Source organism: Phyllopteryx taeniolatus, chromosome 4 (genome assembly GCF_024500385.1).
Source record: "Phyllopteryx taeniolatus isolate TA_2022b chromosome 4, UOR_Ptae_1.2, whole genome shotgun sequence".
Lineage (NCBI taxonomy): Eukaryota > Metazoa > Chordata > Actinopteri > Syngnathiformes > Syngnathidae > Phyllopteryx > Phyllopteryx taeniolatus.
Genome location: NC_084505.1, coordinates 24,039,663 through 24,328,020, shown reverse-complemented (window position 1 = coordinate 24,328,020; position 288,358 = coordinate 24,039,663). Strand labels below are relative to the sequence as shown.

Sequence of the window (288,358 nt, the reverse complement as noted above, 5' to 3'; positions counted from 1 at the left end):
GAGTCGCTTCTCATTCATGTTACACTTTTTCGCGCAGATATGATGTCACACTGATGACAGCAGGAAGGCAAGTCGACTACGAGAAAATCTCAGTTTCATTCTATGTTTCCGTGTTTCCTTCACTGAATGCTGATTGGTGGAAACATGATTGTCCAAGCGAACAACACAAAGGGGTCTTTTTTATTTGCAAAAAAAGTGTGTTCCTTGTATCCTTTCCGTGTATTCCCCGCTGGCCCTGACATGTTGGAAATGCCTGCTTTAAGTGCTTCTCTGACATTAGCTGAGTATAGTCACACAATTTGGCCTGGGGACAAACGCTAGAAAGGCCCTATAAATATGGATGCACTCCCCCACACACCCTCCATCTCCTCTTCTTTTTCTACCCTGTGCATGCGTCTGTGTGGCGCCATTTGCTCTGTCAAAACATGTCGCCACTGTTTGTTTACTCAAGCTGACAGAGATACACTCGCCACTGCTAACCAAGTGCCAAACAGGCTGCCAAGAGTCCGGTAAATAATGCAGTCGCAGAAGTCTGTTTACAAAAAAATTCTGGAAAATTCAAGGGTTAAATTTCTGAAAATGAATTTTGGACAAAGTTGGGAGTATCGCTTCCATCCATGGGAATTAACTAACATTAATGTAATAATAACAACTGATTATTGACTGATTTTTGACAAATTTTGTCAATGTATTAAGAAGTATTGTTATTTGGTTAAATGAAATTGATCAAATATACTGCAATTGACTCTCGACAAATCCGGGATGTACCCCGCCTCTCGTCCTCTAATGAGGACAACGTCTACAAAAAAATGCATGGATATCAAATATTAATGTACTCTATATCCAAATAAAAAAAAAAAAACATATTCCAAACTTATTAAAAGCTAACATTTAAAAAAACATTTTAATTGTGCATATTAATAGTTTAAAGCATGAATCTAAACATTTTAAGACAATATCAAACTCATTTTTACAACACTAAAGATGTTTTTATATTTCGAAATAATTTACTGAAATGCAGCGAAGACTCCATGTAAACTCCACTAACAACCCAGGCTCAATTTAGCTTCTGCCGGGCATTAAAAAAAAAAAAAAAAAAAACACAAATAGGTGAATTTATGAATTTTACTGTACTGTTTTTACCCAAAAATTATCACCAAAGGCATATGCAGTTTGCCATGTAAATGGGAATGAATGAAGGACCCTCAGTACAGGATAGATATGCAAATGAATTCGCATCAAATATTTTTTTTCAATCAAAATTATGTAGCAAAATTAAAATTCCATTTTCTTGGTACACAAATACAATTAAATAATTAGTGTTGTACTTATATAGCGTCAATTCATAATAAATGTTCTCTATTAATTCCCAGACATTTGTACGGTTTATACAGTAAGTGTTACATTTTTGCAACCCAATCTGCTTCACTTGCATTGAACAGGCCGGTGAATGTGTTAGCATGCATTAGCCTGTCGTCGTCACCCGCCGTTGCGTTACAAAGCTCATCGCGCTGTGTAGAACGGCGGCATCCGGGCCGGTCGCAGGCGTACCTTTGCCCCCGCCGGCGCCTTGGCAGCCCGGCGGGCGCCCCGTGGCTGCACTGATGCCAGCTCGTGCACACAACTTCAGGGAGGGGCCCCCGCTGGGAGGAAATGGGCCATTAGCGCAGTCCTTGCCCCAGTGTTTTACTCCACTTCAGTACACATCACACAGGGCCACCCCGCTCTCGCTCGCTCACCAGCTAACACATGCTAATTAGCTCGGCGACAGGGCACGTATCTTCCTGCCTCGGGAACATATGTGCAGCTGCAGAGCAAAGCTGTTTTGCGAGGACCTGGCCTGGGAGCGACGCTGCTGCTTCATTAACTTTTGTTTCATGCCCATCAAATTAGTGGAGCCGGAGAGGCGACCCCAGTGATTCTTTGGAGTAGATGTTCAAAGACAGAAATGGTGTCTAACACATACATTAAATAGAACACCCCTTCTACTTTCAATCACCCCGCCTCCCGTCTTCCCCACGCGAGCGACCACAGCCTTAATGAAGATGATCGTCGTAACTGCACAATAATAATGCGGCTGTCTGGAAAACTAATCTTCTCTCTTTCGCCTAACGACCTGTGAAACAAAGCCATAAAAAATGGCGGCGCGTGTTTGTTTTGGACGATAAGATGGGCGGGTTGATTGGAGCAGAACAATGGCGAGGTGTTGTTTGTTATCATGGTCTATGAAGTCTACGCAACATTTAGTTTAACTATGGTACAACGTGGTATGCTATGGAATGATTCACCAAGATCAGGATTTGTTTTATTTGAGAAAAGGCCCATCTGAGTATTACTTCAGCTCACTATGGTACGATGTATGCTTTGGAATAGTTAACCTCGATCTGGATGGGTTTTTTTTCGGGTGGGAGGGGGGGGGCAAAAGTGTTTGGTTCAGCTGTGTGTCTCGCTCTGCCCTTCAGATACTGTAACAGTGCCAATTTTTGGTACCCCTTGCAAGTTCTGGGAGAATTTTTTTTTTTGCTAAAACTAACTGTACCGCATGGTAGAAACAAAGCATGTCTTAAGTCATGTTTCACCTGTTTTGAAACATTCGTTTCATTCTTATAGTGGCCAAACATGTTAGCATGTTTGACTTTGCGTACCAAGATTGTCTGTCTTTGTTTGAGAAAATTTGCCTTTTGTCTTCCTCCCATTGCATCAGACAAAAGCAGTGTATCTAGTTCCGCCCTTTCGGTACCACATCACAGTGGTTGGTACCCATCTGTTTGACCTAGACCCTCATTAAGTTCCATTGGACGTGCTTTTCTACTGAAAAACTTTACCATGCCAATAGTCTATGACCGAACAAGTTGATGACTCTTGAATTCATATGACATCTGCTACCAGCCTTTGTCCCTAACCTGAAAAGTTTCCCCCCCCCCCCCCCCCCTCTAGTGTCACTCAAAGAAACTTGAAACCGAGCAACTGTTTTCCTAAGAAGCTTGTTATTCCTATAGTTGCTCTACAGTAAGATTGAGTGACTGCTTTTAATTAGCCAAGTACAGATGGGGAGAAGTGGGGAAAATAATATTATGCTGTAATGGGATTAGATAGGGAAAACAAAAGTGAGTACCGCGCAGACCTCCACCAAGGCCGGACAATCCAAATATGGATCGGTGCTTAAAATGGCTGCAAATGCGTCAGGATTCATGCATTATTCGCCTCTTTTAAACAGAAAAAAGTTGTATCAGAGCCATACAAGAAGGACGCCTTATGGTTTTACACACAGCCCAGTGAAAGGGGAATATTGCCCCAGTGACACCTCATGCTGCAATTAGGTGAGGGTTTGATGAGGTCAGCAAACAGCATTTGGTGTGACTTGTAAAATATTAATTCTTAGACAGCAACCATTGCTTTCGCCACAACAGTGGTGGGAGAAATCAGAAATTTCACAGCAATGCCCCGCTACTCCGGCTTTTACACAACAGTCGTTCCGGTTGTGTTGCTCCCTTGAACATGCTAGGTAAAAGGGAAGCTCTTTCACTTTGTGGATTTCACACCGCAACAGGTTGGATTGGTGGTTAGCTCATCTGCCTCACAGTGAGAAGGTGTACTTTGGTGACATTGGTCGTTCTCCAAGAGTGGTGTCAAAACTATCAAAATAGCTGTGATGAAAACCTCATGAAATGTACAATTTGGCACCTCTTTTGCAGCTGGTGAATACAGAAAATGGAAACTTCAAATCACCCGCGGGTCACGGGGACAAGTTGTGTCAACTGTAGGACGCCTTTCAAAGTACACAGAAAGGCCAGAGCCCAGATTCGACCCTGAATCTCCAAACCTGTGAGGCAGACGTGCCAACTCCGAGCCCGCTTTCTCATCATTAAAAACGCCCGTAATCGTCTCTCTTATCACGCCGCCAGATCATATGAGTATCTAAACACACGACACTTCATAGGACGAAGTGGGAGATCAGTGTCAGGTGGATTACACAGGATGATGAGGTGATGCGTGTCCCAGAATCCCCCCGAATCGCTCCTCCCCCGCACCTTTTTGCTGGCGAGCCCGATGTCCTGATTAAAAATTTCAGCTCGGCTGCCTTTCTAATTAATTAGCGAGGCCACTCAGAGGAGCGGCGGACCAATTAGTCTGCAGCGAGGCCTATCGCTGGAGCATCTCTGCGCAAGCTGTCGCTCGCCGCCCCGTGGCAGGGCCGAGACCCTCGGGGAGGGGGGAGGGGGGTTGGCGTTCGCACATCGCCCCGCCTGCATGCACGCTACATGCGAGAAGGTAGATAATGCCAGTCTGTGTTGATTGACACCGTTAAAGAGTTTATTACAGTGGTCCTCTTTTGGGCGGTTGTGGCTCAGTTGGTAGAGCGGGTCAAATCCGAGCTCCGACTGTCCGCTGTCGAAGTGTCTTTGGGCAAGACACTGAACCATAAATTGCCTCCAGGTCGCATTGTAAATGTGAAATGGTACTCAATAGCCTTACCTAGTTAAACAAAGGAAATTAGGGTCGCAGTCACACTCGCATTCACACCTACCAACAATTTGCAATCTTTAATGAAACTAAAATGCATCTTTTGGCCAGTTGTTGTAAATTAGGCACATGATCATTGCAAAAATTGCCATCAAGAGCTTGATCTGTGTAAATAAGCTTGTTCACACTGGCAGATATCTGATATGTATCCGATTTTTTTTCAATCCCCATTTGACAGGCCTTACTCTGATTTGAAGACATCTGATTCCATTCATCCTTTTTTTTTACTTTTTACGCGGGCATGATGCATATCCTAATTATGCCACTTGAGAGAAGAAGAAGGGGGGAAAAAAAACATCAGAATTTTATCACTTGAATCATGCTGTGTAAATTTTTTGGGGGGGTCTGTTGGGTGATCAAGTCTGGTGGTCTGCACACTTTGCTGACTTACGATTAGCGGAGAGTCTCATTTCCACTTCAAGGGCTCGTCATCTTCTTGTACAAGTCGACGTTTTAGTCGCGCTTGATTAAAAAAAAAGGCGCTGATACAGCTTTTCCTTGAGGACTAAAAAAGAGCCAAAAGCGAGGGGAAAGGCTTCCCCCCCCCCCCCCCTCCCCAACACGTGAAAGACACGCAAACACGAGCTGGCATGCAAATAATTACAAAGTGGCATGTTTGAGCATAAAAAATGAGCTTGCATGGCAAACACACACACACACACACGAGTCACTATCGATGCCGTAGTGGCTGATTAGCGCAAGAAGCCGGGATAAATATTCGAGGAGCAAAAGGAGGACGTCAAAGCTTTGTGTTAGCGTCTTGTTCATTAGACTCAACTGTAGTGGACACACACACAAGGACGGCAGTAAAGTCACAAGGCGGCTTGCAAACAGATGTACTTATTAGATCGACGTGTCTGACATTTTGTCGACATAAGTAATTAATTTAGCCTTTCTATTGGGAAGGTCCAAAGAGCCCAATTAGCATGCCTAATATCGCCGCATCGCGTAAAAATTTTTATAAAATAAAAGTTATCCCCCCCCCCCCCTCTTAAATACAGAGGGAATATTCAAATAGCTCGCCTTCATTATTGAAAGGCGTAAGCAAAAGTCACGTGCAGAGAGACGAGATGGGAGTTGCACTCGCGGGGCCGCCAGGAAGATGATAATCAATCTTTTATTTCTGCAAATAAACACATGAACGCTCTTGCTTCATGTCGGGGTCCGTACAAAGTCGTTTTCCCTCGTTTTTACAGGAATGGTTTTTTTCTGTTCTTCATTTATTTAGTGACAAAATGTGACGATTGCCAATCACTTAATTAACAGAATACATGGAGTCATTTTGTGCTTTTTAGGCAACATAAAAGTTGAGAGTGAATCCACAGCGCTCAACGTGCCAGTTAATCAACAATCAATTCCACAAAATCGACAGATTTCTTAACGATAAATTGATCAATTATGATGCCCATCCCGAGTCGTGATCCATGATCCACTAAAGGCTACGGTTACTTGAAAAGTATCTAGTAAAGTCAAAAATTGTTCTGTTTCATTACTTCTAAGCAAGCAAACCAAATTGCCTATTTGCTTTTAGTTCAAAATTACAAAGACTTTAAAAACGGTCTTTCATCTTAATCTAGGTAGACCTGTACACTTTTTGTGAAAAATAGCAATCTAGAACAAAATGGGACTTTGTTTCTTTCGCCTTTTAAAAAACGTTCCACTTACAGACAATATTTTCGAGGCCTATTCACACCGAGCTAACGTCCAGTTTTGAAAAAAAGATTCATTTTTCGGTGTTTTGATTTGACAGCAATCGTTTAAAAAAAGTGCTTAACACCACTTTGATACCCATTTTGAAAACTTAGCGGTTCTGTTAGTACATCCTAAAAGAAATAATAATATAATACAATATGAACATAAAATTGTGTTAATTTCTTCTGTGGAGTCGCAGTTGCATACGACATTTTTCATTTTTCTGAAAGATGCCGATTGCAGTGTTTAGATAGGAATGATGATGTGATCTATGTTGCGCTCTCCCTCTCCAGAATGCAGTTGTTGTACAAACGGGTCAACAAAAAACACAGTTTTACCCGTGTTCAGTTAAAAAGAAGGTGTACACCGCACCTCAGATGGAATCCGAGCGACAATATAAAAGGTCAAGCAGGGGGAGTGAGAATTTTATAGTTTATTTGATTCCGTTTCTTTCTCTTTTTTTTTTTTTTTTTTTTTTTTTTACGGAGCGCCATTGTGGTTCTGTGTTTTCTATTTTCACAGTTCATTCAGGTATTTGTTTTCAGGCGAACTCGGGGGGCCCCACTACTGCAAGGCCCCCGCTCTTTGGCCCGACTCTCCCACTCGTCTAGCTATAACAAAGTCAATATTACAAAGAGGTAACACATGTCGAGGTATGCTCCGGGCCCGCCGCGCCGCTGTGATCCAGGCATCGGGACACACGCACACACACACACACACACACACACACACTAACACACTGTAAAAGAATGCATACCTCCGTGAAGAAAAGTGTACCGTTTTGAGTGATTTTTGTGGTTAAAAGTGTTATTTTGGCTCTTTCACATGTGAGCTTGTGTGTGTCACGTGTGAGTGCAAAGTAGTTGTTGGTACATTTGGAGTGTGTGCCTGTGTGTGTGAGTGAGGGTCAGTTTGTTTTGTTTTTCCCCTTACTTCAGCACATCTGAGAGAGCTTTTCTGGAACTCCTGAGCCCTGTCTAAACAAAGATGGCCCAAAGTGAGGCGTGGAAGGGGAGGGTGGAAGTGGGCGTCTCACTGTAACCGTGTGTTTGTGTGACTGTGTGTATGTGTGTGAGTAGTGATTCTCCAAGCAACCTGGGACCTGAAGGACCTTGCAAAAAAAAAAAAAAAAAAACAAGTGAAGAAGAGGAGGGGGGTAGGAAACCGAGCCCCTGAGAAAAGCAGCTGGAAACACGGAGACTTGTGGTCTTTTTTTTTTTTTGCCAACTCCTCTCATCCTTTCATACCACCTCCTCGCTCGTCCTCTTCCTCCCATCCTCCCCTGGCCCAGCTGCACTCACATGTGTCCCCCCCCCCCCCACCACCGCCGCCACCCCCTCACCCTCCCTCCTTCTTCCTCCCACCCGAAGTCAATGCCACTGCCAAGGCAAGGGAAAGCATCGCAGCTGCGAACACTTTACGGGCCGTTTTAGCGCCGGCCCGCGCAAAGGCACGAGATTCATTAGGCCGGCGTTAGCATCGGGAAGCGGTGAAATGTTAACACGGAGTTGGCGAGCGCAGGAATGAGAGTGGGGGAAGTAAAAAAAAAAGGAGGAGGAGAGGAAGAGGACGATGACGCTCGTGATCTGGTGTTTGTCACAATTTGTCATTGTTAACGACTGCTAGCATATGTTGAATTTAGTCGATAGCTTTATAATGAGAACCCCCCCAAAAAAAATAGAACAGGACTCGGTCGTTGTTGAGGCTGAGCTGTTAACAAAAATTGAAAGAAATAATAATAAATTTCTGCATTCAGAAGCGTGCGCTTTGACACGAATGTGGCAGTCAACAGACAGGCTTGATTGTGAATCGCACAAGAAAAACAGCCAGTGAACTCCTGGGGAAACATAACATCTTGTCATGTCATCACAACACAACTCAAGTCAACATAAACAACAAGATTCAATCGCACAAATCATTGCGTGTACTACACGGAGGGTAATGGGGCCGTACCGTTTCTGATTCTTGGCAATGCCCCCATCGTGATCAAACGGCAAAAACAATAAATAAATTCCTCTTACAAACACTAGCTAACTGTTTGTTAGCTTACAAGCAACTTTCTGGTTAATAATAGTGACATAATACTACATTAGACAGATGGGAGTCCACCATTTGAATTCCTACGCGGAATGTTTCCATAGTGACTTAACGCTGAATATTGAAAAGTTGAATTTTAACAAACACCGTACTGGTCTGGTTTCTGTGTTTCTTTTGTGACTCAAAGGCAATATTTGTCTTTATTTGTTTGTCCGTGCGTTAGCTCAAAGGCTGCTTCCTGGTTTCTGGCAAATAATGTAAGATGTTAGCATTATACGGACAGGACTCATTTGGTTGTGTGTTTTTAGTGTGCAAGCTTGCTAACGAACAAATGGCAATCAAATCAATACTTGTGCCTTGTTTTTTTTTTTTAAATATATATTTTGTCACTCATTGTGACAGTAACATGCAATACATAAGCTTAGGTTTTGTTTTCACTCATGTCTGTCGAGTTGTTTAGTATTGATTGATATGTGTCAAAGTTAGGGCAATACATTGGGGTCCTCGGGAGAGTTGAAAAGGTTTTGTCTGGTTACCCTCGAGCGGCGTTATTCAAATGCGGAGAAATTTGCAACGTGAAAATCAAAAGAGGGAGGCAGTCCGAAAGGATCTTGAAGGGTCCAAGATCTCTTGATCTGTTTCTGGTCTGTACGGTGGTCGCTGCTCCCTGTGACACGGGAACAGCGTGTCGCAGCCACTTCGTCCCCTCTATCTTGTGAACTTTGTAAGGCTGATAAAGATGAAAAACACCCTGATGGACTTTTCCTTTTTGTGCGCTGTCTCACTTACACACACACACACACACACACACAACAGACACACATGAACACACACTTGTGCTGCTTTGGGAGTGACACACTTCCACTTTGTCGTGGAACTGGCCGTCATGTAGCCATTGGTCATGCCTCTCCCTCCCCTCCTATCTTGTCTCGATCACTTTCTTCGCGTCGCTCACTTGTGGCTTGTCATCTGCTGGGCCGGGATGGTGGTAAACATGGAAGTTAAACGTTTGCCTGCGATGCTGGCGGAGGTAAATGCTCTTAATGATATTAGAGTGGTTGTCGTGCTGCACTTTTTGTGATAGTCCAATAATCATATGTAGTTTGTTCTTTTTTTTGTTTTTTTTACATGAATACTGTTAAAGAAAATCCTCTGTTTCAAGATGCTGCACTCTGACTAGAAAAGAAGAATTCTTGTGTGTGTGTGTGTGTGTGTGTGTGTTTGTACTAGCAGGAATGTGGGAGGCTGTGCGCGTGTGTAGTCGCACCCTGCAGGCGACTGTGACGAGCGCGATGACTAAAATGTCAGGCTGGCGGAGTCTCAGCAATGGTGGCCTCCTGTCCCTGTCACACTAACTATTTGTGTGTGTGCACACGCATGTGCGTGTGTGTCGTCAACAACAAAAATCTCTGACTCACACTTTCTTCAGTTCCCCCGCGCCACAGTCTCTCACTTTCGCCACAACTTCATCAGTTGATTCTTGCCCTGTGCTACTCATGGTGCATTCAAGTAAGCTGGGGAATGTGAAATATCCCAGTCGGAGATTGCTAAAAGTGTTCTGGTTAAATTCAAACAACCAATCTGGTTGATGACTGTTATAATCTAGTTTTGTTGGTGAATAGATACATTTGATTGACAGCAGTCAGGTTCAATGGCAATACATATACAAATAAATATACAGGGGATCTTTGGTTTATGGGTTCTGTTCCTATGGCGACGACACAACCTCACTTTGCCAGAATGGGCAGCAGTCAATCCTTATACTACATTAACGCAGTAGTAATAATTACTGTAAATATTTGTATGAAAAACACTTTTAGGCCATATTTCTAAATCATGTAAAAAAAATAAAATAAAAAAAGCAGAACTAGGAACCTCTTGTGCTGTAGTTCTTGTGCCAAAGCCCTGATTTTATAAAAGTATTGGAACCATCTTTTGGCGTCTTGGTGCCAGGGAACAATGTTGAAGTTAGGGGAGGAGCTTCATTTCGATAAGCCATCGCCCTATCTAATCGAAAAGTAGTGCTTGTGGGGGGAGGCATCAATTACTCGTAGGTTTTTACTATTTGTGGCAGTGCTCTCTCCCTATCCCCTGTAAAAAGTGGTGGAGGCATTTCCCTAGTTAGACTTTTGAAATTCAAGTTTCCCAGTTTCCTCAAATGCACCAAAGCTCAAAGAAGCTCTTTGGTTATAAGTCGGTAATTCCACGACTACGTCGTCATGCATTCTTCCACCTGGCTGCGACTTGTGTTTCTGCTTAAGTCCCACCTCCCTGCCGAGTGTACTGTAGAGTTATTGGTCGGCTTCTCCGTCATTGCTCGTGCAATCATTGGCTGCTCTACCTGTCAGTCATCGTATCAATCGTGACGCATACCGCTTTTTATATGTTATACAAATGCTCAACCCAACCAGTTGCTCCTCATTTTTTGTCCAGCAATAGCGCAAGCCTAAGGTCGCTTCTTATTTGGCTATCACGCCGTTTCACGTCAAAATCGCAGTATGCGAGGATTTGCCGAACTCACGGTTGACAAAGATTAGCGAGGGTAAATATAGAACGGGTTTAACATTTACAATTGTCAGCCCCGACTGTTTTCTGTGCAGATCTGGCGAGGAAAAGTTACCCTAAACACACCCTACATCACAGGATAATCGTTTAGGATAATCCTTCAAAGACACCCGATTATCTGAGCTTTTGCAGACTTTGATCAGAGGAGAGGAAAAATGCTGAAATTAGCCCTGATTATTGGTATGCATGTACCCCGCTTCAGTTACAATTCAGTTTTATTGTAATACAGCTAAATATTAGTATTATCCGTAGTGACACATGACTCATAGTTTGTCAGAGATCATTAGTTAAGAGTGTATGGAGCAGACCAGTTGCGTCCATGTACGGGCCTTGAAAGCGAAGGAAGGAAGGACTGCACATGCATCTCCCTGCCAATCCACCGGGGACTCACGGCCCATTTGGTTGCCATTAGCATAGCTCTGGCCCGCCGTGGCCCGTGTCAGAGCCCAGATGCACAGCTGCACAGAGGACAGGGACCTCTGCCTCAGCGAATGGCAGCCGCCGGGGCTCCAAAGCAGAACTGACAGGGGCGACAGGCATTTTTGCACGGTGGGGATTGAATGGACAAGCGCAAGCTGGGTTTTTTTTTTGGTTCTCCTCCCCCCCCCCCCCCCCCCCATCCATTGCTATCGTTTTCCTCCAGTAAACCATCACAGAGTTTCATCTGCATTTGTTTACTTCGCATCACGTTGCTATTTAAAAGTCAGATCTCTAATCAAAGCGGAGTGTAGGACTCCACCAAGGCCAAACGTTGTTTTGTGTAACATTCCAAAATTCTTAACTTTCAGTGAAAAGAGTATTTAAACACATTGTATAATATAAATATAATAAAAATGAGGCAAAACTACTTCATGTTTGCTGATGCCCAAGAGACACAACACAGATGAAAGCTTTTCTCTAAATCTAATAATGTCACCATTTGTAAAACCATTCACCGTAGAGTCAATACAATAAGTCCCAATTTAACATTCTTAACTGTCATACTTGTATAAAGACTTAGTTCAATCCTTTAGAATAAGATTAAATAGAACTAAAATAAAGCAAAACTACTAACCATTTGAAGACGCCTGACAGGCGATGAAAACAGATGGAAGTTTTTAATGGTAATTTCCAAGGTGGTTTACTGTCCAGACAATGTTTTAAGTAGGAGTTAAAAATTCTTAACGATCATAAAAGTGTAAAGAGATATTTCAGAGATACTTAAAACTTAATAAAACTCAAGTAAAACTCATCATTTGAAGATGCTCGACACTTAAAATACCGTCGGTGGAAGCTGGTCATGAGCAATTATGCTAATACATACATGCTATTTATGTTAGCATCTGCGTGTTAAAATCAATGTATGCACTGTATGTACTTGATATTCAAAGAATTAAATTGCCCATATTTGACTGAGACACCAGATGATTTGACTGTTTGTCCGTCCCTCTCTTACATGACTGACACGACTCTGTGGTGGGATCACAAAATAGTCAAGGAAAAAGCAAAACTCTTACAAGTCTAAGCAAACCTAACGAACAAGCAGAAATAAAAACGAACCAACAATTATCTTTAGCATAGGTTCTCTGCTTCCTTGTATGTTATGACTGCGCTCGACTACAAAGCCTTTCTTTCTGCGTCTTGCGTGATTTGTCACCTGGTTCCAATATGGACACTGTGCGGTCCTGACGTCTCAATCCGAGGCCAGGGCCCGTCTTTATGACATGCAACGCCGCCGCGCCTCTTTTCCCCGGCACACATTGGCTGCACATTTCTGTCAGGAAATTGGCAGCATTTTGGGCAGCTAAAGCTCACAGATGAGATAATATCTCGCGGGCAGGGCAAGACGAGAGGACAAGAGGACAAGATGCTCCCGGTGTTGTAGGATGAGCCCGAGGCCGACCGACTCCACGAGGCGCACACATGGTACGCACACGGGGTTTTCATTTACGAGCCCGGCCGGCTTTGCTTAACTCGCCCGACAAGAATTGCGGTCTGTGGAAACGTGTTGAACACGGGTAAAGGGATTCGATTAAAGTGGGAAGGAACAATACTCGGCCATCTGCGTGGCTTTGCATTTTGCAGAGAGGCTGGAAGGGAGAAAAAAAAAAAACAAAAGAAAGCCAACTGGCGTGCATTTACGACATTAAAAACGACAGGGCGGTAATGCAGCTGAACAGGATGCTATTAGTCAAAGATCACCACTGCTTCTGTGGTCTCATTGTGTCTTCGCTGACGTCGGATTCCTGCTCGGGCTCAGTTGCATGTGTCGCCGTTGGTCCTGGGCCACGGGGTCTGTTTACACGGCGCACCCGAGCCAAGAGTCCAGCCTGGAACCATCTTGTTCGAATGCTAGAGCGCTTCCACCCATCTGTCGTGCTAACGTTCGTCACGGTGAGTCCAGGCCGTCGCATGAGTGTTTACAAGTGGGCCGGGACGGGCGCTGCTGGCCAAGCAAAACAGCCATGAAACATCAAGCCTGCAGCTAAACACTAGCCCGCAATGACACACACACTTGAGTCAGATAAGAGCTGAGAATGATGCGGACAGACTCAAGTTGTTGACCGCGATGGCTAATCTGCAGCTGCGTGACAGCGAGAACCCAAAACGCTCACATTTTTGCCGCGTTTCAATTTGGTTCGGTACGTCCTGATTAGAAGTTTGTCAACCAATAAACAAACAAACGAACTGTATCGTACCACTGTGCCTTTATAATGGAAGTGCCCAAAAATTGCGAACCAAACTGAACAGAACCAACCAATACTACTGTACAGTGAAATGAAAGTTTGCTGACAGAGGCTCTTTACAAAGTAAACGCTTACCAAACTAAACTGTGACTGGTAGCACCACAAAAAAAAGTCATACAATACTGTTTAGATATTTTAGGACCCTCTCAAACAATATCCAAACCCCAACTGAAACAAGCTGTACTACTGCAACTCATAACCCAACCAAATTTGGAAATGTCGGACAGTATAGCTACAGGAAATGCTGAAAAATGGGCGCTAAACCAAACTGCAGCCGGCACCCCAACAAAGTTGTCCTTCAAAGTCAAACCGTACAATTTGGAATAGCTTATAACAGGTTAAGGTTCAACAACTTCACTAAACCGGTACTACTGGGACCTGTACCCCAATGAACTGTTGCTCAAAAGTCATATGGTACAGATGGAATATTTTAGGATGCTTTAGAAACGAAATGCAGAAAATTAAAACGAAACTGAACAAACTAGTACTACTCTAAATGGAAACGGTACTCTAACTAAAGAAGGTTACAAACAATACGCAAAACTGAACCGAGCCACTTGCGCTACTGTGACTGAAACCTCAACCAAAGAGTGCTGCAATGTTGTACGTTATGGGCAGATATTTTATGATCCTTACAAAGAAACCACAGGACCCAACTCAACCAACCGGCACTACCAAGACTGGGAACCCCCAAAAAGTTTGCTGCAAAGTCGTATGTAGTTTGGGTCACTTATTTTGGCATTCTTTGCTATGGAAACTGAAAAACACTGAATTGATCCATACTATTTGGCCAAAATGATTCTAAAAAGCCTCCCACACAGCCCCCACCCCTCCCCCCTCTTTCTTCTGCTGTCCTGTCCTTTATCCCATGTTCGTCTGCTTGTTGCGAGCCAAAGAGGAAACCCTGGCGAGACGCTAACACAGTGACTAATGCTGCGTTTTTGGCCTGGCCTCAGATAACACAACCCCCCCCCCCCCCCCCCCCAGCCTTCTGTGACAAATATGTGTGAGGGGAGTGGTGAGATCCGGGCCCGGTACTCGTCCCTGACCAGAGACGGGCCAAGTTAGAATGCGGGCCAAGTGCAAAGCAGACCCACACGAGGGAGGTTGGAGGAGCCGTGTTTATTCTTTTGTCTCTCTTGTTTCGTCTGTTAAAGCAAACACAGATGTTTCTGATGGCTGCGTTGGACACATCTGCACGCTTGTTTCCTTATTAAGAGCCTTGTAATCAATTTGTATTCTTTCAACTTCTTCCTCTGTCATTCTTTACTTGTGAAGCCTTAAACATCTCTTCCTGGCTCAAAGTCGAAGTCAATCTAAAAAAAAAAAACAAGAGCGCGCCCCCTCCGCCTCACTCCGATGCCTTCGTCTGTCTGCCCTTAGTGCCTCTCGCTGCTTTAATGCGTCTTAATGCCGCAGTCTGCTTAATGGCCCAGATATGAAAGGTTGCTGCTCGCTGGCGTAATAAGTCCGTGATTAGAGGGGCGCCTTGTCACAGCGGCAGCCCCGCAGATAGTGCCACACTCTAATTGCCGTATTAGACGCCCCTTAACTATCTTGTCAGCTGTCAGACGCTGGGCTCATAAACAGCGCAGGTGCGCTTGATATTTCCATTTGTTTGTTTGCATCTGCTGCTGCTACTGTTAGGCCTGCCTCACATGAAGCTAATGAGCAAAAGACGTCAATCTGCTAACTGCGGATACCGATGCGTTAAACCTGAATATTTGAGACGACATCTTCACAATCCAACTGAACTGAATGTATGAAAAGAAATCACAATTGAAGAACAAGCAGACACCACACGGCCATAAGATACGAGTAAATAAATGACAGCAAAGTACATGCATCCATGAATCCTGGGATAGGTACCAAACGTTGAAATGTCAACGCAGCCCCGTCGAAATGGGCAGAAATAAAATTTCCAACTGAAGACGTATTCAAGTTAGGTCGGGAGATAAATGGACAAATAAATGACAGCAAAATGCAATTAATCCTGGGACAGCTAACAAAACGACATTCCCTGCCAAAATTGCAAAAACGTGCAAGTTTAAAGCTGAAGAGCAATCTATCGGCCACTTAAAAACACTAACTGACAATAGACTAGCAAACCAAAGTTCACTACGCTAGATAAATAACCACCGCAAAAGTGTTTTCCGACAGAAGCCTTAGCCAGTTTAGAATGGAAGAACGATCCTGGAAAACACAGTACGGCCACTTTGGAACGTGACCAAACATGACAGCAAACTGCAATGCATCCTGGGAGAGCTAACAAACCGAAGTTCAAGCGAGACACTGCTTGATAAATCCCTGCAAAATTTTGCAAGACATTATTATTATTATTATTATTTTTTAATGAACTCTTAAATGAAGTTGAGCTCCAAAGAACGATTTTGCAGAATGCACCGTGTTAGAACACAGCTGCAAACTGCAATGCATACTGGGATAGCTATCAAACTCATATCCAACCAAACTCAATTAAGATGCATTCCAAAAAATATTTTCCTGCTAAACTCTGGGCCCACAAATAGTCAAAGTCACTTCCAAATGGCAGTTTATATATAAACACTTCAGGTTGCCTAATCCTGGCACCCTCCCCTTGCCTTAAGATCTTAAAAACTGTCAAATAAGCTTTCTGACTATGTACCGACATGGTTGAAAGTGGTGTAATACGCCTTTTAATGTCAGATGAGCTCGTTTTCACTTCGGCACCTTGATGGTTTACGACATGAGGGTATACTGAAGATTTTGGATTCGGATCATGGTTGTGGATTTAATATCGAGAAGTGTACTTCCAATCTTTAAAATCAGTTCATGTTATTTCAGCAAGTCCATGAAAGTGCTGAACTACGACAGATGTGTAACTTAAAGGTCGATCCTTGTCCATCTCATTGACCATTTCGGGACATTGTGAAATAGAGATTGGCAGATTGTGCAGACACTGGACTATGACCCGCCACCATTCTGCGACTTGCATGATTCTCAAGCCGGCTGACTGTAAATTCATAAAGCGTCTGATAAGCGTAAGCCACACACTGGATCGTCGAGAGTCTGCTGACTAAAAAGAAGCGGGCCGCAAATCATAGCGGCTGCACAGTTACCATATATATGTTGCTGTTAATGGCTTTCTAAATTAACTCACCAGAAAGACCCTCTTATTTGGTATCTAGTGGATACCACGTGCCAAATGTCCGATACAGGTGGTCCTCGGTTTACAGTAGCGTTCCGTTCCTATGGCGGTGACGGACGTAACCTGAATTTGTACATGATTCAGAAGGCGCCATAATCCATAAGCTACCTACGCTAACATAGTAAAGTCATAACTACAAAGACAATAAGACAGTCAATTGAACAACAGTAAAGTCGGCAATAACCGAACGTGCCTTTGTTACCTCGAAAGGTCGAAAACCGAGAAACCCCTGTAAATCATACTGACCAGTACGTGCTAGCTTTGTTAGCTCATAGCGCTTGTTAGTGTTGTCATGTTTCAGTCGAAAAAGTTCAGAGAATCACCGTGTAAATTGTTAAAAATGTTTTGGGTTTTTTTCAACTAAAACGTTATAGTTGTGTATGTGTCTTCCATATCATTACAATCGCAAAAATACTCCAGTCACGTGGTTGTGAAGGAAATTGTAATATAGTTTGCTGCAGTTGAAAATGAGCACAATTAGATGAAATTGTCTTTATGTCTCCCATATTTTTGCAAATGAATTAGCCATAGGCTAAAGTCTGTCTTACAGGTGCGATGTTTGGGGTTGGAATCTTTGTTCTCCCTGGGTGCTCCTCCTTCGTCGCGCATTCCAAAAACATGCGCGCTAGGTTCATTGAAGGCTCCAAATTGTCCATAGATATGAACGTTAGTGTTCGTTTGTCTGTGTGTGTCCTGCGATTGACTGGTGATTTGGCCAGGATATATCACTTTAGACTCATGGGAACGCTAGCAAAAATGACAGCAAACAGTGCAGTATATTGAACTGAAGTGATACCATAAGTTATTCCGTGTGTTAAAAAAAAAAAAAAAAGAGAGAGAGCGAGAGATAAACAAAAGGCCGGTCGCGGCTTATGAAGATGAATGTTTGTCGTTTGTTTTACTCCTCGTTTCATTGGGTCGTGCTGTCTGACGAAGGTGAATTTACAGCCTGCAGCTGCTCCACCTGTTTGTACGATACAGATGTTTTTATTTGTGCGGACAGCAGACGTTTTCTGGGTTGTCGTAAGGGGGCAAACGGAGGGAATGCGATGTGTTGCGCTTGCAATTAACCCCTCGCCGCTGAGAGCTTTCAACGCAAGTGCACCTCCAATTGAGTAATTGAGCTTCCATCCAAACAGTTTGATGGGATTTCTTTTTTTTTTTTTTTCCAATGAACTTTGGCGCATTTACAGCCCACAACCGGAACGCTGCATGTAGGAGAGCTCTGTTTCTGAACACGATTTGTAAAATAAATGAAATCCAATTTTGTTGTTTCTCTTAATAATGTGGATTGTTGTGTGTGCCCCCCTGCAGGCCATTCGCTGCACACTGGTCAACTGCACGTGTGAGTGCTTCCAGCCGGGCAAGATTCACCTGCGCACATGCGACCACTGCAAACATGGCTGGGTGGCTCACGGTAAGGAACTTTTTTTTAAATTATTGTTAAAAATGCCAAAATGGTGTTGTAGCATGATTGTGTACCTGTTATGTAGTACTTTGATTGGGCTCATTTCATATCTATCCACTTTTGTACAAAAACAAGTAACTGACTTTCCGAAATAGATTGACAGTGGAACCTTTAAGGTTGAACACAATAAGATGTTTCTCATATAAAATAATAAAAGTAATCAGTTCCAATAGTCAAAGAGTTGCCCTCGTAAAATGTTTGATAGCTTTACGGGCAATTTTAGCGGCATAAAAATCATTTGAGCCCTGTAATAAGACGTAAAATCACAGATGCACCTCGTATTGCTCACTGTTTAACAGTTTTAGTTGATGTACAAGTGGAAAAAGAAGTTAACCGCTGTTAATAGTCAATTGTAATATATCAATCAAACCAATGCAGAGTTAATCGTGTCATTCAAATGGAAAAAGAAGTAAACCACTATTATTGAAACGCACTCTCTACTCCTGTATTTTCTCTCCGTTTGGAAAGAATAGCTCAAGATAAGAATGAAAAAGACAAAAATACATATAGTTAATCATTGGCTATTAAAGTGTAAAAAGAAGTGAAGTGCTGCTAAAAGTCAGAAATATTCAAACTCTGTCTCTCGTTTTTCTTCCCCCCGTTTGGAATATGTCCTAAAAAGCCAAAGAAAAAATCCAAATAATGCAGCGACTGGACTTCTGCATGACTTGTGAGGCCTGCTTTTATTACATTAGGTATAAATTATTACTGTCTTTCAAATGTGAAAAAGAAATTCCTAATAAAAAGCTTAAAAAGCAATCAAACTCTCCGTCTTGAACGCCTTTGGAATCAGTGTTGCCAAAAGCCAAAGAAAAAGCCAAAGATGCACACAGTGAACCATTAGTTTTTCAGGCAATGTTTGAATAACACTTTAACACCCTTAACTGTCATGCTGTACAAGTTTTAAAAGAAGTTAACCAGTGTTAACTTTAATGACAAAAAGCGTAATGACTTGCATTTTTAATTGCCACACAAGTGGAGCAAAAAAAAGAACAGAAAATCCAAAACATTTTGGATAGACTTTCTACTGTACTCTTCTGGTAAGCCTTGTTGGTGCACATTGGGCGGCCAAAAAGCCAGAGAGTTCACCTTAGCAATTCTTTACGCAGGTGTAATAATAAATTTTCAAAAAAAGAACCCAAAAGTACATAGAGAAATATGAGTGGAAGAAAGTTGGATAAAAGAAAACACCTGTTTGGCTCACCATAACGGGCTATGGGGCTCTCTTGGTGAATTGACACGAGGACCTGGGTGAATATTTCCCAGCCTCTCCCTGTGAAGTGTCAGGCGTCCATCCTCCCCCCGGCCCTTCGCCCTCCCTCCACTTTTCATTTCATGTCAGCATTGGCAGCCACTCTGACAAGCACTTCTTCATTTTTTATTACGTTCGTGTCTGGCGGCGCGGCGTTGTCAGGCGAGGCCCTCGTCCCGGGATCAGAGAGGAAGAGAGACCCGGCCAGGTGTCGCCCAGACAGGCGCAGAGGGGGAAGGAAAGGGTGAGAGGAGAGTGGGATGAGACCGCAGGAAGGAGAGGAGAGTGGACAGACAGGACCAAGGTTGCGGTCTCGTGTCGGTTTGTTTTCCCCCGATTCACGCCTGTCGGGCTACGTGCGCCCTAACCTTGTAGCAGTTTGTTGCACTTCTTCCCCAAGGCGAACTCAACATAATGGAGCTAGAGTGACACTTTTCTACAAAAGTCAATGGGAAGTACATTCGATTTTTTTTTTTTTACTGTGTTGCAGATATTGATGAAATTTAGATTGCTGTCCATGTGTTAAAGTTGATAAAGAATACTTCATGTCCATCCATCCATTTTCTGTGTCAGTTATCCTCACTAACTAGTCCTGGCTGACTTTTGGGGAGAGAAGCGGGATCCACCCTGGATTGGTTGTCAGTCAATTACAGGGCACATATACACAAACAACAATCTATACTCACATTTACGCCAATGGACAATTTAGAGTATTGTCAAACTCAAGGCCCGGGGGCCAGATCCGGCCTGCCACATCATTTTATGTGACCCGCGAAAGCAAATCCTGTGCTTGAAGCACCATGATTCTTGCTCAAATCTGTACAAAAATGTTTTAATTGTCATATGGAATAAATAATAAGGTTGTGATATTGCAACCATCTTTTTGTTACCGACCCCCTTTTTACAGTAGAGTAACTTGAACAATAGTTGAACAAAGTACTACCCTTGACTTTTTATTTCAAAACTAGTCATCCATCCATTTGTTGTCTATGTAATAATATAAGGATAATATAAGAATATAAGGATGATTCAACATTCATATGATTTCACAGTCATAACGGCCCTCTGACAAAAACCATAACTACGATGTGACATTCACACATGGGCGCTTTACAGTCTTTAATGAACCTCACAGGCATGTAGTTGGAATGTGGGACGAAGCCAGACTACCCGCAGAAAACCCATTCAAGATTAGCCGACATTTGAACACAGAACCTCTCGATAAAAATCTAATCTCTGAACCTATTTGAACTCTGTTGGTAACCAAAACAGCAGCGCCTAAACCGTCACTCAAATGAAAGTGTGTAATCTTGTTTATCTTGTGATCATGATGATATGAGGTCATTATTAACAACGATTAGCGCTCGTGTGAATTCCTCGCAGGTTCCATGTTCCACTATCTCACCTGTTAGTTTTGCAGTTTTCATTTTGCATTAAACTCCACTTATATTAACCTTGTTCATTATTATTCCACAAATGAATGCATAAAGGCAATTTACAGTGGTAACTATTTCCTTTTTAATCTTGTTTTCAATTCATGTTTCACTTGACATACATTTGAATACTGCAGCTGCCGTTAAGTAAATAGTTACTAATTGAATTTACTGCAATCAGTTAAGATGCTGAGTGGCTAGTAACTCTGGGAAACCAGTAGCCACAGCGGCTGGTGAGCAAACAAGTTTATGTCAAACCCTGGTTCCACTATGTGAATTACGATATTAGTTCTGCTCAGTCCTTTTTCATTTTGCTTTCAACGCTGACTGACACTGCAAATTGGATGACACTGCTAACATTATTCAACATTATTCCACAAACGTACAAATAAAAGTCTTGCCATATTTGCGGTTAGGTAAACAGTCTCCCCCAGCCAGTGGACGACTTTGTATGAGGTAAAAACTGATGACGAACCCATTTTTGTGTGTGTGTTATTTGTGCACAGCCCTAGACAAGCTGAGCACGCAGCACCTGTACCACCCGACGCAGGTGGAGATCGTGCAGTCCAACGTGGTCTTCGACATCAGCAGCCTGATGCTGTACGGCACGCAGGCGGTGCCGGTGCGGCTCAAGATCCTGCTGGACCGCCTCTTCTCCGTGCTCAAGCAGGAGGAGGTGCTGCACATCCTGCACGGCCTGGGCTGGACCCTGCGGGACTACGTGCGGGGCTACATACTGCAGGTCAGCGACGATCCCGCCAAAAGCAGGGGTGGGCAAAGTATAGCCCGCGGGCAATTTACCCTTCTTTAATCTGGCCCACCGACCATTTACACTATCTCTAAAATTTGTTGCACTAAATCAGATGTTTCCCCCCCCCCTCAAAAATTGGTTTGAAAAAATACTATGAAACCCTAGCATTCGTGGTGGGTATGGTTTCAGCCCTGTCGTGAATAGCGAAAATCTATAATTGACAGCCCCCCCTAATGTAAAATTAATTATAATTGCCAAATGATACCAGAAGAAGGTAGCTAAGCACTACTTTTGTCTAAATGAAGCTCCTCAGCACACTTCAACATAGTTCCTTGGCACCAAGATTGCATAAAGCTGGCGCCAAAGCACTACTTTTGTCTAAATGAAACTCCTCCACTCACTTCAACATAGTTCCTTGGCACCAAGATGCTACAAGATGGCGGTACAACAGTATTTTTTATTACTTTGGCCTGAACACCATAACAGCGAATAGGTTCAGTTTTTCAGTGGATAACAGGCTGGATTTAAAGAAAAAAAAAAAAAAAAAAAAATAAGTGAATTTTCAAATGCTGAATCCTAAATATGGGGTTCATTGTACATTATATATACATTTTTTACATTCATTTATGTCATTAAATAATGGGTTGATTTATTATAAATAAGAAAATGAAAAAACATGATTTTTTTATAGTATTAAATAGTTGTTTAACTCATTACAAATGAAATAACCATAAATAATAAAATTGAAAATTAGAGTGAATTATTATTTTGTTATTAAATTACTTTACATGCACATTTGAACTTTTTTTTTTTTTATGCTGCAGTTTCAAATGTGGCCCTCGAGCCCAAATGTTTGCCCACCCCTGCGCTAAAGCATTGCCGCAATGATTTTTTATTTTTTTTTATATTTACGGTATATGTACAGTTTGCAATTTTACACCATTTTCTAAAAGTGGTCTACAAAAAGGTGTATTGCAGCCCTCTTGCACTTATTTTAGACAACAATTATGGGCCACTTTTGAACCCATCACAATTCCACTTTGTTTCCCTTTCGCGTACACACGAGAAGGGGGGAAAACAGCTTTAAAAAAAAACAAAAACAAAGAAAGAAAGAAAAATGTCACGCCAGCAAACTACATCTCCCCTCCTTCTTCCTCTATAATTGCACAAAAGGGTTCTGGTGCTGAAACCCAAAGTGTTCCTGAATGAATTAGTGTGCAGCGAGCGGACACGTGCATGTGGTTTTCGTACTCTGTGTGAGTGTGTGTTGTGTTCACATGTGCTTATCTGTGTGCAAGTGTGCTGCACTCTTCCAAAGAGTGTAAGTGGAACAGCATGGCAGGAGTGGACGAGAAAGGTTGGGGTGGTGTCGGGGGAGGGGGCGCTGCGTATGCGCGGAAACGGCTTCTGTGACTTAAAACATTTGCAGATCCACGCGCGCGTGCACACACGCACGCACGCACGCACACACAGTACACTTATACAATATGTTTATAATCATGCTTATAGTTTGCAGTGGTGTACAATTGCACTGTATCATAGCCACAGCTGTTCCTAATATTTCGACTTCCGCATAGCTAAATGAGAAAACCTCAATATTGCTAAAAATCTCCATGTATGACAGCTGATTAGAATTATTAACTTTGTAAAGGCAGAATTTGTGAATGCAGCTTTTGTATCGGAGTTCAGTCGATTCTGAAGCTGTGCCTAATGACGTGGCCGGTCTGGATATTGGATAAGGTCACTTATGCAACTTTTATTGACTTAATATTTACTGTATTCAATATGCATTTAAATGTGTTTTAGGGGGTATAATTAATTGGGGGTGGGGGGGTAAATATAGCCACAGTACTTCTTTTTACAATTATTGAGTAATACTTAACGACCCATTTACATACATTTCCTTTAATTTCATCATTAATGTTTAAATCAATTACGGTACATATCAAATATATTTTAGGACATTTGTGTAAAACAGTCACTTATATCATGGTGATACAGGTACACTTATAGAGTTTATGAATTGTTAATGTCAACAATATAGAAAATAAAATTATGAACACACAGTTTGCAAGGACGTTTTCTATAAGAGATAAACATGGGTTTACAATTTAGCGGTGATAGTTCATTTTTGCTGTTTACTACAGTGTTATAACATTGTCATAACTCAATTTATAAAGGTCTCCTTATTGTTTAACATAATCCACAATTAACAATCACACACGAGGCTGGAAGTGCTCCAATGCTGTCTCTCTGACATGGAATCATAATTATTATTACCACCACCGCTCCGGCAATGAACTCATATTGTTGGCTGCTAAGTAATAGCACGTGCCACTACCGCCTTTTAGCTGGTAATTTACTGACGAAATTATACACAGCGCACCTCGCCTTCAGCAGAACAAAAGGTAAACAGACAAACGGAGGGACGGGTGTGTGACTAAATATGCGTACACTCGGCAATTTACCTTTGTAATAGGCTGCTCATAGCGCAGACGTTAATCAATAGCATTAACGAGTCCAGTGGATGGAAGTTTGATTTGAAAAGAAGAGGAATTACTCGTGGCATCAATAGGCATTAAAATATATAATTGGCTTTTTTGTTTCTTTGTTTGTTTGTTTGTTTTGTTCAGTCATGTTCACACTGTCCTTGTATAGACATATGAGTCAGGAAGTTTATATTGTCAGATTATAGAAGTAGTATGTTCTTTTGTTTGAATTTGAATCTTGTAAGTCAGTCATAAAACTCAGTAGTTGATGATAGTCAGTAGTTTAAAAAAAAATAATAATTTCCCCCAATTTCTTTTCCATTTTTTCCCCATTTTCCCCACTTTGTCTCTTTTTTTGGGGGGTGGGGGGCAACCCTAAAAATGCTTATTGGCGTTATAGCTCCACTTATTTGAATATTTTTGTGTTTAAGACAAAAATAAATTTTTTTAATGCAATTATAATATAACAATCATAATTTTCAGCGTATTTTAAAAATTTTCTTCTGGATGAAATGTACTAAAATTGGTATGAATTTGACATTGTTATGAAACTACACCATAACCCCTTAGCAATGATGTGAAAATAACGCATAATAATAATAATAAATATCACATTTGATTTCAATCGCTCTCGTCCGATCATTTAGCAGCTCAAGTCTGAATGGTAGTGTAATGTACTTTGGAGCTGTTCCCCGCAGATGTGATGAATGGAAAATAGTGCGTGTAATGTCTTGTTTACACTTTTCCATACATTTGCATAAGTCAGTGAAGGGTTCAAATGGGGACAACACGGGAACACAGCCCTTCACTTCGGCAACCGCCTCCACGATGCTCCATCCCTCAGCCCTTCATCCTTGTCATCCTACGGTCATGCTTGTTTCCACGGGCCAACATGCCCCCCCACCCCCCACCCTCCTCTCCATTCCACTCCGGCCACAGTCTGTCGCCGCTCCCTCCGCTGTTGGCCGCACACAGATGGGAATGTCATCAGCGTTACCCCACCGCTCTGTCTCCCACACTCTCTATTATTTCTTCCTCTTCCTTAATCCCTCACCCGGTGAAAAAGAAGTTGCGAGGGAGGAAGGGAGGCGAGTGGAACGGGGCCCGAGGAGAGAGGAGAGGAGCCGGCATGCGGGCCCGGGTCCCAGGCTTTTCCTGAGCGACATTCCCAGTAATGTTCTGTCCGTGTAGAACATTGGGCTGCCTCCGCTTTTTATGAAATGCGGTTTTCCTGACTCCACACGGCTTCCAGGAGACCCAGATGGAACCACTAACAACTCCCATCACTTCGCACACACACACATACACACTGTACACACAAACACATACACACACACAGTCTTAACCCTAATTGCACACACACCCGGAGGAATGCTTATTCAAACTATCAGGCGCACGCGGCCGCAGAATCACTGCGGCCCGCCAACACTCACTGCCGCATGCTTCCACACGAGGGTGTCTACTAACCATTAATACACACGATCTCACTCTCAGAAAAAAAAAAAGACATGGTACATGCGTAGCAACATGTGTGCGGTTTATGTAATTACACGGATTGGCGGTGCAATGGGAATACCAGACGCTGCACAGTAAACTCACGGGGAAAAGAACTGAGCCCTGCCGTGAATAGCGACAAAACGCAAGTCATTCACGCGTCCCTAAAAATGTTTCAAATTGCCTATAGTGATAGTTTTAAACCGTAAATATACCACAAAGTATGATCTCAAAGAACAACAAAATATTTGTTTTCAAAAATATGGTTTACAGATGATTTGACTTCAAGAAAATGCACCAGAAGCTTACATGTACAGTACACGCACCAAAGACTCTCCATAACTTCCACCAACAATCCAGGCTAAACTTAGCTCCTCCCCAACATACAAAGATGTTGGTCTCTCAGTCGAGATGTATCACTTCAACATACTTCATTGACACCAATTTCTACTTTCTGGGTTTTGGCACTATCTTGCGGCAACTTGGAGCGTTATAGTAAAAGTACAAAAAATGCAATAGGTGAATTTGTGAATTTGTGAATAGTGAACCATAAACAGGCAAGGATTCGCTGGATTTCATGTGGAACAATTCCAGTTGGCTATGCTTTATAGTAGGTCCTGACCGATGTGGATTTTTTGAGGCCGATGCTGAACCGATTAAACAGCAGATTAATTTCAAACATATATACAGTGTCTGTCTTATGTTGTAATGTTTTAATGTTAATAAATAAATAAATAAATAAATCAGCACAATTCAGCCAATTTTTGACGATTTGAAAAGGGCTAAAACCGGCCCATTAAACCTACTTTATAGCAGCATGAGCAGAAATATGGGAACCTGAATCAAGTCTTGATTATATTGCTAAAAAAACAAACAAACAAAAAAAATGATGATGACATTGAGGACAGTGAAATTGGATATGAATCACAGTATGGGTCACAAAAAAGAAAAGGTATAGGCCCTAAATTGGAAATGGGAGAAGGGGCCGTTTGTGTTCTTTTAATACTGATCAGAAGTGATACGAACACTCACTGAAATGATTTCAACGACACGGTCCAAGAAATCAGAAACTTTTAGATCCAAATCAGCCCTCGAGCAGATACAAATCAGAAATGAGGCAGATGTATGCTGTCTGCCGCTTAGAGGAATAGATGGGAAACATCCTGTCAATGAGAAAATATTCCAATCGAGTGTCTTCTAACATCTACATCATAATTAAAACTTTTTGTGTAGATCATTAAATAAGAACAATTATAGTAGACGACAGCCAGTGGAGTAATGTCGACTTTCAACTTAAATTACGAGTCAGTCCAAACCAAATTTAATGGTACACAGTGTTTAGTATTTGTAGTTTCTTCATTTATATCCAAAACAACAACAACAGTTGTTGTTGTTTACTTATGTTTTTGGTAAGGACAGCAATATTGAATCTATCGATGTAAAACAAAATTGGGATAATTTTTGATGAATAAATTAAGTCCGTCAAAAATATTCTAGAAATTCAGTTGATTGTCCGGAATAGTTTTTTAAATCTTGACACAGTTGAGGCAAAATGGAAAGCACTACTTGGCTGTAATCGGCAATGATTCAACTTGTTGGCCGTGTAAAGAAAAACAAACTGAAGCTATTGGAAGTTGCTCTATATTCATGCAATGGAAAAACTCCTCCGCCCAGTATTATCCTGTTAAATACGACACTGGCATTGAATCAGGAGTTCAGAACATTCCAAAAGAATTGTTTCACCCAAATCAGAAAAAGGAACTATATCGGAATTGGGCCGACAGTGTATATCCTGGCTAAAGGTGCTAACCTGGTTCTTCGGACAGAAAAAGTCTTTAGAGAACATCGCATTACGTCAGTAGCAAAAGTGGCCATATCTGCTGCTCATCACCTAAAACTTCCATTTTAGGTCATCCCTTTCACGACACCTTCTCCAGTTGCTGGCCTCCGTACGCCACTCCGGTCCTCCTCCTCCTCCTCGTCCTCCGCCCTCCATCACCCCCCCCCCCCCCCTTCCCCTCGTAACCTGTTTTCTGTTATCACTGCTTAATGCCTCACCCCGGGAGATGGATGGAAGAGAGTGAGACTGAGCGTCCTCTTAAGGTGGAAATTCTTACGTTCATATGGTTATGATTTGGGCGGGAAGGTCAGGCTCCAGTTTTTGCTGGAAGGGTTGCACGGTTTGTTAGCCACGTGACTCCCCGCCAGTATTTAATCAAGGTGATTCTCCCCCCCACCCCCAGACACACACACTTATTGTGTTTAGTGCACTCACATAAGCATTAGACAAAAAAGGATGTGATTCCAGATTATAGATAAACCGCACGTCGTTCCCAAGCCGCTATTCAAAACGCAAACGATGGAGAACCAGTCATCGCCAGACTGCCAATGCGCCGGCAGGGCAACATCGGGCGGACGGGCTCTTACTGGTCAGTTTTTCTCACAGCTCGCAAAGCCACCAGTAGGCTCCTTACACACACTAAAAAAAAAAAAAAATCTGCCGCACGCCAAATCCTCAGCGCCTCGCGATCCCGAATCTGAGCCCCAAATGAATTCAAGCTGGAGTGGCGAGGTTACGAGCAGGTTACATGGTATGCAGGAATTTGGGGAATAATTCCCCTTATATTGGATTCGGAGGAATCGGACCATAGTCAGCAAGGCCTGGCGAACCAAACTTGTGGAATGAGCTAACGCTACCAAGGCCTGAACCAATCCGAATTTGGATCAGTACCAAGTTGGAGCTGTAATATTAACTGAGAAATCTGAACTGCATTATCGTGTAACCTTCTTACTAACATCTAAACTAGGCATTAATTAATTCCTTTGCTTTGACAATCATTTGATGACACAAAGGCTAGATTTATACTCTACGTCCAAGTGCCCACATCCGATTCAATGACTAAACACGATTTTTTTTTTTTTTTTTACTATTTACAACCCCAATTCCAATGAAGTTGGGACGTTGTGTTAAACATAAATAAAAACAGAATACAATGATTTTCAAATCATGTTCAACCTATATTTAATTGACTACACTGCAAAGACAAGATATTTAATGTTCAAACTCATAAACTTGATTGTTTTGAGCAAATAATCATTAACTTAGAATTTTATGACTGAAACACTTTCCAAAAAAGCTGGGACAGGTGGCACAAAAAAGACTGAGAAACTTGAGGAATGCTCATCAAACACCTGTTTGGAACATCCCACAGGTGAACAGGCTAATTGGGAACAGGTGGGTGCCATGATTGGGTATAAAAGGAGCATCCCTGAATTGCTCAGTCATTCACAAGCAAAGATGGGGCGAGGTTCACCTCTTTGTGAACAAGTGCATGTGAAAATAGTCGAACAGTTTAAGGACAATGTCCCTCAAATGTACAATTGCAAGGAATTTAGGGATTTCATCATCTACGGTCCATAATATCATCAAAAGGTTCAGAGAATCTGAAGAAATCGCTGCATGTAAGCGGCAAGGCCGAAAACCAACATTGAATGCCCGTGACCTTCGATCCCTCAGGCGGAACTGCGTCAAAAACCGACATCAATGTGTAGAGGATATCACCACATGGGGTCAGGAACACTTCAGAAAACCAATGTCAGTAAATATAGTTCGCCACTACATCGGTAAGTGCAACTTGAAATTCTACTATGCAAAGCAAAAGCCATTTATCAACAAAGTGCAAAGTGGAAAAGTGTTCTGTGGTCCAACGAGTCCACATTTCACATTGTTTTTGGAAATTGTGGATGTCGTGTCCTCCGGGCCAAAGAGGAAAAGAAGCATCCGCACTGTTATGGACGCAAAGTTAAAAAGCCAGCATCTGTGATGGTATGGGGCTGTGTTAGTGCCAATGGCATGGGTAACTTACACATCTGTGAAGGCACCATTAATGCTGAAAGGTACTTACAGGTTTTGGAGAAAAATATGCTGCCATCCAAGCAACGTCTTTTTCATGGGCGCCACTGCTTATTTCAGCAAGACAATGCCAAACCACATTCCGCACGTTACAACAGCGTGGCTTCGTAGTAAAAGAGTGCGGGTAGTAGACTGGCCTGCCTGCAGTCCAGACCTGTCTCCCATTGAAAATTTGTGGCGCATTATGAAGCGTAAAATACGACAACGGAGACCCCGGACTGCTGAACAGCTGAAGCTGTACATCAAGCAAGAATGGAAAAGAATTCCACCTACAAAGCTTCAACAATTAGTGTCCTCAGTTTATTTATACATACATATATACATTTATTGAATGTTGTTAAAAGAAAAGGTGATGTAACACAGTGGTAAATATGACCCTGTCCCAGCTTTTTTGGAACGTGTTGCAGCCATACAATTCAAAGTTAATGATTATTTGCTAAAAACAATAAAGTTTATCAGTTTGAACATTCAATATCTTGTCTTTGTAGTGCATTCAATTAAATATAGGTTGCACATGATTTGCAAATCATTGTATTCTGTTTTTATTTATGTTTAACACAACGTCCCACTGCCTTGCGATTGGCTGGCGACCAGTTCAGGGTGGACCCGCCTTTCACCCGAAGATTGTTGGGATAGGCTCCAGCACGCCCGCGACCCTAGTGGGGATAAGTGGAACGGAAGATGAATGAATGAATCAACGTCCCAACTTCATTGGAATTGGGGTTGTACATTACAATTTTTAGCAACACACAGTATCCAATCTGGTTAATGACATTAATGACAGATGCCCAAATTGCACATCATCTACTCCACAAGCATCAACACCGGGTAGTAACAACGCGGAAGTAACCGATTGCTGTCTTTCGATGATGTCAATATTGCATTGACGAGGTATATGCGATATGTGCATTTACGCTGCACTCGCATTGGCACATATCAGATACGGATCCGATTTTTCAACGCTTGGAAGAGGCCTGCTTCCGATCTGAACATGTCCGATTCCATGCGTTTTCATGACGCATATCCCAATTGTCTCATTTAAGAGCAAAAAAATCTGAATTGTGTCACTTGAACCAAGCGGTGGGATTCCAGCCCAAGTGAGCGCTTTACACGTAACTGGGCCGAGAAAGGCTGCAAAGTACCTAGTGATCTTCTGTATATGAATCCAGATTCTCTAAAGCAAAGAACTGAGATTTCAGGACAATATCAGGCACTCGTTCATGATCTCACAGCAGGTCAGCGCAATCCCGTTTGAGCGGGATTTGTGGGTCCCGGCGGCCAAAAAGCGTGCAGGAATGCACAGGCTGTGAACACGAAACCTGCTATCATCTAAAGGGCTCGTTGTTGTAGTTATTCACATTCACGTTAACCGTGAAACAATCCAAGTCCAATTTCAGCTTGGGATCATCCATCATATCTGGCAAATGTAACAGGAAGTAGAGGCTTCACTAGATTAAAGGTTGGCTGAGGAACAAGTCACAGCTACGAGAAAGACATCATATTCATCATTGATTCTTAGTCCAATTTATGAGCAGCTGAGCTTGTCCAATATACACTGTAACACAGTTTTCCTGTCACTCATATCTCTCTGCGCTAATATGCTCTTTATAGTTTGGAACTATTTTACGTGATCAACGATGTAGCCAGACATTTTTAGCCTTCCAAAGATATCTTGAGCATTGCACTCACAATTTAAAACCAAAAGTCCCCAGAGTTAAACCGACAACACGACACAAAGAACTGTGATGTTTGGAGAATTACATGATTAAGCACATTATGTTAGGAAATTACTCCTTGAGAGACACTTAAGTAATTAAGAAATCCATTAAACGCATGTATTAGATGCTTTTGCAGCGAGATGCATATTTCACACGTCTTTAAAACAAAGGCCGGGTGGTATATGGTCGGATTTAAAGGTTGTGAATATTTAAAGGCAACATGTATAGGCAAAGTGTGTTAGACTTAGTGTGTTAGATGGGAGAGTTGAAATGCTGTTGAGGGAATTTTGGGAATCTTGTTCAGGGAACATGTTTAACATACAGTGTCTGAAAAATGTATGAGATCACCTGTCATAGAAATGAGATGAGACCAGCCGGCATCATGAAGTGCTTCAACGCGGATCCGATCCCTTTCTCGTTTTATCATTTTTGAACAGAATTCAAACTGAATTCATCTCTTTATACCCAAATTTGGGCACCTCGGGGACTACCCCCCCCCCCCTCCGAGGATACACACACAGTGTATTACCCGACTCGCCACTGTCAAATCCCCCCGATAACTGACTTCAAAGTGCAGTCGCCAATCCTACAGCTTTATCCGCCGAGCCGATAGCATCGCTTCCCATGGCCCCCGCAGCCACTCCGACATTCACTTTGATTCTGACACAAGTAAGTCTCAGTCCAATCTCCAAGTGTCTTATCTAACTTGTGCGGGCATATCATGATAGGGGAAGAAAAGAATATTCAATGTATGATCAATGAAATGTGAGTTCTGGTTCTCTTGCTGCACATTCGCCTTTCTCTTTCCAGTGTTCAAGACCCTGGACAGAATCTGAGAGTCTCTCAAAGACGCCCTAATTGAAACTGGGTCCCGCCTGTGTATCAGTAACTTTTATTTACCTCACAAAGGCTTGGATATAATTATCGCCTCAAACAAAATTCCTTAAGCTGTAATATCCTGTGCTGCGAGTTGCAAAATGGCTTCTGGAATTCGGTGGTGGCTTTTCTACAGGGGTCAGGGGAAATTGAATTTTTTTTCAAGGTCAGCGACACTAATGAGTGGGGGGGACGCAGGTCCGAGGGGCACAGCCGGGTATCGATCCGCACGAGATCTTCTTGCCCTGCATTGATTGTCACACGGAATTGTTGGGGAGTGTGGCGGAAATCACCAGTGTGGTTTTTCAAAGTGATATGGGACCCACGGGGATGGGGTTAGCACAAAATGATAGAAAACAGCCCGGAAATGAAATGGTGGTCTAGAGCGAGAAGTGAACCATCGTAATCGATACCACCAAAAAAAGAAAAGGGGAAAAGCAAAAAAGTGTGGTTTTTCGATGGGATTAGGGACCCAAAACGATTAGTAGAACACAAATGAAAAAACAGCTTGGAAATGCAGCGGTCTGGTTCAAGCAGTGATTGTGATCGATACCACCAATAAACACTATGTGTCTTCAAGTCCATTGAAATGTGCTATATAAATCTAAGCTATTATTATTACCATGTAAAAAAAAAAAAAAAACATTCAGTGACGCTAGTTACAACCAAAGTGTACATGGACCTGACATTCCGCAGGCTCGGCCCGCCTATGGACACACACTGACTCGCTGATTCAGTACTCCGATGCGGGCTGGTTAAGTTATGGCGAGCAGGCTTCCCATGGCGTGAGCGAATGAGTGTCACTTCCCTCCACAAGTGGAAACGTTTAGACACTCGAGTGTGTCCCGAGGTGAGAAGCTGGAGAAGCTCTCGCTCATAAAAGGCAGCGGGGAAGGCAGCCGGCAAAGGAAGTGAGCCAGGCAGACGAGCGTGACACACACATAGAAGGACCTCACGCACTCATATAGCCGTGGAACACATCTGACGTCCTCATTTTTATTTTTTATTTTTTTTCGAGCAGAAGGTCAGCGGGTTAAAAAGGTGACAATGACCCATATGGGATCCAATGCCTGACACCTGCTGGAACTCACCATTAAAATACCAACATAACGTATACAACAGATGGCGTTTTAAGACTTCTTTTTTTTAAATTAATTTCATTTCCAAAAGGGATGTTGGTAGTGTGGTGGTTCACACAGCTGCCTTGCAATTCCCAGTCACCCCGTGAGTGACTTGCCAAGGTGTCTGCTCCCAGTACTGGAACAATGAGAGTAATTCCTTTATTTTTGCTGTAGACTGAACCCCCCCCCCCCAACCTAAACAGCATCAAACTTTCACCTTAGCCCGCAAGTTATTTTTTCTTGGTTAAATCCCCTCAGTCACCTTTTTTGCAGTTAAAACGCATTCTCTATAGGGTTTAAGTCTGAAGATTGACTTGGCCATTTTGAAACCTGTCACTTAGTCGCCATTCCTCCTCTATAGGTTTTATGTCTGGAGATCTGCTTTGTAACCCTGAAAAAGGATAAGCAATATTGTAAATGTTACTTTTCCGGAAAACAAGATTGCATCTCAGCAGGACATGTACAATTTAGTGTCACACCATGAACGCAACTGACCAAGGACTATTTCAGTGTACCAAATGAAGACAACTGTAATAAAACAAGGCAAAAAGTAACATTTCCATAACTGGAGAGAAGCAAAATTGACATGACAGTATCACGGCATTGCAAAAAAAAAAAAAAGAAAGAAAAAAAAGAAAAGGAAACTCAATTCTGATACTTGAAGCTTTGTGGGATTACATTTTAGTTGGGAAAGATGTCAAAAAAAAAAAAAGTTCCTTTTCGTAATATTTTCATTTGAATAAGTGTTGTGCATAGCTGCCTTTGGTCAGTGGAGTTAACAGTCACCCATGGTCCTTTTTAAGATTAAGACTCTTTAATTTCACAAAATAATAATTTACTTGCATAAGGCTAGTCCTTCATGGGCAATGTTGATTGGGGCTTTTAATGCAACAGCTTGTTTACACGGCAATAATGACATGGAGCCTGTAAATGTAAACATTTGAAAATGTGGACATCAAGTGTTATTAATTCTGTGTTACAGCTAAAAAACAGTCATCTGTTAAATGTTCAGTTTTGGGATGTGGATCTACGGTAAATCACAGTAATCAACAACACTTCTTGTGCAATGTGTATATTTGTACTTAAAAAGCTACGTTACGTCCTTTATAAACCAACATATTTATACAAGCTATGATTTCGGATGAAACTTGGAGGACATGCATATTAAAGGATTTTTGGATGTTTTGGGGGTCGGGGGTTTGGAAACCAAAAAAAAAAAAAAAAAAAAAAACCCTCCTCCCACTTTTTCGATTGTTGTCATGTAAATGTAACCCTGACCATTCAATCAAAGTGTTGGTCTGGCTTTAACTTCCACGATGCATCCAAGCTCCAACATAGCGCCCAAGTCCTGTGGCCTGGCCTGCGTTGGTGTTGATTAATATCAGCACTCCTCACAAGGTTAAAGACATTTTGTTTTTTTCCCCCCTTTTTATCCATTTGGTTTTCAAACTGGGCTATGCCAATAAACAATCAGCGCATTAAGTGGCGTGCAAATGGGATCAATTCATCCGGCTTTGTGCAGATGAGTGCAGAAAAGCTGGCGTGAAGCGGCCACTCTCTGTGTTTGGAGTGGCTAATTAGGAGCCCATTACGGGCATCACAGCGTGGTGCCCCGATTGTTTATTAGCGTTATTTTGCCGAGGTGAGGGAGGAGGGAGAAGGGGAAAGAAAAGTGGGCTAATAGTCGTAATAAATGAATAAATGGGTACCGAGTACACACACATACTCACGCAGCGTGAGTGCATGCCAGCAAGACTCGTAAAAAAAAAAACGTGAGGGTGAGAGAGGTGGGGACGAAATGTGTAGACCAGCTCTGTGCATGCGCTTCTTGGCTTGGTCCTCGTAACGACTGTCTTGTTAAATGGCTAAGTGGCTGGGAGTGAAGACCACCGAGCAAGGCGAGCTGTCGCTGGCACACCCAGAACACACCTCGAGTCTTATATAGTGGACTGGAGAGATGATGTCACACAACTAGGAATTTAAAGCATACTGTTGCTTTTTTTTCAATGATGTTTGTGTTTAGGGTTTTTTGTTTGACGGCAGGATTAATTAATTAACATTTGAACATTTGCCACTAGGAGCTATGGCTAAGGAAGATATTCAAATTTAGACTGGATCTGGATTATTATGATCATTTTTAAGAGAGTAGACTGACGGTTTCCGACCGGAAAGAACATTCACCTCACAGTGCTGAGGTTGGGGGTTCGAATCCGGGCTGTGGTCTTCCTGTGTGGAGATAACATGTTCTCCTCGCGCCTGCGTGGGTTTTGCCGGGTACTCTGGTTTCCACCCAAATTCCAAAAAAACGTTCATCGGAGACTCAATTTCTAAAGTGTGAATGTGCGCGTGAATGGTTGTTTGTCTGAGTAGTACAGAAAATATACTGTATCAACATTTTTTTCTTATAAGTAGCGAAGTAGCAGAATTTCAATCTATATTTATTATGTATAATGTAAAAAAAAAATGTTATAAATTAAAATGTATTGATAATTGAAAAAGAAATCATGCAAAAATAGTATTAAAACAGCTGGAGCTTTTAAAATGTGTTAGTCATACATTCTTGTCATTAGAATAGATAAAAGGACAATGGAACGCATGTATTTTAAAAAATATTTATTGAAAACAACTGTTTCATGTTATGTTTGCGTTTTCGATAGAAACAAACAAACAAAAACAAACAAAAATACAATATTGTGTGGCCTGGGTGGAAGTCTGCACACCGCTGAGGGCCACTGTAGTTCCTTTGTGCGTGTCGATGGACACTGCAAAAACTCATCTGTGCGATCTCAAGGCACAGAGCCAACTGGTGATTTGGTGCAAGGCACAACATCGTCACATCCTGAACACGCACGCGCAATCACACACATGCGCGCAAACACACACTTGTTGCGAGAGTTTGCGCACAGGCACGCACGCGCGGTTCATCGCGAGGATCTGCCCTGTACATAAACAAAGATAAGAGCGGGAACGCTCAGCAAAAAGCCCCGCTAGGCACCGAGCGATCATGGAGAGGCCACAGTCGCGTGGCAACGCGTGCGTGTGTGCTTTGTGTTTATGTAATGCCAGTTCCTGCATCAGCAACTCAGCAGACGTTTTGGGGTCGCCGCCACTGTCACGGAGGTGTTAAAATCCTCCCTGACTTCCCGACGCCAGCCACCCCGCGCTCCAATCTGACAACCTAATGGCAGCCGGTCACCATTAAGCAACATGCTAACGCCCCTGACAAGCTGACAATGACTTTCGCAGCAGCGGCGTGGCAGCAATGGTGTTGTCTCACATTTTTAAGCAGGGGATTGTGGCTTGTTTTTTTTTGGTTGTTTTTTTAGGATCCATCCCATGAAGGCGACACGACGCTCAGCATTTTCCGAGCTTTACAAACCAAATGACGCTTCAGAGCGAGTATCCACAGCACAGCTTGTCAGAGCGCGTCTCACGGCTTTTTGACGAGATTCCCGTAATGTGTCGAGTGTTTCGAACAGGTGGTCCTCGCTTTACGACCGGACCGACATACGAGGTTTCGAGGTTCCGAACGGAGCATAATGAACTACTTTGCGAAGCGGTGTAAAAATACGTGGTCACGTGACATACTCAGTTAGTGCCGTACACTGCAAAAACTCAAATCTGACCAAGATGAAATCTTCACTGCTTGTTCTTTGTCCGCCAAGATATTTCATCAAGTGTTTTTCGTGTTTTTCGTAGAAATATTTACCATAGTTATGAGTTTATTACAGTGCTACATTAGCGTAGGCTCATGATAGACTACGGAACTTCGGTTACGTCGTCACCATAGGAATTGTAAGAGAATGTTACAACAACTCCATTGTAACAGAGGACCTCCAGTAACAGGATATTGCTGATGGACAATCGCCATATTTTGTTATTTTCGAGGATATGTTTAAATGGGTATGGTCCATTCATGAAACAGTAGTATTGTCTTAATAATTTGACAGCAAACTGTGCCATTGCAATTCGAACATACATGTTGTTCACAATAAAATTTTTTATTTAATCTCCAATTAATGTAACATGCATGTTTTTGGAATGTGGAAGGACCGCAGAATAATGTTCAGTTTTACAACTCATCCGTTTCATCCGTTGCAGAAAATAGTCCAAGTAGCAACTTGACAACGTACATTTGTGCTGACATGTTCCAGTACATCATACAGGTGATGTAAACGACTGCTCGTTGCTCATTGGTTGAGCAGATTTGTCATTGTAACATTTGAGAACATGTATCAATAATAAATATACATCACTGTGAGATCTGCCACTGTCTCCACGGTGCTGCAACGCTCCGTTTTCTTGCTGCCCTCAGTCTCGTCTCGGATAAAAATGTGTCCCCTCTATTGTCGTTATTTTGTTAGCATGTCTCTTTCCAAATGATGCGTCCCCTACGGCATGGTTTTCCCAGTTTCCTGCTGGACTATTTTTAAGTGGAAAGCTGACCGAAGCGAGTAGAGCATGACTGAATCGTTACGATTAAGTAAAAGCCTTAAAGCTGGTTTACAAAAAAATGCCAGAATTAAGTTATACAGTGTGACTCAACGCACCAGTTACAGGATGTTTTTTTACGACATGATTTTCAGGCTGAAAGTAGCCTGGTCTCTGCTTGTTCTTTGGCTTTAGGCAGGGGTGAATTCCTCGGCGCCGCGACCACGCCAGCTCTTCAGAAAACGGACGCAGAATGGAGTCATGGAGTGTTTTTGTGCTGATATCAGAAGCGAAGGCGCAGCCACCTTCTTCTCCCTTTATGGGCATGTTTCGCTAATCTCGCTACCGGGCGCTGACTCGCCTAAGTCGAAACAGGTGTTGCACTTTGCAATGGTGTGCGAGCACCTCGGGATCACACGCCCGACGCTGTTTTCTTTGCGGATTCTTCTGCGCCGTCGTATGAGTTAGAGTCATTGGAGCTGTTTGGATACGGGTGTAATTTTACATTGAAACGCGCTACTTGTCAGCGCTTCAAAAAAGCAACCATGAATTAACATGCAGAGGATGTACAAAATGTCACTTATGTGTTGTTCAAACCCCGCTAACCCTTCCTCCCCTCGGTTTCTCATCTGCCTCGCATTACAGAAGCGACGAGGCACTCAGTAGGGCAGAGACCTCAGTCGAGGTCGACAGATTGGGGTCTGCATACGCACTCGACGGATTCCTGGCAAAGATTAGTTTCAAACAAATTGTTTTATGTTCCAAATGGAAGTGGAATTATGAACAAACATGAGATCCGCCAAGTCTCAAAGGTGGGGGGGGGGGTTAGGAAATAAGCCAAATGTTTGTCGCACAGGCAGCGACGTTTCACAAAGTGACTTTATGGTTGACTTGTGCTCGTTGTGGAGTCTATACTGAGGTTTACAATATAGCGATATTTGATAACACCGGTCAACAAAAAAATTATTGTACAAGAATTTTTAGCTGACTTGGGACAAATTTGATGTACTGAATCCAAATATCAAATTGGGTTTGCTCTATCAGGTCAACTTTTTGAACATTGGCCACAAACATTCTTTTTTTACGTACAGGTATTTTTGCTTTACATCATCAGGGTTTTCTCATTTAAAAAAAAACAGTCTCAGATGAGAAATACTTGCAAAAATCAACCCACAATGTCACAAAGATTTGTATTTTTGATTTTAAAAATCAGATTTAAAAAAATTTATCAAATTAGCATAAAAACCTGACCTGAACAAGAGAAACGGATGTCATTTTTGGATTCAGCGATGCAAACGTGTCCTAAATCAGTTGGAAAAAATATAGACAACTTGGGGAAAAAAGTAAACATTGATGCATCGCAATATCTATGAGTTGACGGGAAAACACTTTTCTTGCGCTCAAGTGTAGCTGTTGTCTATGCTGAGATCACAGAAACCGATTTTTGAAATCTTAGTTGATTTTTTATTGTGTGCTTACTGCTCTTATAGCGTCTGTTCTACTGGAGATGGCCAACACAGGACACCACGATATTGCCACCAACAATCGCGAGTCTCTGTGGCAAACAGGTTGAATTCTACTATTGCTGGCCTTGACCTAAACAAATGTTTCAAAAAGAAGAGTTATTAATGATTCCATGCAAATGTATTGGCCTTTAAAGTTAAATACAAGCGAATTGTACTTGGACAGTGATTCTTTCGCGTACCACTATTATGGATCTGGGACTCATAGCTCTAAGACATCTGACAATCGGGCCTTTGCTGACTGCATCCCCTCCATGTTCTCCGTCCACACTCACTCACCCAAAAGTCACACTGGTGATTTACTGTCACATGTTCCTAGTATGCTTCCACATGTGTGCGTGGCGGCGGTCACATCAAACAACCCTTCGCCTATAGCCGTTCCAAGAGGGGGGAAGCGAGGAATGAATAAATAAAAGTAAAGGCAGATGCATCTGGCCCGATGCGCGGACGTCAGGTTTCCAAGTACGTGTCTGGGGAGGAGATCTGGTCGGCTTGGAAGCAGTAGAAACGGACGTCATGTTGGAAATTTATACAGCGCGGTTCAGGGAGCAGTGGTTGTAAATTGACAAGCGATGCTCGTGAGCAGCATTAGCCGTCTGTTTCCCTTTGTCTAATCTTCTATCTTCGCTCGCTCATCTCCTTCTTCTTCTTGCAAGCGTTGTTATGTCTTACATCTGTGCTCGCCCCCAGCGCTATTGTTAACGGGTGAGAGATACAAAAACAAGGAGGAGGAGGAGGAGGGAACGAGTGGAGGAAATGATTTGCCTCTTTTGGCTCCATGACGTGAATTAGAGGCAGAGGACACATTTGTGGCGAATAGCATTCATCTTGCTAGGAAAGCATTGTTACTGTTATGTCTGGAGGATTGGCTCAATCGCTAAAGAAAAATAATGACAACTATGCAGTGAGGGTAAAGGCAACATTTTGAGAAAGTTCTCCAGTAAATAGCAAAGGTGGAATTGTTGAATTGAAAATACATTTCTGTCAAGGGTTAATTTATCTGCCATTTGGTGATGCAAAAAAAAAAAAGGTCATGTATGTCTTAAATATCGATGGTCAAAATGTTGAATTCAAAATAATTGTAATAAGTCAAGGGTTAAATTCTCCAACATTTGCTGAAGAAAAAAAAGCATTTTTTTTAACTACAATAATATTTTTTTTACTAAAATACAATGAAAAGCATGAAACTGTGTCATGTATGGATGATGGAGCCCAGAAAAACAATACGTCAGCATCGAGCAGCCGCGCCAGTCTCTGATCGAATCATTCTACTGTATAAATGTCTCAGATGGTGGCGCTGCTCTCAATAATGCAAGTCGGTCATTTCCCGTCACATCGCGTTTGCAGCGACACAAGCCACAACAGCCACTCGTGTCCATTATACGGCCGAGACGGCGAGTGAGCGGGAGAGGGGGGGGGGGGGGGCAAATGTGCCCTTCGGGAGCGCGACGTGACGCTGCTGGGGAAAAAGGGAGCATCACAACCACTTGCAATAATTCATGACAAGTGCCGACTGAGTATCACATTTTAAAATGTAAAAAAAAAATTAATAAATAAAATACAAAAGAAAGTTCAGAATGTCCCAAATCAAAGTATTGTATTGCATTTTGACCATTAATATTTGTATTAATGGTCAAAATGTTGACTTTAGAATACTGTAACTATTAACGTCAAGGGTTATTTCTGAGCCTGCAAATATATACGTAGTAGTAATAAAAGAACGCACATTGTATATGTAGAAATATTCTGAAATTTAAAATTATTAGTCTTAAAATCAAAATTGGGATTAAATAACATTTATGATATATGTTCAAGTTTCAAAAAGCTAATGCTGCAACTTTCTTTCCCCACTTTTTGCACAGTGTGTAGATTTTTCTTGTAGTGTCTTAAATGTCAGAAATTCCGACGGATGGCACATATGAAGGTGTACAATTTGGTGCCGATCCCCAAAAAGGTCACAGTCAGATCACCATAAAAACAACAAATGTTTGGTTGTCGACAGCAGACCTCGCTGGGCCTTCTGTAATTGTTTTAGATACAATGTATGTATATGTAGCCTTGCAGTTGTTCAACAAAACAGGTTCTAGTAATATATAAGAAAAATTACTTCCTGTGCCTGTACACGATGCTCTAACGCAAAGCAGAGTGCACCAAATGAAGACATAACATCCCAGAAATATGGCATGAGCAGAGCTGTCCGCATCAGCTCGTCGTCACAATCGTCTGCCTTTTCTTTTTCTTTTTTTTTTTGCAGCCACGTGCAGCGCATGTGTTGCCGTTCGGAGCGCACACATTATTCTAATAACCACTCGAAGGCCTCAGCCAGTGAAGCTTTCAGAATGTGAAGCGTTACGTGGATTTGAGCCGCTCACACGCAGAAACGAGACGAGTGACACGCCACACATGTGGGAGATGATATGATGTGTGTGATGTGCCTCATCAGTGGCAAGAGCGTGAGAAGAAAGCACACGCTCTCAATACCTTCACCTAAAGGGCAAAATTTTAAAATGTAGGACAAAAAAAGGGGGGTGAAAAACACACGTTTGACCAAATGTTTAATTTAGAATAATCGTATGAAGTCAATGGTTAACTTTGATGTCAATTGTGGAATAAAGAAAGAAAAACATATTGATACAATAATAAAACAAAATTTTTATTTTTTTTTTAAAGTTACATACGCCATAATAATGCTCAAAATGTTAAATTTTAAGTATTTTTAGTAAGTCAGTCAATTCAGTCAATTCACTTCGAGAAAAAGAATGAGAGATAACAGCTATTTACGTCACGTAACTTTAAAAAAAATGTAAAAAGTAATTGCAATAAAATATGAAAAAGTAAAAAAAAAAAGGTATGTTTTCAGCTCTTCAGCAGGCTGCACTAATATTAGTCACTCTTCGCAGAGGATAAAGAATATATGAACGACTACTGTTATATTGTCTGTCTCCATGTGTTGCTCCACCGTTTGTGTTGAATCCCTTGCTGAAAGTGTAATCGCATTGCAACATAGATGCTATTTGGCGTCAGCATTAAACTAGCAGATTGAAAGGCTAAGCTATGTGGTTGCTTTAAATACGCAAGGTGTAATTCTCTTTGTTTGATGTCGAGTTTGACAGTAAACTCCAACTGGGAGTGACATCAAACATCGTGAAGCCTCCTTTGCCGATGAATTATTCACTATTTGCCAAAGTGCTGCTCATTGTGAAGTGAAGTTAGTCGAGTTCGCTGCCACCAGACAGCATTGGTCAAAACAAAAAGAAAGAAATAATCAAATAAATAAATAAATCGGACGAACGATGGCTGGTATCTCGAAAACCTCAAGGCTGTACTTCACGTGGTCTGAAACGTGAAACCCCCGTGATAAAGATCATTCCTGCAGTTCGGGCTTGAGCCGCTCACATCCAGTAACGACACGAGTGACATGGCACACACGTGTGGGAGATATGATATGATATGTGTGATGTGTCACACAAGTGTGCTTAAAAAAAGAAAAGGAAAAAAAAAAAGGAGGCGCTCTTCTGGAGCAGCCCCACAGACCCACCAGTCCTCCCTTTCGCGTGCTTCCGCCCTCTCATTAACCTCACCTCTGATTGCCCCCAGGACTCCCGCGTGCTAATTAGAAGTAGGGAGAAATATGTCTACAACACAAGCACCTCTGTGCAAACACACATACACACACACACACACACACAGAAAGTCTGCCATGCGGCCCCGAGGCGAGAGAATGAAAAGGCCCGTCTGCTATTGTGTTTCATCCGGAATGGTTCAAGCCCAGCAGGTGACACGTTGCAGCGCTGTTGATCCCTTTGTCAGACGTCATCTACTCGACCACGTTAGCGCCGCAGATTTTTTCACAATTGAGGCTGCTTGGAAATGCCAAAATACTGTGCATTCTGATTTTTTTTCCCCCTTTACCACAAAAAGAAGATAAGATGATTAAAGCTTTTTTTTTTTCCTTACCACGAAAAAAAAACATAAGATGAATAAATTGGTTTACACAAACCAATAATCACGCCGATTTTGAGAATTTTGTCCTCCTTCTGATCTAAACCAGCAAAGGCCCGATTAGCAGATGTCACTAAAAGATTATACTGAGCGATTATCCTGTGGTATGGGGTCGCATTGTAACACTCGAGGCCGTTCTCAAGACCACATTTTGAAGGTCTTGGTCTAGTCTCTGAAAGTGTCGGGTCTTGTCTCGGACTGGCAGGACTCGAGATTTTCCGTCGAGACCTGCACTGCTCTGCTTTTCTTCAACTTCATTAATGCGATAATACATTTGGCTTCCTCAACCACAAAGATTTCATATGTAAAACGACACAAAAGAAAACAGTCTGCAGTGTGCAAATTCTGCGGTCTTCAACTCACTGAAACGGCGGGGAAAATGCCGAACTATCTCGAAAGAAAAAGTTAATTATAAGTAACAACAGCAATTCTAATTTTGTCTTTCTTGGATGAATATTTCTGGAAAGAGCTTTTAATTCTACCTTGAATGGACTTTATTTAATAGTATTATACTTTGGCTGTAGCTTACGCCAAATTAACAAAATCGGCTATTTTCTCTCTCTTTGTAGCATTAGCACCACTCGTCAACTTGCCCCGCATTTCATTTTTAAATACATACAATGATTTTTTTTTTTTTTGCAAGAATTTACCGGACAAAAAAAATTCTCAAGATTTTGCCATGTTGCGTTTTGAAAGAGTTGCAGACAATGTGTTTTTGGCTGTCAAATGTATTTAAAGAGAAAATGAAATTAAAAGCTGAGTTTGGGCAAGAAGCCTGTTCGCCGGCCAATTGCAGGGCACATGCTCTATAGACAAACAACCATTCACATTCACACCTGGGGACAGTTTCCAGTAGTCGATGAACCAAACACGTTTTTAGAATGTGCCGGAAAACCACTCCACACAGCCCTGGTCAAGATTCAAACCCCGAACTGCTCGACTGTGAGGCAAACACGCTAACCGCCATTGCGGTCGTGCTGCCTAGCCCGAAAGCAATGGCCCTTAAAAGAACACCTTGCCTACTGGCTCTGTTTTCCAGGGAACTATTTCCAAACAAACACTTATTTTTTTCTTTATCTATTTTCCACGGCGTCAACAACGAGGCCTCGACATGTTGTGGGACTTGTACAGCAAATCGCCATTTGTACCTGGACCGGAGTGAGGCGGGAAATATGACGAGGGACACGGGAGGGGGGCGGGGTGAAGATGGGTGCAGGCGGGTGGGTTGGCGGGTGGGGAATGTGGTTGAGCATAAGAGGGAGTATTTAAGAGCACTTGAGTGCCAGCGTGGATGTACTGTAGTCCCTCGTCCCCACGGACGCCGGCGGGCCCCTCCGCACCGTGGCATGATTTTTCACTTTAGCCAGCGCCACTCGCTCCTCTGCGCGCCCCCTCTCTGCATGCTTCAATGATTCCACCACTCCCCTTTTTTATTCCGTGTGAGAGTGTGTGTGTGGAGGCACTGCTGACACACACACACACAATTTGACCCATTTCCCCCCCTGCTACGGCTAGTAAATAATTCCATTGTGAGGGCCATTAGCGAGTATCTCTGGGTTAAGAGGGGAGGACAGAGAGGCAGTCAGATGTGTGATTAGACAATAAGGAGGTGAAATGTCTACTATTGTTTGCTCAGAGTGAAAATTATCCTGTGTGGCTAATTCATATGCTTAATGTTCTTTTATAAGACGCACGCACGCACACACACACACACATATTGCGATGTTGCTAGGTCGTAATGATGGCCGGATCTGATCGGCGTAAGGTTAAAGGAAATATTTAAGCAAAAGCATTCAGAATGCTGAAAACACAAATCGCCCTCCCAGAAGTGTAGTAAGTTTTGATATGAAAAGTGGTTAACTTCCATCTGTACAGTTAATTAATAGAGGGTTTTGGTGACAACACTGATTATTTCCATTATTCCCCATATAAAATTGTTCTTTTCACACACACACACAAAACTAAAATACGCAAATGACATTTCACCTTCGACATTACGGGTTAAGACAGTGTTTTCTACTTTTTCTATTTCATTATTTGTTGTGTGACACTTCAGAATGTTAAAAGGTTACTTAAAAAACATTTCCTGTACAGTTGAAAAGGGGCGGCACGGTGGAATGTGAGTGCGGATGGTAGTTTGTTTGTATGTGCCGATTGGCTGGCAACCAGTTCAGGGTGTACTCCTGCCCAATGATAGCTGGGATAGGCTCCAGCACGCCCGCGACCCTGGTGAGGAGAAGCGGCTCAGAAAATGGATGGATGGATGTACAGCTGAAAAGTTAACGTATTACTGATTATTTCAATTTCAATTCATTCCCATTATTTCAGATGAAATTGTTTTGTTTTTTTTATTTAAAAAAATGCTAATTACATTTCTTATTAGTAATGACTGAAGTTTATTTTATTATTTTTATTTTTTGTTAATTGCTTTATGACAGTTCAGACCGTTAAAATGTTACTTTAAAACATTGCCTGTACAGTTTGACCCTGGAAGGGACTATTTCCATTACTTCATATGAAAATTATTATTATTATTTTTTTTTTTTTAAGGGTTTTGTTTTTTTTACACTTTTTTAATATTTATGGCATGACAGTTCAGGATGTTAAAATGTGATTTACGGTAGGTCATTGAGGTTATTTCAATTAAAAGCAGGTTTTATGATGGTGATAGTTTGACACAGTAACAGACTATTTCTACTGTTGCCTATTGGAAAATTTCAGAATCTGAACAAGCAGCGTCACTGAACAGATTATATTCCACATTAGAGGTTCCACTGTGTGTGTGTGTGTGTGTGTATGTGTGCGCACGTGTGTGTGTCAAAACACAGGAATGCAATCCAGCTTGGCTAGAATTGTGCTGCCGCATGAGAATGTAGGTATAATGTTTGAGCGATGAGGCAACTGTACACTGTTTGTGCGTGCGTGTGTACGCGCGTTTTGTGTGTGCGTCAAACGAACATGTGGACACGCTAACTGGCCGCTGGGGCCTGTAGTTGAGCCACTGTCAGAGGGATCCTTGTATTTTTCCACAGGCATGTCAGAGGATTACACAGTCCCTCTGCTGTTTCACTCACCTCTCTCTCACACACACGCACACAACCATCAAAGAGTTGTGCACTGGCCTTCTCTCACTTTCAGGCAACACACACTCACACACACACACACACACGTGTTGCCTGCAGGGATGGCCGGTGGCAAGCATGGCGTTTGCATGTTCATAAGACGCCACATGTTCTTTGTTGGCTCCATGCACCGCAGTACAAGCTTGTGGCACAAAAAGCAGGTGTATTAATGGAAGAGGATATTTGTATCATTATGATTTTTATTATGGACGCAGCTACCGAGTGAGCTGGGGTGATACTGTGTGTGGCTGAATGAACCAACTAAAAGAGACAATCCAATGTGTTTGGAATTGTTCAAAAAAAAATTCAAACACAAAATCATGGAAATAAAAACCTACTGACTGTACAGACAATGTTGTAAGTTGTAACATTTTAATATTCTTAAATGTCATACAAGGGGGAAAAAAACAATAAAAACTACCAAACATAATTCAGAAAGGTAGCGCAAGTGTAAAAAAAAATAAAATAAATTAAAAAAAAAAGTTAATCACAGCTCCTCTTCACTTGAATTTTGATTATAATTGACGATGTCTAAATGTTTGGCTTTTTGGATTAGGATTCGCCAAAAAGCCAACGAAAAAGGGAAAGTTGATCATTTAAGATCGGCATCTTCGAGGCACACTAATCAAGTTTTTGTGTACTGTATTTGTAACGTCAAAGCTGTTCAACAAAACCATCGGGTTCCCTGGCTGGTTGCTTGTAGAGTGGCATCAAGCCTCATCAAAGTGATTTAATTTGACTTTTTGCACAACTTCTGAGGCCTATTTTCTCCGACATGCTGGTATCATGTTAGACTGAAAGATTCCACTACCATAGTAAAACAACTCATTTGCCCATGTAATCACCGTTTATTTGTCATTTGACTTTCCTGAGTACCGCCGCCTTTCCACTTGTGTTGCAGAAACAACCAAAATCAATTAGCAAGCACGGTAAACACATAGCCTCGACAACAAACCAGGTATGAGCCCTCTAAGACCTCTAACCTGCCTCCTGATCGATAGACAAAAGGCAGCGCTAACACCTCATTTTATTCCACCCTAATCGTTCTCTCAATGTTATCTCTCCCAGTCGCTTCTCTTTTTCCTCAACAAAATTTCCCAGAGCTGCTTAGAATTCCCAGAAGCCCCCACGCCCCTCCTCCGTCGTACATCTAAGCCACAGGCAGACACCCTGTTAGAGGCGATTACTCTCAAAAGGCCCGTCCAATCCGCCCATCCTTTCCGTTCTAACAAGATGCAGACATTAGCAAATCCATACTTATTGCATCTGGGATGATATAGGGAGACGTATTAGCGTGACATATTAGGCAGGCAACAGGTTCACAAGGTGAGACGCTACACCGACATCGCATTGACTCGGGGGCCTCGCGGGACGGCGCGCTAGGCTAGCGGCGCTAGCCGCGGATGAATCCGCCCGTATTGGATTTCTGTGATGGCTGTTTAGCTTGTAGCGCTACAAAAGGGCATACGGAGCTATTTCGTCCGCTGACAGGAACCCTGAAGACCGCAAGGCTAGCGGGGATCAATAGCAATACACTGCACAGCAGTGCCGACCCCGGCCAGACACAAACACGGGAAGATAGCGTTACACACACACACACACACACACACACACACACACACACACACGGAAGCCAAAAGATGTCTAGAGTGCCATAATCAGTTGCAAATGCATCCAATATGATTCAATGGGGTGAGCATGTTTTCTTGTTTGGCTTGAGTTGTTGTCGGGTGGTTTACGGTTGCTGGCTGAGCAAGACTCTGAACTTTTGTACTTTTTCTCGATTAAATCTAACAATGATGAAACAACAGAGATAAAAAAAAAAAAAAAAAAACGGAATGCATCACATTGAGAATCCTTCAAGATTTGATGCTGTATTTGTACCATTAAATTTGTTTTTAAAAAACAATTGTGTTGATTGAAGACGGTTGCATCAAGACTGACATCATGACTAATCAAAGTGGTACATGTAATGATTGACTGGTCTACGGCCAAATGACGGCAAGAACAGTGACTGAAAAGCCAGCCAATGACGGTACAGTAAGGCCATTGCGCAAGGTAGGACTCGTCAAGAGTTTTTGGGAGAACCCCCACACACTAAAAAAAGGACTAAAAAAATCTGGCTGATGAACGGACATGCCGACTGAAGTAGCAAAATCCTGGATGATTTTTGGAATCCCGGTAGGATTTTTGAGTGTGTGCCAATATGGTCAATCAAAGTGATGCTAATACTTATTGATAGGTACACTACCCAATGACTGCACAAACAGGACTGAAAAAACAGCCGATGGTGAAACTTTCTGAATAGAAACCTAAGCCACAGAACAGCGGATGAATGCATGCCAACTGAGATAGAAAAGTGCTCAAATTCTGACATAAACTCCACACAGGCTCCACTGTCGGAGCACGTCAAACGCAAGTATTCGCTCATGCTTTTACAGACTAATGTTGGATCCGAGCTGCCGTCGGGTCACCGAGTTGACGTTTACCAAAAGAAAATTGTGCGGCTGAGTCACCAGGAGTTGACAGTCCGCATAGGCGCCCCCTCACTCTCGCACATTTCCAACAATAAATGAAAACAATGACACTGTTAACCGCCCAACAACCCTCTCTGGGATCATTAGAACAAGAGTGATTGCATTAACTGGCGTGCCACTTAGTGCCACCGTGTGTGTTGTTGGAGCTGCCTTGCCTAAAAACACAATAGACTGTTTCAAAAAGCATATAAATCGCAATCCCTCTTCAAATGAATTATGATGGATGAATATTTGTGGGCCGCGAAGGGAAAGCGAAAGAAGGTGGGGTGGGGTGTGTGTGTGTGTGTCGGGGTGGGGGGGGTGGGGGTGTGCTGAGTTTAGTGGACCGTGAGGAACAATGAACATCTCAAAAGGAGAAGTGGAGTGAAATAGATTAAGTGTGTTGAGGGCCAGATGTGCGGTGGATGGATCAAACATCTGCCGGCTAGGCGGTCTCGATTGACCCCCGTCGTCCAACCTATATTACAGGAGGAGGAGCTTACCGGGGTTCTCAAACTTTTCGGCTCCAGTATAAAAAAAAAATTCCAAGGACTCTCTCATAAACTTAACGCTAATTAAACGACTACCGTGTGTACTCCTAAAGGGCTACAGTGATTCTCGAAGTGTGGTATCACCAATGGCATGCGGGCTCCCTCTAGTGGTACGTGAAAGAATAACTAAATTAAAAGTTACAGTGGCTTAAAAACTGTTTTTTGTTTTTAAATCTAGTACAGTATATTTGTTAAGTACAGTTCAGTTATATTTAATGTTTAAGTACAATGCATTTGCATTTAATCTTTAAGAACTACTATTACTAGTACAATTTTCATTTAACTTTCCTATATTTACAGTAATTTTATTGGTGCCGATGCACCTCTGTCGGTATGCACTTATTAGAAAATGATATGACAATTTTGCAGTCCCCTAATATAGAGCTCCTGGACCTCAATTTGAGAACCCCCTGTCTTATACTGTATGTATTCCTCTGCTTTGATTAAAACAAAATTATTATCAGTATCAGAATTACAGAATAAATTCCGCTCTGGGGATAACTTTACACACGCAGACATGAGTCAAAGCAGCACGTCTTTCCCGTGACGCATCTCCATTCTGTACATTTTGATGGTCCACAGCTTTTCTCGCCGTGTAAGTTACCGTACCGGACACAGCGCCAGATGGTACGGCTGTTTATTTTTGCAGTTGGCAATCACCGTATTGGGAACGCGGGACGGTGGACGAGAGAGACCCGAGCGGCACTTCCTGCCGTAGCCGCACCATCGCGTTAAACACGGCGACAGTACCCGCCGAGCCAGCCGGCCACAGGGGTTGACGTGATCCAGCACGCCGTGTAGGTTACGCCGCCTCCGCCCTCCCAAGATGGATGAGCCAAGCTGCATGCCAGGCACCCATTCAAGGGAGGAGGTTTAAAAATAGAGTGCGTTTAAAACTGACGTTAAAATCTTAATCTGATGGGACAAGTGTTACAATAACAATTGTGGTTTTGAAATACTCGGTGGAAAAAAAAGTGTTGTAAAACTGCAGAATATTAAGGGAAAATGCTAAAAAATGTACTCTATATCATGTATTGCAACTCTCAACAAACATCAGTTGCTTTCGATAGTTAAATTATTGTAAATTGAGTAAATGTTTAAGACATACTGTATATTATATATATAATATAATAATATTTTTCCAATGATATATATCAGTAATATTTTAAAAAATGAATTAAAATCTTTTTATTTTAGATGTACATAGATACAAATACCGTGCATTTTTCTGACAATGTCACCAAGGTAAAATAAATAAATACATAAAAAGATAAATATATAATAAATTATCTTCATGTTATCTCTCCTCATAAATAATACATCTGAAAAATAAGTCTGGATATTGAGTTTTTACCCAAACATGTCAAGAAGTTAATTACAATGCTTTATTTTAGTAACTTTTCCAAGATGTTTAATCTATTTTACACTCACGATAGAACATTACAAATACGGTTCCAGCACTGTCATGACTCTACCGAATGAAGGTAAATCTTTGCTGCTTTATTTGACCAATTTGCTTCCCTTGTTTTTACATCTGCAAACCTAACGGGAGTCCCTTTAACACGTTGCCAATTTACGCCAACATGCTATAAGGCCGACTGCTAGTTAACATGACAGACACGGGCTCCTTTGGGGCACTCCGACCCCTTGCGGCCCTTCTGCATGTGAGCCGGCTGGGGGTGTGAAATACCGGTGGGAGTGAGGGTGGAAGGGGAGGTGGGGGTGTTGACTACCACAGAGAACGAGAGAGAGGCTCCAGTTAATGGTCTTGCGTCTTCCTGGCAGCATGTCAATAACGGCTCTGATCACATTAAGTAAAGAGTCCATTAGCTTATTCTCTTTGCCTCTCGCATGCTCTCCATGGAAGGAAAGGAACGGCAAGAATTCGAAATGTACTGTATAAGGGTTTTACATCGGAGGGCCTGATTCTATTTCCTTTGGAAACTGTCAGAGGGAAGTAGTGCTTCTTTGGGGAAAAATAAATAAAATAAATAAATAAATAAATAAAAACATAATGAAGTAGTAGTAGAGTAGTCGAAGTAGTAATCAGGATGGAGAGAAAAAACAAACAAAACAAAAAAAAAAGCTATCAACAATCAAAAGTGATGCCTGTTCTTATACCCTTATAGAACCAATCAGGTTGAAAAAACTGAAATCCAATCCATGGCACAGTGGAAGAATGTACAGTATGTTGACGAAGGTATAATCTTTGAATCTCGGTCATACAATTTTGTAGGTCCTGAATTTCGGACTTCTGATCCAATTTTGTTTCAGCCTTTTGATACAATTCTTAGAACAAGTCAGTTGCTAAAATTAAATGTGAAACATGATGATTGACATTTAAACTGTTTTGAAGACTGAGTGACATCGGAGCCAAATCTCAGAAAGAAATGCACAGGTCACCAAAACTGATGAATAAAAATAATGAAGCGTTCTGGCTTTTGCTGAAGTAGTAATCAAGACAAAGGAGATGTGATACAAGAGTAGTGGGGGAGAAAAGCAGGTTTTCAGCCACCATTTCTTAGCCGCCTCGTTGCTCCCCCCCCCCCAGGCTCAACGGCCGGCCCCACATCTGTCTCGCAGACCCCTGCGACAGACCTGGCCAGAACCCGGCACATCACACGAATCATCCTCAATTAAATGGGAACCATCAAGCTGCTCCGATCATTCCACCTCTCTTCTTATTCTCTGAGGCGTTCCCTCTGGCTCGGCGCGAGGTCCACTGAGTTTTGTCTAGGGTGAGCAGCTGGGCGAGGAGCACTAACATGGCTTTGTGAAAATAGCCAATCAATAGTTCAGAACAGACACCGCTCCCATTGGAAGTCGCTGGCGGTTCGGCAGAGGTTCTGAACTCTGAGGGATTGCTCTGTTCTTGCTGCACACCGGAGCCTTAAATGGCTTCCATGTGCTGTCCATCTGCATCTATGCTGGGCTGTGTCCAAACAACTGTCCTTTCCACTTTTTAAAGATGGCTCACGAACAAAAAAAGCGAGGCGGAGGTCAGAAGGGTTAGATGAATCAGGGGTTAGGAAATCTTTGTATTTTTTCCTCCAAATGACAGATTTACTCTCTGTTACAGATAATGAAAAAAGACCACTCGGTGGGAACAGACACAGGAAAAAAAGGTTTACCTGGGGCCACCTGCATAATGGGAAAGGATAGAGCGTGACTTATCCTTCAGTGGTGAAATCCCCCCAACCCCCTTTACAGTCTGCAACTGGACAATAAATCTTCCTCTAGTCGATTGGTGCGCCTTTACCACCTTAACAACTAACACACAGCCATGAATTTTTAACCACAGCCATGAGTTAAAATCAGATTGAACGGCGAGGCCTGCTGGTTGGTGTCAGTGAGCAGTGAAATCGCCCAACGGCTTTTTCTCCTCCAGTCTGGTAGCCTCAGCACAATTTTATTTTGACATTTGAATCGTTTTACCACCAAGTGGAATGGTCCAGTTCAGTTCATAACAGTACAATGTCTAGCCTTTGCACTTTTGCCACATAAACTAGAAAATAACTTAAATTATAATATTCCACAGCACATTGCAACATTCGGCACACAAAACAGGCATTGATCTTTGCACAAAACTCGAAAGGATCTGGGATAAGCGACAAAACATTTCTATTCGTATTTATTTTTTGCTTTTACATGTAATGGAAGACAGCTGGTAAGCATAGATTACTGTAATCTGTTGCAGACATTTACACACCTTTTTTTTGTTTTTGTGTTGGTGGAAACCCTTTTTTGGCAGCAGTAGAACAATAGGACAAAGACCATGGGGTAGTTGCAGAGCAGCATTCATGCAAGGTAGACGTGGGGTCAAAAGCCTCTGATGTGCATCGCTCGAACGAGCTATTTAGCATGATCACACAGTGGAAATTTTAACCTCTCTGATTCTTACAAATGTCCTCCACCCACGTCTGGACACAGCTACTGATTTCCCAGCGGTCCATCACAGAGAAAGAAGCAGAGCTACTTGCTCACTGCTCACCTCTGACCCACGACGAGGGAGCCAATGGGGGAACGGTGCGCGTCTTGGGAGCTCTTGGCCTCTGATGTGATGGCTCCAGGCAGTGAGCTTTGTGTGAAACCATCCCCCGTGGCACCTCTCTCGCCACTCGATCCTCTCCATTATTCATACGGCCCCGAGACGGGGTGGGGAGAGAGACAGGAATATGGAAAAGGGAAGAGGCAAGGTTCAAGACCTTCTCAGATCACAAGGAACTTCTGCTTAACCTTCCTTGAAGTGACGAACACAGGGATACAGCAATGTTTTTTTTAAGAAACTGGATCTGAGAGCAGGGCTGGAAATCAATGTGGCTTCCCTCGGGCCTCGATGGAGATCGCATCCACTGCAAGGTGATTGGTGAATCAATGCAGTTCCCATGCTTCACTTTGCCATTGTGAGAACCGGACGTCCCTAACGTGATCAGTCCAACCGCCCTTGTTGTTGTGGAACTGTACTAGTTGTCATTCCAAGTGCACTGGCTTTTTAACATAATGAGATGTCTGTATGTCTGCATTCCAGCGTGTACTGTTAAAATACGTTGAAAACCAACGTAGACAACCAATGGAAACATGTTTATACCGCCAAGTATCTCCACTGGTTGTCAGAACTGTCCTTCAATTGCAACTCCCTCAATCAAGTTGTTTAGAAGATGAGCTAAGACAAAGAGCTGATTGATCACCCTTACTGTGTTTTTTTTTATCAATCAAGTGCTGCCAATTGTCATGTTTAGAAAACAAAAGTGACTATCAAAACGGGTGGCTAAACCAGCCATTAAACTATGAATGTGAAAATCGGAATTATCGTGACCCAATCCATTAGGACAATAGCATTTCTTCCATTGTGGCCAATGACATAACTCTCCGCAGCTCGTGCCCAATCACAGAGTACGATGGGTAATTACTACTGGCATATGCATGTAATGTTGTTAATCCGTTCACACTTTGCAACCTAACATCGCCACACACCGAGGATCTTAATAAAGCACGACGTCTGCCTCTGGTAGCCTGATTTGTTTTAACTGACAGTGGTGCCCCGGCCCATGATAAGGCCATCATTTGCTCATCGTCGTCGTCAGCAATTTGCAAGGTGAACACATGCAACAACACACCCCCCCCCCCAGCCCCCCTGCCACCCAGACCGCCTTTCAAACCCACTAAACACCATTCAGCCCCCACCCCGTAATGGAGACAGCCATGAATTAAGAATGCTCCGCAGCTGCCGAGAGAGATTAATAAATACAGCCGTCGCTAGATTAATTCTAGGCGACATGGAGGCTGGCAGATAAAATAAACTAACAGCAGCGGGCTGCCTACCCGATAAAGCGGGGTACCCCCCATCGTCTTGGCCGTCGTAATTATTTGCTAATAGTCATTAACCTGGCAAACGGAGGTTTAGCCGCATTGTTCAATAGGACTCTGGGACGCATAATGACAGACTAATATGTCATAGCGCTGGGGGACATGGGGGAGGCTTGGAGGATTGATGAGGTTTTACTGGTAGAGAGGTGGGGCATGCCTGGAAAGGAGAAGGAAAGGAAGAGGGCCACATTAAGCTAATTGGGAGATGAGTGCCTACTTGTAAAAAGTGCTTCTAATAGCATATTTGCTGCAAAGCTAATGCGGGGAAGTGGACTTGACTGAGTGGGCTCAAGGCCTAGATTTTTCAAAGTGGCTCAGTACACATTTTTGCTTGAGGTATGTTCACGTACTTTTAATACGATGCCGCTCGCAAGCAGGCAACAAAACGTTATGTAGCCTAGCAAGCTAGTTCTAGCACTAACGGTTGTACGTAAACATGCCGCCGTTCTGTCAAATCATGCTCTAAAGTTTCGGTGTGGGTGAAGTAATTTAATTAAAAATAAAGTAATTTAATTACAGTAAGTTAGCACCCATTATTCCTGTCATGTAACGTTAGTTTGAGTTGACTGATTAGAATACACGATCTGACTAGAGCAGTGATTTCCAACCTTTATGGAGCCAAGGAACATATTTTACAATTGACAAGTCTCACGGAACACCAACAAACAAAAATGTCACAAAAAGTGGATACATTAATTACTGTATGTACTTCCAGCCATCTAATAGAAGACCATTTGTCATCTGTTCTGTCTGTCACTATGCCTCACTCGCATAAATAGAGGAACAAAGATACATTATTTATTGCAAATATAAATTTTTGAGCAATTAAGTGCACAAGTATAAACAGTAAATGAACAGGTCATTTAAATAGACACATTCCTCCATCTTGTAATCGGATCGGTCATCGGTTATCGTTTTTTTAAACTCGATGATCGGTGATCGGCCCCAAAAATCCTGATCGTGTAAAGCCTATTTATTAGATTGTAAATTGTGGATAAAATAACATTCAAAGTTGAAAGTAATTAATACATTTGGCATTCATTACTGCCAAATGAATAGCATGTATCTCCAAAATGTGTGAGTTTCTTGTTATTGTGTTTTTGTTACATTTTTTGTTTCAGGAAAAAAAAAAAAAAAAACGTTCTTACTTGCGGGTAGTTTTAATACGCACGTACAGAGTAGTGTTTTTCCCTGCTTAACCGTTCTATTCATGACAGTTATCAAATTTTATTCTCACAATATTACCACATGACTCCACTTGTTTGAATGAAAAAAAAATGCTCATGGATAACAAAAGAAAACGAAAGAAAGAGACTTAAGAGATTGCGTGCCTTTTTATTTAGTTTCAATTAAATCCAGTACAAGCCCCTTATGTCCGGATGGCCAGGCAGTTTGAAATAATAGTGGCTCGGGCTAGAATTTAAAGTCATACCTCCAGGCAAAAACTCCAGCACACACACAGAATGAAAGTGTAAAATGTTTTTAATGTATATTTAACAACAAATACCCTGGTGACTATTGATGTTTGGTCTCAGAAGAACCCACTTCTCTCCCATATCTGAGGGCATGAAATCAAACCCCTCACACTTATTTTTCAGTTTTTTTTCTTCCTCAGTGTCTCTTTCACTGTCTCTCTTTAAACATTTATCTTCTGTTTTCTCCTTACAGGCCCTTTGTGCTTTGTAATGTTGATTTTTTTCCCCCCAGCTTTTGGTGCGCTGTGGTTGCCATTTATCTTTCGTAGATGCCAGCAGCTAGGAATGCATGAAATGTTTTCATATCAATGTGACTAATTGTCATGAGCTTGTGTTTATTCCCTAGATGTCGCTTGTGCCCGCTCTCAGAGGAAGCTTTGTGTGTACTGTTTGTGTCAACCAGGCATTAGTTGATAATTGTGTTAGATTGTTTTCGTACACAAGCACAGTGAAAGTCTCTTACTAAGCACTGGGTCAAGCATCCAGTACCTCTGAATGTTCTGCTAATGCTCGGCCAGCATTCTTTTCCAAGACCTGCACAAGATCCTGATGTTTGACAATGAGAAAGCTTGTTATCTCCCAACTAGGGATGGGATCTCCAATTTGTAATATTATCCAAGTCCCACTGGAGAAATTCAAGCCCTTCCCAAGCATTTCAGAAGATAAATGCACCGATTGGAAATGTCAAACATAAACACATTTGTCATTCAGTATTTATGTCCCATATTACAGCGAAGCCACTATCAACTCCCTTAGACCTTTTTTTCCCCTGGTTCACACGGTTGTGATGTTCCCAAGGTGCGATGTTGTATAGAAGGAGTCAGAAATGAGTTTATATCCTCGACAAAAGAGCTCAGAGATCAACATCTCTTCGATATGGAGTTAAAATATTTCCGAATCCTATGTTGCATACATGGGTCCTCAGTTCAGACATTTTGAGGTTACGAACGGCGTGCAACAAACTATTTGCGCGGCTGTGAAGAAGCCATGCTCCATTACCATTGTACTTATTTGTATGAAAAAAAATACACAAAAAAAGTATTTACCGTAATTATGAGTAATAATTGTTTTATTATTTAGTAATAGACGACTGCACGTTCCTACGAGCATACGAATCTGGGTCATGTTGCCACCGTAGAAAAGGAACTCCTTTTGGTTTGATTTTCATAACCCCTTTTATTGACAGGGCAGATTTATAGAAATGAAACAAATGCCCAAAAGAGAGAAAACTGTTAGTTTCTTGTCACTCTGGGACTTTACACCAACTGCTAAATTCTGCGCTGTCTTATCTTTGAGTGGACTACTATGCCCAATCAATAATGCCATTGTTTTGTTTTCTTTTGTGTCTCTTCTGGGGCACGCAGGATGCTGCGGGCAAGGTGCTGGATCGCTGGACCATCATGTCCCGAGAAGAGGAGATCATCACCCTGCAGCAGTTCTTGCGCTTCGGCGAGACCAAATCCATCGTGGAGCTGATGGCCATTCAGGAGAAGGAAGGTCAGGCTGTCACCGTTCCTTCCGCCAAGACCGACTCCGGGATTAGGACATTCATTGAGAGCAACAACAGGACGCGCAGCCCTGGACTACTTACGCATTTAGAAAATAGCAGCCCATCTAGCATTCACCATTTTGAGAATATTCCCAACAGCTTAGCCTTCCTTCTACCGTTCCAGTACATTAACCCCGTGTCCGCTCCCATGCTCGGCTTGCCCCCCAACGGACTGCCGATGGAACAATCTGCTCTCCGGCTTCGAGAGCCCAGCTTGCCCAACCAAGTGGAACAGGTGGAGACTAGCGAGTCAGACGTGTCCCTGTCGCCCTTCCGTACCGGCCAGAGTCCGAGCCGCGGAGCAGTCTGCGCCATGAACAACAACACTGAACCCAAAGTAGAGCCTAGTAACAGGGCGTCACCCATCTCGCCATCTCCGTCCCTCCAGCAGGCTCAGCAGCACCAAACCCAGCAGCAGGGCCAACAGCAGTCCCAAAACCAGTCTCAGCAGCCCAACACACTGAGCGACCACCAGGTTCACCACCACTTTGTCAAGGAGGAGCAGTCCAAGTCCATAACTCACACTTCATTTTCCTCCAAAATGCACCGCATGCGCCGCATGGGCTCCACTTCTCGCAAAGGCCGTGTGTGCTGCAACTCTTGTGGCAAGACCTTCTATGACAAAGGCACACTTAAGATACACTACAACGCAGTGCACTTGAAGATTAAGCACCGCTGTACCATCGAGGGTTGCAATATGGTCTTCAGCTCCCTGCGCAGCCGCAACCGTCACAGCGCCAACCCAAATCCCCGGCTGCACATGCCCATGCTGCGCAATAACCGTGACAAGGACCTCATCCGTGCCAACTCCAACTCTGGCACACCCGTCATCTCAAGTACCAAAAATGGTGGCTTCGCACTTACCAGTCCTGGCAGGCCACCGCTGGGCTTCACCACTCCACCAGTAGACCCTATGCTTCAGTCCCCACTGCAAAGCCCACTGGTGTTCCCCTCTCTAAAGTCAGTGCAGCCGGTGCAACCTGTGCCTCCGTTCTATCGTACGCTACTTTCCCCGGCAGACCTAGTTAGTCCACCTGTTTCACTGCCCACAAGCCCCATTTTACCCACCACCACCAACAGTACCACACTGATGGACCAGCAACAGCAGATGCTGGCTGCGGCTGTGGCTTCGCACAATAATATTCACATGTCCGAGATGGGAGCAATGGCCCATAGAGTAAACGCATCTGGTGGCAATCAGGAGGCCACGACGGGCCCCGCTGACCCCACGCCCAAGAAAAAGCCTCGTAAATCCAGCATGCCCGTGAAAATCGAGAAGGAGGTGATTGACGTCGCAGATGACTACGAGGACAAGGACGAGGATGACGATGATCATATCAACCACAATCACCACCATCACCGCTCGTCGCTTCTTCACAACACGCACATCAAAATGAACGGAAACTACAATAGCAACAATAACAGCGGCACAGGAAACCACAGCGGCGGTAGCGGCCAGCAATCCCCTTCCCAAGATGAGATGAGCCCTGGGATTACTCTGCGTGGCATGATGAGACAAAGTGAAGACGAATGCCGGGAGGGAGGTGGCAGTGACAGTAGGGGGGAGCTCCGAGGCTCAAGCGACCTACGCTGTATGGACAGCTACACCTCTGAGGACCAAGACCATGAAAGAGACTTTGAGAACGAGTCGGAAAATTCAGACTCCAAGATGTATTACCGGGACGAGATGATGGATGTGGAGGAACAGCTGAAACACTCCAAAAGTGGTAAAGACCACAACGATGATGGCCACGAAGAAGGCCATTTGAGGAAAGAAATGGAAGGCAAGGGACAACTATCGCCATCTCCCCACCAGGCATCTATCAAGATCAAGGAAGAGCTCAACGACCCCACTTACGACATGTTTTGCATGAGCCAGTACGGCCTCTACAGCGGAGGCATGGCGGCGGCGGCGGCTGCTGCCGCCAGTATGGCCGCCCTGCACGAGAGCTTCATCTCCTCGATGGGCTACGGTGCCAGCCCGCCCAAGTTCCCCACTTCCCAATCACCGGATGGAGACCCATGCTCGAGTCCGGACCCTAAGATCTGCTACGTGTGCAAGAAGAGCTTCAAAAGCTCCTACAGCATGAAACTGCACTACAAGAACGTACACCTCAAAGAGATGCACGTGTGCACTGTAGCTGGCTGCAACGCTGCATTCCCTTCCCGGCGGAGTCGAGACAGGTTAGTTCTTGCTGATTACTTTATTGTACGGTCACAGGTATGATTTTTGACACAGTCTTTATCAACATAGCTGCATCACAGCCGTAACCGAAGATCTGGCACTAAACCGCCTTTCCATTTTACCAAGACACCAGTGATGCAGAATTCTAGAACAAGAAAGCACATCGGTGGCATGTACAGTATATGACAATCTTTGGACAATGACATTGCGTTCGACACATTTCAGCAGAATTGACTGTTGGATGTTAAACTTCACACCCTGTAGTACAGAATGCTAAAAAAAAAAAAAAAAAAAAAAAGCTTATTGTTGTGATATCTGCTCTCTGTCTTAAAGCAGCACAACAGCCATAACAAAATAGTTGGCTTTTTTTTTTTTTTTTTTTTTTTTTTAAACACAGAACCCAGTGAAGGCAGGAACTTGCCAGCCTCCGTTATTACTTTGTAGCTTCCTCCGAAGGTGGAATATTCCGTGCGTGAAAACGTCATTGTCTGAGAGTGACATTGCTGGTCGGGGAATCGATTGTTGGGTCAATTTTATAACTCTGTCCCAGCATTCCCTCTAATGAAGGCACATTCCAGCCTTTGGTCCAGTACTGATACGAGCTCACAAAGCAGAATATTAACGTGAGTGCTGTTTATACAGTTCCACATAATGAGACAGCATTCCAGAACGAGACAATTAAATGCGTGAAAATGACAGTGTCCACTGGGACATATAAAATATTATATACAAGTGAGTGTCGGGTACTAAACTTCACACCCCTGTCCTGGGCACAGTTCAGCCTCTGTTGACAGCTCTGATATTACCTCTGAAGGCAGAGTAGTGGTGAACTTCATAACACCCCACCTCCGTTCCATGTTAGTGCCATTTATACTGAATAGCAACCCGCAAAAAGGCATCTTCTCTCAACCCCAACTTTAAAAAGTGCATTAAATTCACTTGCATATTTTAGGTGTCAGCATGGAACACACACACAGACACACACTAACTCCTTAGCCGTCAAGCCTCCAGCTGCAGTTTTGTTTACCTGCCCTCTCTCCTCCTGCATTGTCGCAGAGAGGTGGCATGCATTAACATTGACAGCTGTTAGCATTTATTAGCGCGTCAGGGGAAGGTGAGCAGAGACCTGGACTTGTTAACACGTATCGCTCCCACCGCCGTGCCACAGAATATACAGTATGTTCACCGTAGCAGCACGGGGGAGCAGTGTCTGGCCCTCTCGAATGCGGAAGGTGAAGAGTTACCTCAGGCGAGTGCACACCCATGTATGGAATACAAACCAGTTGTCTTTGGGGGGGGGGGGGGGGGGGGGGGGGGTACTAACCTTTTGGGTGTTTTGTTGACCTCAGGAGGGACAGCTATTATTTGCTTATTCATAAAGAATAGATTTAGAAGTTAGGATTGGTGTCGTCAAGGCAGAAACAGTTCGAAATATACTACTCTCCTGTTTGGCTAATGCTTCATGAAAAGTCAAATCAAGGCATTCCTGGGATGTTAACTGAATAGGGAACAGGGACTGAGCCCTGCCACAAATAATATGAGTAACTATAATCGTAATTGACGCCCTCCCCTTAAAATGTCTATTTTAATACTTGAAAGTGTAATATTTCAACAACTATGATCCCAATATATTTAATGTTATTTCAAACTCATCTTACAACATTACCCTTAAAAATAAATGGCTTACAGATATGACATACAAGGCTTGTCTCGCTTCAACATACTGTACTTCCTTGGACCAATAACTGTACTATTTTCCCATTTAGACAGGGAAGGCCCTGTCGAAATGGGAAAACTGTACGGTGCCATCTGGGGTACCTCAGGGCATTTCAGAAAGAGCGCAGTAAAGGCGAAAGTGTGAGTAGCGTGAATTTGTGAATAGTGAAGCGTGAATATGGAATTGATTATTGTTTTGCATGGTCCTCGGTTCACGACGGTGTTCCTTTCCTTTCGGCATCGACGTAATCCCAATTGGTATTGTTAAGTGGGAACTGTACTGTAGTAAATCACTAACCTACCTTAACGCAGCAGTTAAGTTATACAGTAAATATTTGCATGAAACCACTTTTAGGCCATAAATACAAAACTCATTAAAAACAACGAATACAGCGGTAACTTAAGTGTTTTCAGACGACAGTTTCCAGCATTTTGACAGAAACATTAAGGGTGTCATCTTAAAAAAAATTCAAATCGGAAAGTGTTTTCATGCTCCAAAATGCCCTCGTCATGTAAAGGATGGGGCTAAGCGACACAAGTTGAAAACGACATTTGAGTAAAAAGCACCTAAATTCCCCATGTTCACTCTCAGTGCTTGTCTGACACCAACTCAGTCAGCAAATCATTTCTTAGTAAAGAAGAATTTCTGAGCAACAAACCTCTACAACTTGAACATATAGGCATAGTACAGTATGTTCTCAGTGGGAGATAAATTCCTGACAACATATGGGACATATTACTCAAAGGAGCAGTACAATAAGAGAAGCATGCGGGCTCACATCGACTCAGTCCCTTCAAACAGTGCTAATGACATAATGCACGTTTCAGTGTAACGACGGCAATAAAACGGCAATGCGATGCGCTTGTTTCCATAAAAGCCCATTTTAGTCCAAAGAGATTAGGAAATGTTGACATCACAATGCATGTTATTACTTTGAACGCAGATAAATCAGGTTCCATTCTGCTCGCCGCTAATTTTATTTACAGCCAATTGTGTGGCAATAACAGCTAATTGGCACTCATTTCTGCTAGTCCGCCTCAGCGATTAATATAAAAGGTGCACTGGCCTGGATGTTAGGCTTGATGTGCACGCTGCCATTTAAAATCTGGAAGAAGTGTTGGCAAAGTATTAGGCTGAATCATTATCTGTTTTAATGCCATGCAGTGGAACAAAGATCGTTTCTGCATGGGCTCTTAGATTAAAAACATTTCTCAAATAGTGGCCCGTAATTTGTAATCCACTTGAAAAAATAAACACCTCTTTCCAAATAGGACGGGAAAAAAAAAACAAAAGAAAAAACATCTACTGATTAGAATCTTCCCACTTCATTGACTGTTGTTCACGCACGGACAAACTGTTAAACCCATTTGAACTTTGTTGCTAATCAAAAATGCAGCACTCACCGAGGCACGTTTAACAATCTCTCATATGAAGTACACAGTGGGTGGTGGGGGGTGTGAAGACTAGTACACCAGTCGACGCTGACGTGATAACTCCACAATATTGATGGACAATATGCGCCCTTATTAAAGCAAAGCAAATGTATTTATATAGCGCATTGCATACACAAGGTAACTCAATGTGCTTTACATGATTAAAAGCATTTAAAAAACTAAGGAAAAAAAACAGCTTATAAACATTTAATAGAAAGAGGGGGGGAAAATGTGGTCATCAGCTCCGCCCCAGTCATTTCTGCATGGTCCAATCAATAGTCCTTTTTAGTTTTCGTTTTAAACTCCAGTTTCAGTGGACATATTGTAATGTACTGTATGGGAAGAAAGAAAATATATAATAAATCTAAATTAAAAAAGTTTTTGTTTAACAACATATGTTTTTAGTTCTTGGAATGTTTCACCTATTTATTTTTTTAATGGGAAAAATGTGTATTCTTACATTATGTTGTTAAGGAAGTTAGAATACGTAATACTACAAGAATGAAGTAATTTTACAAAAAAGTAAACGTGCTTGATGACTTCTGTATCTTGTTCAGCACTGCGATAATGATTGAAAAAAAAAAAAAAAAGTGGTTGCTTGTTTTCCAAAAAAATGTTGAGCTAAGATTAAATTCATATTCCTCCAGTTTAAAAGTATTATATGATTAAAGTCATATTTTGTCACTGAAAAATAAAGTCTTGTCTGACTTGAGTGGAAACTGAAATTCATTTAAATGCCTATGCAAATTTTTTAAAAAAGCTTTTAATGACATAATATTACACGTTTTAAAAAAAAAAAAAAAACGTTTTTGTTACATCTGATTATGACATTTTTAACCGTTGCCCATATACTTGTTCAGAATATTACAAGAGAAAATAAGTGGAAGAAAAAAAATGTAGATTTTAAACTCCTGATCGGTGCTATTATCATGACTGAGTATATGTCCCAATGGTTGCGTGAAAAGTGTCTGACAAGTCTGTCAGTGATGTGAAAGTTAAAAATATATATACAAATCGTAATATTGTTAAACATTACTCTCAAAATAGAGCCCTCCCCCAACCATATGAGGAAATGCTATTTTGTGCCCGCGAGCCAGCACATTTTAATGCAGTGATTCTCATGAACTTTTTACACCAAGTACCACCTCAAAAAAAAACTGTAGTTTTTAAAAGTGTCCCCCCCCCCCCCCCCCCCCCCCCACACCCAACTCCACCCCTGCCCTCTGCTGAGGTTAATAAAAAATAAAATAAAAAATGTCTTAGTTACCGTGGGGAGTTGAAAGAAAGACGCCACGTGATTAAGTGCAGCAAACCGTCATCATTATTAAACCCATTAATGGAGACACGAGTTATTCATCTCAATTTAATTTAGCATATTTTTAGCCTTCGCTTAGCTACTTGAACCTGTTCTTTTCACGCTGTACCACGACGCCGGGGTAGTCCCTCGTTGCCGCAGGGCCGGCGCTAACGGAGAGAGAGTGAAGGTTAATTATGTTGGAGAGTTACGCCCGCACCCCCCCACCCCTTCATTCCACCCCAGCTCCTGCAGGTCTCCTCGCGGGATGTGAGGGCCCCTGCAAGCGCTCCTTCACAGTCTGTTTGTTCCTTATAGCATTGTGTTTTATATATATAAAAAGGCTGCGATGCTCAGAGAGAATAGTTAACATTGAATACATTTTATGATGTATTGCGAGGATCTAAATGAATGTACAAGGCCTTTAGAAGTAGGCGTCATCTGGCGCGTTCTAATTCCTGAGTCACACGCGAGGCCCAACTCATCGCTCTTCATCATAGATGGCACGGCAGTGAAAAGCAGCGGAGGGAGACCATGAATATCAATAAAATGCACGTCCTCCCACTTGTAGCGAAAGCTCATAACAAAGGCCAGAATGACAGCAAAGACAAAGAAGGAGCCGGTGTCGGGCTCACGCTTGCTGACACAATCAAGATGAGCATGAAAGGTTATTAACGCCGGGGCGGGACAGGTGAAGATGTGCCACTCTTCTTCGTCGTCCTCCTCCTCTGCACAGTCCAAATCAAACTAAGACAGGGAGGAAGAGAGGCGAATTCAGAAGCGAGCTAATCAGCGCTATGGAGGGGGTGGGACATGTGGGCAGAAACTCCAAATCTGATAAATGAGGAGATGACTGCGTGCTTGTGTATTGTGCTTTTTTTCTTTCAAATTATTATTAAATGTTAATTTTTTTGAAGTGACATGAAAAGGTCTCTGTAGCGCTGGGTGTTTATGGTTTAAATATGACTAATCCATTTATTTTTAGTATCAGGGCCACATTTGGAAAATAAAATGTATTAGGAGAATTTTGTTTATTTAAAAATAGTCATACTTTCTTTAAGAAAAGGTATTTTTTATCATGTATTTTTTAATAAGAAAAACATTTTTATACTATTTAGAAGAAAAGGTTTTTTTTTTAATATTGAAAATAGTTTGCAGTTTTTTTTAAATTTAAGATAAAAGTTGTTTTCCATTTAGATCAAAAGTTTTTATTTTAAAAAATGTCCCATTTCTTAAAGAGAAGTTGTATCGTGATCTGAAATTTTGTGGAGCTCTGTGTATTTATAGTTTACATATTAGTAATCCATTTATTTTTAGTATCAGGGAAATAAAATTACTAAGAGAATTGAGCAAAATCCTTGTTTGAGAGAAGTCCTTTTTTAATTTAGAAAAGAAGTGGTCATTTTTTATATTTACAAAAAAAAAAAATCCTTTACCATTTAAAAAACATTTTTGTTAAAAGAATCTGGGTTATTTAGAAAAAAATATTCTTCACTCATTTTGTTGACTGCAATATTACAACATTAGTGTGGTATTCTTTTGAGCAACAAAATGTTAATTTCATAACATTAGTCGGATTTTATCTGACTAATGCTAGAATGCTAAAATGCTAGAATAAAGTCTTTTGGGAATTTTGAAATTCATTTTTTTTTTCCCTCATTCAATTCCCCTATCTCATAATTTAATTTTTTCCTTGAAAAAAAATAAACATTCTCATAAAACAGACAATTTACCAGTGTGGCCCTGATATGTAATGATATGCTTATAGAATTGTTTTTAGAACAATGTTTGTTTCAAGTAATATGGTGCTGAAGTTTTTTTGTTTTGTTTTTTTTTCTCAAAGGAGTTACTGCAGACTGACTTAGAGCTTATTAGCAGTGAAGGTGTTGTTGTATTGAAAACAAGAAAAATAGGTGTTGCAAAAAGGGCCCGCCTACCTGAGCATCATCAGCACCATCGTCATGCTTGCGCTTAGAAAAAAACTACACCAAATGTGTGGCTTTTTGGACACAGAAGCGGGATCCATTGTGGTGTCCCACTTCATTTCAAAAGAAAAAAAACCCCACCCAAATCCACTGACATACTGCCAAACATCTACACATGTACAGTGTAAATCACGAGAACACTAACACATGGGTGCGGCCTCACAATCAAAGGCTAAAATCCAACAAAAGGATTTATGCCGTCTTTTTGATCCTCTGTATGGAAGCGTGATATTGTCCCAAATACACACAGTACAGGAGGCACATGAAAACACACACACACACACACAACGGCCCAATCGATTGGCCACGCTTTCTCCCCCACTTTCTTCCTCGTTGCTGACGATGCTCGAGTGGACGGGCTCGCGCTTGCCTGCGTGACGGAAAAGGGTCCCTCAAATGAATGTATTTCTACCTCTTGCAGGACAATGTCGGATAGGGAAGTAAATAATTAAAGGAAAGGGACCCTTTTTGACTGCACCACCCTGCCACTGCTGGTAAGCTCTACTTATCCATTGTGACTCCATACAGTATGTGCCCCATATTTTTTTTTTTCTGATAAGGATTTTGTTTTTATTTCTCACCTCCCTGCATGGAAATCCCTTACATGTAAAGGTGTTTGCATACTATTTTTGCTTTCGTGCGATCATGGTGGGCCTGGGCTTCTTGTCTACTGCAGTTTTGTATTGTGAAAATATCACCCCCCCCCCACCCCCGCCCTCATATAAAGCCCGACAAACTGAAGGCAAAGCAAAAGCATTGAATTTTGATGTTTTTTCTTTCAGGCATTTTGCACCCCTTTCGCATGGCTTTTTTGTGTGTTTACTGGGGGGAAAAAAGCTTCGTAATCCCATCCTGGCATCCGCATGGGACTTTCTGTCATCATATCGAGCACGTTATACTCCACGGTTTGCCTTGTAAAAACAAAACACCTACACGTTGAACTGAATTAAATCCAGAGTGACATAAATACATGTTCATTTGGGCGCGCTTGCTAATGCTGCCAGGGCCCGGTGCTAATACGCTATCCAGTTCCCCCTCGATTATCACATTACTGCGGCTCGAATCAATTGATAAACTCCCATTCAATATGCCCCGACTATTTAATTGAGTCACAGTCTATTGGATTTGAGGGCCGTGCACTGTGCAGACATGCTGACAGCAGTAAACACTGGCAGGATGCTGTCCTGTGCTCTCTCTGTCTGTCCGCACTATGCTGAGATGTACAGTAGCAAGCAACTATTAGGGCTAAGGCACGTAATTAGGCGGGAGGCATTTATTTATCCAAATGCAGAATATATATGACAAGAGATTATATATAATTGAATTCTTGTGGTATGGAAGACATAACTTCTCGTATTCGCCCTTCAAGTTCTTCCAAAGTCGTTGGTTTGGTAAAATAGACTTGCTCCCTTTATCATGGAACATGCACAAAATAATACAAAAATATATGACAACATATGAATAAATAAGTATTTTTAAATAAGGAGTTACTTTTCAATCACCCTGTGTGTGTGTGTGTGTGTGTGTATATATATATATGTATATATATATATATATATATATATATATATATATATATCGGGGCATGGTGTCTTTTAGAGCGGTGTCAATTGAAGAATTAAACTGCGTGGCTAAAATATGGAGGATTAGCACTCATTCTGATGTGTTTTTGTTTCTTCGCATTAGGCACAGCTCCAACATTAACCTGCATCGCAAACTGCTGACCAAAGAGCTGGACGACATCGTCCTGGACCCCCAACTCACGCCGCTGCCCAAGGACTTCCGAGCCGAGTTATTGGCCAAGATCTACGCCGGGCACCACCACCACATGGCTTTGGAGCAGATGGGCGGGATGGCTTTCCGAGGCTTCGGGCCCGCCGCCGCCTTGATGCACGCTGCACATTCCCCCACGGGCAACGAGTATACCCAGCACCCTCTCCACCAAGACCTGAAGAACCACCACCACCGCGGCTTCTCTCGGGGCCGGCCGGACGACTACGTGGTCCTGGACCTGAGCACCGCCTCCAGCATCCAGTCCAGCGGCAGCATCCACTCCTCGCACGAGTCCGACGAGGGCAGCGACGAAGGCATCCTATTGGATGACCTGGAGGAGGAGGATGAGGATGAGGAGGGTATGGAGGATGACGAGGAGGGCAACAGCGACGGGGAGGATTGCGACGGGGGCCGTGGGAATGAAAGCGGAGAAAAGAGAGGACGAGGCGCGCGCTCGGAATCGCCGTTCCACCTCTCGGCAGATAACGGCGGCGGGGTCGTCTGCAACATCTGCCACAAAATGTACAGCAACAAGGGGACGCTGCGCGTGCACTACAAGACGGTGCACCTGCGCGAAATGCACAAGTGCAAGGTGCCCGGCTGCAACATGGTGTTCAGCTCGGTGCGCAGCCGCAACAGACACTCGCAGAACCCTAACCTGCACAAGAACGTGCCCTTCGCCACACTCATAGACTGAACCTCCTCCAAAACCACCTCCCTCCTCCAGGACCACCGCCGCCTGTGTCCCGAAACCCTGACTTTTCCTCCTTTCGGAAAGAACAATCACTCAAGCGAGGACTTCATGCTTTATTCATTTTTTTTCTTTTTGTTAGGTTTGATTGTCATTAACTTCTTCCCCCCGTTTTATCTCCAAAGAATCTATCAAACCTCTTATTTGTGACGTTGCCTGCAGACAAGATAGTATTGAGGAAAAAAATAAACTTCTTGTTGTATTTGTGTAATGATAGCTTTTAAACGAACACCCCTTAAAACGGAGGGGGAAAAAAGCATGACAGCTTCATTTGTAAATAATGTCCCCGAGAGGCTTTTTGGTGTAAGACTTATGTTGATGCTCATTTGTTCCTCTCTCCTCCTTCTTCTTTTTTTTTTTTTTGCTTCTGTCGTTTACAGTTTTATGTTACAGTCCAGTACAATACTTCCAGCTTTAGGTAAGAAAGAAAGAGGTAGCATCTTCACTATCTTGAGTAATTTTATCACTACAGGGGGGAAATGAGAGGGGGGGGTGGAAAACAATATCATGTGAATTACTTTAGATGTTAGATATCCAGAGGTGGCCGGCATGCTCTTTGAGGCTCCTACACTGATATCATTGTTTTCTATTGATTTTTCTTCCTTTTTTTTTCCCTTTCATGTTTATGAGCTTTATTAGTATACAATTCAGTTTTTTGCACTTTGCATCTATACGAGGGAATGTGTAATATTAGTCGAAGTGAGGACTTTTTTTTTTTTTTGCAATGGTGAGTGAAGAGATGTGCTGTTTGACGGTAAACTTTAACATACTCGCACCAGTTTCCTTTTTGCACGTGGCCAAGTAAAAAGAAAAAGAAAAAAAAGACAATTCCCCTAGAATGCCGTCACTTAAGCAGGGTACACACATACCTATAATTTGATAATTTTCTTTCCTATTCCGATCAAAGTCTCTTAAAGATTATCCTGTGTGATTGTCCCGTGGCATTGTGGTATTTTCCTCCCCAATCTGCTCGGAAAACAGTTGAGGGTCGACAACTGTAAATGTTAAACCTGTTCAATACTTACGATTTCAAATCCTTATGCGAGTGGTTATCACCAAGTTCAGCCGAGAAAATCGGTTAAGGTGTTTAAAAAAAAAAATTATTTGGGGGGAAAAAAAAGTAAATCAAATAAAATGAAATCGGTATGTGTGCACCCCGCTTCCACAACAATTCATTGAGTAACATAATCAAACAAGAACTGTCCTCACCCAATGGAACCGTAACAAAATAGTCCTTCCACTGTGACCAAACTAACACAAAAAGCTCTTTTGGTATTAATGTACTTAAAACCCCCTTCGATTGATATGATGCACTTGAGTCTTAAAAAAAATCATTTTGCTGTGACATCGTCAGCTGCAAATCTGTGAGAAAAAAAACAACAAAAAACAAACAAACAAAAAAACACTTACACGACTATCTTATGGTACAATTACATCCAGTGGTCCAAGTAGCCAAGGGAACGGGGTATTTATTGGTGGGTAGAGATGTGTTAATTAAGTCCAGTATTTTTTCCTTTTTATTTGGGGGAGGGGGAAAAGAAAAAAAAAAAAAAAAGAAAGAGTTCCTTCCTCCTTGGTTTTAACAGTGTCTGAGCAATGCCATGTGTTACTATACAACAACCTTTTTGGTGTTACTTGACTTGGTGCTACACACAGAAGGACAAATTATGCAGTGTTACGTGGTGATCTATGTACAGTATTTACAACACCTACCCATTTGTTTCATAGTACAGTAAACACCGTGAGTAACTGACGCCCCCAAAAATATGCATAGTCGCCGATAAGAGTTGAAACCATAAATATACCACAAACGATCAACTGCTACTCATTTTGAAGTCCTCTTTTCCAGAATTGCCCATGAAATTCAAAGAAACAAATGCACCTGAAGTGCATGTGTAATAACAATTGCCAAGCAATAACGAGACGCCAGTCATTTGTTCGCTTGAACCTTTTAATACCACTCATACACATTCGGCGAAGACTTTTCCTTAACTTCCACTAACAACCCAGGCTAAACTTATCTCCTCCCTGACATACAAAAATCTCAAAATAGTCGAGATGCATCACTTCAACATGCTTGCATCCATCCATCCATTTTCTTTATCCTCACAAGGGTCACGGGCGTGCTGGAGCCTATCCCAGCCATCTTCGGGCGAGAGGCAGGGTACGCCCTGAACTGGTCGCCAGCCAATCGCAGGGCAACATACTTCCTTGAGACTAATTATTACTTTCCTATTAGTGTTAGCATTAGGGCGGCGGGTGAGCCGGCGCCAGCCCACCTGACGTTTGGGCAAGAGGGGGGGTACGCCACGGACTTTTCGCCAGTCAATCGCAGGGCACATGTCGACAGACAACCAATCACGATCAAATTCGAGCCTTCGTTGAACCGAACATGCGAGTTTTGGGAATTTGAGAGAAAGCCGAAAATAAAACCGATGCAAGCCCAGATTCAAACCCCGAACCTCAGAATTGTGACGCAGACGTGCTAACCACTCGTGCACTGTGCTGCCTGTTTAAAAAAGAATTCAATTTAAAAGACACAGTAGTAGTACAATGGCGAACCGAACTGCACAGTGCTTAGTGTAAACGTGGCTTAAATGTGCTGAAACCGTCAGTGACCATGCTGCTGGTCCAAATGAATCTTTTCGATTCAATTCCACACAGTTGAGCAGAGGACCTGTTCCTCACTGTTTTCACGTCACGGAGCGAATGCGTATGGTGTTAATGTAGCTCGCGCGGGATCACAGATTAAACACGCTAAGTCGGTTTGTATAGATGCTTCCTTCTTTTTCTTTTTACACTCGTCTTAATTTGAACTGGAACCTGTGAAATGTCAACAGTCTTAAAGAAGAAGAAGAATACAAATGTTGTAAATTCATATTGCTGATGTTTTGTGCCAATCATACTTTAGCGTTTTTAGGTAGTACACTTGAGGACCTGCGTATACGTCTTAAAAAGGCCTGAGTCGCAGCGACGCGGCAACGCAAAGCCGGATGTATTGTATGTGCTTTGCCGGGGAGATAATGGTGGGTTTCGAAGCCTCGTCAACACTGCAAAAGTTACTTCAAACGGTGTTTCCCATTTGCAGACAAGAGGGGAATAAGCGGTCCTCTTTCATTCCCCAAAAGAAAATAATCCTTTGCTCTTTTTTTTTGGTTTGTTTCTGTATCATAACTGTTCATGTTTTTGGGTTCGTTTTTTTTTGTTGTTGTTGTTGTTGTTGTTGCATAAAATGCATAAGGGTTTTGGGATGTAAATGGAATTTTATTCATATTTTGTCCAAATACCTCTTGTAATTTGTATCAGAATTCTTGTACAATTTTTATATTAAAGATTTATCAGTCACTGGCATTTTGTCATTGCATCTCATTTAGCTTTTTGTATGGTGCTACACAAAATGTTCACACACTCGGGTGTCAATCAGAGTGTGATATTTCAGCAGCTTTTCCAGGGCTCTTTAATTACCGAAAGATAAAAGTCCTCGGGGAACAGGCTATCTTGACCAATTAGTGGACGATTAGATTAAAAGAGTTAATAAAAGGCTGAGCGGCATGAGGCAAAGCCGCTGCTAGCATTTGCAAATAAGCAGGATGGTCATTGGAGGAGAAAAATAGCATAGAATACCTTAAATTGAAACAGTAAAGACTTTGTATACACATCATATACTTTATAGCAAAAATAAATTCAAACAATACAAATACAGGCCTATTTTGAATGCAATTAGGAATATCAAATATGAGGGTGATATTCAATTAGAAAGGTCCAGGTCCATTTGTTTCAAAATACTTTAACTAATAGAACTAATAGAAATGTAATTAATGTGAATTAACAGTGCAGGTGAGTTGAAAGACAGTTTTAACAATATTAACAGTAAAAAATAGTGTAGAAAGATGACAACTACTGCGATATAAAGTCACACCAACAATGTGGCGCGGATGCACCTTACACGTCTCATTTTGTCTCAAAAGAAGCTGACTACGAAGGTGAGTTCAATGTTTGCTTTGATGAATGCTACAATTATTTTAATTGTTTTTTTGAAAAAATGTATTGCACAGAAACCACTACAGAAAGATCATATGCTTTATATGATCTTTCTGTAGTGACAGATTCTATAAGGCAAAATTTAATTCAGCGTACATACACACCATTCAGTCACTGCCTTCACATTACATCCAGCACTAAATGGCTGACGACGTGTTTCTACTTTTGAAGCATTTTTCCTTTTTAAAAAATTCCACTCTTTTCCGGGCATTAGAATTTTAAGTTTCCACTAAACTTCGTAGGCAAAACAGGAACATTTCAAATGAATGGCAATGAACAAAAATGACCCAAACTTATCAACGCTTTTCTTTTTTAAATATATTTGTCACAATTTGTATTACTGTATATGGAAACAAGGATCTAAAAGTGCACTAATCTGTTACTACAGAAAATAAGGTAGACATTTTTCTGCAATTTATTCTATTCAATTTGTAATTAATAGTGACTTGGAAATATAGCCACATTGAATTCAATGTACACGCACGTGCGCGCCCACACACACCCCATGGCACCCAGTGACTGCATTGAGTGCCAATCAATTTCCATTCAAGACTAATTGATTGTAACTGATTGAAATTAGATGACAAATCTCAGCGCACGAGGCGTGCGATCCAAAAGATGAATCTGAGCGAAGATACTTGATTTTCCATCTGAAAAGTAAACTGAGATCATTTTCTCCTGCCTAATACGCACAAAATCCTTTTTTTCTCATTGATTTAGTTCTCCACCAGTGAGGTCTGCAATGCTGGCTAATGCTATTGACCAGCCATCAGTCTTGTCCAGAAGTGTGGAGGCTTACAGCTCTCCTTCCAAGGCAAAGAAGAGCGGGGAAGCCGAAAGAAAGCGAGGAAGAAGGGGAAGAGGGCAGAAAGAGGAGGGGAAGGGGAGGGTAGATAGAACATCAATGGACAGTGATGGAGAGCGGGGAGGAGGGCGAAGATGCAAGCGCAGCAAGCAAGACTCACACCCCTGTCCATGGTTTGGGAACACTAAATTAGAAAAAAGACAAAAGGGATGAGGAGAGGGAGAAACTGTAAACAGCCGCATCGATCCAACTAGTGTCGGGCAAATCAAACCATTAGGAGCCCGGAACGTCTCGCACCTGCTGGAGGAGCCAGGCGGAGACGCACTCCAGTGAACAGGAAAGGTTTGCAGCAACACACGCATTCGAATAAGCCGAACCATTTTGAGCTCCGATGATGATTTTGGGAAGCAGTGTTTTCACATTTTTACTGAGCAAAATCACATATTTTACAGTGGAAAAGTATCGCAAGAAAAAAATGTCACACAAAGTATATACTGTACGGTGGCACCTTGACTTACCAGTGGCCCAACCTCCGGGGTTTTCAAGTTACGAGCTGCCGCTTGGTCTGTTGCGAGCCAAAATGTGAGTTGTGAGTTCAAGTGGAAAAAGGGAGCAATTAGAGGGAAACTCAACCTTTTTTTGATTTCATTATTTTTCAAAAATACAGTCGCATGTGCCAACATTTGTCGAAAGACAGTACAGTGGACAGACGCATACTTGCTTTTCGGCACCCACATATTTACCTCTTCGCAGATTTAAAAATAATAATAATAATAATCATCATTTCAACTTGAAAACTTTTTTTTCAGTTTACTTTCAATGTTTTTTTTTTTTTTGCAGGGGAACCAACTCAAAACACGCTTATTAGAAGTTACCTAAGATTTTTTTAGGTTAAAAAAAAAAAAAAGAATGCACCTCTTTTCTTTTGTTTGTTTGTTTTCTATGCACTTATAATAGGCATCAATGATTTGCGCTATTCCCTATTGCCTTCAAATAGCAGAGTCCACTGTATTCTGCTTTTGTGGAATAAGAATAAAACAGAATAACTGATCAATCTTCATCCATCTCAGCGGGCCGCCATATTGGGCAACATCACCCTCGCTTGTCGACCGAAATTAAAGACACACACGTTACTTCTGCTATATATGGAAGGTCACGTGACCAAACATGAAAAACAGGTTTGCAAACTCCCTGCGTATGCTGCGATACCTCGCAGAGCTACGGGTTGATGACATAATGATTTCGAACTGAACTGTGAACTCAAATTGTCAGGTGTCAACACAACAAGGCGGGAAAAGTGAGTGATGGGTGTTCACGTATATTTCCAGCATTCCTCTCCTCTTTCATCCGGTTTCTGATACTACCTCTGCACCCGGATGAATTAGGCGTTGCCTGTGACCTCGGCTGGTGAAACGTATGAAACGTGTTGGGCAGAGACAACTGCTTTCAACACAACAAGGTGGGAGAACTGTTCCGGGTTTCCACTCTTTTCTTTCACAAAACCACCTCTGATACTACCTCTGAAGTCCGGAAATTTGCGGGTCACTGTGGCCGTCGTGTGAAGTGGCATATAAACCAGCTGCTTTCAACACTAAAATGCAGAAGTGGTGTAAAACTGTGAACACTTTGCCGGCATTGCGGCATGACCTTAAACATGAGTGTTGTCCTGTCTTTGTTTCAGCTGTGTTACCACCCCAAAAGCTGACAAAAATCACAGGACGACTTTGACATAATCTGGTGTAACCTTTAAAAAAAAAATTATTGTAAAATTGCTTTCATGACAAAATCGAGGTGAGCGTCGGCTGTTTACTCCCATGTTCAGGCTTTCCGCGCCTTCCTTGCGCACAACCGCCGTCTGCCCCCTGCTACGGGTCTGATACTACCACCGAAGCCGGAAAAATCCGGGTCGACATCATCACCTGTCGGCCAGTGACAACTGCTTTCAACACAACAAAGGGTGAGTGGAGACAGATGTCCACTCCCCTGTTCCAACTCTCCGCTATTCCCTTTCACACAACCACCATCCAGCCTCCGATACTGCGTTTGAGGCTGGCAAAATCAAGGGTATAAATCAACCACCACAGTCATGAAAAAGTCTGTAAATTCCTGGCTTTGAGAGGCAATGTGAAAGGGGCTAGTAAGAGACACTTACATTTGAAAAATCTTTACCTCGACTTATGCTGGGATGTGCTAGCGCGGCGAGAAACGAAAGGGTTAAGCGAGAGAGGAGGCCGGACGGCAGAAATGAAAAAAGCCCTTTGGCAACCCTGGGACAGAGGGAACGCTGAACTCATCACAAACTCCTCCGCTGGCATCCGCCGCTGCATAATGACCCCGACAAGACGGGAATCCCATTTAATTAAAGTGAAGGCAGATCAGTTAAGCAGATGGATGCCGACAAATATTAGGGGAAATAGAATGTTTAATGGCCTGTGCACTTATCGCCGGCTATTTTCCGCGCCCGGACCCGAACTGATAAACAGGACGGGGAGTCTTGTTAATCAACCTTACAACCTCTAAAGCCCGAGATAAGAAAATAATTCGGGATCTTTGTAAATTAGCTTGAGATGTGGCTAGCGCTCTGGGCCGAGCGGCGAGGAGAATTTCTATCAGGGTAATAGCCTTGCGCCGCCGTGGAGAACTTCAGGGGCGCAAAGGAGGAAAGATATTTTTATGCTATTTGCTTGATTTTGTATTTTTTTTTTTTTTTATATTATACTTGGGGTTTGACCCTCTTTGCAGGAACCCTGCCGTGCTCTTATCGGTCACATGGGAGAGTCAACCGCCTACGTGGAATTCATCTACAAGGGGGAATTGGCGAAGGTGGCCCGCTTGAGGAGGTTAAGAGGAAGGGTACCCCCATAAAGTCAAACAGAAACATGTAGGAAGCATTAGGGTGTTCATCAGATAACAAACTGCAGGTATGTTCAAATTCACCTACATTACGTAAACGTGATATTCTTATTTTCACACACGCGCTCACGTTTTATGCAAAGTTTTAAACATATCTGTCTTGTGTTTAACATCTCTCACACTTATGTTTAAGATTGGATCTTTCACAAAAGCAGTTTTTACGCAATTTTACAGCAAAAATATTCCCACACAGATGTATAGTATTAGATCACTCGTCCTTCAAAAAAACAGAAGAGAGCATCCGAAATCATGAAATCACGCTTTCAATTTTAGCGAGCTTTCGATGCATAATAATTTTCAACAGCAATGAGGGATTTCAGACAATTCATAACTTTATCGCCAATAAGGCACAAATGAATCAAACAAGACATTTAACAACAAAACTTTCTCTCTTTTTTTTTCTCCAGGAATGCATGTAGCATGTAACACATTTTGAATCATGTTTTACTATTTTTCCGAGTTTATTTATTTATTTGTAAATAGAATTATTGGATAATACTCTTTTAGCATTAAACATTTTAAAGAGATTCTACATGCGGGTGTATTAAGTATTAAAGAAATTAAAATGCTGTTCATTTAGGACTCTTTGGCATAAACATTACATTGGATCCTTCTCGAATACATGTGTACTGTACAAAAATAGAAATGGAGGTGAGAAACGTTTTCTACGATGATGATTGTCTATTTTTTCTACTATTTATCCCTCTTTTCCCCCAATTTGATCCTCTAACTGTTTTGTTCTGTGGTTGTTTGCAGTTTTTGTTACAGTTAAGTTCAATGTATTTATAGCCTGCTCAGTTGCTGAGTTACAGTGTATTTTATTTGTTTAATGGGTGTTTTCACATTGGAAACCATATATTTGGAAAATTCTTCATGTCCCTGACAATTTGCAAATGCAATATGTTACAGCCTTCCAAATGATCCTGGTAACCTTTCGCATCTAGAACAAGCTGATCAACTTCAGATTGTTGGGTATGCCACATAGAGAAAAAGTATGATTCATTTAAATAGAATGTTTAAAAGAATAAAAACAATGCAAAATAGCATTTATTCATATGCACAGTATTGAATACATTTCAGTCACCACTTTTTTGTGTCATTTTCGGCCAGAAGACATCTATTCATCAAACTGAAAAAAATCCCTTTATTTAGTTTGCCAGACCATCCATCGATTTTCTATAGGACGTACCCTCACTAGGGTCACGGGTGAGCGAGGACCACGTATACCATCTGCATCCTCTTATAGACCAATTATGAACGTGGGTCATTTTTTAGTTAACATCTTCTAAGACATCTTACAGTCTTATGCCACTTTCTAGTGTCATTCCCAGCAAAAAGATCCCCATTCACCAAAGAAAAATTCACTTGAACTTGAAATTTGGCCATGGTATGAATAATTTTGGGCACAACTATTTATTGTGTTCTAATTATGTGACAGAAACCAACTAAAATAGGTATAGTGACACTTTTGCTAAATAAGAAACAACGACTTTGGCTTTCCTCCAAACAGCCAGCAAGAAGAGCATTATTATTTTCATGTTTTTCTTAAACTGTTACGTTCCACTGCTTCCTCCCTGGCCTCTTGAAAAATAAAAACGGTGGAGGGGGGACACACACACCAGATTGAAGGTAATTACATGGTGAAACATAGACATTTATCATTGGTGCTTTGGGACTATAAACGCTCTCGCAGCACCCCGCACCCCCCCCCCCCCCCCAAACCTCCCCCAACCCACCCTCACCCCCCTACGTACCGTCGGCCATCGAGGGGCTGGCAGGTTTTGATCGGAGACCAAATGCTGGACGCGAAAGCTCAGAGTGCTGCCATATGTCGGGGTCTGCCCCATGCCAGCAGCAAATGTGCTGAACAACGCACCTCGAGCCATGAACTCCGTGCCTTGGCAGTGTGCGTGCGCACGGGCCTCGCAGAAGTTTGCAACAACAACAAAAAATAAATAAATAAAAAAGTCACCAAATGTTTTGTCCTAACTGTCTGGTGTCAGACTGCAAACACATTGTGGCCAATTATTGCTTCAGTGCACACATGCATAATAGGCTGAATATCCATGGAGAACGTCCCAGATTGCAATGGGTCACACCTGGTTATGCTTCTTCTTCCCTCTCGCCACCCCTCCTCTCGCTCCGCTCGCCGGTTCCCACACCGGCGGCATCTGGAAGCCATTGGCGGCAGAGTCACAGCGAGCCATAAAGCCCTCAAATGCTCACAAAAAGGCACGCGGGCTAGAACGTCAAACAATGTTGGCCCAACGGGCTGCCAGCAGACACAGCGCATCTTGAACCCGAACAAACCCCACTGCTCATTTTTTATCCGCCGTGAACTATTCCTCCCCCCTCGCTCGCTTGCAAGCACCACCTGGGAATGACTTTCACATTTTTAGACCCTAAATGGAATTGGGACTGATCCTTGTCCGAGCTCAGTGGGACTCGAAATGAACGTTCACATGGCAATAGCATTTTGGAGCCAAAAAAGCCAAACGTTTGAAAACGCTACTCAATGCCAACTTTCAGAATCCTGCATCCGTATGTGCATGTTGAGTCGGGATGTAACAGCAAACAAAGAAATCCAAGTTGTGCACCTTGATTTTTAAGAAGTGGTTCACATCGGGTACAGAAAGGCCTGGTGTACAAAAAAAAAAAAAAGGAAAGAAAATCGGGCTGTTTCTGTCCCGACCAAGGACAATAAATGCCAAAATATTTTGTTTTATAAAATTATGCCATAAGACTATCCCGTGGTTTCAGGTGGGTTAAGAGTGAATCTGTCCCAATAATAGACGAGAAACATCACCGCAACTTATCCGGTAGCTAGTGTTTCTCCTTCTTCTTCTTCGTTTTTGTTCGATCACATTTGATCACACGAGATTTCTGTCTTGGCGGACGAGATTCAAGATCAGTGGTGGAACAGAATCTTTGTGTGTGTGGTGTTCTGTGTTGAGATTATTGGAGCACACCACACACAGTACGACCAAAACTGTTAAAGGCCTGATTTTTAACATTTTCCTCTGGGGTCTGTAACAGATGAACAATATTTTAAGATTGGAAAAATCCTTACGTTGAGTACCAGGCCTGCGGGAATAAAATGCAAACCACAAAAGGACTTATCTTTGGTTTTAAAAGGAACGCAGGTGTTTGATCCATCAATCGACCAATACATTTCCAAGGATGTCCATTTCCATGCCTTTCTGTGACTCTTCCAGTCTCACTGTATCTCTGTTGTAACCTGCTGTGGACGCTCTAAGCTCAGTGGTCAGTCTCTTTTTGAAGCCTCGCAGTGGCGAGGTACTCTTCATCAATTGTTAGGTGTCGTCTTGATCTTGTGATGTAAAAATGTGCTAAGCATGATGAAGAATACTGTTTCGATACCAATTCTGATTGAACCAGGAAATGTATTGGCCCCTTTATGGATCAAACACCTGTTTTGAATATTGTCGTTCAGTTCCTTTTTTACTGTTGAACAGTTGGAAATGTGCATTCAAAAGTTTGGCGAAGTTCAAATTAAGTTCACCTCTAAATGTTATAGTGCATTTAAGCTTCATCTGGAAATTTGTGGAAAAGTGTATTCAATATGTATGTTACTGTATTTAGTTTCTTTGAGAATCTTTCATTTCATTCATAGGAGAATTTACTGTTAGCGGTTACTTACTGTACCTGATGTGAACCAAAGTGTTTTTTGGCAAACAATACACCTCTAAGTCAATTTCAAATTAGCAGTCATATTTATTTTCATTTCTCGTGAGGAGATAAGACATGTTACGATGTTAAATAAAGTTTTTAAAAATGATGAGAGTGCATAATTGTACAGTCAGGTCCATAAATATTCAAATGATACCTTGTTGGCTCTAAACACCACCACAATAGATAAACAAGATGTGCTTTAACTGCAGCCTTTCAACTTTAATTTGAGCACATTTATATCCAAATTGGGTGAACGATGTAGGAATTACAAGAGTTTGTATGTATGCCTCCCACTTTATAAGGGACAAAGGTAATGGGACAAATTAACCATCCTAAATCACCTGAACTGAATCTGATTGAGCATGAATTTCAGTTGCTGAAGACAAAACTGAAGGAAAAATGTCCCAAGAACAAGCAGGAACTTAAAACAATTACATTAGACGCCTGGCAGAGCAATACGGGGGAGGAAGTATTTTCAACCAAGAAAAGTGAAAAAAAGGAAAGATTGATTTGTCCCATTACTTTTGCTCCCTTCGAAAGTGGAAGGCACATATACAAATATAGAATTCCTCGACCATTAACCTCATTTGGATGTAAATACACTCTTATTAAAGCTGAACGTCTGCAGTTAAAGCACATCTTCATTTTAAATCATCGTGATCGTGTTTACAGCAAAAAAAGATAAGAATTGCATCCGTGTCTCACTATTTATGGACCTGACTGTATGTTTTTAATGGCCCGAGACTGAAAGGATAATGTCAGTGAAGGGTTAACGAGCTCTCGCGCCACACCGCAGATAACGTGACCCGTCCTGCCTCCGTCGACTCTCGGGAGAACAGACGAGAGCCCTTGTCACGGTCCCAGCTGAGTTGGGGGGGGGAGTTTCAGCGTGTCACAGCCTTATAATGCTCTTATCGATTGTCCATATCTGTTACGGAGGCTGAGAAGCGCGTCCCAAATTTGATACGCTCTTAAAAGGGGGCGGGGCCTCCAAAGAGACGACAGTAGCAAGAACAGCTATTGAAATCACGCTAAATGTTGTAAGAGTATATTCAGATTGCTAGTTTCTTTTTTGTTGTTTTTTTTTTCCCCCACTCGGGTTGCCATCTCGCTATATGTCAGCATGTCAACTGTTAGCATGTTAGGATTTGCTCAGTCCACACCAAAATATAGCACCTCATTACAGGGCAGTCATTTCAACTAGCCTTTGCGCTTTTTCTCTACTTAGGTCTTGCTATATGTTAATACACCAACTGTTGGCATGTTAGCATTTGATCAATATTCATTAAAAATAGTACTGGTCTATATGGCAATATGTAAAATCCTCATCAATAAGCTATGGAACTTTTGTTACTCAGGTAGACATGTTGCTCTATGTAAGCATGCCAACTGTTAGCGTGTTAGCATTTGATCACTTACCTGTACCTGAATCATCAGATCATCTTGCACACTTTGTTACTCAGGTTGCTATCCTGCTATATGTTAGCATATCAACTGTGAGCATGATAGCGTTTTAAGAAAACTCATTTGAATAAAGGATGTAAACATGGCAATCTGTCTGGCTATTCTTTTATATTTTCTCCCAGTCACACTTCCCATAACTCACCCCCACCTTTCTGTGGCATGAAAAATGTTGGCCCAGCACTGGAGCACAAAAATCTGTGCTGGAGATATTTCAAGCCAGCGTTTTATTGCAAACAAATGCTGCCTTTGATACCCGCTTCAATAGGCGATACTTGAGTGTTTGTTTGTGCTGGAGGTGAAAAAGATTTGCTAACATTTGGAAGAAAGACAGGCGGAAACCTAAGGCGTACACACACGGACAAAAAATGTCGTGCGGGAGCTGGTAATGATTTTCCACTCATTAGAGGGGAGTTTGAAGTGTGTGTCGGAAACCTTAGCCGTGGAAATCTGACAAGACAAGATTGTGGTGTGCACTGTCTTCTCCAAGAGCAGCCATTTTCAAGGTAACATTTCCACATCCTATTAGTTTGTGGTAAACGTAGCAATTGGATCCAGCCAGACACTTTCATTGGGCAAACGGCATTTTTGACCTTGTTGCCTATGAAGTAAAAAAACATCACAGTTGGTCTGCAGGGGTTGGATAAATAAGGCTCTGTCAAGTTAAATTCCCCTTCATGACAAGGACCGCAACGGCTTTATTTATTGACAAAATATTGGGCGTGTAGAAGTGCTTTGCTCGGCGAAAAGTCCTGACTGGTGCCTCTTCTTCGTCAAAATCAGAGGTTCGAGTTGGGGTGGGACAAAATAGCGATATCTTTATGTATCGAACGTACACTATTGTTCTTAGTTTGCACTTACAATACAGTAAGCAATTTTTTTTACCCTCCAGCTTTATTGTGGGTTTCTTCACAATTGTTATACACGTATTCTCCATTTTATACATATCATACATCGACACACCAACACTTTTGTTAACATGTTAAGGTCCCATCCCATCAAAATGCTATTTTTTTTCCTACTGCTTTATGCATAACATAGGTCAAAATGAGATTGTGACATGGTTTAGGTTTGACATCTATGTGGTTTGACAGTTGAATGCAAAAGGCAATAAATGGCATAAGGCTTGCAAAACGGGTGGCTTTGAAATTGCAGTCGTCGTGTTGTCTCGTTCATTAATATTCAAGTACCTGCCCGCTCAACTCAGCTGAACAGAGATGACAAGCTGTGGACACCCGGAAGAATAACGAGATAGCCCAAAAAAAAAAAAAAAAAAAAAAGAAAGAAATGAAATGAAATGAAGAATGGCAACACTGTATTTCCGGGTTTAAATCGAGCATGTCTCAGCCGCTGTCAAGCCATACAAATACAGACTATTAAATATTACCTATATTAATCATTTATAATGTAACTGTAACCCCCTTTTTTTTTTTCATCCATACCCCTTTTCATCTCATGTTCCCTACTAGTGGGGCCAACAATCCAACAAACGTTTGGTCAATTGTGCTTCACAATGATAGTAAAACCACATCTAAAGATCCAAACGGAATTGTCGCAATGATCACTTGGCCGCCACAAGACAAAATGACATCGCCATGGATCCATCAGAGCAAAGCTCTTTTCCATATTTATATTAAGAATAACAGCGATCCAATCGGTGCAAAGCTTATTTACATATTCAGAATCAGAATCATCATTATTTGCCAAGTATGTCCAAAAACACACAAGGAATTTGTCTCCGGTAGTTGGAGCCGCTCTAGTACGACAACAGAACACTGAGAAAATCCAGCCGTCTCAACTACCAGGCATAAAAGACCAACTAGAACAGCTTGAAAAAGGGCATCCTGGGCATTTCCATCCAAATTATCTTGAAAATCAGATAAAAGGTCAAAAAAGATTATGAAACAAAAATTAATGGCATTACACCTATAATTAAGACAAAAACAAAACAGTGTTTCACCTCCAGTTTTCATGACAGGAGATCGGTTTCACATAAATTAATGAAATGTGTTATGACTTCTTCCAGTTCGGTGTGAAAATACTATAGAATTGTATATACAGTATAAAAATCAATATTTTTTTGACAGTTGGAGATAAAGGGATTACAACAATTCATGCTATAAAACATTGATTTCCAACCTTTATGGAGCCAACGCACATATTTTGCAATTGAAAAATCTCCCGGCACACCAACAAACAAAAATGTCACAAAAAGTGGATACATAAATTACTGTATGTACTTCCTGCCATCTAATTAAAGAGCATTTATTTGTTCTGTCTGTCACTATGCCTCAAAACCACGGGGCTCACCGGTGACACCGCAGCGCATGTGTATTTCAAACTCCTCGCTTCTTCGTGCAATTCTAATCATTCAAACTGCCCCTGAAAGCTGTGAAACTAAGAATCATATCTATTATTATGGTGCTAAAAGGGATAAATAGATGAACAAAGACACATTATTTCTTGTAAGTAAAATTTGATCATTTCCCACGGCACCCCTGAAAAGTGCTCACGGCACACTGGTTGGGAATCACTGCTATACATTATAATTTTCCTGACATCGTCTTGGAGACATTTGTCTGCAGTGGATCTCTTTCACACTCTGGTCTAAATTAGGTGGGATGGGTGGGGTTGTTAAAGAGGTGACCCTTTCCCTAATCACCCGGTTCTCCATCCACACACACACACACACACACACGTACACACACGCGCGCGCTAGTCGAGAACGTCGACCATTAAGCCTCCGTAAATCTGATAAGCCACACAGGTGGCTTCTGTGGCCAATCTGTGCGGGTAGCGGCGTGGCCAGCATCAGGCAGCTGCAAAGCCCCTCGTCAAGGGGGGACTTCAAAGTGCCTGGAAGCTGGCCCGTCTCCCCGCCCTCCACCCTCCGATGCCATGCTGATGTCATTATTGAAGTCTTTGCAGCGCTATCCTCGGACTAAGTTTCCATTGACGGCGTTGGACCCGTGAGGATTGATGACTTTGAAGATTCTTTGCAGTCTCTCGCTGCTTTACCTCTTCACATTGCTCCCCTCCCCTCTTCTAACATCCTCATTATGCTTGTAGAGGGACAGCAAATTCAAACATATGCTAACTCATGCTGCTCGCTTTGCCCCACCTCGGCAAATAATGGCGGCGGAGCGCAGCGGCATCCGGCTGCATCAGCACGGCTAAAGGAGGGCGTCTATTGCTCACTTTCTCCATCAGCACTTGGTGGACATCTGTGCAGTGCTAGCCCCCACCTCGGGCCCGCATTCCCTCCTCTGTATGCCACGACGGCCTAGAAGATAAACGAGCATGACCGTACTGTGGCACTGTACATACGCACAGGTGGTGTGGATGTACTGAGAGGAAGATATAGAGTCAGAGTAGCGATTCTCAACTGGTGGGTCGGGACCCAAAAGTGGGTCACAGAGCCGTTTTGTGCAGGTCGCAGACAGCTAGTATGAAAATTACACATAGGCCTATTCATATTCACATTTTTTTCGGTACAGTACAGAGGCGTACAGTACAAGTTCCCGCACAGAACATAGTAGGAAAGCGACAAAAAATGTTACGCTCTAGCCACGAGTTTACTCTATAAAAAAAAATAATACAAATTTAAAAACAGTGCAGCTCTGGCTGACAGATTTCATGGCTAGCAATATGCTTTTGGCAGTCCAGCAAACTCATTTGAAATGTTATTTAAAAATATAATATACTGAGCACAGTTCAAACCCAGAACCCCTCAACTGTGAGGCAGATGTGAAAAACACTCCTTCACCGTGCTGCCAACCACCGACCCTTATAGCTTTTTTGCAATTGGAACAGCTTTCCGCTTTACACAACTCTAATAAAGCTAGAAAATTTTTGCCAGTCTAATGGACTGGTGTTAACTATAAACAATGTGAACCAAACTAATCTGACAATAATGCAGAATGACAAAGTTGTGGTGCTATTCTTCACATGTTGTTACAGATACAGTGGGGGAAAAAATGCAGCCATTTTGCAGAAAGGTACTGAGGAGCAAACACTGGTCAGCATCCATCCATCCATTTTCTACCGCTTATCCGAGGTCGGGTCGCGGGGGCAGTAGCTTCAGCAGGGACGCCCAGACTTTCCTCTCCCCAGCCACGTCATCCAGCTCTTCCGAGGGGATCCCGAGGCGTTCCCAGGCCAGTCGAAAGACGTAGTCTCTCCAGCGTGTCCTGGGTCGTCCCCGAGGTCTCCTCCCGGTGGGACGTGCCCGGAAAACCTCACCAGGGAGGCGTACGGGAAGCATTCGAATCAGATGCCCCAGCCACCTCATCTGGCTCATCTGGAGGAGTAGTGACTCTACTCTGAGATCCTCCCGGATGACCAGAGCTTCTCACCCTAACTCTAAGGGAGAGCCCGGACACCCTGTGGAGGAAACTCATTTCGGCCGCTTGTATCCGGGATCTTGTTCTTTCGGTCACGACCCACAGCTCGTGACCATAGGTGAGGGTAGGAACGTAGATCAACCGGTAAACTGAGAGCTTTCGGCTTAGCTCCTTCTTTACCACAACGGACCGATACAAAGTCCACATCACTGCAGACGCTGCACCGATCCGCCTGTCAATCTCCCGTTCCGTTCTTCCCTCACTCGTGAACAAGACCCCAAGATACTTGAACTCCTCCCCATCCTGGAGAGGCCACGCCACCCTTTTCCGACTGAGGACCATGGTCTCAGATTTGGAGGTGCTGATTCTCATCCCAGCAACTTCACACTCGGCTGCGAACCGCTCCAGTGAGAGTTGGAGATCACGGCTTGATGAAGCCAACAGAACCACATCATCTGCAAAAAGCAGAGATGCAATACTGAGGCCACCAAACCGGACCCCCTCTATGCCTCGGCTGCGCCTTGAAATTCTGTCCAGAAAAGTTATGGACAGAATCGGTGACAAAGGGCAACCCTCACCGGAAATGAGTCCGACTTACTGCCGGATATGCGGACCAAACTCTGACTCCGGTCGTACAGGAACCGAAGAGCCCGTATCAGGGGGTTCGCTACCCCATACTCCAGAAGCACCCCCCACAGGACTCCCCGAGGGAGACGGTCGAACGCCTTCTCCAAGTCCACAAAACACATGTAGACTGGTTGGGCGAACTCCCATGCACCCTCGAGGACCCTGCCGAGGGTGTAGAGCTGGTCCACTGTTCCACGGCCAGGACGAAAAGCACACTGCTCCTCCTGGATCTGAGGTCAGCATACTTTTTCAATAAACGTGTCCAAATGATTTCATAGCGCAAAAAACTATCCACGGCGTTTTCCAACTGCAGAGGGAAGATGATGAAATGAAGATGACAGAAAGGTGACAGGAATAACCAAAAAGCCCACGCTTGAGTTTTAAGTGTAACATTATGATTCACATAACAAAACCTGTGCTCCAAAAACACACACACACACACACACACACAATTTGTGTCCAGCCTGGGCTGGGGGTGGGGGTGGGGGTGGCAGGATAGATGATAGAAGGCGTGGAGTAAGGGAGGGATAGCGCTATTCCCTTGGTAACGGGCCCTGGCGAAGGAACTGAGAGGTGTTTTTGGCTTGTGTTGCATTCGGGGAGAGTGCAGCTTCTCCCAGAAGGAGGCTATAAAAAGACAAAGGAGACAGGAGGCCATGTGGAGAGACTGTTGAAAGGGAACAAACACCCACTCCAAAATCCCACCACAGCCACCATTGCACCACCGCTGGGAAGCAGACGCACATCAGATCAAATAAACACAATACTAAATTCCTTCTGGTAACACACACGCATGCAAATGCCAAAAAAAACATAGCGTGAACTTTTTGTCTTGCTCGGGCATTAAACATGACAAGACCCAACAATTAACAGATGGGCTGTATTGTTTGTATTGACATTTTAAAATGTGTCGTGCTACAACAGGCTGCACTCAAGATGAAACTTCTCCAGGACAAAAGTATGTTGGACACACCTTGAAACATCCCAATAGTGACAACTCCTCCCTTGCCTCCCTTAAGCTACGTTAACACAGTGGAAGTGCTCAATGTGTACCTGACTATTGGGTTCTTGCATGTTTTGGTACAAGAGCCAGATTAATGCAGTGAATCTCAAAGTGTGGTACTAGTACCACTAGGGGCACACATGCTTCCTCTGGTGGTACACGAAATAATCACTGCCTTTACAGTTGTATTTCAATTTATGCTACAAAACATTTGCATTTAATCTTTTAGTAGCATTTATTTTTAAGCTTTTATTTAAGTACCATTTTTACTGAACTTCAATATGCAATACATATTAATTGAAATCATTTTCATAGTTTGTTTTTTTGTTTTGCTCATCATGTTAATGTTCAAACTGAGCATAATATTACAGTGGCTTATAATGATATGATATTTTTAGTAATGAAAAATCTCTCTCGTTTTTATAAACACTTGGTTGGGTCTACTATGCTACTGTACTTTAATTTCCGCTGTTAGGGTGGTACTTGGAAAGCTAAGGATTTTTTTAGGTGGTACTTAAAACGTTTTGAGAACCAGTGGATGAGTGACTTAGTTGTTGACCGAAAACATATTGTCAATTATTTATTGAGCGGAAGTACAGTATGTGTCCCCTTCATTCAACTCTGCCAGGGCCACAAATGTGCTCCAAAGCTACCCGGTGCCCACGTTTCATCCGTAGAAAGCCTTTGACAGGAACGTCAGAAACGTGAGGGACCGCATCAGAATGTGACGGGCCAGGAGGAGGGAACATACTGGCATATTGACAAACTATCACCATTCCGCTGGGAATCAACATCTCGAATCGTACTGTGGCAAACTTCAATAAGGAGTTGTTGGAGTGATCATGCGTAACTGTCTCGAGAGGCAACAAGTCTTGTGGACCAAACAAACCCTGAGGCCGGGTGCACAAATATACAGTATATACTTAGAGAACACATGGTTCCACAGGGTGGAGGGGGGGGGGGGGGGGGGGGGGGGGGTTGAGCATGTTTTGTCGGACCTCACATGTCTGAACCGTGAGGTAAAATCTTGGCTGTCTTTGGTGGACAAAGGGCATAAAACGTCTGCATTCCTGCTGCGACACAAATCAAAACGAAACACATCCAAAGCCCGTGTCTGGCTTTTGTTTTAACTCCCGTCTTGGCCACGATCACCGCCTGCCAACAGGCATCAAATCCAGCGACTTCTGATGCGATCGAAGCGAGGAGGATGAGATGTGAAGAATGGGGATGTGCTCGATCCAATCGGGAATATTTACAATGTACAATCCGGGAATGTAAAGTGTTGGACGATCGCCTGGGTGAATGTGTTCCCTCTGTGCGGGCCGCATATGGGCAAGGCACAGGGGCATGGTATTTTTTTTCCATGTACAGTCAACACCCGCCGATTCACTGTTCGCAATTCAAAAATTCAACTAATTGCACTTTTTTTTGTTTTTTGTTTTACCCTGTTTAATTTATCCTCAGAAATTTACTGAGGAATTCCTTTTTTTTGCATTTTTATGCTCTTTCTGTCACGCTGTAATTTACCACAGAATTGTGCCAAAGCACTGGCTAGTAGTGAAGTAGTAATTGGTGTCAAGGAAGTGTCGTTAAATTGATACAGCAATACCTCTCAGTCCTCCGTCAACCATTTATTTTTCAAAGTAACATTGTAAGATGAGTTTGAAATGATAGTGTTTGCAGATCATAGTTGGTGGTATATTTACAGTTTTAAACTACTGCGTTACCTTGACTTATGCCAGCAATCTATTTCAGTCCCCAAAATATTTTATTTTTTTCGCGTAGTCCTGTAAATATCTGACGGCCAATAAAGTTATTTAAAAAAAAAAACCATGGCGGTGTGGAACAGACAACACGTAATGCCCGGATCAGACTACAAGACAAATATCGCTCTATGTCAGACTACTACGATAAAATCTTGTATTCCGATACCGCCGCATCCCGTTTTTTCACTGGGCTTCATCGTGTCAATACAAAAGCGACCGGATACACTCGTTACCATGGCGACGACAACTATCATGGATCGCGCCGTGTGTTTGTAAGAACAAAATGGGGAAAAACGTGTGTTAGTGGTCACCGGTGCTCAGGACAGGAGAGGACGTTCGTTTAAGGCTTGCTTGAGGTATGCTCACGTACTTAAAATCTTATGTAGCCTAGCAAGCTACTGCTAGCACGAACGGTTGGACGTAAACATGCCGCCGATCTGTCGAATCATGCTCTAACGCTTCGGTGTGGGTGAAGTCATTTCATTAAAAATAAAGTAATTTAATTCCAGTAAATTAGCACCCATTATTTCTGTCATGTTGTAATGTTGGTTTGACCTGACTGATTAGAATACACAATCTGACTAGAGCAGTGATTTCCAACCTTTACCAAAATCTCACGGCACACCAACAAACAAAAATGTCACAAAAAGTGGATACATTAATTACTGTATTTACTTCCTGCCATCTAATAGAAGACCACTTATCATTTGTTCTGTCTGTCACTATGCCTCACTGGCATAAATAGAGGAACAATGATACATTATTTATTGTAAATATAATTTTTGGAGCAATTAAGTACACAAGTATACACAGTAAATGAACAGGTCATTTGAATAGACACATTCCTCCATCATGTGATCGGATCGGTGATCGGTTATCGTTTTTTTTAAACTCGCTGATCGGCCCCAAAAATCCTGATCGTGTCAAGCCTAATAACAACCCAGGTAAGTGAATATTCAATTTAAAAATTCTAAAGATGTATAGGTTCAAAAGTCAATAGGTTTTATGTGTTCAAAAGTGTAACTATAAGTCTAACCTTATTAAAATCTCAGACAAACTAAAAAAAATCGCACCACAAGGTCATATTTGGAAAAATCACAAGCAACAGCTTTAGAAGGTGTAAGTGATATGGGGAAAAAAAATTCAATCTGAGCTTCTGCAGCGATTTTTCAAATGTAACTAAAATCATGGAAATTTCCAAAAGCAACTGCAATATAATGACACAAATCCTTCCAGTAACGTAATGGATTCCAATTCCATAAATGACGTCATCTGGTTACATGTTTTTAGTTACTCCCCAACACTACCTAATCCCAATTTCTTTAAATGTGTGGCAGGGAACTGGTGCACATGGACGAAACCAAACATGCCCATAGAAGTGGGGGATGCTGTGAATCGCTGGGAGTCCACGACCTGGCACTGCTCGAGCCCCTCCAGCTCATTGTTTGTTTGTCCTTTATAAGCCCATTAGTGTGAATTTTGCCCAGCAAATGGAAGCGCCTGGTACTACCGGTGGATCTTTTATTGCAGTTTGAGGCCCTTTTTCTGCGCTGTGTGGTCAAGCTGTAAACCATTACGCTGACATCTCTACATCTGGTCCTGCACAGCTCACGTATGCATCGTGCCAATTCCATATTGTTGTTCTTTTTGACATGTAATGTTTTTCATAATCAGATAATTGCTCGACCCTTCAAGCTCAAACTAAACAGATTTCTCTCTCTCTCTCTCTCTCTCTCTCTTTCTCTCTCTCCTGTGAAATAATGTGCCAAAACTGCTTCCTCAAAACACAAGAGGGATGTTTTTTTGGGGTTTTTTCTTCCGTTGAGGACATTTTGCAAGAATTACCAAAGCGTATCAATGAGAATAATTACATGAGGAAGGAAAAACGCACAGTGCACGACAAGAATCTGTCAGTGTCTACTTGCATATGAAAAGAGCCACGAAGCACGCCGTCAAAAAACACGATGAGGGCAGATCTCCTGATTGGACGGGCTGATATGCAGCCGCATGACTCAATCAAGCAGCATGTGCTCAGCATTCACATCTGCGCAGCCGGTTCTCCTCCATATGCACAACGCCACAGACGCTCGGCCATGCACTCTGAAATACTCCACATCCTCTTAAGGATATAAACATTATTCTTGGAGGGTCTGTAAAAGAAATGTAATGGCCAGGGTGAAACCGTGATCCGTCTTTAGCAGCAGACCTTTCCATACTTCTCATATGTTAAGATCTGTGAAACATTTGCGTAAAAACCTCGGGAATCTGACCTTCCGTAATTAAGACCTGTTCTCAAAGCATGCGATCTCCCTGTAGCTGCAACTAAACTGTATTATTACAGTTTGTAAAACTGCATACAGCAGCAGTTGCCTCAAAACTATGTGCAAATATACAGTGGAGCCGCTAAGGTCGCACACAATTCGTTCCAGGATTTTCCGATTTCCAAACAATTCTTCCCTATAGGAAATGAGGGAGCTACTTGCACAAATAATCTGCTCCAGGGTTAACCTCTTGCCATTTTAATGGCAAGAGGTTCATGTGAACATTCTTAACTGTCATACAAGTGCAAAAATAAGATAATCACAATCGATGTTCAAAAGTTACCGCACCTCTCGCCCGACGATAGCTGCGATAGGCTCCAGCACGCCCGCGACCCTCGTGAGGATAAAGCGGTACAGAAAATGGATGGATGGATGATGTTAAAAAGTTGAAAACAATAAAACACTCAAGTTAAAAGTAAAATATAGAGTTAATCCTTGGATGTTCTCTGAAATGAGCTTTCTCGTACAATGTTCAGATGTCGAGTGTGATGTTTCGTTTCACTGTTCAAACTTTGCGAAGTTTAAAAGGCATACATCCCAAAATGTTGATTGACTTCCGAATTGTACAATCCAAATGTGTATTAAACTTTTGCTGTTCCACCGCACAACATTGATCAAAAGCCTTGGTGAAAAATGGCTGTTGTATGGTGATTCTAGGGGCATGGCGGTACAGGTGTTCAGTATTGGATTCATCTTTTGTTGCCATCTTGACTCGAAACGACATACCAGATTTATCAGTCCATGACTTTCAGCTCGGCGAGTTGAAGATCCGCCATTTTCAAGCGACGGATAGACTACGTTGTCTGAAACATTATCATGTCAAAGACAACATTTTAGCAGAGTTGCAGTGTAGGAGAAAGCGCACAGATTAGCATTAGCTAACAGTATTAGCTTCTGATACACACCACAATCTTGAATGGGTGCGGTATTAATGTCAGCAGATGTGCTCACTGCATGTGGCTTGCTGGTGAAGTGGTGCCTCCAAAAGTGAAAATAGAATCTGTGCTTCTTTTACTGTCTTTATGGGCGCTCTGGTGTGCTTCGCAGTTTGTTCTCGTTTTTTTTTTTTTTTTAAGACTTTGGGCTCACCAACTAGCCGATCCCCATGTTGTTTTTTGAGAGGACACCGAGATCCCTGAATTGAATTGTTTTTGTCACTACTTCCTGTTTACTAGAAGTCGCATTAGGAGGTTTGTCTTGGAGCGTTTACTCTCTCGTTCACATGCCATCCCTACGGTCTCTCTCTCTCTCTCGCTCTCTCACACACAAACGCACACACACAGACACACACACACACACGCAGAGGACAGGAACACTGTCTACTTTATGCTACACAGATGAAACGCATTAGCAGATGCATGGCGAGGGACACGAGGGGAGGGAGGGGTGGGGATGAATCCCTGCTCGGTTCCAAAGACATCAGCATTTTTTCGCAAATTTGCAATTAGTCTTAAGGGCCAGTGTAAATTAGGTCTCCTGACAAATGAACTACCGAGACGGGACATGAAGTTTCAATAAATCTGAGAGGCTGCTCAGGGCATTGGTGTCCTTTTACTCCTCAGCATCAAGAGAGAGTCCCAATAGGCAGCAGTAGAGGATGAAGGGGGGATTAAGGGAGGGTGTGATCCACAGAACACGCCCAGAGAGGAGCACTCACCACAGGGAGTCGCACACCCAAGTTCCTGCCTCACCCCTCTCAAGGCTCTGTGAATGAATGTGGAAAAAAGACTTCAGGACAGGGACACGAGAAGAGGCGGGGAGGGTGGAGTGCCTCTCTGAAGCCCAGTTAGGAAGGCTCTAATGTGACTAAACTAGCTCAGCATCTGTGTCTACACTCCTAACTTTATGGAGGAGACCACTTTACGCTGAGAGTGAGAGTGCCCTGATCCCATGCGGGGGGGAGTCTAGAGTTGCCCATCATCAGTGTTTAAACATGTTAAAAGACGAGCCAGCGCTGTTGTTGATTTGATCTGGTGCCTCGTTGGAAAGACATAAAATATAAGGTTTTCCTTTTTAAGAGACAACTCTCTCCGAGGGTGGTATTGACCATGCATCAACTTACACATTTGGCCATTGCTTCGGAAGCCTTCTGGACAAGTATGACACCTAATGGAATTGGCCGAGGAAGCGCGAGCAAAAGGATCATGTTCAAATGGATTCTTCGTTATTGTCCGTTTAATCCGATTGGAAAAAAATAACATGCCACAATAAAGTGCTGCTTAAAGGTGGTAGAAACCCATTTAAAAAAAAGAGGGGGGGGGGGGCAAACTGATGACAAAGCGACGAAACGCATTAAAGGCCCATTTGTCCGCATTACCTGCATGAAAGGGAGCAGAGACTTCCATGGGTGGAACGACGGTGAGTGAGAACAATAATGCGGTGGCAGGAGGGACTACTCTACAAGGTTACACGCAGACGTAACCCTGAGATTGAATTGCTAGGCGTCTGCGTACTTAGAAAGCATTGCCTGAGACTGTACTGCCTCATGTTACACCGTGATGTGTACAGAATTATCTTATTGAGGGTGCACTCACTTTAGGCAATTCTTACTGAGCGCCCCATGCCATGGTCAAGCACAGTACATTTCCCAGTCAGTGAGAAGCGGACTTGGGCACGGTTCACTTGCTCATGCACAGGCAAGTACCAATCATTCCTTTCTTGTTATTGAATGATAATCGCCACCTTTTACGATCGTGCAAAGCACGGGATGGGACAGTTGACCAGTGTGCCCCAAGATTCATTTCACGTTGAATAATATGGGATAAGCGCGCTTCAAACATTCCAATGGTTGACTAGTAAATTCGATAATTTGACAACTGGTTTGCACCACTTGAAATTTTTCCTGAAATATTATACAATGACACGACGACCCGGTATAGGCCAAGACATTCCAGCAATCCAGTGTCGTATAGTGATGTGAGGACATAGGCAAACGTGCTCAGGCACAGAAGAGGACAAGGGAGGGAGGGGTAACTGTGCTTCATCAAGGTATGGGACAATTGGCCTGTGCAACCAAAAATCCAAACCATGGGAGCGATTTTCCTTGAAACAGTCCATGATTGACTCGTCATTTTGTTATTTCTTGATCTTTGGACCCCTTGAAATGTTAACAGTCCAAGTGCAATAGTTGACCACTCCAGGGTGTAGTCTGTTTTTTCAAAAGAATGGTTTGTAGAAAAGTTTGGTTTTCCCCGGCATAAACCTATGATCAGGCAGAAAAAAACTTTTGCATGACTACTATTCGTCTTCTACTCATATTTGGGCTTGATCCTTTGTAGTTTTCCCGCAGGCATTGGAAAATTCTCACAGGCACTTTCCCAGCAGCCATGACTGGTCCTTTGCATTTCCATCTGCCAACACCAATAGAGTCCTCTCATCCAACTCAACTAATGGAGCTGTTGGTCAACATTTATGAACTTCCCAATCACCCAAAATACTGTTCACCCGCGACTAGCTATTACTTTGGTGGTCCAATTGCAGAGTGACGTGTCTGCAATGCTATCCTACAGTAAATGGGATGTAGCTTTCCAGAGATCCCAAACCTAGCAATTTCCCAGAATGTAGCACAGTTCCTGACATTACGGACGTCTCCTCACAAAAAATAAAAAATAAAATCATCCATCATTATCAACATGCAAGGACATACAATGCAGCTCCATGCTACCATAAATTGTGAATCTATGAGCACACGCACAGTGATACTCACATCTAATACACAGCTTAGAAGAAACATAAACGCCAAATTTTAGGTATGCAAACGCTTGTAACAGACTGAATATATTAAAGTGATTAAGAGGTCATATTAACTAGCAAAAACATCTTCAAGAGTTTACAGTTTGTTTTGAGTGAGGGTTACAACCGTCAGTCTCCTCTAAGGTAAAATACATGCTTTATAGGGTTTAGGTTTGGAGATATATCTGCTTTTTGTCCCTAATTTTATTTTTTAAATTTTTTTAAACCAGAAAGTTCCATTTGACGTCCATACCGCCTCCTGTGCCTTTCAGGAAAAAGCTCAGGACAGTTGGCATCTATGGCTACAGTGTAGGATCTGTGCCAAGCAATGAAAAAGGTCAACAAGTGAATGTTTATGTTCACATACCCTTCCACCTACGTCGAATGCAAACCATCAATTCTCTAGGAGCGGGCCGTTGAAACAATGGCACAGTAAAATGTGTGACGAGAAGTACAAAACAAGACAAGTTTGAGATGACCTGCGCAGAGGGAAGCAGCAAAGTGTGGCAGGTCAGAGAGGAAACAGTGGGACAATATGTTGAATAAAAGATAAGAACGTTGAGTTTCACTCAAGAAAAGCATCTGCACTCCTGCATTCTTTGGCCACAGCCGAGCTGCTTGCGTTGCGCCGCACACAAACTATCGACACGGAGCAAAAAAAGCTGATAATTAAATTACACGTGTTGTGGTCACAATGGTTTGCACATGTGGAAGGAGGAAGCGGGAACGCACGCTCGGATCGTCTTGGGCTGAATAATAAAGTAAAAGAGCGCACACAAAGGCTGTTAATGATGATGTCGTAAAAACTGAGAGGAAGTCGGTAATTCCGTCTCGGCCCGCAAATTATCATCGGATACTTTTCCAAGATTTTCAATAGGGGCAACATCCAAAAGTATTCCAGGTTTTGCATTTGTCTGTCGGCTTTTAACTGGGCAAGTTACTCCTCCCAATATTACTGGTTACTCTCATTTGTAAGTAATTTGTTGCATATCTACATTACTCTGTGTAATCAAAACAACTGCAGAAGTACAGTATGTCTTGAATGGCAATATGTGCACTGCAGTCATTTACATCTGGAATTTGGCATTGTGATGAAAAAGTGCTGCATCCAACAGTTAAAATACAATACATGTTTTTACTGTCTTTGAGGAAGGTCGCATGTTACAGTTCACATACGCTTTTTTTTTTTGTAAATAGCTCAACAAATAGCCAACCGCGAGCTTCGTCGCTAGTATTCATGGCAGCTAAATCAGTTCTCTGCATTGGCCTTGCAGTAAAGAAAGCTCATTTGCATGAGAAAGGCGGCTTTTGGAGAATCGTGGCAGGACTTACTACCTATCTCCAAAGAATAACAGGGTTTAACTGTACATCTTGTTTTGCCAAAACATTTCCAGACCACCTCAAGTGAATTTGCAAGATGTCGCCATCTCCTTTAACTTCACAAAAGGCATTCAAACACGACTAACGGCCCATTCCTGCAGCGCATCAAGCCGCAGTTTAGGGATAAAAAAATGGTCTTGCGTCTCCTCCAGAGTCTGCACTCGACAGTCCAGTCCCCGTCCTAATTGAGTCAGCCGCCCTGCGCTGCACAGACCTTATCGTATCACGCTTTCTAATTGAGCCGCGCTGCTTGACGAAGACAATGCGCCAGGAGCTCGACCAAAGTTATTAATTTTCACTTTGTCCGAGGCTCTGTCCCAATTAGGTCCCCTGGCTGGGGCCGACAGGGTGGCTAACGTGATTACGGGACAAGCTTATTAGTCTATAGCAGCATCGGCGAGCAGGAGGAGGAACCCTAAATGAGAACGCACGCAACCTCAGAGGGTGATTACCGAGTTCTATTCTGGTGTAACTCGCACCATTAGTTTAAATGCACGCTCTTATTTCTGATCCCTCATCTGAAGGATCTGTTTCACTTAACGGCGTTACTCAGCGGTAATAAACAGCCTTCAGTCCGTTTGGTCGCTACCACGTTGGCTGTAAGTGAACCAGGCGGCGCGAAGGCACAACGGCGGATTGCAGGATTGGTTAAAGAGAAATCCTGCGAGCCGGCGCGCAGGCAAAGTTCACCGCACGCCAGGAGCGATGGCATTAATCCAGTCCTGGCACTCAGCCACGTCACAGTGAACTGGCAGAGGTGATTTGACAAGCCCCGGGGAATAAAACAGTTTTCCCAATTAAGTATCACTGCCCTGAGTCCATCTTAGTTTTGTTTACTTTTGCTCAGGTTCTTTTTTTTTTTTTTTTTTTTACTAAAAGTGTAACTGGCCTGAAACTACTACCACTGCTGAATACTGCAGTAGACATTCTGAACTGTCATACAAATGGATAAAGAAGTTATTGGTGGTACCATAAAACTAAGCTAAAATGACCTGTGGTGGGAAGTAACAAAGAAGAAGTAGAGTGGTGCCTTGATTTACGACTTTCATTTATTCCATGACTCTAACTTTAACATCTCAAATAATGTTCCCCCATTGAAATGAAGGGAAATTCTATTAATCTGTTCCAGCTCTTCTGCTTCTTCTGGTGTGTGCTCCTTGCCCGCCAGGGGGAAGTACAATTCAGTTACAAAGACACCAACGAAGAAGAGTTGTGATGCAGTAGGCTGCAGTAAGTCTTTTTTCACAGTGGATAAATACTTGCAATGTCTGTCTATTGTATATGTATTGTTGTTGTTATTCGTAGCATAAAGTGTTATAAAACTGCCACATAGATGCCATTTATTAGCCCATCTATGGGATTTTGAATTATGTGAATGTGTTAGCATTAAGCCAGCGGACATTCAAAGTGATGTGGTTGTTTTAAACATACAATATAAAATTATATTTCTTTTATGTTTACTGTGACATTAAACTTCAACTGGGAGGGGCAATAAACAGCTTGAATCCTCATTGTAAATTTACACTACGCGCTACACTGCACGCAAGTCAAAGCAAACAAATCGTCCGAGTGATGCCTCGTATCTTGAAAAACTTTGAAGTTGGTTTACTTGTAAGTCAAGGTACACCTGTACTTCGTTACTCTACTTAAGTAGATTTTTCAGGCTTCTGTACTTGAATGTTTATTTGAGTGACGTTTTACTTTAACTTGCTACATACAGTATATATGTGGTTTCTCGTCTTTTGTCAAAATCGACATATGAGATTTTTCAATCTCTGTGAGTCAACTGTGTTTGAGCGCTTGATTGATTGCGATCTGGGGCCCTAAAAGATGGCAAAAACAGGGACAGAAGTGACATGGATGAACTTGAACCATGAAGCATTAACTAACATGATCCAACAGATAGCAAGATATTCCTCCATTAAGAGCTTCATGATGTTCTTGGCTCCAAGAATGATTCATGGTGAATGTGTTGTGTCACAAACATATACAGGTAAGGTGTATTTTTTTAATATCATTAGCTAATTTACCTTTTGTTTGTTAGTCAATTCACAACAGTAGCAAAGCTATGGGAAAGCATTTTGATTACATGCCCAGTTTTTTTTTTTTTTTACATCTTTTCAGTAAAAACCACTATGCAAGTACATGAGGAAAACTATTGTGTGGAAAGTTCCCCCCCCCCCCCCCCCCCCCCCATTGTGTCAAGATATCAAAAAGTTTATTCAATGTAACTGACAGTAACAAAACGTAGCATGTTGCCATTATCTTTTTTTATGAAAAAACATAATTCTTGAATCCAAATGTAATAATCTTTGGAGCTCCCTCCGGGACACTTTCCTCATGAGGTGGCCTCTGCACTCTACATCATAGCCAACTGGTGGGTTGCCAGGTTGGCGTGCACTACAACAACAAAAAATGTTCTTTCAAAAACAAAACCAATGGCACACTATTTTAAAAATGCTGATTTTCAAATATAAACAGGCAGGACTTGACAAGTCCATGTAGTTAATTTCTAAGTCAAGTCGATTCTCATGAATAACAAGTCAAAGTCAAGTCGAGTCGTTCATAGGTTTTAGCTAAGCAAGTCTGAAATCCTACAATTGGCAACTTAAGTCTGACTCGAGTCTGGCCATGTGACACGAGTCACCCACCTCTAGGAAGTGCGCAATAAATAAATGATATGATTCCAAAAAATGAATGGATGGAGGCTTCATGTGCGTGATGTCATTATTCAACAATCAATTCCACTCAATCGACCAAATTTCCATTCTATAATTGTCATCACAATTTTGCAACAACTGATGCAGTTTTTGCACAACTTTCGAGTCATTCAACTTTTTAAATGCATCAAATGCACCAGATTGTTTCCCCCCAAGGAATTCAGCTACTTCAGGTGCCTGAAACTTTCTGTCGAGAAAAAGCGGCTGATGATGCTTCCTTGCTTGAAGTTGTCCGCAACCGCAGCATGTAGCCACGGCCCGCTTTCATGTTTAACACCACGGCTGCTGCATTCAATCAGACACTATTGCGAGGATGAAGAGTTTTGAAGCCATCTCGTTGAAGCGATTCCTCAGATGGTGTCTTCCATTGCCCTGAGTGCAAAAAATTACAAGCCCACTCTAGTGCCCACGGGGGATGTTTTAATGACAGCTCACCACGACTGGGCTTCATCCACCGCGATTAAGGTTAGCCTTCATGATCAGAGGCAGCGCCGTACAAACTGTTAGTCCAGGAAAACAAGAGCGAGCGAGAGAGAAGGAGAGAGGGGTTTGACACAAAGACACCTGCCCACTCAGCAACTCCTTCAACACTCACTTTTTTTTTTTTTGGGAGGCCACGGGGGCCTCGTCGCCGCTAGCTGCCCAGCTAACAAGTGCAGTCTCCTGCGGATGAGAGGAGAGTGACAGCGGCCCGGCAACATAAAAAAAAAAAAAAATCATCTGATTAATATTTCATTCTGGAACTTGGGCTTTCGGATGTCTCAAAACTTGTCTTAGATGACTTAGTGCTGAGGCTACAAAAGTCAACGCATCAATCCACCATCCTGAATCCGTCAATTGCAAGTTTTTGCTGTTGTTTTTTTTTTTTTTTTTTTTTGCCAGCAGGTCAAATGTTTTTATCTACAAAAAAAAACTGATTCGGTTGTTGCAGTTATTTTAAATAGATGATTCAGTCTCGTATATGCGATTAATAAAATTGTATACCAGTAATATACTGTACTAAAAAGGCAATAAGTTTTAAGTTTTAATAATTTGTAAGAGAATTCCACTATTTCTACATTGGTCTGCAGGAAAGTCTAGTCTACACACCCTGTTCAAATGCAAGAAATTTTTGTGATATAAAAAAAATGTCAAATCCTTTAAAAACTTTTTTCACCATTAAAGCTCATTCACTGCCATTCACGACTGTTGAATTCAAATATCCATGTTAACATGGAGGGAGGACTGGCAGCGAATTAGTTAATGTGAGCTATAACCTGGAAAACGAAATTGAAAGTTCAACCTTGGTTTCACCGGACTATAACACATTTTCCGACACGTGTTTGGGAGATTTGTTTTGGTCCATTGAAACCAAGGTTGAACTTCTTGGCCATAATTGAAGAAGGTATGTTAGGCGCAAACATAACACTGCTCATCAACAAACAAAACAAAAACAAAAACACCATAGCTACAGTGAAGCATGGTGGTGGCAGCATCATTCTTTGAGGCTGTTTTTCTTCAGCTCCAACTTTGGCTATAGTCAAGGTGAAGGGAAATATGAACAGTTCCAAATAGCAGTCAGTATTAGCACAAACCCTCACACTTCTGCTAGAAAGCAAAAAAAAAATATTTTTAAATTCAGGAAAAGCCTAATGGAACATCGGAGGTTTCTTTGGGATTTAACCACTTAATGGTGGCAGGTGTGTGCTGACTCCTATTTAAGAGGAGTCTAAATGTGATTGGTTAATTTTGAACCCAGTTATAAGAGGGTGTGGACACTTGTGCAAGCACATTGTTTCAGTTGTTTATTTATACTTCCCCTTTCAAAAGTATTATTTTACCTATTGAGTTCAACAGATTATCGTTCACATTAATGGTGGAAAATGTTCTTAAATTATGTATCTTGGTGTTATCTTGGTTATTTTTCATAGTACAAAAACCTGGCATTTGAACAGGGGTGTATATACTTTTTATATCCACTTTATGTGGAGAATATTGCCAAAGGTACTGGAATTATAAAAATTTTAACACAATCTGAAAAATGCATAGGGAAAAAAAATAAAAGTCCTTATGTCTTGTAGGCATAAAAATTTTTTTTTTTTTAATTAAAACCTAATTAATGCAGTGGACTTACAGCTATTTTAGTGCGATTGTCATGAAATTTGTAATACAATATACATTTTCTTAAACTTTATTTTATTTTATTCATCAATTTATGTCGTATTGAATTGGTGGTGGTTATGTTGAAATTTAGATTAATTTAAAATATTTAATGAATAAAATATTTAAACACTAATGAATAAAATGATTTAATTTAATTGGTACTTTTAGTATCTTATTTTCTAATAACATTTTTGACTATTTTTATTGTTATTTTTTATTTTACATACGCTTACATGATATAAAGTATTTATTTTTGATAGCTCATTGTTTAGGTTTCATTGTTGTTGTTTTTTTTGGTTTTGTTTTTTATTTATGTATGCCTGTTTTGCTTGTTTGTTATTTAAAGTGCCTAAAAAGGAAATATATATCCTGAAAGATGTTCTTGGGATATACAGAAAAAGAATGTACAGTATCATATGCAACATTCTCATTAATAAAACCTTCGTTTGATTGGCTGCTAGTTTTTTTTCTTTTTTTTCTGGGTATTAAAAATGTGCTGTTTAGGTACGGCACAGTGTGCAACTATGACCCACAATAAAAACACCTGATGGTGTTTTCGCAACAAAGTGTGTCTGTTAGGAGTTATTTTCAAAATGTTGTCTTGAAGAAAATGGATGCGCAAATCAATAATCAGCAAAGCCCAATTATGGAAAAGTGCAGATTGTGGATCTGATGTGATGCCAAGCACACTCTTGCCTAAAACCACGTACTTGTTTTTTTTTTTTTTTTTAAATGCAAAATGCAGGTTGATGAAAAATGTATCTCTTAATACACGATTTCCATTGAAGCCGCATTATCGAGCCGGGCACCGAAACACAACAGCAACTCTCTTCTCCCTCTCGAGTTTCTATTACCATAATGTAATTGGGGTCGCGAAAGTGGCTTTGAAGGGAGTTAAAGAAAAGAAATCTCCACCATATGTGTGCGTCGACCTTCAATTTTGCGTGTTACACAATCGTCGGCTTCCACGGGTCAACCTCGCTGATTATTCACTATTCATAAAAACTAGCAGCTGTTAACGGCGGACGGCCACATTCTTCGGCAGCCTCGCCGCATTTCAATTTGTCTTAGAGCAACAACAACAATAACTAAAAAGCCTTAAATAGCGCAGCCGTGGCCTTTTTCCCACACAGGTCCCATCGAGGTGAAGAAGAAGCCCACTCCTGCCACTGTAACAGCAGATTCGGATGGGTCTGCGAGAGGTTAAAACATTCTGCTGGAGGAGGAGAGCCGAGGAGGCAAGAGTAGAGGGTGGTGGTGAGAGGGGGGTTGTCAGGGTTTTTTGGAAAACAGTCCCTCACAGCCAAGCGAAAACAGCGCCCGGATTCCTAACAGTGAGTGCCAGGTGGTCACAGGATGAATTCATGCGGGGCAATGCATAACGGAAAAGCCAGAGATTATCACATGGCTGTAGAGCCGAAGGCAAGCGAGGAGGCCCGGGAGAGTCAGCGTCTTCCTCCGCGCCCCTCGGGCCTGCACAGAGGTGTGGGCCCACTCCGGAGAGACACGCACAGTATGGTGGTGGAGGAGGTGGGTGGGGGGGGGCTGGTTCACCACGCTACAGGCGGCGCTCCCATTGGGGCGGGAAAGACCTGAAGGCCACACGCACACTCGCATCCCGGCTCCTGGAGACGCACAAGTTTCTTCAAGCGGATCCTTGGCAACGGTCTTCCATGTCAAGGGACCGGCAGTCCCAACGAGCTACGGGTTAATCTCAAACAAGAGCGCGCATACGCTTCTTCGCCGTAACCTCGCAGCGCCGGCGAAGTTAAGTTAAGCGATCTGCACTCGCAAAGGGCCAATGTATGCATGTGTGCTCCCCTCGAAAGACTGACGTTGACTAAGAACCCACTAAGCCTGCCAGAAAAGGTGTACAAAAAATTTTTTTTAAAAGAAACTTTTGTCATTATACTGCTTGTCAGAATTTAAATATGGGTAGAAATGTAAAGTGTCTTAACCAAAGAACAAAGCGAGGTACACACATACCAATAACCGGGATACTTTTGAGCATTTTTTTGCCCCCATTCTGATTAACGTCAAGACCCGATTTTTGGATGTCTCATAAAAGATTATGCTGAGCAATTCTCCTGTAGTGGTGGGTGTGTTAAGAGTGATTTTTGTACTTCCTAAATGTTAAACCAGCTCAATATTCACTATCACAAATTGTGTCACAAATAAATATGGGTTAAAAATCTAAAAAGTCATAACCTAAGCGGGGCTCAGACATGGCAATAATCGGGCCAAATTTCAGCATTCTTCCTCTTTTGTGTTCAAAGTCAGCAAAAGAAAGATTATGGTATGTCTTTTAAGATTATCCTGCTCAGGCATTCTGTGGTGTGGGCTAGAAGTGATTTTTCGTCCACGATCTGCTCGGAAAATGGTCAGGGGGTTGACAATCTTAAATGTTAAACCAGACATGCATCCATTTTCTGGCTTAATCTCACACAATTTCAATCCACTGAATATAAAATATGAGTAAAAAAAAGATACTCAAAGACTATAAAGACTATTGGATGCAGATTTAAAGAGTTCAATGTTCACTCAGAAAGGACCAATGTATGCATGCGTGCCACCCTCGAAAGGTGATGCACAACAAGAACGAATGAAGCCTGCCAGAAAATGTAGGGGAAAAAAAGATGTTTCTGTTATTACACTTCTCATCAGTCCAGGGTGCCCCCCGCCTGTCACCCAAAGTCCGCTGGGATTGGTTCCATTTTACCCGCGACCCTAATTAGAACAAGCGGTATAGAACATGGACATTGCACACTTCCGGTTTTCCCTTGAAAAATCCAGAAAAACTGGTTAAAAAGCAATGGAAGTGAAGTTGTCTGCATGTTGTTTTTGCCGCCGTTTGAGTGTTGTTCACTTTAGGGTTCTGGCGTCTTTACTTATTCTACATAAATTATTGACTGGTTAATTTGGTCCGCGGGCCCTGTGAGACACTGCAGCATCGGCATGACAGCTTTATCTATTAGTCGGAGGCCAATGACAGCCTTGTTCTGGCTGCGTCGGCGTCAGTGTGTGCGTGGAGTGTCACGGAGCGAGTGTGGGTTGGTGGGTGCAGTGTATCGGGTGGGGGTGGGGGTCCGGCTCATTCTCAGTTGCATTAGCACAGGAGCAGGACTGGGACACATCAACATCTTAATCAATACGTGAGAGTCAATTACTGAGGAAGCGCGTGCTTAAGCAAGATCTGATTATTGGGTTCATGTTCAGTCCACCAAATGGAATGAATCAATGTGATGTGATATGTGCTATATACCCCCCCCCCCCCCCCCCCCAAACCCCCATCACAGACACACACACACACACACATTACTTCCCCTGTCACCTCCCCCTGTGCTCCATCTCCCGACCACACCGTCACCCATCTTCTCAAATTTCTCAGAGGGACAGTAGGGATGCCGATCAAAGGGAGAAAGAAGATAGATGGTTGGATAACCACAAAGCACAGGTGCTATTAAAAATTCATATTAGTCTCTGTATCTGGAATCTCGTTCTCATAGATCGACATGTACCAATGTCGTTGGCAACTTTCGTTATCATTCTACTTGCAGAAGTGGGAGCCTATAATATGTATATATATATATATATATATATATATATATATATATATATATATATATATAAAAGAACCAAGCGTCCATGAATACAATAAAAGCATAGATTGGATTTTCACTCACGGAGACAGCACTTCATCACCAAGCCATGAAATTACACTGATTGGAATGTTGATCTAGTTCAGCTGTTTTGAGGGGGTGGTCCTGTCTCATGCAAATACGTCATCGCTGGGCTCAAAAGTGAAATGAAAATGTGGATGGAAAGGGAACTGAGTAGATTGTAGTTACCATAACAACCAGGGCGGAGCTAGGGGGTTGCCAAGAAGCAAGCGGCTTCGACTTGCAGAAGCCCAGAGTGTGAAGAAAAAAGCCAGCTCTAATTGAGAAAGTAAAAGCATGGATTATATTGTCACTTGTGGAAAGTGCTTACTCTGTCCACTTTACTGCTTTGTTACCATGACAACTAAAGGCGAACTGTGGAACGCACGCGAGCCTCCACAAAGACAGAAAAGGCACCAGTTCTATTTTCTCTGACTGAGGCGGCACTTCATTGTCAAGCCACCAAATTAAACTGCTCAATTAGTATGCATATTTGTGCATGTGGCACCTATAGATACCATAAGATGGCGGCAAAGAATTATGTTTGTCGAAAATGAAACTCTTCAACTCACTTCAATAGTTCCTTGAAGCCAAGATGCCACCAGATGGCGCCAAACCAATACTGTTATTGCTTACGCTGGATGACAAAAACAATGATTAGGTGAGCTTTTCAGTCAATAATATGTTCCTAAAAATATTAATATAGATGAATCGGCAAATTTGCGAATGAAACGCGAGTATGCGGGGTTCACTGTATTAGAGGAGCGTAATGTCAGGAGGGGAACTGATTTGGCTATTCTGTTTAACACAAATGAACAGACCTCCAGTTTACTTTTTTTTTTTTTTTTTTTAAATATATTTTTGATAGATGTTTGAAAACCACTTGTGAGTGCAAAACGCTGTCATGGTGTAAAACAAACAGCCGAAACACACCATTTTCTGCAAAACAACCACACCTCAACCACCTGGCTAACTCCAGCGTGTGCCTTTCAAGAGCTTTTGTTTTAATAGGTGTGTTTTCACACTCATCTCAACATCTGGCGGTCAGGTTTGCTTTTACCGACAATTCTGCCCGTCAGTCATCTCATCACGACGGATCTCACCATGATGCCTCGCCACGCCTCACACACACACACACACACACACACACTCCAAAACACTTCTTTATTTATCTGGAACTACAGGTCGGATCACAGGTGACACAACAATGGGCAAACAGGTGATGAAATACAAGGTGGTAGTAGAAGGAAGAAAAATCAATAGCCCTGAGATTTTTAAATAAGGTTTTTATTTTGTTTCTTCTTATTCTGACTTTTTTGTTTTTTTTCCCCTCATAAGCCGGCAACTTGCGCGAAGCACCCGTTGCCAGCGGCTGAATCATAGCAGTATTGATTTGATTATGTAAAAGCTCGGAGGAACCTCAAGCCAGATGCAGAAATAACTCCTCACCTGGGTCCAGTGGGAGCACACACACACAATGGTTGAGAGAGGACAAAGAGACAACACCAGGAGAGAGAGACGCGGGGATAAAAGCATAATTACTTCCCTTTTAGCAGCAAATTATTTTTTTTAGCCTTGATTTTCCAAGTATTGTGCCGCTTCCATTTGCTGCTTCCTGCGCTCTCTTTCTCTTTGCTGGATGATAATTACCATGCTAGACTCTCCTGAATTAGGAGATGGCAGTTATGAACTCGCAAGGAAAGGCAACTACCTCCAAATGTGTGTGTGTGTGTGTGTGTGTGTGTGTGTGTGTGTGTGTGTCGAGCACAGCTAATAGAAAAGCAAGCAAATAACTCTGTGATCTGTGGCACCCTCTTCTGGAGCCACAATCTGACTCTCCACAGTGTCAAGTCAATTCACATATACACGTAAAAAAGAAATGTATTGGTTGTCTTAAAAAAAAAAATATATATATATATATATATATATATATATAAATTACATTTCATTAGGCACTAACAAGTTGTACAAATGGCAATTTCTATTCTGTTAAAACCATGCTGTTTCTTGTATTTTGATAAAGAAATTAAGGAAAGAAACCAACGCAAGCTCAAGACCCAATTCAACAACTATCCCCCCCAACCCAACGCACACACACACACACCCCAAACTTTTGCAACGCTTGCTTTGCCCCTTGCTGAACCGAGAGCCCATTAAAGAGTTAACTCCTGATTTGCACCCTGCCGCTAATCAAAACAGCAGCACCTGCCAAAGCACGTAAAGTCTCTCGGATTTATTAACTTGTAGACTTACTGAGCAATATCAAAGATGATCTTATAGTGACTTTGACGTCCATGAATAGAGTTCTAGTAAACTGACAGGTGGTCACTCCACGATGTTTTGTCCAAATCTATACGTTTAATACAAATAACCGCTTCCTTCAAACAGGGGGGGGGGGGTTGTCATAACTTTGATCATCTCAGTTGACAAGGAGACAAATTCCTGTCTTGTAACATACTTGGCCAATAAAGCTGATTCTGATCGGATTCATATCGTTCACATTGTGAAGTCAACTGCTGAGCTCATTTGAACCTTGTCTGTGATGATCCTCTGATTCTGTCTGGCTGCTGTGTTATTGTTGGGGTTTTTTTTTTTTTAGGTTCCCTGGTGGTGTGGATGGGGGGAGCCTCCTGCGCCCACCAGTTCTGCATGATCATCAACTAGATTCGTAAGCGCTGGACAAACAGGAGTGAGATGCCGGAATATTGTCGACTTAGAGCCTTGGTCGAGATCGTGTGCTTTTTGAGTGGCCACATTTTGTCTTTCTTTCCTCGCTAACACCTTCGTATGTTAGTAGTTTCCGGTTTTCTTACTTCCGTGCTTTGTTCTATACTTCAGTTTCGATTTTGTTTCCTCGTTTTTTTCTCGAGTTCTGTCTTTCTAAACTTGTGTAGTTTAGATTTTCTCTCTTTTCTTCGCAGCTCTTGTGTGAGTGTTTTCATTGTGTTTGTGTATTACTACACAAAAACATTTACCGACTACACGAACAAACAAAAAAACAAAAAAAATCAGCAAAGCATCCACACCATGCATTTAGCTTGTACACAATCATGAATTCATGTTACGTAAATGATTGTATTCACATATTTTAATTATTAAACTCAAACAAACCGCCTACACATGAGGCTCCTCAATAGTTTAGCTAGTATACTAGCCTAAGAAAAACATGCTAGTACAAACTGATGTGATGTACTTTAACACAAACGCTATAAATCATTCAACTCACCTTTTGGCATTTCCACACATTAGAAAATGTCAGCGAATTAGGCTACAAGGGCTATTGGTAGCAGCATCACAAGAGAAGCAAAAACATACTTTCAGTTTGTGACTGAGGTGCCGCCAACAAAACATCTCAAACGCACATGAAAACTCAACATTAAACCTCCCAACACCAACACTAAATTCTACAAGATGGCGCCAAAAGTAACGGTTTGCTTTGTACAAAAACAGCGAGTCGGAGAGTTTTTTAGTTAGTAGCCGAAGATAGTTTCCCCCCCCCCCAAAAAAAATCTGCGACTAAGCGAATTTTTGAATGCCAAATATGCAGGGTTTCACCAGAACGATTAACATTTGTTCTATCACCACATCATGTTTTGTTTTTTTCACATATTAAGTATGATCCTCAGAGGACTTCTAAAAACTGAAATAGGGCCTGATAGGAAAAAGGTTCCCCGCCACTGCTCTAATGTACGACTGAGCTAGCAATCCAAGGCAAGATGCTCTTGGCTCGGCACTAATTGGGCCACCTTTGTTCCCCGCCTCGGTTGCATTATGGGAGCCACGTGTCCGGGGGCTCCGTCTTTAACCGCCCTAAATTACCATTCCACCTCAGTGAATCTCCATCCCAATCAAACGACTGGAACATTGTGGTCAAGCCGGTGTAATTGGCCCGGGCTGGCTTCCCATGTAAAAACACTCATCAGATCACATGAGGGAGGAGGGTCTTCAAAAGGGAAGATGAGGTTTCAACCAATCTATGCGAGCGTGTGATTAGGCGGGCACAAAATGGACCACAATGACCGATCTCATTATATGGACAAAACATTCCTTTTTTTTTTTTCTCCCTTTTGTTCTCATGTGCACATTTAAAAAGTCACCAACACTTGCCGCTACCATAATGCAAAGCAGATCTAAAATTAATGACAATGAAAACACCACGACGGCTACTTTACTGTTTGCGAATAGCAACCGTGCCTTTGTTCAAATGTATTTGAGAATATGGTGGACCATTTATTTAAACATGATTTTATGAGGTGATTGACATGAGAGGGGGGAAAAGAGGTCCCAAACTTTATTTTTCATGGATCGTTAAAGTTAAAGGCTCCCCCTCAAAGCTTTTACACATTGTAAAAAGGTTACTGCATTGTGTTTTTCTTCACTGCTAAAAAAAAAAAAGAAAAAGGTCACTAAGGTTTCAAATGAATAGGGGCCAGCCAACAATATGCTGTATCATTTTTCTATGCAATTTTGGTGTTTCATTGCTGTAAATGGAAAAATGTTACCCCTAGAAATTGATAGAAATAACACTAAAAGTTGTTTGATTCCAAACAGAAGCTTTTTTCACACTAGAAATAAGTAGAAATAACAAATGAAGGGTTAGATGAGACTTTGGAACAAATCAGGATTTAGATTGGAAAAAAAAACAACTATATTTATTTTTTGTTCATAACGCAACATTTGTAAAGATTTGGGTAACAGAACCCTCTCTTTGCTTTAGAAATTAAATGACGTACATACTACATTTTGTTCATAGAAAATTATTTGCACTATGAAAGAGTACGAGTATATATATATATATATATATATATAAAATGTGGCATTAGCACAATCAAGACTTTGGTGTTTTAGGAACCAGAAATAGAACCTTTTTCTCACTGGATTTCTTTAAAAAAGCAGGAGCTTTTTGTTTCACACTACATATTATTAGAAATAGACCTAAAAGTTAAAATGCATCCTTTATGCTATAATTATTTTGGTGTTTGATTACTGAGCATAAAAGCTTTAATGTTAAAGGCTATTTCGTCATTAATGCCACATTTGCACAATGTTTTTGTTTAATGACCATGAACAGGAAAAACTTACAAGTTAAGAAAAACTAAGACTAAAAATTACCAACTATAATTAGCTTGTAATGTGACATTTGGACAGTACAGATTGACTGTAAAAGGATTTTTTTCACTTCAGAAATTTGTAAAAATAAGAATTAAAAACATAATTCAATAATTGCACAATTAAAAAGCTGGTGTTTAAGCTGTTGAACTAAAAATAAGTGGACAAACTAAAAGTTACGAACTATTTTTTTACATGACAATTCAGCTGTTATTATTAAATAACAATAACCAAGTTTTTAAATCACATTTTAAATGTAAAATGAACATTTTTAAAAATATATATATTTTGACCATAATGCAATTACGCTTGACACAATCAGGAATTTTGGGGCCGATCACCGATCGGAGAGTTGAAAAAGAACAATAACCGATCACCGATCCGATCACATGATGGAGCAATGTGTCGATTTAAATGGCCTGTTCATTTACTGCATATACACTTGTGTACTTAATTGCTCCAAAAAAATATATACAATATATATTTGTTCCTCTATTTATGCCAGTGAGGCATAGTGACAAATGAATGGTCTTCTATTAGATGGCAGGAAGTAAATAAAGTAATTAATGTATCCACTTTTTGTGGCATTTTTGTTTGTTGGTGTGCCGTGAGATTTTTCAATTGTAAAATATGTTCCTTGGCTCCATAAAGGTTGGAAATCACTGCTCTCGTCAGATCGTGTATTCTAAATCAGTCAGGTCAAAGCAACATTACAACATGACAGAAATAATGGGTGCTAACTTACTGTAATTCAGTGACTTCACCCACCCCGAAACTTTCGAGCATGATTCGACAGAATGGCAGCATGTTTACGTACAACCGTTAGTGCTAGGCTACGTAACGTTTTGTTGCCTGCTTGCTGTTACGGCTGCGTCAAACACAATATATTTGGACCCAAAAGCGAAAAACAACAGAAGATGCATGTTTACAGACTTTATTGAACAAAGGGAGCACGCTGACGTGAAAAGATGACTATAAACAGAAAGTGACGTGACAGAAGGGCATGGTACTTAAATAAGGACGGTGGCGGAGCATAAAATGCTAATTATCAGCCGATACTGATAAAGTCTAAATGCAATATTTGCCCAGCAACAAACCGCTACACTGTATTATAAACATCAAGGCTATATTCTGCCATAACTTCAAAGTGGTTATGAAGTTTGAATGAAGCCGTACTGCATCTTGATATGGTTTGTGAATAATATTACAACACTTTCTCAGGCAAACTCACAAAATATTAACCATCGTGTTGGATTTGTCCACCAATTTGAAGAAAGTATTTTGCAAGACCATCCATCGTTCTGGCAAAGTTTATGAGACAAAAAAATAATAAATGAAATCAAGGTTTAGATCGTCACCATTGAATTTCAGCATGATTGTGTATTAATGAGATCTCGGGTGGCGCATCATGCATGGTTTCAAAGCTAACCTGTATTGACGGGTTTAAAAGTAAACATCAATCCCAGTTGCGCGTAATCATATTATCAAGCTAATCGTAATGGACTTTCACTTGGATCAAGAAAATAGAAGAGGCTGCAATGAAACAGAAGAAGTTCATCTGTTGGTTTTAGCACTTTATTTTAGATTCAAAAACATTTTTTAAAAATTCCAGCTACTTTATTTCCAAAATGACCCTCAGTGGGAACCCCTCACTGCCGATAAGCCTCTTTCTCAACAGGAAGTACAGATCATCTTTAGTACTGCACAGGGACCTCATGGTTATGTGTTTTAGTAGGTCCTGCTGTTTTTGTTATCAACTTAGTTCAACTGGGTTAAACAGGTAACTGCCCATGTTTAAAAGACATTGTCTCTAAAGTAAATCATCATAAGCACAGTAAACCTCTGCCGATTCGTGAATGGTGAGTCACGAACTCGCCTACCCATTTGTGATTTTTTTCTGTAGAACATAATGAAAAGTATTCGCTGAAACAGTATACGCAACAATTTGCATATTTTGTGTTCTTTCGATAACGCTATGTTAGCAGCGGAGTTGCTAGCATTGACCACCAGCTAATAGCCGGCAAACTTGACAGCGAGGGTTCACTGTGCTGCCCATTTTTGTTGTCCGCATGTCAAAAGGGAGTTTTTCTTATTTGTGGGAGGCATTTACTTACCTTTAGCAGACCTTACATTTCTTTTCACAATCATAACAAATTAGCCAACGTGAAATGGTGAAGCAAATGTAAAGCAAGTAGGTCCAACAGTATTGTGTTACACTGGCAGCATCCCGAGCGTGCAGCCATGCATCAAGCCGGCCGCACGCAAACGAGAGTAGCTACATCCGTCATCCGCGCTGACACAAACAACTGCACTGTCATAAAACGTGCATTTGTCACAACACGTAGTGATTCGTCAGGAGACCATTATTCATACATTCTAATGGCCTCCCGCCTGGCTCCTCTGCCTAGCCGGCGACAGTAATGCTGTTTAAATGCCTGGTGGAGCTGCACGCCACACCAGATGGCATCCATCTCCACCAATCAGTCCATCGGTACCTGCAAGAACCCCAGAGAGGCTTCAGATTAGGCCAGTTAGAGTGTTCTCTGGTCTGGTTAGTGGATTAAGAACTCCTCGCAAACGTGACTTTTTTTTTTTTTTTTTTTTTTCCAGTGGCTTGTGGTGGGATTGTGTCATCTAAACGTTACTGGGAGCTCCAAGATTTACAATTGGTTGTGCTTCACCTTTAATATTATTGCTATTTACAGGACTCCTGTAGAGACAAAAAATAAGGTTTAAAAGTCTAAATATTCACACCTCCAAAGTCGTTGGCACAATTAATCATTTCACCCTGTTAGCATTGGACTTTTCAAACTAACTGGCCAACTATGACAAAGACTCTCCCATTGTGTTGCAGAACATATGGACATTTTTTGAAGTATCTAAAATCTAGAAACAAAGTCTACAAATGTTAAAAAAAATTAAATAAAATAAAAATAATAATAATAGAAATAATAATAATAATAAAAATAATAATAATAATCAGCAGATAAAACTACTTCTGTTGGCCTTGTTTATGCTCTTTATATATTTTTAAAGATTTTTTTTAATTTGCAAACACACTCTACACATGGGGTATATTAATATATATATATCCCTGGACACCAGTTTCACCACTCAACATGAAATTGGGTGGACAAGTCTATCATGACAGGACGCACGAACAAGACTCAAGGACTCATGCCAAATGGTAAACAGGAAATCTGCCATTTTTGTTTGAATGAGCCATTTTGGGCGAAATCTCGTACTTTGACAAACTCTGAGGAAGGAATTCACCCTCATGAGCCCTAATCGACAGCAGTTATCCTGGATGGATCGGCGACCCTGAATTACTAACTATGTATGCCTCCAGCATCTTATGTGGGTGGGTGGAGCATGATGTCAAATTTTGATGACCATTTTCGAGGATTCTCTACCACAAAAAAAAAAAAGGAGAGTAAGGGCCTATATGTCACTGCTTATTCATACCCACAAAAAAACCTTTTAGTTTCGATTTTTATCTATCCTACATGCTGTAGTTGGTCGAATTCCCCAATCGTATATTTTTTGGGGAACCCCCTGAGGTCCCTGCAGGTAGACGAGCTTTGACACATTCAGAATTTTGAAACACTTTGAGAAAAACAAGCAAACGCCACAATTATGAGCGAATCCTCCGCATATAAAAACACTGTACAAATGGCAATAAACTGGATAATGACCCCGGGATGCCAATGTAATATATTCACCGCAGCTTTTTAATTGTAGCCGTGTTTGCCCGCACTGTTTCATGTTATGGGGTCAGGCGTTTTAAACTTTTCACAGCTGCGTGGAGAGCAAAAAAAGGGGACAGCATCCCGAGGCGCTTTTCAGCCTCTCGTGAGAGAGGAGTCGCCGTGCCAGCACCCAAGACTTGGATTCATTAGCCGCTTTTTGCAGCGCAAACATTACCTTACATGGCGAGGCCATATGCTGGCAAGGACCCTACGCTCGCCTTGTTTCAATTACACGGAATCAAACATCGCAGGTATGCTAGGCACAAGGTCTTTATAGGAACACGGGAAGAGAGGGAGAGCAGGATTTACAAAGGCCTCGCCTCCCCGCTCGCCTGCGAAAGCCAGCCTTGTTTTATTGGAGGACTATTGTAAAACATTAACAAAAGAAAGTGGTAGTTTGGCCCAGCCACAACGCGATTCCTCTTCCAACTATTACAGCCGCTGTAGAAGTTTAAAGTAGAAGTTTCCCTTTGATTTTACGCGATTTGTCAGCCTTGTTAAAATGTCTGAAAAGATTAGAGCTGGATTACGTGTCGCACCGCAAATGAATGTGTCTCATTAGCGACTTGGAGCGATCTTTGCAATGCGGGGTTCGCCTTCGAGGGACGTTTTCTGGACTCCTGCGGAGAACTCTGCGTTGCCCCTGAAGCTAATGTGCTCATACATGGACCGCTAGTCTTTATTAGTGATGAGGTCATGGCATTGGAAAGTGATCAAGGGAATTGTTCTATGATGTGACCTGAGCGAAAGGCATGAGAAGGCAAGTTTGTGTGCCAACATGCAGAAATTGGACATAAACCAAATGACGAGTGCCAGCTAGCCCCTTGGACCAAAAAAAGTCCATGCGATTAATGTGGATGACACATGAAATTGGGACTACAAAACAGCATTCATTCAATTGTGAAAACCAAACAAGTACTTTGACTCAACACTTGATGAAACCTTCGAGCACTTCTCTTTTCCAACAGTGCTCCATTTGTTCTTATGCTGACCAACCAAATAGACACAGTGGCTATTAATATGCAGGGTAAAATATGTTTGCACAATTGCCTACAGTATACGTGACCTGCTATTGAGTGGTGATCAGTCCAGGTTGTATCCCACTTTTTTGATTAAAGTCACCTGGGTTAGGTTCCAGATCATCATCGTGCCATCTCATTTGTAAACAGATTTCACGATGCATTTGAACAGAAGACTTACGTGAATGTCCATTGAATATGACAAATATTTACCGTAGTTCCTTGAACATAATACAAATACATTTTTGTAGTCCAACAGAATTACTTGTAAAATGAAACTAATGAAACTGTCCTAAAAAAAAAAAAAAAAAAATGATGGTAGCCATAAATTAACATTTTACTGGACAACCTTTTGAGACAATAACTGGAAGACAAAGCGGATTTGTGGAACTCTTAGTGATAGGGTCAGATTAGGTTTTAGTTCAGGACTCTTTAGAATAGTCTGACATTTTCTTATTAGCCATTCTTGGTTATTTTTAGATGAGTGTTTTGGTTCTTTATCCTCCTAGAGCAGAGATTCCCAGTGTGTCGTAACACTTGTGACAGTACGGCATACAGCCGGACTATGCTGTTAGCGTGAAAAATATTACTGTATACTAAAAATGCGACCAGTAGTACTTGGAAAATATATAAGCAGATCCTTTAAAAAAAAAAAAAAAAAAAGCACAAGTGAAATAGAAAAGGTGAAACACAGAAATGCTTTGTTTTTTGCAGTCTGGCTAGGATATCCCGTCTTATAAAACGCTATGCTAATGGGTCACAAGATGAGACCGGCTGGCTCGTTGAAGAGAAAAACATTCGCAGGGCTAATTACAACAACTACATTCAGTGTATTAGTTTGTTGCATATTGTTTTTCTTTGTTTCTATGCCAGTCTGTTAAAATAGGTCTCCATGTGAAAAGTTATGAAGCGATCTTTGGACCATTGGTAAAAAATTAAAAAATTAAAACAATGAGCACCAGTAACATCTAGAGCAGGGGTGTCTAACTCATTTTTGTCAGAATCAGAATCAGAATCATCTTTATTTGCCATGTCCAAAAAACACACAAGGAATTTGTCTCCGGTAGTTGGAGCCGCTCTGGTACAACAACAGACAGTCAATTGACAGAGAACACTTTGGAGACAAAGACATTGACAAAAAACAGTCACTGAGCATCGCAGTTATGGTTCCACTCGGAGGGCCGTTATGGCTGCAAACCCGTATGAATGTATGATTGCCTCAAATTATTACATATACACAAATTCATGGATAATTACTTTTGAAATCAGAAGCCAGTAAAAACTGTTCAACTACAGTGTGAATCAATTTTATTTTGAAAGTAGGGTTGGTAACAAAAAATGCTTGCAATATCTCAATATTTTTCAAAGTGAAGACAATTTGCAATTTTGGTATTTTAGCAAGAAACACAAAGTCGATGCACACTCTCGGGGGCCACATAAAATGACGTGGCGGATCTGGCCCCCGGGCCACCAGTTTGACACCTGTGATCTAGAGAGTCATTCCTTATCATATTGACTGTGTTTTACTGTACAGCAAAGACATTTGCATCCAAGTTACTGAGTGTCATGTCAGCTCTTTAGCAACTTCACTTATATCTCGCTGTGCCATCTCAAATCAATAGAATATTCCCCCCCACGATAAATAATGTAGGCCTGAGAAAGGACCAAATGCATGCGTCGACAGTCGGCTGCAATTAGGCAACGGCGGCCCGTGTAACTGATGACAGCGGCTCCCTCCCTGCCTCCGGCTCACACTGGATCAGCAGAAAATGAAGACTTGGAGCCACTTTGTCACCGGCTGAGGGAATGACTCCTAATGGGGCGGGGGCGAGAGAGGGAGGAGTGTTACCCTCCGTCGCCACTGCATCTGCTGCTTCAAGCACTTTCTCCAGGCCAGCGGAGCGGCCCCAACCGGCTTCCAGATCCCTTTATCTAAGCCGTTAATATGCTCGGGTAAAGACTGCAGCCACCGCAAACTGAGGTCAGTCAGGAGGCATAAGAGTGGAGGAGTTGATTGAGTGTGGACGTGAGTGTCTGGTTTAGACGTGTGCGCGCAGGTTAGAATGACAGCCGAAAATGCTGTTGAACCGAAATACAGTTGAACGTTTAAGTTCCAACAACCCTAATGCCAAATAGTTCGGAATACGAACAACAGGTTATAAACAACAGCTGAAGAAAGGATCTCCAAAAAGTCTTTTGAAGACATGCTACTTGAAAAACTGATAGCTAACTGGCACAGTTTTACTGCCATTCCAGCCAACGAGATGAGGAAAAAAGACATGTTATCCAAGTCCTATCATCTTACTCTCCAAAAGGCCTTTTCCTTGTCTTTGGTTGAAATACGTTGCGGTGTGCTGAACCCTTACATACTGTTCATTTTCCAAGCACACACACAATATGTTTCGAGTCCATTTTTACTCGGGCCAAAAATATCCTGATTATAATGCTTTATATCAAATGATGAACTGAAGATCTTTGCAGAATGTGTTATCAGCATGTCTGAAATCAACAGATAGATGCTTAATCCTTCATTAATATTTCAGAGAAAGGGGGAAACGTATTTTTTATATTTTATACCACAATTGTTTTTCCCTTTTGCTCCACTACAGGTACTTGTTTTTGCAGGCGCATACTCACACCTGTGTCAAGGCACCCTGTACGACCTCTGTCCTTATGTTTAGTATGTAGGCTCATTCTTGTGCTGCTTTACTTCTTTATTACACTGTGGCGAAAGACCAACAGGTGCGTGTTGCTGCGGGAACCTGTGCAAATGTGGTCGCAACACAGACAGTTCTCATGACGGTTTCAAGCTCCCCTGTGAATGGCAATCGAACAGTTTTTTGCCTTGTGTTGCGAGCAAAAATTTCACATATGATTCCGCTTCATGCACTTCACCGCGAGATGGCAGATGGCTAGATGGCATTACCCGATTACTAGCAACCTTTTATTGCCCAGTGACTGTTTTTCTCAATGTCTTTATGTCTGTTGTCGTACTAGAGCGGCTCCAACTACCGGAGACAAATTTCTTGTGTGTTTTTTGGACATATTTGGCAAAATAAAGATGATTCGGATTCTGATGAAACTAACAACAAAGTGTGAAAGCACAGGTAACTGTTGCACTCTGTGCTTGCATTTTCTATTTTCTTTTTTTTTGTGTGCATATGGGCCCTACATGAGTGCTGAGAAGATCCGGTTGATTTGTATTCCACCCTCCTTCAGCGTGCCATGTGCAAACTTAAAACAATTCTTCAAAAAAGATGTCCAGCGTGCTTGCTTCAAGTTTTTTAGTGCAACTCCCAATTGAAATTTACTGTAAAACTAAACCTAAAACAAAAGAATTACACATGTATTTAACCAAACCACATTAACTTTGTCTCACGAAAGTCCGCTAGCTTAATGCTAACACATACGGTGAAACAGTAGACAGGCTGACAGACAACTGATATTGGAACAAAAACGGTGAGGGTGTTTTTGGGGGGACTGGAATGGATTAATGGAATTTCCGTTCATTCCAATGGGGAAAGGTGATCCGAGTGATATGGAATACAAATGTGGTTATGGAACAAATCGAACTTTTAGTCAAGCTACCACAGTAGTTGCAGGTTTGTGCAACTTAGGTAATTTTAGAAAAAGACAGTATATATTTTATTTTGCTGTCAAATGTCCAAACTGGTCAAATTGAACCCAAACTGTATGGCAGGATTAAAGATGCAGCATGTCGGGGCCTAAACAAGCTGCCCTGGCGGTGACAGAGACGCTATGTCACCGCCCTGCAGGTGTCTCCACGTGATGGAAAGGGCTCTGGGAAACATTTATATCAGAAATCCACTTTATCGACCGCGCCGCTGTCAGAGCCCTGGCAAGCGGCTCTTAGCGAGAAGCACACTGACACAAGGAAGCCTCCACAAGCCAAGTAAGCCCCCCCCCACCCCCGAACCTTCTACCCACCCACCTTTTTAGCTGCGAGTCTGGAACCTCTTTATGGTGATTGTTTTATCAGTGTTCCTGTCCGTCCCTGGAGAGGTGGGTGGCCCGTGGAGGATGACCCTCATTTTCTGAAAGCAAAGTGTTCAGTATTGATCAGTGGGAATGAGTGGCCTGTGACACGGGTTCATTTACTGGACCTGGGAAGGTTCATTGTTTCCTGTCATTCCTGAACTCATCGCACTGACCTTTACCAGCCTGTCCTATAATTGTGTGCATGTGTGTGTACACACACTCACACGTGACCCCACTGTTCACTAGCTGAGTACGAAGATAAAGGTGGATAGATAGAGAAGCAGAAAAAAATGCTCCAAAAGTGTTCCACAGCTTATCTCATAAAATATTTGTATTTATTTATTTAACCTTTATTTATCCAGTTAAGGCAATTGAGAACAGATTCTCATTTGCAATGCCAACCTGGCTGCAGCAACTAAGCAATTTAAAAGCAAATACAAATGAATACTGTACATAAACAACAAACTGTACAATGTGATATAATGTTATATCCCCATTTTACCCATGTACATTACATTAAAGCATATGAATAAAAGGTTCATAACAGGAATCATGTACAGTATCCCTCACTAACTTTTTAAATGAGGATATTGGGATAATATTTGTTATGTGTTATGGTCACAACTATAAAAATAGAAACATGAGCTTGTAGTCGTAAAAATTACACAAATCTTAATGCAATATTACAATAAAGTCTGAATATTACCAGATTAAAAACACACAAATGAAGTTGTAAAATACGTTTTTTAACAGACATAACGTTGAAATAATAGTGACAAATAAAAATAAAACATTACAGAAAAAAAGTTGGAATTTTACAAGAAACAAAGTTTTAATTTCACAAAAGAGAGTCTGTAAATATGAAATTGTTTACATTTTTTTTAAGTTCTAATAATAAGAGGAAAAAAGTCCAACAAGTCATTCAAAAAGAATTTCAAATTAACTTGAGGAAAAAAATCTAAACAACCAGTAGAAAATGGATGGAAAAAATTATAATCAATGTTTAAAAAATCAAGTTGTAAATCTATAGTTTTCTTTGGTTTGTTTGTTTGTTTTTAAATTTGGGAGAAACAATATGCAATAATATGACATAATGAATTTTAGGGGCACGGTGGGCGACTGGTTAGAGCGTCAGCCTCACAGTTCTGAGGACCCGGGTTCAATCCCCGGCCCCGCCTGTGTGGAGTTTGCATGTTCTCCCCGTGCCTGAGTGGGTTTTCTCCGGGCACTCCGGTTTCCTCCCACATCCCAAAAACATGCATTAATTGGAGACTCTAAATTGCCCGTAGGTGTGAATGTGAGTGCGAATGGTTGTTTGTTTGTATGTGCCCTGCGATTGGCTGGCAACCAGTTAAGGGTGTACCCCGCCTCCTGCCCGATGACAGCTGGGATAGGCTCCAGCACGCCCGCGACCCACGTGAGGAGAAGCGGCTCAGAAAATGGATGGATGGATGAATTTTAGGAGAATCAACTCTCTTCTGTTCGTGAAAGCAGAGTCCAGACTGGGGAGATAAAAGTGATTGCATGGAAAGACAAAAAAAAAAAAAGCATTTTTAAAAAATATTAATCACTAAATAAATTGAAGCATTTTAACTTTTGGTGGGAGCAGTTCATACCCTCCACTGTGTGTATGTGGTGCATGATTACATCACCAAATACGAATAAACCTCTTAAATCCTAATACAGTGGTACTTTGACTAACAAGTGACCTGACTAATAAGATTTTTTGGCGACAAACACACAATGCCTATTGAGCTATGTTTTTATATAAGGAGAATAGTGTACAGTGCTATTTTTATTATTGATAAACATGTTATAAATATTTTGGGAGATGTTTTGGGGGACTGAAACACAAATGGCATTGTTTGATCGGGCTTGACGAGATACGGCATCGTACGACGTCGACGGTAACGAGACAACTGATCGGCCGCTAAATCAGGCACACAACAGAGAATAGTATCGATATGTGACCATCTTTAAGACGTGATCAATACTCAATTCATAACCTGTGCCGAGAGGCGGGGGTCAGAGGTGAACGTCTGCGGGTGAAAAGGCCACTTCAGTTACATGGAAAGGTCATAGGCTTAATGCGAGGCTCAATGGGGAAACATATTAGGGCACGGCCTAACATGGACTTGAACATTCTTAATCACAAACACGGTAGACGGACAACAAAAGGAAATATTAAGATGAAGCTTGAACATGTCTTTTACCTTCAATATCGTTTAGCAAAAGATAATTCAACTACTGTATGTCTCATTGCTCCTTGTCAGTGCGTTCATTTTTTTAAATGCATTCATATTTTACCATTAGGATTGTTTTACGGTTGAGACAACATTCTTATCAGCAACTGTATTTTTTTAAAAAACTACATATTTGAATAATAAAATGAATTAATACACATAAATATGGAAATAATAATATGAATTAAGTCCTAGGGTACCATAAAAGGCACTATAAAAATGGAACAATAATAATAACAATAATAATAATAATAACAAGAAGACAAAGAAGAAAAAGGAGAATTTGTAGTAGTAGTAATGTTATTATTTTTATTATTATAGTACATATTGTTATTTACTGTTTAAATAAAATACATTTAATAGGGATATGTGGAAGAATTATTAATTATTATTCTGCGATTGGCTAGCGACCAGTTCAGGGTGTACCCCGCCTCTCGCCCGGAGATAGCTGGGATAGGCTCCAGCACGCCCGCAACCCGGTGAGGATAAGCGGAACGGAAGATGAATGAATGGATGAATTATTATTATTATTATTATTATTATAACAATTTTTCTCATTATAATTTACTTGCATAGAAAATACTACTGAGCTGTAATTGACTAAAATCAGAAGAAAAACCTATGTATGATGCCAAATAGATAAGGTCACTGAAAAAACAACAAATACATTTAATATAATAATATTCAAGTTAAAATAAATTAGATTTTTTTTCACTGAATTTGATTTACACAAATTAGTACAATAGTTAAATATTAAAAGCAAATGTGTTTATTAAAAAGTTTTGAAATATATAAAAAAAATAATAATAATCTATATAATAAAAATCATGTAAGTTACCAGGGTGTCGGTTAATTAAGATTTACTCAGCTCACATGTGCCATGTTTGGTAAACGTAAACTTTATTTTGCCTTCTTTTTGAAAGATTCTCCCAACTCGGGATGGAGGTAATAAATCTGTGAGGTGTCATCTCGGGCGCAGCTCGCCCCCACCGCCCTCCTTTACGCCCACAGCGCCTGCTAGAGCGACGCCACTTCTGATTAGTGCCGCCGCTCCCTCGCAGGAAGCCAGTCGACAGGAACTAACTGATTACTGCCCATCTTGAGGGGCGAGGAGACACCAAACAGGAGGATTCCATTAATATATTAACACCTCTCACCTGCAGGAGACGATCGTAGTGTAACTATCAACACGATATTGGAATATTATGATACAATATCTACCAGTAGAATAGAATAGAAAAGAAGGGAAAACTTGAAACAGAATTAAAGAAAGAAACTGCCTGGATGGACGGCTGTTATAATTTTACAATAATAAAGTAATTTTTTCTCTTATCATCATAAAAACAAGGTGCAATTTTATGAGCGTAAAGTCTTAGTAACAGGCAAAAAAGTGGCAATAATACAACAAATGTGGTTTTACTGGAGTGTTTTGCCGAATGCAGAAAATGGTTGCGCATAACCCCTAAGAATTGTATTCTTTCGAATAAAGTTGGGCTTAATACATGAAAAAGAGTCAAATTTTCCTAATCTGATTTTATTTTATTCGAGTAAGGCTGCAATGTTATGAGAAAAAGTTTGTCATAAAGTATAATAAAGTCAAAACAGTGTATGAAATAAAGAGAAAAAAGGTCCCAATTTTATGAGAAAAAAAAAAAGTCATGTTTTCTTTTTATTACCGAGTTACAGATCACTTTTGAGAAAGCCAGCGACTGCGTAAAACCATTTTTATTCGAGTTAACATGTACCAAATGTGTGTCAATTGGCTGTTTAAGTATTGTATGTGCCCATCTGGCATAAACATTGCACACATTAAAAGTTGGGACAGCACACATGGAAAACTGCTCCGGAAGAGGCCAGCCCCAATTGACACAGTGCCCTGAAATAACCCAAATGCACGGAAATGCCGAGTTGAAAGCGTTGTGTCATAAGTAATATGGCATGACTCCTTCTTGTGACCGGCTCCAAGTCAACCCTTACATCATTCAGAAACTCCAAAATTACATCGCTGAACAGATGATTTGTGCGATAATTTTTGTCTCTGGGATTTTCAAAATTGTTTACACAAAGGGAAAATGTTGCGCAAAATTAGCCATTTCATCTAAGGTTTTATGAATCATGTTACGCATGCAAAATCTATCTATTTAAATTTACTCCTCCCAGAATGCCCAAAATGAACTGCGTGGGAATTTTGCACCTTTGGCAGACGCAATTCTTTTGAGTAAATCAGGCCTGTATTGTTTTGAAATAGAGCTGTGCTTCACTATGGACCCCAGTAGTGTGAATGTTTCGAGATGAAAAAGTAAATCTGCCAAAGTTGAAAGCACTATCGAGCATGTCGCAGAGTGTCAATATCCGATGTTGGTGTATTGATACTGTAAAAATATTTCACAATATCGATAAACCCACAGTGAAAGAAAGACGAGCGATTCCAGTTCTCTCTCTCTCTCCCAGGGTGTGCTGTCATTCACAGTAGGTGAAGATGAGACGGGACCCTTTGAAGTTTTCCGACGTGAAAAAGGCTCAAACGCAACCCAAACGCATCCTTTCTGCTCGTCAAATAAAATTAGCTGGCAGTGAAGATGAAGGGTAGGATGCTGGCCTCTGCAGCCACACCTAATCACTCTGACAGTAGCAAAGACATCAGCGTTCGCCCTAGTGGGAACGTCACAATTAAGGCTGAGGGGAGGGGGAACCCGCCCCCACCAAAAAAAACACGCAAAAAAAAAAAAAACAGCAGAAAAACACGGGGGGGGGGGGGGGGGGAAGCACAAAAAAATGCTTTAATGTGCCACAGTTTTGAACAATGTTCTGTCCAAATACAACAAACTGGGGGGGGGGGGGGTGGGGAAGTTTTGCCACCAGATCAATACCAGGAAACTTTGGGTTACTTGACAGAAGTACGCACCAAGTTGACTTTGATATTTGCACAGCAGAGAAAATCCGAGCGTCAGGCCATGAATCAATTACGAGGCTGGACGGGATGGTCCCTCCTATGAACCACGTCCAGACAGTGATAGTTATCGGGCGTGTAAGTGCGCGGGGGCTCCTTTTTGCCCGCTATTATTTGAAGCCCGGCTCCCCGACAAAACGCGCTAACTGCCAAAGGAGATAAGGGGATTTAGAGATCCAAAGAAATAGAGATTTAAAAATTAATGGCAGAAAGGATTTTCCTTCATGTATCTACAACTTGTAAGCTGAACTCAGCTTATAAAGAGGAGCCATGGAGACAAATTGCATTTTAGAATAAAGTGATGGCGAAAGGGGAAAAACAAGCTGTGAATATTTAATGGAGCTCCGCAGACTCCTGGCAAACAAATCAATAAGGTGATAGTAAACATAAGGAGACTCAAAGTATGGGCAGGGAGGGAGGACAGGTGTCAGAATTTAGGTTTCTCTTGACATTTGTGAAGGTTAGGAGATTGTAAGTGTCTATTTGTGTCAATCAGCTGACTCAAAAGGTCACTGCCACTCTATTTTCCTTCATTAATTACAGCCACAGATGTCTCGGCTACGCATCTTAAATGGCCGGTGAAAGACTGGAACTGAGGAATACATAAATAAATTCATATTTCGAAGTTGATTCAGAGAGGTTCGGTCATGTGTGGCGTTTTGCGGGCTTCAATTTTTGATACTACAACGAACCCGCTCGTTTGCGCCCCCACTATGTCGTGGATTTTTCAGCAATTTTTGTTTTTGTTTTTTTTTATGGCTTCAGGGCTCGAGACGGCGACCCTTTTTTCTGCGTGTGCCAGTAAACATGTAATGTGGTTGCACCTTTGCCACTGCATGTTTTAAAGGTCCCATATTTTGTTTCTTTAGACCTCCATAGAGTGACTCTCTAACAAGAACTTAGTATTAAAGTATCAATTTAAAAAAAAAAAAAAAAAAACACCTTGTTTTGTCATACGAGTGTCCAGAAAAGGCCCCTCTGACCCAGTTATGGATCCGCTTTGTCCATATCTGGCGAAGACTGCCCCCCTTTCCTCTGATTGGTGTAGAAGACCCACTTGTGAGAGCACACGCGTTTTCTATGTTGACAGCGCTGGCTCGGAAGCGAAAAGGGAAGGCGGAGATCTTCGCTCGTGACGTCGATAAGCTTGAGAAATTCGAATGACCTGATGACAGGCCTCGCGGCAGAAAAACGTCTGGAACTAGGGAATGCGTGGACAATTTTAATTCATATTTCACGTTTACTGAGGCACGATACAGACAATATTACATCCCAAATACTAGAAAAAGTTGGCTTGGCAAAATACGCCCCCTTTAATGCTCACTTAACACATTCTCACTATATAAGACGGTGTATCCACGATAGGGAAATCCTAATGCTACTTATTTAAATTGTGAATTTCATGCTTAGTTTACATAATTTTTTACTTATGTAAATGCATTGTTGTTTAAACTACAGTTTATACGCAAATGATAAGTTGCGTGCCTGCAGTGGAGGGCTGAGAAGAAGCAGCAGTCGAAGAAGAAGAATTTATTTTCCCATTTTTTGACAGGAAGAGAGGTCCTAAGGAATACTTGACAAAAAGTGTATTTTAAGTTTAAATGCGTTTCAAACATGTGGGAAGGGTAAAACTATTTTTTCTCTCTACTTTGCTCTACCTCCCGCCGGTGGGTCGGGAACCTATCCCCCGGCGCTAAACAGGGGTCCGCTGTACTATTGCATATCTTTCAAATGTATTTCTTTCCTGATCGCACAGTCCATTTACCCTCATTAAGTAATTCAGTTTTAAGCGTGGCGCGCTAATGAGCCCGATGCCTTCCACAGATTCGCAGGTAGTCAAATGCAAACATCATTCACGTTTTATGCGGCTCAAAGAGAGTCTTAGCGGGACCTGAGGACAGGACATGTTCTCCAGTATTACCAGTGAAATATTCATATAGTTTTCAACTATAACGGTGTCTTCAAAAATAATAATAATAATAAATTCACTATGGATGTGAGAGTAGCAAGGGTCCACGGGTCTTGAGGATTCGGCGACGGCACCCGAATTTGTTAGGCAGGTTACTTGTTGAGCGAACTGCGAAGCCCATGCGAGACAATAAAATCATGGATTGTATTTTCACTCGCGGGGGCAGCACTTCGACAAGTCGCCGAATTACACTTGTCAATTAGTATATGTGGCATGTGTTGCATACTGCTGCTAAATTCACATCGCCATATCCAGGATAGTATTCATTTGTGTACAGCAACATACACTGCCAGATCCCATTGTTGTTGATGTAAATATGTATTTTTTTGAATCAGTTATTTGCTATTATTCTACCATGCTGCTTCTGTTGTCTTTGTTTACAGTATTTCCCAATTGTAGGACTAATACAGGTGTATTCCATTTGTAAATTGGCTTTGTCTTGTTTCTAGCGTGTGGGTAGGGGGCAGACTTTGTGAATAGAACTTTACCGTTTGCTTGTCCATTACTCCGCCTGCCACCTTTGACCTTTCCCGAAGCACTAAATGCTTTTCTTGTCTTTACCAAGCGAAACAAGGCTGAACGAATGCTTCTCTTTCCGCTCGGGGGGCATGTAAGAAAATGGCAAGTGAACAATAGCGTGTGCACTCAGAGCGCTCCCCGAGCCGGGGGCTCGGGCGGCAATGGGCGGGCCCTAAAATGAACGGCCAACTCTTGTGAGGCATGAAATAATAATAACATCCCTCTTCCGTCTGCCTGCTAAAGAGGTGGGCAGGACAGTAGACCAGGGGGCCTCTATTGTCACTGTCCACTGGACAGATACAAGTATTCCCGAGTCTTTAGCGGGAAAGACAATAGGGCTGAACTAAAAAGGCTTCCCATTAAAATTTAACAAGAGACTTTTGTCTGACTGTATGCGACTAAGTGTGTGTGTGTGTGTGTGTGTGTGTGTGCGTAAATGACCACAGGGACAGGTAACAGCACTCAGGCCATCCTCATCGCCTCGTTTGTTTCCTTCCTTTACCGAGGGAGAGTTGCTGCCTTTTTTTCCCCCGGTTTGTCCCGACCTCTCTCCGTCCACCACGCGAGCACACACCGACTGCTCCGCTCGCAAAATGTTAAGGCCGAATTGGATTAACACCACACTCTACGGTATGTGCCCGGGGCACTTAACAAACACAGACGCACTTAAGGGAGGCCACAAAATGATGTGTGACTTAACACAGAATTGCCGAGATGGAGCCTGGCTTTGACCACAGCGCTGGTGTAATGTGACATTTACCGGAAGGGCGATCAGCGAGTGGAAAAGCAGTCAATTCCCAATCGTAGAGAGAGTAAACCATACACAGTTTCACATGTTAAGCGTCCGTCCAAAATATTCGCTGCAGTGCTTCCTCCGTTTATGACGATCCCAACATTTCAGGGTTTACGAAGGAGGCATAACCTAGGAATCGTTACACAGCACAAGAAGGCAAGCTTAGTTACCATTGTGCGTACTGTTCCTTTGATTGTTTTTTATTTATAGCCTAGAAATGTTTTTCATTCAAATCCCAATTATGACTTTACTATTCCGTTAGCGTAGGTTAGTTCTGGCTCACATTCAATTTTGGGTTCCATCGCTACCATTGGAACGAAGCGCCGTTGTAAACTAAGCCGAGGACCCCCTGTACATACAATCAAACCATTTCCATTATTGACCCATTTCACTCTTCTTCTCTTCCTTTTGGTGCTTTGCTGTCCCAAATTTGTCATCGTGATTCCCAGTTGTGCTGGCAGGCCGTGACACCAAGCGGCTACTAGCGGCTGACAAACCAACAAATTTGAAATCATACCGCAGTACTCATCATTTCTACGGTACATTTTCATTCACAACTATGGATGATTTAGAGCAATACAGTGAACCTCACATGCATGTTTTGGGAATGTGGGAGGAAGCCATACAAAACCCTCCATGAGAGATGTTCCAATGGCGATTTGAACCCCGATCACCTGAAAGCATCCGTAATAGCCATTATTCAGACATCCGGCATCGTGGAATGAAATCCCGTGCTTGTGTTGGTTTTCTCCCGATACTCCGGCTTCTTCCAACGTTCCTAAAACATGCATGTTAGGCTCATCGTAGACTAAATCGTCTATAGGTGCCCTGCGATGGGCTGGCAGTCCAGTTTTTCTTGCCAAATGTCTGCTGGGATAGGCTCCAGCTCACCTGTTTGCTACAAGATAGCGGCCTTCCATTCTCCATTCAGTTTCTTTATTCATTTTTGTTACTGTTCTATATATCAGTCATTTGGACACATTTTAATGGCGAGGCCTAGGCATCGATTACCCCTCGATGCCTTGTAATTATTTCACGGTGCGTGGATCCTGCACGTATGGATTTCTTTCCAATTAAGACTGGAATTATTCACAGGGGGCTCACCCTTGACGGCACGCAAACAATGACATAACATTGGAAAAACATCTTTGAGCCAATCGATGATAAACAAACAAATGATGTTGGCTCAACGATTAACGGTTCTTTCCTGACCGACACTTTCAGGCTCTTAAAGGTGGAGGGGAGGGAGGTGGGGGCAAAATGGCACACAAACATGCGTCGAACAGGCCCCGACCGTGTATGATTTAGAGGCAGTTGGATCGGCAACAGTTCCGCTCCATGTAGACGTGAAGAATAAGCAGGTAGGGAGCGAAGAGAGCGACAGGGTAACATTGTTCCAAAGGAATGGCTTTATGGAAATGAGGGTTCAAGGGAGCATTGTCCTTCCTCTGATAGGAACCTATGAAGCACTGACACAAGCCCCCGCCCCTGACAACCCCCTCCAACCATCTGCCCGCCACTCTCCAACAAGAAACCATGTTGTATGAGAGGGGGTCACCGTTCACCCTAATCACGGCCGTGACATGACATGCTGTAGGTTGCCCCTCAGTGTTAAATATTTATGTCAGCACCGCTGTAATGCCGTGATGGCTGTCAGGACTTTGACACGTGCTCTCTCTTTCTCCATTTCTCTCTCTCTCTCTCGCTCTCTTTCTGTTGGCATTAAAATGCAGAAAAAGTGAAAAAAATCAGCAGGAAGACACGGAAAAAGTCGAAGCTAAATAAATGGGCTCCTTTGATCTTTGCAAAGCCATGCGAGAAACAAGCACCTAAAACACAGGTTCTTGTTCAAAGTATGTGGCACTTGAGTGGCAGTGTCGACAGACCAACTCTTTGCAAAATAAGAAGTTCAAATACACTTTCAAAAGTCACACGTACCATGGTTGTATCACTGTTCATCAGTCACTCCCCTAGTCTGGAAGCGTAAATCCCCACTATATTGTGGAATCTTCGGTTTGTAGTGTTTTTCTACAGCATACTTATTTACTGCAATGCCGTGGCATTTAGGAAAGGAGTTGCCGATGCACCTTGCAACCATTTATTGAACACCAGGAGGACAGTAAAGCACTCACACAGCACCCAGACACTCAACACATGGGGCTCTATTTTCATAGACAACCTGCACAACCTGCACCGGAGCCCAAAGGGTGGCATATCTTGATTTTCATGCAAGAGCAAGGATCGCTGGCATGTTTGCCAATTTGACAGACCGGTCTGCGGTAAGATGGAGGTGCCGACGCAACGAGAGTATGTCATTTAACATCCCCATAGCGCAAAGGACTATTTGGTGGCTGAAAGCCAGTCTAAACTTACACTTGCTCAAACCACATCTAACGCTTGGTGCAACATAGACTGCTAGCCTAACGCGATTTTGGAGAATTTGATCGAGATGCAGGCAAACAGATAGGCGTGCTCCGCGGACATGTGTCAGACGTATTTCATTCATAAATACATGAACAGCAAGCATCGATGCCACTGAATCATTGTAGAATTCAATTCATTGAATGCATTATTAATTATTGATCGTCGGAGGGGATATCGGACAATGAGGTCCGCAGACATATTTCAATTGGCAGCGTTTTTTCACCAGCTCATTCTGCATTTAATGAGGGTATACCGCTAACATTCAATGCTCCAGTCACGCACGGATTGTTGAGTCCTCTTCCGCATATAGAGACGTCTCCATGCGAGACTATTTGCGCCGCTTTTAAAGGGGACGCAAGAAACCGCTTTGATTGGACAGGATTGAAGTCAGCTGTGGTGAAACACACACCAGTGAAGACGTCCCATTTCAAAGGTGCGGAGAGTACGCCGGTCCATGAAATGACCAAAACTAGCCTGCCTCCTTGCAGAATTACGCCAAGCGTCGCACTGGATTAGTGCTGATCACGAAAATAGACCAAGGTCTCTCAAAATCGTGGATTTCCAAATGTGAATAGGAGTTGATTGCACCTGTTATTGATTGACTGCTATCTTTCAGTAAGAAGCAACTTTGTCCACACGAAGCAGTCTAAAAAGACTTCAGAGGTGACAGCGATCATGAGACGAGGCTCTTCCCCTCGAGCCTGGCTGACTCCCCCCGTGATAGGTGTCAAAGATATTCTAATGAATGCCAGAGTACATTTCAGGGGGCCATGCTCCGTACAAACCACTGGAGTGGCCCATCTGATGGGGCTGCCAAACTCCCCCCCACCACCACCACGTACACCACTCGCTTCATGTAGGAAAGGGGGTTAAGAAGATTAATCAATGTCAATGTCTTTTCCTTTTTGAAGCCAATAAGGTGCACAGTGTCTGGCCATGCCCAACAGAACATCACTTTGTACCGTCGCAAAGCCGCCCCCGCTGACCCCCCGAGCAGTCCCACTTGTCAAAGTCAAGGGGGCGTTTGGCGGAGAGACTGGCCTTCCGCATAGCACTCAGCTCCGCCCTGCTTGACCTATTCTCTGATATTTGACCACTCGGTTGCAAGACACTTGCTCTTTCGAGCTGAAATGTCACTGGGGCATCTTGTCAGCTCACAGACACCTCGGCCTGACAAGCGATTTTACTTTGGTGTGCTACAAGGCAGAAAATGCAGGGCCATGGCCTTGATGCACACAAACTGTCATCGGGGCCAAGCAGGGCTAACTTGATACTGACTAAACTGGCCTTTTGTTGAGACACAGGGTTTGGTAAAATGCGTGGCTACGACATTATATCGATAGCTGTAAAATGAATCTGGACGTTATTTGCAAACAAAAGCCCATGTGAAAAAAAAAAAAGGTAAGTACAGTGCAATCTAGAAGACTGAACACCATTTGATGCGAGATGCTGGTCAACCTCAGATTTGTTCATATTTACAAACACATTTTCCCACAAGAAATATTGGAAAGTATCCGTTCCAGCTTCAATTTAAATAATATTTCTTAACAGTCATATGCAGGGTTTGACATACACTTTTTGGGTCACCAGCCACGATGACTAATCCCGGAAATTTGGGTCTACTTCAGGAGTAGGACCGCACGATTATGGCCAAAATAATAATTACGATTATTTTGACCAATATTGTAATCACGATGATTCCTCATCAGAATCAGAATCATCTTTATTTGCCAAGTATGTCCAAAACACACAAGGAATTTGTCTCCGGTAGTTGGAGCCGCTCTAGTACAACAACAGACAGTCAATTTACAGAACACTTTGGAGACATAAAGACATTGACAAAAAACAATTGTGCAAAAAGATGCAGAGTCCTCTAGCACTTAGAGCAGTTCGAATGACTAATATAGCAATAGTCCGGTGCAATGACCATTGTGCAAAGGGCGCTGAGACTTCAAGGAGTGTATGCGGTTTAAAGTGACGAATAGTGCGATAATCTGGGACAATGTTGGTTGTGCAAATGTTACAGATACTCCTCAATCAGTGTGCAAATGGAGCAGATGTTACTCTGGCATGAGTGGCCAGTATATGCAAATAGTGCAGCATGGCGAGACAACTACAGTGAGTACACGACTAATACATAACTGGCCCCACAGAAACGTGACAACGAACTCAAGTCAAAAAATTGCCAGCTTGTTGTAATGGAATGATAGGTTAGCTGTTTAAGAAGTCGATCGCAAGAGGGAAGAAGCTGTTGGAATGTCTACTAGTTCTAGTTTGCATTGATCGGTAGCGCCTACCTGAGGGAAGGAGCTGGAAGAGCTGGTGACCGGGGTGCGGAGGGTCCGAGAGGATTTTGCACGCCCTTGTCTTAGTTCTGGCAGCGTGCAAGTCCTCAAGGGTGGGTAGGGGGGTTACCGACAATCCTCATATTAGGGAAACATTTTTACTTATATTGCACTACTTTTTAACAAATAATATGCAACGCTTTTCAGTTCAAGACTAATCTTTTAATAAGAATAAATGATAGATAATAATTGAAAAAATTATAAATGGACCCACTTCTACTTAGCAAGAGCTAACTGAATAAATGTGCTAATACAAAGTGCAATCCCGAATTGCAACTTAATGGTTTATGCATAGAAGGCAATAACATTCGGGTGTAAGCACCGACTTTTCATTTGAAAATCCCTGTCGTCAATATAGTGAATTGTACGTCTCCATTGTTCTGCTTGATCATTGGTCAGTGGTGCACGGTCACAAACTGCAAAGTACAGTTGTGATTTCCCTCGATATTTACTCCAGGTGTTTTTTCAATGGGGGTCAAGCCAGCCGATAGTTGAAGTCAAGGCAGATTGAAAATAGTGTCTTACCATGACACGCCACCTCTCCGCCAACGTGCTGAGAGGTCCAACTCTCAAATATTAAAAGGTTCAAATATTACTACATTGGACATCAATGCCATTTTAGCTTAACGCAGGCTTGACCGTACGTTCGCCCCCTGGTGGCTGGTTGACTAGTTTGCGGGCACTACGGCAAATGAAGCACTTTTCGTGATCTTTTAGATGTTTGCTGAGCGGAAGTTTCATGAGACTTTCATGACGTCATACGTGACGGGTCTTGAACGTGAAGTTCTGGGCCACTTTCAGAGGCGTGTTTATCCAGAACATTTTGAAATTGTACAAGTTTGCACAACAAATTGCTTAATAGCAGTTTTAAGGAAGATTTATAGTCCTATCTAACCAGTCGGTTTCCTTTATTTTGACCCTTCTGATTGGTTACTCACCTTTATTTTCAGCCAAATGAGGGGGGAAAACACTCTCACGCCAGCTCGCTTTTGACCGGCGGTGGCATCGCAGCATGAAGGAGAAGGATTGGAAGTAGCAGTCACATCATATCTGGTTTGTGCAACCTGCTCAAAGTTTGCAACTAAATGCTTGTCTCCAGTCGAGCTGACAGGGAGGAAGTGGGCGCTCAGTGAACCATGGCCGGGCTGCCATGAAATGACAGGAATCATTGGCATACATTTCAAACCGCCCTGCGCTATCCTATTAAAGTGCCACGTCCCCCCGCTTTAAAACAGACAAGGAGGAATCCGCGTTGATAGATAGAGACTAAAATGGCTTATTGATTTCCCTCCTCCTTTTTGTTGCCCTTTGTTAGGGAACTTGAAAAAAAAGTGATCCCACAAATTTACCTTTTTAATACACTAAATGTTGTGGGAAAACATGAATAAAGGGATACCACAGTATTCAAATGTGTAAACATGTACGGTAATACAGACTGTCTGACAATCATTTTACAGTCTAGAAAATGTGTTTAAATCTTTAAATATATATATATTTTTTTTAATTTTAAATTCACATTTTAAAATATACATTTTTAAACAGTTCCTTTGTTTTAAATTGTTTATTTTTTGCAATTAAAAGTAATCACAATTGGCTGTAAGACCTATCGTCATACAAATTCAACCATAATCATTTACGGCATTTTTACGTTAAAAGTGTGGGAAACAGCAACTAAAAAATTTTTTTTTTAAAAACGCATCATGATTCATGATATTGTTCAAGTCCGAATGCTTATAGCCATTTAACTTGAATGCCTGACAGTACATTTAACCCATTGCGCCAAAGGAAGCAAGACGGCGTAATGGTCCTTCAAGCAGTTTACCGAGCTGTTAGCGTCACTTCATGAGCCATGAAACGGTTAACAATCATCACTAACATTCCGACAAGAGTAGAAATATTAAAAGGCATTCGATTTAAAAAGTGTATGCAATTGCGTTAAAGATGAAGCTCAGGTTTTAGGTGATAAGTCTTAGGTAAAAAGGGACCGACCGAGATGAAACATTTGGCATTTAGCAAACTAAAGCCAACTTGTTTCGTCCATATGACGAAAGTCCTGGAAATAATAACGATACTGCCTTTAAAACAAGGAAATCCTTGACAAGATTGAACATTATACCCACTTCAAGTGCTTTGATTCCTACTCTTTCTTCCCTCTGAAGGTGCTTGCCTCGTAGTATAGAATGGCCATGAGTCGCGTACCTGTCATGTCATTGACCGACCTAAGCAGAAATGAAAGAGGCCCCCCCAAATATTCACTGCTAAGCGGCTCCCAGGGGAGGGGCCGTGTTGTTGACAATGTCGGGGAGGGTTTCGCAGAGAGTCCATTTATCTTCCTAAAGCTCATGTTCAATCTCCATCACGCGGTCAGATGGAAATGAGACCATCTCTTTTGTATCATTCGCTCCCCCCACAAGTGCTACTTAGTGCCCCTTCTCTCCGTATGACAAAAACACCCTAATTAAGGAGGACTGAATGATAGATGTGAGGCCAGGGTTTGTGGCTGTTTACACACTGGCAGCGTTATAATACTTGCGCCGAGGTAGGCAGTGGATTTCCCCCTGCCATCATGGGTGCCTCAACATACTCAACCATCCATAAGGTAGGCCTTATGAAACTGATGGGCCAGAACACAGTCTCTATTCTGAAGGGCACAAAGCATTTGACAAGGTTGTTAGTAGGACTTTGTCCGACCACACGGTCTCCGATTAGGCTAATTGTGCGGAATCATCTTTGTCGCAGCACACAGAACGGCGCAGGCATTCCGATCTCAGCCCACGCAATGAAATGGAAATGGCAGGTATTTCTGCGCAATCAATTAAATGCATTTTTAAATTAAATGTTTGAATTCAAAGCCAAGACAATCCCTGTGACGACGAATGAAGAACTTGCCTCGGGCCATGCTAAAATAATGATGTCATTGTTATTTGTTGAGGATACCGCTAATAGAAGAAAAATACAAAATGAATACTTGATAGTGTGACGCAAAACTTTTTTGACTGACTTTATTTGATGAGTTGACTAATATGGGAGTGTCAAACTTTCATTTTTTTCATCATACATGCATCATAGTTACGGTTGTTCTCTGATGGTTGGTTAAAATTGAAACCATCTAAATGTACAACTCCCATTATAAGGTTTATGACACAAATGCCCCTAATTAACAGCATTGGTAATGACCAAAAATCACTTTTTTATGTTTCTATAAAGGTTAAAAAAATAATAATAATAAAATACTAGGCCTACATAGAATATCTTAAACCCAAAAGAATTGAAATATTATTATTATTCGGGAATTTTCAAATTTACTGTTTCAAAAAGCACAGCGTTAATTATAATAATTAATAACAGTGTCATTCCTGAAAAGAATGCCTGGAAGACCAGCAAACTGACATAAGGCTACGTTCAAACTGCAGGGCATGATGTCCAATTCGGATTTTTTTTGCTAAATCCAATCTTTTTATACATTTTAGTAGAAAGTAGTTCAGCCTTGGGTAAATGTGATCAGTTGTCAGTCGGAAGTAGATGTCAGTCGATGGCCAACTACATTTCTTCTGCTTTTACTAAACAAATAAAATATATTTCGAGCCAGGTTGTGAATGTGAACAGTCGTAAGTACCAGTCGGCAGCTAACTAACGAAACTTTGCTGTGAATACAAAAAGAATTTAGACCCACTTTGAAAATTTGTTGCAAATCAGCTGTAGTAGTTTAGTACTGGTAGTAGTAGTAGTCATTGTTGTCTGTGGCATCGCAACCCGCCAACTTTTTGAACACACACACATTTCACACTGCCCCCCCCCCCCCCCCCCCCCCCCCCTCCTATTTTTTTAAATAGCAATGCAGGTCGTGTCAAATGTAATTTTTAGTACATGCCTCGAACCGCTAAAAATCGACGGTAGGTCACAAATGGGCCCCAGGACGTTAACTTGGACACCCCAGATTTAGTGTCCAATTAACTTACCAACCATACATGTTGGAGGAATGTGTTAAGCCCAGAATCAAACCCAGATCCTCTCAACTGTGAGACAGACGTGCCAACCACTAACCACCGTGCTGCCATGAAAGCTCGCACAAAATAAGCGAATGAATAATTTTTGGGTCTTATGTCTCAAAATAATCATTTGGGACAATGAGTGGGCGTGCGCCAGAGGGCATGAGTGAGTATAATTGGGTGTGTGTCATGTGTATGTGCGTGTGGGGGTTTGGGGGGCATCTTACCGCTTTAACGGCCCCAGCGGCGCCGCTTTAGGCCCGGTGACAGGGCTCTGTCTCTCAGCCACACTTGACTGGGTCCCGCTGACACTCAACTGTCAAGCGGTCGAGAGGCTTGCAGCGCCGCCCTCGCATGCTCTACAGCTTCACCCAATTAACTTGCTTTCACTTGACATCGTGGCAAAGAGCTTCATAATAGGTGGTCAAGGTGCGGAGTGTCTGCTTTTTCGGCCCTCTCGCTTGACGACCCGCCGCATACACACCCAAGCGTAGCATCCGAGGCCCCTCCCTCACTCCCTGCCCCCCTCCCGCCTCCTCTGACCAACCTCCCTCCGCTACCGCTCAGTGATTTTGTGCCTCTGCAGCTCTAGCAGGCTTCTCTTGGTTGATTCTGTCTGCTCACAGAAGTGTGACAGCAGGGGAGCATTGATCCAGGAGAGAACCATGGAAAGGTCTCGCCGCGTATTGTACACGCTGGTCTTGGAACACCAAAACGACACCTGCAGAATTGCACATTTGTGTGTATTTATGCTCGGGTGGAGATTGTTCATCTCCCCGTGCGGATTTAGCCGAGGGGGTGGACTCGAGTCACATGAGTTTACTCGATTCAGACTTAAGTCACCAATTTTAGGACTTGGGACTTGATTGTCTAAAACAACAACTTGAACTACATCACTTGACAAGTTTTGGCTGTTTACAATTGACATTGAGACCATAGTCCCATTTGTTTTATTTTTTGAAAGAAATCATTTTTTTTGTCGCACAATGATCGAGCAGTTAGCACACCCGCCTCACGGTTCTGAGGTTAGGGGTTCGAATCTGGGCTCTGGTATTCCTGTGAGGAGTCTGTAATTCCTCACAGCGCTGCTGTGTGTATTCACCAGGTTCTCTGGCTTCCTACCGCATTCCAAAAGCATGCAGGTTAGGTTTATTGAAGACTCAAAATTGTTTTGAATTAATGTTTGTCTATAAAGTATGTGCCAATCCAGTGTGTGCCCGTCTCTCGCCCAAAGTCATCAGGGATAGGCTCCAGCTCATCCCCGACCGTAATGAGGATAAGGGGTAAAGAAAATGTCAGTCATCTTCATCAAACATGAACTCATCTTCAGGTCAGTTATGCATTTAATTGAGAAGACAGTAAAGAGTAAACAGTAATAGGCAATACAGAGAGGGGTTGGGAGCATTAAAAACTTGTTGTGAATGTGTTAGTAGCGCTAACTAAGGCCCGCCACACACCAAACAACACAGCCAAAACGTGACCGAACTGGGCAATCGCCAACTTATTACAGTGGATAACTCACACCCGCACACCTCGACCTTCGCACATTCACCAACTCGCTGCAACAGAAAAACATCGAGCTCTGGTGTTCTTGTCAGGAGGGGAGGCGGGGGAAACATAGTGTCTCTAATTATATTGTACAGTATCGCTTTGTTTTGAATCCAAAACAACATGGTGCAATTGTCAAGGAAGAAGCGGATTGCTGTGGCCGCTATATAAAATTAATACAAAGAGAGAAAACAGGAGAGAAAGAAGGGAGACGGTATAAATATTTTAGAGGCTGCTGATACTGATCAGCGCATTCATTGACGGGGACTCTCCACACTTCATTTTTGAGCCGCAGGTACAATATAACATGACAATATAAATATAGTTAGTAGGGATGGGAATTGAAATCCAGTTCAAAGAACTGGTTCCCAGTCATGCGATTACTATTCCACTTATCGATGCCTCTTAAAAAGTAAATAAATAAATAAACTGTGCTCTGCCAGTGGTGAGGACATTTGTTGGGTGTGATTCGGCCGATGCAGCAGAGTGGAAAGTAGGAACCAGTGTTCCCCTGCTATTGCCCCCATGCCGTGCCACTCATAGCTAAAATTCATGAGTAATTGACACCTAATCAAAGACTTTTGTAATTGCTTATAGATGCCACAAGTTGGCATCTTTGTTTATATTAGACGTGACTTTGGGCTGATCACAAAAGCAGCCATTTGGTGAGTCTAACAGCAAATAACAGAAGTTAGGTTCCCAAAAAGTCTGCGTATGCAGAACCACAAACATGCGGGGGTTCAACATTTAGCCTCGACTCTGCCTGCTTGAAATTTAGAGCGTACCCGACTTGCCCTGCTTGACTTTTGCCACAGTAACTGGGGACTTGTGATTTATGACTTGCACATATGTGACTTACTACCACCTCTGTTTTTTGGGAGCCTGTTTGTGACTGTAACAAGTGTTGCTATTCCCAGCTCTCCATTAGACATGCAGTCGGTTGGGTGAAGGACTTATAGGAAGGAAGGAAAGCGATTTGACCCCCGATTGCGCGTTTGGGGAAGAGGGTCTTGAAGCATGTCAGCTCCACTCAGGCTCCACTTCCCCTATGTGTCCTTCCTATTTTTTCCCCAGTGCCAGGCCTAAACTTTGAAAACATTCACCTTAATAGGACCCAGTCAGCGAGAGCTACTCATACCGTCCGTCAAACTGTGATCCGCGGTGTCAGGCCCGGGCCCGACTTTGACAGAATGTCTCCAAACGAACACCGCAGCGGTGTTTTCCCTGCCCGGCACTCAGTTTCTCACCGTGTAGTCCTGTGGCTGCTTGGCATCTCCATCGCACTTCACCTCCTCTCCCTTTGCTCTGCTGCTTGATTTCACCTCATGAAGCATCTTCCAACATCAGACTGACAGATGGCCACAAGCCGGCTTTATTGTTGTTTTCTAATTTAACTCTCCTGCTATGTTGCAGGTCACACTGGCGTGGAAAACCATCAGTGAAACTGTAGGAAATAACCTTTTCCCACTGGACATACACGCACACACACCTAAGATTCATAAAACTTCAACATATGTTTTCCTTTTTTAAAATGTTTTAATTAAAAGATGAAAAATTATCATTTTTAGATTTATTTGATAACCCTCTTGTTAAATTGAGGGTCAAATTGACCCAAAAACAAATTAAAAAAAAAAAATATGTGAATAAACCTTTTCCCCTAGACTTAATTTTTTTATCCTTAACTTTTTTATAAATATTTTTAAAATTTTTAATTTTAATTAATATTTTAAATGTAAAGTATTTGATAACCCTCTTGTTAAATTGCAGGTAAAATTGACCTAAACAATAACTAAAAAATAAAAATGGAAAAACTTACTACACTGGAATTTTTTTCCTTTTCTTGTTTTTTTTTTTTTTAAATAATTTTAAAAAAATTTAAACTGCGGGTTAAATTGGGTCTTACAAAGTTAGAAAACCTAGAAAGAATATTTTTTAAAATAAGGATTAAATTTTGCCTACCAACCTTGCTTTTTCCTTATTAGGCCTATTTACTTAAAAAATAGGAAGTCGTAACCAAAAAATACCAGAAGTTTAACCGGTACCTCACCGTTAACAAACAAAAGACCGGGTTGCCCTGTGCATATTTCCAAATTAGACATACAGAATACAGATTCCTGCTGTTTTGTTTGCCTGCAAGTGTTTTGGACCAAAAGAGTTGCCATGTATCCTCCCCCAACTCCACACTGCAAATGAATGCAAAGAAAATAAAACATCCATTTTCCAAATTCCCACTGCTCAACAATCCCAACCCGTCCCTTCTTCTTTACTCTCCCTGAAATAATACAACTCATGGCTGCAAGGCCTGAATCTGAACAGCATCGATTGAGGATATTGACCATTCGCTGGATACAATTTGCCATGTTATTGCACGGTATGCTGAAACCATATCGTTGCTTCCTACTAAATTAGAACTTCTCCAGTGATTCCAATAACAACCAGTCCAGGATATAGTCTGCCTTTCGCCCGATGTCAGCTGGGATAGGCTCCAGAGACCAGGACGAGCTGTATAGAAAATAGATAGATGGGTAATTGCTCACATAGAAAGAAAGTGAAGGTCAGAGGTGCGTAGTAAGGCGCTGCATTTACTCCGTTACATTAACTCAAGTAACAATTTGGAGAAATTGTCCTTGTCAGAGTAGTTTGAATGTAACACACTTTTTACTTTTACTTGAGTATTTATGTGAAAAAGAATCGATACTTTTACTCCGTGACAAGGATCGACATGCCGCTCGCTCCTTTTATTTATCCATTATTGCGTGCTATTTTTAGGCTTCATCATCGACTTCCACATAAGGCGCCGTTGCGCCAATCCAACGTGATAACTAGTTTCATTTGACTGTGTCAAGACAGTCCGCACACAAACCCTTCATGGGCCAATCAAAGTGACTCCATTCTGGAAAAAAAAAACAGACGGCACGAGAGTTTACTTTACAGCACAGGTGTCAAACTGGTGGCCCGGGGGCCAGATCCGGCCCGCCACATCATTTTATGTGTCCCGCGAAAGCAAATCAAAAATGCTCATTGTGTTCTGATGTAATACCATTGAGATATTGCCAAGCATTTTTCTGTAACAATCCCCCTTTGAAAAGAACTGTAATAGTTGAAAAACATGTTTTTATAGGCTTCTGATTTCAAAACTGGTTATTCATCAGTATGTTGTGTATCCATCCATCCATTATCTCAGCCGCTTATCCTCACAAGGGTCGCGGGAGCGCTGGAGCCTATCCCAGCTATCATCGGGCAGGAGGCGGGGTACACCCTGAACTGGTTGCCAGCCAATCGCAGGGCAAAAATAAACAAACAACCATTCGCAATCACATTCACACCTACGGGGAATTTAGAGTCTTCAGTTACCATGCATGTTTTTGGGATGTGGGAGGAAACCGGAGTGCCCGGAAAAAATCCACGCAAGCACGGGGAGAACATGCAAACTCCACACAGGCGGGGCCGGGGATTGAACCCCGGTCCTCAGAACTGTGAGGCAGACGTTCTCACCAGCCGTCCACCGTGTCGCCTATGTGTTGTGTATACTGTATGTAATTAGAATATATGTGATAATGTTTCCTTTATGTGGGTTCACAGTCGTAGCGGCCCTCGGAGGGAAGTCATAACTACGATGTGGCCCGTGACAAAAATGAGTTTGACACCCCTACTTTACAGACTGAAAAAAACAACAGCTTTGTCATGCAGCAAAGTCTTAAATTATGACTGCCCAAATGTGGACAGTTCACCCCACTTCTAACTTGAGAAAACACCTTGCGGTAAGATGCAGATCTCTCTCTCTCTTCTCTCTCTCCTTTTCTTGCTCAACCACACACACACACACGCATACACACACACACACACACACACACACAAAATCAATAGGTCTAGTCAGCAAACAGCTTCTTCACTCAGTCATTTAAGTGAACAAAGCAAATATTGTTTCCATATGGCCCAATGCATGCGTTGTTCGCTTTTGGGCAGTTAAACATTGAAATGGTGGCAGGTGTGTCTGGACCCCCATATATTATTAATTGTTTTTATATTTTATTTGACGTTCATGCTCAGATTTTTTTTTTTTATTTATTTTTTTTTTTTTTTTTAAATCAGAAGTTACTCACGAGTTACTCGAGCAGTTTTTTCACTGAGTACTTAAGTAAATATTTGGAGGACTACTTTTTACTTTTACTGGAGTCATATTATTCTAAAGTAACAGTACTCTTATTTTAGTACCAAATTTGGCTGCTACACCCACCTCGGGTGAAGGTGTACACCAGGTTACTGATACAAATTACCATTGTGTGGCCTTGGTGGAGGTGCCAACAGTAAACAGGCGGTGTGACAGTACAGTTGCATCGCTACATTTGAACTCATCAACATCAATTTACACAAACATGTAATGTTGCCCATATATCGTTGTATAAATTGTCATTTCACCAGAATGAAGAGCTTTTCATTTTATCAAAACAAAGTAATAGTTGTATAATAATAATCATGTAACATTACAAAGAGAATTTCACAAAATAAAACATTTATGAAATACCTTAATAATCATAATAAAGTCATAATTTATGAGAAACCTTTTTTTAGGAGAAAGCTGTAATTTTACAAGAATAATTAAATTGCAAGAAAACGTAATTATGTAAACTGGTGATTTTTTTGGGGAATAAGTTGTCATTTCACGAGAAACTGAATATCATGATTTGTTTTTTTGTTTTATATATTGAATTTTACAACGGAAAAGTCACAATTTTGGGGCGAGAGGCGGCAAGACATGAACATGGGACACAGTAAAACAATACAAAAGAAACCAAATATAATCTAAACAACAAAAACACAGATCATGACAACAACAACATAAAGTTCCAATTTTACGAGAATAAAGTTGGAATATTAGGACAAACATTTCTCATTTAGAAGAATAAAGGCAGAATATTATGGTAAAACTGTCATTTTGGAAGCAAAAAAAAAAATGCCTAGAATTAAGTGTAGAACAATTTTGGAGGAAACAGTCATATTTTTGTTTTGTTTTGTATTGTACACAGAGTTCCACATTCCTCATATCAGGATAAGCGGTCCATTCTCAGGAGTGCCATTAGAATAAGAGAAGTAGTTAGCTCCAAGGAAAAAGCCTTTGAAATGAGGCCTTCACTGTATTAGCACAAGGCGGGACGTAGCAAAGACACAAGACTCATTACATGCTGAAACGAGCTGCAACTGGAAAGCAAGACGATTTCCTGAGCGATGTGCGAGCATTATTATTCATTCATTCATCTTCCGTTCCGCTTATCCTCTAGGGTCACGGGCATGCTTGGAGCCCATCCCAGCTATCTTCGGGCGAGAGGCGGGGTACACTCTGAACTGGTCGCAAGCCGATCGCAGGTCACATAGAAACCAACAACCACTCGCACTCACATTCACACCTACGGGCAATTTAGTCTCCAATTCATGCATGTTTTTGGGATGTGGGAGGAAACCGGAATGCCCGGAGAAAACCCACGCAGGCACGGGGGGAACATGCAAACTCCACACAGACGGGCCAGGATTTGAACCCCGGTCCTCAGAACTGTGAGGTTGACGTGTTAACCAGTCGGCCACCGTGCCGCCGAGCCTTATTATTTTTTCTGAAAAATACAAATCGATTGTGTTTTAGCCAGACACGGAAAACAATTAGCCAAGAACATGAGTAAGACAGCAAGACATACAGCTGCGTACATGTGACGAGGGGAGGCAATATTTTCATGGCTGCTGTTGTCGCCACTTAATATCCTCACGGTGACAAAATGCTGAACCAGAGAAACCCGACCGGACTTTCACAAAATCCCCCCTGGTCGCGCCTAATATATCTCCAGGATTTTCCAGAAGCAGAAGGTATAAATCTGGCTATTTTCTTTCCAAGTCCCCCTCGTGCACATTCAATAACGTGAGACGCGGGTCCCCGCGGACATGGGACCGCAGTCGGAATACATGCTTCACACTGCGTTGGCCTGGCCGTGTTGACATTGTAATAGCATAGTTCAGGTTCTCCCTAAACTCTACTGCTGTACCACAATGTTGAATTGCTGCTATGAGTCACGTCTGCTTGTAATGTACTGTACCACGACTTGAGCAGATTTCATTATTATCGTATTGACTGGAATTAGGCTGTCACTATCAAATCTTTTTTAGAATTGATTATCCTATACATATTTTGTATCCTATACATATTTTGTAATCAAGTAATCGACGCCCCCTTCTCCCCCCAAAAAACATCTCTCTTTTTTACTACTAACATGCATTTTATTCTCATTTATGAGAGATGGTCTTCTTTCCTTAAACTGCATATGTTGGTATTAAGTGTATTGGTATAAACGTTGTACAGAATTTGAGACGATAAAATCTCCCTTTACTGAACCGTTAGCACTCGCGATTGGCATTAGCATGCTAGCAATTACCATTTTAGGAAGAAAAAACCACAAACTACTATTTAGCTCACCCGTACATCATGTTTTATGTACATTGCACATCTAATAGTGTCTTTAAAATCACTGACAGATCCTCCGCTGACGTTTTTGGAAATGCTATTCCACTGGCACAACACTGCGTCCGTCTGCAACAAATGTCCGTGAGGTAAATGGACAGGTGTCATATGGTCCCGGGCGGCGCAAATTAGTTCCTGGCGATGCAAATTTGCTTTTATTTGGTATTTTGTATTGCCTCGAGGCATAATTTTTTTGCGTGAACCAATTTTTGCGGTCGACTTAGCCAAGTTAGCACTTTTTTTTTTTTTTTTTTTTTTAAATAGCCCTAATTGGAATGTTGAACTTAGAACTTGGACAGTATTCATGTTCCATGTCGAATTAATTCGAAATTGATTGATTTAGTTAAATTAGTTAATTATTATTGTCAAAACCAAGAATCACAACTTTTTCTTTTACTATTACAGTACAATATCTCATAACTTCGTTGTTGTTGTTGTAATAATTATGAATTGTGTCTCGCAATATTATGAACTTTTTCTAGCGACATTATGACATAATTGCAATGGAAAATTGAAAAAAAAAAAATCTTAGAAATCCCACAGTATTCCCACTTTCTTCTGTAAAATCCCAAGTACAGTGGTACCTTGTGATTCTAGACCCCCATGTTGCGCCATGTGTATGTGTAGCGGCTGCTTAGTCTCTTCAAAGTAGAGGTCATTGCTCGCCTCACTGCACTACACTGCTTAAACAACTTTGCTGAGTTTGCTTCTTGCTATGTTGTCCTTGGGGTGAACCAGCTTGAATATTATACAATTCACTTAAAATTCCCATACCTCCCAAGGAGAGTTTTAAATTTGAAATATTTACTAAATTCCCCAAAGTTAATTGTCCACCCCTTTGCAACCCTACACAAAGTCACACAAGCTTCCCTTTCCCTCCTTGTCCGTGACATTCCATAAAGTGTTACATATTTTAAACAGAAATGTTTTTAAAAAGCTTTTTTTTAAAAAAAGAGAATATATCTAAATTAGGTAGGCTGATGTGGCAAGAGGTCTCGGTAGTCGGTAACACATTCCCCGCACCCAAAGTCGGGGGACGCAGCAGGACAGCAAAAATGCGAGACTCCAAAGTCCCAGCTGGCTGCATAATGCGCAACCACTCAAGCGTTCAGTTTGGATTACTGGTTCCTGTTTTTCATGCCAAAAGTAAAAATTTTCATATCAAGAATTTTTTTTTGCCAGAGATATAAAAAGGGAAAGCTTATCAACAGTCATTCATCTTTGTTAGTTTGTTTCTCTGGACAAAAGAAGCTTCAGAGTGGTCAGCGAATGATGATTCGGAGGTGTGCGTCTCGGGGTGATGACATCATGACACGGCGAGTGGGAGGTAATGGCAGAATAAGAATAATTCATCCCATCAACCTCTGCCTATGCTACACACGCAGCCTCATTGATCTTTCCTCTGACAGCTACACTGGAATAATAACAGCAAAAAGAGAGATAACACTGATTATGCGCACATTAACACTAGTGGAAGACTTTCCTCTGCTCAAAGATACACAAATAAGGCAAAGTGATCGCAGATGTGCGTGCACAAATGGGACATTTTAGGGATACTTGTGGGTGTATGCACAAGTTTGTAGAATAGAGGGACATTCAAGGGCCACAGAAAAAGAAAAAAACTGAAGAATTACAAGAGTAAAATTACAAGAATGATGACGCACCATTATGGGAATAAAGAAGTTTGAATGAAGAGAAAAGTCTCGTTAATGTCTATGCTGGTTAACTCCATAAGCCACTTATAAATTCCAGTGTTATTTTATAGTACGATTCTTATAATATTGCACATTTTTTCTCGTGACATTGGGATTTTTGTCTTGTAAACCTCCGATGTTTGTCTCGCAATATACAACTTTTTTTCTAGCAGTATTATGACAGTATTAGGTTTTGTTCCCATAATTTCTTTGACTGTACTGTCTCAACTTTATTCATATAAAATACACAAAATTCTTATAAATTACAAAAATGTTTTCCTTGTAATATGATGACTTTATTCTTGTAACATTATTACTACAGTCTGAGAAAAGTATTATTTTTAAAATATTAAAACTATGCTCATAAAAATTTAAATTAAGAAAATGAGGTTTTTCTCAAAATGTAAGAACTAATTTCATGTGTTGTTACGATTTTTTTCATAAATTTTGATACTATAACATATGCTTACAGTTACATTTACAACTTTATTCATGTTTTTTCTGGTAAAATTCTGACTTGTCTAAAAAAATCAAAAATACAAAATAAAAATGAAAAATTAATGATATGATCAAATTAAGTTTGTTTGTCTCGTAAGATGACAACTTCATTCTAATAACATTGCAATTTTTTTAACTCAGAAAATGACAGATTCCTCATACTGTACGGTATTGAACTCAAAACACTTGAAATTCTCCAACCATCTTTCCGCTAGAAATGAATGGAAACGCTATTATTCATTTCTAGCCCCAGATTGTGCACCTTCTGGTGTGCATGCTTTTGCCACCAAGGGGTAGTATAATACAGACGTATAGAAACAAATGAAGAAGAGTTTCACAACTAAGTGACTCAGTAAGCTGCAGTACTATTAGTCATCCAAGGAAAAACAACAGAAGCCTGTGATTATTGTTATAAAAAGTGTTGCTGCCATTTTGTGTTCAAATATCTGTTGCTTGAAGGGCTATCACACTGCGACATCGATGCTATTTGTTAGCCTGTCAATGGCGTTTAGCATTGTGTGTTAGCATTTAGCGAGCTGTAGTAAAGAGTAGTAACAGTAAACTCGAAAATGGTAATGGCAATAAACAGCTTGAAGCCTCGATCGAATTCGTTCTGGTAGAATTATATTTTTTGCCCCCTTTGTAGTCGATGCACTTGCAAGAAGAAACTCGCAAACGGCCTCCATTGTCTGGCTTTTTCTACTCTGGAGGCTTTAAACCAATTTACACACCAACTTCATCCACATCCCCCATAATGTTTAAATTAAAAACGGATGAGGAGGAGGAGGAGGAGGAGGAGGCGGGATAGCTAAAACAAAACAAAAAAAAAAGCTTTCCTGAACATGGTAGAAAATTATTTTCTCTGGACAGTTTTAAGAGTCGACATCCTGTGCTGGAGTTCTCTAATCATCACCAGCACAATTTACAATCAGAACACACAGTGAGCCAGTTCAGACCAGCTCATCTGTTGACTTTGGCCCCCGCTGAGCCCCGCGTCCTGCACTGTGTGTGTGTACGTGTGTGTGTGTGTGTGTGTGTGTATTCGGTTGCCATTTGAGACTTGGGTGACTCGGCAGCGAGCCCTGACAAGGGTGGGGTGAACCTCTGCGGTGCCGCGGTGACCGCACACATGCACATGTGCGCGCTAAACATGGAAACGCACTCGAGCGCACATTGCGAATAAGATCGGGAGCGTTTGATAAACACAGATATGCACGCCACTAGACGATGATGACACACACACACACACGCACACACCAGAATGATTTATGGCAAGAATCCACTGACACAAGCAAATGTGATGCCAAACACACATGATGCTACATTTGCATTCAGCGTGGCCGGGGCTCACTGACGTGCAAGGCGAGTGTGTGTCACACTCAAGATGATCTCCCACCCACAGCTGCCTTGGCCGGCCTCCACCTCGCCACTGCTGCTGTTGCTTTGCCGCAGGGCTGAACACAGTTGAGTGTATGTGTGTGCGTGTGTGTGTGTGTGTGTGTGTGTCTGATTCCCCCTCACGGCCCCAGACTGTCCCGACCAATGTGCTTCTGATTAGGTGGCTTAATTACAGCTGTAAAAACAATGTTGATATAAGCCTCAAAATTGCAGTGTGTCAGATACTATTAGCCAGCCTTGGGCTCCAGCCAGTGCTATCCAAGCCCTCCACTATACTCACTCCACTCCCAGTCATGTCCTCCCATACTTTTCCTCACCCTTATGATTTCCCCCCTCTCCACACACTGTTTTATTCCACTCTTTCGTGACACAAGCTACACCACAGACGCGCTCAAACCGGCCAAATAAACCGCACCGACGTACTGTTTGACCCTAAGCCGGCAAGGTGAAGTGTCGGAAAGAATTGAGGAATGCAGTGGAACCTCGAAAAATGTCCCTGAAGATGTAGAATTCCAAATTTGTCACCATTTTTGACAAAAAAAAAACATGGCTCTAAAGTAAAACTTTATGTGAGTTCTGTTCAGCAAGCAAAGAATGGAAGGTTGAAGTCTCGGCATGAATTGTACTTTTTCGCTTCATTAAAAGGGGGAGTTTTCAGAGTTAAAACTGTCAGCAATATTTGAACTTCACTTCACTTCACTAATTCCTCCACTATTCAGTGACTCAAGGGGGGTACGAAAACATTACCCTTCCAAGATAGGCAAATTTACACACCACACATGCCAATTTCCGCCACTGGTGAGTTACACCAGCCGTGGCCCAATGGTTAAGCTGCCACCGGGAGGGACCTAGGTTCAAGACCCCGACCGGACCATTCGCCAACATCTCACGGCTGTGGTGTCCTTGAGCAAGACACTGATACTCTGAACTGCTCCCCGGGTGCTTAAGCTGCCCCCTGCTCCAGTGTGTTCCACTAACAAGTGTGTGTTCACTGTGATGGGTAAAATGCAGAGAACACATTTTGTGTGCACGCATGCATGTTCATGACAATAAAGGTGCTTATTCTTCTTCTACACGTCTTTGTTATTTCGTAAATCAGCGCAGGCCAGCGGAGCCGAGAAAGGGCCGGCTGTGCCACTGTGTTTACGGCTGACTTTAGTCGCCACCAATCAAAGGAGCTCCTCTCATTCCCTTTAAATGTGGCACAACTGACAGTCTCGGCAGAGACATGGCACTGTTGGCTGTGCGGAAGAGGACGATGCGCAATCGAAGCGATTGCGTGAGTGGAGCATTGTCTCTGCTCTGGCTGGTGGAGCAACAGACAATGTGAGCGGGTACCCTTGTTAAATACAGAATGAGCTGAATGAGCTTAACTATGTCGGCGGAGCTCAGGAGCTGTCGTCCAAAATGTCACCCTACCAGACACGTCCAAGGACACTCCTTTGCAGCGAGCCTTGTACGAAAATCAGGATCCTCCAGCATTTGCACCCTGGCGCAGATAAGCGGTCTCCAAAAATAGAGCCCTGTGTTCATGAGTTTGAAGTTTTATTTTTTGGGGGAATGCACAATCAATTAAAAATCAAAAAGAGGTGATAAACTGTCAAGCATGACTGTTGCGAACGCAATTAAATTTTGTCCTTAAAAAATGAAAGACAGTTGTTATGCATGACAATGCATTACACAAGGTGTCAACATATCAAGCAAGACCTCTAAGATTTTAAAAAAGAACTTCGTTTAGCAGGCAAAGGATGAAGTCATAGCATGAATGTTGCTCTTTTTTGTTACATTATTTAAAAAAATAAATAAAAATAGATGGCCTCTCATTGGCATGCCATACTGCACAATGTCAGCATATCAAGCAAGACCTCAAATAACTTTACATAAGCTCAGTTCAGCGGGCAAAGAATGACACTAAATAATGTTACTTTAAAACGTCAACCTGGAGAGTTAATAAAGTGTGTTTCAAAATCCAAAGGAACGAGAGATTGACTACCATTCTGAAACTGAATGTGTTCGAGGATAGAGGTTCCACTGATTGTGAGCAGGAGAGCAAAATAAAGAATTCCCTGGAGCCGATTAAGTGAGAATCACACTTCATTTGTTTGATGGAGTCACTGGCGTGGGGTGCCTGACCTTTTTTTAGTGGGCTGTGGTTGTGCAAAATAAACGCTCTGACTAAGAGGAGAAATGTCTTAGCGAGGCAGTGAGGCCTTCCAAGACAGACGGGGGTGAGGGGATTGGGGGGTGGTGTTCTGGCAGTCTGGGTCAGGACACAGGGCTGCTCTCGCCGGTGACAGTGACTGAAGAGTACAAAGTGTTCCAGAAGTCTGGTCCAGGGAAAACTTGGTAACACCGTCGAGTGGAAGGGAAGGAAGAAAAGCAAAGTCAAAAACCTCAAGCATGCAAATCCTGGGTGGTCCCATCTCCAGACTGGTCCCTGCTTTTTCTTTTCTTTTTTTTTCTCATATGTGTCCATCTTTGAGGCAGCTTCAGTCTCCAGGTGCAGAGAACGAATGCTGGAAATTCAGCAGGCTGACTTGTAGCTAATCAGCTGCGGCGGTGCAGACACCAAAAAGCGATTGGGGCAGAATTTGACAACACGGCAGCAGTGAGCGACACGCCAAGGGCGTGTTTCCAAAGCCTGCAGGCCTTCATGGTGGCCTGCCTCAGCCTTGTGGCCTCCGTCTGCAGCTGGCACTTCAAGGTTTTCACAAATAAATGCCTTAAAAAAAAAAAAAAAAAAAAAAAAAAAAAATCACACTATGCGCGGGACGGCACGGTGAAAAAAGCACGCCAGCAAACGACCCAGGGCCTTGTATTGATTCTTGTGGACCGGGCAGGGTGTGTCTCTGCACTTCTCAGCCTTGAGAGGCCGCCCTGTCACTAAAGGTGCAGGCAATAGCGTATGCCATTTTTTGAATAATTAATGACCGATTTTCTAAGTGATCAGTGTCCTCGGCAAAGACAATGCATTCTCTCACTCCCTGGTGGAGACAGAAAGCTTGGCCTGTTTTTGTCCCGATGCCTTTAGGAGCAAAAGGTAAAAGCCTTAATGCACTGAGGCCACTGGAAGTGCTGCCTCTGAAGGACTCCCTCTGGAATCAGCTGGGATGTTGGTCTCCTTAGGACGGGGCCCATCAGAGTGGCCTTCCAGTAAAGGGAGTGTGAGAGAGACAAAGTAGCAGGAAGACGGACGGGGGAGTCATGCGCATGCATTTAGACACGCGAGTGGTGTGTGTGTCGTAAAAACGTATACTAAGTGTAAAGTTTGTTTAGCACATAAAAAGTATTTGTGCTCACTCACGTTCCAGAATGTTTTCATAAGTGCCCGCCGGTGAGAGTGTTTGTGCTGGAATGATTTCTAAACAGGAAAGCAGTCTAGTTAATGGCATTGCCACACCTTTCCCTTCATGCAGGACCGTCGACGGACCTGAAGAGCTTTGATGATGTCTGGCCCTGGACGCGCTAATGTCCCACCAGAGGTTTTTGCGTCAATGTTCCAGGTAGAACACGCCTGAATATTTGTTTTGGTTATGTTTTTATTGGTTGCAATGAGTTAAAAAAGAAAAAAGAAAATAAAAAGGGAGTCAGATTCCTGATGGGGGCGAGGCCCCCGTTTAGGGGGGTAACTCACTTCCACTAGGGCAGCTAAAAGTGTTTGTCGGAATACAGGGGGATGATTTCAATATCAAAGGCTTATATTGGCTTCATTTCCTTTAAACAGGCGAGGTTGGAAGCAAGTTTGGAGCTGAGAGGAGGTTCTCGTCCCGATCAGTCGAGACGCATTACCGGTGCAAAAATCACATAATTAGGGGGAAATGCGTGCGTTGTCAAAAATATTGTGATGTCTTCTTATCCCGCAGCACCCGCCTCTTGTTTTTAGCGTGTTGCGACAATTAACTGAAATATGATTTTATATCCTCTAATGAAACAGGTTTCTTTCAGAGACTTTCACAGAGCACCTTGCAGCTTAAAGTGTCAACACTGCTGGCTGAAGATGGCAAAATCGCTTATTTTCACTTTCAGCCACATCAAGCAGGGTTTTTTTTTTTTTTTATTCCTTCCTTTCTGCGGCGGCTCTTTGTTCTGCATATTCATGGCCCGGGTGATTTTTGAGAACCTGTCACTGAGCTTTTGTTTTTGCAAAGCTGCGGTATAGCTACAGAGGTAAAAAAACACAAAAAAAAAACAAAACAAAAACATTCCGTCAGACTTCACAGGGCACTTACACTGACAGCCAGTGGAAGCGGATATACAGCAAATGAACCAGACATGATAAAGCTCTGATGGGTGGCGGGGTGACCTTCTGTCGTTGCAAATACATGCATACAAACACATCAAAAGGCTACCAATAAAATACATACAAGCACATTAAATCCAGAAAAATCCCGGCCTTGTGTTTGACCTGCCGCCCACCTTAGCTGCAAGAGGAGGAGGGTCTCAGAGTAACTATGGATTTACGACTTAAACTTGACTAGTTCGGAGGTCAATATCATAGTAGGATGCATGGGAATTATTGCCCCCATGCTCAGGCAGCGCTGACTGTTAAGTGTGCAGGAATAATAAAGCGAGCAGGCAAGGGTTTTTGCTTCGGTGAACTTTTTTCTGCACACCACCCAATACCGTCCTCTCCTCTTTAACGCTCGAAGCGGACAGCCGTCCTACACTCAGGGTACGTTAACATGACTATTACCTTGTAAAATCAAGAATAGTCTGTTTTGAAATGTTGAACATACAGCAACGTGGTACCAAATGATCTTGGTGAACCCTTCAAAATGACTGAAAATGCTGTAATGTGAATGTCAGGCCACTAGTAGGTGATGTCACAAAGAAACCTTGATCACATGCACCAACTGCTTAACTACCTGGGTCTTGCACAAAATTATATTTTGAATACCTTACATCTATGTGCAGGTTTAAAATCTGATTCATGACAGTAACACAGGGAGAAACAAATAGCATCTCAAAACATATTGTTGCTTTAGTTTTGACAACAATAATGACAAAAAGCAACATGAATCCTATCTTTGACGAAACAAAGTGAATGTAGTGACGGGTCATGGAGTAGCAATCATTACAAACTGACACGGGGCGAGTGTGACTTAGGACCCAATTGCAGCACACCAGGAAAGTTGGAAAGAATTTTAATAATCAATTTGAGCTCAACTGTGACAAATCAAAGCCAGCGTAAAGTGCAGTTCGCTTCACAGTCGAGAGGGTCAGGCTTTGAAGATGGTTTGGTCTTGGCCAAGACGGTGCAGTGGTACACAATCCACAGATAGCAGGTCAGGAAATGCTCAGATTTCATTGTTGTTGAAAGTCGAAAGTCCTTTGAAAATTGGCCGATTGAAAGACAAGATGCCAAAAACACAATTTGCGATTCGTCGACTTCAAGCTTTAAACCTCAATGTAATGTAAGTAGTAAAGTCGATTAGTCGACTAATCCTTTCAACACCTACTATGTAGGCCTAGCCTGCTTTAAGGCGGGAGTTTTTCCCCTGCCTCCATCAACAGTTGTTTTTTTCTGATACTAGTATGCGAAATCCAATCCTGAACATGTTTCATATGGAGAGTTTCTTGAGATTTATTTTTTTTTACTCTGTATAGGCCCTATAAAAATACAGTTGAATCAACAAGGGGCACGCACGCCCCAGGTCTGCTGGTTTTATTTAAACCACCCTCTTATGACGTTCCGCGTGCATATATTTGCTCTCCACTTGAATGTAGGATTGTGTAAGTAGGATGATTTATCAACACGCACCCCCCTTCAGCTCCTCCCACGCTATGACTGCCATGCAACCCCCCACCCCCATCCTTCCTTTGGCCTATCCCGGTTGCATGCACAGCCTCTGCTCAGTCCCCACGGATTCTCCCATGTCAGTAAATTACCTTATAAGTGGAGGCATTGACTGCGGGGACTCTTTGATACACATAGAGCACAATCACAATTGATCTCGCGCAGAGCAGATTGTTGGGGTTGGGGGGTGTTAGTGGTGCACATGTGACGGATCACAGGCCTCGAGTGCGGAATAAGAGGGAACAAAACAGTCTTTTGATAAGGATGTGACATGAAGCAATGTTTCCCCCGGAGCCAGCTGCCGCATCGCGCTAAACACTATCAGCGATCTGGGAGCGCTCGATGAAAAGTGGAACATTATCCCATCTGCAAGCATATGAATTATACATTTCTAGATTTTTTTACCTACCCACTGGGGATGATAAAATGACATCAACATCACACTGCAACTAAGCTCAGAAAGAAAAAGGATCGTCAGTCTTTTCTGTAGGTAGGAGGAGGAAGTCGTCAGGCGCTCGCCACGGGGTTGTCACGACTTCACACGAGGGTCAAAATGTAGCGCTGAAACAATTATTCAAAATTAAAGGTTGAGGTTTTCCCATCGGAAATAAAGTTAATTCATACTTTACTTACTGTTCTCATTTTAAAATCTGTATTAATTGTACAGGAGATGTTTGAGGTAACATTTTAACATTTGTTACTGAATATAAGCAGTGTTGCCAGTACTGCGTTACAAAGTAAGTGTACAGTTTCACAGTAAGCCCTGCCCGTGACCAAGTTGAGGACAGATTATGATTTTTCTACTACATTACCATATGTTCATGGGAGACTATGACAGGTTCCTACTTACATTCAATTTGGAGACAACAGAATTGTCATAAACCAAGGACCTACCTGCATTCAGCAGCCAAAGCCATTCTTGTATCACAAAAAGTTCTTTGTCATCACAGCTGGACATATACCTTCCAGGTTGGAGAACATTTCAGTAAACACAGGTGATACAACTTTTAGCCAACTGCAAATTATATTCTGCCCGGGCAGCGATGGAGGCTGCCGCCCCACGTGCCGTTTGGCAAGAACTGAGCTCCAACCAAGCGAACTACGCTCCCATCACAAAGCCGCAGCGCGACACATCAAGAGACGTAAGCGATGGTTTAATGAAGTATCACTTCAGTCCTCCTGTCACAGTTTCATTTTATGCCATTTTATATTTATTCTCACAAAGCAGTCTGGTAATTGATTTCGTACTCACTTTATTTCGTGGTTAACGCGCAGAGGTAACATGGCATCCATTCCAACCAGACTACATTCTTCTTCGTCTCTTATCCATGCACTCCTTTTACATGGTGCTCCTTAAGGCCTCTTTATAACTCCCGGACTCGCACGGGCGACACCGCCCGCATTGCACACGGCACAAATTGTCGCCGCGCACAGAATGCTGTGGAGATCATCTCTCATGATTGGTCCGTTTCAGTCACATGCTGTGATGACGTACTCAGCTTTCCCCTTGCTTCCTCAATACCGCCATCTTTCAAATACAAAACCTGGAACCGATCGAGGAGAGGCTGTGCGAGGAGGTGCGGAAATATGTGTCTTTATGATGCTAGCACTAAAAATTACAAAGATGCACAAATGTCAGCAAACTCCTGGCGTGAAATTTCCACGGCGGTAGGTTTAGAGGTGTTTGAGTACCAGTGAAGGTGGAAACTACTACCGGAATTGGCCATAAAATGCAGAGGAAACTCCACCCTGTGGTGTCCTAGCCAATACCAGCCGTAGCGACACCCCCAACTTGGAGGAGAACTGCAGCACATTTTTAAAACAGCGCGTGTGGGTTGCGCTCGAGTATAAAGGCCAACTGTGCGCAGGGTAGCCACAGTGACGTAAGCCTTTAGCATTCAGACTTAGACACAATATACAGTAAGTGCTACTAGTTCTAGGGTCCTACCCCGTCTCCTGCCCAATGATTGCTGGGATAGGCTCCAGCACGCCCGCGACCATAGTGAGGAGAAGCCGCTCAGAAAATGGATGGATGGATACAGTAAGTGTAATGCCTTGTGTTACAGGCTACATTTGTGGCAATACTGTTAGAAAAACATTCAGTTGGATGTTAAAATGTCAGTAATGACAAATTGTTCCTCTAAAATGTGTTTGATTTGAGTGAAACCTATGCCATGTTTGTATTTCTGACCAATATTTAGTTCAAATAAAACATTATCACAATTGCAAGAATGATCAAGTTTGGGTGTTTGGTATCAGTGAGTTCTTTTACTCTACTCTTCTACTTTTCAACTGTCATCTAAAAATAAGTGGTATATCAGTAAAACCCCAGTTTGAAATCCAAGTTTGTTTATTTTTTTTTTTTACTTTTGAGTCATATTTAATACATCAGTAAATTTGCTCATCCAGTTCAGGGACCCAGCTAGCTGACTTCAGGCGAAAGGCAGACTACATACACCCTGGACTGGTTAGCAGTCAATCACAGGACACATAGAGACAGACAACCATTCACACTCACATTGTCACCGAGTGGAAATTGAATGCTTTTGAGGCAAATTGTTCCAGAAAAATATTGTTTGAACTTCAAATTTGGTTTAACATTCGGATAGTTCCACTTTAATTCCAGTTGCAGAAAAGCAAAACAAAAAAAAGATGTAACTGAATTGATTTTGCCGTCATTTATATTTAAGGAAGACTGTCAGCTTGGCTTCAAATGAAGATTTCTTTGCTGTTGTTCTCAGATGTTGATACAAGCTCACACGCCAGTGTGTTACGAAATGTTTAGAATCCAAACAAATGACTTGGAGAGAGAGCGCCGAGAGCCTTAATGAGCGTGATCCCACGGCCGCCGAACACTTCAAACGAAGAGGCCTGCTTGAGCAGAAACTGAAAATAACCATAAGATTATTCCCTTTTAAGCACGAGGGGTGACAAAAAAGGGAAAGAGATTTAATTGTGCGTGATGCACGGCGAGGAAAGCCTGGAGTGAAAAAGGTCATTGTGTCAATTTTTTCCAAAGGCAGAGGATTTTAGTCAATTACTAACATTCATTCGCAGTAATAATCAGGGCTCCTCTCGCAGGTCGCTCTCACAAAGTGGCACGTCAATGCAATGCAGAGAACATTCAATGCGCTTGAGCTTTTCACATTCAGATGAGCAGCGAATATAGAAACAAGTAGGGAGGGGAAAGTCCTCCTTTGTCTATTTAAACCGTCCCCCCCTGCAGGCATGCGCATTTACAAGGAAACCGTTATCATTTAGTCTCTGTTGCGGATCAAAATGTCAAGCTCCACCGAGAACGTGTGCAACGCTGTGAGGCCAAAAGTGCAGTTTCACAGCCTCAGGATGCAGCAGTGAGGGGAGGGGATAATTTACAAAAAAATAACATTTGCAAATGCACAAATATGTCTAATTGACCTGGAGTATCACTCAGTGTGCGAAAATTGTTTGAAATCAATACGGCGAGCGAGAAGGATGGCCTTGAAGACTGATTAAAGAGGTGGATGACGGTGCCACGCCGCTTATTTTTTCCCGAGGTGGCATCAAGCGGCGTGCGAGAATCGGGATGAAGGGAGGAGGTGGTCACGAAAGGTCAATTAAAACTAAACGGGTTGTAGCCAATTTAAAAAAAACAAAGAAGAAAAATAGTTTTTTCAGCTCTCAGACCAGCAGAGCAGAATTATGCCACACTTTATTAACTACTTTATATTGATGTGGAGATTTTGAATCACAGAAAGTTATTGTTGTCAATTACAAGGTGTTTTTATATTTATTTATAAGCATGATAGTTTTTGTAATATTATCCCAGAATGACACACTTTTCCCTCCTTTTGTAGAGTGTTACCTTGAGATGATTGGCTGGGAGAAAAAGGGGTGGGCTCTTTGAAGTCCCACTTGGGGTTGTCGACTTTACTACTGCACAATGACATTTAAGTAGACAACAGATGAGTGTGATTTGAATTGATTTCATTGTTTTCCATTTCGGATTATGCAGCTTCTATAAGTGAGGGAGAACCAGTAAAAGGAAAAAGCCAGGCTTGAGCAGGATTTCTTTAAACTACTTTTCAGCCGGCACTATCAAGGTGGAAGGAGAGCGTGGAATTATTCCACCGCACATGAATAGGGCCACGATTATTCGCGTCCAACCATTCATTTTCTACAACGTATTACGCTTATCCTCATTAGGGTCGCGGGTGTACTGCAGAAACACCGCAAATTTCCACCATACAGAGCCTACAGCTGTGGTGGGCCCAGAACCAGGACAGGTTTACCGGTTTGGCCAAGTTGTGCAAACGTTATCTGGCTTGTCCCAACGGCAAGCACATGGAGCAAGAGGAATTTTTTTTTTCTGGCTGGAAGTACCATCATGCCACAGCGGTCAAGCTTTCTTCTTTTGTTCTAATGAGTATGTTCTGTGTCAATTCTGTATATGAGCTGTCCACTGTCTGTGAAGATGTGACTATAGATTATTGTAAAGCAGTTCCTCTTTTTGTGAATTATTGCGCGGTCTGGAAAAAAATATTGATGTTATCAGCGACTAGCCAACGTCGACTCGACTTTCATCACATTTAGTGTTGACTTTAAAAAAAAAAAAAGTCGGGCAACCCCTGCGTGCCATGAGAGAATTTTATCCAGCATATGACCCACAAATGTTACGTTGGCCAATCAGATGCCAGAAAAAAAAAAAAAAAAAAAAACACCCAAAAAAATTCAGATGCCTCCATTGTAACCGATTCCTGAACATAATGTACACCTAAGAATGGAAATTGACACAAATTGTATTCGTTCTTTTGAACGAATGGAAAAGTGTGCAGCTTGTATAACAGTATAAATCTACTGTGCTCTCAAATCAACTCAACACACACTCAATAATGTCTAAACCGCTGGCAACAAAAGTGAGTACACCCCTACATAAGTATAAAACAAACACATGAAAACTGAGTAACTGAGCGTAACTGAGCGTACTTTCTTGCGGTGCGTGACCACATACTGTATTCTTACACTACTGCGCATACTTATTGATTGTAACCTCATATGTAGGCCCAGTCGTCAACCGAGGAGCCCCTATGTGAAACCTTGGAGGCCACATGAAATAATACATTTTGATTAAGAGTGTTATAAAGTATTCGAACCAGTGTTAAATACACAGTCTAATACATGAAATCATGTAGCACATTTCAAATGGCAAGGCAAAAAGCAAAAGGCAAAAAAAGTCTATAAGTGCCAGTAAGCAAATGAAAGAATTAAAGTATCATGACAATGGAAAGGGGCACAGAAAAGGTGATAATGTCCCTAGACATGTTCTGTTGTTAAATACAGTTTAAATACAAAAGCTCACATTGCACACTTTAAATAATGCAAGGAAAAAACTGAACAAAAGTTTTGGAGAGTTGTCTGTCACCCGAGTGTTTCAATTTTACCAAAAGCTCTGTTCTTAAGGACAATCAAAAACATTTGCGTGTGGACTTAACACATGCTAAAAAAAAATTTTTTTTTAAATAAAATCATATCCAACTAGGCCTTAGTATGGTCCTCGGAGGATAACAAAAATGTCCCCAGTGTGCAACCCAAAAAGCATGCACAACTAAACTTGCTAACAAACCCTTCAGCGTCTGCATTCAACAGCCACTATCTTCGAAACACATTGCTACTGATATAGTATACAGATACAAGGTTCATGCAAAACCTTGGTCACAATAATTTAATCTACTGAATTGCACAACAATCAAAGTAGAATATATCATTTTCAACTCCCCAAATATTATCATTATTCTCATGTTTACGTATTTTCCCAGAAGTTTAGTGTCTCATTTTCAGTAAATGTTATGTTAGCCTACGGGGGAGTGCCCACGATGAGTTTGCCCACAAGTGCAACAAATGATTGACACCTTGTCAATCACGCCCTCTGTCTCTTATGGGTTGTTTTTCATCAGGTGGGTGGTTTCCTGTATATCAAATTAAAGGCACAAGATGGGACCAGTGACAGCAGATTTCTCTCTTTTTGTTATTTTTACAGATTACAATATATATTTCATGTAACTGCTGTAAAGTCATGATGACAATTTTAACAAATATGACAAAAAGTGTTTTTTGGGGGGGAAATAGCAAATTCCCCTTTAATTAACGTCAGATTATTATTTTTTTTTTTTTTTTTTTTACATCTTATTTTTAACACCAAATTATTAAAATAAGCAACTCTCGTGCGTATGTTGTGCGTGCGTGTGTGTGTGTGTGTGTGTGTGTGAGAGAAATTAAATTAATAAGAAATGAATAAAGGTTTTGTTCCATTTTGAAAAGTATCTCAGTTTGTGGGTAGTTTGTCCCAGTGGAGTTACTGTACGACTTCAGGTAAGCACACCGTGTTCTCCGTGCATTTTCTAAGATACCAAATGTGGTTCCTCGCCCTTCAAGAGCTACCTAGATTGCATTCGCAATTAACTCCACTCAGAAACACACAGCGAACTGACCTTTACCGTATTTACGTCACACCAAGAGCATCCTCCCTCCCTGTCCAGCTGCCTTGTGGGTAAAGGACCGGAGCGGAAGCGAGTTCCTCCATCCGACACGGTGACAGCTCCTTTGCTACCCTTTGACCTGCGAGGAAGACAAAACAACATCAATGGTAATTCTCCCTTCAAACACATTAACTGGGATGAACCGGGTCCCAGCGAGCCCCTCACAGCGGACGCATTGATCGCAAGAAATCCATGAATAAATTTAGCACTAATTGATTTTTTTTTTTTTTTTTTTTTTTTACCTCCTTCTCTCTTCCTTCTCCTCCTTAGAAATGCATCTCTAATTCTGAGAGAATGGAGTGAAAACTGTACTGTAATTTCCCAATTTAAACACAGCTGCAAAATATTCAACGGCGTCTTAAAGAAGCAGGAGTGCGGAAGATTTTTCCTGTGTAGTATTTATTCATTTAAGTCCTCTAAATATGTTTTAAAAATATGACGCAACACATTTTTATTACTACATATTAGGAGCATTTGTAGGTTAAAGGTTTTGGGCCTTTTTTTAACAGTTCCTATTTGTTTTGGGAAATGCTCACTGGTTGCCCAAGCCAGAGAGTTTCTGTTAATTCATTATTTTTGTATCTTTTTTTTTTTTTCCACAACCTAACAGCAGTCAACAGGAGCTCTGCCATCAAAACAACACGTGATAAATTACTGTGAGCAGACTGAAGCAACAGGGTCAGAAAGACACAGATTGGACCACCTTTTAATTGCTTTTGGTGAGGATGTAGTTAAGAAAATGATACTGCACACTTTGCCAGTCGAAAGATACCGTCGACACTGCAAAAATGCTAAAAAAAATATATATATTTTTTTTTAAAGTATGGGTAGACAAAGTAAATAAAGGTTGCAGAGTGGAAGAGGATGTTGGGAATGTGTGAACACGAAGAGGCAAAATAAAACCTAAAAAAAGGGTTTGAGATTAATTACCATTTCCAGTCTTAACTGTAGCACTTTCAAGAAGGTTTACAGTCAAATACACACAGGAAAAAAACATTATAGAAACACAAAAAAAGTTTTCAAAATTTAAGTATGAATGTAGTATTAGTCTCCATACTTTACTGTTCAATTTGTTTATAGAGCTGTGTTTTTGTTATTATATAATATATATATATATATATATATATATATATATATATATATATATATATATATATATATTATTATATTATTCATATATTAATAATTTGTTAACTAATGAAATTTAATAAAAATAAAAAATAATAATAAATTTAAAAAAAACAATGTACAACAGAGTGTAAATTCTATTTCCATGTAGGGATTAGAATTAGTGATGATAATAATAATAATAATAATAATAATAACAATATTTCAGGAATGCCATTCATAGCAATAATATAAATACAATTTGTAAATTGCCACCAGAATCAGCTGCTGTGACTTGGTTACCCCTGGATGCAGATTCAGGTATCATACTGCCACCTACTGGTCTCCCACTGCCACGAGCAAATATTCCCTCATTGAGCTCCTTGTCAATAAAATGATTTTGTATTATTTCAGCGAGGATGACATCCGAGGGAAGCGACAAGCTTGGGAGTTGCACATTTAGTTCAACATGAAATGACGGATAAGAACCAGGAGACGTCTTCATGATGCTGCAGATGAGATGCGATCACGTCTCAAGACTCTTATTGCTCAACCATGCAATGAAACATAAAAAGCATTGCGATTTATTTGAATGGAAGAGTCGCATCGATATATCATAGTTGGGCGCTACCGCTGTAAATAAATAAGAAGTGGAACATCTGGGATGCCCAGGAGATACACTGAAAGCCCATCAAAATAATAACACAGGTACTATTATGATATATTTATAAATATGTTATAAAGTGTTTAGAAAATAATGAAAGTTAGGGACGATGGTCACAGCATGAAATTGGGATTAATGAGCTACGACCACTTTGTGTCAAGAGGGCTTAGCGTTGTTTGCTCGCTATTTGGCAAGCAGGAGGTCTCTTCTGAGTGTGTTTTCTACAAAGACTTTTGAAATATTCTTTTGGAAATAATGATAACTTGTGTATGAACAATTAATACGCATATCCCTGTTGTAAAGTGGTACCCTTTAAAGACCTATTTTCATGATTTTTCCAGCGCCTTAGAATCCTTGGAAATTAAATATCTATTGAACTAAAAACATCCGAAGACTGAATGTCAGAAAAACAACAGAAAGATGCTCTTAAGGCGAGATGAAATACAATTTGGTTTCATAATAGACGGAGAAGATTATGAAAGGACTGCTTTTGTGGGAACCATATTTGGAAACTTCAACGCAAAATGGATGCCACGTGCTTCATTATAAAGACAGTAGAAGTATGTGATTTCTCCCCTAATTGTTACAAACTGTGACATTCTTGAGGTTTCGAATTTTCAAGTTCTTCAGCGAGTGCCCTTAATGCTTTGTTTCTCCATCTAATGAGCAAACTACTGAGTTGCATTTGCTGTAGTCGGGGGGGGGGGGGAATAAAGTTGAAATTTCAAGCATTTTATCCAAAATTGCAAACAAAACAATTTCTCAAACTCTGAAAGCATTTTCAAGAATTTCAAACCCCAGATAGCACTGGAATAGTGTTTCGAGTTTTTTGCCCCTCTCTCGTGTACAGTATCTATTAGGTAACCCAAATATTACCAACACTTTTCCGTACAAATTCTTTGTAATTACTAGATATAAATATTGTTAAACGGAATTTCTCCCTCATCATCACATTTGGACATCTTTATCCTCATTAATTTATTCCATTTTGTTGCATTTACTTACTCAACTGTAGCATCTGTGAAAGGTAAAAAGATTTTTTAAAAGGTTACGCCTTTATTTGTCGAATTGTTTTTATTTTAAAAATGTTTCTTTTTTTCCTCTTCTCTTCAAACTCTCTTCAGACAGTGTCTTACACTTTTGTAATCTTTTTGTACATTTGTTAAATACAGTTCAGTTGTATTTAACTTATGTACAATACACTTGCATTTAATCTTTTAGGACATCGAGGGAACATTTTTATTTGACTTCTATGTCCAATACATTTGAATGGAATCATTCAGAACTGTTTTTATTTTCTATATTTCAGCGCAGTGTTACAGTGTTTTACAATAACATTAAATATACTTTTTAGGAATAAAACCTCTGCCTCGTTTTTAATGAACACTCGAGTCTACTGCTAGACTGCATTTTAATGTCAGTTATGATGGTGGTACTTGGAGACCCAAGTATTTTTTGAGGTGCTATTTGGTGTAAAAGGTTTGAGAACCACTACTTGAGATTATGTAGGTGTACCTAATGTTGTGTCCGTTAAGTCTATTTGCTATTGAACATACAGCACAGTGAACTCCAAGTTTCTGTCAGACTATCTAGCCATCCATCCAGCCAATTGCAGGGCACATATAGACAACTATTCAGACTCAAAACAGTGAGGAATTAAGCAAGCAAGCACGCGGAGAACATACAAACTCCGGAATCTAACCGAGAACATCCGAACTGTGAGGCAAACGTGCTAACCTCTAGGGAGGCGTCCTCTATTTTTCTGAGATTATTCATCCCTGCAAAACACACAAAGTAGTTGAGGTTCATTGTGTTTGCCATGTTTAAAAACCTCCCGGAGGCTCGGCATCTGCCGCCATGCCGTGTCCACAACTGGAGGAGAGGAGGCGGTTGTCACTTTGGTGAAGCAGCCGTGCTGGAAGACGGCCGGATGACGCAATCGCAAAGGTTGCGGGGATGGCCTGGCCCGGCCTGCCCGCCTGCACGCGCGTCGGCAGATGGGCCGGCGTGTCGCTGCGTGTTCACGGCCAAACGAATGACCCCGCAGATGTTTAACGTCGAGGCCGGCCTGTCACATGCAAAGGCAAGTGCACACAGAGTACACTCTGTTACCGCATTAGGAGCAGAAAAAGGCAATCCCAAAATAACCATCACTCAAGCACACAATCGAGAGATGCAATGACCTCACAAGAACTTTTAAAAGTCCTCTGAGCGCCATATTACACATATGAAAAACAATGCATCATTATTACAGTGAATCTAAAAGTCTACACGGCCCTGTTCAAATGCCAGGTTTTGAGACCAAGCTGAACCACTTTGAAACTTTTTCCACCTTTAATGTTACCCATAATCTGTACAACTCAATTACACACAAAAATAATCAGGATGGATGAAATCTTTTAGTGAGGGGAAGTTTCAAAAAAAAAAAAATAACTGCTATTGTCTCATACCTTGAGATTTGGCTGTGTTCAGAATGAACAATTGCATTCAAATTTATGCCAAATGGGAGTTGGCACTAACGAGCCATTTAAAGTGCTTCTGATTTACTCCAGCTGTTTTAGTAGGCTTTTCTTGTTGTTTTGTAACGATTCATCTTGATTTCATTTTTGTTTCTATCACAAAAACAATTATTTGAACAAGGGAGTGTCGGCTTTTTATATTGACTGTATGAGTATTTGTTGGTTAAATGTCAAATTGTGGTCATTTTTTTATTTTTATTTTTTTTTTTATAACAGTTGCTCTGAGGTTTTTATTTGGCTGTAGAATTGCATGGTAGCCTGGATCAAATGTTCTTGGAGGCTGTTTATGGCTCATGAGTGTTCTCACAAATTGATGTTGTGCAAATATTGCCAGATAATTTGGGGGCAATCTAAAGGAAAGGCACAAAAATATGGCTATTCTTAAGTATGCTTTCATAGGTCAGGAACGGGTAAAAGCTAAATATTCAACAAAAACTCTATTCATCCCTCACCATCAGATTTTGATTTTTTCTAATATATTCCCTGAACTGCATAGGGCACCAGTCGCTTAAGGTGTTTTTTCAGGGTATACAGTAGCACATTTTTATGAAAAATATGAATCACATTTTAAACTTCACGGTCAACTTCAGCTTTACAGAGGCCATGTCTTCTCTGCAGTCAGTGCGTGTTGGGAGGTAAAGACTAGCGCAACACATAGTGATCAGTCATAGTAAAGGTAATTACAGCCACAAACTGGTTTTAGTGAGGGACAAAGGAAGCATTCTATGTGAGGTGTGGCACTTATTAATGTGTGAAGTTAACATCAGTCACGCGCTTATTCCGCCCTGTTGTGTGGAAAGCAACGATCACGGGTGGACAAGGATTTTTCGCCTTGAACTGTGCCGAAGACGTCAGCTTTACAGACACTGCAGGCGACGTGCGTTGTAAGGCATTTATATGAGGTGTGACGCTTAATTATTCAAGTCACTCAGTTGATTCATCAGAATACTGCGTCTATTAGAGGTCAGTATTTGAGGAAATAAATACAATCTAGAGCCAGGTCGGCGAACTCTTGTCTGCTTGTCAGAGCAATAATTTTTTTAACATTTTTTGCCCTGTCACTGTTCTGTATAACGGCACCAACACGCAATGAGGGAATTAAGTCGATGCGGCAATTTTCCAGTTATGGAGGTAGTGTAAGATTCGTAAAAGAGGGATGCCGTCTGTGTGGAAAGATATTTTGTAATGCTGGGAAAGGGATGTGAAGTTGAAACTCCTCACTCACTTCTCCCACCATTTAGTGTTGAAAAGAATCATTGGTATATCATCCTTCTTTTGCTGGGTTCTGTTGATTTTGCGGTGTCTTTGCGTGAAAGAGGTTGCTCGGAATATCATTTTTGGCAGATGTTGATGATTTATTAGCATAAAGTATACGGATCTTTAAGCAAAGAGTTTCTGGATGTTTGAGGACATTTTTGAGGTCTGCTTTCAGTGAAAACCTGGCCAGATAAAATGCAAACACTCGGACGGATTGAAGCCATCACAACATATCAGCATAAAACCACTGGAGCCTTTTTTTTTTTTTTTTTTTTTTTTTGCCCTCTGCATTTTTCAAACACAGTCAATAGATCTAAATATTTTACGGTGCCGCCGTGGCTGATTTATTGTTTGATGTTTCAGAAAAAAGAAAAAAAAAAAACTTGCACGGAATGAAAGCGGCTTCATTAAAAGCAGAAGACCCCCCACCCCACCCCACACCACTCCCCATACCCACTAGCCTCCCCTGAATGAACGAGACCCCGCCATAGGCTTTGAACATGGAGTTTAACTGGGATATTGATCATTCTCTTTCTTCTGTGACAAAGGCCACCAGGGACGCCGGGAGGTGTCGGCGGATAAAGGCGCGCCGCCAATAATACCAGTGTGTGTGTGGGTGTGTGTGTGTGTGCGTGTGTGTGTGTGTGTGTGTGTGTATACAAGGTGAAGCTGGGACATTCTTAAAAAAAAAAAAAGTCAATTTCTTGACTTCTAATGTGTCAAAAAAAAATGAGAACCTTTGTTTGAGACTTCGGTACCTCAATAGACCTTTGTTCAGCCAGCACCAAATGATTAACTCCTCCTTCAGTCCTTTTCTCCGGATTTTTGCGATTTCTTTTTTTCTCGCCATGCTTATTCCAAGAGAAGAACCAGCCTTAAAAAGTGTCAAGGGAAGAAAGTACGCAAAGTACACAGACTCACATTTAAAGCAGTAAAGCGCTAGCATTCTTCGTTATAGCTCGAATCCGACTGGCCAGCACACATTAACAAGAGTTAACAGTACAATGGTTAATGTATTTTATCACTTGGATGGCCATTGAAAATGTCTTAATTATTAATTAAGGTTTTATGATTGCTAAAGTCTGACCCTGGACCAATTTATTTCCTATAGGATTTTATTTTATTTTTTTTATCCAAACAAACCCTTTTCCAACCCCTGACTGGTACCCCGAATATGTTTATCAACTTTATTTTTTTTTTTAAAAAGGTATGTAAAAAAAATTATTTCTTTTTATACAGTCGTATGAAACTTAATTTACCTCAGTAGATCAATTCAAAAAATGAAACTTAAAGCTTTACTACACAGGGTGAAATACTGTATTTTTAAGTTAAGTCAAAAAAATTGTTTTTTTTTCCTCTCTTAAATTGTGTTGATTATAGCTTACGGCTAACGGAAACCCAAAACGAATTTAAAACTTGTTTTATCTGTTATATTAATATGTAAGAAGCTGCTCAAGAGCAATATTTTAAATAATATTTAGGAATCACTTTTACTATACCTACAATTAGATTTTGTCTTAGGACAACTGCATGTTTCTGTATTTTGTGCATGGATTATTTGAAATTTGATGGCGATGACAGAAAATGTCCTCCAAATCTGGAATGAATAAGCGGACTATTCCCAGGGAGGGCTCACACAGTGCTAGTTAAAATGTCTTTTTATTGACAGGCACTGCATGATGGGGGCCCATCAGGCCTTTGGTCGGGAGTCTGGGCAAACATGCCGAGGTGGCGCAAAAAGAGGGGGACGGCTGTCCTTCATAGATATTCTACGCGCTAGCCTCACCCTCGGCCGCCCTGTCAAGGTCTGCGCGCCGACCTCCAAGGGAGCCCTGACGGGGGTCACGGATGACGCCTGCCGCCTCGCTGCCAGACGTGACAGCGCAGCTGGGCCGCTTAATGACAGAAGCGGCCCTGCTCGCACCTGCCCACCCCGGGCAGGGCTGGCAACCTCGTGAGAGGAAGGGGGAGGACGAGATGCCGCCATGTTGGACGGGCAGATGTTCGGGACACGACGGAGACAGCTGCACAGTGGGGACCCCTCTCATCTCTCTTCTATAATTGAAAATCATGTAAAAGGTCAATTGTGTGATACTGTCTCTGCAAGAAGAATGTGACAAAAACAATGCATGACAGTTTTGCCATTTAAATGCACATAAGGGAAGATGTGAGGGCCATCTGCTGAGGGAAACCTCATCATGAAGTTTATTAAGCAGACTGTTGTGACAAATGGACTCCAAAACAAGAAAGAATGCAGGGGGAGGGATGAAATAACACCGATCCCAAGCTTATCAACATGTGATTAATGTCAGGCCACTGTGAGTCCGCCGAATACCTTCACGGGGGCGATCCTCGTCTTGGGTTTCAAGTTTGATGAGAAGTGGCAGTGTTCCAACCTCCCCTCTGCTGAATGTACTCTCCATTTGTGGTCGTCTTTAAGCAGAACCAGCTCCGGAACTGTCACAAAACATCAGCCTCTCTGGAAGTCTGCAGAGACGTCCAAGCAGTCGCGGCAGATTACAGCGGACAGCAATGAGGACTTGTCAAACTCACCAAACAGGTAAGTGAGAAACTAGTTTTGTCTTAGTTTTGCATCGATCTGGGAATTTTCCAGAGGCGAAGGTAGTATTAGAAGCCTTTTTCAGGCCACCTGGATTTTTACCATGCCACTTCTCTGTATAAACGGCACTGACACTCAATGGGGGTTTAAATCGACCCTGTAATTTTCCCTCATCTGTTGTATCAAAAGCCCCTTTCACACTACCTGTAAAACCCAGCATTATCCCTTTCACCCTTGTTGTTCTCTATATGGATCACTGGCATGGAAGAGGGGGATAAAGTCGACCCAACAATTTCTGGATTCTGAGGTAGTATCAGAAGCCCATTTCCTACTGCCTGTAAAAGCCGGCATTTTCTTAGATATTCCCCTGACGCTCCTCTGTATAAATGGCACTGATGCAGAATGGGAGAACAAAGTCGACCAGTAAATTTTCCAGCTTCAGAGGTAGCGTGAGAAGTCCCTTTCACACTGCCTGTAAAAAAACAACTGCATTTTCTCAAGTTTTCCCAGGTCACTGTTCTGTATAAACGGCACAGACCTGGAATGGGAGAGGTCGGAGGGGGACACGTCAATTCTCCAGATTCTGAGGTAGAAACAGAAGTTCCTTTAATATTGCTTTTAAAAGCCAGCGTTTTCCTGGGTTTCCCCATGTCACTCTTCTGTATAAAGACATTGACATGGAATGGGAAGACCAAATCAAAATGGAAATTTCACACACTCACAAAGATGTGTAGCACTGACTTCCAGTTCTGTTTCTATGGTCATGATCACATTTCCGTCTTTGCCATCCTAGATGTTGATACTGACTGAACTGAAGTTCCGCAATATTTGTTGAGACTTTATAGCTGTATTTTTCCTTATGAGTTTTGGGTGAGTTTGGAAAATGAATAAACTTTAGGGGATTTAACTTGCATGGTCCACAGTCATAAAACTAGAGAGGATGCCTGATGGCATGCACTTTTGCATTTCTATTTTCGTTAGAGCATCGTTTTTAATATGATGATTGTCACAGTGTACACACTTGGAGCACGGCAGAATGCACATTTCAAAGGCAAGACAGCTCTTGGGCTTGCTGAACTTTTGCTTGTTATCAGGAGCTGAGAGTGAAGTGGAGGGAATTGATCTTTTGTCTAGCAGAGGTGCGTTTCACCCCCCCGCCCCCCAACCCTGGGCTCTCATCCTTCCTCACCGCCCTCCCTCCCTCCTTCGCTGCTCCCCGCACGATGGCTGCCTCTCCTCCAGCTGACACTTGTCCTGCCACTGCTGAGAGAGGCATATGCGGAATTGCTGACACCGGGATTGATCCTTTCTCTCTTTTTTAAAAGCTCGGTATCAAACTCCTGGAGACTACTTGCAGACAAAGGGTGGGCGGAGAGGCGGGGCACGAGTCAGTGGAGATGGGGTGAGAGAGTGAGGGGGATGAAGGATATTGTCAACACCCATTGTGTTATCAAACTAACCATGGTTAGAGATGAGTAGGAAAAGAAAACACTGGATTACAACTAACTTGATCATGCTACAGCACAACAGTGAGGTACATATAGAATGAAACAAAATAGAGTGAGGATCTTCTTCAAAGCCATCCATCCACGTTCTATAGTGCTTGTTTTCAATAGGGTCACTAGGGTCTATTACCTGAAATCATTACACTTACTGCTTTTTTTTCCTGGTGCGTTTATTTGTTTTGAGTGGATGACGCAACTACTCTACTCAAAGGACGACCACTGCTTGAGGAAATACTCGTTGTATATGTTTGGGATATGGCTGGATGTTGGCATTAAATATGACACTTCCACATTTAAGGAGACATATTTTCATTCCCCCCACACCCCACAAAAATCACTATTGAATCGTTTTAGAATCGAATCATGTATTGATTATTGATCGAAAAATCACCCCCCCAACACGATTAAATTTTTTTTTTTTTTTTTTTTTTACCACTTCCATGCATTTATTGTCATTTGTGAGGGATGGACTTCAATCCCTAAACTGCATATGTTGGTAGTGAGTGTATGGTATAAAGTTGGTGTACAGAATTTGAGACCACAAAATGGCAAAGTTTATCATTGGCCCAACACTGCGTCTGCCAGCTCCGGCGGCACAAACATGGTTCCAGGTGGAATTTATTTTTTTCGTCCCGGCGGAGTTTCGAGGCAGAAATTTTGTGTTGACATATTTTTGAAGCTGACTGAGCCAAGTTATTCTATTTTTTTTCCCAGCCCTAAAAAAATCAGGAACATGCTTTTATCAAAAAGACAAACAGAATTCACCCTCTTTTTCTACCCTCGCTGAAAAAAACTGCTTAGCGTGGCCATCTACTGCTTGGCTCCCGCTTATTATTGCCGTCAAGAGCAACTAGGAGTAGAGATACTTATTGAGCTCTAACTCTAGAATAGCAAGTACAAACTGTGAAGCTCACATCGCCTTAGTTTTGGTTTCTAAAACAAATCCATACGTATTTATGTTCCTACAATGGCAAATTTGTACGTAAGTCGGAACTCGTCGAAGCACTTAGCTACGCTAACGCAATAGTAAATTCCCAATTACAGTCAATATTTGTGTGAAAAACACGTACCGTATGGCAACATATTCTCACACCAACTAGTTCTTTGTACACCAATCACAATCTCAAAACATCGTATGCTGGCACTGTCGTAAACCAATGATCCCCTGTAGCACTGCCCTCTTAGTGAAGGCAACACTTTCGAGACACTTCTTGTATTAGGTCTATTTTATAAATTAATTAAAAACATACCCCAAAGAGCATGTTGTCAGAGGCTTCTTATGACTTCTGTTACGTTTGTTAGGCCAGTGGATTTGTGTGGATGGACTGGGGCATCTTTACAGTTATTACTGTGTGGTTATTGGCATTGTGAAGGGTGGGGGTGTAGGAGGGTGCGGGGTTATGGGGATGGGCAGACAACGGGGGGACGTCTGGCAGCAGACGCGATAATTTGCAGGTTAGCCAATTTCAGTGGGTTGGATGGCCCGATACCCTTGGTAAGCATCGGCGAGCGGAGCGGGGCAGAGGCACGCTGGAGGAGACGAATCAAGTTTAATAACAAAGGGTTCTAATTGCCCCCCGCAACCTATCAACCTCCTACCCCCCAACCTACCCCCCACCGCCCACCCCCACCTAAGTTCTGAACTCTAATTACGGTGAGAACACAGCACACTGTCACCCAATATTAAGTTGTCGAGGAGCCGGGCCGAGATAATCGATAAACACTAAGTTGCGGCGAGAGCGCGGAGAATGAAAGCAATGACGCTCCTTCTGTTCAGTGGGAACCGGCAGCACCCAAAGCCCTCCTGGCTCATGAGAATACTTTTGGGATGGTCCGAGGATGATTGCGGGGTAATAATCCTGAGCACACTCCCCCCCTCGTCGATAGAAACACTCAAATACTTTCATGTGAGGAGAACCCCAGCACAACTGCTGGCAGCACCTTCCCAGCGGGCCGCCTGAGCACCCGTGTGTCTTGAGTGGAAAGGTGAACACGGTCACTCTAATTACAGGGGCCCCGACTCTCTCACACACTCGCCAGGCATAAGTAAAGACAGGCCAATTAGGGCGAGCGGGAGATAAGGGAAGTTTTATTTGTATACTAATTAAGCCCCTGATGAAATTCAAAGGGGAGGCGGTCGGAAAGGGGATCAGGGGAGGGAGCGGGTAATTGTGTGTTTGAGGAAAGGTTGCTCTAGGTGCAGTTATCTGAGAAGCACAGCCTTGAGATAGTTGCCCCCTAATCCCACGCTGAGCCCACCGCCGCGCTGCAAGGTCTCTCATAATTTGATCCGTTACGTACCAAACGGTAAGCTCTGACAGCAAGATCATCAGCGGCGTTTATTGCTTATTTGCTGGGAAACAACCAAAAACGTCATTGTACTACTGTCGTTTACACCAAAATAAGGACGACGGTTGCACAGATAGTTTGTAAAAAAGAAAATAAAAAAAATGAAAAGTTTATGAGGTTAAATTAGGTACATATTCTTATTTTTGCATTCTGTTTCCATTGACAAAAGTTGAAGGACACCAAAATAACCGATCCGTAGAATACCGCGAACTTGCGGCATGGTAGATTCGACCGCACCGCACTCCAGTCCTTTGACTGGTGGACAGAGAATCGTCAGTCCTGTGGGGCAATTTACGGATTGCAGGCAGTTTACCGTTCCAAACCGTACTGAACTGGACCACTGGGTGGAAACATGGCTTTAGAGCAATAACATCCAATCATCCTAGAAAGGTTTGCTTATAACACAGCAGGCCGGGAGAATTGAGTGTTACAGCTCGGATATTATCCCTAAGGACGGCAGATTGCCAGCTTGGCTTTGTCCACCCATTCGGTGGTTATGCTGGCTTTTACAGGCAGTGAGAATAAGGTTTGAAATCAATTATAAGCAGTATGGCTCCTTTGTTTCCATTGACAAGAGTTTTGAAGGATACCATTGACCAACAGATCTGTACCCTTGCGTTTTTTTTGGCACTCTTATGTAGTCCAGTGGTTGAACGGGCTTCGAGACAATGCATTTCTCTGATTGGTCAATAGAAAATGACAAATTCCAAGTGCCGATTTAGATGGCTGACGCGAGGTAAAGGTTTGTGTTTACCCTTTTAAACTGTATTGTTTCAAACTGAACTTTCAAATTGACGTATCCTACAAGGGCCCAAGTCTTTTTCGTTACGCCCATGCTGTCGTTGCTGTTAGAGAAGTCAGCAAATGCCAGCACACCTAATAGCCGCAATTCCTTCAGGTCATGTCCTGTATAAATCCATTAAACAGCCACAGATCCGAGAGAAGCGTCACTTATTGCGACCACCTGAAGAAGTCGTCATTAGCAGTCAACCCTGAAGCAGTCCTTTAAAGATCAGCCGGGCTATTCAATCGCGAGGAGTGTTTCATCCCTTATTAGAGATTAGCTTCACAGAGGCACCCCTTGATCCGTTGTCACAGTAAGCCATGTTGGTTCGGCTATCAAAGCTAGTTCCCCAACAGAGCTTTTCAAAGCCACCTCTTTTCCCCGGGCCCTCCAAAAAGACCACATGCGGCAGCTTCTTGAAAAAAAAAAAAAAAAAGAAGCCTGGCACAAAACTCGAGAAATCTGCGAATTGAGGGATCGCAGCAGGAGGCCTGTTTTCACCCATTTCTTCGACCAACTTTTCCATCCGTGCCTCATCATTGTGCCAAAGCTCTCTCTACTTCAAATTGAATTTGCACACGGGCGGATAAAAATATTAATGATGTAATAATTCCAGCTCACATTGGTAGTGTAATGTGTGAGTGGTAAAGGGAATACATTATGTCCCTAAACGCTCACGCTCCAATAAAAATGGCATTTTGGGGTTCAGGGCTGCATGACTAGATTGTTATGCGATATTGTCTTGACACTTTGATGCTTTAATGCTGACTTTGAACTATTCCCACTGTCACGCACACATTTTTCATGTCATTTACATTTAACATCACCACACCATGAGAAAAATAACATTTAGCCGCGACCGTTTGCGAGCTGATGCGCTCGCCGGAGAGCCAGTCGGGGAAGATTTGAATAATTCATCCACGTTAAACCCATTAAGAATATCCGTGTGGACACCTTTTTTGATGTTAAAGACAGTGTATGATCTCGGGGTGCTTTCAAAATAGCTCGGGCTTTACTTGGGGTGCTTGTTTTCCCCCCCAAGCGACAAAGATCAACTGGCTCTTGTGCTAATTCTGCAGAAGTGTACTGTACAGAGAAGTCTTTGCTACAACTGGCAGGCTCCAACCCCAATCAGCGTCTCGATGCCTCTACGGCCTCAGATTGCTGAATCACTCGGTATGTCTTTCAGTAGATGCATGTTGTAGGGTCAAATTACTGCACTTACTGTCAAACGACTTTGAGAGTGTACTTCAAAACTTGGACTTCTACCTCAAAAGTTCATCAGCTTGAGAATTACTCGCTGCTTTTTCATATGAAATTAATGTTGTTTACTCATTTTCTGCAAACACATCAGTTCAATCTTCATCCATCTGATAGGTCCTCCTCACCCCTCCCCAATATATATTTGTAGGTGATGCAAACTCAAGCAACAACCAGCAGCTCAAACAGAGCTCCGAGGAGCGTAAATCATCAAAAATCAGCGAGCACTCCGAAGTGAGTACCAGACAAGCGTCAGTGTAAGCATTTGAATGAAAAGTAATTCAACACAATGCACGTCATGGATGGCAAAGAGAGACAGGCCGTTGTCTCCTGCAGCACGAGAGCTGTCAAATTTTTGCATGATACTTACTTGACTCTTCAAGGCCTATCGCCGCCCCCACCCACACACACACACGCACACACACAAAGAGTGGGGGGGGTCAAGAAGCGCAGAGAAAGCAGCCACTCACCCTCAGGTCTTCTCCAATGCCAGACATTGTGCGCTGAGGGTACGTTTACATGAGCGCGACCAAGTAAAACGTGTCTGTGAAAAGTTTCACATAAAGACGACAAAGTTGCAAAAACCAATGAAAACACTGCAATCTCAATGCCAGGCCAGTAGTTGCCCATGCTACTCTGTGCATGCGGACCAAGTACTTCTACCAGGATTTGTCTTCAGCCTTTATCTCAGTGATTCTCAAAGTGTGGTACAAGTACTACTAGTGGCACGTGAAAGAATCATTGAATTAAATGTTCAAACTGTGCATTTTACCGTGGCTTAAATCTTTTTTTAATTCAGTACATTTGTTTAGTAGTTAAATTTATGTCTGTTCTATTTTACTTTGAAGTACTGCATTTCAATTTAATCTCTCGTTTTCAAGCATTTAGGTAACATTTTTTATTAAACTTTGATGTGCAATAGCCTACATTATAATTGAATCATTATATAATTACAGTTTTTGTATTTTCCTATATTTAAACGCAGTGTGAATGCTCAAACTATGCATAATTATACAGTGGCTTACTAGTGCTTATATTAAATGTACTTTTTAGGAATAAAACCTCTGCCTTGTTTTTGATAAACACTACCTACTAAGCTACTGTATTTTCATGTTGGTCATTATTGTGGTACTTGTCAAGCAATTGTTTTATTTATTTTTTTGAGGTGGTACTTGGTGTAAAAAGTTTGAGAACCACCACTTAACTGAAAACCATTTCCTGCTTCAGAATTTAACATATGTAAGTAATGTGGCATAAGCAATATCACAAAAGCAGCACAAACAACACAACAATGCATCAAGGTTTTTAATTGCCTATAGATGCCACAGGGTGACAGCCAAACATTTTTTCAATTAGACAAGGCTATATGGCCTGACTGAATGAAGCTCCTCCCATCACGTGAGATGCCACAAGATGGCACCAAAGCAATGTTTTTATATAAGACATGGCTTTGGCCTGCACATTATGTTTTTCAGCATTTAGACATAAATGATGGCTGCGTCATTTGCAAAAACATTCACGATAAGATGCCTTTTCAAATTTTTTATTATCCATTTCCAGTTGATATACTGTAAATGGTCCTTCACTTCATTTCCATCCATCCATCCATTTTCTGAGCCGCTTCTCCTCACAGGGGTCGTGGGCGTGCTGGAGTCTATCCTAGCTATCATGGGGCAGGAGGCGGGGTACACCCTGTACTGGTTGCCAGCCAATCGCAGGGAACATACAAGCAAACAACCATTTCGCACTCACATTCACACCTACGGGCAATTAAGAGTTGTCAATTAACCTACCACGCATGTTTTTGGGATGTTGGAGGAAACCGGAGTGCACGGAGAAAACCACTTCATTTCAATGGGGACAATTTATTTGCCATATTAGTACATTTTTATAATTCATTTATAATTAAGTTATCAACTTGCTCACAGAACAAATTAAACTCATACGGGGGCAAATGAGCCATTGCTCACCCGGGCCCTCTAGTACTGGGCCATATTGAGACCTCACAAATCAGCGAAATTCCATTTTAATTTTATTGATGAATAATTTTCTTCAGTTTTTTGTCAACAAAGCTATTTCTTCTGATGAAAACAAGATGAATAAAAACAAAAACAAACTATGGCAAATCAAAATGACACTTTCATCACCAAATAAAAATGAGACAAAATCCAATCAGATCTAATTTTGCCCTGTTGAAGGTGGAGACAAGCTAGAAATGTATCCAATCACAACTACTTTAGCCATAACTGTGTGGTAAGCCGGGACAAATGCTGTAAAGACAAAAGAGATGATTATCCACCCAATGCAGAGGAAAAAGCAGCTTGCACGTCTTGTCATCAATGGGACTCCACATGAGCGATGACCTCACATGGACCCACAACACGCAGCATATCATTAGGAAGGCTAAACAGAGGATGTACTTCTTGAGGAAGCTGAGAAGATTTGGAGTTCCCCACAAACTGCTCAGCAACTTCTATAGATTTATAGTGTAAAGCATCCTGATCACCTCCATCAGAGTAATGTAGTGTACATGACAGGGAGGTTCCCCAGCGTGTCATTAAAACTACACAACACATTTGCGGAGTAGCCTTCAAGACACTACACCACATTTATAGCAACTATGCCACCAAGAGGGCACAGAACATTATCAGAGACAGCACACATCCACAACACACACTTTCCAAACGTCTTTCATCTGGCAGACTTTACAGGAGCGTCGCGGCCAGAACGAGACTAAAAAAACAGCTTCCACCCACACACCAGACTACTGAACAAATGACATCACAATCTATGAACCGCACTGTGCAATATTTTTTCATTTGTTATTCTGCTGACTTGAATGTTTACACTGTGTAATACCTTTTGCAACCTGGCATACTTGAAATCGAATGCCTGCATCTTTGCACATTATATAAATCTTTTTTAGCTTTCATTATTTAAAATTGCTCTTTTTTATCTTTTATATTCTTTGTATAAGTGGAGGGAGACTAAGAAAGGAAGAATTTCATTGCTTAGTGCTACCGTTGTCTTTTTAGTGTGCATATGATAATAAACATCTTGAATCTTATACTCACATCGACAGCGTGAATCCGATTTGTCTGTTTGTATTGCATTGCCAGATATGCGAATCATATAAGATTTTATTCAGTGTAGATCCAGACATGTAGGCTCCAAATGTCAAGTAAACAATGGCAGAAACTGCATCGTTTCCATCAGTTTTCACTTAAAATCGTTCTCGTGTCAACATTCCCTAAACCACCACATATACTCCAGGGTACACTTTACATGACCACCATCAGAAGGTCTCGAAAAAGCGCATCTACAAATAAACATATGTATGGCCCTCATTCACAAATTCCTGCAAGCGCAATGAAACCAACAGGGACCAAACAGGACTGAACCAAGCCTTGTGACCCTTCAACGGTTCCTAGACTAGTTATTAGCCAGAGGCCATTGAGGAAGGGGAGGGTGGGGATGCGGGGGTCTCTGGAGAGCATCCCACACAAGAGCCAACGACAAGCCCCGCACAGAAAAACTGCCAGAGAAGCACATTAAAGATAATTAGCAATGAGACCACTGACTGCCCCATAGCTTCGTATCCCCCCTGGTTATCTTTACCCATTTGTGCTTTAAGAAGTATTTCACCATTACAAAGATGATAATTTCATTAACTGCGCAGTGGAAAGAAACCAACAATAAACCCAGTGCACGTTTTCAGGTTTGTCCCAATCCAGCGTTAGCATTCTCAGCTAACATGCCTCATACTGAAGAGTTAAGTGAACCTAAATACTCAGCTGTTCTTCACCTAAGCAACACACACCTAGACAAAAAGAGGGACTTAAAAATGTATATGTTATCAATCTATGCTAACTGGCCAAAGCCGATTTACCTTTAAGAATATCTCTTTTAGCATTCAAAGATAATTGACCTCTCCTTGTGGAATATTTCTCCTAAAATGTAGCCGACCAAGTTACACACATTTATATGCCTATAGCGCTAGATTTGCTTAAAAAAATGTCACTTTAAGTATTATAAGGCAACTTTAATCTACCTGTAGAAGAGCAAATTTTACCTCAAAATATCAGTTAGCACACTAAAATAACTTGCCCCTGCCTCTTGAAACAGAGTTATCGAAAAACATGTTACTGTTAGCACTAGAAGGTAACCATCATCTGCCTGAATAATCAGATTTAACCCAAAAATGTCCTTCAGCATTCAAAACTAATTGACCACTGTATTTTGACCCAATTTACAGTGCCTCAAACTGTACCTGTTAGCAACAAGGCAACTTTCATCTTGTGAACCAGATTTGCCATGAAAAATGTATGCTCTTAGCATTCTATACTCACATATATAGCAGGATTTACCAAAATAATTTAGCCATTGTTTTTCCTATGCTAGATTTCTTTTTACCAGAATATATATTTTAGCATTCTGGAATAATGTTAATCTGATTGTTGACCCAGATTAACCAGCAAAAATGTAACAGTTAGCAACTCAAGATAACGTTCATCTCTCTGTAGAACCAAATTCACACCCCTCAATAATTTGTTAGCATTCAACGCTAACTTGCCACAGCTTTTAGAACTCTAGAACCTTTATATTATTAGCAATCTAAATTAACATGAAGAATCAACAAGACTTTAACCTGTTTCCGTTATTTAGCTTCACGCTATCTTCGCTCTGCTCTTAGAACGGAATGTACCGCAAATATTTTCTCTGAGCATTCAAAGTAACCCACCCATCTGTCTGTAGCATGTATCACATTGTCAATTCTGCAGTTATACTTATCGTAACATATTCTAACCTTGGCCATCAGCATTCTAAGCTAACCGCCCTCTGTCTATATAATCATGCATAGTCTGGCAGACCATGAGCGGAGCAGCGACACGGCACTATTATCCCGGCCCTTTAGCCATGTTCCTCCCGTCTTAAAAACAAGGTAGTGTAATCTAGAACGCATTTCAGAGCAATTAAAAATTCTCCGGCACAATTACTTATTCCCCGCGGCGCGGGCTCGCCTCAATCAGCACGCTCGTGTAATGGGTTTACGGCCTTGACGCGCCCAAACATGTCCTGCCTATCTGCCCGCTGCTCTTCTCAAGGCTGCGGTTATTCATCGTGGCTAAAGTCGATAAATACAATCACCGGTGCTCTTAATGCTAATTAGTCTTTGAGATAATATTTATGATTTCATAAGCGCATATTTCTCCAAAGGCTACGGCGTTGTGGCCCCCTTTCCGTTGGTCGTAGGCTGTCTTGGATATAATCTATCTTTAGGGAAACGCGAGGCCAGAACACAGGCAGTAAATACTAATAGTACTTAGAGGGAGCTTTGCGGGGCTTTACTGAGCCGGGCCGCACAAGCAGACTATTTTATATTGTACTTTTATAGCGAACATCTGTATGATGACTCGGACTCTCTTTCAAAATGGGAAAAATGGGTTCTCAAAAAGAAACATATGTAAATGATTCACTGTAGCATCTAAAATAACAACCCGGCTTTTGTTTTAATTCAAATAATAATAATAACTGAGCGCCAGTTTGAGTTTACAACATAAACACAATAATTTTAATGTTATCTTCAATATATTTTATTATGTTTAGTGCAGAATGCTACATTATCAAATATAAAGTAGTATTTTTTTTTCTAAAGTAGCATCATAACTTTGCATCTACACTATATCAATTCATTTTAGTGAAGGTTAAAAATGTAAATCATTATTAAAACGTCATAAGGCACTCACTGAAATAACTACTCAATAAAATAAACAAATTCAGCATTAAAGTTTTACTATGCTTTTACTTTTACTATTTTACTAATACTTGCTATTTTTAAACAATGATCATTATCATGACACCCTCCAGTTTGAATGCATTCAATTAAATACTTTAAACATACTTTAATTTTTTTAAGATAATTATTAGAGTACACTGTATTACAAACATGTCTACTGTGATATTTATTTCAATAATCATGTCATTGGGGTAACATATTTTACTGACAATGATTTTTAATTAATCATTCATTATTTCAATAATATTTAATTAAACTCAGTTTAAAAGTACCGGTAAGTATTTAAAAATATTAAAAATTAATAATATTTATCCTTATTTTTGACACAAAAAAAAATTACTTACTAATTACTATTATTATTATATTTTAAAGAAAAAAGACAAATGATTAAAAAATAATTACAATACAAATTTTTAAATTGATTTAAAAATGTGATCATTCTTTGTCAATGGAAGAAATCACATGGACAGTTTGAACACCCACTTAACAAAATATGGTCAGTAATTTTGTATTACTAGTATTTAGATTAGTTTTTTTCATCCAAATTTTATATATATATATATATATATATATATATATATATATATATACACACACACACACACACACACACACACACACACGACCATATTGGTCGTACCTCGCAGCAAAGTGGACTACTGTTTAGAGCATATGCCTCACAGTTCTGGGGACCGGGGTTCAATCCCCGGCCCCGCCTGTGTGGAGTTTGCATGTTCTCCCTGTGCCTGCGTGCGTTTTCTCCGGGCACTCCGGTTTCCTCCCACATCCCAGAAACGTGCATGGTAGGTTAATTGAAGGCTCTAAATTGCCCGTAGGTGTGAATGTGAGTGCAAATGGTTGTTTGGTTAAATGTGCTCTGCGATTGGCTGGCAACCAGTTCAGGGTGTACCCCGACTCCTGCCTGAAGATAGCTGGGATAGTCTCCAGCACTCCCGCGACCCTTGTGAGGATAAGCGGCTCGGAAAATGGGTGTACGGATGGTCGTACCCCGAAAAACACGTAAGTTGGGGCAATAGTAAGTGAAGGGACCACTGCACAGTATACTGAAATAATGACAATCTTGTCTCAATTTACTCGCAAATTTACTTAGTTTGGAATCTGCACCTGTTTACTTGAACACAAAGCTATTACTGTATTATCTTGTATGAATGGCAAAAGGTGGATACAGAGGTTAATTGTACCTTCTGCCATCTAGTGGAAGAGCATGTGATTTTTCTGCCTGTCACTATACCACACTGGCATAGATAGATGAACAAAGATGCACTATTTATAGTAAATAAATAATAATTTTCAGAGCAATTAAGTGAAATTGGATATTCCCGTGGCACAGTGGTTGGGAATCACTGTTCTATGCTGACAGGTTGGAAATCGCATACATCCTGCCAGTAAAAGCAAAGAATCTAGTGTTCTGATCTCTGGGATGACCCTACCTTCCTTGATGTACAATAAAAAACTACACCGTGTTCAAAAATACATTTAAAGAGGGGCGTTTTCCCCCCTTTTCCTGGATGAATAAGTGATAGCGCGTTGCCAAAAGGGACCTGGTATTTTTTTTTCGCCCTGTGGGCACGGCAGTCTTCATTTCCCTCCCTCCCGTCGTATATTCCCAGCCGCTTGTTGCAGAGTTATGATTGAGTTCCACATATTGGAGTTATATCTGGCAGCCAAGTGGGTTTATCTGCTTGGGCTGATAACTGTGCCGGCCCGTGTGAAGCCCAAAGACGAGAGGAAGAGTGAAAGGTATATTTAAAAAATAAAAAAAAAAGAGTAGCACGGCACGCTCGTATATTCTCCATCTCCTCTGGTCTTTCCTCAATGATTTAGCACATCTTCATCACGTCTGACCCGGGCTAACGCGTGGCTCCTTATCTGGCGCTCCAGCTGAGAGCACTGCTGCGGGCTCGACAGCAGCCTCCGCCCAGCTTGTGTCAGTCAAAGAAAGGCTAAAGAAGGCCGAGGAACATTTATTTGTCGATACCGAACACTGACTGCGGAGGGATGCAGTTCGGAAATCTCCATTCCATATTCCTTGGATGAAAAATTTGACTATAGTGTAGCGGGGTACTCTGGTTTCCTCCCACATCTCAAAGACATGCGTGGTAGGTTAATGGAAGACTCTAAATTGTTCGTAGGTGTGAATGTGAGTGTGAATGGTTGTTTGTTTATATGTGCCTTGCGATTGGCTGGCGACCTGTTCAGGGTGTACCCAGCCTCACGCCCAGAGTTAGCTGGGATAGGCTCCAGCACGCCCGCGACCCTAGGGAGGATAAGTGGTACGGAAAATGAATGAATGAATGAATGAATGAATGTAGTGATAGTTGCTCAATAAATGGATATGTGCCCATGTCAATATGTGCTAGAATGTCAAAGCAAGAGGTGGCGTTATAAACCATTTTCTATACGGCTGACTTTGGACAAGAAGCGGGGTACATCCTGGACAGATGGCCAGCCAATCGCAGGGCACAGATAGAAAATCAAGCATTCACATGCGCAATGTGAATTTCATCAATATACCACAAAGATCAAGAATGACTTTTCTTAAGAGTTGGGCGGTCCCGTCTCATGCAAATGAGCCACTGCTCACCCTGCTCCTTGTGCTGTCACAATTCAACAAAATTTGGAAAGGCTTGCTCAAAGATTCCCACCCATCCATTTTCCGTTCCGCTTATCCTCACAAGGGTCGTGGGCATGCTGCCGCCTATCTCAGCTGAATTCGGGCGAGAGGTGGGGTACACCCTGAACTGGTCACCAGCCAATTGCAGGGCACATGTAAATGTAATGGAAAAAAAAATATATTTATATATATATATATATATATATATACACACACACACATACACACACACCTGTATAATTTTGGGTCACGTGACATACCGCATATAGCTTATGCAATGCGCGAGGATAGTTGGGAAATAGTTGTGGCACCCTGAGATGGATGAAAATTGATGAATGAATCTGTTTTAATTCTTATTCAATGAACACAATATTAATCAGTATATTGTGTTTAGGCTAGTGGGGGCACATACAACGTAATCTTGCCCAAAAAAATTTTATATACCAATCATTTATCCTGCTCATCTAAAAATAGATAATTATATTTTAAAATAGATATTATATTTTTATTTTATTATAAATATTTTTATTCTTCAAGGAAAGTAATGTGGTGACAAACGGCGGTAGTGGGGCGGCACCCTAGCGCCCTCTATTGAGCAGCCACCACTGATTGCGCCCGAGAAAAATCAACATATCGAAACAGAAGGCGTGCTTTACGGGCTCTAGCTCAAAACGCGGCCGTGCGTCTTCCGACTGGTTTTGTGCTGGAGGGTCACATTTAGTATTGGTACTAAAACCAGGAAGTAAAGGTTACGGAGAAACCTTTGCAGTGTCTCCACTTCCTCACATAGACTATGGGAATCCATTTAAAAGGAGAGTAGTTAGGCATGGGCGGCACGGTGGCCGACTGGTTAGAGCGTCAGCCTCACAGTTCTGAGGACCCGGGTTCAATCCCCGGCCCCGCCTGTGTGGAGTTTGCATGTTCTCCCCGTGCCTGCGTGGGTTTTCTCCGGGCACTCCGGTTTCCTCCCACATCCCAAAAAACATGCATTAATTGGAGACTCTAAATTGCCCGTAGGCATGACTGTGAGTGCGAATGGTTGTTTGTTCCTATGTGCCCTGCGATTGGCTGGCAACCAGTTCAGGGTGTACCCTGCCTCCTGCCCAATGACAGCTGGGATAGGCTCCAGCACGCCCGCGACCCTAGTGAGGAGAAGCGGCTCAGAAAATGGATGGATGGATAGTTAGGCATTTGGATTGTGGGAGTCTCGAGTCCGAGGGAATGCGAACACTCCGGAGCAAAGCAGTGCTTGCTGGAGCCTGACTGCGTGCGAGGCCTCAATTATTCATGCGGCGGTGCACATGTCAAGAGCTCACCGACATGCACAACAGCGAAGCTGAGCGTGAATCAAACACCGCGTCCGAGATGCCACATGGGCAATGCCCACAATGCACCTGGAGGAGGAACGCGCCCTTCTCACTCGTTCCCGGATAAACAGACAAGTCTGCCTGAGCGCCGCCTCGATAGACTTTTATTTGTTTGTGTCTTGGCGGAGATATCGCTGCGGGTGGGTTTCATCTTTTCATGGGTCATCAATCCACAGTTTGCTTCACTTTATTCTTCTCAACTAGCCATCGTGCCTGCAGTGTTTTTAAGTCGGCTGTCTAGTGTCTGTGCTGGTCCCCGACATGTCTAGATTAGCTGACTGACCTCCAGAATTCTACCACCATTCCATTTTCTACAGTACTTTTTCTTGTACAACCCCAATTCCAATAAAGTTGGGATGTTAAAAATAAATAAACACAGAATACAATGATTTGCAAATCATGTTCAACCTATATTTAATTGAATACACAACAAAGGCAAGATATTTAATGTTCAAACTGATCAACTTTATTGTTCTTAGCAAATAATCATTAACTTTGAATTTTATGGCTGCAACATGTTCCACTGAAGCTGGGACAGGTGGCAAAAAAGACTGAGAAAGTTGAGGAATGCGCATTAAACACCCGTTTGGAACGTCCCACAGGTGAACAGGCTCATTGGGAACAGGTGATGCAGTGCCGCCTGTCTTTGTAGTGTATTCACTTAAATATAGGTTGGACAGGACTTGCAAATCATTGTATTCTGTTTTTATTTATGTTTAACACAACGTCATGGATAAATCCACTTACGGATATTGTGAGATTATCCAGTGATACAGAGCGTACTTAAAGTCTGGGAAAAATGCATATTTTCAAGAAATGACATTCAACAGCTGCGATTGGCTGGCAACCAGTTTAGGGTGCCTCTTGCCCGAAGTCAGCTCGGATAGGCACCAGCGCACCCGTGACCCTATTAAGGATAAGCGATTCAGAGAATGGATGGATGGACATTCAACAGGCAGCACGGGAGACTAATGGTGAACACAGCCACCTATTGTTTCTGAGGTTGCGAGTTCAAATCTGGATTCCTGCCTTGCTGCGTGAAGTTTGCATGCGCTCCCTGTGCTTCCGTGGGTTTTCTCCGGTTACATCCCACATTCCAAAAACATGTATGTTTGGTTAATTGAAGACTAAATTGTCCTGAGGTGTGAATGGATGTTTGACTATGTTATATGTGCACTGTAATTGGCTGATGACTAGTCCAAGGTGTTACCCCTCTCGCCCCAACGTCAGTGGAAATAGGCTCCAGCTCAACCACGACCAGGGGCGGTTTTTGATATAGGCTCACGGTGCCCCCCCCCCAATCTCTTGGGTATTCCATCGTGCAAGGTTAGACACGTGACAGCCGTCTCCTGCCCTTTTGTGTCAAAAGCAACTGATTGCGGGACACCGTCTCACTGTGGGAAAGCGCAGTCAATGGAATAAAAATGGAATGGTTGTCTTTTAAAACAGTTGTTAATTGAATACAGTCACTCAATAAGCTTCTCTCAGAGGGCGTGCAAATAAAAAAAACCAGTCTAATTCACATTCATAAGAGTGTAACTCAGTCTTGCGAGTGAGCACAGTCGGCCATGTCGGTTGCGCCGCATGGACAGCGAAAACAGGCTCAGCAGTACTCGCCCTCCGATGGCACCAGTGACTGCTTTATCAGCATCCCATAATTTATGTTGTGCTAATTAGGTCCCCTGTGGCTGTCTCTCCCTGACACTCGCTGACCGATAGCGGTGACTGGTCGTACGTAGATGAGCTAAGGAAGAATGGGGCGGTCCCCGCCAAACTGAGACGCGGGCATGTCATAATTACTGTTAGTGAATAATTAACGTCCCTGTCTCGGTTTGCCTCCCAGAATAAAACATCCCCGCAGCCTTCATGGACAGATGTCACGGAGGAAGACTCGGCAGCTGCTGAGACCCAGCGCAACCGTGCTACCTGCTCATTAGCCCGCTGCGTTAGTGGCGAGCCAGGTCGCACACGGTGGTCCAAAGCGAGAGCCTGTGAGTACGCGTGGTGTAAACAGGGGAATACAAAATAGATGCTGTCACGTAACGCGCCACTCGCTCACATGTTCGCTGCATATACTGAGGTGTTAGGATCCCATATTGACAGACTGGAATCCTGTGAATTATTCCTCCAGGTGCAGCTCATTCCCTTTTAGTTCCTTTCTTTCGAATTCCACTGTCATCCTTGCATTGGCTTCCTGTTCATTATAGGATTCAGTCCAAACTTTTAATAGTCATTTCTAACATAGAGACATTAATGGTGATAATGACAATAGTCATCATTAACAGCCCTCAATGGTCAGGCTCCTCCATACATTGTGGATGTGGTGTCACTTTCGTGTTTTGTTAGGTCAATGCGGTTTACTTAATGTCCCTCGCACGAAATTAAAACTAAAAGTGATAGACTCCTGCAGTCCGTTGCAACCAAATTGTAGAATGCACTTTAGATTGGGCATTTTTTTAAAAACAGTTAAAAGAGTGTTGTTCACAACACTGTCAAATTTGAATGATTGAAAAAAAAAATCTTATGTAAAATGAGGCTTAGAAATGGTGAAAAAGAAAGCAGTCGCCGCTAAATGCGCTGAACCAATGCCCCGCTCAACTGTCAATCAAACACCACTACACAAACATGAAAATGGATGCTACATTATCTGCCAACTTTCTCATGCCTACATGTTTGAGCCAGAGCCACAATCAAATTCTGAGCTGAGATGACACTAACCTACCTGAGAATCAAACCCATTCCTCTAAGTCTGCAGCAGAATGGAGCACCATTTAAAAGTTACCAAAACAGAGGAGTCTCCCATAACCTAAGATTAACCACTTGCTAAATAAAGCTAAAGCTGGGCTATCAATAAAGATAACTAACATATTTTGTCACTATAATATGTTGTTGCTTTTTAATTCAATCAGAGCCAAGAAACAATTACTACAAACTATACAGGAAATATTTCTGGTCAAAAACTGTTGTTAGCCAACATCATGAATTATAATAGCAGCCTGTCAGACCAGGCATTAATGTAAGCTTGGGTCGATTACATGCTTCTAGCTAGCTATACCACAATGCAAAACCAAGCAAGCCCGCAACAGTAGCCTACTATAATAAATGTTATTTATCTACGGCAAATGTGTTGCTCCTCTCCATTGCTCTTTGTTGCCTTTAAAAATGGAAAAATGTGTTGCACAGATGTCTAGCTTCAGCCCCTCTTACGTAAATTGTAATAACCCACTCACAAACTAACAGATCTAAATGAAATACAAAATGAAATAATTGAATATAAAAATACACTTTAAAACAACAATACATAGCATATTTTTTTTTAATGTTATTGTCATGAAGTGCGTCAGAAACAATATTGACATTTGTTCCAGTTTTAGCGATAATGTATCTTAAGATATACTGCAATGATATTTTAAATGTTTGATCATCTACAGTGAAGGAGTTTCTTCGAGAGATACAGTATTGCACAATAACGGTATATGTATCGTATGTGCTCAGTTCATGGTGCACCTTTAGACAGTCCCAGCTGCTCCTATCATTGATGTCACTTTATTTGAGTGTTGTTGCACTTACACTGCATTTCATAAAATAAAACAGCTTTACAGCCTGCTGGTATGCATAATTAATGCAAACCCAAGCAGATGAGGAATAAATATGCTTTTTGAACACACATTACAGAGGCACGGCTTGACAAGTTGCTTTTTCCAAAAATTATTATTTCATTCTCCCCTTCACATACTGTATAAAGAACGTAATAAAACTCACCCCAAGACATTTAAATTGCTAATCACCACATAGCTTTTAATATCATACAGACAATAAATAATTCACACCAATGTCCATTCGCCGTAATTCATTAACTCTGGGCCAAATCCCTCTTTATTTCCAATTTGCACGGCCTTGAAACACTTTAATCTGGCCCTGCTAAATGAGATCAAATCATTATGACGACATGCAGAAGGAGGAGGAGCTTTTTTCAACCTGTTCAAGGACGAACTTTTGAGGAAAAACGTTCAGTGAACCCCAGCATAGTCACAATTCAGCATTCGTGAATTCACCAAGTTGCTGATTTTTAGGGGGGGAACCTATTCTCTGAAAAACTCAGCTATTTGTTCTTTTTGTGCTCAAGCCAATGCAATAAAATGATTGCTTCATCACCGTCTGGTGGCATCTTGGTGTCAAGCTAGTATGTTGAAGTGAGTTGAGGTGTTTCATTTAGGAATAAGTAGTATTTTGATTGCCATATTGTGGCATCTATAGGCAATTACAAACTTTTTTTGCAGAGCATTGGCTTGACGCCGACATCCGTACTGACAAGCCTTGATGTTTACCGTGCGTGTGATAGAGCTGCTGGAGCCAAATGCAACCCAATGCAACACTGTTTACCATCTGTGGATGGCTTATTTGTCTTGAGTGTTGGGGCATTTTGCAACACGCTTGCATCAGTCAGGGCTGAATAGAAGAGTGTCTTCTGTCCTGCAAGGAGCGAGATGCGAGTAGTACCACCAGTCCCCTACTTGGGTCTGGATGCAAAGTAGGGTCATTGATGGCAGCTGCATTGGAAATTCAACAAACTCGTACATGGCTTCAGTTACCTTTCTCCAAAGTGGAACAAAAAAGTTTGATGTGTGACGCTGGTTGACTTCAAAGTTGCTCTCTTTTTCTTTTAAAGCTCATGTAAAATAATGTACTATAAAGTCAGTCAACTTGGTGTCGTTTCATAAAATCTGTAGAAAGTGTTCAGGTGAATATTCGGATTCAGAAAACTTAATTTTTCTCAAATGTAGTGCTATTATATAGCAATATACTATATATATCCATCCATCCATTTTCTGAGCCGCTTCTCCTCACTAGGGCCGGAGCCTATCCCAGCTATCATCGGGCAGAACTTTGCTCATCTTCAGGGAGAGGCAGGGGACATCGAGTCCGAGTGGACGATGTTCCGCGAGGCGGCCGACCGGAGCTGTGGCCGTAAGGTGGTCGGTGCCTGTCATGAAGAAGCTGAAGAAGGAGTCCTATCGGTCCTTTTTGGTCTCTGGGACTGCTGAGGCAGCTGATGGGTACCGGCTGGCCAAGCGGAATGCAGCTTTGCTGGTCCCTGAAGCAAAAACTCGGGCATGGGAGGAGTGCGGTGAGGCCATGGAGAAAGACTTCCGGACGGCTTCGAGGAAATTCTGGTCCACCATCTGGAGTCTCAGGAGGGGGAAGCGGTGCAACATCAACACTGTGTATAGTGGGGATGGGGCGCTGCTGACCCCCACCCGGGACGTTGTGAGCCGGTGGGGAGAATACTTCTAAGACCTCCTCAATTCCACCGACACGCCTTCCCTTGAGGAAGCAGAGTCTGGGGTCTCTGGGGCGGGCTCTCCTATCTCTGGGGTTGAGGGCACCGAGGTGGTTAAAAAGCTCCTCGGTGGCAAGGCCCCGGGGTTGGATGAGATTCGCCCAGAGTTCCTAAAGGCTCTGGATGTTGTGGGGCTGTCCTGGTTGACACGCCTCTGCAACATCGCATGGACATCAGAGACGGTGCCTCTGGATTGGCCGACTGGGGTGGTGTCCCCCTTTTTAAGAAGGGGGACCAGAGGGAGTGTTACAGAGGGATAACACTCCTCAGCCTCCCTGGTAAGGTCTATTCAGGGGTGCTGGAGAGGAGGGTCCGTCGGGAAGTTCGCTCAACCAGTCTACATGTGTTTTGTGGACTTGGAGAAGGCGTTCGACCGTGTGCCACGGGGGGTCCTGTGGGGGGTGCTTCGGGACTATGGGGTACTGAACCCCCTGATACGGGCTGTTCGGTCCCTGTACGACCGGAGTCAGAGTTTGGTCCGCATATCCGGCAGTAAGTCGGACTTGTTTCCGGTGAGGGTTGGACTCCCCCAGGCTGCCCTTTGTCACCGATTCTGTTCATAACTTTTATGGACAGAATTTCAAGGCACAGCCGAGGTGTAGAGGGGGTCCGGTTTGGTGGCCTCAGTATTGGATCTCTGCTTTTTGCAGATGATGTGGTTCTGTTGGCTCTCATTGGAGCAGTTCGCAGCAGAGTTTGAAGCTGCTGGGTTGAGAATCACCACCTCCAAATCTGAGAGCATGGTCCTCAGTCGGAAAAGGGTGGAGTGCCTTTTCCAGGTCGGGGATGAGATCCTGCCCCACGTGGAGGAGTTCAAGTATCTTGGGGTCTTGTTCACAAGTGAGGGAAGAATGGAACGAGAGATCAACTAGCGGATCGGTGCAGCGTCCGCAGTGATGCGGACTTTGTATCGGTCCGTTGTGGTAAAAAAGGAGCTAAGGCGAAGCTCTCGATTTACCGGTCGATCTACGTTCCTACCCGCACCAAAAGAACAAGATCCCGGATACAAGCGGCCAAAATGAGTTTCCTCCGCAGGGTGTCCGGGCTCTCCCTTAGAGAAAGGGTGAGAAGCTCCGGTCATCCGGGAGGATCTCAGAGTAGAGTCGCTGCTCCGCCACATCGAGAGGAGCCAGATGAGGTGGCTGGGTCATCTGATTCGGATGCCTCCCAGACGCTTCCCTGGTGAGGTGTTCCGGGCATGTCCCACCAGGAGGAGACCCCAGGGACGACCCAGGACACACTGGAGTGACTACATCTTTCGGCTGGCCTGGGAATGCCTAGGGATCCCCCCGGAAGAGCTAGATGAACTGGCTGGGGAGATGGAAGTCTGGGCGTCCTTGCTAAAGCTACTGCCCCCGCGACCCAACCTCGGATAAGCGGCAGAAAATGGATGGATGGATATGCCACTTTGCACAGTCGCTATAATACCCAAATTAGATTCCACCATTTTGCAGTGAAAATAAAATTAGGAAGGTGAGGTTTGTTACTCGGTACAGAAAGATATGTAACAGACATTTCAGCAAAAATCTAATTCCTTGTACTGCTAAGGATGGACAGGCCTTAGTCACATTCTGTACCCTCCGTTCATTTTCAGCAATAAGTTAACTAGAAACTAATTTACCGATCACTGGCGAGACCGGAAGTGTGTCACGGACCTGGGTGGTGCACATAGTCGTTGTACCACTTATGGGGTATCGGTATTTGACTTAGGGGGTTCCAATGGTTCCAATACCGGACATACTGTAAGTGCTCGTAGTGGTGTTTGATGGCCTGAGATGCAGCAGACGTGCCGTAAAAAGCAGCGCTTGAGGAATTACAAGTGGGTTGTGTTGGCTAAAATCAGGTCTCTCACCACAAAAGTCAAGAATCAACACGAAGAATGTCAATGTTTGCGGGCGGAGAGAGAGAGAATAAAATATACATTTATTCAGAGCCGGTGTGAGATCAAACAGCAAAATTGATCTGCGCTTCCTTCAACCCTTGACACCCCCCAGCTGTAACACCCCGCACCCCCTTACCACGTATCGACTCGCCATCATAACAGCCATCGAAGTCACAGAGCAGCCCACTGTCACCCTGTGACCATTTCGACTTCATGTGACCACCTAGGGAAATGATGTGTTTGTGAGAGACTCATAACAGTCTCCCAAAAGCCCCTTTTATGCTAACCGTGCTGCAATCAAGACAATGGAAGGGAGCCAATGTGGTCTCCGGGATCCTCTTGCTCGCGTTAGATTAAAGACTGTGACTCGTCGCAGTGGTTTTAATTAATTGGTCTGCGTCTGTTCTCGAGGCTCGTTGTTTAGACGAGACGGATTAACGCAGTGTTTCCCAAATTTTATTGAGCCAAGGCACATAAACAAAAAAAGTAAGGGCATTCGTGTTGAATAAATAATTTATTTGTTGTGACAATGCATCTTGGCAGTCAATCTTATACCATTGGAAATAATTTCTCTCTCTTTTAACTGGTGCCACATTTGTGAGGAGCATTCATTCGTAGGATGAGCAGCAGAGTTGAGTATGTGGGTTGCGCCCGTTTGGCAAGTCTTCTCTGGTCCCAATGGCAAATAAAAACTTCCCAAAAGGTACTATATATCTGTCTTGTTTCAATTTACTCCAAAATATACGACTTACTTTGAAATCTGGGCCCGTTTAGTCAAACACAAAAGCTTTTATTGTGTTCTGAATGGCAACAGGTGGATACATAAACATGTATTGATTGTACCGTCTGCTATCGTGGAAGAGCATTTATTTGTTCTGCCTGTCACGAGACATTGGTGGCACAGATGGATGAACAAAGATACATTGTTTTTAGTACGTGAATAATAATTTTCAGACCAATTATGTGAAATTGGATAATTTAATGGATTAATGGATAGGAAAGTTGATGTATGAAATGCATTACATAGAGCGACTTCACAAACCCGTCAGGACTTTCCACGGTTCCACGTACGCCGTGTCCTGCCTCATTTACGGCACTGATACGACATCCCAAAGTGGAATATTGGCTCGACGACTTGGTACGAGCAATTCATGTCACTGTAGCTTGGAAAAAAAGTAGAAAAATGGGTGTTTTCATGCACTTCTAGCCCCTTTCCGACATGCCAAAACTAATGAATGAAGTTGAAACTGCAAAAAGAATGAACGCAAAAACCAGGAAGTTGAACAAAAAATTTTAAATAAAAGTGCAGTTAATGAACAAACATTGACATGAAAGGGAAATCTGGAGACTGTGTGAATGTTTGTTTGTTTATATATATATATATATATATATATATATATATATATATATATATATATATATATGTGTGTATTAAAATGTTCAGTGTTGGTTTTATATTTTTATTGTGTTTTATGTTAATTAGTTTTTCTGTATCTTCATTTTGAGTATAATACTTGTTTTGGTGTCAATTGAACTTTTACTACATGGCAACGTTTATTTTCAATCTCCCAAATTTAATGACAGTGTTCTGGCTCTATACATGAAATTACAACCAACATTTTGTCTTTCTCCAATGGAGGCTAAACAGTTGCTGGCTAGTTGTCGAGTAAATATTTTCACTTATGTTTGGTACCATCCATCATATTGCATGTGTAGTTGGATGTTGTCAAGCTGAACATGTCCAAAAACCTTTCAGAAATTCGAAACACATTTGTTAAGCAGTACATAGTCAGCTTGCTCGCTGAATCATGTTGCTAAGTGAAGGTCCGATATGTGCTAATTAAATGGTAAGATTAGCCAAAAATATCCACACTGTCATTGTTGATTGTCCTGTCTGCATGTACAAATGTCTGCTTGCAGTCAATTTGTTCAAAAGAGTGGGAGCTTGACCAACACCTAACAAGAGCTTAGCATTTACTTAATATCATAAAAATGAAGTTCAACTTTTTGTGGAGTCAAATAGGGAAGTCCCAAAGTCTCACCTTTTGGTTATGTTGGGCCTCTGATAATTCTGTTTTTTTTGTTTAGAAACTTTCCTTTCATATCCAAGTGAGATGACCCAGAGGTAGTTGGAAGATAGGTTGCTCAAATTCTAGAAATGCTGAGGAAAGGTGCCTCCAAGACAACTTTGGCATAGGTTACTCTTGACCAACCTCCATGGAAGAAAAGGAGATGGAGGAGATGTTACCCACAATCCTTTACGGCAGCAATATTTAAAGCAACAGGCCACCAAGGAAGTCGCTTGAGAGTTTCATGCTAGAGACTTTTAAATATATATATGTATATATTTGTTTTTAAACTATTGAATAACAAAATAGTTCAGTATATATAAACAAACAGCTATAGTCTTACAGAACAGTAGCAATGTGAACATTAAAAAAATGCTTCAATAATTGTAAGACTTACATTACTATTCGTACAGAAAAAATTTGTTGTAAACACGAAATATTATAAAATACAGAAACGTGGGAGTTATAAAACTTCGAGTGAAAGAGAATGAGGACCGAAAAAAGAAAGAAAGCAAGCTCGAGACTTACGTTAACAATACCATTGTGTGGTGACGTCCGTTCGTTCGGAAAGGTGGAGTCGAGTTCATTTAAAACAGTGCTGTCCTTTCTTATGTTCAAAAGAAAGTGGATTCTCATCCCTCCTTGACCTGATGACATATCCAACAAAGGTTAATAAAAGCTGTCATAAAGGTTAGGAGATTCGACTTTCCGAAGAGGCCCCTTGACTGAGGGCTCGTGTCCTAGCTCTGCCGTGGTAACAAAAGCTGGGATTTTTATGACACAGACCCGCCTAGTGAAAACGAGCGATTTGGGCCACAGTGCATATTACTAACTGTAAGTGTGCTGTCATTTTTTAATCAATTGTGTATTTTGATAGAATGTCAGAGAGCTTTTCAGACACCTTGAAACTCTTGTAAATTGTGGGGAAAAAACCTCCATCCATCCATCCATTTTCTGAGCCGCTTATCCTCACTAGGGTCGCGGGCGTGCTGGAGCCTATCCCAGCTGTCATCGGGCAGGAGGCGGGGTACACCCTGAATCGGTTGCCAGCCAATCACAGGGCACATACAAACAGACAACCATTCGCACTCACAGTCACACCTACGGGCAATTTAGAGTCTCCAATTTATGCATGTTTTTTTTTTGGGATGTGGGAGGAAACCGGAGTGCCCGGAGAAAACCCACGCAGGCACGGGAAGAACATGCAAACTCCACACAGTCGGGGCCAGGGATTGAACCCGGGTCCTCAGAACTGTGAGGCTGACGCTCTAACCAGTCGGCCACCGTGCCGCCGGGAAAAAACCTGTGTATGTTAATTTAATTTTCAATCTTTATTCAAGAGAAGTAACTGTGTTGATGGCCCGCTTGTGCGCCAACCCACCGCACCCCCCCCAGAGCCCGCCAGAGCCAGCCTGTAGGTCAGTCGGTCGTTGTCCCAACGAGGCCGCCCTGCCGAGGGTCACCCACTGCCCACTACCCGCCTTCGTTATTTATCTCACTGGAAGGCTTCATCCCTCTTCCTGTCAAAGCCCCTCCCTTCCCCATCCCCACATTGGTCTCCACTGAGGTTGGCACTGATCCTCGCGTGCGTTCGCCAATACCAGCTACCACGGGCCAAGGCCTGTAGTGTCCACCCCTCCACATCCAGGTCAGATGACATGCAGCTTCGGGCCGCTTCTCTAACAACTGAGACCGACGTCTGTGTGCGAGCAGTCCGTCTGAGGGGTAATTGCTTCCCTAAGTTGGACTCCGGAACTGAACTTCTTGGCCCCCACAAGTCTCCGTGGACCGGTCAGGACGCAGCATCCCCTTCCATTAGGAGCACCCCCGGAAAACAGACCACAAGTGATGCCTGGTGATAAATTGGTTCGCCTCGCAGACTTGGGAGGCGAGGGCGGAGAATGACACTCAGAGGACACAAAGGGGATGAGGAAGTCACAAGTACAGCGATTGTAGATAAAAATATCTTTGGTATAGTGCTCCAATTTCACAGGCGGGAGGCCACACCAGTGGTAGGCCAGGCAGTTGGTACCAAGGCTTTCAGTGGGGTACCACCAATATCACTATCATAAAAACACAACATTAACAGCATGCAACATCATCTGGAGCAGTTAGAAATTAATATTTATCTAATAGTGACGAAAGCATTTTGAAATTTTGAAATAAAATACACCTTACTCACCAGAGATACGAATTATAAAGCGCTACAGACATGTTTTTCTAGTTGAACTTAGCTGAAACCAGAGGTTGGAAAAATGAGTAGTTTTGTCATTCACCAACAAAGAAATCTTGTGAGGTGAACGTAGCCTACTGTCTGTTAAAGTTAATGCTTAATGTCTGTTGCTACAGGTATGTACAGTATGTTCAGACTGTGTACCAGCTGTGAACTGCCTCAGACTAAGACTAATAAAACGTAAAGCATATGCAAAAAGATCTGAAAAGGGAAAAAGACGGTTATAAGGTCATTTAAAAAAATCATTTATTTCCATAGAAAATTAGTAACAAATAGGACATATGTCTATAAACTGACATAAGTTCATGAGGTCGGTGGAGAATGGAAAAATTAGCACCAAGCAACAACCCTGTTTGAGAACCAGACCAAAATTGCTATGTGCACCCCTGTGCTATTTTTCCTTATTAAAACAAAAACACAACATTTTTCGTTTTTGGGGCGAGGCTGGAATGGATTAGTGGCATTTCCATTCATTTCGATGGGGGAAAATGATTTGAGATATAATAATATTGAGTGTTTTGAGGTTCGAGTGTGACCACGGAACAAACTGAACTGTATTAGAATTTAGGTTGTAAATGTGCAGTGTTTAGGCCTTGCTGGGCCTGACCATCCACCACTAGGGCACATACATGAACGACAGATCGCAAAGTAGGGACCATTAACCTCAATGTAAGATAATGACAGAAAAATGGTCGCTCTAAAGCATCCCTGCAGTTTGCACTGACAGACTAAAGTGACACTATAAGGAAAGAAAGCAGTGCAATTAGAGAGCTTCACGTAGTTGCGCTTTGATTTATAATTCAGTGCAAGCAAGCAAGTAGTACCCCACCCCAAACCCCCCACCCCCCTGCTAACCCAAGGCTAAGGGGATGACTCGGAATGAGACCCGCGACTGGGAGAGTGTGCAGCAGCGGGGAGGGGAGGTGGAGGGTAGGGGCTCGAGTGAAAGAAGCCGCCTAATTTGTGCTCCGTTTGAGGTGGATTTAAAAAGGGAAGGGGAGACGTGAGGTCCATACCTGTACCTGCGAGGCGTTAGATCACAGAATGTGGCGTACAGAGACGAGCTGAAGAAGGTGAAGCATATGAAGTGAATAAATGAAAGATGGGATCAGTCACTTCAGAAGGAAAAGTTAGTTTAAGTTTTGTTTTGTTTTTGCTCCATAGCTCCTCCTACAGGTGAGAAGTTTACAGCACAGTCAACAGGGGACTATATAAATGTAAACCATGTAAGTATTATTTAAAACTGATCTTTTGCAAGCTGCCTTTGAGCAGTGGCGGTTCTGGGGGGTGGGGGGGGGGGGGGCAGGGGCAGTGCCCCCCTAACACTGTGCTTGCAACCCCCCAGGTTTGGTTCTGAGTCTTGGTGATAAAAGTGCTGTCCCTGTCCGTGAGTGATAATCAGTGTGAGAATCAGCCAGGAGCAACGTTTGTGCAAGACTGATTGTGTTTCTATAGGGAAGATGGAAGAAGACGTTGGCAACACTCATTTGCTTGAAAGGCTCAGGACTCGAACACGAGTGGATTGTGCAGTGGCTCATTTGCATGAGACCCCATCAAGACAGGTTCATTTCAGTGAGGCAACAAAAATGAAAAGTGAGCTATATTTCTTGATCATACCTGTTACCATTTGTCGCCTTTGAACGAAAACACAGGTAAATTCATGTACCCGTCCAGATTATTTTAAAATCCCAGCAGAATGTTTTTTTACTGGTCGAAAAATTTGGACATGGAGAGCTTCCGTCTCTGATTGGTTGTTTTTCAGAGATCATGTTTATCATGTACCGCTGTTGTCATAATGACTGTTTTAACAAATAGGATGAAAAGGTTTTTTTTTAATTAAAGTTCCCTCTGGAACCCACGACTACCACTTTGTACATTCAACTATATAATGCTGCCATAAATAGTTATGATTTTTAATAAGGACATTGGTATTTCCACAAATAGTTGCTGTGTGCGTCCTTCACTTGAGAAAAATAAACACCTCCCTCAAATAGACGCCTCACTTTGTCCGCATAACCTCATTTCAGAAATGCTATTGTTCACACACGGACATGACAGACTTAACTTGCTGAGCTTGTTTGAGCTCATTTGCTAATCAAAACAGCAGCACCTACCAAAGCATGTTAACAGTCTCCCATATGAAATAAACTGTGGGAATTTCCCTGATGTTGTGAATACATTCTCTGCACAGTATTTAGGATGTTACGTAGGGAGGGTGATTAGCATTCCGGTCGAGATAATAGGTGGTCGCTCCGCTGTGTTGTGTGCGTCCATACGCCGTCTCTGTGTTTTCGCCGTAACAGTCATTTGAGTTTCGTTTGAAACTCCAGTTCCTCTTGTCGTAAACTGGATTATACAATTTTACTATGATTCCAAAAAATAAGTAAATACAGTGAATGTATAACACTAACAGCCCCATGCAACACTCATATTTAATGTTTCATTGTTGTAGATAATGTAATGACTTACTTTTCTCATCCTGTTTACAATTAGTGCTTAGGACAAAAAATAAATAAATAAAATAAAGATAAATAAATGCCCCAAGAGCCATTTGTGGAAATACTGTATTCATTTGTGCATTTTCTACTGGACCCCCCCCCCCCCCCCCCCCCCCCCATTCACCGCACAGTTGATAATAGAGGCTCTCCTCTCAACAGCGGCCTGGTTTTTGTGCGTTCAGCTCGGAAACATGTCGGATTCCACCGGGTTCCCCACGGGTCCCGTGATCCCCTCCGATCATCCTGTATTCTGACGCCCCTTATAAAAGCTAATGTGCTGATTTTACGTTTTCAACCTGCCGTGATCCCTCCCCGCAATCCCTCCTCTGCTCCCTCCGGTTCTGCTTTCAGCGAGGATCGGCGGCGGCTTTGATCACAGTCCCCCGTTAAAGGTTTAAAAATGTCTCAATTCCTAATGATTGTTGGGGCATCGGCGGTTTAGTTAAAGCGTTTCCCCGTGCCCCCCTGTCCAAATTTACCACTCCTAAATGAGGCACCTTCTCTCCCATCTTCCCATCCCGCCGCCGCTTTCAAGTTCCCCCGTTTGGGTGCCATGGCCGTAAGCCCTAGATTTTGTCTCCCCCATCTTTTTGCCAAATACAAAAAAAGACCCAGTAAGCCGGGTCTTCATCGACGTAATCCCTAGATCTCCCACTCTCTCGGAAATCGATGCCGAGGTTGAGAGAGGGTGAAACTTCCCTCTTAACTCATCGAGCTGGGAAGTGATAAAGTCTTGGGATCACTTTTTTTTTTTTTTTTTGTAATCACAGTGGTGCCATGATGAAACTAATGATATGATTTCGTGCTCTTGTGCCGCTTCACGGAGTGTCCATCATCACGTGCCTCAGCGTGGTTTGTTTTTGTACCATATCAGGCAAATATTCTCTTAACTTTGAACTCTTTATAAAAGCTGATCAAGTTCATTATCTAACGCCAAAACTGTACAGGAAAGGAAAGTAGTGAGACACCCGGCCTAAAGTCAAAAAGGGCTGAGATGGCCTGCTGGCTCATCGCAGTTCAAGGTCATCCCGATGGCTGTTTGACATGCATCTTCCACACCAAACTCATCCAAGCGTGCTTTGAGCAGTTGGACCTTTCTCCAAACTGTTCCCCACAAAGTTAGAAGTATCAATCAAACCAGTATATGTTTGAAGCCCAGGCGTGGCTGGTCACCGCAGGATCGCCACCCTTACATTTGTACTGTATAACAGTGTCATTTCACTGCCCCCTCAAAACAACTCATCACACAGCCATTAATGTCTAAACCGCTGGGAAAAAGAAAAAGTGAATACAACTCTAAGTGAAAATGTCCAAATGTTTCCCAATTAGTCATTTTCCCTTCCTGATATCGTGTTACAAGGCCTCAGTTGTGGATCTGGAGCAGGTATGTTATGTTAAATTTGGTGCTATTGCTCTCACACTCTCTCATTCTGATCACTCGAAGTTCAATATCGCACCTTGTGGCAAAGAAGTCTCTGAGGATGTTAAAAAAAAGGAATTGTTGCTCTAGTTCAAGATGGCGTTGGCTGTCAACAGACGTGAGCAAAGCTATGGGAACATATTGTTTTGATGGCATAAAATTCAGCTAGCTTTTTGTTCTATACATTACAAGCACTATGAAAGTTAACAAGGGAGGGAAACTATTTTGTGTGGTGTTTTTTTTTTTCATTGTGCCAAACAGTTGTTGTATGTAAGTGACAGTAAAAATAGTTATGTTTTACTTTTGATCAATTTCAGAGGGTAATTTTTTGAAAGTTTGACTTAAGAAGTGAGTCTTTTTTTAGTATTCTGAACTTCTACTTAGGTAGTGTGTGAATAGTTTTGCCACCTTCGGTCTTAATGGAACTTCCTTATTGGACATGACTCCGAGGTAGAAGTTGTGTTGCATGCCAGTGGTCAGGTTGAGGGTCAGTGCGAGGTAGGACAACAAGACCTCTGCCAGCCATTCTTGGCTAATGTCAACCTGATGGAGGCTACGCAGCAGTGGGGTGGTATGTTCCGCTACAACCCTCTGCCCCTACGCTCCAGCGCTGTAATTAATATGTTGTCGTATCAAAGTTGAAGCGTTTGCCTCGGCAATGTCCCGCGCCCGGCCCCCGCCCCTTATTGAACAGCTGACCTCCAAGCAGCTGAAGGTTGCTTGGCAAACTTGGCTCGCCCCCGAGCGAAAACATCTGCTTTCCTCACGGGCGCGACTGCCGTGGACCCCCGCAGGACCCCGCGCCTCAGCTGGCCGCCGCGGCCCCGGTGGGAGACAGCCCTTCCGCTGTCCTCGCGCGATGACCCTCACATTTATAACCCCTCAAAGCCTCGGGCCTAGACTCGCGGCCCTCTCCATCACTGGAGTGCCAACACGGTCACTTGACCGCTGAGAGGGAGCGCTCCTGTCTTGTTAGCCCCTCTTCATGGCCTGTCGGCAGGAATGGAGGGATGGGGAGGAAGGTGGTGCAGGGAAGAGGGGGGAGAGTTCTCTGGGCATCTGCGCAGCTCCCACAAAGCGGCGACGGTTGGAACTCTGACAGAAGCATCTGTCATCCCCTTGCCTTCATACACTCACCTGCTGTCCGAGGGCCCGACTGGTCCTGTCTTCCCCTTTTACTCCCCACCCGCTTCCATTCGCCTCCTATCTCATGAGAAGCTCTTGGACGCCTCCTTTGGAAAATCTCACATACTGCAACCTTTCCCATGTTTTGTTCAACTACTGTCAGGTCAGTTTTTAAACATCTTTATAAACATGTGAACAAAATGGTGGTTCATTAAAGAAAGATAAACCAGGAACGGTCACTGAAATAGCCTAAAACTAATACTGGAATTTGCCAAAATGCAAACAAAAAAAGTCAACAAACAAAAGACAAAACTGGAGCGTACTGTCACACCAAGTCTATGTTGAAACATACATGAAAAGAACATGTCTTAGGTATGTTCTGGGGCTGCTTGCGCTGCATCCAGCACAGGGTGTCTTGAATCTCTGCAGGGTACAATGTTATCTCAAGACTATAAAAGCATTCTGGAGCGAAATGTTGTGCCAGAAAACTTGGTTTTCGTTATTTTTTAGGGCTACTTCACTGCATCTGGCACAGTGGGTTTTGAATCGGTGCAGGGTGCAATGAAATCTCAAGAAAATAAAAGCATTCTGGAGCAACATATGCTATCCAATGTCATAAAACTTGGCATCAGTCATTGTTCTGGTGCTGCTATGCCGCATCCAGCACTGGGTGTCTTGAATATGTGCAGGGTAGAATAAACAATTTGGGAGCAAATTGTGCTGTCCGGTATCAGAAATCTTAGTATTGTACTATATATGCTCTACGGCAAATTTGCCGCATCCAGCGCAGGGTATCTTGAATCCATGCAGGGTGCAATGAAATCTCAAAGATTAGCGAGGAATTCTGCAGCGAAATGTGCTGTCCAGTGTCAGAAAGCTTGGTCTTGGGTATGTTCTGGGGCTTCTTTGCCACAGCTCCATTGTTTTAATATCAACCTTAGTTCTATTTCCATGATTTCCTCTGGATTATTTTGCTCTTTTACAAAATAGTGAGCGTTGCAAGAGAGCTTAAATGTGTACATTTGTCACATGATAAGAATAACATGCTGCAGATGGTGCGGGACGCTCTCCTCGGCACTTGCGGCCTCTCGTGATGTACACCAACAATTAGGCCTCTTTTAAAGACATTGAAGGATGTCGGTGATACTTGAAGGACGCTTGTCTTCGAGCCACACACGCTCCAAGAGAGGGGGTTAAGGGAGATGAGGAGGCCAGGATGGGGGTCCGGCAGGTCCAGGAATAATACCGAGCCCCCCGAGCCCCCCCGCCCAGCCTGCCAGGTGAGAGACCTTCCGTGTTGGAGCCAAGCCAGCTTGGTGGGGGTCCTGCTCAGACAAGGAGATGACAGTGTGTACGACGTGTATGACTGAGCGCGTATCCTTCACCCCGACAGACGAGGTGTTGGCACAACATCCCGACCTGCTCCGTCTCCGGAGGGTCTTGCAAAAAGCCTTCATTTGTTCAAGCTTCTTTGCCGCGACCTCGCTCTCACGCCGAGACGCTACTTTTTCCCCTTCTCCCTGTTTGGCCGCTGCCCTCTGACCATCACGCCAATGAGAGCGTTCATTTGATGAGGGAATGTCAAAAGCTGTCAGAACACCTGTGATTTTAATCCGCACGTTCAATAGCAAAGAAATTTCAATTTCTACAAGGGCCTGTCCAAAAACACTTTGTAATTAAAGCCCTCTGCCTAAATTTTGCTCAAGGATGCTTTGGAAGTCTTCACATTATACTGCACGCCGCACCGATTGAAGAAACCCTGTGCTGGATGCGATGACGCAGCCCCAGAACAAAATCAAGACCAAGTTTTCTGACAGCGACAGCACATTTGCCTCCAAAACATTTCGACAGTCTTCAAATTTCACTGTAACCTGCACAGATACAACACACTCTGTGCCAGATGTGGCAAAGATAGACCGAGCTTTCTTACACTGGACAGCACTTTTTGCTTCAGAGGTCCTTGACATTCTTGAGATTTCACTGTACCTTGCACAGATTGAGAGATATCAAAAGCTGACAAAGCACCTCCTGTCTATAGGAGAGACATTTACATTTTTATGAGGGTCTGTTCAAAAACTTTTTGTAATTAAAGTCGTCGACCTAAATATTAACACGGAAAAAAAATCCAAAGCTACCTAAAATCATTGATTCTGATCACTGAAGCACTCCTATGTTGAAGGGCACATTTCCTGGACTTGAATGAGCGATGGCGTCCTTGAGCCGGTGTATGCGTGCGTGTGTGTCATACACATGGATTGGCATCTTTCCCCATTTTACTGCTGGCAAGTCTTCAGCGTGTTCAGGAGAAGCCACTGGAGAATGATAAAGTAGTCACAAGACAGGTCAGTGTGTTCATTAACACCACGGCAAGATTGCTTGATAAATACATTGGATACTCACAGCTTGCCAAGGCTAGAAACCATGTAAGTTATATTTGAAAGTCGCAGTAATACTGCAGAATTTTTTTTTCTGTACATATTTGTTAAAATTCTGAATTATGAACTGCAGTTGCGGGACATGCATTTACAACCTGGGCCTTCATTCGACTTTATCCACCTGCACTCACGATCACGTCACAATGATCGAAACCATCAATACAGTACAAAACATGCAATTAAAAAAATTTTTTTTTTTTTGAAGCATGCAACTGTGCTACGTACATTATCTGGAGCAGTTCAGCATCAATGTTTGTCTAATAACATGACAAAAAAATAACAATAAATAAAGCACATCATACTTACCATAGGTGCTTATAATTAAATGTATCAATGTCTGCAAATTGCCACAAATGTGGTTGGAAAGTCAAAGTTGACTGAAGCTGAAGTTTTGCTCCAACCAACCAACCCACAAGGAGGAATAAAACCTCATTTCTGATGAACACTAAGGCCATATTACGATTTTGTAGTTTAATGTTTGACATTTCGGTGGTACTTGGAGATCTCACGTTTTTTTTTAGGTGCAACTTGCCGTCAAAAGTTTGAGAACCCCTGCAATAATAGATGTACTGAATTTTATTTCCCCCCCCCCCAACGTTTATTATACAGTAATAGATAACTTCTTACAACACAAATGCACAGAGCCAAACATTTAACCAAAACAAGTCCTGAATAGTGATCAATAGAAATACAGAAGTCATCCAAGATGAACACAGGACAAGGAACGGAAAATAAAATAAATAAATCAATAAAATGAAAATTCTAGTTATATAGCATGTTAGGGGCACAGGTATTCATATAAATACATTTAGAGCAATTCAAAACTCAATTTGTTTCAGTGCTTTTTGTTTGTGAAAGTACTTAATTGACAGAATGTATTGTGAGACGTACAGAAATTCAACACCACGGCAAGTAAGTGATGACACAATTCCTTCCTTGCCGTTCTCGCTGTGACATCAGAGCATGGCGCATACATGTTTCTAAGCAACGATAGCGGCTCTCATCTACTTGTAACGGGGGGTGGGTTATTTATTGATATTTAAAAGTATAAAACAAACCGTCCGGGTGAAATAATTGAATTGATTTTTTTTAGTAATTATAAAATATGTCGTTTGTTGACCATAGTTCAAAACAGGGATTATTAATCTCAGCAAAATGTTTTTCAAAGTGGCACCCCACTGTATTTTATATCGTAGTGGTACTGTCCGATGACGTCTCGCGCGGGAGGGCAAAACGTGGTTTGGATTGTGTGCGGAAAGGAAGCTTTTCTGGGAGGGTAAACGTTGCGCCACAGCGACTGTCAAGTAAATACCTCACTCCTAGTTAACGTCGTTATATTCTCCACGCGGCTCAAAATCGGTCGGCAGACGCTGGTTTTTGTTCGTGGCTAAAGCATTAGCATCGAACAACCGACTGCTAGCGAGATGCTAGCGCGTTTGTTGACGTCCGGTGCTGCCTCCCACGTGATGCCGCTTGAGCGTTTGAGTCCTATTTATTTATATTTCCGTGTGAAATGGAAGCATTGTTGTGCTGTGTGAATCATCTTTGTGTGTGTGAATGAATGGGTGAAGATGGTGGCCGTCAGGGGGAGGGGCACCCACATGTCATGTGTTGGCAGTATTAGCTTCATGTTTTTCCTCATGTTTTGCGACAGAAAAATGGCCGGCGACTGGAAGCCTGGTGATCTGATTTTTGCCAAAATGAAGGGCTATCCCCACTGGCCAGCGAGAGTAAGTATGTTACTCTGACACATTTACATGGTCAACAACATGAGAACTGCATCTGAGTACCTGCCAGTGGTTGGACCAAAGTCAAATACGGTATTAATAAAAAAAATGTCTGACTCACTACACTGCTCTGTCATTGGTTAAATCGGTGTCACGTGATTTATGGGCACCATGTTGGTACCCAGCGTCTCCATTTCCAAACAAAAATAAAGTGACTATTTCTTTTTTAGATGTGAGGGTAATTGTTTTTTTTATGGTAGGTAGTAGCTAGTCGCTGTCAAAAATTGCTCACATTCGTTGCTGTTGTTTGGCGCACTTATATGCGTTCAGACTGCACTGTCACAAAAAGCAGGTTGCACACGTTCGACCGCAGACGGGCCTGCACGGACCCTCGCACACTAGGATGGATGACGATATTTTCATCACATGCACCAACGCACACCCTGCGTACACATGGATAGCATGAATAGGACCTCAGACACTACACAATACTTCTTAATTCCGACAATAGCTATAAAACACCTCTCGGTGACAGCCTTGCTCTGCAAGGACCATCCTGTACGCTCTTGATTACGTCTTTCAGAGGTCTTCACAAGGGTAAACAGTTCTCCTATAGCTTTATCCGACAGGGGTTAACGTGTATGACACAGAGGAATGTTCAAATGCTACTTAACCCCAGACGATTTTCGGCCGAGAGGCCTGAAATCAGGTCATTTGCAATTTCTTGAGCTAGCGAAGCTCTCCGTCTACCTCTCTGCTCCCGAGCCAGCGCTGTCACCATAACAACCACATGCTCTCACAAGTGGGTCTTCTAAACGGAGGCAACCAATCGGAGGAAAGAGGGTGGTCTTAACCAAATATGGACAGAGTGCATACAAAACTGGGTCAAACAGAAGTAACTGTCTGAGGAGCCTTTTCTAGACACACGGATGACAAAACCAAGGTGTTTTTTTAATCTTTTTTTATCTTTTTTTTTTTTTTTTTAAATAAAATTGACACTTTTATACTAGGTCCATGGTAGAGAGTCACTCTATGGAGGTCTAAACAGCCAAAGTATGGGACCTTTAAAACAAGGTTTTATGATGGCAACAATAATAAATTCACTTCATTTTTTTTATTCCGCTGACAGATCGATGAAGTCCCAGATGGCGCTGTAAAGCCATCCAACATCAAATTACCCATCTTCTTCTTTGGTACCCATGAAACGTGAGTGATGACACAAAAGCTTTTTTTTTTTACTCATTGTTGCAGCACTTCATACACTGAACTGTACCAAACACAAATCCTCTACTGCCTCTAATGACTTCACAACTTCATAGTAGCCTGGAAGACATGGGGTGTAGAGGGAGGTCCTTGGTTCACGGATTTTTATGATTGTGCTTGTACCTCATCACACTGAGAGGCTCTGAATATGTCACATGTAGCTAAATAAAAAGATACAAATATAGTGAATTTGGTGGGCTAGGTACTGGAGCTCGACCGATTTATCTGTGGGCCAATTATATTATTATATCACCAATAAATCGCCATCAGTCAGTATTTAACCAATGTATTATCTTTTTTTGCTGTGTGGAGATACTTTCGTGCTGCTCCCGTTTGTCTATGCTGTTGTGCACGCTGCCCAAGCGTCACAGACAGACATGCAGCACACAATCACACACTCGCATGATGCTTCCCTTACAGTTCGAAAACATCAACATTACACAGTGGAACATTTAACCGAGTAAATATAAAGTAAAGTATGTGGGGTGTCTGTGAACAACTCCTTTTATGAACTGTATGACCACAATCTTTCCTGAACATTGTCTCTCACATAACTCCCATGTCCGCCAATATTATAAAACTACTGTACAGCGTCCCACTTCATACTGCCATGCAGAATTTACCAGGGCACATACAATCACAAGTTAACGTCTTCAAAAATGATGATTCAAATGATTGATTTTAAAAAGGCTCAACTAATTCATTTAGTTAGAATTTTGTGCTGAAAGAAAGCAAATTTTTTACTTAAAATGTCAAGTCTTCTTAAGTCGTTATACATGCATGCAAACTGTTTTTTTTTTTTTCACTTTTCAGTGTTTGCTTCAGCATTTACTTTTGAAATGTTTCCAGTAGGCCGCACGGTGGACGACTGGTTAGAGCGTCAGCCTCACAGTTCTGAGGACCCGGGTTCAATCCCTGCCTGTGTGGAGTTTGCATGTTCTCCCCGTGCCTGCGTGGGTTTTCTCCGGGCACTCCGGTTTCCTCCCACATCCCCCCCAAAAAAAAAAAAAAACATGCATTAATTGGAGACTCTAAATTGCCCGTAGGCATGACTGTAAGTGCGAATGGTTGTTTGTTTCTATGTGCCCTGCGATTGGCTGGCAACCAGTTCAGGGTGTACCCTGCCTCCTGCCCGATGACAGCTGGGATAGGCTCCAGCACGCCCGCGACCTTAGTGAGGAGAAGCGGCTCAGAAAACGGATGGATGCATGGATGTTTCCAGTAAGATGATGATGATGAAGATGATTTTAGGAATTGGTAGTGTTCTGATTCTTTGTCTTGAATATTTTGGGTATTATAAGTATTTGTGTTCATGTACAGTACATATTCTGTGTATATCAATGTTCTTTTTTCACATATCTGTTATATTGTTTATCAGATAGGATCTCGGCCGATACATCAGATATCTGCTTTTTTCAGCCCCCAATATCGTTATCGGCCCTAAAAAAAACAAACACTTATTGGTCACACTCTAACAGGGCCGAGCCCTGCCGCAAGTATCGAAAATCTGCAAATAATTGACGCCCCCCCCGCCAAAAAGGGGTTTGTAATTGCGCATAGATGCCACAAGATGGCGGCTAATCACTTAAAACGGAGAGGCTCATAAAGCGCCAACACCATGCTTATAGCATGTACACAATCATTAACCCATGTTACATGTATGACTGTATTCAGTAGTTAAATTATTCAACACAAACAAACGAGCTTCACGTGAGGCTCATCGATAGTATTTGCTAGTTCACCAATCTAAATAACACGCTGGCATAAACTGATCTGACGTCACACAAACAAATATGCACACTGGCACTTTACACAAACAATATTAGTCATTAAACTCACCTTTTGACAATATGGGAGGCTCCACTGTATTCGACACCGCTGTATCAACGTTACGCTCGATCTTCCCAACAGTGCCTTTCTTGGCCCCAAAGACATCTTTCTGTACCAGCCCAACAAGGAGAAGTATGCCAAACCCAACAAGAGGAAGGGCTTCAACGAAGGACTGTGGGAGATTGAGAACAACCCCAAAGTGGAGCTGACGGCACCCAAGGTTTGCATCTCTCATAGTTGGCAAAAATGTATTAGTAAAAATTACATTCCTGTGCTTCTCACGTTATTTTCTTATCTTTCTATAGCCGATTCGTCCTGAAATGTTGTCTGAGAAGGATTCAGACGCTGGCCTAGAGAGGCAGGATGAGGCAGATGATAAGGAAAGAAATTCATCAAAAGTAAGTGTTCTTTTTGAACGAAATCTACTTGGAAAGTCAAAAAGAAAGACTTGCTTGATGTCACCGACTGCTAGTTCTTCATCATAGCTTCCTGTTTTCTTGCTTCTGTTTTATATATTGATTCAAAGCAGATATCTTCGAATTTCAAAATCATTTTTCTCCATCTGAACTAGTGAGGATAAGCGGTACAGAAAATGGATGGATGGATGAACTAAATAAGCCATCCTTGTATCAAATTACCGGCATCGTAAACCTTTATTAACTGTAACGACAGTGTTGTAAGATAAACATGAAAAGAAAACTGAAATGACAATGGCATAACGCGACTTTAAAAATAAGTTAACATAATGCAAAAGACAACAAAACATGTTAGCTTTAATAAGCAGTAACATTGTATGCCTACTGAGGCTAAAATAGAATAATTCGACTCTTGTTTACGTGCCTCTTTACATCGAGACTAGTAAGGGTGTAACGATTCGTTCGCTTTCCTGTGTTTATAGTTATCACCACACGTTTCTTCTATGCCATTACTGGTACCCTAAACCAAAAACATAAAAAAATAAAAAATAAAATAAAAAAAGGGGGGGGGGGGGCAAATAAGGGAGAAAAAACAACACTGCTATTCCCAATTGTACCACTAATTTTGAGGTTCCACAAACTGGAACACACGCCCTCTAACCTTTCAGGTTCCAGGAAGGGAGGCAGAGGCGGAGGAAGAAGGGCCTATGATCTCTGAGCAGGTTCTTCAGAAGCAGGATGTACGTACTTTGCATGCTGGGAGGTATAACAAATCAATCATCACTGTGATGATTGATTTTAATTTCCTGCATGGTTTCTTCTGTGGGCTTCGGCGTCACCGCTTCTGGTTTGCATCATGTTCAAGTTCTCCATTGCATGTTTCACTTTCGCTTTGCTTTCACATCTGCATCTGAACCTTTTAAATGGGCTTTCCCAAGATTCATTTATATTGCTGTAAAATGCGTTCTGGTTCAGATCCATTGGAAACTCTTTCTCAGTGTCATGGTCATTTTCATCAAATGTAATACCTGATGTATATTTTTGCATCTTCTAAATTTGAATTATAAACTGTGTAGTGTATTACATACAATTCCAGTCAAAAGTTAGGATTACAATTTCTCATGCCTTTTAAAGCTGTGTCCAGACTTTTTTTTTTTTAAATAAATGGTTTTGGGTCCTTCAGTAACAGGAATACATACACACACACACGAATACATCTCAATACATTTAAATATCATGGAAAACTATTTCAGTAGTTCAATTCAAAAAGTGAAATTCGTAGATTATATCGAGTCACTACACACAGTGAAATAGTGTATCATTTTATTTTGAATAATTTTGATGAATATAGTTTCCAGCCAATGAAAACTCAAATTTCCCCATCTCGAGAAATGAGAATATTACGTAAGAAAACATCACAATCATTTTTAATATGAAAATTTGATAGGAATTGGAATTGAATTTGGATTGTATTTCCTAATGTGTTTCATAAATATATATGCTATGAGTTTCGCTTTTTGAATTGAACTGAAATATTTGAATATATTTATACACAGATATACCTTAAATATAAGATACTGTTAAGCATCCTTGGGTCCCTTGAAGAGCGCAAGTGCATTGCTTAAGATTGAAAAGAGTGCCAGTCCTGACCTCGCCACATGATGGCGCTATAGTGCAAGAGCAAAAAAGGAATTAAGTTGGCTGTGTTTGCTGTATTTCACTACATTAGCAGAATAAATGCATTTACATTTTTTCTTTTATGTGTAAACTGACGCCGGCACTTTACAGGATTTAGCCCAGGTGGAGGCTCCTAAACCGAAGAGAGGACGAAAAAGAAAGGTCATTGTTTATTTATTTTTTTATTTCAATTAATGACGTCGCTAGGTGTTTCAATTATATATCTATTTATGAAATCTTGTTCGAAAGAGATTTAATTTTGATATTGTTGTTTTTATTCAGAATGAGGGTGAGCGGGAGGCTGAGGCAGCGGAAGCTCCCCCGGCGAGTCCAGTCAGTCCTGCTGGTAAATTGAAATGTCCTTGGTCATCCCATAATATTCCGTGTAATGTCGTAATAACTAATGATGTATGTGTTTGTCAGGTGGGGATGCACCCAAACGACGAGGCAGGAAGCCCAAAAGTGAAAAATTGCTTAAGCTGCAGCAACACGACCGGTCAGGTTCAGGGATTGAAATGTAAACGCACACACACATCCGTCGCAAAACATTAGGTTAAAAAAAAAAAAAAAAAAGATAATTGACACTATGGTCTTCCTGGCCCTTCAGAGACATGGCCGAGTCGGACAAAAAGAGGAAGAGGGCGGCGGAGGACAAGTCCAAGACCCTTGAGGAGGACAAGCGAAGGAAGGAGGACGTCAAGGCAAAGGACGGCGAGGGGAAAGAGCCCGAGACCAAGAAGAAGAAACAGTCCAAAGACGGCAGCTGCTCGGGTGCCTCGGATGATGACGAGGCAAGTGTGTTCACCAGCCAATCACAGGTAACATATACAGTGGGTATAATAAGTGTACACACCCCTGCTCAAATGCCAGGTTTTTGTGATATAAAAAAATGAGACCAAGATACATAATTTCAAAACTTTTTCCACCGTTAATGTGACATTTTTCAGGAGGGGATGTAAAAATAACTGAGATAATGTGGTTGCACACCCTCTCATAATTAGAATGTAACTGTTTTTAGAATTAACCAATCATAGAGCTTAAATGCGAGGTTTGGCTCAAACACACCACTGCTCATCACCAGAAGTACACCATACCTACAGTGAAGCATATTGGCGGCCGCATTATGCTTTGGGGCTCTTTTTCTTCAATTGGAACTGTGGCAACATGACAAAAACCTTGCACTTGAACAGTGGTGTGTCGACTTTTTATATACACTGTAGATAACCATTCACAGTCACACCACAATTTAGAGTCTTCAGTAAGGCTAATCATGCATTTTTCTCAAATGTGTATGAAAGTACCTGGAGAAAAGCCACTCAAGGATGGTTAGAACATACCAGGAGGCCCAAGTGGAAATTCAAACCCCGAATCTCAGATCTATATATATATCCATCCTTCCATTTTCTGAGCCGCTTCTCCTCACGCGGGTCGCGGGCGTGCTGGAGCTTATCCCAGCTATCATCGGGCAGGACGCGGGGTACACCTTGAACTGGTTGCCAGCCAATCGCAGGGCACATACAAACAAACAACCATTCGCACTCACAGTCATGCCTGCGGGCAATTTAGAGTCTCCAATTAATGCATGTTTTTGGGATGTGGGAGGAAACCGGAGTGCCCGGAGAAAACCCACGCAGGCACGGGGAGAACATGCAAACTCCACACAGGCGGGACCGGGGATTGAACCCGGTTCCTCAGAACTGTGAGGCTGACGCTCTAACTATATATATATATATTTTTTTTTTAATATTTTTTTTCCTCAACCTATCTTAGAAAAACAAAAGCAGGAAAAAACATCAGAACGCTGACATGGACAAGGACGCACGCCGGGGGAAAGAGGAGTAAGTAGACGTGTTGTTACTAAAGTATTACAATGCATGAGCGCTGGGAGACTAGTACAGCAGGAGGGAAAAAGTATGTGAACTCTTAGGAATTTCTAAAACTTCGGCATTAATTGGTCATAAAATGTGGGCTCATCAACTAAATCACAAGAATGAACAAACAGTCTACTTAAACTAATACCACACAAACAATTCTGTTTTATTGAAAATAATGTAAAGATTCGCAGGGCAGGGAGGGAAAAAGTAAGTGAACCTCTGATCATTCTCCAAGAGATGATCAGAGTCAGGTGTGAGCCAACCCGGAGTCCAATCAATGAGACAAGATTGGAGGTTTGGCTGCAAGCTGCTCTGGCCACTCAAACATACACGACTTTATAAATATCTCTTGTCGAGAAGCATTGCCTGATGTGTACCATGCCTTGCTCAAAGGAGTTCTCAAAAGACTTATTTTGTGTCATTTGTAGTGTCAAACATCTTTTTTGTTGTTGTTGGTACCATCTGCAAACAGAGCAAACAAAGATGATTCCAAGAAAACCGAAGAGCGGTCAGGGGCCAAGAAAAAGGGTAAGTTCACCACCAGGGCTAACCTCTCAGTACTGTGTGATTCCTTGTAAGTGTTTCCATATTTGTCAAGAATCAATGGATCAAACCATAAACCTCACTAATCTCACGAAACCTGTTACATGAGACCATGTGGCACAATGAACCAAAAGCGATTAAACCACTGAACATCCTTTTTTCCCCCATTAAACGCTTTCTTCTTTTTGGAAAGTAGTGAACGCCACCATTGAATTGGGCCTGTTTGTTCACAGAAATCTCCACAGATGTGAAGCTCCAGCGTCTGCACAGTGAAATCAAGATTTCGCTGAAGATAGACCATCCTGTGAGTTCCTGTTTCCTTTTTTGGGAAATAAAAGTCTGTGCGTCACTTCGGGGTCATACGCAGAACAATGTGTTGATTGTTCATCTCGCCGTAAATAGAACCAGAGTTTGTCCTTCTAATGTTCTACCATGTGCTCGATGAATAGCTCGATCCTCTTGTGAGTTGATAAGACTGTGATTGTACCTTAAATACTGTGTTAATTTACCGCCACGCTTGATTACTGCAGTGACGTCGACAAGACGTGTCCAAAGGTGTTTTTATTCATTTTGAGAAGATGACACGATGAATTATGACACTGCGCTACAGGGCATTCTGAGACGTATTATGTTTTTTTTCTTAATTACAATTTAAAACAGTTCCCAGTTGATCAATTGCATGCCTGTGACATGCTTTTGTCAAAATACCCAAAGGAGTTGTTTTTGTTTGTTTGTTTTTTTAACCAAATAAGTAATGCTACTTTGCAAAGAGAAATATTCAAAAAGGTGACTTCACAAGTAGTGAATCATAAAAAGGCAGGGGAACACTTAATACGGCGAAAAAGTCTGAACACTTGGGTTTCCTTAATAATGAATCACTGTTAAATGAACAGAACTCAACGACACATTGTGTAAAGTTGCCCAGTGTCGTTGAGAGAAAGGAACAAGAATGACGTCTCCGCTGAATAGTATGAGTGTACCAGGATGCTGAAATTGCAAACCCGCCATCACATCACGTATGACGTCACTCGCAATGGCTGCTGGGTCTTAAATTTGAATGTAAACAAACAACTGCAGTTTTCTAACAGTTTCTCTGTTGCCGAGTGAAACACAAACAGAAGGAATGGTTTAAATTCCCTGCCCCAGGTAGTCATCTCTCTCGCGTCACTTTACTTTATCGCCGGCTCTCGTGTCTCTCCATATCTCCTCCGGGACGCATTAGTCACAGTTGTAGCATTGCAGACAAACGATTTTCTCTGCTAAAAAAACAAACTATCACGTCTAGAATGCTGTAATAGTGCGAACGGTTTAGCACGACACAAAAAGAGTCGTGGTGGAAAGTAAGGCTGTCACTGTTGAATGTTTTTAGAATCAGTTACTCCACAGGTTAATCAAATAATCGGCTAAAAATGTAGTTTGCATTAACGTTGATTGCAAAATCATTTTTTTACGATTACTGTGTGTTAACCGATTATTGTGGTTTATTTGCTATTGTTTGTCGATTAAACAAAACCAAATAAACAACAATTAAGCAATATCACACGAGAGAGCGTGATGTACTCACCAACCATTTTGAAACTGAGAGCTTCTTCTTGCGTCCTATTTAATGCAAAGGGCTACTAGTTTGATATACACTTTCTGTGGCTGCTTCAGGCTCAACTACATGTCAATTACAGGTTATACGGCTGCAAATAACCATTAATTTCGTAAAAGATTCAATAGACTATTTTTCCACACAAAACAAAGCACCAATATTCTCCGCTAAAGAATGTCATGGCCAAAACACTAGAAACTGCCCAAAACGGGTTAGTGCGACGCAAAATGAGCACTACATGATAAAAAAAATGGTGGGGAACTATAAATTAAGGAGAACATTTCCGGAGCTGTTGTAAAAAGCTGCCGATTCACAGGTGCCTCTTGGAAGTTCACTACATCGTGGGCATAACAATAGATTCATTCATCGTTAAGAATTCTGTTGATTGCGTGGAATCGATTGCTTATCAGTCGCTCCTTGTAGCAAGTGAATACAATGGAGGACAATAGTTGATATGCTGACAATTCAACTATTTTGCTGTCTAAAGAAACACAACATGACATCAGTTAACTCCTATATGCATGCAGACCTCTGCTACAGAAACTCCTCCATGATCTTTATTAATACAACATTGACATGGAAACAGGAGTTTAAAACATTCTGCGAGAGATTCTCCCGTCACACTACGGTTGAAAAAGTGTAACTGCGTGTGTTTGTTCGTGTAAAGGACGTGAAAAAGTGCCTGGACGCCCTGGATGAGATCAGTACCCTTCAAGTGACCACTCAGCACCTGCAGAAGCAAAGCGAACTCATCGCCACACTGAAGAAGGCAAGACGCGCTCCTGCCAAAAAACATTGCAGTCCCGACCTTCCGCATCACGTTTGTTAATTGTGTTCCAGATCCGCAGGTTCAAAGCCAGCCAGGATGTGATGGACAAAGCCACCATGCTGTACAACAAGTTCAAAAGCATGTTCCTGGTGGGCGAGGGCGAGTGCATGCTCAGCAAGGTGCTCAACAGGTCCTTAGCCGAGCAGCGGCAGCACGAGGAGGCCAAGAAGGGAACGCTGAGGAAAGCGGAGCAAGCGCAGGAAAACAACGCAGGCACAGGTTGGTGTCATTCTTTTGAAAGTACAGTGGTTGACCTCCATTTTGTTTGGCTATCATAGGAAAAAAAAGAGTACAGGCGGTCATTACATTCTTTCAGCGGTGACGTCACCCGAATTTGTACGCAACTCGGAATGCGCCGTAATCTATCCCTCGTCTACACTAACGCAGTAGTGAAATCTTAATGACAGTAAATATTTGTAAGAAAAATGTTTCTAGGCCAAAAATCTATAACTGTGCGATGAAATACAGTACATATGGCGCAGTGTTAATTTTGTTGGCTGGCAAAAATATTTTCATCATAGTTATTTAGTTAGTTAGTTAAATGTTTTTGTTTCCCCGACAAGCGTGACAATGATTACCGGAATTTCTCGTGTATAATGCGCATCCCCCCCCCTCCCCCCCACACACACACACAAAAAATGTCAAGTCAATAGTGCGCATTATACATGGGTGTAGGGGAAAATTGAAAAAAGCCTGAAGTCACTGTTGGTGTAGTGGTACACTCGCCTGAGTTTGGTGCGGGCAGCGTGGGATCAGTTTCCACTTAGTGACGGTGTGAATGTGAGTGCGAATGGTTGTCGGTGTCTATATGTGCCCTGCGACTGACTGGCGACTAGTTCAGGGTGTAGTCCGCCTTTCGCCCGAAGTCAGCTGGGATAGGCTCCAGCGTCCCGCGACCCTAACCAGGATAAGCGGTGTTGAAAATGGATTGATGGATGGAACAAAACCTTCACATTTTATAAATGTATGCCGCCATCTAGAGGTTATGAAAAAGCTGTACACTTTCATTGCAATATGCCACCGCCACCTAAAGGTTATGAGAAAGGTGTACACTTTAATTCTAATATGCCCCCGCCATTTAGAGGTTATGAAAAAGGTGTACCCTACACTTTCATTCCAATATGACAGGGGTACGTAGGACTGCATATATGTACAGTTGTGCTCATACATTTACATACCCTGGCAGAATTTGTTTAATATTGTTTTGTTTTGTTTTTTAAATATGACTAATGACTGAACAACAACCATCATTATTTTTATTATTTTTGGGGGGGTTATGTTTTGTTTAATGATAATGCTTTTCTGAATTACTTGACAGTTTTAATTTGAATCCAATTAAAATAAAATTAAATGGGTTTCACCTGGTCCTTCATGTTTTCTTTAAAGAATTGTACCCGTCTTACAAATTCTGGCTGGGAAATCAAACGCAACTGTGTGTTTTCTCATTTACTAAATAAAAGTAGGACTGTGAATTTCAAAATAAGAGCAAGTAAATAGAAAGTATTTCATGTTCAAATAAAGTGCTTAACTTCAGAATAATTCTTTGAAAAAAAAACTAACAAAATACAGATACTACTTCATGTTTTGATCATATGGGTAGAAGCAAAATCATGCATTATAAAAATGGATTATACATGGGTAGAAGGGTTTTCATGAATTTTGAGGTCAATTTTGGGGGTGCGTATTATACATGGGTGCGCATTATACACAAGAAATTACAGTACATAAATTTACATAGTTACATACATACATAATTTTCGGACACTAAGTCAATGACGAAGTGTATTGACATTTTTGTTGTTTTCGCTGATTTAGTGGTTCCAAACATATTACACCAAGTACCACCTTGAAAAACACTTGGCTCTCCAAGTAAATAGTAAATTGAATTCAGTGATTCCTTCATGTACCACTAAAGGGAGCTCGCGTATCACTTGTGGTACTTGTATCACACTTTGAGAACTGCTGATCTCGGTGAACGTAATAACCGTTCAGAAATTGAAAGGAAAACCTTTTATTTTAGTCGACTAAATCTAATGGGGTTTTCATCGACTGTAATCTTATGGTATTTTTGTTGACTAAAACTGAAACAATTTAGATGACAAAATCATGACTAAAACAAAATTATTACAAAACTTGTTAGAAAATTTGCTGTCAAAACACTGGTACGGCGGTAACTGAGCTTGCCTTCTCGTGCATATTCTTGCACTGCTGCGGGAACGTTGTGAGCCAAGAATCCCCTGTAAATCTGTTCTAGGTTCAACTGGCAATGTTTTAAGTAACATTTTAACATTCTTAACTGTCTCACGAATGGAAACATAACTGCTGATCACTTAGAAACAAAAAAACTTTGAAGAGTTCTTCTATGCTCACCCGTAGTATTATCCTTTCATCCATCCATCCATTTTCCATAGGGTGTCTCATCATTAGGGTCGCAGGTTCCCTGTAACCTGAATGAGGAGAGCAGACTTTGGGAGTGAGGCCGGGTACACCCTGGGGTGGTCCCCAATCAATAGCAGGTCTAAGAGAAAACCCACGCAAGTATAGGGAGAACATGCAAATTCCACAGCTCAGATTCAATCCCAGTGACCGGGCAGACGTGCTAAACGCTTCTCCGCCCTCCTTTATGCTTTCAGCTGTACGCTATTCACGTTGGTAAAATGTGTCCACATAATTGATATTTAATTAAGTGTGTTGCTAATGTTCAAATGAGTCACAGCACAGATGGTGGTTAGCTAGATCGCCTCACAGTCGAGAGGTTCTGGGTTCCAATCTCAGCTCACGGCCCTCATGTGTGCGGCGTTTGCATGTTCTCCCCCTGCTTGCCTGTTTTGCTGCGTGTACTCCGGCTTCCTCCCACATTCTAAAACTAAAGTATGTTTGGGTCATTGATCACAATATCTTAACTTTCCTTTTTGTCATCACTGGCATCCTCCTCAGGTGGCATCGTAAAACCAAAAAAAAGAACCACTTGTAGAGTTCGGAGTTTCCGTTGTACCATACAGACATTTTGTGTACATTAATCCCAAAAACATGCATGGTAGGTTAATTGACAACTCTAAATTGCCCGTCGGTGTGAATGTGAGTGCAAATGGTTGTTTGTTTGTATGTGCCCTGTGATTGGCTGGCAACCAGTTCAGGGTGTACCCCGCGTCCTGCCCGATGATAGCTGGGATAGGCTCCAGCACGCCCGCGACCCGAATGAGGAGAAGCGGCTCAGAAAATGGATGGATGGATGGACATTCTACATCCTTGGGGGGAGAAATAATATAACCATCATTAAATAAAATACTTGACAAGGTTGTAAACTAACAATGGTCAGAATTAAATAACCTCCATGGAGGAATTGGTGATCAATGTGCAAAGATTCATTCATAGATTCATATGATTAGCTATGAAAGCGGTGAGGGTGGAAAGAATCCATACAAGGCCAACAATGTGCACTTTTGTGTTTATCATCGGGCGTGAGCGCTCCTCTTAATTGTAGCCAGTTACTTAACGCGGGGACGCAGCACACCACCATGTTGGTAAAAAAAAATCAAATGCCTGGCCGAGTCACTTGAGATTCTGACTGACTTCAGTTTGGCCGCCGGCAAAATCCATTGAGAACCGACAAGTCACGCAGCATCCTGAGAACCGCGTTCCCGGTCTGCATCCTACGTCCTTTTTCAGCAGGTCACAGGATCACTTGAGAGCGAGGTTGCGGGGGGTGGGGGACACGCCACATTCTGAGCTTGAGCGGCTGGTCGGACCCGATGAATACTTTGCTTGCGTGAAAAGGTTCCTTTCTCAGGCGAGGGTGCGGCCAATTTACGTGAAATTGTAATTATCCCCCCAAGGTCTGGGGCTAAGACATGTGTCATCACATGCTCACAAATTCTCGTCTTTGCTGTGGGTTGTTTTGGATGTCTGAGCTTCTGTGTGCTTTAACCATGTAGACAAGGCAGGCGAAGGAGATCAGAGCACTGAGGAGAACAAGCAGGAGCCACGTGAAGATGCCTCGCCGGGGGAGAACCTCAGGTAGCCTCTTACTTAAATAAATAAATAAATTTACCGGTAAGTACCTGGTATACAGTGCGTTAAATATTGATTCAATCTCCTGCTGAATTTCTTAGTTTGCTCACTTCCAAAGAAATGAACACTTTCCAATTTTTATGGTTGTTTATTGTAATAGGAGTCAAAAATGCATAAAAAACACAATAGAAAAGTTGGGAAATGTGCATACAGTGTAGCCTTGAGACACGAGTTTAATTCGTTCTGTGACCGCAACTCTACATCACTCTAATCACTCATCACATCATCTTTCCCCATTGAAATGAATAGAAATGCTATTTTCCGTTCTAGCTTCCCCCACAAAAAAAAAATTCATACTACAAATGGCACTCTATAATATTGTACTTTGTAAAACAACCATAATAATAATAATAAATAGAATGTAAGGAATTAAACAGTTTGTGCATCATGATTTAATGCTGCAATGCAATTCAGTGTGCCGTTCCTTCTGGTGTGCCCGCCTTGGCCACTGGGAGGCAGTATATCACTTGTGGCATGCTGACACACATGTAGAAGAAGAATGGACTACTTCTACTATATTACTGTAATTTACTCTATAAGATGCTGCAACATTAGTCATTTTTCATAAAGGATAGAGAATATATGCCAGTGAGTATTGTTGTGATCTGTCTACATGTGTTGCTCCCCTTTTGTGTTCAAATATCCGTGGCTTCTAAAACTGCGAATATCCACGCTAACCATTACCATGCCGATGGCGTTTTACATTGCTCTTTAGCATTAAGCTGGCGGGTCGTTCTTAAGGTTATTTCCAACTGCTCTAATTTGGTTGATCGGCTCTTCCGCAGTGCTCCCGTGTCCCAGGAGCTCTCCGCCTGACTTAACCCGACTGGTCCCTCAAGGTCTTCACACTGGGAAGTCCTGTCCAGTTGCTTGTGACTGAGCACCTTAACAGGTTTCCACGTTAATGAGCTCTGTAGTCAAAGTTGCTGCTTCAAGTTACCAGTTCTTCAGTAGTCGTAGTAGTTGAAGACGACGCAGTTTGTCAGCTTTTACAGTTACTTAGGTAAGAGAAGAAAATGTTTAATTCCAAACATTGTTCGTCTTTTTAAAATGCAGTCTTCTTTTAAGTGTGTGTAAATAAGAGTTATTTTTGTCCCTTTTGGTTTGCTCTGTTTCAGCGTCAAATAATAAAGTAGTGCACCGTTCTATCCAGTCATCTATGACTGATTTCACTGGGTTTTTTTTTTGTACTGTAGGAAAAAAAGTAACTATTTATTAACCATTTTACACAGAGATCCTGCAACATTGCCACATCTGTGTCTTGACTCAAGAGCTGGCCTTTATCCACCTAGGATTTGATTCAGATTTCAAAATTTGGATTCAAATAAAAATGAGTGGCATTATGCATGGTTTGCAACTCCAAAAGAGATAACTGCAGACATCCAACTTATGTCATACTGAAACCCAGAAAGACTGGTAAGCTCCGTTAACTTCACAGTTTAGCTAACCGATAGCTGGTCAAACAAGTCCGTCACTAAGCTTCATCTCGATGAATTGAGGAAGTAATAGCCAATACAGATACTGGTTTGGTTCCAATATAATACTGATTGTGAATGTATTTGTACAGGTAACTAAAGCAAGTACAGATACTGTGTGCGAAGTGGTTAATGTACAAATATGCAGTATTTTGTGACAGAGCAATCATTTGACTTTCTTGATATTTGCCACAGTAAGTTGAGTTGCGCCGGCACGGTGGACTACTGGTTAGCACATCTGCCTCACAGTTCTGGGTTCAAATCCCGGCCCCGCCTGTGTGGAGTTTGCATGTTCTCCGCGTGCCTGCGTCTCTCCGGGCACTCCGGTTTCCTCCCACATCCCAAAAACGTGTGGTAGGTTGATTCAAGACTCTAAATTGCCCGTAGGTGTGAATGTGAGTGCGAATGGTTGTTTGTCACTATGTGCCCTGCGATTGGCTGGCGACCGGTTCTGGGTGTACCCCGCCTCCCGCCCGAAGATAGCTGGCATAGGCTCCAGCAGCCCGCGACCCTAGTGAGGATAAGCGGTAAAAAAAAAAAATGGATGGATGGAAGTTGAGTTGCTTGAAACTTGGTTAAAAGCTGAGACTTGCTCATAAGTGACTTACGCCCACTTGTTTATGTTCCTTTGAACTACTGAATCACAGTCAACAAGCTTTCAAAGTCTTAACTTTATTAAGAGTCTCTTAGAAATATAAATAAAACTGTACAACACAGGAAGTCAGCCTGTCGCCACAACTATGAACATATGGAGTAATAAGCACATCGAGTGAAGAAAAACTCCATCAGTTGAAAGCGCCGCTGTCCACGTAGGGATAGGCCAGAAAGTCTCCCAGCTTGTTGCCGTCAGCATCGTAGTGCAGCATGCGGAAGCACTTGTCGCAAAACAGACATGGGTGACTCGGGGCGAACTGGTCGCCAGTGGTGCACCACCTGGGGATAAACGGCACGTGTGATGTCAAGGGTGTAAATCGGGGTGGGGTGGGCAAACTTTTGTGCTCAAGAGCCACGTTTCATTTTCTAAATGAACAGACAGGTCATTTGAAGAGGAGATAAAAAGTAGAATAATTTAGATGTGTATGTACTATATGCATAATTGTTTAGTTTTAAATTGTATTATTTAGTCACACCTTGAGATACAACTAATTATTTCCGTTACCAAGCTCATAAAAACACTTCTCAAATCTTCTTTCACCCTTGAAACTCATTTTCTGTTTCAGCCTCCACCACAAAAAAAAATTGTAATAAGGAAAAAGTAATAACAATTAAATAGAATGTAGACAAACAGTTTGTGCATCAGAATTTAATGCTCCAATTCATTTTGCTGCTCCTCCTGATAAGCCCACCTTGGCCACCACGAGGCAGTATACTATACTGTACAATGTACAGTCATGCAGACAAGAAAAAAATAGACCTACTACTACTATGAAAGACTTCAGTAAAATGTAATAGTCGTTTTTGTGGAAGATAAAGAATATGCCTCGAAGTATTATATTTTCTGTCTAAATATGTGTGGCTCGACAGTTTGTATTCAAATATGCCTTGCTTTTTAAACCGCAACTATCAGTGCTCACCGTTAGCATGTCAATGGGTTAGCGCATTGTTTGTTAGTATTAACCGAGGCAGACTTTCCTCAGGCAAAGATATGTTGTTTTAAATACACAACATGTAATTCTCTTTTATGTTTAGTGTCACAGTAAACCTCAAATGGGAGTTGAAACAACTTCACTATTTTCTAAACTTCTGCCTATCGTGAAGCGAGTTCAGTTACGCCAAGTCAAAGCAAAAAAATAAATAAATTCGGCCAAATGATGGCTCGTAACTAAAAACTCAGTCAGGTCACTCGAATTGCAAGACACGACTATTTTAATTTACAATAGTAGAACTGATTTAATGAGATGAATAAATTCATTTTGATTGACCAATTTAAGGGAAAATAATTACATTTAATTAAATGAATGCAACAAAAGTTTATTTTCATAATTATTGCTCATTTTTTAATTGTATTACTTGTGATTAATGAAGGTAGCACATCCACCAAAATCAAATCTTTGAATCTGGCCTGCAGAGTTTGCATGTTCTCACCCTGTTTGTGTTTTTTTTTTTTCCCCCTCCAGGTACTCTGGGTTCCTCCCACATTCCAAAAACATGCTTGAGGTTAATTGAAGGCTGAAAATTGTCCTTAGGTGTCAATGTGAGTGTGAACGGTTGGTTGTTTACGAGAAGAAGAAAATGGATGTAAGGAAAAACCAATTATAGTGTTCGCAACTAATCAATAAAATTATTCAATGAGATGCATTCATTTTAACACAAATTTTAGGGGGGGGGGAATCGGCTATATTAATGCAAGAAATATTATAGGACTTCATAATATAAATGGTTCAGTGGGCTACAAAAAAAGAACAGCATGGGCTGCATGTGGCCCATGGACCATATTTTTCCTACCCCTGGTGTAAATGGACAAATGTGTGGAGTGAGTATTTATTCATTTATTTTTAAGAGCCCACCTGGCGATGAAGGTGTAGCAAACGGCGCACTTCTGCGTAGAGACCCGGTGTTTGTGTGTTAGCAGCGGGTAGAACTTCCGGTCCAGGCAGTCGTCCTTGTGTGTAAGCCTAAAAATGGACCCAAAAAAAATACAAATTCAGCTTTTAATAGGGTGTAAAGCATCAGCCGATTTGCCTCTTGTTGAGGCTGCTTTCACGTGTAGTGAGCTCCCGCTTACGCATCAAAGACGGAGTTGTCTGTTGGCGCAACAGCGGTTTCTTGTGAAGGGCAGTGAAACAAGCCGCTTTTCATATCACCCGATACTACAGAGGTTCCCAAGCGCATCACGTCTTTAAAAGCCGAGCAACCGCAGGATGATTTGCTTCGCGGAGGTACAACGGTGGAGTTCATTCATCCGAGGTGGTGTGACTCGATTTATTTCCGCCACTGAACACAAGGTTCCGAAGAAGGTCATGGTTGACTCGCTCGCTGGAGACTGAATGCTTGGGAGTGAACAGCCAAAGGACCATATCTCTCATTTTTATGACCTACACCAAGGAGGGTATTTTTGCGTCATCTAGTTTGGGCTCTTAGCGAGCAAACTGTAGACTGTAGAGGGATTGCATGTGAACATATTTTCTTACGATCTCTTTGCCAAAAAAGTATGAAGTCCCACGGTCAATGACATTTACTCGTAGGTAATCTTCCCTATGTCTTAAAGTGTTTTTAGGAAACCTCTTTTAAGGCAAATTCTCACAGAATTTGTCTGAAAGGTCTCAGGGTAAAAAAAAAAATTAAAAAAATAAACTTCTCTCAGAGGCTTTGGAAAGAGGATTTTCAGGATACAAAGAAGAGAAACATATTCCTGTATATTAAGACAATGTGCAGAACAGACCAATGAGACAAAAAGAAGAAACAGCTGAAGTCTCAATGTCACTTGGGGGGGGAAAAAAATGAGCAAGCTCAACTTGTCATTTACGCCTAGCGATGATGGTTTGAAAACTGGAGCGGAAATATGAGCCCCTCCACCCCGAATTGTGTGCTGTTCAAAAGCAATAGCGTTCTTGCCTTGAAAAAAGCAGAATACTTATCAAACATTTGAAGAAGTGTTGTTGATAGTTGCACTCGGCAGAGCAGTGAGCCTTTTACCAAAGCAAATAGCCATTCCTGCGTCAGAAAGCCTCTCAAATCAATAGGTTCTTGCTTTGGCATACAAATCTTGGTAGGTCCCCTGAATGTGTTGAAAATTGGGACTGATGGGGTGAGAGGCCCAAAAAAACCTCAATGACATCTTAGGTATGCATTGGTTTGACGTTTCAGCTCGGTTATCTTACGTTAGAGCTTTAATATCAATAGGGTTATTGTTCAAATGTTGTTTTGGCTCCCGAGGTTAGAACGTACCAATTCATGTTGATCGTGATAAATGGTGGCGTGCGGAATACAACTTTTTGGAATCTCCCAGCATTCAAAACCAATTGGATTCTTGCTCTGACAGAGCTTGCAGACTATTATTTGATGATGGTAAAAGTACCTTTAACCTTGGCGATGTCATTCATTCCTATGGCATCATTAAAAAAAAAAAACAAGACTTGCTTTGAAATGTTACCATCGTCCCCAAACATATATACTGAGTATACTGAGGTGACCAGCCATAGTTTGAAGTTGATGCCAATAATTACAACTAGAAGAGCGCTGAATAGAAACAGGTTTTTGGGAATACAGTGGTACCTTGAGACACGTGACCCGACTTTTTTTCGAGATACGCTGTCATTTGGACAGTTTTTTTGCTTTGATTTGCAAACGCATACTTGAGATAAGAGCGCTGTATGGTGGCAGTGAACTCAACTCACAAGCAGCACTTTGACAAATTCTTCAAAACAATTCCAAAAAAAAAAGAGGCTTCAAGCTGATTAATGCCACTCCCAGTTGAAGTTTACTAGTGAATTAAAACAAACAAAAAAACAAGAATTGCACATTTAAAACAAACACATAGCCTTAAGTCTGCTAGCTTAATGCTAACACATAATGGGGAAACGTATATAACCATTTAAGCAACTGATATATGAACACAAACAGTCCAGCAACACATTTAGACATTTACGTATCATAACAGCACTCGGTCATATTCTTTATCCTCTGAGAGGAGCTGAGACGTCTATACTGTACAGACGTCCACGTACGGTGTATCCGTCTGTCTTGTCTTATGCTGTCCCTAGGTGGCAGTGCAATGGCCATTTAACAGACGCAAGGTGTGACAAAAGCGGTTTCACTGTCGTTTTACCTGACGTCCGTGATGATGACGATGTGCTCGCAGTCGCCCTGGTGGCAGTAGAGGTACGGGAAGCCCACTTTCACCTTCAGATCCACCAGCTTCGTGTCCTCCATCTTGGCCTGGGAATACGAGGGGAAGTTGTTGGCCTTGACCCATGTGATCGTGGTCCTGCAACGACGATTACAAAACACAATGTTCGTCATAAAATGGAGTCCCTGACATCTAGTCTTGCCCGAGGTGATATAGAGATTGAAAGGTAAGAGATTGATTCCTACAACAGGGATCAAATACTTATTTAACTCAAATTTACCACGTTTTATAACTTTTACTGTTTTGTTTTTGTTTTTTTTAAATGCCTTTTTGACTAGTTTTCCGTTTATGACCATAATAGAACTGTTAATTTCTTTGTCAGTGAGCAAACCAACAAATGCAGCAAGATATCATGTAATTATTTCCCCCAATTTACATCGCGTTAAACAACTTCCGACATAGGTGTAGGTATATTTTTTAGTGTATACATAAGAAGTGCAATGTTTTTCCCCATGGGCCTACTCTACTTACGTGTGATTATTTTAGTAAACGGTTCCTCTAAGGGAGTAAAATATACACAGACACTTCCTTAGGGCATCTCCATCTGGATCGTACCCGCGATGGCTTTATGCAATCGGCCGATTTGACCACAAATGAGCCTTTGACCGAGAATTTCTCCCTTAATGTTTTTCCAGTTCCGATCCCACAGGCTCTTTTATCGATAACTCAGTCGGAAACCTGTCTGTACAATTATTCAAGAGATCTTAATTCATGAGTGGCTGCGTTTGTCTCAGGTTCCCAAAGTCCAAACAATGAGTAGTTATGGATTATTGTCCACAACAAAGAAGCGTATTCAAACTCACTGGCTGATGTCGCAGCACTCCGGGTAGCGCATGTCGTTATAGAACACCCCTTCGAAGAAAAAGTAAGCAGACTTGTAGTGGTCCTGAAAGACAATAAAACAACCTCTGCGTTTTAAACGTGCGACATAGGAGGTCCGGGGTGGACAACGATGATTCGCACTCACTTTGCTGACGAAGTCCGGCGCAACGTCCGGCGTGTCGCTGAACTCGCCGCACACCTGCAAGTCGCTGATGCAGCAAATGGCGTCCCGCAGCTCCGTCAAGCTTTGGGAGCCCAGCAACAGTAGCGTCACGTGGGGTCGGACGTAGCAGAACTACGACGGGAAGGGGATCCGTTGAAAACATTCCTCAGCCAACAACTGGTACAAGTGAATTGGAGTTTTCCTTTTCTTGACAACATTGTAGAAGATAATCTTCTGAACTTTAAATATGATCCGTTGAAGACGAGGAACATTTGAGATCTTTGACTTTAGCAAACACTTACTTCCTTAAGCGACATCTGTTAAAGTCCAACAAGCTCTGAAGGGTTCATGCCGAGGTCGGCACTCACCTTTTCGAAAGTGGCCGGGTAGTAGACATTGATCGTCAGAATGACGTCTCCTTCGGGAACCCGATTTTCCACGGCCTCGGGTTTCATCGTGAAGGCCAGTCGCTCCTGAGGAAATGCAGAACGGGAATTCGGTAAAGCTGGTACCTTCAGAAAGGCCCAAACGTGCATTGGCGTCGTCGCCAACTCGCCTGCTCATCTGCGTAGAGGTCGTGTCTGTTCTTGCTGATTTTTAGGGAGGATTTGTAATCTTGCCTCTTCTTCCTTTCACTGTCGAGACAAAATCAAGCGGGTGTCAACGTGGTCTTCGAAGCTGGAGTAGACCAGTTCAAAGCCAATAAAAAGTCGTACACGAGCGTTTTCAACGTGGGGTCCTCTGGTACGACTTCTGGGTCAGGCTGCTGGTCCTCGGGATGGCAACGAAGCGCCTCGGTGCTATTCGAAAGATAAAATAGAAAGATAAAACAAGATGACAAGGAAATAGGGCTTATGCCTGCTTTCTGTTTGTATCAAACGTCAAAGAGCAGTGGCCTGCTTATGGGATATGACTATTCCCTGACAACACCACCAGGTGCGATGGACCTTATTTCTAATGGAGGTGGTGTCTATTTCCAGACAACCCCAGGTTATTTCTAAATGATGCTTATATTCCTGACGTCAACAATCTAATAGTCTAATAGGGGCTGTATTCTTTTTTTTTTTTTTATGATTACGTACACCAGTGTGAAAGGTGACGTCTACTACCTGAGCACAGCAGGACAGATGTAGGTTTTCCATTTCTTCTCTACCTGACTACATCGTGTGTAATAGCGGCTGTGTCTACTTTCCGAATTTAGCAGGTGCGACGGGCATCAATTTCCTCACATTCAGCCGATGTGAAGGGTTAGCCGTGTCCACTTCCAGACCGCCTCAGGTGTGCTACAAGTTACCTGCAGACTTCTTTCAGCGCCCGCATCATGTCCACGCTGACTCCCATCTCGTGAGCAAAGTTGGCGTGAAACGCGTCTTCGTCGTCGGCCCGGTGGGAGTAGTCGGACGGCTTGAGTCTACTCAGCCACTCCTTCCTCAACGAGTCTATGTGAAACGTTGTGGAATTCGCGTTGCCGTATTCGTATTCGGGGATGTTTGGACTGTTGTCCGACGTCGGAGTTGAAGCCGCCATGTTTAGGAAGGAACTGCCGCTCGCTGGGGATTGTGGGTAATGTAGTACGGGCACCGCAAAGCCTCAATAGCAAATGTAAGTATTGTTCTTAATCATGTTGCAGGTGTGGTTGGTAATGTTGGAAACAATATAATCGGTCTGGTTGGATTCGTCGTTGTATGACAAAGTTGACAGGAGTCTGGTTTCATTTTTAACCAGAAAATGCCCCGCGCAAAGGATTGTGGGTAAAACAGTGGAAAACGGTGTTTACCTTTTATGTTCTTTCATTTTTTTTCACCTTCTCATCTCAAATCAGGCAAAAATAATAATATTTGCCGATAAAATTCCGATATCCAGAGTAGAATATGCAAGCTACGAACAGGAATTCGGACCTTTACAAGAAAATAGACTGCACATGAGATTTTAGGCACTGTAGTAGCATTTGAGCACGGTGGAAAGTCATTGCCTTAAATTTGTATTTTTATTATTTTTTGTAATATCTTGTTTTTGAATTAATCATCTCTAATAATGCAATGTTATGTGTTTGCTTGCAATGTTTTTTTTTTGTTTTTTTTTTACAAAATATCACATAACTGACCTCACTTGAGAGTAAGAGAAATACGCCTCATTAATTAATCTCACTAATCTCATTGAATTTGTTGAAAAATTCTTATATTCCCAAATGCAAATTTGCCCAGGTAAAGCCTATTCTTTGTGTCTTTATGAAAGAACTAAAAGTGTACAATATCTGCTGCTAAAAAACAAAACAAAAAAGCTATCAAAACATTATGTGCTTCCATTTCAATCTCTGTCCTCAATGTCATTTAATTAGATTTTTGCTCGTGACATTTGTTTTCTTTTTTTTTCTTATTCATCCTTGTATTTGTTAGTTATTTATGGTTGTCTGTCTTCCTCAATGTATCTTTAACATATTGTGAAATAGGAATTAAAAAAAAAAAAAGGCAATACAATGAAACAGATACAACTTGTACATAAAACAATTTCCTGTATTACAAAACTTAAATGTGTATTGTAGCACAACAAGACTACCATACAAGTAGTGTGCTAGAAAAGCTTAAAAATGGATCTTGCAAATCAAAGGCACAAAACATGTTAGTGAGTAGTACAACCCCAATTCCAATGAAGTTGGGACGTTGTGTTAAACATTAATAAAAACAGAATACAATGGCTTGCAAATCATGTTCAACCTATATTTAATGGAATACACTACAAAGACACGATATTTACTGTTCAAACTGACAAACGTTATTCTTTTTAGCAAATAATCATTAACTTGGAATTGTATGGCTGCAACACGTTCCAAAAAAGCTGGGACAGGTGGCAAAAAAGACTGACAAAGTTGAGGAATGCTCATCAAACACCTGCGTGGAACATCCCACAGGTGAACAGGCTAATTGGGAACAGGTGGGTGCCATGATTGGGTATACAAGGAGCTTCCCTGAATTGCTCAGTCATTCACAAGCGAAGATGGGGTGAGGTTCACCTCTTTGTGAACAAGTGTGTGAGAAAATAGTCGAACAGTTTAAGGACAATGTTCCTCAATGTACATTTGCAAGGAATTTAGGGATTTCATCATCTACGGTCCATAATATCATCAAAAGGTTCAGAGAATCTGGAGAAATCACCGCATGTAACCGGCAAGGCCAAAACCCAACATTGAATGTCCGTGACCTTCGATCCCTCAGGCGGCACTGCATCAAAAACTGACATCAATGTGTAAAGGATATCACCACACGAGCTCAGGAGGAACACTTCAGAAAACCAATGTCAGTAAATACAGTTCGGTGCTACACCTGTAAGTGCAGCTTGAAACTCTACTATGCAAAGCAAAAGCCATTTATCAACAACACCCAGAAACGCCGCTGGCTTCTCTGGGCCTGAGCTCATCTAAGATGGACAGATGCAAAGTGGAAAAGTGTTCTGTGGTCCGACCAGTCCACATTTCAAATTGTTTTTGAAAATTGTGAACGTCGTGTCCTCCGGGCCAAAGAGGAAAAGAAGCATCCGGACTGCTATGGACGCAAAGTTCAAAAGCCAGCATCTGTGATGGTATGAGGCTGTGTTAGTGCCAAAGGCATGGGTAACTTACACATCTGTGAAGGCACCATTAATGCTGAAAGGTACATACAGGTTTTGGAGAAACATATACTGCCATCCAAGCAACGTCTTTTTCATGGACGCCCCTGCTTATTTCAGCAAGACAATGCCAAACCACATTCTGCACGTGCTACAACAGTGTGGCTTCGTAGTAAAAGAGTGCAGGTACTAGACTGGCCTGCCTGCAGTCCAGACCTGTCTCCCATTGAAAATGTGTGGCGTAAAATACGACAACGGAGACCCCGGACTGTTGAACAGCTGAAGCTGTACATCAAGCAAGAATGGGAAAGAATTCCACCTACAAAGCTTCAACAATTAGTGTCCTCAGTTCCCAAACATTTATTGAATGCTGTTAAAAGAAAAGGTGACGTAACACAGTGGTAAACATGACATTGTCCCAGCTTTTTTGGAAATAAATATATTTTATTTGTAGTGTATTCAATTAAATATAGGTCGAACATGATTTGCAAGTCATTGTATTCTGTTTTTCTTTATGTTTAACACAACGTCCCAACTTCATTGGAATTGGGGTTGTACATTACCTTTAAAACAGGCCTAAAAATATTGTTGGAAAATGATCTCCAGGCATTGCAGTGTCGTACAGTGCAGGGGTGGCCAACCTATGGCCCTTAGCCCCATGAATGCTCATTGTGCTGTATATAACAAACTTGTTCCAAAGTCTTTAGTTTCCTCTTTTAGCATTTTGATCAACCTTTTAAATATCCAGAGAGCACAATGCAAATTTAACACCACAGTCTGGCTGGATAGGTCGCCTTTTAGATGACGAAACAACCGCCGGATTGTGTGCCTGCACTCACAGTGGTGCTGTGTGTGTGTGTGTGATATCAGGAGATGTAAGAGTGGGCTGGCCGTAGTAACCTTAGTACAGTATAAATACCATGGAAGGGACTCCCTAATGAACATTTATTTGCCAAAACGAAGATCTGCAACAAAGTTGCAAAGAAGCTTCTTTCCATTCATTCACAGGCGTACGGAAAATCTTTTTATTCTTGCAAATGGAGTTTGAAGACTACTCCCAGAAGCAGGTTAGTGTTTGCAAACTAATTTTCCTTAAACACGTTAAACATGTGCAAAAGCCATCTTTAAATTGACATTAACATGAAAATTATGGTGTATTACTATGACAAAAACATGAGTTTTTCCATCCTTTTGCTTCTAGGTGGACAAACTCTCTTCTGACAATTTATTGTAAGTTTTCTTTTTTATTATTATAATTATTATTATTCATTTTATGCCATTGTTTTGGGTCACTAATTGGTCAATACTACGCAGGCAGTGCTATAACACGAAACATTTGTAATAGGCTAATCACCCACTAGAGGGCAGTAAGTGCATTAGGAATCACATCCTTAATATTACACATGAAAATTCAAAAATTATGACATTTAGCCCAAGAATTTTTTTTCTTCAAGACTTTTAGTACTTTTTTGTGTGTGCCGCTGCACATATCATAATAATGATATACCAGCAAAACTATTTGTAATTTTGGTCACCCTGTTTTAACCCCATTACATGTTTTTACTACTTTTGCACTCTAGTAACTTTTTTAAAATTGTCTCTTCGTGAGTCATGTGGTATCCATTTTGGCTCAAGTTTAGGTGGATCATTCGCTTCCGTTTCAGCCTGAGTGAGTGAAATGCATCTACAGTGGGGAGGGAAAGTATTCAGACCCCCTTAAAATGTTCACTCTTTTTTTATATATTGCAGCCATTTGCTAAAATCATTTAAGTTCATTTTCTTTCCTCATTAATGTACACATAGCAGCCCATATTGACAGATCAAAACGGAATTGACATTTTTGTAGATTTATTAAAAAAGAAAAACTGAAATATCACACAGCCATAATTATTCAGACCCTTTGCTAAGTATTTCGGAGAAGCACCCTTTTCAGCTAATGAGTCTTTTTGGGAATTATGTTTTTCACGTTTTTCACACCTGGATTTGGGGATCATCTTCCATTCCACCTTGCAGATCCTCTCCAGTTCTGTCAGGTTGGATGGTGAACGTTGATGGGCAGCCATTTTCAGGTCTTTCCAGAGATGCTCAATTGGGTTTAAGTGCGGGCTCTGGCTGGGCCATTCAAAAACAGTCACGTAGTTGTTCTGAAGCCACTCCTTCGGTATTTTGGGTGTGTGCTTTGGGTCATTGTTTTTGACAACCTTCGGCCCAGTCTGAGGTTCTGAGCACGCTGGAGAATGTTTTCGTCCAGCCTATCACTGTACTTGGCCGCATTCATTCGATTGCAACCAGTCTCCCTGTCCCTGCAGCTGAAAAACACCCCCACAGCATAATGCTGCCACCACCATGCTTCACTGTTGGGACTGGATTGGACAGGTGATGAGCAGTGCCTGGTTTTCTCCACACATGCCACTTAGAATCAAGGCCAACAATTTCTATCTTGGTCTCATCAGACCAGAGAATCTTATTTCTCACCATCTTTGAGTCCTTCAGGTGTTTTTTTAGCAAACTCCATGCAGGCTTTCATGTGGCTTGCACTGAGGAGAGACTTCCGTCGGACCACTCTGCCATAAACTGGTGGAGGGCTGCAGTGACGATTGACTTTCTAGAACTTTCTCCCATCTCCCGACTGCGTCTCTGGAGCTCAGCCACAGTGATCTTTGGGTTCTTCATTACCTCTCTCACCGAGGCTCTTCTCCCCCACTTGTTCAGTTTGGCCGGACGGCCAGCTCTAAGAAGGGTTCCGATCGTCCCAAACGTCTTCCATTTCAGGATTATGTGCTCTTAGGAACCTGAAGTGCAGCAGAAACGTTTTTGTAACCTTGGCCAGATCTGTGCCTTGCCACAATTCTGTCTCTGAGCTCTTCAGGCAGTTCCTTTGACCTCATGATTCTCATTTGCTCTGACATGCACTGCGAGCTGTAAGGTCTTCTATAGACAGGGGTGTGGCTTTCCTAATTAAGTCCAATCAGTATAATCAAACACAGCTGGACTCCAATGATGGTGTAGAACCATCTCAAGGATGATCAGAAGAAATGGACAGCACCCGAGTTAAATGAGTGTCACAGCAAAGGATCTGAATACTTGATATTTCAGTTTTTATTTTGTAATTATTTATTATTTTTTAATAAATCTGCAAAAATATCAATAATTCCGTTTTTTTCCTGTCAATACGGGGTGCTGTGTGTACATTAATGAGGGGGGGGGGGAATTATTTTAGCAAATGGCTGCAATATAAGAGAGTGAAAATTGTAATACTTTCCGTAGCCACTGTATAAGTTTTAAGTCTGGAGATGACCTTGGCCAGTCTAAAACCTTCACTTCTTGCCCTTGATGAACGCCGTTGCTTTGGCAGTATACTTTAATTATGCTGTTGCATGGTGAATGCTCTCCAAATCACTTTGGTTGCATTATTCTTTCAAATGCTGCATTACGATCCTCGTTTTGCTGCCGACATCATCATCGATAAAGATTAGTGAGCCCGTCCAAGAAGAAGCCAAGCGAGCTTGAGCCGTGACGAGTTTGTGTGCTTGGGATCACAAGCAGAGCCTTTCTTTCGCCAAGCCCGAACCTTCAAATAGGTTTTTATGACCAACGTTTGTGCGGTGGCTCTGATTGAGTTTCCAGTTTCTCTCAGCTTTACAATTACTTGTTTTTCACCCGGCTCTCTGGTTTTATGTTGGTTACACCACAAATTAGTATAAACGTAGTCCTCACAGGCACACAACAAATCGATGAAATGGGTTTGTTTATTTTTTGATCATGTAACAGAACACACTTTGGCAACAAAACTCACCGGTCAGTCACGTTCCACATAAATCATGGGGTTGATTGAAACAAAAGGTTGTTGTTGTTGTGACTTTCGGCTTGTCCCATTAGGGGTCTTCACAGTGAGTTCCTCGCATGATTTGTTTGACATAGTTTTCACACCGGGATGCCCTTCCTGGTTCAACTCACCCCTTTGTTTATCTGTGCCTGGGACCAGCAGTGGCTGGATATTGTTTCCAGTCCACAACAAAATAGAAACAAATGGACTTCATTGTTCCGATATTTTTGGAGGGGATTGTATACAGACTGTTTTTTTGTTATTATTCCCTCCAGAGCTCCACCGGTGGATTTAGAGACTGCGTTGAAGGAATGCTCGGACGCCCTTGATCTCTTTCTGAACAACAGGTTCACAGATGCCTTAGCTCTTTTAGAAGCCTGGTAAGTCCCACTTCCCAGTCTGCACACTTTAACATGATGTACAGTACAAGATATGATACAAGATGTATTTGCCTTGACTTCAGGAAGAGCCAGAGCATGTACCACGCGACGGGCTACAGCAGCATTCTCGTGATGCAGGCGGCCATGACTTTTGATCCGAAGGACGTGAACGCTGCTATGGAGTCACTGAGCGACGCCCTGCTGACGTGCCAGAGGTGCGGGCCGTTCGTTAGTCGGAACCACAGTGCCGTTACAAATACCAGAATTACTCACTTCGTATACACCATTAAATATGTTTTTGTCTGATTTAACTTTAGGTTTAGGAAAAAAACGGGAGTAATGGAGACTCTAGCCAATCTGTGGTACAGACAATCACCTGAAAGCCTAACAGAAGGTGAGACATCACTTCCCACTAGGTCAAGGGTGTCAAACTCCTTTTTGTCGCGGGCCACATCGTAGCTATGAGTCCACTCGGAGGGCCGTTATGGCTGCAAACCCATACGAATGTATGATTGCCTCATATTATTACATATACACAAATTAATGGATAATTAGTTTTGAAATCAGAAGCCAGTAAAAACTGTTTGTTCAACTACAGTATGAATCAATTTTATTTTAAAAGGGGGGTTGGTAACAAAAAATGCTTGCAATATCTCAATATTTGCAATTTTGGTGTTTTAGCACGAAACACAAAGTCGATGCACACTCTCACGGGCCACATAAAATGTTGTGGCGGGCCGCATCTGGCCCCCGGTCCACCAGTTTGACACTAGGTGCACTAGGTGAGCAATGCAGTATTAACATGCCTATGAATTAAAAAAATTATAATAGAAAACAGACAAATATACATTGTTTGCCAAAACACATACGTTAGGTTCATTGAAGACTCTAAATGATCTTTAATGTTCACGAAAACATGTTAGTTTCATTAACGCAAAATTGTCTGTGATGTTTACAAAAGCGCAGATCATTTTCATTCAAATCAAACAAACGTTCATGAAGACACACGTTAGGTTCTTTGAACTATAATTTCACTTTGATGTTTACAAAATCTCATAGGTTAGTTTTGCTGAAGACTTTATGTTTACAAAAATATGTACGTTAGGTTTGTTAAAGATTCAAAATTGACTTTGATGTTTACAAAAATATGTACGTTAGGTTTGTTAAAGATTCAAAATTGACTGGTGTTTACAAAAATGCATATTTTGGTTTTGTTAGACATTTAAGAGTTCATTTGAAATGTTTTACGCAACACGTTCTTTAGGTTATGTTAAAATCTAATTTGTTTTGATGTTTAAGCAAACATGTACATTAGGTTCCCTGAATCCTAATTTATCTTCAGTTTTTATGAAAATGCATATGTTAAGTTCTTTTTGACGTTACAAAAACACATACTTTTGGTTTGTTGAACTCAAATTTGTCTTGGGTTTTTACGAAAACAGGGGTTGCTTTCATTGAGGACTAAATCTTCAGTGTTAACAATAACACACGTTACATTATTGAACTCCAATTTGTCTTTGTTCACAAAAGGTTTTTCAAAGATTTTTTTTGTGTGTGTGTTTATGAAAATGTATGTTGAAGTGTCAGTTTCTCTTTGATGTTTACAAAATTGCATTCTGGTACATTCGTTGTGTTGAGCAATAAATTGTCTTTGGCATTTACAAAAACGGAAGTTAGATTTGTGGAAGACTAAATCATCTTTGGTGTTTACAAATACGCATAATGTTAGTTTCGTTAAACACTAATTTGTATTTGGTGTTTATGAAAATGCACGTTAGGTTCTCTGACGACTACATTTTCTTTGATGTTTACGAACCCACGTGAGGTCAGTTACACTTTATTGTGTTTCATCTTCATGGAAATGCATGTTAAATATGTTAGGTTTGTTTTATGATAAAGAAAACTTGTACATAAGGTTCTTTTAACTTCAAAATAATTTGTCTTTGATTCTAATAAAATCGTGCACATTAGGTTTACTGAAGACGAATTCACTTTGGTGTTTACGAAAACGTACGTTAGTTTTATCCAACTCCAAATTGGGTTTGATGTTTACGAAAAGGTACGTTTGGTTGGTTGAAGACGAAATTGTCTTTTGTGCTTGTTGTTTAACATACAATGGGTTTGTTAAAGGCTTTGTGTTTGATGTTTAGGAAAAGAGCTACATTGAAGGGAAAATTGTCTTCATTTTTTACGTAAAACTTGGACCAAAAGTTTATAGTTTCATCCATCTTACATTGTAATTCTCCCTTCTTTTGTTCTACGTAATAGACAAGACAAGCGTTTACGTCTGTGTTCACTCACATCACGTCATGTTTACCCAACAGAGGAGATGCACGCCGAGCTCTGTTACGCCGAAGTGCTGCTGCAGAAGGCGGCGCTCACGTTGCTCGACGAGAGCATCATCGGTTTCATCAAGGGAGGCATGAGGATCCGAAACAGCTATCGGATTTTCAAGTAGGCGAGATGCAGATGTTTGGGATGTTTGGGACGGTTGAATGAAAATATATTTTTTTAAAATACTATGTTGTGTTTGTGAAGGGAGTGTCAGGCCATGGTAGACGGCAATAGAGAAATGGAGAAGAAGAGCACGTATATTCACTTTAAGGGCGGCGTCAGCATGGGCATTGGATCTTTTAACCTGGTGGGAGCACTCACACACCTATAGCCGTTCACATAAAAACATACCTAGAGCTTGCAGTATTTCAATGAACTTGTGTCTTTTTCAGATGCTGTCGCTCCTACCAAGTAGAATCCTCAAACTGATGGAGTTTTTGGGTTTCTCAGGGGACAGGGTAGGTGCCCTCAGCCCAATGTATGGATAGACACTCACAAAAAGTTAGGGATATTCGGCTTTAGGGTGAAATTTCAATAGGAATCTATAACGCCCTTAAACCTTTGCGTGTGAACTTACATTGACTTTCTCTAAACCTTTGAATGCACACACCCAACCGTTCAATATTTCAGTAGTTTTTGCACAACTTTCTGTTCTCTGTGATCAGTGAAGCTGTGTGATCCTTGAATGGGCCAATGCATTTCCAAAGACGGCCACTTCTATGCCTTTCTGTGCCTCTTCCAGTCTCTCTGAATCTCTTTTGCACCCTTGTGATGAAACGTTACGTTTCCTAGTCACTGCCTGGTGTCATGATGTCAAAATGTGAACAGCGTGATGAAGAAAAAATAAATACCAGGAAATGTATTGCCAATATTCAACCCGCGTATCCTTGCTTTTTTGTGACTAGTTTACAGGATATACAAAATAGATTATTGTGTGTTAAGTGCCTATGTATATATATTTTTTTTTATTCCACAGGAGATGGGTTTGTCCGAGTTGCGAGCGGGCGCATCCAGCGATAGTCTGCGCTCTATTCTCAGCACATTGACTCTGCTCATGTTTCACCTCTACATTTCAGTCATTCTGGGTAAAGGACATCTCGCTTTTGACATCCGAATTCAAACGTGCTATTATTTTTTTTATTTAATTTTTTTAAGCATTCTCTCATGTACCCAAAGGTTCCGGCGACGTGGACCTGAGTGAGGCTGAGGCGCTGCTGGAGCCTTACGCTAAAAGGTTCCCAAATGTAAGTTGTTAAAGTACTCGTGCACCATCAAGTATAACCCAATGAGCCACGGAATGGAATCCTGTAGTTAAAAAAGACAAATTTGTAAACTTTAAATTTGTAACAAAATTGCCCCATTGACTGCTGTAATTAAGTATAAACTATATCGTATTGATGATGAGGAAAACATGTACGCAAGGTAGATTCTTGTCAGTGTTTGCGAAAACACCTATGTTAGGTGTCCTGAAGACCAAATATATTTTTGTACATTTGTAAAAACAACTACCTCAGGTGTGTTGAGGACTAAATGTTCCATGATGATTACAAAATGTGTACGTTAGGTTTACAAAAACACATATATTAGGGTCCTCGAAGACTCAAGCCTGTCTTTGATGTTTCCCAAAACATTGGCGACACAAGACGAAACGCTCTTTCATGTTTGCGAAAACGCATTTCGTTAAGTTAATCGAAGACTCAAATTGTCCCTAATACTGTGTATCGAAAAACATGCAAGCTCGATTTGTTGTAGGCTCTAAATTGTCTTTAATATTGACAGAAATTAGCAACAACAACCACAAAAATTGCAGTGTTTTTTTTTTTTCCAATGTATTCATGTATATTTTTATCCAACAGGGAGCCCTCATGCTTTTCTTTGTTGCAAGAATTGCCTTGCTCAAAGGAAACATCACATTTGTAAGGGATTTCCACGAAATTCACTTCATTTTGGATCCGCTCGTTTGTGTTGATTGTTGCGTTTCTCTGCGTAGGCTCAGGAAAAGTTCCACGCGTGCATTGCCGCTCAGCAGGAGTGGCGCCAGATTCACCACCTGTGCTACTGGGAGCTCATGTGGGCCTGCTCCTTTGAACAGAAGTGGCGGGAAGCGTACCATTACGCTGATCTACTCTGCAAGGAGAGCAAGTGGTCACAGGTGACTACTGAAAAAAATGAAGTGTATTTGCGACTCGTGGATTATTGTTTGCTGCTTTTGTGATCAGAATAGGCAATGCAAGTTTTGCTTTGGTATCATCTTGTGGAATCTTGGTGCCAAGGAACTATGTTGAAGTTAGTTGAGGCGCTTCATTCAGACAAAAGTAGCGGGTTGCCGTCATCTCGTGGCATCTATAGGCAGTTAGAAACCTTTTTGTGGGGGGCGTCAATAACTCACAGATTTTCATTATTCGCAACTGAGCTTATTCCTATCTCCATCAGAATCGTGTTTCACAACTTTTACTGAGCCAATTCAGAAAACACAGGCGTTATGTTCATTGATAACTAAATGGTCTTCATTTATTTTCTTTGATGTTTCCGAAAAACGTACACGACGTTTGTGAAAGACTGAATCAATCTGAAGAAACAAAAACCTAACTATGGTTAGTCAAGCACTAAATTGTCTTTGACTTTGAAACAAATTAATGTTGCGTGGATTGAAAACAAATTGATGTTTAAAAAACGCATGTCAAATTCATTTGAGATTCTTCTTTGTTTAAAAAAATTATCAAAGATTTTCTTGTAAGTTTATGAAAAATGAATGCTATGTGCATAAAATACTGGTCTTTGGTGTTTGTTAAACAGGATTGCAGACTGCTTAATTATCTGACATTTCCAAAAACGAATGAATGCTTTTGTTGGTTTCATTGAAGAATGTCAATTCTTTGATGTTTACAAAACTTTGTTGTTCATTGAGAATTGTCTCTGTTTATGAAATCACGGTAGGTTCACCGAAGACTGGAAATTTTCTTTTTACGTTTATATGAAACATTGAAGTTCTTTGAAGACTCGACATTGAATCAATCCCTCACTTCTCATACATACGCCGCAACTGTGCTTGCAGGCCATCTATGTGTTCCAGAAGGCTTCCATACTGAGCATGCTCCCCGAGGAGGAAGTCAAGAAACTTGGTGAAAACGTGGTGGACTTATACAGGTACGCAAAAAAAAAAAAAAAAAAAAAAGAGGAGATGACAGCGTTTTGCACCTTGACGTACGGGGAGTGACAGTAGTGTGATTTGCAGGGAGGTGGACGGTCTGAGGTTGAGGATGGCCGGAAAGTCCATCCCCACGGAGAAGTTTGCGGCCAAGAAGGCTGAGCGCTACGCCTCCTCCGAGCCCGTCAAACTGGTCGTCCCAGCCCTGGTGGTTGACTGCTCCACGTGATTCGTTGAAGGTAATATTTAGAGGTGACATTGAGACAATTGTCGTTTTGTTGCCCCGCAGGAGATGATGTACGTGTGGAACGGCTTCACCATCGTAGGCAAAAGAGCCGACTTGACGGAAAAAATCCTGGCTACGTTGGAGAAAACAGAGGAGGAGCTCAAGTATAATTCAAGTGAGGAGAAAGACTCGATGGTAGTGAATAAAAGGCTCTTTTCCGCAACTATAACACTGTGTTGGCAATGTTAAACAGGCATGTCCGACTACCACCTGGATGACCAGTGTGTAGTTCAGCTGCTCAAGGGCTTGTGTCTGAGGCAGTTGGGGCAGCTCGACCAGGCGGAGGTCTGTTTCAACCGAGTCTTATCCAGGTGACTTCCCCCATAAGCCGACAGTAAATAGGCCTGAACAGTTTTGCTTGATGCCAGAAAGAAGACAAGAGAGAAAGGGAAATTGGACCGCTTGGCACCACGTCAGACCCATCTAGTCCAAACATGGAGGAGAATCACACAGGCTCTTACATACACTAAGTCATTGACACACAACTCAACATGTAACCATAATAAGGACCGTTATCACACAAACTTAATATGTGATAATACTAATAACAACTAAATGCCTAATGTGTACGCTTTACTGATTTCTTAATTTACATGAAATTTGACCACATATTGAACCCATTTAGTTGCATTTAGGGTAACATCAACAGACCTTACGTGGGACATTAGCAAACAACTTCATGTGTAGTGATAATAATAATTATAATATGATACATACATACGTATTATAATTCTCCAATGTTAAGTTGTAATCAATTCCTGGGAAATATGTCACAGACTTTTCACAGCATATCAACCAAATCCTTCTCGCACCCCTCCACAACTTCTTATGTAAAAGTAATAATAAAGCTGGAAAAAGAAGAAAAAAATGCCCCAAAATGTCCAATGTTAAGTTTTATTGCTGTAAGTGAAATTTGACAGCTTGTCACGACATGTCAAGCCCTTCCAGTCACATCAATGTAGTCCATCTATTTTACATCATACTATATGAACCTGATACCTGGGATGATTTTTGGGTGCACGATTCTGCTCTTGTATTTTCTCCTAAAACTGAAAGTCAATCACTCCAGTGCTCATTCCGGTGTCGAATTGCTGTTTTGTCGCAGCGAAAGCGACCTGACGCACGACAACTACCTGGTGCCGTTCACCATGTACGAAATGGGCCTGCTGCACAAGCAGAGGGGCGACATCGAAAAGGCCATCTTTGTAATGGAAAGCGCCAAGTAAGTATCTACTAAAAGCACAAATGTTTCTTTTTTTGAACGTTTGCTGAAAGAAGCCATTGCGGCTTGCAGGATGGACTACAAAGACTACAGCATGGAGTCGCGGCTACACTTCCGCATCCACGCCGTGCTCAACAGCATGGGCTCCTCGTCGGCCAAGATGCCGCCTTCGCGTACGCCGGCGTGAACGCTCCCGTGACTGCATTTTCTATTATTGGATCGTCATACTCCTCCACGCTGCCTCATGACTCCGATCGGCCCTCGACGGCATCTTATTACGCAACGTTGTACTGTAAATGCGTCACACTGAGGCTTCTGCAATATTGTATTTACACCACAACTTTTTTAAATCCCCTTTTTATTTGTCATATTGTCACTACATTTTTGTGCTGAAGTGTTGTATTTCCTCATATAGTGTCCTTAGTCCAATGCACACATTTTCGGAATTATATTAAACATCTTTAAAGTTCAACCAGATCATCCTTGATTCTTCACAGGAGACTTCTTTACAACAGAGTGGTTGTTTACCGTCTTCTGTAGGTGCTGCTGTTTTGGTTAGCAACCAAGTACAAAATAGGCTCAGCCGTTAAATCTTTAACGTTATCTCTGAAATGAGATAATTTTTATATCAGTTACCACTCGTTTTCTCCCCCAGCGAGGAAAGCGAAGAAGCGAAAGTAATGTGTGTGTGTGTGTGTGGATACTGTAGTTTGTGCTGCTGTTTTGGTTAGCAACAGAGTTCAAATTGTGCTGGGCATTAGTAAGCTCTTAAAGACTGACATGTAGGGAAAAATACAATCCCTGAAATGAGATTATTATTTTTCACCAGTTAGCACCTGTTTTCTCTCCTAATGGGAAACGGGACCCGTCTGTTTGAGGTTGGTGTTTATTTGTTCAAGTGGAAGTGTTTATTAAGGGTTTGGGGCACTATTTGAGGAAATAAAATCAGCATAGCATCTTTGAAATGATGTATTATTTCATAATTTAGATTCTGTCTTCTTTCCTGGTGTGAAGATCAGTGTTTCCCAACCTTTATTGAGCTAAGGCACATTTTTTTACACAAGAAAAATCTTACGGCACCGAAACCACCAAACAAAAATGTCCCAAAGACTACATACTGTATATATTGTATGAATGACAACAGGAGCATACACAGGTTAATTGTGCTTTCTGCAATCTAGTGGAAGAGAATTTAACTGCTCTGTCTGTTACAGTAAGTTGCTGGCATAGATACATCAATGATAGGTTATTTGTAATGAATGGATGGACGGATGGATGGATAGATCGATACTTCATTCACTCCATGTGGGAAATTAGATTTTACTGTATAAATACATACCAAAGACACGTACTAAATAATAATAAAAAATAATAATCTCTCGCAGAAATAAGTTAATGGATTTCTGGACCAATTGTGTGATATTTGAGAATTTCCGTCAGCACACCAGATGATCGCTCAAACAAACAAACAAGCGAACAAAAAAACAAACGAAACAAAACAAAATTACGTAGGTCACCTGCGAGTTTTTTGTCCTCGCTGTCAATCAAATGGAAGTCACGTGGTGTATCATGTGACCCGCCCAGCACGAGAGGAGGGAGGAGGAGGAGGAGGAGGAAAGAAGATGGAAGGGAACCGAGACGAGGCTGAGAAATGTATCAACATCGCGTCAAAAGCCATCGAGGTTGGGGACAAGGAGAAGGCGCTGAAGTTCCTCCACAAAGCGGAGAAGCTCTTCCCGACAGGGAGAGCCAAAGGTAAGGCGTTGTTTCCGGCTAGCCTCACCGGGGACAGCCAAGCCGGCCAGTGCGATAGACACACGGAATGTATTATATAACCCATTTACATACGTTGCAGACATTTTATTACCACAACGCCACGTTTGAAACATAGTGTGGTTAAAAAAAATAAATAAAAAATGTCGCCAAGAAGTGAAGGTTTGTCAAAGCTACCCGCAATCTTGTACGCTAATAAACTAAGCTGTGCTTCTCGTTAGCTCAACATAAAGTGAGCGTCGTTCACAACTATCGTGGATACTGTTTACATGTTCACATTTTCTCTCAAAACGACAAGCCCAAAATGTGTTTATTTGGCGTAGTTGTGCGCGTTAGCAGCATCTTAGCTAACTGCAAAGCGTCACTGCTGACAGTGCTGTGACGTCATCAGCATGCTGCCAGTGTCAAGTTTCGTTAAACTGGCTGATATACATGACTGGCTTTACCTGAAAGTTTTCCAACTAAGACATTTTTCTCTTGAGGACATTTCGTTTGGTCTCATTATGTGCAATACAAATAATGACTGTTTGCAAAAAGTTTTTTTTTTTTTAACAAAAATGGTATTTACCAAAGTTTTACCAAAGGTGAAGCCAACATTCTCTTTTTTCACAATTTAGTTTCACTCTCAAAAGCCTTCCAACTTATGAAACATACAAATACTTTTAATCTTTCTTGCATAATTGAATATCTTATGTGAAAAGCCCTAGGCAATTTTATTTTATATATATTTTTTATTCATTTTGTTTCTTTTCTTTTGAATGTACCCGTCCCCAGAGTTTTTATGTCACTAGGTTTTATGGAAGGAGGGGGCTTGTAAATATAAGACTAATTGTTTTTCAGTGCATTTAAAAAATATAATACTGTGTTTTACGCCACCGTTAAGTCCATTATATCAATTTATTCTCTGTACCGCTTAGCCTCCTGACAGGTCACAAGGTGTGCTGGAGTCTATCCCAGCTGACTTCGGGTGAGAGGCGGGGTACAGTTTTTATTTATTTATTTTTTTTAAACAAACTTAATGGAGATCCCGGTAAAGCTAGCTGCCTGATGTAAAATACACGGAAGTTCAGCACCGGCTGAAAATTGCATGTACAAAACACAGACATAATAAATATAAAAGCAGCCCTCACTGGAGAAGGTGACCGTAGCACAGTGACAGATTTAATGGGAGAAAGTTGATGCAACGCAGCGTGAAGCTAGAGCGGCTAGGTGGCCAGCAGGCTAAGTAGCAGCAGGCTAGCTGGAAAGGCAGCAGCTTGGTCCGGTCCGTGAGGATTTATGGCACCGACGAGTGCGAAGCGGGCCCGGAATTCTACCTGTGGCCAAGGTACGGCAAGGGATCCTTGTTAAAGTCAGCCCTTTTAAACTAAAAAGAAAAACTTTTCAGTACGGCGACGCCTATAAATAGACACCTATAAATAAAATGAAATATATTATTTTATCAAATGTTTTTATTTATTTTTTTTAAAAATCACAGTCTTGTTGGAAGCGCTAACCAGGAACGGGAGTTCTGCGGCTAAAGGTGCACATCGGAGGCGGCAAGCGCACAATGCGGAAGACAGTGGCGCACAGGCGGCGGGGGAACGTGCAGAGTCCAGGGGAGCAGGATCGTCCAAGGTGTTCACACAAGAGCAGGTGGAAGGCGTCCAAAGGTGAGAGTGCTGGCTTAAAATGTGACGGCGACACTTGTTAATGTTCATCTTTGGACATTCATCCATCCATTTTCTGTAGCGCTTGTCCTCATTATGGTCGTGGGTGAGCTGGAAACTATTCCCTGACTTTGGGCGAGAGAGGCAGCGTGTGCTCTGGACTGGTCTCCAGTCGATCACAGCGCACGTTTAGACAAACAAGCATTCACTTTCACATCTATGGAGAATTTTGTCTTGCATGTTTTGGAACGTGTGAGGTACCCATAGTACCTGGAGAAACTTGGACAAGGAGGAGATTTTTTTTCTATTTGTCTGAGGCCCTGTACTCTCTGTACAGCTGCTGCCATAGTAACCACTTGTGCTTGGTTCATGAGGGGAAGGGGAAGTTCACTCTTTGGTGTCGGGAAGAACCCAGGGAACCAAGGCAGGCTCTAATTTTGCACCACAATTACCAGAATGCCTTCATTACCCTTGGGAATGCTGCATAGTGCTGAAATTGCTTCTTCATCCTCCTTGTCTCTCAGCTTGAATACTAGAATGGCATTCAGTAAGGCCGAACCATATCAAAGATGATTCTTAAACCTCTGTCACACAGAGATCTTGCTAAATTGCCGCATCGGAGCTGTAACAGAAGAGCGGGCATTTATCCACCTGAGCCTTTCACACAGTAACCAGCAAAGTCGGAATATGTCCACAACAGGGTGGGCTTTCGCAGAGTGACATTGTATATCGCATAATTAGATGGCCTCATGTCATTGCTTTCATCAAACGGACAGGAGAATTGAGTGGCAGGTGTTAAAGTGTCAGGTGTGAGCTGTGGAGTTTTCTGTATGAATATGCTTATTATATGTTTCTTTTGTTTAATAAAGTGATTAAAAGTATGTCGGATGGCTGCCTCTGAACGTGACCACTTATGGGGGCATTACAGTAAATTTGAACTAGGGGTGTTAGGCTGTATTCAATTAGCTAACGATGTTTGTTATCTTGTCGGCGATCATAGATGTGCCGTTGTGAAAGCCAGTTCTGCTTTGCGGTAAACATGTTACACTTGATTTTTTCCCAAGTGTGAAATGATCCTAAACTCTGGACATTCTCATTGTCATTTATGGACTACTTCCTTCTCGCTCTTCTGTCGCAAAAGGCGTGGTGCGTGCATCTGCAGTAGCATAAGTCCGTGTGGAAAAGTGATCTATCTGATGCTTCAAAGCAGTCAATTTGAGTCATGCTTTTTGTAATGGAATTATTCAATTAATCGTGTTAGCCCTATTGGGGCTTATGAGAGACGTCCTTCAAAACATTTCTTGAAAATGTATCCAAAATGTTTGAACCCCTGTATTAACATACCTGGGAACTGTTTTAAATTGTGGGGAGGAAAAGACAAAGCATGTATCCTTTACTGCTTGCCCATGTTTTTTTGTTTTCCCCCTGTCAGAATAAAGCGCTGTAAAGACTACTATGAAGTGCTCGGTGTAAACAAAGAAGCCAGTGAGGATGAGCTGAAGAAGGCGTACAGGAAACTGGCCCTCAAGTTTCACCCGGACAAGAACCACGGTCCTGGAGCAACAGACGCTTTCAAAAGTATGTCTCCTTCAGTCGTATGCCGTTCAAATAATGTGGTCTAAAATCAATAGAATCTCCGTGTCGCCCGCCAGAGATCGGTAACGCGTACGCGGTGCTGAGCAACCCGACCAAACGGCGGCAGTATGATCTCACGGGAGGCGAAGAGCCGAGCGCACCGGGTCACGCGCATGGCGGTGGCAACGGCTTTGACTTCCACAGAGGGTTCGAGGCGGACATCACTCCTGAAGACCTCTTCAACATGTTCTTTGGAGGAGGCTTCCCCTCCTGTGAGTTACTTTTAGGCAAATAACGTGGCTTAACACAAAATGGAGAAAGAATCTGGAAAAAAAAATGTTGCCATTAAATTTTTTTTAATGATCACAAATTGCCATTTTAATTTATTTTTTTAAAATTTTGACTTATAAAATAGAAAACATACTAAATATGTAAATTTATAACAAATGAATGATAACTAGATGCACAATTATTAAAAAAAAAAAAGTTCATTAAAAAAATGCCAAATACCATCTAGGTAGTATGATAAAAATTTACCAATACCTAAAGAAAACAAATCTGTCGAGGGACTGTAATTGTTTTTTATTCTTCCTTCCATCTCTCAGCAAGCGCACAGTCGTTCACCAACGGCAGGACGAGTTACAGCCATCACGGCGATTACCGACAGGAGAGGACTGACGAAAGAGGAGACGTACGTGCCGTGGTGTCGTGAGACGACATTGCTGCGGTGTCCTCAGTGTGCGTGTTGTTAAAGCCGTGTTTCTCTCCAGGGTGGTTTCTCCATGTTTATTCAGCTGATGCCCATCGTGGTCCTGATCTTGGTGTCAATACTGAGCCAGATGATGGTTTCTCCACCTCCCTACAGCCTCTACTCTCGACCGTAAGCGCTACATCCCTCTCCTGAAATCCTCTACATATTTGTGTGTAATCTACAATGAACCTATGGGATACATTCCAGAACCACCCGCGATATGTGAGAATTCACCGGAATAGACTGGTTCTCAAACATTTTACACCAAGTACCACTCTAAAAAAAAACATAGCTCTCCAATTACCACCATAATGACAAATATTAAAATAAGGGAGTAAATAATAAATAAAATAATAAGTCATTTTAAATAATCCATTTAAAATGTATTGCACATAATTTAGAGCATGCAACAAAAGAAAATTAAACGGCTTACATTTAAACACCAAAATGTTCAACCATATACTTTCATCCAACAAATGTTTGCTAGCTTCACGAAGACATATAATATCAGAGGGGAACGCAACGCCATAGAAGGGCTACCAGAAATTACCATTGATGTCATGGTAATTATAACTCCACGGATTCTCTCCAGGTCCACGGGTCAGACGGTGAAGCGGCAAACGGAAAACCTCCACGTGGATTACTACGTCACCAGAGACTTCAAGTCGGAGTACAAGGCGGCGGCGCTGCAGCAGATCGAGAAAAACGTAGAGGAAGACTACGTGTCAAATGTCAGGAATAACTGCTGGAAGGAGAGACAGACAAGTAAGAGGACATATCATGCCATACTGTATGCCAATGAATAGGAGTATGAATACAAATCATTGAATAAGTTGGCATTCCATTAAATAGAAAATACTTAACTAAAAATGTCATTAATTTAACATTCCATTAAATAAAAAACTATTCACTCAATGAAAGTCAATTTAATTGAATAAAAAAATAACTAAAAATGCAATCAATAGATTAAAAATGTCGTTAAATGAATAAACATTTTGTTAAATTGGAGATAATTCTATTAAATAAATGTTCTTGTAGAGATTAACATTCCCTCTGAGAATAGTAACAATGCCAATAAATAAGACATTTCATTAAATAGTTGATCAAACTAAAATACAAATCGCTCAACATTCATTAAATATACAAACATCTACCGCAATTTCTCGTGTATAATGCGCACCCCCAAAGTTGAGCTAAGAATTCTGGAAAACCCTTCTACCCATGTATAATGCATTTTTACAATGCATGATTTTCCTTCAACCCATATGATCAAAACATGAAGTATTATCTGTATTTTGTTAGTTTTTTAAAATAATTATTCTGAAGTTAAGCACTTTATTTGAACACACAATATTCTTTTTATTTACTTGCTCTTATTTTGAAATTCACAGCCCTATTTTTATTTTGTAAATGAGAAAACACACATATGTGCTCATATGCTCACGTTTTCTTGCCCAGGCAGAATTTGTAAGATGTGTACAATTCTTTTAAGAAAACATGAAGACATTATTATACAGAAGACATTATTATACAGTATTTCATCTAAATATGAAATAAAAAAAAAATCCTAATAAATGATTTCACCTCTGCCCCAGAAACGGACCTGCTGTACGCTGCCAAGGTGTACCGGGACGACCGCATGCGCAAGAAGGCCGAGCATATGACCATGGACAACTGCAAAGAGATGGACAGACTAAATAACCTCTTTCGAGGTGGATGACTTGCTTAGACACTGTTAGATGTTATAATGTATATGAATAGATGTGTGTATGTTCAGGTTTTTTTTTTTTAAAGGAGAGTATTTACACTAGGAGCAACACAAAGAAAATCTCTACTGAAAATATCTCATACTTTGTGCACCTCACTGTGACATCCTCAACAAACTCGACATTCTGGAAAAAGATGACTCCATTACTTTAGGTTCTTCTGCTGTTTCCCTAAAATCAAGAAAGATTCAACAACAACAACAAAAAGTTAATAGTGAGCACATCCACTTCCCTGTTAATGTCACCAATCAGCTTTGTGAGCACATCCACTTCCCTGTTAATGTCACCAATCAGCTTCCAGCATGAAATAAATATCCATGTGGAAAAAGGATGGCAATGTCACGAGTTAAGAATGAAGAACAGTGGACTCACTTTGGCACATGCATTCATACTAGATGTACATGTTAATTTTCTTTTTTTTGTTAATGTTGGACATTTATGCAGTTATTTAAGTAACTATAGAAGAAAGTGATTTTCTTCCACGCTCGCTTATCAATGAAATAAAGTAATATTATTAATAACTGGAGGTATTTGTCTTGATATAGGTAGATAACTGGATGTATTGTGTTAAAAAAAAAATGATAATAATACAGGGTCTACTTATCTTTACCCTAATAGCATAGTTGACCAAGTCTTATTTAGATGTTTTTGGAAAACAAGAAAAAAACCAAATCAACAAACAAGAAGAGTCCACAGGCTTCAATTCAGTCTACGTGGCTTACCATGACATGGTTGACTGAATCTCAACAGACGACGACAAAAAAAAAAAAAAAAAGCAAGCACATTGGTTTTTTTCATTGATATTGGGACAGGAAATTAAAAATGACTTGTGCAATTATGCGCTTGGGATAATATTAATATTAAAGATATTAAGATTTTAGACATTTAATCATGTAACAAGGATAATAAACTACTAATCTTATGATTGAATCAAGGTGGGGAGAAGTCGCTTTCTTTATTTCCGTTTAGCTGGCTACAAAAGCCCGTTCAGGTGAAAAACTGGCCCTATTTTTCATTTCTATTTTGTTTTCTGCCATAACGAGGTAGAAAACATGGGTGACTAACTGCATTCAGTGTATTATTTTGCTTTATTAAGGTTACATACCCAGACAATGACAGATTAAGACATTGTTGTTTTCATTTTTGGGAAATTGCTGACACTTGGGAAGTCGGGGTCCCGTCCCGCCTTCCTCGTCCAACACCATAAATTAAGAAGTAAAAAAGTAGCTTTGGTGTATAAAAAAAAAAAACACTTTTCCCCCAGTTTTTGTTTGATGGTGTGCCGTGAGTTTGTTCTAACCTAAACTATGTGCTTTGGCTCAGTAAATTGTGGTAAACACTTCCTGAAACAAAATGCTAAACACGTCACAAAAAGTAACAGCTTCGGCATGTTCTCATTGGCTTATTCTGACGGTGCGATCACCAACACTCGGAAATCGGAATGTTTTCAACCTTCGATCAGGAATGGGATTGGAACACCGCTCAGTTTTCGTCGGAAATCCAACAACCTCCGCATGTACTTAAGACGCAGACAAATACAACGTCATACAAAATACTAACAGTAACGGAACGCTTTGTGGCGGTATGTTTGTAATGTTCCTGATTTCGTACAACGCAGCATAGATCACGTGACTGGCTTAAACCCGGAAATGAATGCCCTGGTGAGAAAATGAAAACACAGTAAAAGAATGCCGTCAAGACGACGCGTACTGCAATAACTGTCTGTCTATTATCGGCTCTTCTTTGTATCTAGCGGGCCATGCTAACGATAAGACATGTTGTTTTCGTCCTGGTCGTATGTTTGGCGTGCGTGTCCTGCTGTGGACAGAAAGCGGAGACTCCCGACTGGCGATTGACTCTGAAAACGATCCGCAATGGCATCCACAAGATCGACACGTACCTCAACGCGGCTCTCGACTTGTTCGGCGGCGACGACGGCTTGTGTCGTTACAAGTGTAGTGACGGTAAGCACATTTTAGTTTAATTTATTATGCTTTACATTGTTTAGTGACGCTGCTACTTGGTCTCGGTGCTCACTTTGAATAGAAGTTCACATACTTGGGTAAAAATTAATCACAATAATAATAATACTCGGGTAAAAGTAGAAGTACACATTCAATTCCTTTACTTAAGTCAAACAGAATGGGGGAAAAAAAACTAAAAGTATATAATTAAACATATATTTTTACTGCCAATTCTATAGAATACCCGTTTTGACAATTTAGCACCAGTGGCAGTTTTTTTTGTCATCTGCAATATGTGGGGCCGCACAGCAGCTAATGATAACGACTGACAAAATACATCTTAGTACTGTTTTTTTTTTTTTTTCCAGATTAAACAATTTTGCAGCGCCAGAATCTGGTGTTTTTTCTTTTTCTTTTTAGGTAGGGACAAGACAACAAATCCACCATGAATTGCTTTTGGAGGCGACATGAAAATATTCTCTTGAATAAGGCCACTGATAGGGAGTATCTTGTTTCTCCACATCTGTTGCCATCGTCGATAATTCTCCCTCGTTAACATTCGTCCACGCAGCAGTCCTTGTTTTTTTCTGCCATATAAGTACCTAAGATCTCAATCAATCAATCAATCAATCAATATCTCAACTGCAGTTGACTTTAGCTCTCTCTATTTCCTAAACTTTATTTATGAAACCAAAAACAACAGCTGAAACAACAAAATATATAATTGATAAAGAAATGAATTCATAAATGAATAAACATTGATTTATAACAGAAAAAAATGTACCTCTCTAAAAACAATCTTGCAGCGCCTCTGCTGTGTCTTGTGACCAAACCGTCACAGTACTTATGTATTTAAGTCTTTTTTCCATTCTTTCGTCATCCACGGAGGTTGAAAAAAACCCGTCACGAGCCTATTTTGATAAAGTATGAAATTACAAATAAGCTCTTTTCAAATGTCGGGAGTAAAAGTAAAAAGTCATCAGGAAAACAAGTGCTCAAGTAAAGTACACATACCTGATGCATTTTGTTATTCATGTAAGGGGTTTTCAGTATAAAAGTAAACTAAACTAAATACTAGCATTTAAAATATCTCTGTTGCACCTTGAGTGGCACACGCTGCTGATGTGTTCATCAGGCTCAAGTAGATAACAGCGGTAACCTTTGCTCTCCTCTCTCAGGTTACAAGCCGGTGCCTCGACCCGAATACAAGCCGCCGCCGCCCAACGGATGTGGGACGCCGCTCTTTGGATTCCAGGTAACGCCACTTGACTTTGCACCCCATTCCGTGTCAGTGCTGTTTAACTGCAGTTAAATAATGTTGGATTTCGTAGGCAGCGTGAAATGAGCTCCTGATACTACCAGAAGGTGAAAAATTGTGAGGTCAAGCCGCTATATGCGGAATGTCACATGACCAATGCGGACTCACGGAATTGCTTACTTCCTGTGTATGATACGCTAACGAGCATAACTCGGTTTGATGAAATGATTTGTTTGAAGCTGAACTTGCTAGAATTATGTTTAGCTGCGTAAAAGGGCTTCTCTTACTGGCTCCAAAGCCGGAAAATTGGCAGGTTGACTCATCAATGTCGTTTAAAAACAAAACAACAAAAACGCCGGCAGCGTGAAAGTGCCTTGTGTTTCCAGTTCGACATCGGCATCCCGTCCATGACCAAATGCTGCAACCAGCACGACCGCTGCTACGACACATGCGGCCGCGACAAGCATGACTGCGACGAGCAGTTCCAGGACTGTCTGGAGACCATCTGCAGGAACGTGCAACGTACCCTGGGATTGGCCCACAGTGTCCAAGGTAAGAGAGAAGCATACAGTGGAGTGGCACTATGCTAATCACTCTCAAGAGTTTCACTTCTTGGCGCAAATGAAGTAAAAGGGAGTGTGCAACTTCGCAGCACAGGTGTTGTTGATTCATTCCGAAGTGCGGCGGTGCCTTGACTTGCTAGTTTAATTCGTTCGGAGACCAAGCTCGTAACTCAAAACACTCGGCTCTCAAATCATCTTTCTCTATTGAAATGAATGCACATGCCCTTTAATCCGTTCCAGCCCCACAAAAAATGCCAATGTGACGTGTTTACTAATAAGAAAAATAACACTGTAGTCTATATTTTTGCCCAAATAGTTATAGTGGTGAATTTATTTTTACACTTTTATGAAAATCAAGAATGTTAAAAATAAAGATTATTAAAGTTACAACTGAGTTTTTAATCAATTATATTAACATTGGTTAATTTGTTTTTACACCTAAACAACAACAATGTTAATTTCAATAATTATTCATTCAATAATTTATTATTTTATTTACATTTTACGATGAACAGCAGTTCACTTATTTTTACACTTGCAAGACCGTTAAGCGTGTTCAAAATTAGTGGTTGAACGTTTTGTTTTTAACATTTCTGACTGACAGCGCTTTTCATACTTGTATTATAAACTAGCAATTGGCTATTTCAATGTTTTACGATCAACAGTGATTCACTTATTTTTACACAAGTGACAATTAAATAGGTTAGAAATTGAGCATCGTTAAAATTGTTTTAATTTTTATTTTGGGTAATTTTTATTCATGGTGGTTATTTCTTTTTGGACATGTACGACGATCAAGAATGTAAAAAAAAAAAATAAATAAAAATAATTTTTTAATGTTTTTCCGAAGTACGATTAACAGCGATTAGCTGCTTTTAGCACTTCTATGACAATTGAGAATGTTCATAATTAGTGATTTATGATTGTTTTACGATTAAGAGAACTTTCTTTCCTCTTAAAACGGTGGAGAATGTTAGTTATCCACTGTGTTAGCGGACGTGTCCAGAAGACGGTGCAACGGAGCTTTTATTTGATGTGATTACTGTTTAAAGTGTTATAATGGCTCCTCAGTACCGTAAAATACAATATTGACTTAAAGAAGCTAAAACGAAGCGCATGCATTTTTGTACACTCAGTTGCTCCTTTTGTGTCTTTTTTTGCTCAGCGTGCGAGTCGGCGGTGACGCTGCTGTTCGACACAGTGATGCACTTGGGGTGCAAACCGTACTTGGACAGCCAGCGGGAGTCGTGTGTGTGTCAGTACGAGGTGAAGAAGGAGCTGTGACCAAGTGTGTGCATGGACTCTTGAATTCTCAGGGATCGAGCTGCTGCTGCTTTTCAGACACCGGACTATAAATACCCACTTTTGACTGATATTATGTAAATAATTTGAAATGCATTCAATTATTTATGTGTGTTGTGCAATGGGTTAGTCCACTACTGGGTTTTTTGCCCTGTGGCACCATGGTGCCTCTAACAAGTCGGTCTTGGTACTACGACAGATATTAATGTGTGGTGTGTTGTGGTGTGTTGGTCATCTGGAGTCGTCACACTGCAAGAGTAGTAAGCACACATTTGCCCTTTTTTGCTTGTTTGTTTTTTTCTTACCCTCGTCGCACATTTTAAAAATAGTTAAAGATAAAAATCACTGTGCTCTGTACCTACATGAAAATGTCATTAAAATGAAGATAATTTATTATTAATAACCTCTGTGTTAGTTGTCTTGAATTTGATAGCTGTTTTTTGTTTAGAGGTGAGTTGGAATGCCCGTTTACTCTGCCAGGAGAAAGTGACAAGAGTTTTACACACTGCACGCTCTGTTGTCAATGATTACACACAGTGTGGCTGCAGTTATTAAAATAATAATTATTTTACGTTGAGAGGCTTTATGTTTTTCCAAGCCCTACAGGCATTGGTGGCAGAACCTGTCGAACTTGACGCACGAGGGGTTACAATTTGAACAACTTCACAGTACGTTGGAGTCTTGCGCAACAGAACACAAATCGCAGAGGGGGAATGCAAGGGAGAAAAAGAAGCCGAGGAGATGCAAAGAAGGAAGGATACATGGAAACGGAAAAGAAGTCCAAACGTGAAGGGGATAAGGACAACAAAGCCAAAATGGAGGTAAGGAAAGATGAATCCGCTGAGGAGGACAGAAGGGAAACAAGCCAAGAAGGACGTAAACCAGGAGAAGGAGCTAAGGAAGGCGGAGGGAGAAAGGAGACAGCAACAATGAAGGAAGGACACATGGAAAGAAAAGTTAAGAGGAGCCAAAGAGAAGGACCTAAAGAGGACGCAAGGAATAAGACATAAGGAAAGCTATCCAAGAAGGAAGGTGAGAAGGAGACACAAGTCAAATGGGGACAAACACACAAGGAGACAAGGAAAATAAATCTGAAGCAAGGAGCTAAGGGAGAGACAAGGAGAAGATGTCAAGAATAAAGGACCCAAGGAGATAAGGAAAAGGAATCAAGGAGTTGAGGGTAACAAGGAGAAGGACGCGGGGAAAAGGAAGGAGGAGACAAGGACACGAGAACCACAAACCAGGAAGTAAGTGAAAGAGATGAGGAAATCAAAGGGAAGGAGACTAAAGATAAGGACACAAGAAAAGCAAGACGTTGAGTAGAGGAGGAAACTTAAACCAATGAGATGACAAGGAGGTAAGGGAGACACAAAGGGAAGGAGACAAAGAAGGACAAGAAGTAAAGAAAAAAGGACCCAAGGAGATGAGGAAAAGGAACCAAGGAGTTGAGGACAAGGAGCTAAGGAAGGAGTGTAACAAGGAAAGAAAGTCAAAAAAGGAAGGAGTGAAGGAACATTAGTCAAAAAGGAAGGCAGGACACAAGGACAATAAGGCAAGGAACGACGATCAAAAGAGGAGACAAGGGAAGTAATTCAAAGAAGGAAGCAGGCAAGGAGAAAAGTAAAGAAGGGCGGAACCCAAGGAAAAGAAAATAAGAAACAAGTCAAAAGAAGAGAGACAAGAATACAAGACGAATGAAACAAGGAAAAGAAGATAAGAAGGGGAGGAGATAAGAGCACAGGGAGAAAAGAAACATCCATCCATTTTCCGTACTGCTTACAGGGAAAAGAAAATAGGAGAGAATGAAATCAAAAGGAAGGAGAGAGAGAAGAAATTTGATTGGCAGCTCGTGACGGCCAATCGCCTCCCACCTCTTGGCCAATGAGCGCGTAGGGGGCGGGGCTAATTTAAGTATCTGTGAGGAGCTGGCGAGCTGTTGTCAGGGAAAAGGGCGAAGGTGGAACAAGGCAGCAAACATGGCCCACACCGGAGAACATTGCGCTACAGGTAAAACCACATTCACATGTGTATATACATTTATTACATGCGCGTACGTGTATTAGAAGATTGTACGTGGAGGGCAAAAGACGCGAAAGTTCCCTATTACATGTTTAAATAGTTGTCGCCTTAGCGAAATATGCCATACAACTCTTGTTAATGTTAGGCGGTAGCTGTCACGCCATTTTCTGAACAAAAAAGTGTCATGACTACGCCAAACAAGCTTCTCAATTGTACTTTAATTAAATGTTGAATTTCTCTCTCTCTACGTCTTTTCTTCAAGCAGCCAGTTTTGCCATGGGCAACACGACCGTCACTGACAGCACGAGTAAGTCATTGACACCAACTTTTTAATTAAAAAATAATAATTCAGAAATAAAGTACCATTAAAGTATTACTTGGAGAAGTAGAAATGAATGCTACATGGAAAAGGTTCGAAAGTGAAAACTCCTGGTTATACTTTTGGTTTAATTATTAACATACAAAGCAGGGTTGTGATTCAATATTGTAAATTAAATTACAGTAATTAAATCTTGCAATAAAATACGAACGATATAGTTATCTCCACTTAAGTAGTTGGTTATTTTCTGCCTATGTATTAAAAAATAGGGTAGATAAGATATCAACAAAAAAAAATCTCGAAATGTAAAAAATTTAATATGGGGTGATATTTTGTCATACAGTGATTAGCAATAATAATTTTTTTTTTACATTTTGAGTAACCTAAATATGTGCTTTTGAAACCATTGCTGTTTCACTTGAAATTGTTGAAGAAACCAACGTACCTATTTTGTAAACATCCAAGATAGAAAATACAAGTTTTGAAAGATGCCAAGAAGCTAATGAGACAATTCAGTCTTTTATGAACCTAGCAATGGCGTTTTTGTAAACATAAAAGAAATATTAAAATCAAATTATTGTAGCCGGTAGTCTTCAATGAAGGTAAACATAATTTTTGTATAACATTTTACAGACATTCAAGTCTTCAGTGAACCTAGCCTGTGTTTTTGGAAGCATCAAAGTTTATTTGGAGCAGTGGTTCTCAAAGTTTTTACACCAAGTACCACCTAAAAAAAATACGTAGCTTTCCAAGTATCATGGCCAACAATAAATTACAGTCATGTAGTAGGCCCAAGTTCCCATCAAAAACAAGGCACACGTTTTAATCCTAAAAATATATTTAATATTTTGTTAGCCACTGTAAAATTATGCACAATTTGAATACTAACACTGTGCTTATATCGGAAAAAAAATGACTTAAATAATAATTAAATTAAAATGCATTGCATATCAAAGTTTATTTCACCTAAAAAATTGTTTGAAAACAAACATTTGTAAATGACACTGCAATTAGAAGTCAAATACAACTGACCTGTCCTTGGCAAATGTGCTGTACTGCATTTAAAAACAAAAAACAGTTGAAGCCAACATTATCTAGTTTGAACATTTCATTCAGTGATTCTTTCCACTTCCACTGGAGGGAGCCCAGGTACCTCTAGTGGTACTCGTACCACACTTTGAGAATCACTGCGCTCGAGTCTTTGACAAACCTAATGTACGTGCTTTCAGAAACAAAGACAGCAGTTTTTATAATGTTTGTGAGTCTTCGATGAAGCAAATGTACATGATTTCCTAAACAATCAAGACAGACGAGTCATCAATGAAACTGCCAGAACCAAGTCTTTGAGAAACCAAACATACATCTTTTGCAACAATTAAAGACAATTTAAAATGTTCAAAGAACGTAAGGTGTTTTGTAAACACTGAAACATGTATCTAATGTATTGGTTTTTGTACACATCAAAGGCAGTTTAGAGTATTCTGTTAACCTAGCGTATGTGTTTCGTGTCCAATGAAGACTAGGGTTGGGCATCGTTTGTATTTGAGCGATTCCGGTTCTTCATTTCGTTTCCGGTTCCAAACGATTCTTGATTCCGATTCTTTTAGGGGGCTGGATCAAAAAAGATTGCATGATTTAAATAAAGGGTGTCCAAATTATGAACATCCATTTTCTTAGCAGCCTGCAGCATAAACTAAAATGAACATTTGACTCGGCGTTCTTGATAACCAGTATCTATATAAAACCTAGGAAATAAAAGGCAATTTGTGTGGAACTAACCCGATTGACCTAATGTTCATTAATTATTATTTCAGCCAAAAGTTAAACATAGCATTGTTTAAATAGTTATTTGGGACTGTTTTAATCACGTCAAATGGTTTATATGTGCAAGTTTTAACTTCCTGTTTTAAGCATGTAGCTTTTTATTTTGAAGGGTATGCACCAGAACTCAGCATTTTGGCATGAAAAATAACTTCACAGGACACCAGTAAAAACTAATTTAAAACGAGATGCAAGAAAAAGAGTAATAGATGGAACCAAATGCTCTGTAAAATGTTGATTCCTTTACCTACACACCGATGAAACACAAGATTAGTGTTTGTGATACTGTGAAATTTGTCCCAATTCATTGTGAATGTAAAGTTGTTAGTTTGACCTTTGGTGAAGTTTTAGCTCAGTGTTAAGCTTGTAATGGGACTGTTTCTACTTTATTTCCAGTATGGTAAAATAATTTATATTTTATTTTTCCTCTGTCCTCAGCTCTTATGTTGGTTTGAAGACTGAAATAAACCCTAAAAACTATCGGTGCAAGAGTGCAACCCACCATTTAACTTGTTAGCTGCCTCAATGTTGGCATAGACGTATTTTATTGTTTTAAGTGTTGCACTGAGGTGACTGGTCATTTATTTTCACATAGTTAACACTTTTGTTTGCCGCCGCCGTTGGACACAAGCACGTTTTCGTGCGCGTTCTTCTTTGTTGATTTTGCCGCCGCTTCTTTGTTGGTTTTCGCCACTTTCTTCTTCGGGGTCAGCGGACTGTAGGCATCGAAACTGGGAACTGAAATGTTTTAATTTGAACGATTCCAGGAGAACCGGAATGTCCGTCCCATTTCCAATCGGTTCTCGATTCTCGATGCCCAACCCTAGTGAAGGCGGTTTAGGGTCCTTGTAAAAATTGCAAGTCTTGAGTGACGCTAATGTAAGTTTTTTTTGTAAATCACTCACACCATTTATAATCTTCGGAGAATGTTACCTACACTTTTGTAATGATCAAAGACAATTTAATATCTTCGATGAACTTGTGAACGTTTTCTAAATATTGAAGACAGTTTAGAAACATCTGTACCTTGGAAGACAATTTAGAATCTAACTACGGTGTATTTGTAAACATTTTCAACATCGAGGACCCTAAATAAAACTGTTTTTCATTAACCAAAATCTGGAATGGACCCTGCTCGGAAAAGATTCCCCTACCCCTTGCTTCAGGTTTTGTCACTGGACCTGCTTGGCTTTAATTTCACTATTTCAAACTGAACAAAAACATCCCGACTTACATGTTTTAAAAAAAACGACAACGACAACAGCAACAACAAAAAAGCACTCAAAGAATAACCTAGCTGTGGTGTCATCTTTCTCCAGCTATCTGCCTGCTATTGAATGCAGCTAACACTCTAAGCTGGCCCAACAATGGCTGCTTGACCCCCATGCTAGCAGTGCTGATGCACCTGTAGTTGACGCTGACATGGGGGGAAAAAATCACTTCTGCAGTTGTTTGATTCAAAGTTAAATAAAGCCTTATTCCCAATGTATGGGAAGGTTTACAAAACGTCATCATGACATAGTTATGCGCGTGTGCATAATATTGATTGGTAGAAGAGCCAACCGCTTCCATATAATATTGGCCGAGAAACCTGGTTTTCATGGTTTTTATCGCAGTATGCATGTTTGTGGCAGCTGATGCCAAGGAAAGATATGCAGCAAAGCTTCTGTCCAACAGTGACAATCAGGATTTTCTTTAAATGTGCAGTTAAGGATAAATGGGTCCCAAATCCCTCCAATTTGCCTGATGTATCTGGTCAGCAACTTTTAATAAAGGCCTACACAAAAGATTTAATGAAAGTCTACAAGTCTCTTCATGCATATATTTAATGTTAATATTTCAGTTGTTGACTGGAAAATAGTCAGACAGCGAAACGTTTCAATGCGTGACATGTATTTGCATGTTTGGTTAACGTATAAGGCTCAATCCCATTTGTAATTTGTATACGATGGTAGGCCTATTATAAAAAGTAAAATATCGACAAAAGTAACGCAGGCGTCAAATATTTAAAAGTGAGATGTACGAGCTAATGTGGGATTCATCTTTTCGTCCTTGCTTTTGTGCCAAATGTCACAAATATAAAGATTCAATAAGAACAATATCTATATGATATCTGATATCGTAATATTATTTGCAAAACAAGTTGATATGAAGTGTCTTATCACTGTATAAAGTGCCAAAACCAAACATGGTCGGTCAGTCTAGGTTCCACTTGTGTCACGTATAACTTTCATTGAGCTTCAGGTTTCTTTGGGATGCGGTAAAAGCTCTTAGAATCACGTATCAAATTTGCATGTATAGCCTATAACGCAACATGACACTACCATTTATTATTTAACAAAAATAAAGTGAATAACCCGATGACTCCCGGTCAGCTGTTGACTTGGACATCCTTTTTGCCAACCGACACGCCACGTGACCATTTAATGATGACATGGCGAATGCTCCCATTATTTTGTGGTTTCAGCTCCATGTGTCCAGAATCTAACGGAGACGGATGCCTTCAGGAGGTACGATCATATTTTCTTAAGCTCAGCTACCGCTAGTTTCCACCTCTAATATTCAGTGTTCCGTGATCACGCAGCAATAAGCTTTTGGACCCCACTGAGGAGTACAGGATGGACTACAGACGACGAGGCCGGGCGCTCATTTTTAACCAGGAACGCTTCTTCTGGCGCCTTGGCATGAATGACCGGCTTGGCACTAACGTTGACCGCTACAACCTGGAGATCAGGTTTAGTCAATCTCCATTTCCGACAAACTTTTTTTTTTGTACAACCCTGCAATGCGTCAATTTGTCTGTTCCAGGCTGAAGGCGCTCAACTTTGAGGTGAAAGTTTATGACAACTACAAAAATGCGGAAGTCCTTGAGATAATCCATGAAGGTGATAGCCTAAAACTCAGTTTCTTTCTTGATCTTAGCAAGTTACCTCTGCTTGTTAGCAGGATTACATTAAAACCATACATCCGATTTCTCTACCACGTAAACTGTTTAGAGTCGCCAAAGAATGCAACATAGGCGTACGCGTTTTTGTTAACTTTGAAGACATTTTCATGTTTTCATAATCACAAACGTCAAAGACTATTTAGAGTCTTAGATTAGCCTAAAATTTGTTTATGTAGACATTGAAAGGAATGTAGTGTCTTTGATGGACCTAAAATACCGTTTTTTGTAAACATCAAAGACAATCTAGTCTTCATTAACTTTAAAATAACTTTTTGTAAACAAATACCAACTAGTCTTCAGTAAAAGTGTTTTTGTAAACAGTGATGACATTTTTTTCTTGGAGTAGTGTTTCTGTAACAAATCGCATACCCATTTTCATGAATATAAAAGACAATTTAGAGTAAAAACGGAATGGTTTTAGGGGTCTTTGATGAGCCGAATTACTGTACATGTTCATAAGAGTGTTTTCGTATGTCTTCAAAGCTAAAGTTTTTTATAAACACTGAAGAATGTTTCTAAAGTATTTATTGAAAACAAAAGACAGTTTAGGATTTTCGTTGGACCTAATGTATGTTTTTGTAATTGTTGATGATAATTTAGAACTCAAAGAAGATTGTTTACAAACATGTGTATGGTAAGACAATTCTTAAGACCTTTTCACACCACACTTGCTCAATGAGAGCAATGTGAAAGGACTGTGTGACACAGCTGCAACGACCACGGCGCCCCGGCCCAGCGTGGCCAAAATTTGGAAGTGCTGACGTAGCGGCCTACCAGGAAGTAAACAGTACGTTTTCCAGCTAGCCAAGTAGACCGCACCTCGGCAACTTCGGAAAGATGTAGCTTTCTTTTTTCCAAAAGAAAGCTCCGTCCATCCCTGTGCCTTTTTATATATGTCACGATGCGTATTTTCTCTTGTATCGCAAAGTTTGGGACACTGCATTTATCAGAGCTTTGTCTCTTTTTCCCAGTACAAATCTGCCAAAAATCACTCCGCCAACCCCTCTCCTGTTGGAGGAGCTTTCTGACGTCACCACGACGGCGCTCTTGAATAGAGCATTTTTCTATTCAAGGTCGCGCCGCAGAGCGTCAGCCGCACTCTGCATTGCGCTGCAAGACGGCAAACCCCCTCAGCACATACACGATGTACGGGAAAGTCAAGGGTGGCATTCGCATTGCCAAGTGCGGTGTGAAAAGGCCTTTAGTCTTTGAATACTGTTCATATCTTCGCAGATCTTGTGTTTCCTTAAACACTGACAACTATTTTGAATCTTCGATTAACCTAATGCATGTTTTCAGAAACAACAATTGGGAGTCTAAGATGAACGTAACGTACATTTTTCTAAACACTGACGACAATTCAAGAGAACTTATGTCTTAAAAAAAAAAAGCCAACTTGGTCTTCAATGAATGCAAGGTTCGTTCATTTTGTTCACAATGATGACTATTTAGTCTTGAATTAACCTTACGCACACCAGGATGGGTATCTACAGAAGGTGCTAATCCAAATGATGACCATTTGTCCTGAGTAGAGTTCAGTGCTCAACTGATGTTTGTGTTTTGTAATGGTTCAATAACCACCTGCTGTCCGACCAGCTGCTGAGGAAAACCACTCTGATGCCGATTGCTTCGTGCTCATTTTCCTGAGCCACGGCGAGGACGAGCATGTGTACACCAACGATGGGAAAATCAGCATCCAGCACATTACCTCGCTCTTCAAAGGAGACCAGTGCCAAAGCCTAGTCGGGAAGCCCAAGATCTTTGTGTGGCAGGTATGCGCCCCGACGAGTCAATAGTGCAGCATCTCTCGATTAGGTGAAAATGAAAATGTCTGCCCACCACCAGGCATGTCGTGGAGACAAGCACGACAACCCCGTGGTGGCCTATGACGCTGTGGACAGCGAGCTGCAGACAAATGAGGTGGTCGTTGACGCCAGCGCTGTTCACACGCTTCCGGCCGGAGCTGACTTCATCATGTGCTACTCGGTGGCAGAAGGTGAGTAGCTAGCCCTAGAGCATACTTTTTTTTGTTTTTTGTTTTTCAAAGCAAATTTTGTCTTTGATTTACGCACTCTTTTTATGGCCTTCAAATGCAGCCTCTTTAATGGGATCATGTTTTTGTGGAGGGGTGCGACAAGGATAGTGGGATACACCCTCCCACAAAATGGGAAAGGCGCCCACATTTGAAGTACTCTTTGAGGTGGGACAGCTTGCCCGCAGTTATATTGTTTCCCCTTCATTCGCACCCTCTGAGGATTGCAGCACCTGAGGTGTAACAAAGAAGCAGATAATAGTAGTATTAGCGTATCCCCCCCAAAAATGGGAGAAGGCGGTCGCTCACGTGTGAAGGAGTCATTTTTGCATTGGAATCGGGTATTCTCGTACAGCGTTATAACCGCCATGTCCACGGTGTTCCCCTCTCAAGGATACTACTCGCATCGGGATACAGTGAACGGCTCGTGGTACATTGAAGACCTGTGCGAGCTGCTGAGGAAGTACGGCGACTCTCTGGAATTCACCGAACTCCTGACGCTGGTCAACCGCATTGTGTCTGAGAGGAGCGTCTTGGCCAGCAGGGACAGCGAGTCCATCGGCAAGAAGCAGGTGCCGTGCTTCGCCTCCATGCTCACCAAGAAACTCTACTTCCGCCCCAAAAAGTAAACATTCCGCCACTTCTTGCATCCATCCTAAATGCCTTGACAAATGATACCAGGAACAATTCTTTAATTCTCAGAGATCCCCCTGCTTATTTTCTTTCTCTTGTTTGAATGTAAATCAAACAGTGTAGACTGGGTTGGTAGAACCTTTGTTTATTCAATGGACCTCTTGTCTTGAGATCGACTGTAGTTTGTTTTCGGAAATTCGATTGTGCTGTCCAGTTCCCTACGCAGTACATTACCGCTCCCCCAACCTCAAAGACCTCACTGCTAGTTACAGCCATGACGAACAGGAACTCTTAAATGTAATATGTAAACCCAAGTACAGCAGAGTACAACTAAGAAATTATTTTATAAAAATTAGCACTACTATATATTTTTATTGAAATGTATTGAAATTAGGCGGCACGGTGGGCGACTGGTTAGAGCGTCAGCCTCACAGTTCTGAGGACCCGGGTTCTATCCCCGGCCCCGCCAATGTGGAGTTTGCATGTTCTCACCGTGCCTGCGTGGGTTTTCTCCCACATCCCAAAGACATGCATTAATTGAAGACTCAAAATTGCCCGTAGGTGTGAGTGCGAATGGTTGTTTGTTTCTATGTGCCCTGCGATTGGCTAGTGACCAGTTCAGGGTGTAGCCCACCTTTTGCCCGAAGATAGCTGGGATAGGCTCCAGCACGCCCGCGACCCTAGTGAGGAGAAGCGGAATAAAAGATGGATGAATGCATTGAAATTGTATCACTGCCCCCAAAATTTGTTGTTCCAGAAATGTTCTGTTCGGAACTTAAGTCACAGTCCCATTCCTCTAATCCTTATGAAGTCATTTTCAAATACGTTCAAATATCACATGCTTTGCTTCACAAATAAACTTTATTTTCAGTGCTCAAGTCGCGTGGAACCAGCCACTCAGTCCCAGAATTACAAAAATGGTTCAGTCCCATTAGTTTATCCACAAACCACCAAGTAGCCTGCTAACAAATGACCCCATAATGAAATACAACATACCCTAATTCATTTGGTTTCAGGAAATTTTCTTTTCTGCGCTTAGGTCTCGAGGACACCCTTCCCCTTTGGTCGAAGAATAAAAAAATCGGTACAGTGATCTTGTCCATTTATTCGTAATGAAGTAGCTTTATAAAAATGCAGCACCTCTGTTTTTACCATTTTTAACTTAGCACGTCAGCTCTGTGCAATGACAAATACTAATTCTAACAGACAACCTTGAAATACACACTGGCTCTTCAACTGAAGAAACATTTTAGTGTAAAGTTTAACAACTGGTACGAGGTGTCCCTGTTATGGTTCGTTTACACTTTTACAAACTTTGCAGTTGACCACATTTTGAGACTTTCTATATGCTGTTTTTTTTAAAAAAGAGATTCATGTATCTGCGTGTGTTTGTTGGTCTTTTGATTTGCAAGTGGACGAACAAAAAAATGGGATTTTTTATTTTTTTTGTATCCAAAACAGCAGCTGACACCAGTGATGACTGTACCTCAGGGAGGATGGGTGTGTGTATTTTATTTTATTTTTTTTCAAAACCTTTGCTACTTTTGTAAAAAGACATGATCTACTGAATGACTCAGGAACAACAGAGCCACTGTCAAACGCCAATCCCACTTTAATCATCTGTTTTAGTGTCGTTTTCCTAGTGACAAACAGGAGATTCAGTAAATGAGTTTATTTCAGTATTCCAGTTTTTGTTTTTGTCCCTCTTCCAAAGACAACCATCATCAATATTCCTGATTAAAAATGCAGCATTATGAAAATAAGCAAGTGTTTTATTTTTTGTTGCTCAGTGATGACATCATGGCTTGGGCTGGATCTGTTCAATGGGGAGTTGAAGCTGTGTTGGATAGCGCAGGCGTTTCAGGTCATCCTCCACCTGAAACATGTATAGTTTATATTGAATAGAAAGTAGTGGTTCATTTGCAAATGAATGTATACACCGTACATAAAAAAAATTATCATTATGACCTGACGTGGTTTGATGCAAATACCTTTATGACCTTGTTACGAGTCAACTTTTAACAACTTTTTCCAAATAGACCAGACCTGTCGTTTCCTTCGTGTGCAATTAATTTCCATTGGTGCTTGGGACAGTTACGAATAAGCCTTGTGAAGACACCAAACTTTCTAAACTGCAGTTAACATTAACGCCATTCATGTGTAAAAATAAATAAACCACTGTTTATCATAAAAGCGTAATAACTTACAAATGGGAAGATGAGTCCTTTAACACTGTCACACAATGAACAAAAAAGTCAGTGGTGTAGTTGAATTCTAAATTGTACTGTCAAATTTTCAGTTCAGTAGCCAAGCTAAAGTGGTTGGTGCCTAAATAAAGAGCAAATTAGGAAACAATAGGGTATAGTCAAACATAAGACTAATACAGAATGTGGCTAGTGAAAACATGTTAGCATTTAGCGTACATCTTATTGCACTGTATATCTACACTACTAGCAATGGCAACACACCTGAGCCAACTCATCTTTGAGTTCATTATACTTTTCCACATTGAACTTCTTCTTGCTAGCCCCCTTGTAGAAGTAATGCAGGAACTGTCTGTCTTTAGCATTGGGATAGACATAATCCTGGAAAGAGAAACTACATTGAGGAATTGACAGAGAAATTGAGTCTGTAGGACAAAATTTGGCTCGCTTGCCTCCTTTGTGAGAACGTAGTAGGCAAAGGCCCCCATACTGGTGGCGTAGGTGACAAAGTAGGTGACTGGCTCCATGACGTCCCACGAATACACCCACCAGGTGAGCCAGGCCAGGGCGCCGCCCTGCACAGACAGCAGCGCCAAACCCGTCCAAACCGCCCTGGACGTTTGGAACTCAGCTGTGTGTGAGAGCTGTGCCTTCATCTGGTGACACAGAATTGCACAGCGGTTCTCATCTGTTGTTACTCTGGGACCCACATTTTCCTACTGTGGCCAACTTGCGACCCACTTTTACATTGGTTGTTTTAAAATAACTACACTTTGCTTGAATCATGTAAGTTACATGTTTAGAGTGCCCTTTTAGACCACCTTATCAATAAACTGTAGATTAACATGACAACTCCATGTACATAAATGAACCGACTAAAACTGACACTCACACTTCCGCAAAACATGGCCGAAAAATTGCACTTGTATCTGTGCTGTGATTTCTTCTTTTTATCAAGTCCTTGACCTAATAACGTCCGTGTACAAATACATGTTTCATTACTTTTCTGACGCATGTCTGTCAAAATGAAAGGCAAGTACGACCTGGGATTTCTGCAAAATATTTCACTGTACGTCCTTTATGATGGAGTTCCACTGCTACAAATTTGTACATAAAGCAGAACGTGTTAAGTACAGTCTATTACTAAGCTATACTAACGCAGTAGCAACGTCATATTACTGTAAATGCGCTCTTTGTATGATAAAACAATGTAAAACAGTAAGTTGGATGTCGGTACCGTCATGAACCGAGGACCCCTTATTTTTTTACGACCTGTCCACGACCCATCCATAAGTTGAGAAAGACCGCAGCAGTAGCATAGGAGCCCAGGCATGCATTGAAAAGCTAGAAATGCAACTTGGAGGTGAGCATTTCAGTGACATTTACAAGTAAATCAAAAACATTTTTGGTCATTAGGACAAGATGATAGTTCAACATCGGAGATGTGATCATCTTGACAAAATAATTAGTCACAGAGTGTCCCAATATTACAAGTATAACATATACTGTACATGTCCACCTAGTTTGGAAATGATCAGATAAATGTTGGGGATATTTTTTTTGTGTTTGATGAGTCTTCCGACTAACTTAACCACTCATTCTAAACAGTGAGCTGCCTCGTGATCAAGAACATACAATTACAATTATTGGAACATCCAAATAACCACGAATGAGAGCCACATACTGCTTCACCAAGTCTAGAAGACATTGTTATGACGTTTTCATTCCAGCAGACAAGTATTTTGGCGCACCCTTTCCAGGGGTGACAGCTCCTGTTTGAGGCTGTCAAGTCTCTCCAGTAGTTGGCGCTCTTGGATCAGTTGGTGTTCCGGTAGGTGTAAGGCCGTGTGCAGCAGGTGAACCACGTGCTTCATGTCGTCCAGCTGCACGGCGTGCTCGCTGGACTTGCACACTGCAAACACAGTGGACGGAGACTTTTTCATTTTCTTTTCAGTACTCTGGTCACAATAGAACCTTTCCTCCCGTGCCTGAATGCAAACGGTGGAGCCTTTTTTCGTCTTATCCAAAGATACTGTATATAGCCCACTAATGAACAAATATCACACTTAATAGTTGTTTTTATTTTGGTTCATTTTATTTCTGGCACTCGAGTTATGATGGAACTGTTATCATTTCCCATGTGTTTAATCCTAACGTTTTATGTAATTCCCCATAAACCAGAAAGTTGCCTGCAAACTAACCAACGAGCTGACAAATATAGCAGTCCACAATTTTGTAACCTATGTATCAGGAATTCGTTTTCTTTTTGGCGCTCAAATCATAATGAAACCCAACCCAAAAATTAAAAAAAATTGTTCCGTCATTCTCGCTCAACGAGAGACTAGATACGACACGCATTTTTTAAATTTTATTTATATGCAGTAGCTTTTAGCACGGTCTAACAGGTTTTGAGGTTGGGGTGACCTTTGATGCAGTTATAAACGCATTCAAACTGGTTACCTGTGTCAAATAGGAATCTTGATTAGCATGACTTGAAGAACATTTAACGGTGCCTCAAATAGGACTGGATGCATCGAACGTACACGACAACAACAATTACGTTCCACTAATTCCAAACGACAGTAAAACTAATTTGAGAACGAGTCGTTCAGGTTTGAGAGTCAAAATGTTTAAGTGTAGAATTGCTTATACCTTTCTCAGGAGAGTGGACATTGTAAATGGAGTTGTTGATGACCAGCTTGAAGTGCGTGTCTATCAGCAGGGCTTCTATCAGCGTGTTGTAGGCTACACGTTCACCGTCTGTCCGGACAAACAGAATCATAATTAGGAGTCATGAAAACACAATATAAATGCTAAACAGATGAAAAATACCCACAAGGGAAGACAATTTTACAACTCAACAACACAAAGTCTATGCTGCTGCCCTCTTAAAACTGTTAACGTGACAGTCACGTTAAGAAATCCCATCTGTCTGTTTAAAAGCACAAAATTTGCCCACTCCTGCTCCAAATTGTCCATAGGTGTGAATTGTTTTTATGTGCCCTGCAAGTGGCTGGTGACCAGTCCAGGGTGTACCTCGCCTCTCCCCCAAAGTCCGTTTGGAAATGGCTCCAGCTTGCCCGCCACCTGAATGAGGACAAACCCTATAGAAAAAGGATGGATGGAACACATTGCCTTGGATCTTTTCCCAAGACGTGAAACGACTGTTTGTGGCTTGGGTTTGAGGCGTGAGGCCGTACTCCGCCCACGTTCTCTACCGCGCTTCCACGGAACCCATTCGACGACATGCAGGGAATCGGCGCCGCACGAGTTGGGTACCTTTGGAGAGCACCGTGGCGGTGGCGCCGGGGTCCTCCCTCTGCAACTCGTTGACCAGGTCGCCCACCGTCATGAGCATGGGCTGCAGAAAGAAGAGGCACGTCTCGCTCCTGCACGTCAGCGGCACCTCCAGAGCCAGGCGGCCATGTTTGTACCTGATGGACACTTCTACAGAGATAAGAAGAATCACAGTCTGGAGCAGGGGTGGGCAAACTTTTGATTCTCAAAACAAACAGATGGGCCCAGGCCATTGGTACAACAGAAACATTTAATAAAGTAATTTATTTTTAATTTTTTTTTTTTATAAAGTTAAAGATAAGTACAGCAGTACTTTGACTTGCAAGTTTAATTTGTTCCGTGACCAAGCGTGCACCTAAATTTTCCTCAATGAAATGAATTTCCCCCCAAAACACAAGTACATTTGTGTGCTGATGTGTGCCTTGAAAGACCCTCTAAAGTGAATTCAGCGATTAAGTTTCTGAAGACATTCTACATGAAATTAAAAAAAATAATAAAAATGAACCAAAACACAAAACAAAAAAATGGACCGAGCAACAGCTTGTAACTCAAAAAACTCACACTCTCAAGTCAAGGTACCACTGCATAAGTAAAATTATTCTAGTATTTTTTAATTTTTTTAAATTAATACAGAAAATTCATTCATTCATCTTCCGTTCCGCTTATCCTCACTAGGGTCGCGGGCGTGCTGGAGCCTATCTCAGCTATCTACGGGCGAGAGGCGGGGTACACCCTGAACTGGTCGCCAGCCAATCGCAGGGCACATATAAACAAACAACCATTCATACTTACGGGCAATTTAGCATCCTCAATTAACCTACCATACATGTTTTTGGGGATGTGGGAGAAACCAGAGTACATAGAGAAAACCCACGCAAGCACGAGGAAAACATGCAAACTCCACAGACGGGGCCGATTTGAACCCCGGTCCTCAGAACTGTGAGGCAGATGTGCCGTCCATCCATCCATTTTCTGAGCCGCTTCTCCTCAATAGGGTCGCGGGCGTGCTGGAGCCTATCCCAGCTGTCATCGGACAGGAGGCGGGGTACACCCTCAACTGGTTGCCAGCCAATCGCAGGGCACATACAAACAAACAACCATTCGCACTCACATTCACACCTACGGGCAATTTAGAGTCTCCAATTAATGCATGTTTTTGGGATGTGGGAGGAAACCGGAGTGCCCGGAGAAAACCCACTCAGGCACGGGCAGAACATGCAAACTCCACACAGGCGGGACCGGGGATTGAACCCGGTTCCTCAGAACTGTGAGGCTGACGTTCTAACCAGTCGCCCACCGTGCCGCCCAGATGTGCCGTAATACAGAAAATATTACCAAATAAAGAATGGAACAGGTCATAGTTTGCCCACCCCTGGTCTGGAGCCTTCATAATTATTATTATTATTAATCATCAATCTTTTTATTATGATTAGTGAGTGCAGTAAGCAGAATTACCTGTAGGGGGCGGACGCGTGCTGCAGAACACAGCCTGACAAGCCCCAAGCAGAGGCAGTTGCACCTGGAAAGACAAGATAATCCAAAATGACTTAGAGCGCTCCCTTGTTAATTGTTTAAACCGGCAGGCGTTGGTTGGATTGCAAACAAAGCCAGGAAGAAATGACACAGCATTTGTTTCCACTATATATATATATATATATATATATATATATATATATATATATATATATAATAAAATAAAAACATGCACACTGCATTTTATTCCCCTACTTAATGGCGTAGAATCCCACCAGCCTCTGACTGCAGGTTCTGCTGATTAAAAGCAGAGCTTCTTGCCAACGCATGATTTTGCCTCACATTTCATAAAATCTTATCGCAATAAACGGCACATTCGCGGGGGAAATTGCTCTTTTCTTTGGCAGCCAACAAGAAGGCCGTACAGCTGCGATGCAGCGGGCGCAGCCAGGCCAGCACACGTAGGAAGCGGGAGGCTGTAGTTTAACAACAGTACTGTAATGATTCAGGTAAGGGTAGGAATAATCATATTGCCAAGAAAAATGTAATAATCATTAGGCAGAGTCTCAAAGAAATCAGATGGATTCATTGGCAACTGTGAGGCAAGAAAATTAGCTCCAGTCACTTTACATTGAATGATTTTGCTGCCAGGCCCTTTGATTTACAGTATTTACACCAGCATTTTTACTGGGTCAGAGTAAAATGTTCTAAGCTTTTTTTCCTCCTAATCATTAAAAAAAAAACTTTCCCCAAATGCTATCACTCTCTTCTCGCACCCCTCCACCCGACCCCCCAAAAAAATAAGGACAAATATCACCTTATAAATTGTACTTTCTAAGTACAGTATAACACAGTTTGTGCATCATGATTTAATAAATTTTATTGTGCTGCTTCTTCCGGTGTGCTCGCCTTGGCCACTCGGAGGGACTTTAATGCAGTCATGCAGACACAAACGAAGGAGAATAGTACTACTACTACTATTACTGTGACTCAGTAAAATGCTGTAATTGTCATCTTTGTAGAGGCTAAATAATATAAAGGATACTTTGACTGTTCTATCATCTGTCTGCATTACGTTGCTCCACCGTTTGCGTTTAAATATCTGTTGCTAAAAGGGTATTATTAAAACCGCGGCTATCGACACGAACCACTAGCATGTCAATGGCAACATGTTTGAAATACACTGGATTCACTTTGTTTTAGGTTTAGTTTGACAGCAAACCTCAACTGTGAGTGGCATTAAATAGCTCGAAGCCTTTTTTTTCGAGAATTGTTACACATACTTCTCTTCCTACACTTTGAAGTGAAAAAAAACCTGACAGATTTAATACCATATTTAAGTGAATAATGACAGGTATATGATTTAAAAAATATATATATATATATTTTTTTTTTTAAATTGAAAATTACATTTTGGCCATCTTATATTGGGGAAAAATATCTACATACATATAAATACATTCAATCAGTAGTAAAGTCTAAATTCTTTGCTATAAGTGTAAAACTATCAACTCGAAATAGTACGTAGAGCAGAAACTGGAATAATCCGTGACCCACTATTCTTACACTCGGCTGCTTTCGACCCCACAAGCTGAGTTTTTTAATCAAGGACTTTATTTATCTTGGGGGTCCCGACTGAATACGCCCTTCAATTCGACTGGCGTCTTGAGGATGTGACTCTACCCCAACACCCCCCACCCCACCTCCACCACCCCCACCAGCTTTTGTCCTTCAGCAAGTCTCCCATTCAATCAATACCAAATTAAAAGAAGAACAGAGCGGCAGCCCACAGTAAAATGACCAGAAAAGAGCAGACTGACGTTCACCAGGTGGACAAAATAAAAAAAAACATCACTTGGCCTGAATTCTATTATTCAGCAGCAGCAGTGCATTAGTCTGTATTGACTTCGACTGAGGACTGATTTGTTTCGCATTGAGATGGTCCACTGTGGGTTAGGAAGAAGGGCTTTTTACAGTTAATAATGTTATGGCACATTTGCGACAGAGTGATTTGTTTTCGCATTTTAAAATCAATAATGGTGAAGATATTCATTCCTTCAGTTAAGAACGGTGAAAAGATCCCATGCCATCAATTTTTTATTTGTCATAATCATTTGTCTCTTTATTGGGTTTACAAGATAATTTGGGTTGAAAATGCCCAGAATGCCCTTTTTCAAGCTATTCTAGTTGGCCTTTTACACCTGGCTTTTGAGACAGACGGCTTTCTCATTAATATTCCATATAATAAGTTCTGACTGGATAGCTGATATTTCTACTCCAAATATTGAAAACAGCATTGCTCGGATTGGTCCTTGGCGATATCACGGCACCTTGTGGTTTGTGACGGCCAAGCAATCCTAGGAATTCCTGTGTATGCTACACTAATGAGCATCACTGCAGTTTGATGACATATTGACGCCGAACTAGCTAAAATGTTTTCTTTAAGGCTGTCTTTGAACAAAACATAAATACATGTATGTCATTTATTTCTACAATTAAGATATGTAAACATGAATGAAGGTTCAAATTCTAATATTGTCATCTTTGGTGGCCCTGTGGTGACATCGTGTTCAAAAAACAACAACCTTGTAGACATTTAAAGAGCCTACGGTGTTTTGTCACTATACCTTTAGCCATTCACCCGAACCGGGAGGAAGTGCTTCGACCAGCTTTGCTGAATGCGGAAGGAGGTTGCACATATACCAGATTCACCAAGCGTTGGATTATTGCGGGTGAAAATTAAAAGAGAGGGGGATATTTTCAAGTTCTGCTCAAAATCTACCCGTTTTGAAAGCCTTGTGTGTTAAATCGCCAAACCACATAGATGTCAAAATTAAATGCATTCTTTTTTATTATTATTAAACCATATCACAGACTCATTTTGACCCATGTTATGCATTTAAGTTAAAAAAGGTTTTATGCTGGCAACTTTGACCACGTGACCAACGGATCATTTCTATTTCCATTATTTCCGAGTTGAGGGGAAAAATGTCAAATCCGGACAAATTGGAGATTAAACAAAATGGACTGTGTTCAACTTTAGAGGTTCTGCTAATAATGCATTATTAAACTTAGAGGTGTGCTTATTCACTTGTTTGTACTGCCTTCAAGTGGGCGGAAATAAAAGGGAGGGCACGTTGAACAAGACCAGCATTTACTTCACTGAGAGCTGCCTAAATTGAGAACAAGGATTACCCGTTCTCTTCATAAATATTAAGAAATGTACAGTTATTCATTAGATCACAAACATTCCGCAGAGAAAAATCAAAACCTCAAAAAAAAGAAGGTGTCAGAGGAAAAACAATTACAATTAGGTACAAATACAAACGACAATCAAAAGTAGTAAACGTACAACAGTATGTAACCAAAACAACAACAAAAAGCTGTTTGTAATGAAGATCATTGATCGTGTACACAATGAAGTGGCCACTGACTGTAAAAGAAAGTGTTACACCTCAGGATAAAATGTAAACAAGACTGAACAAGCAACATATGGGGTCTGCCTGGTCATGTGATTCTCCACGCCGCAGAAAGGAGGAGTTTTTTTTTTTTTTTTAATTAACACTGCAGAGTTTGGAATCCATTTTAAAGCTGCACACTTGCTCAACATGATCACATTAAACCTTCAGCTGATATCCCTCTGGCCCCCGGAGCCACGCGTTTTCCTATTTATGGCATGCAGTCAAGGCCGAAAACTGACAAAATGCCTTCTGGTAGCGCTAAATGAAGTAGGCCCCTGCGTCCTGCCTGAATGATTGGTAATGGTGAGCGCGGCGACAAGCAGTCTCATTTTCCCTGCAGCTCGACCGCTTGATGAATCCCGTCACAGCCGAGCATCGGTATTCTAAGTGTGGAGCTACACCGCTCAGCGTATTTTGATACAGGCGGTGATTATCACATGGCTGGTGTATCTCGCAGGAAGTAGAAAATAAGCAGGCTGGAACGCCCAAAAGGCTTGAGGGGAAAACAAAAAGACAGCCACTATGGAAGAAAATTCAATTATTCACAGCTGTCATTGTGATGAAGTGTAGGGAGCGCAGAGTTTGTCTTGTTCTCCAGTCCATGATCCTAGCATCTTCGGAGGGGAAATACAGCTAGATAAAAGTATAAGAACCAACTAGAATAACATGATTTTTACACTCATAGCATAACAGAGACCAACATCCACAGTATTAGGTCAGACCATGCCCCATATCGCTTAATTAGCAACAGGAAGCAAACCTCAACCCAAACCCTGATGGCGCTTACATTTTTTCTCTTCTCAAAGACCCAAATGTAACCACTTACTAAGTGTTACCAACCAACCTTTCTCAAGACCAACACCACTCCAGATGTAACAGCTGGTACACTTTGGGAAACCGGAAATACAGTCTTAGGAGGAACAATAATTAGGAATGAGCAAGTACCGATACTGGCCTTATTTTCAAGGTATCGGGTATGCGTGAAGGCTTGCCGATACCAGCCACCAATACTTCAGGCAATACTACCTTGGCGGTAGTTGGCGCTATTGTTGTTTATTTGGTATTGTTTAATGATGAACCTAACCCAAATAAACAACAATCAATCAAACTCACACGAGAGGGAGAGATGTTGTACTCACAAACCTTGAAACTGAGAGCTACTGCTTCAGTGAAAGGTACTTTCACAACAAGGAATTCTTCTCGAACCCATGGTGCAATACGAAACAGTTGATAATAAAAGTTCAAATATAAATAGACTAACAAGAAGGAAAATAAACTGAAATGAGCATCAAGAGTGTGGAATAGAAATCAAGTGTAGGTGTGAAATTATAATGGTGAATTACAGTGCGGTGAAAACGTATTTGCCCCTCTCAAATTCTTTTATTTTTGCATGGTTTCCCCACTTTAATGTTTAAGATCATAAAATAAATGTAATGTAAATGTAAATCTAACTCAAGTGATTTAAAATGCTCTTTTGAAATTGTGATTTCATTTATTAAGGAAAACAAATGATTCAGTTACCTGGCCCTGTGAGGAAAAAGCAATTGCCCCCTAAACCTAATAAGTGGTTGGGCCATCATTAGCAGCAACAACTGCAATTAAGCATTTTCTATAACCGGTAATGAGTCTTTCACATCTCTGTGGATATTTTGGTCCACTCTTCCTTGCAGAATTGTTTGAATTCAGCAAACATTTAGGGTTTTCAAGCATGGACATGGTCCTGGTCCTTAAGGAACAAAGCAGCCCAACACCGTCACACTACCACCACCATGTTTGACTGTTGGAAGGTTGTTCTTTTTCTGAAATGCTGTGCTCCATTTACACCAGATGTAACGAGACACACACCTTCCACAAAGCTCAACTTTCATCTCGTCAGTCCATATAGTATTCTCCCAAAAGTCTTGGGAATCATTCAGATGGTTTTTTTGCAAAAGTAACATGACCCTTTATGTTCTTTTTGGTCAGCAGTGGTTTTTGCCTTGGAATTCTGCTTCGGATGCCATTTTCCCCCAGTCTCTTTCTTATTCTTGTGTCATGAACACTGACCTTAACCTAGGCAAGGGAGGCCTACAGTTCTTTAGAAAATGTTCTGAGTTGCTTTGTGGCTTCCTGGATGAGTCATTGCCGTTCGCTTCGGGTACTCTTTGTAGGCTGGCCAATCCTGGAAAGGTTCACCACTGTTTCTCCATTTCTCCATTCGAGGTTAATGGCTCCCCCTATGGTTCGCTGGAATCCTAAAGCTTTAGAAATGGCTTTGTAACCCTTTCCAGACTGATAGATGTCAATTACTTTATTTTTTGACTTTTCTTGAATTGGTTTGGATCGTGTCATTTTTGTCACTTTTTTTTTTAGTCCAACAGGTTCTGTTTCAGTGATTTCTTGATTGAACAGGTCTGGAGGTAATCAGGCTTGGGTGTAAGTTCCCTTGGGTTGTCTTTGTCTGGTATTTACATTTGTTTGATAATCTTAAACACTAAAGTGGGGAAACTATGCAAAACTATAAGAATTTGAGGAGGGGGCCCATTACTTTTTCACAGCACTGTAGTGTTCATGAGTCTGATGGCAGAGAGGAAGAAGCTATTCATGTGGCGGGAGGTTCTGATCCAAATGGACCGGAGTCTCCTGCCTGAGACACTTTTTTTCTTGTCTGCATTTCTTTTAGTGATATGGTGATAATGCTGATAACCGTAATAATTTTATTAGCATTATTATACTTGTGGTGTTTTATAGGAAAAGATGACTCCTGCTGTTGGCTCTCAATGGAGCGTCAGGCTCCTTTCACAAGTTACTTCTGCTTACGGAATTTATCACCATTTCAGGAATAAAAGAGAAAATGGTCTTAAACCTATGTAACGGCAAGTAAACTGGAGGTGTAAAAAGTTAAATTCAACTACCCTGAATGGGATGTGGCAACTGTGTGATGCAGCAGTCTGTCGATTAACAGCTCTATCACTACAGGTTATAGTGGCCATTTATCTATAACATGCCACTTATTGAAGAGGTGGGAAATTGATACGGTCAATCTGGATTTAAGGAATTACACACCGGCTTTAATCTCGTGGTTACAAGGGTTGCAAAAATTGTCTGCAACAGAGATGTCTTCAGGGTAGATGGGTGTTTATATGATGCACATACAGTGAACTCCTGCATATTTGCGGTTCAGTGATTTACTAATTTGTGGATTTTTTGGGGAACCTATCCTGTTATTCGTAGAAAATTTTGTCACTGTTTTTGTGTGCATCCCAAAGCAATAACATTGACTTTGGCACTATCTGGTGGAATCTTAGTGTTGTTTTTGGTTTAACTCATTGATAGTGTTTCTTCATCTGCGTTTGAGAGGTCCTGATTTGTCTTTGGTCTTTGAATGCACTTTGTGTACCGTCAAAAGTGAATGTTTGTTTCTGCTTCTCTCCCGATTTAGCTACTAATAATAGTCTACGGTGTAGTCTACTTTGCAGGTACAACAGCAAACATTTATTATTGTGTGTAAATGCCAAAAGGTGAGTTCAATTACGTAAAGGGGAGGAAAATGGGGGCGGGACACACACACCAAAATATGTTGTACATGCTAGATAGAGGCTGACATAGGAGTGGATTTTGACTCCCACTCTCACAGATATTGATCCCATTCACACCCAATCCTGAGGCAAAATATTAGAGATTACCACGAAAATCCTGGTTTCTACTCCAGTCATGCTTTCCATTCCCAGTGACTTTGTTGTCGTAGTTCCCGCTCCCACCAACTCCGGTGACTTTCGTTCCCACTCCTGCTGCTCCCGGTGATGTTTGCTCCCCGTCCTGCCCCATCCAGTGTTTAATAGTGAAATTCAGTCCCATCCCGCGGGAATCCGGAGGGACCCGCAGGTGCAGGTGGCAATCCCGAAAAATGTTAGCCTCTAGTATATGCCCCCACTATTGTAAACATGATATGCTGATTAATATTGTATTCGTGGAATAAAAATTAAATCGATAAATACATCACTTTTTACCTACCCCAGGGATCAGCTATGTTGGTCAATATCACCCTCTGCTGTCGTATAAAATTAACGTCACACGTCTCTCGCTCTTGCATTGTCAATGTCACATGACCAAACGCGGAAACCAGTATAGCGAGCTCCCCATGTATGCTGTGTTAACTAGCAAGCTGCAGGTTGATTACATGATGGTTAAAAACCATCATGTAATCCAAAAAAATATTTGCTGTGTGTTTCCTTTAATGCCATTTATGTCAAGTGCTATTGCGCATATTTATTTGCATCCCACATGATGTCATGTCAGTTTGTGCTAGTGCGTCAGTTTGTGCTAGTGTGTTAGGCAAGTAACGCACTAGTAACGTGCGTTAGGCAAGTTTACGATCATTCTGTTTTAAGTGCATTTCCGCCATCTTGTGGCATCTATACGAAATTATAAACCCCTTTCAGGGGGAGCGCAAGTTATTTGTTGATTTGCGCTAGTCGTGGCAAGGGGCAGTCCCTATCTCTGCGAATAGCAGCGGTTTACTGTCAAGAAGTGACACCTCTAAAAGGTAACGTCATTTGGAATTTGCTGGAAAATGGTTTAACTGTCATCATGCATGACGTCACGAGAGACTCTGACATAAGGATTAATTCCACAAGTGTGTCTTGCTTTTTTGTCAAGCCAGAAATGGCAACGAGGAAAAATGAGACGATAACTATAAGAAATGAAACTTAACGTCCACATAATAATCTACAAAAAGAAAGCACACCACAAATTAGTCCTTACGTGAAGAGACTCACCTCAACAGAGATATTTGTGTTTAACAAAATGTCCGCTGCAGGTTTCCCATGCTAGGATATGCACACTAATTGTAATTGTATTTGGGCGTCTTGGTGTTGAAGTGCTGCCTCCACAAGTGGGAAAAAAAACAACAATCCATACTTCTGTTTTCAATGGAGGCTCATGCACACTTTGCAGTTCACTTTCACTTTTTCAGACCCCGGGCACAACAAGCAGCCACTCCCTAGTCGTCATGGTAACAAAAGACATTGGCTTATTTGCATGACACAGGACCACCCCCTCAAAACAGGCCGAATTCAGCATCGCTTTAAATGTGGGTGAAAAGTGTTCTATAATTCTTGATCCTTGTGGTCTTTTGACAAATGCATATGTATCCTTTAAATGGTGAGCGAGTAAACAATTTACTGTTTAAGATAACCTATTTTTATACTTGCACTGCATTTTTTTAAATATTCTTTACAGTCATACATGACATCAAATCACTTTCAGCAAGCCTCTATATATTTACTTCCTTAAAAGGTGGAGTAAGAAGCTTTCAAGCTGCTCGCAAAAGCTGAATGTAGCCTTACATCACTCCTCTAAAATGAAATTAGAGGCATTAGATGGGGCCAGAGAGGCTATTCTACTCTTAGGCAATACAAATAGTGAACGTATATGAATTTTTTGGGGGAAATTACAAACACCTTTTAACATGACATCCCTGTAGTAGTCTTAGTATACAGCACTAAAACATCTTTTTTTTTACACTTGTTAGTTAAAATGTGACTTAAAACATTGTCTGCACAGTTGATGAAGGTTTTATACTTGTCCAAGTTTGACCCTAGAAGGGAGTATTTCAATTATTTTCTATGGGGGAAAAAAAGTGTACACATTTACGAGTGAATCAGAGGTCGCGCCCAGTGTCCTGGAACGAACGTACCGGCTCAGCTTAATCAATCTGAAAGGCGAGAGTGAATCTTAATAGAATGCACACTTAGCTTCTTTCCAGCACCCTCAACCGGTACGCCATTACTGACGATAGATTTTGTACCCCCGTCCTTCTCTGTGCTGATGGTCATGGATGATCAACGGCTAGTAAAAAGATGGCACTTTTAACAGCTGAGCTATAAATCAGAGACTAGAGGATGGTCTGACACCACGTGGGAGTCACTTTCTGTCGTGCTTGCCCCCTCTCTTTTGCATCTAACTATATTCACCTGCATATGGAGACGTACGCCGCTTGAACGCGCTGCTGTGGCAATGCAGTGTTATCCGGGGAACTATAGTGGGCAAGGCAGACCATTCATTATTGTTTAAAAGCACACTTTGGAGCCGGAATTGCGGTTTGTCTTCCAAGACGAGGGCTCGGACGGAGACGTAATCGAGTGAGCACTGCTGTGATGAGCTTGTGTATGACGTAATGATCAGTCAGGTGGACATGTATACACTACGAAAACCTCTGCAGACCGTAGTAATGGACTTGAATAATTTATTGGGTTCTGTTTGCCGTCCATGAACAGAAGATGAAAAAGCTGCTAGTATAATAATGCTTCAGAGGCAAGGCATAAATGTGGATGCGCTTTCCAATATTGTGGTCCAGTAGAGCCTATTAAATGATCATTTTAAAAAAATAAAAAAAATCAACACTACAGTAAACTGCCGTGTATAGGGACTGAGCTCAGCCACAAATTAGTGTTATAATTGCCTATAATAATCGGGTAAACCACAAATATAACCACAAACATTGATCTCAAAGCACTTTCATATCATTTCAAAAACATGATCTTACAAATATTACCCTTAAAAATAAATGGCTAATACTGTAGATTATTTGATTAAGAAATGTTCATGCACGTGCGGCAAAAACTCTAACTTCCACTGACTCACAACCCAGGCTAAACTTAGCTCCTCCCTGACATATAAGAGTAGAGATGTATCACTTAAGCAATACTTCCTTGACACCAATGACTACTTTCCTATTAGCCATGGCACCATCTTGTAGCATCTTAGGGCGTTAGAGGAAGAGCAAAAAAATTTGTGAATAGGTGAGTTTTTCAGCAAATAGCTGAGCATAGGTAAAAAAAAAAAAAAAAACAGTGCAAAACTAGTTTCCAAAGTCAGTATTTAACTGATGCACAATGCAGCAGTGGCTCATCTTTCTTTTAGGCTTTGGAGACAGTTCAAGTCCTGCAGACAAAAATATATTTAAAAAAAAATAGTTGAATATAACAAAATAAAGTGAGTTACTGATGGTGTAGCAGTACATTTTCCCCTGATTTCGATCCACACAGCATGGGTTCATCTCACACTCAGTGGCAGTGTGAAAGGGAGTGTATATGGTTGTCTGTCGCTATATGTGCCCTGTGATTGAATGGCGACCAATCCACTGTGTAGCCCGCCTTTTGCCTGAAGTCAGCTTAACTGGATAAGCGGTGAAGAAAATGAATGGATGCAAAATAAGTGACGGGGTAGGCTACATTGTATAAAATGCACTGAATATTCCAGCCTGACAAAAATAAACAAAAGCAGTGAACAACAACAATGAATTAAAAAAAAAAAAAAGTATTTTCAAAAACTACATTACCTAGTAGCAAAAACTATTAATATGCATTCTGTCGTGGGACAGGTGTCTGTGTGATTTTTATTAAATTTATTTTACTAGCAACAATCCCTCAGACAAATTTGATTATCTCTGTGGTGTGCAAAAAAAATATATGGTAGTATATAGTTTAAACTTTAGGGATCTTTAAATCACAGTATTAATTAAAAGGGCAAAAAAAACTTTCGGTGCTGCACCTTTGAGACGGTCCCTACTACATGTCAAACTGATGTTATTTAGTCTCAACCGAGGAGGAAGTTTAGTTTCGATTGAAACAATAATTAGTCGCTTTTTGACAACCACACTCAAGTTTGCACTCCTAAACTCAACCGTGCTTTGCGCTCAACTCGCAGCCCCTATATTGTTTGTTTTTAAAAACAGTGAAAGTAACACATTTCCGTTTTAGAAACTTGTGAGCGTCGTGACAATCATGCGGGGTGGGGTGGGGGGAATAAATCGCCGTTTACCTTGCGAAGACATGTCGCCGGGCGCGGCGCCTGAAAAGCGGGCCGACGAGCTCCGAGACTTGCCAAAAGTCTCCCAGCAACTTTGCCGACTATCCGCGTCGAAGCCATTATCAGGCGTCCAGTGTTTAACAGCCTAGTCGGGGCATTCCGATCGGAAACTAAACCACACACCTTGCCCAGAGCCAACAAAGGTAGCTTAATAGTGTGCAAAATGACACAAAAAGCGAACAATTCGCCCCTCTCCCAAGTCCAAATATGCGTGGCGGGTGTGGATAGTTAGAAGAAGACGCAGCCCAGTTTGAACCGCATTTCCTCTTCGCCGACCTCCCCTCCCTCTTTTGACTCCACTTGGCTGCTTGTTTTTGCACAAAACAACCGGCAGGGAGGAGAAGTGAGCGGCCAAACTCCCATGTTTTGAACGTGAAAGCCGTCATTTTCTTTTTTTTTTTACTGGGGTCATTTTTGGGCCGAAGTAGCAGACATGCTAATTGCTAATCGCTAGCAAGGCAACTGTTACACGGTGAGCATTTCATCATACGCTCAAAGCAGCTACCTACTAAACATAGTCAGTTTAGAAAATTTAAATGAAATTGAAAAGAAAGACGATGTTACAAACTTAAGTTGTAAATTAAAAGAAATGGTCAGAAATTCAACATTTAGACTTGAAAATGAGCTTATGTTAAACACACATTTTAGTGAGTTTTTAAGTTTTATTACATGTATAGTTTTTGGAATCTTTTCCTTCCTGACCACCATTATACTACTTTCTTCCTCTTCAACCTACCTTCCCCCAAACGAGCTTCATGTAGGTATGTTACTAGAATTTGCAAATATGTTCATATCAAAATAGACAATATCATTGGATAAAGTGTTACATGAATAAAATGAGCCCTGGTTTGTAAGAATTGGATAAGGATTAAGGCTTTTATGCCACTTTTTATGTCGAAAATTTGCCCAAATGTTCTGCCCAGAAATCAATGAAAATAATTAGCAAACTTGTGACCAAGACCCTTTGGTAGAAAAAAATACCCGGATGTTAGTCTTATTAGTTGAGAATGGGACGTTTAAACAGGCCATTTTCCAGTTTTTGACCCATTTGAGCATCTCATTTTGATGATCAAACTGAGAGCAAGCAAATAATGAGAATTACTTCAAAATTAACAGAAAAGAAGAAGAATAATAGTGAATCACCACCATAACGTTTTCTATCATCACAGAATCCTATGAGCATGTGATTTTCGACGCTGAAATCGAGAGACATTTGCATCTTTGTCCGTACCACAGAAAATCTCAACCGAATCTGAAAGAAAAAAAAACAAAAACGGGTGGTAGAGGGATTTCCCAACAATGTAATCTGAAAAGAACGAGTATTAACTTGCGCAAAACAATGAGAAAACGCGATTTGTGTTGACCTCCGCTAAATTCACGTGCCCGAAATCCGGTGCGAAAATGGCGTCTGTTTTTCTGAATTAAGTAACAAATCAAATTCATACATCCTTACAGCCTTCCTTGTGTTGGTTGCATAGACCTACTTTTCTTCCATCATTCCTTCCTTCCCGCTTTCTGCCGTCCTTCCCTCAAACCCGCTTTTTATTCATGCATCCTACAACCTTCCGTTGCTAAAACCTGCTTTTCTGCTCTCATTACCTCTTTCCTTTCTTCCCTCTTCCTTTCTACCTTCCTTCCCTTGTCACGTTGCTACGAGTTGCGTCGAGTTGTACACAGGAAGAGATGCTAGTCGGCCATATTGCATGTTACTCATTGACCCTAAATGGTAATTCGATTTGAGATATTCTAGCTTGTAAAAATGTATTTTCTCTTGATATTTCCGTGAGGATTGTTGAAATAAATTATTTAACTGCTCTTTGGTAGTTGCATTTTATAGTGAAATGGGTCATTATGGAAAATTGACTTTTGGATCGCTTGTATACAAATAGTTGGGTCTCTGGAGTGGCTACACTTCCATCAAGTGTGAAATTATACAACTAAGTAAATCTTTTGTTGTCATCCAATGACATGATCAGCTAGGCTGGGCGAAGATCCGAAGCCACTTTCTAGCAACGGCAAGACTACACGCTCTGAAAAACAATCATGCAGAAGCACCCACAAGTGTGACCCCTCTGCTATCATGTCAAAGCCAAAGGGTAAGCAGAGCTGGATTGAGTTTTGTTGAATTCATAGATTAGTGTTAGGTGATTGTGTTGACTTCTAATAACCTGTAAATACTTGATTGTTGTCGACAAAAATCCAGTTTTGGTTATTTGTGCTTGGTGACGTGTCAATACGCAACAGACACACAGCATAGTGTACGAATTACTGCCTCCTTGACTAAAAATGTGCTTATCATCACTTTTCCCACCACACTATGGGCTAATAAATAGTAGAAGCTACTCGAGTCGCAACACTCAGGCTCTGGTCCTGATTGTCATGGTAACAAATTTGGGGTATTTTTACGAATGCCTGTCAGAAATGTTTTCAAGATACCTATAGGAACTGTTTTAAATTGTGAAAAAAAAATGCATATGCTTCCTTTACCTCACTGATTACATCTTGCAAAAGGTAATTCCCATGTTTAGTCCCATCAGACACAATAATTCCTGCTTTTTGAGGATTGAACACAACATGTAGAATATAGTCTTCATTTTCTGTGGTACTCAGTATAGATTAATGAGGGTGGAAAGAAGTGCATTAGTGTGTGCGTCATTACTTTTAATCAGTCTGATTGATGACCAGAGTTGTTTTTTTTTTTCTTTCTTACCCTGTCCTTGCAAACCTTACAAGATTTTTGCCTCTACTTTAATCAATAACCCTTTGCCGTGCAGTCGGCGGAGGGTGAGTAATTTGCTAATGTCACTCACTCCGTCCGGAGTGCCCTGTCACCAAATAGCACCCGCTGTAATTAGCAATGCCAACGTAAATGTCACACTCTCAAAACCAATCTGTCTGCATATACATAACTGTTTGGATATGATGTCTGAACATTTGTCTCCCTTCCTATGCTTGTTCATGTACAGAGCAACGAATTGCAGCCAGCCAGACTGCCGAGTCATCAATACTCCCACAGAGAATTGTAAGGAAGCCTGTATTCGATCGATATGCTAAGGCAAGCTGTTTACATTTTACATTTCCCCACATTTTTGGGAGCTCACGTTCTAATTTTTTCATTTCTTCATTCAGAGTATAGCATACTATTACATGACTCAATTTAGCAAAACAACATCTTATCAGTATGAGCATCACAAGCAGCTGGCTCTCACAGAGGCTGACTCTTTCTTGAGTTTCAGATAGGATGTCAGATTTATTCAGCACATTGGCCCTGAGCTGTCTGAGGCAGGCTGAATTGGTTTCTCTAATGTAGCTCACTCCACTTATTTATGGCAAGTATTTTTTTCTGATAAGTTAAGTTAATTACATCAACAAAATTGTGCACGAGCATTATTTTTTTCATGTTGCTAGGTTAGTGCTATTTATTTGGCCTCGACAGCTTGAAAGACTGTCTCTGTTCAGGAATTTGTGCTTATGCTGCCACCTTGTGCTCATGGATTAATGATAAAGAAACTCACACTGAAATACTTTTATTAACGTTTAATAGGTGGTGGTGGTGGTAACATTAATATTTGCAAAAATAATTTTACTATTAATAACATAGACTCTTTCTTGTGTATGTCTGTACAGAGTCCAGTTCCAACATAGTTGTCACCTCCAAATAGCTTTAAAGTAACTGTAAAAATCAAGTTTACAAAGATAAAACACTGTATTTTATAAAGCATAAAGTCCTGCTATAAACCAACCAGGGCTGCCTGCGGTATTTGAATTTTTTCTAAACACATTGCTTTTTAATGTAGAGTGACTGATTGTGTTACTGTTTCATTTTCCTGACGTCCATGCAGGCAGCGTGGGTTCAATTCCCACTCAGTGGCGATATGAATGTGTGAAAGGTTGTTTGTCTTTATATGTGCCCTGTGATTGACTGGTGACCAGTCCAGGGTGTAGTGTGCCTTTCACCCCCAAGTCAGCTGGACCCTATGTCCAGCTTCCTGTGACCCTAAACAGGGTACGGGGTGTATCTGTATGTACTTGTTTTAAGTGGTTTGATAATTGATAAAGTGCTTGAAATTATAAATGGAACCTCTGAGTGGAACGCCCCTGGGGTTGTAAATTTGAGAACCAAAATTAATGCCTCTAAAGTCACAAAACCTTGGAGTTTGAACGGCTGACAGGTGTGTTTTTCTTTGGCTTTTTTGCGGCACTGATTCTCAAAGAGAAAGCATCCTCAAAAAGTGTTGTCAACGGGGCTATATAAAGGAATGTTGACTTTTAATATAAATAGTTATGACTCCGGAGTGCTTGCCCGCCCATCAAGTGTGAAATCAAACAGCCAAATAAATATTTTGTGAGCAGCCAATTTCCGAAAATGTGAGTCTTGCCAGACTGTGACATCGGAATTTGTCTGCTTTACATAATAGCCGCCCCCACACCGAGTTTTTACCCCCATGACTTGAAAGCTATGCACAGTGAAGATCCAGAGCCATTTTCCAGCACCAGCCAGACTCTATATTAACACTATCACATCAAAGTCAAAACATAAGCAGAGCTGCTATTCTCACAGATTAGCATTAGCTCACAGTGTTATAAGCATTAGCTTTTGATAAGGGGCACATACTGGAATGGTTTGATGAAGGTGACGACAGAGGGGCGGCATTTGTGTTTGGCACTCCATGCGCCACATGTACGGAGCCGTTAATTGACAATGGTAAGCCAGGGGCTTGGCGATGAAGTGCTGCCTCGACGAGTGAAAATACTGTCAATTCTTTTATTGTCTCGATGCGGGCTTGCTTTTTTCCTTCACGCTTTGGGCCACCCGCCTCATCACAATCCTCTACTTTTCCCCCACAGTTGTCATGGTAACGAGAGCTGTGGGGAAATGCATCTCCAAATAGAGGATGGCGTGATGAACAGTGGCTCATTTACATGAGACAGGACTGTACCCGCAAAACAGGATAATTTTAGAGAGCGTCCAAAAAGAGGGTAAAAAGTGCTATAATTATTGATTTTTTGGGGGATATTTTGACAAAAGAATATCACAGTCATACTAATAAGACATCAGGGAACTGTTTTAAATTGTGAAACAAAAGCATACGGCTCCTGCAAGAAGAAGGTGAGTAGAGAAGAATAGATGTCTCAGAGAATAATGTGCTTTGTAGATTGAGAAATACATTTGAAGTTTGATACAGTATGCTTTGTATCTGATATGATTGTCTCTTTAAAAAGTAAAATAGTCGTGTATATCATTACATTGTATGCTGTATGTGTTTGTGTGTGTGTTGATGGAGAAGATGTAATCGAAAGTGTGGAAGTATGTGGGTCCATCTTCCGTTTGAAGTGGCGGATGAGGGCGGTGTTGTGGTAATTGTGTCGGCCAGGACGCTGATAACGATGAGACGTGTATGCGATCGGCTGCTGAGTCTTTCGCCTTCATTTCTCTTCTAATTGACCAGACCGCATCTCCCATGAGCTTGTTTGTTATTATTTATTGATAATTAATCCATATATAATTCACAGGGCTTGGACCCGCAGTGTTAACTCAGCATCTGTTTGAATTGTGGATACTTCAAAAGCAGGATGTTGGCGACGGGCCTTTATGTGAAATCGAATGAATCATCTCATAATATAGTAACGGGTGTTATCATGAGTTCCTTATTAAGTGTTGCTTAATGACATTGTGTAATGTACATTTTAAAGGTGGCCAAAAGAGCAAAAAGCTGGATGTGTTTGCTTTAAGGTACATTTAGATTTTTTAAATGCTTCACACCCAAAGATAACGTTGTCAAAAAGATTCCCATTCACAAAGCTGCAAAAACAAGTTAAAATGTAGTTGGCAATGTAACTCTGTAAAGAAACACTATGTGCTGCCATTGTTTAGAGCAGGGTTTTCCAAAGTCCACCGCACCGTCCACTTTTTAGCAGCCTGTGCCATATACTAAAAATGACCTTTGACACGGCTGCAACACTATTAAAAAAAAGTAATAATAAGGTTGGGGGGGGGGGGTCAAAAAAGTGGTAGGGTTGCAACACTTACATCCCCCATGCATGTGACGTCCCTGACAGCTACTACAATTTAAGAAAAAAAAAAACAATTATATACATACAGTAGAGCTTGTCAACTTATGCAAAGAGAATATTTACAACTACAATAACAAGAAAATATCTTTTTGCTGCATGTCAATGTCTGATTTGTTAACATTAGTAATCCCGAAATAAACACTGCTTTAAAGCAATCTATAGTAAATTGACATTATTAACCAATTTAAAATGTTGAAAATAGCTTGAGAACAAATCTGTTATCGCAGTTGAACACTAAACTGACTGAGAAGTGACTTAAAACTCCGCCACCTCCCTCACTCTGTGGCATAAATTTCCCTG

General features: G+C 41.6%; 8 protein-coding genes and 3 long non-coding RNA genes across 24 annotated transcripts in view; 7 read left to right on the top strand and 4 right to left on the bottom strand.

Moving 5' to 3' along the window:
- bnc2 (basonuclin zinc finger protein 2) overlaps nucleotides 1-72,268 on the top strand; it is a 201,657-nt gene extending 129,389 nt beyond the window's left edge. For 5 of the 7 annotated variants that reach the window (XM_061770815.1, XM_061770810.1, XM_061770811.1 and 2 more), the window contains 4 exons: nucleotides 18,046-18,148; nucleotides 21,391-21,626; nucleotides 57,598-59,966; nucleotides 68,083-72,268. In XM_061770815.1, coding sequence (XP_061626799.1) covers nucleotides 18,046-18,148; nucleotides 21,391-21,626; nucleotides 57,598-59,966; nucleotides 68,083-68,866 — 3,492 coding nt within the window. In that variant the 3' untranslated portion in view covers nucleotides 68,867-72,268. Of the gene's footprint in view, nucleotides 1-9,197; nucleotides 9,284-18,045; nucleotides 18,149-21,390; nucleotides 21,627-57,597; nucleotides 59,967-66,817; nucleotides 66,891-68,082 lie in introns of those variants that run through there. The other 2 variants (XM_061770816.1, XM_061770814.1) reach the window with 2 other exon arrangements.
- A 40,007-nt stretch (nucleotides 72,269-112,275) lies between these two features.
- LOC133476865 (uncharacterized) lies at nucleotides 112,276-193,836 on the bottom strand. 2 transcript variants are annotated; one of them, XR_009788172.1, is made up of 4 exons: nucleotides 193,656-193,836; nucleotides 160,539-160,665; nucleotides 119,356-119,458; nucleotides 112,276-113,130 (listed from the first exon to the last, which is right to left on the bottom strand). It is a non-coding gene; the product is annotated as an uncharacterized LOC133476865 (long non-coding RNA). The 2 variants fall into 2 exon arrangements; XR_009788171.1 differs by lacking the exons at nucleotides 112,276-113,130; nucleotides 119,356-119,458 and adding an exon at nucleotides 158,796-160,016.
- A 10,748-nt stretch (nucleotides 193,837-204,584) lies between these two features.
- psip1a (PC4 and SFRS1 interacting protein 1a) lies at nucleotides 204,585-220,373 on the top strand. Of its 3 annotated transcripts, none has more exons than XM_061770805.1 (17): nucleotides 204,585-204,697; nucleotides 205,048-205,123; nucleotides 206,250-206,326; nucleotides 208,295-208,433; nucleotides 208,519-208,611; nucleotides 209,298-209,369; nucleotides 210,418-210,468; nucleotides 210,589-210,652; nucleotides 210,730-210,823; nucleotides 210,914-211,097; nucleotides 212,077-212,144; nucleotides 212,653-212,708; nucleotides 212,957-213,027; nucleotides 214,985-215,086; nucleotides 215,158-215,365; nucleotides 219,082-219,163; nucleotides 220,003-220,373. In XM_061770805.1, exons 2-17 carry the CDS (start codon nucleotides 205,052-205,054, stop codon nucleotides 220,031-220,033), a joined length of 1,464 nt encoding a protein of 487 aa, XP_061626789.1. In that variant the 5' UTR covers nucleotides 204,585-204,697; nucleotides 205,048-205,051; the 3' UTR covers nucleotides 220,034-220,373. The 3 variants fall into 3 exon arrangements, with proteins under 3 accessions (XP_061626789.1, XP_061626787.1, XP_061626788.1); XM_061770803.1 differs by having other exon boundaries at nucleotides 210,914-211,124; XM_061770804.1 differs by lacking the exon at nucleotides 204,585-204,697 and adding an exon at nucleotides 204,710-204,872 and having other exon boundaries at nucleotides 210,914-211,124.
- Nucleotides 220,374-221,348: 975 nt separating this feature from the next.
- On the bottom strand, nucleotides 221,349-228,097 carry snapc3 (small nuclear RNA activating complex, polypeptide 3). Its single transcript, XM_061770806.1, has 9 exons — nucleotides 227,821-228,097; nucleotides 227,243-227,326; nucleotides 227,083-227,161; nucleotides 226,895-226,999; nucleotides 226,509-226,658; nucleotides 226,345-226,427; nucleotides 225,461-225,619; nucleotides 223,200-223,307; nucleotides 221,349-221,625 (listed from the first exon to the last, which is right to left on the bottom strand). The coding sequence occupies exons 1-9, from the start codon at nucleotides 228,051-228,053 to the stop codon at nucleotides 221,478-221,480; spliced, it is 1,149 nt and encodes a 382-aa protein (XP_061626790.1). The 5' UTR covers nucleotides 228,054-228,097; the 3' UTR covers nucleotides 221,349-221,477.
- On the top strand, nucleotides 228,043-242,703 carry LOC133476862 (tetratricopeptide repeat protein 39B-like). 3 transcript variants are annotated; one of them, XM_061770801.1, is made up of 19 exons: nucleotides 228,043-228,128; nucleotides 231,138-231,196; nucleotides 231,331-231,359; nucleotides 234,231-234,335; nucleotides 234,419-234,550; nucleotides 234,653-234,729; nucleotides 236,660-236,789; nucleotides 236,874-236,976; nucleotides 237,062-237,127; nucleotides 237,646-237,754; nucleotides 237,846-237,913; nucleotides 238,526-238,585; nucleotides 238,660-238,821; nucleotides 239,725-239,816; nucleotides 239,905-240,025; nucleotides 240,107-240,218; nucleotides 240,297-240,414; nucleotides 241,209-241,325; nucleotides 241,398-242,703. In XM_061770801.1, the coding sequence occupies exons 2-19, from the start codon at nucleotides 231,167-231,169 to the stop codon at nucleotides 241,510-241,512; spliced, it is 1,746 nt and encodes a 581-aa protein (XP_061626785.1). In that variant the 5' UTR covers nucleotides 228,043-228,128; nucleotides 231,138-231,166; the 3' UTR covers nucleotides 241,513-242,703. The 3 variants fall into 3 exon arrangements, with proteins under 3 accessions (XP_061626785.1, XP_061626783.1, XP_061626786.1); XM_061770799.1 differs by lacking the exon at nucleotides 228,043-228,128 and having other exon boundaries at nucleotides 231,065-231,196; XM_061770802.1 differs by lacking the exons at nucleotides 228,043-228,128; nucleotides 238,526-238,585 and having other exon boundaries at nucleotides 231,066-231,196.
- Nucleotides 242,704-242,896: 193 nt separating this feature from the next.
- Nucleotides 242,897-249,360, top strand: dnajb14 (DnaJ heat shock protein family (Hsp40) member B14). The gene is made up of 8 exons (XM_061770793.1): nucleotides 242,897-243,080; nucleotides 244,576-244,750; nucleotides 246,180-246,325; nucleotides 246,400-246,594; nucleotides 246,928-247,013; nucleotides 247,093-247,202; nucleotides 247,666-247,838; nucleotides 248,669-249,360. The coding sequence occupies exons 1-8, from the start codon at nucleotides 242,948-242,950 to the stop codon at nucleotides 248,791-248,793; spliced, it is 1,143 nt and encodes a 380-aa protein (XP_061626777.1). The 5' UTR covers nucleotides 242,897-242,947; the 3' UTR covers nucleotides 248,794-249,360.
- On the bottom strand, nucleotides 246,884-249,059 carry LOC133476860 (uncharacterized). Its single transcript, XR_009788168.1, has 2 exons — nucleotides 248,925-249,059; nucleotides 246,884-248,747 (listed from the first exon to the last, which is right to left on the bottom strand). It is a non-coding gene; the product is annotated as an uncharacterized LOC133476860 (long non-coding RNA).
- An 852-nt stretch (nucleotides 249,361-250,212) lies between the features above and the next one.
- On the top strand, nucleotides 250,213-254,329 carry pla2g12a (phospholipase A2, group XIIA). Of its 2 annotated transcripts, XM_061770797.1 has the most exons (6): nucleotides 250,213-250,355; nucleotides 250,458-250,500; nucleotides 250,668-250,803; nucleotides 251,982-252,058; nucleotides 252,448-252,613; nucleotides 253,790-254,329. In XM_061770797.1, the coding sequence occupies exons 1-6, from the start codon at nucleotides 250,228-250,230 to the stop codon at nucleotides 253,906-253,908; spliced, it is 669 nt and encodes a 222-aa protein (XP_061626781.1). In that variant the 5' UTR covers nucleotides 250,213-250,227; the 3' UTR covers nucleotides 253,909-254,329. The 2 variants fall into 2 exon arrangements, with proteins under 2 accessions (XP_061626781.1, XP_061626782.1); XM_061770798.1 differs by lacking the exons at nucleotides 250,213-250,355; nucleotides 250,458-250,500 and having other exon boundaries at nucleotides 250,507-250,803.
- Nucleotides 254,330-254,647: 318 nt separating this feature from the next.
- LOC133476858 (caspase-6-like) lies at nucleotides 254,648-265,460 on the top strand. The gene is made up of 8 exons (XM_061770796.1): nucleotides 254,648-255,933; nucleotides 256,208-256,252; nucleotides 260,553-260,595; nucleotides 260,670-260,819; nucleotides 260,894-260,970; nucleotides 262,629-262,804; nucleotides 262,878-263,028; nucleotides 263,458-265,460. Exons 1-8 carry the CDS (start codon nucleotides 255,903-255,905, stop codon nucleotides 263,691-263,693), a joined length of 909 nt encoding a protein of 302 aa, XP_061626780.1. The 5' UTR covers nucleotides 254,648-255,902; the 3' UTR covers nucleotides 263,694-265,460.
- On the bottom strand, nucleotides 265,355-282,224 carry LOC133476857 (calcium uniporter regulatory subunit MCUb, mitochondrial-like). Its single transcript, XM_061770795.1, has 8 exons — nucleotides 281,936-282,224; nucleotides 270,654-270,717; nucleotides 269,181-269,348; nucleotides 268,554-268,661; nucleotides 267,653-267,813; nucleotides 266,354-266,557; nucleotides 266,166-266,282; nucleotides 265,355-265,573 (listed from the first exon to the last, which is right to left on the bottom strand). Exons 1-8 carry the CDS (start codon nucleotides 282,041-282,043, stop codon nucleotides 265,496-265,498), a joined length of 1,008 nt encoding a protein of 335 aa, XP_061626779.1. The 5' UTR covers nucleotides 282,044-282,224; the 3' UTR covers nucleotides 265,355-265,495.
- An 80-nt stretch (nucleotides 282,225-282,304) lies between these two features.
- LOC133476861 (uncharacterized) lies at nucleotides 282,305-287,282 on the top strand. Of its 2 annotated transcripts, XR_009788170.1 has the most exons (4): nucleotides 282,305-282,455; nucleotides 283,960-284,079; nucleotides 284,950-285,005; nucleotides 286,832-287,282. It is a non-coding gene; the product is annotated as an uncharacterized LOC133476861 (long non-coding RNA). The 2 variants fall into 2 exon arrangements; XR_009788169.1 differs by lacking the exon at nucleotides 286,832-287,282 and having other exon boundaries at nucleotides 284,950-285,805.
- Nucleotides 287,283-288,358: the final 1,076 nt, after the last annotated feature.

Excerpts from the sequence above, each read along its gene's own strand:
- LOC133476857 (XM_061770795.1), bottom strand. The coding sequence starts at position 282,043 with ATGGCTTCGACGCGGATAGTCGGCAAAGTTGCTGGGAGACTTTTGGCA. Across the intron at positions 266,558-267,652 it reads AGCTGTCACCCCTGGAAAGG|ATGAAGGCACAGCTCTCACA; the intron begins GTGCGCCAAAAT and ends CTGTGTCACCAG. Across the intron at positions 265,574-266,165 it reads TCAAAGATGAGTTGGCTCAG|GTGGAGGATGACCTGAAACG; the intron begins GTGTGTTGCCAT and ends TACATGTTTCAG.
- dnajb14 (XM_061770793.1), top strand. The coding sequence starts at position 242,948 with ATGGAAGGGAACCGAGACGAGGCTGAGAAATGTATCAACATCGCGTCA. Across the intron at positions 246,326-246,399 it reads AGCAACAGACGCTTTCAAAA|AGATCGGTAACGCGTACGCG; the intron begins GTATGTCTCCTT and ends GTCGCCCGCCAG. Across the intron at positions 246,595-246,927 it reads TGGAGGAGGCTTCCCCTCCT|CAAGCGCACAGTCGTTCACC; the intron begins GTGAGTTACTTT and ends TCCATCTCTCAG.
- LOC133476862 (XM_061770801.1), top strand. The coding sequence starts at position 231,167 with ATGGAGTTTGAAGACTACTCCCAGAAGCAG. Across the intron at positions 234,336-234,418 it reads TTAGCTCTTTTAGAAGCCTG|GAAGAGCCAGAGCATGTACC; the intron begins GTAAGTCCCACT and ends CCTTGACTTCAG. Across the intron at positions 237,755-237,845 it reads CTACATTTCAGTCATTCTGG|GTTCCGGCGACGTGGACCTG; the intron begins GTAAAGGACATC and ends ATGTACCCAAAG.
- LOC133476858 (XM_061770796.1), top strand. The coding sequence starts at position 255,903 with ATGGCCCACACCGGAGAACATTGCGCTACAG. Across the intron at positions 256,253-260,552 it reads GACCGTCACTGACAGCACGA|CTCCATGTGTCCAGAATCTA; the intron begins GTAAGTCATTGA and ends TTGTGGTTTCAG. Across the intron at positions 260,820-260,893 it reads CGCTACAACCTGGAGATCAG|GCTGAAGGCGCTCAACTTTG; the intron begins GTTTAGTCAATC and ends TGTCTGTTCCAG.
- snapc3 (XM_061770806.1), bottom strand. The coding sequence starts at position 228,053 with ATGGCGGCTTCAACTCCGACGTCGGACAACAGTCCAAACATCCCCGAA. Across the intron at positions 227,000-227,082 it reads ACCTCTACGCAGATGAGCAG|GAGCGACTGGCCTTCACGAT; the intron begins GCGAGTTGGCGA and ends GCATTTCCTCAG. Across the intron at positions 226,659-226,894 it reads ACCCGGCCACTTTCGAAAAG|TTCTGCTACGTCCGACCCCA; the intron begins GTGAGTGCCGAC and ends TTCCCGTCGTAG.
- pla2g12a (XM_061770797.1), top strand. The coding sequence starts at position 250,228 with ATGTTCTCATTGGCTTATTCTGACGGTGCGATCACCAACACTCGGAAA. Across the intron at positions 250,356-250,457 it reads AAATCCAACAACCTCCGCAT|CATAGATCACGTGACTGGCT; the intron begins GTACTTAAGACG and ends CGTACAACGCAG. Across the intron at positions 252,614-253,789 it reads ATTGGCCCACAGTGTCCAAG|CGTGCGAGTCGGCGGTGACG; the intron begins GTAAGAGAGAAG and ends TTTTTTGCTCAG.
- psip1a (XM_061770803.1), top strand. The coding sequence starts at position 205,052 with ATGGCCGGCGACTGGAAGCCTGGTGATCTGATTTTTGCCAAAATGAAG. Across the intron at positions 206,327-208,294 it reads TTCTTTGGTACCCATGAAAC|TGCCTTTCTTGGCCCCAAAG; the intron begins GTGAGTGATGAC and ends TCTTCCCAACAG. Across the intron at positions 210,469-210,588 it reads AGAGAGGACGAAAAAGAAAG|AATGAGGGTGAGCGGGAGGC; the intron begins GTCATTGTTTAT and ends GTTTTTATTCAG.